Source organism: Strigops habroptila, chromosome 17 (genome assembly GCF_004027225.2).
Source record: "Strigops habroptila isolate Jane chromosome 17, bStrHab1.2.pri, whole genome shotgun sequence".
NCBI lineage: Eukaryota > Metazoa > Chordata > Aves > Psittaciformes > Psittacidae > Strigops > Strigops habroptila.
In genome coordinates this window covers 2,802,140-3,004,503 of record NC_044293.2, presented here as the reverse complement: position 1 = coordinate 3,004,503, position 202,364 = coordinate 2,802,140, and the positions used below count along the sequence as shown (strand labels likewise).

General features: G+C 46.4%; 1 protein-coding gene across 4 annotated transcripts; it reads right to left on the bottom strand.

Annotated features, from left to right (window-relative positions):
• Nucleotides 1-9,586: 9,586 nt before the first annotated feature.
• Nucleotides 9,587-193,637, bottom strand: GRIK4 (glutamate ionotropic receptor kainate type subunit 4). 4 transcript variants are annotated; one of them, XM_030505324.1, is made up of 20 exons: nt 193,558-193,637; nt 131,447-131,580; nt 79,983-80,147; nt 73,765-73,862; nt 70,278-70,443; nt 66,138-66,316; nt 62,962-63,015; nt 51,017-51,178; nt 44,095-44,247; nt 42,898-43,002; nt 35,292-35,399; nt 34,127-34,330; nt 27,047-27,160; nt 20,621-20,730; nt 18,440-18,613; nt 18,140-18,305; nt 15,591-15,816; nt 14,059-14,187; nt 11,835-11,953; nt 9,587-11,379 (listed from the first exon to the last, which is right to left on the bottom strand). In XM_030505324.1, the coding sequence occupies exons 2-20, from the start codon at nt 131,526-131,528 to the stop codon at nt 11,332-11,334; spliced, it is 2,562 nt and encodes an 853-aa protein (XP_030361184.1). In that variant the 5' UTR covers nt 131,529-131,580; nt 193,558-193,637; the 3' UTR covers nt 9,587-11,331. The 4 variants fall into 4 exon arrangements, 3 of the variants coding, with proteins under 3 accessions (XP_030361184.1, XP_030361183.1, XP_030361185.1); XM_030505323.1 differs by having other exon boundaries at nt 9,587-11,356; XR_003994261.1 differs by having other exon boundaries at nt 10,921-11,356; nt 15,640-15,816.
• Between the last annotated feature and the right edge of the window lie 8,727 nt (nt 193,638-202,364).

Here is a 202,364-nt window from a genome sequence, read left to right as displayed (position 1 = left end):
AGCAGAATACAATGGCAGCATTGTGGGTGCTACCCAGAATGTGCTCAGAACCAGCTCCCGGGGTGTGTATGTGTGCGAGACTGGTTTAACTCCTGCTCTGCCATTCTGCCTCACTTCACACTGACTCACATGCATAGATTTGCAGTCAGGAGGCTAAAGCAGGAGACAGACAGCTCATACTACATCAAGGAGGCAATTCTTCTGGGAACCCCACAGCTAAACCAGCAAAAACCATCCACCCCAAGAAGCAAAGCGAGCCTCTGGCAGACCACTGCCATTGGAGCCATCAGCACATTAACACATTAGCTCCAACTGCAAGGTTAAAAGCTGCATCAGGCTTAATCAGAAGCGCCCCAACATATTACCGCGCCTAACATTCAGCAACTGTTTCCCATTCCCTGCTGCTCCTTGGTGCTGGGACTTGGTTCACACACAGCAGCTTTTTAAGTTAAATATTGAGTATGTATCTTCAAGACACTGGTGGAGAAAGTCTGAGTTCCCTTGCCTGATGCAGGATTATGAAAGATACACATTACTGCTGTTCATCCTGGGGCAAGTTCTACCATTGCCACTAAGTGAAAGGGTTCAGGGTTTTCAGGTGGCACAGTCCAAATTGCATTCACTATCTCCTTGTAATTCTGCTGTGTGGCACCATGTCATCCCCGGACTCCTTGCAGTAGAGCACGGGCAGCCCAAGCTGTCAAGTGCTGAAATATATGCATGGCTTTCACAGGTCTGACTTCCCTTTAGCAGAGAGAAAAACACTTTGGTGTTCTTTCTTATTACCCTGTTGACACAACATTGGTTTTATTCTGTTCCTATGTGGGCCAGCTCAGATGAACACTGCCTTGCTAATGCTCCATAAAAAAACATCTACCTGCATGCTCTGAATGGCTTATTTGGTTCTTTTAATACATTCCGGAGAGATCTTTGTCTCCATTTGGTTTTCCTTCCCCCGCTACTTCTCGTATCTGTTTCAGTGAGATAAAGAACTCCATTGCATTCAGAGGCTACGCTCTTTTGCTAACAATCCTCGTGGTTTTTGCACAGCTTACGAGTGCTATTTAGTTGCTAGAAGGCAGACAGAGCATACTTTAGCTGGTAACCGGCACCAGCAAGCTACATTTTGGTTTGAAATACATTTCAATTGCTGCTTTCTATAGTTACAGATCAACTGGATATAGCAGATGTCCGTGTTAACCTCCGCTAGGTCAGTGCTGCAAGTGTGAGAAAGTGACCGGTGTATCCCCTGGCCTACATTAAAGACCATTCCAGCAGGGACTGGACAAGCCAGGAATTGTTAACACAATACAGCCTTTCACCTCTAGAGGCCAGTTTGAATTCAGCCCAAGCTAGGGCTGCTTGAATGTGCGTATCGTCTGCTGGCTGTCCCATTGTTTGAGTGAAGTAAGTTTGATGGGTCTCAAACTACATCTCCCCATCAGACAAGTATCCACTTGCTGAAGCTTTTTCTACCATTGCTCATCCGGGGTGACCCTTCCCTGGCAGGCTCCACTCTTTCCCACCACAACCTCCCTCAGGATTAAAGAGGCCACGGGAACCAGAGTTACCTCTTTACTTGCTTCCTCCCTGTGTGGTTGTGCAGGAGATGCCAATGGTGGTATTCAGCAATGCTGGAGCTAGTTCGTGCACACATATAAGGTGTCAGTTAAGAGGCATTCACCCAAGGGATGTGTCCATTTTGGGTGGCAGAGCAACCCAACCCCAAATTCATTCTTTTCGAGCTGGATCTGATCAACTTCAGCAAGAAAAAACATCCTCAATATCTGAAAATGTCATTACTCAAGCTCATTACTCAAGCTTCTGATGTGTCACATGTCACCCACTCTCAAGGGGGGCATTTACCAGGGTCCAAGCAGCTTCATGGGTTCGTACATACTGAGGCCAGAAAGGAAGTACTGTTAACGTCCAGAACATAAGCCACAGACTCCCCTAATTTCATTCCCGTGTGATCTGGAGCAGATCTTTCGGGCACAAGAATATGCATGCACTCTTGAATAATTACCTGAGATGGAGAATCAAACACAGTCTATGAAAAATCAATTAGTTACTATCTTAATGAGGAAAATAAATAATGATAATAAAAAGGCATAATTCTAGTCGGAATGAGCCTCCTAAACGCAATTACTTCCCAACCTATACTTATAACGTTCAACAGGTCTCACTGTGCGCAGGGAAGCAGCATCATGTCACATATGGGTACACAAGCCCACTGAGATCACAGATTTTCTCCAAGTTGTACATGGAGATAATGGCAGCAGCAGAGGAAGGAGCATCTAGCAGACTCTTCTGCTTATCAGTGTAATTTTCCCTATATTTAAATCACCAGAGGTTTAAGGGGGAGGAGGAGGGAGAGGATTAGAAACACACACAATTTTCTACTTCTTTTCTGTAGCTTTTTGATCCTTTCGCTTCTGGGTTTGGCAACTGCAACTTTCTTCATCCTTGGAGATTATACTTCCATTCCTCAAAGAGACTTCAATTTTCTCACAAATCTCTCTTCCTTTCACTTAATTTAAACATTTATGGCCAATTTCATGATTTAATAATGAGAAATAAAATTGGAGATTTACTAAGTGTCGAGAGAAGACCTTTCATTTCATCTGCGGATTAAGAAGGGAGTTAAAGGTGTGGATCCTGTTAGCCATGCTGGCCTAACCTAAGCTCCAGCACACTAAAGAGCCCAATCCTGAGAGATACTGAGTGCTCTCTGCTCCCATTGAAGCCCTGTGAACTCAGAGCACATTGCAGATTTGGGCCCCTTAAAACGCAATGACAGTGCATAAATCTATGGCAGCGCTGTCTCATAGATGTTTTGCTAATAACTTTAAAGCCTGACATTCATTTTACGCTACTGCCAGCCGATCAACTCCGAGCAGCTTCTCACCACACCATTAATTTAAGGTAACAATTCACCAGGATCTTTGGTTCCACACAAGCGCTTCCCAAATCATTTCTTCAGTGTCCGTCAATTATCTGAGACTAATGCACCTTGAAGTTACCTTTTAGAGCAAACATTACTCCATGGTCATAACTCTAAAATATTATCAGGAGCCAAAAGATAGGAACGATGCAGCTTTCAACTTCAGAAATTCAGACTGCATGTTCAAATGCAGAAATAAAAAGTAAATCAGGATGCTGGTTCAGCCTGAAGATCTGCTGGATTTTCATAATTTGGCAATTGCTAGGCATGCGCCTAGGACCAAATGGACCTTTGAGCCTTTTATTCATTTGATTTCATTTTCTGGATGACTACTATTAGATAAAGGCAGCTTTCTCAGGTACGGCTGCAATGGTACTGGCCATCAAATTATGGCTGCAAATCAAATCTTGCACACTCAGGGCTAGACTAAGCTGGCTGCTGTCTCACCCTCTCCATCACAATGTGGATTCTCTCCCATCTCGCATGTTAGGAAGTGCAGCAGCATGGCAAGCTGCTCCCTGACCCAGCCTGAGCAGCAAGAAGGGCAATCCTGGGCATTGGTTATGCCCAGTGCCCTTCTCCTGTTGACTCCGGATCTATCCCTGCTATGCAGCACAGCATGGCACCCATCTGCTGCACCATTTGGGGCACATCTCATTTTGGACCATGATCTCCAGTCTGTTCTGACAACAAAAAGGATACTAACAGACAGAAATGTGTCCAGACGTGAAAATGGCTAGGTCTTCCTCTGCCAAATGCTCTGGATTCATAACTAGTTGCTATGATCAGACAGAAGTGCCACTGCTGTCTGACTTTGGAATGGGACTTTGGCTGGGAGAACAGGGCAAAACAGAGTGAGAAATGTCTCTTCCAGTCTTGTGTGTGCAACAACTCCATTACAGGTCTGGATCTCATTTGGAGAACGATGCTGGCTGAGTATGTAGGCTGCCAGCATTCATAATAATTAACTATTAATGTTAGCAAACACTTGGCAAATCTCCACCTGCTTTCATCCAGAGCTCTCAGAGTCCTTTGCAAACATGAACAGATTAAACCTTGCCAGACCCCCTCGAGTCCTACACATTAATCCAAAGAATTTCCTCCACTTCTATTCTCTGACAGGGTACTTAGTAAACACGGCGAGGCTGGGAAGCACTCGGGTCATCCCCATTTTACAATGCAGAGGAGAAGCCCAAGGTGCTAAAGTGACATTCCCACTGTGGCTTCCCATCCTGCAGTCAGCACCTCAAACCCTGCACCATCCTTCCTCCACTTGGCAGGTCTTCATCCATATCTCACTGTCAAGACAGTGCAAGCAGGAAAGGGATGCAGGCTTAGCCCAAAGCCTGTCGTGGATCAGCAAGCTGGTAGAGCGATAGCTCTACTGTTGTTCTTGCTGCTGGGATGCAACAGCCACCACAGACAGAAATAACTGTGAGCAGTGTGGCCCTGCCAGAGCATAGCACCCTCTATGAGACCATCTCCCATTGTGCTTGCTATGGCTTGGTGGCATTTTTGCCATCCTTGCTGCAGCTTTCTAACAGCTCTTCGTGGACACGAATTTGTCTAAAAATGAACTGAAAAAAGGGGGCTTCATTCCAGAATAATGATGCCTCCTTGAAACGTAGCGTGTATATAGGGGAGTTAAAATGAAGCAGCTTGGTCAGAGTAACTATTATATCTGCTAAACCAGCAGACTTCTCCCACAAAGACACTCAGAAAACTCTGTTTTTACATTTGAGGTCTAGCTTCAAAAAGGAATACCCATCCATTTGACCCACTCACATGGCCAGCAGTGTGCGGGGGCCATTTGAAACAGCCAGCAAACCAACCTTCCTCGCAGAAGAAAGCAATCTGGTCCACAGGACCTCAGAGCGCAGACACTTGCTATCTTCCTGCTAATGTCTGGCTCCCTACCACGTTGTGACCTCCATTTGAGCTGTCTAAGGGCTAAAAATGTTGTGGTGGATCAATGGGTTCGGAATAAAACCAGAGGCTGTGCGTTCACCTCCTTGTCCCAGTTTAGTTCAGCAAGCAATAATCAGAGCATTCTCTACAGCTAACACGCAAAGGTATTTACCATAGACTCTGGAAGAACAGTCAGTTTTAGGCAGGCAGCTCAGACATCTTAGTGCTCACCTGAGAATAAGAGGTCTTTTTTCATTTCCTTCCCTAGTTCTTTCCCCTCAACTGCATTCACTGTTGGCTTCGAAATAAATGGCTTTAAATCTGAGCTCAGCAAGAGCTAGGCCTGAAAAGCCAGAAGACTATATTCATGAGCATTTCCTGGGAGTCCAGGCAAAAGCCAAACCAAGAGCTTTTTTCTGAGACTGAGCAGCATAAGGAGGGGTATTTGGGGGATGAACAGGAAAGAGAAAGGCATTCTGAAAGCAGAGACAGAGGAAAAGACCAAAGAGTACAGGTTTGAAAAAGCATGTGCCTCACCCATGCTGATCTAAATTGCCTTCTCCTCACCGTCAGTAAATTCCCCCTTACTTCAGTTGACACTTTGTCCCGAACAAAGCAGCAAGTCCTCTCTGTTCTCCATGCTGCACACCAATTGGGATTTCTAGCAGCCCCTTTGGACCCGCTCCCCAGCAGGTATAGCCCAGCACAGCTCCCAGCTGACTTGGAGCTGAGGATGCAACTCACACAAGAGTCCTGACTGGCTCTAAGAACCTCTGTCTGCCTGGAGCAGCCCTTCTTTACACTCCGACAGACATTTTCTCTCCCTTGTACCCTAAGGTCAACCCCTGAGACACCAAAAACACAAGCACCACAATAAATACACCAGAAAGGATTACTCTGTACAAATTGACTAAAGCACAAAAAATACTGTTCCGAAACAGCCTAAGTCAAGAAACAAGAAATGTTAGGTCTTTCTGCTGTAATAGACCCTCATTTATCACACTGGAAAGGGTACTTTTTAAAGGCAAATGTCCAACTAGCCCCTTTGATACATGGAGATGCTTCAAGATAGGTATGACATAGAAAACCTAGGCAGAAGATATGTACCGGCTAATCTGACAGTTATCTCTTTTACAACCAACTACTGTCATTTCAGCCTTTGCAAACTGCCAGCTACACTGATAGCTGCAGACCTAAACACAGCAGAGGAGAAAGCCTTTGTTAATTAAGCTAGCTCTCTTCATTTTCTTACTGATCTGGCCTCAGCAGAGCTTTCGGAGAGCCGCCGTTTTGTGGCCCTTTGTGCTAGTGATGGGCTGCGACACCACCTCCCCCAGGCATCTGCACACTGGTTGCAAGGCAGGCGATCCTCATCTGCTGGCTGGAATGCTTTCTGGGATGAAATGTTGCAGTCCTGCCACAAATCAGACTATTAACTCGGCTGGAGCACAGCAGATTCCCCCTTGGAGGGGAAAAACCCCCTCACTGAAGGATGCATAAACCTGCCCGTTGTCCGATCCAGCTGATACAGGGCTATTTTCCCAGTGTGGTATCAACTTCCAGAGGAGCCTATTTATACTGAATTCATCAGTGCTACTTTGTACCCAGAAGAGTTCAGGTCTCTATTTTCAATCAGTTAGCGGCCATCAAACTCTAATGGGGTTTCTGGAACTGTGGGTGCTTTATCCTCTGTTCAGCAGGCGTTTCGGCACGCTGAGCCGTCGCTCTGCTCGCTCCGTTCAAGTTGCAGCTCCTCATTTCAGGCAGACGTGCTATACCCTCATAGCAGGGACAAAACTCAGCACACTTGCAGGTGTCAAGTGTGAGCCCAGACTGACTTTTTACCATTTCTGATGACACTTTGCAGTTCCTTTTGCAGATCACTGGCCTGATTCTGCCTCCGCTTATGCTTCTAAGCCACTGGGGCTGTTTCCCTTGCTTTGGAGAGGTGCCTCACTGGCAGGCTCTAGTCAGAGCCATATAGTCAAAGCCACTATGGGAAATTTCATCACCTTCATTGGCTACACAAGTGATGTAGAAGAAAGAAATGTGTATCTTGCAAGTACTTAATCTCAGAACTAAATGGAACTCATTTATCGCTTTTCACAGCCAAATCGTGACAGCTTCACCCCAAACCTAACAACAAAGCAGCCCACCTTTGCTTCTTTAGTCTTTCAGAAGCTTAGAAAGCAGTCACCATCCAGCCTCCACCAAGCAGACCTTGCCTTTTCCCAATGGATGTCTTTATCACTCAGAGTTGTCACCTATCAAAACAAGTTAACCACATTCCTGTCTCGAGCCCAGTCACCCCCTGCCCACAGCTGACGTTATCAGTGTTGTAGGTATCTGCACCAGCTTACATATGACTGCTGGGATACACACCCCTTCCAGACCCTTTGTGTAACTCAGGATCACTGCAAAAGAAGCAAAGCAAAATAATAACTATTCCCTTTGCCTCCACCTTTTGGTTCACTTACCTGGTGAGGCACTTAGGGCTCAAGGAGAGAAGCAGACATGGTAGGGCAGAAGCAGGGAAGATTTCTGTGGATCTGAAATGGTTAAAAAGATTCCTGCCTCAGGACCACTAAGGTCCAAAGGGTTAAATCTATTTTATACAAAGGGTTAAATCTATTTTATAGCTCACCATCTTTCTCCTCTAAGTCCTGCGGGCTCTCATGCTTCACAGAGCTACCCTTTTCTATTTTATGTATGCCACTCAGTTCAGTAAATGCTCCCAGTAAATAGTCCAAAACTTGTTAATACCTTCACCCATGCGACCTCCAGGGAGAAAATAGGTTTTTATCATTAGCTGGAAATGGAACTGCCTGAAACACCACCACGAACGCAGGTTTTAGTGCACAAGGAGAGACCTCAGGCCTTTTAGTTTGGAACCTGCCAAAACGCTGTCGACCCAGAATTGGCTGCCATTGAGGGGACGAACGTGAGCCCTCAGCTCCCGAAGAGAGGGGGAAGCAAGAGGATCAAACAAAACAGTTACAGGGGATAAAGCAAAGTATTACATTTTAATTGATCTAATCTTTGGCTCCCGGTGGAATTTGCAGAGATATCTTACTAGAATTACTCGAGTTTTATCAGGAGATGACGATACTGGGAAAGTGCCTTTTGGACAGTAAACCACTCTAGATCTTGAACTGCATTAGCATTGGGACCGGCTGAGCAAAAAAGCTCCCACAACAGTTCCAAAGATGAGAGCAAAAACTGGAGAGAGAGAGAGAACATGTGAGATGTAAACCCATCTGGGCACGCAAATGTATGTGAGCACAAACCCAGGCATATGCATAATGCTGTCTGCTCTGGGTCCCTCCTGTCTAAAACCTGTAGGCATCTACCAGGGGGCAGAAAATACACGACCTACAGAGACACTACAAGAGGCATCCAAATGACAGCAGCTTCTATACATCCACTCCTCTTCTGAGGTCCATTTCTGCCCTGAGCGCAAACATTCTGAACATTAAAGATGACAGAAGAGGGCAAGAGGGGCATGAAAAACATCTCCTTAAAGCACAGACCCAGATATAAAATACCAGATTGGTGGCACAAGCTACCAGGAGAGCTAAAAAGACAAGACAGTGAGAAACCAGGTGGTCCCTCATAATTTCTTTCCTGATGTAATCTGTCTGAGCAGATGACTGCAAGATCTTTGGAGAAGCAGAAGAATAATGTCTGGCTCAGTCAAGATCCCGCTTTATTCACTGCGGTGAAGGGGTGAGAAAACATCAGGTCTGATAAATGATTCATGGAGCCTTTTCTTCTGCTAATCTGTAAATAAATTTTAAATAGAAGCTTCTTTTTGATGAATATATTCTGCTGCTCGTAAAAACATGTCAGCATTTAAAGACAACACAGGCACACTGTGATGTCTCTGCTGTTGCTGTCAGTACTTTGAGAGCCCAAGTGCGGCTCCTTGCAGAGTGTAGGGATGGAGGGTTTGCTGACTTACCTCAGCTGAGGATCTGCCCCTCCGGTCCCATGGCACTGGATTCCCAAGCTCTGGCAAAGCCTTACCTCGTCTCATGCTTGCACCTTCACCACAGATTTACAGGTACTAAGGCCAGAAAGGACTTCTACGAACATCTCTCATGACATCCTGCATAACAAGCTCTAAATCCTCTCCTCCTTGTTACACGAGCGCTCTCTGAGCATGCACATTTTACTGTCACTCTGCGGCAGACACTTCTTTTCACATGCTGCTGGAAACAACAGAACAACTCTAACATGCCCATCACCATGACATCCTGTTCCCTGCACATCCTCTTCAGAAACATCTGCTGGAGTCAGGCTCCTGCCTGTGATAATGTGGTGGATTTGACTTGCTGTACCCAAGCCTCAGACCCTGGTCAACTGGGATCCAACCAGCAGGTCTGGGAAGGCTGTAATTGATGTGGTCCACATCGCATGGAAACCTGGGCTCCCTGAACAGACTGCACTGCTGTTAGTTAGGGGTTCTTTCACCCTTTACCACCACACATCTTGAGCTTTCCTTCTTTTTGCCTTTTCTTTTTAATCTCCTGTTTCCATTCAGCTACAGATAACGGCAACACCACGGATGTGGACACACTCAGGCAGCAGAAACCTGCAACAGCCAAAGCATCTATTCCCTTTCATCAGCTGGGTTTCTGGGCAGTTGCTGGGTTTCTTCCTGAGCAGACGGGCCTCAAACTGTCTCATGACTTTTGTGAGTGTGGACAGGGAAGGAAAGAGGAAAAAAAGGCGTGATTATACAAGGACATCTTTTATTTCAGTACATTCAAGACAAAAAGAAAAGAAAACAATTCAAGAACAGGATGTACCTTCACTCAAGGCTTTATCTCCCCTGCCTCTCTCCATTGTCGTCTCTTTCCTTCTACAATCAGAAATTGCATAGAATTTGTTTTTCAATCAGAAAATTAAATTTGTCAATGTAAAACCCACGTCTGTACCAAGCAGAGGGTGAGCTGCTGCTGTTGCTAGGGAAGTAAATATTTTTCCTTACATTACATCCCAGGCTAATGGTTTTCTCAAATGCTGTGAGGCATTGTTGCTGCTAGACATGGGCTGCAAGTCACCCTCCAAGCTGAGGGTGCTCCGTGGGTCATGGACGAGGGGAGCTCGTGAGCCGGGGGCAGAGCTCAGTCACTTGTTTGGGGCTATGGATGCTTTGGGGAGCGATAATGGGCAGCAAATACCACCTCCCTCGCTGGTAGGAAGGTCCAGCCTGGGGATAGCACTCCCCACTCCTGCTTGCTCCCACCTTACCTTCCTCAAAAGGCTCCCCCACCCACAACCCAAAAACAGAAAGGAAAAGATAACCCCAGAACTAAACAAAAGACACAGAACCCCTGAAATTCCAGGCGTTTCAAGGCCTCTTTAAGTTCACTGTGTTTGTTGGTTGGTTTTTGGCATCTTAATATATATATATCTATGTATATATATATTTAATATATATATTTATGTATTTTAAACAACTCCTCAGATGGACTTTCAGTAAAAGCTGCTTCTCATGGGGAGCTTGTCCCATCCCATCCTTCCCTTCCTCCCTCAGCCCATCCGACAAACTCTGAAAAGGAAGAAGATTTCAGCACCTGAAACCTGGTGCCTTGGAGACTAGGTCCTGACGTACCCAAAATAAACCAAAACAAAAGAATCACTTGTCTCTTCCCATCCCTTATCCACAACAAATAAAAAGACACCCCCCTCCCTGCCCTTTGAGAACATCCCCTGGTAAGTCTATGTGATGGGGAGACAGCGCCAGCATCCTTTTTCCCAGCCTGGGGTGGAGAAGCTTAAGGAACCACTCTTGCCCCTGCATGGGCAATATCTGCTACACCAGTTACCCACCGCGTCCATCCTTCCCACCTTGGAGCCGCACGGTGGCACGGAGACAACTGCTGGGGACAGGCCAGGCAGAGGACCTCGCTCCTGCTGCATCAGCCCTTCAGCGGTACACGGGTCCTCTCGGACACCAAAACCAAAGCTGACCCTCTGGACAGGCCTGTGCATCAGCCCAAAGGTCCACCTTGCTCTGGAGAAGCTGGGTAACTGCTTTGAATTTAAAAACGAGTTGACATTGTACAAGTCCATGTTCTGTAAAATGGAACAGGACCCTCTCGTCCCACCCCAACGCCCCCTGCCCCAGCGTTACTCAGGCTCGCTGCTGTTGGTGGTCTTCTCCCACTCCAAGCTCTCCTCGCTCTGTGCGGGTGAGCCCGCAGACGGCCGTGCCCGGAGACCCTGAAACCTGCGGCACTCGGGGCACACGCGGATGTGCGTGCACCCTCGGGCGACCAGGGCGGCTTCTTGAGCCAGTCTTTGTGCCAGGGGATCTGGCTCTCCCCCACTGCACAGCTTCCCATTGCTGAGCGTGGTTGTGCTGCGGGCTCGGCGCTCCTCCGGGAGAACGGGGCGAGTCCGTATCATTCCCCCTCGCCTCCGACGAGGGTGGAAACTGTCCTTGCAGAGAATGATGTTGCGCAGCTCCGTCACCATTTCTTGGCACACCGACACCTGGAAGGCAGACCCGAGACATACTGCTCACATAAGTAAGCTGCAAGCCCAGCAGTGCTGCATCTGCTCTGGATTCTGATGCCAAAGCACTATGGACTCGGGCGTTCATCTGGCCACTGGCTTTCAACATCAATGCTCGGACATTTATGCTTGATTTAGCCCAATAGGTTCCGCCTCTTTCCAGAGGTAGAAATCCTCAGGTAATCCTGTTGCCAGGAAAGGTACCTGGACCTTGTACACATCTTTGATCCCTTCAAAAGCCCTCGGAGCATCCCTACAGCCTCGATCTTTGTAGGAATTCAGGAGAGGCTCATGCATTTTAGACCCTGGCCAACGGGCCTAGCCTTACCCTGTGTTTGAGGTCTCATTACTAGGAACATTCATATCAGCCTTACTAGCTCCAGAGCACTGCACTGCTGAGCACCCCCCAGGTAACAGTATACACGCACTATCCCATCGGGACACTTTCAGGCCCTACCTCTGATTGTTCAGAGTGACGAAGGCTCCACAAAAATTCCAGCATTGCCATAAAAATTGCTACGATTAAGCCACAGATGAGCACCACGAAGATTCCACCGATATTCTCCATTCCCAGGCCTAAAATAAAGCAGAGGGACAATGCTGTGGAGAGGCAAACACAACATAAATTGCAAGCATCTTTACTGGCATTGCATATCCCCAGCCAGGGACCAAAACCACATAGCCAGCACTGTCCTATTAATAGCTAACCGCATGACTCAGATGGCAAACTGAATGACTTGCAATAGCTGCACGATCGAAGATGTGTTCTCAGAAATGATGATTTTGCAGATAAACAGCAAGTACATTGGTGGGAAGTACAAAGCAATTTGTGGACAAACTGAAAACAAGAGGAAAAATGAAAGATCAATCGGGTGCAATTATTCACCCAGCTCTAGTTGCTTTGAACTTCGCAAAGGAAGATGAGCAGTGTTGTTAAAGAAGCAGAGATGAAGAAGACAAGAAAGGGCTCTAAAGGAAGCTGGCATCAAGAAAAGCTCCTTTGATTGCATTACAAAGTGCTAGTGAAAAATGATTACAGCTGCTTGTATCGCAGTAGCAAGGAGAGGTTCCAACATTGTTTCACACTGTATGGTGACCAAATGGGGTCCCTGGCACACAAGGATACCTGGTTGTGTTCTCTCTGCCCTATAATGGGGAAACAGAGCCATTCATGGGGCTGGGGTGATGCAGCTCCAGAGAAATGGCTGTTCTCTCCTGTGCTTATTGGGTTTGGGTCTCAAGTGGTCTGGCCCCCTGATTTCATTACTGAAAAGTATGTGGTGCTTTGCAGTGAGGTGGCTGTATGAGGCCATTACTCAACAAAAACATCTACAAAAGTCTTTGTCTCCCCTCTGTAGCATTAAATCAAAGTGTAAGAATCAATGATTTATTGACTTAATCTCTGTGTGGCTTTTAGACATAGAATCTCACCAAAATCCTTGTAAATCGCTGACCTGTTTTGTTCTAAAACTTAGGAGGCCACATTTCTCCCTTCTCGTCTGTCACTCTTCTGGCACTGCCTCCAGAGCAATCTAGTGACTCTGTAAATCAGCCCTTTGCAGAGCTGTTTCCAATAAGACAGCAATTGCAGGGCAGAAAACATAGCCCTTATTCACAGTTTAGACCTAAGATAAAGACCATCCTCCCCACCCAGCAGCTATTAAATTTGAATTTAGGGCCAGTACCTCTCTCTACATCCTTCTATAATTTTAACTGAGTGCCACCTCAGACACCCCTTCACAAGCTCACCGAAAGGTATTTCCTTCTTCCATATACACCTAGTAGCAGGCTACAGCCTTCCTCATTTCCCAGACCGAGGAAGTGAGCCGTAACACAGTACAGCAGGAAAACTCGTCCAGGGTCACAGAGCATAATGGGTAGTACCAGAAACAGCCCAGGACCCTGCTTCCCAGCTACCCCCTTTCAAAGCTATCTCAGAACAGACTAGATTCCACTTGAGAGTTGAAACACCTCCACCTGCTGCAATGTCAAGCAAAGACAAGAGCTACCATGGACCCGGCTTGGCTCTCCATCACTGTGCTCAGAAAGGTCAGAAGACTGCCCTTGCAATGGGGGGACCTGCAGGCCTCCCAGAAAACACTTGCTGAGGAAAGGGTGACTGCCAAAACTAAAACATGCAGCAACTGCATTAAGCTGGCAACTGCTCTCACGCTGGGACATCAGCCTAATGTGGGAGCTTTGATGGAAATTTGCATAGCATTGCAAAAGAGTTTGCTCTTCAGTTTACAGATGTACTAATGAAGTCCTTGCGTCCCTTCCCCTGGCTGTTTAAAAGGCGCTTTCACTTGGAGCCATTAACCAGCGGGCCTGTGGTGGAGATCCATCTCCCTTGAAGGAACCCAGGATTTCGGTCTGATCCCTTTAGCCATCCATTTTCCCAGACATTCATTAGAAACTAATTTACCCTCCATATGCCTCCAATATTTGTCATTTGGTTGTTCTCGCTCTCTCTGCCCCAGGCAAAAACACACAGCGTGAGGCGCAGCAGAGCTGTTTGGCTTTCTCCTTGAATTGTGACGGAATCTCAGGTCAGCAGAAGGGGAAAGAGTACTTCTCAGGCAGAAAACCTGGCAGCACTCATGTGCAGATGGACATTCATCCTTGCGCTGCTGGCAAGGATGCTTCGACTGCTTTGTCCTTTCAGCACGCGCGTGGCTTACCTTTGGCTCTGTGGTCCTCCTCTTTGGGGCACTTGCCTCCTTCCCACCACTTCCTCTTGAGGATTTCCAGGCGGTTGTTCTCTTGCAACTGGAGAATGGCCAGGTCAAACTCATCACGAAACACAGAGCCTGCAACACCAAGAGGTAGGTGGTAAGGCACCGCCTCAGCCAGCCTTCCTCCCCACTCATCCCTGCCACAATGCCCTGCCAGTGTGCATTGGTACAAAAGCTCGTCTCTGAATGGTTTGGAAGTGACTTCAGTCCATATAAGCCCTTAAAACCTTCAGCCTCCCTGCTGGGACTGTCAACTGGTTAATCTCATTTTCAGATGGCAATTTCACCTGTCCACCAATTACATTGGTCCATTACCAGGGAGAGCTTTGGCTTCAGGGGCAGGGTCTGAACAGGCAGCTCAGTATCGCACTGCTGCTCCTGCACACCACTGAGGTCCCTCTCCTGTCATTCTGCCTTCAGTTTAACCTTGCTCTAACACCCCTTCCCTCAAACTGCTGCACTGCAATGGCAGCAGGTTCACCCTACACGCAAGCCCAAAGGTTCATGGTAGAGGAGGCTCACTTCTGTGCTCAGTAATGAGCTGTACAGCAGCCAGGATGATGATCCCAAAGAAGGGCCGTGGGAAAGACCTCAGTTCTCCCAGTAACTCGGCACTATTGTCCCAGCGAGCAGCTTTTCTGCTTTTCTTATCTGCTACAGTTTCACTGTTTAACAAGACAATGTGAGAACAAATTTAGTCCTGAAAGTAAAGATTTGTACTCACAGTCAGGTTACTGTGACTTTACAAGCTTACGCATGTTAGCTAAACTATAGTGATTGCTTGTGTGACAGTTCTGATGCAGTTCACCTTAACTTTGTATTGCTAAGTGCAGGTGCTTAAAGGTCAGGAGCAAGGTTTCCCAAGCCTGTGAGTGGCTGAAAGAACAGCCTATCGCTTGGAATAACAACCACTACATCCTTTCTTTGTGCTGCCCTGGGAGATGATGTTCTCTTGCTATCTCTCACATTTAAAAGACAAAACCCCTGCATTTGTTAAACCTGATTATTAGCTGAAATAGTCACTCAATTGCGCAATTCTCTGTCCTGGGGTTTTAAGAACCACCAGCTGTTAAGAAACTTATGCTAAAAACAACAGTGACAGCAGCATTGCTTTTACGGCACTTCTGAGATACAAGGAGAACAGAAGGATTCAAAAACATTGGTTCAAAGGGGAAACAGTCAGAAAAGAGCATATACGCAGAAAATAAGCAGCAATTTTGAAACATCTTTCACATGAATTATTTAAAGAGCCGCAGTCGCGTGTCACATGGCTCTGGATCAGAGCAGGGTCTTATACATCTGGCTCTGAACGTGCACCTTGGGCAATTGCAACGTATTTGATTTTCCTCCTGAGATAGAAAACGACCCTGGGCAGAGCTGTGAAACGTGACATTGGCTTTAGAGCCGGTTCAGCCTTTCAAATGCTCCGGTCCTCTGCCGACAGCTGAGAAGGACTAGAATTTGTCTTCACTGCCTACCGACGGGCATGCCAATCCCGTAGCCCTTGGTGTCCAGAAGGCCCCCGACCTGCGTGAGGTTGCAATTGCGCTGACGATAATACTCGTTCATGGTGGACTCCAGCAGGAAGGCGTAATTGGAGTTCAGCACGCGCGCGATCCCTTCCTCCGTGCTCTTCACAAAGACACTGGGCTGCTTGGAGTACATGTAGTTCCACATCCGCTGGTACGTCTGGTAGCGGGAGTTCTGCAGGACAAAGGGAGCAGCTCAGGTAGGAGCATCTTGCTGCAGCATAAACCCCACTTAGAAAGGCCACAATGGGGAAAGGAGTCAAAGCAGACTTGGTGCCAGGTTTCCAGCAGGTTTTAGATGCCTAACCTCCATTAATTTCAATGAGATTTAGAGGCCCAAATATCTTAGTGGATTTGAGACTTTCGTTGGCAAAGCTGAGCATTTGGTATGAAATTTCATTAGGTATGAAATGCATACCTAATTCCGATACGTTCCAGCAAAGCTCTCTGCATAATTTCAGTTTTAGAAAAATACATAGTTTCCAAAACAGTATATCAAAAACACACACAAAAAAGCCATATGAAATAGCTTGTGCTTTGTTGACTTAAACCATCAAATGCTCCCTGGAGAGCTCACACCCTATTGTCTGTCACTGGAACTTTGTGCTTAACATTTCACCAGCATCAGAGCCAGATACCATCACCCTGAGAAGAGCTCTGAGAGTGGGGGCAGCACCAGAGCTCTTTGGAGTTGTTGCTCCCTGAATCCAGCTTTTGATTCACCCCCTCGTAAGGCAAATCAAAGTGTCTGCTTTAGACAACTGGAGCCTTTTCATTGACTACAGTAAACTAAAGCTCAATCAGTCCCAAATCCTCAGACCTGGCTGGTGGTTGAACCCACCTTGGTTTGATTGAGAGAAAAGCTGATGATTTTTAATCTCTCTTGCCTGTGGTGAACAAAGAGTGAAACTTGCTGGCACAGACACTGAAGATAAACACGCTCTGGTCTACATAAGGAGCTTCTGAATTCGCTCCCTTCCCCCTGCATTCCTGCAGCACACAGAACCCCTTACACCACCTCCCCTTCCAGCCAAGGCAGCAGGTACGTGACATGCTGCCGGGCACCCCCTGCCATTGCACTTTCAAAGGCTCATTTTCTGTGGCTGCTGAATGATGCTGGAGAGCCTCAGGGAATCTGCTGCTGACCCAGTTACCGTCCTTATCTGTCCAGCTCCGTCCCCTGGGTGCAGTCACTTGGGCAAGGGACAGACGAACTGGGACTGTGTTTGCTCCCGATTCACTGCACTTTTAAACCTTAATCCTGTGTGTTAGTGTCAGGGGAAACGGCTGCCAGGACAGGTTACAAGACAAGGTGCTTCAGCAGTGGACATACATCTCATGCAAGCAGGAAGGCTGGTGAAGACAGCCTCAGCCATGCTGGCTTAATCCATCACCCACCATTCTTACACCAGAAGTAAATGGAACTCAACATAGTTTAAAGCACTGCAAATGGTACAAGAATACCTTTTGCTAATTCCTTCTCTGATACCAGCAACTCCAGCACCCGCCAGGCAGCACAGAGCCACAGACAGGATTTAAACCTGAAAGCCTTCCTGAAAAGAACTAAGTGAGTGCCTCGTAGACAACCACCGTAGTCACTTGGGCTCTGTTCAGCTCATTTTAGATATAATGTTCTGCTTAAAAGTAGCTTTTTGCCAAAGCCTTGGAGGGTGTAAAGCTGGGTTGAAAAGCTCAGGCTCACTCGAGAGATTTCTCAGGCTTCCAAATACAGTTCAGACTCGAGAGGGGGGAAAAAAAGCGAGAAAAGCTTTCCCTCCTCTCAGAATTTCAACCAGTAATAAATAAATAATCCTCAAGCAGCTCTTTGTGCATTCAGAGCACAGCAGAAAGGATTCACTCCTTTATTTCCCTTCTGAATAGAGCAGGGAAGACAAAAATTAAATTGGGCTAAATGGCTCGCTTAAGTTTGCATACACTTGACTTTTTTCAGTGTCACTGACCACATGCAGACTTCCAGCACTCTGACAGACACTACCTGGGGTGCGCAAACATTGCTTTGCTTACCTAACTTGAAGTACTCTCATACAAAAGCTAAGATTACATCAGAAGCACATGGAAATTCGACTGCAAATGCCCATCTGCTGAAGACCCTGTTGTACCATACTGTGACACAGGGATGTGTACCACTTTCTCCCCCACTTGGTAACACTCCAACAGTTAAGTTGCTTTGTAAGTCCAAGCACGAAGTCCAGGTCTCAGCAGAGGTCCTGATCCTAGTCAACCAGCATCCCAAGAGCACACCAGCTGCTCTGTTACAACATCCTGCTTTCCCTATCCTCTGCCATGCCTCCCCCACCATTCATCCCATCACCACCCACTGTGGATCTAGCCCAGTCCCGTGCAACCAAGCAGCCAGAAATCCATCCTGCACCAGAAACAGGAATGAAACAGGAATGACAGGATGGGGGTACATCCAAATGTGATTAAAGGGTGCCCTCTGCACCCCCTGCCCCGGTTAGCAAAAGAATGGGGTTTACTTGGAAGAAGGTCATGCTGGAGCCACCGTGAATGGTGCCGTACTCGATGGCTGTCTGGTCAGCCAGGTCGTCCACAGATTCGATGGGGACATCCATCCGCTGCACGGTGAGGAAAGCTGCCAGATTGGCCGTGTAGGAGGAGATGATGATCAAGGTGAATGCCCACCTAGGGAAAGCGGAAGCAAAGACAGTGAACTGAGATTCCCCATGGACTGATCCCCATCCCCACCTTCCACCTCTCCATCTGCCCACAAGAGACCCACACAGAGAAGCCTTCTTTGAGAGGACGGCTGATCTTACCACACTCCACTGACACAGCGCGTGGATAACGCTTGGGGGGCAATGGTGGAGCCTTGCTGCATGAATCCCCCGACTGGAAACCACAAGCTGTTGCCAAGCGAGTACTGATTCACGAGAAGATTGCATCTACCTTGCGAGCAGGGGTGGGGGCTGTACCACTCATACGGTGTCAATCTGGAATGACAAGAAATGAGTAGCTCAGGTAATTCACTGGGAAATGGGGCACTTTGGAGAAAAGAAGCAAAACCAAGAAAGAAGAGCTGTGAAAAACCCTAACTCTCCTGGAGGCAGATTTTTCTGAGGAGGAAACTCTTTGCTGTCAACTGATGCCCAGGGCTCAGAGCTGTGTGAAATGCTTACTTTAAGACTCAGAAGCCAGAGGCTTTCTTGTTAAGATTTGCAAGAGTTTCTAAAGGCTCTGCTGAAAACCTGTGCATGGGCTGTGGGGAGGCTGGAGCCCTGTGTGCAAATTCATACCACAGATCCACAACCATCATTCCAGGTGTGCACAGACTTGGTGTGGAATTGAAATCAAATATCTTCGGCTGTGCTCCCTGCTGGAGAATGAGCATCAATGGGAAGTTCAAAAGGGAAGTGTGTGAGACCTGAATGCATGACACCATCAAGAACTGTATTGGTTGCTCTGAGAAGGTCTGATTGCCCCAGCAAGGTCTAGGTCCCAGTTTGAAGCCAAGTGCTAGTGTTTCAAAGCATCACATGCTTTCAGTGCTCACAGGGACAGGACAGAGATGGCAATCTGAAATAACTGACAACCTGTCACTGAAGTGGTGGCAGCCTAGCTCTCTTTTTGTGCTGTTTCCAATCCTCAGATGCCCGGTTGCTAAGAAAGACTTCTAATTCCTAAGTTGCATTTCGTTATATTGCTAGTGGTTAACAAAGCTGGTGCCTGGGAGGGTCATTTTGGGGATACTGCCAACACAGCTGCAGGGCTCTGCCAGCTTACACGCTGTTTAACCAAAATGTGATGGTTATTTTCATTTCTGCATCTCCTACCTCACTGTGATGCCAGGTTATTTCTTGAAGACTCTCTAAGGTTGGATCAAGCAGCGGCAGTAAAAACCACTGCTCTAAGGAGGGTCTTCTGCAATTCACAGAGTCAAAAGCTCCTTACTGCTGAGTAAGGCAGAGAGCAGTGTCCAAACCTCCACCTCCAGCAGGAAGCTGTGTAAAAGCACCTTTTTGGAGGATCATGTTTAAACCAAATGGAGGGGGTTAAAGAGGCATCAAATCTCAGTCTGCAGAGAGTGCTGGACTGCATTATTCAATGGTTTCTTCAGAACTATGTTTCTGGGCTGTAACGGCATTCGAAGAAACTATTAAAGCCCTGTCAGGATGACAACTTTAGCCACGCTAAGGGACTGTGTGACAGCACAGTTCCAATTTCTGTAATGAGAATTGGATATTAACCGTGTCCCAAAAGAGCCGTCAAGTCCTGAGCATGTCTTTGGTACACATAGCCAGGACACAGTTCAATTCTGCCTGAAAAAGGGTCACCCATCTATGCCACCAACCATAAGCAGTTTGTTAGGAGGACAGGGAAAACAGCAATGGAGTGTAGACCCTGGGCCCTGATGGGAGACACGCTGCAGACAAGCACTCAGTGGTTTATTTTAAGGCTGATTTAAATTAGTCATAGAGAAGTGGAACTGAGAGCTGTCAAGTGAGGCTCTGCACATCAACCAAGAGGCTGCTGAAAGATATTAATGAACTCTCTTTTTCTATACACACGGGGTTTTACAGGGCCACAGGAACCAAACATCATTACTGGAATCTGAGTTAATATCTCTGACTGCCTTTGCCTGTACCTGCCAGCCTCCACCTTTCCTGTTCAAGGCAAATGGTTGGTTTAGCTGTCACAGATGAAGCATCTACAGGGAGCAGCACCATTTGCACAGCACCAGCCTTACTCCCAAACCTCCTCCCACCCTTCCCATGCAGCTCTCAGCACCGGCACCCACTGCTGTGGCCAAGAATGCTCCTGAACTGTGGTATGCTGCTCCTGTCATAGCCAGACCAGCGGCCATCCCGGTGGCCTGGGGGATGTCCCCATGTCCCCCTGACCATCCCCTCACTATGATCCACACACCCCCCCCCCCGGGTCTGGGAGCATGACGCTAGATGGCACCGTGAGGAAGGAAAAGGCACCACCAGGCACATTACCGAGCAACCAAGAATAGGACACAGCTGACGGCCAGGTAGGCGAGCAGCATGAAGAGCCAGACGCCAGGGGAAAAGGGATCCAGGAATGAGAAGTAGCCAGGTTTGCGGCCCTGGGAGGGAAACAGAAAGGAGTTTGTATTGTATTTCTACAAATCCTATAGTCTATTCTGGAAACAACAGAAAGAAACACACCTGCCCCCGTGCTGAAGATGGATGGGAGCAACAGAGGGGAAATAAACAGGGCTTTGCAAATGCAAACAGGTCACAGTGAACGCATCAAACAACTGAGTCCTGCAGCATCTCCCTGTTGGGATTCATCTGCTGAGACTATTTTTCTCCCAACCTCAACTACTTCTATTCCTCCAGGCAAAGAAAAAAGGTGAATTGATAGATAAATCAGGACAATCGTAGCGCTTTGCCCTGCTCGTGGTTCTGCTGGATGTGCTGGACGCCATCCAGAGCCCTTGTTCACCCAAGCAGGCTGCGCTGCCTCCCTTGGGAGAGCACGACTGGACTCAGAGGTGGGAGGGATCCTTTGCACGAAGCAGAGTGGGGAGAAAATATTTTTGGGCAGGAAAAAAATATAAAAAGAAGCGCTTGCAATATTTCTGGTTCTCTTTTTTCAGCCTCGAAATGTTTCTTCGCTACGAAACTCAATAAAATTATTACTTTTATCTCAGGGAACGCGGTATTTTTATCTCTAGGATGCGTCAGTTTCCTGGTTCTTCTCAGCGAACCACCTTTCCTTGAAAAGTAAGGCTTCAGTGCCAGAAAAAGCAAGTTGATCTTCTCTCAAAGCACCTTAAATTTGCACAAGGACACTGCCTGCCACCGCTGAAATCTTGTCAAGTATAGCACAATTTGGGCAAATGGAGGATAATTTCTCCAAGTTTCTTAAAAGCCGAACACCTTCCATGCTGGTGAGTGTGTTTCTCCCATCACCACCAGCTTTGCACATACAACACAGCCTCCTGCAGGGTGGAAAGAGCAGGCGGTAACTTACCTCAGAGCACACTCAACACCACTGTAAAGGACGAGGGGAGAGGTAAAATGGAGCCACAGGTCTAAAGAAGTGCTTTTTTGCTCTCTGTGCAGTGCAATTTATGTTATCTTTGTGGAGCACAAAGTACTTTGTTTCACTGTGCACTCCTGACACAGCTCTCCCACCCTGAACGCTGCAAGTGTTCGGGCAATGCTCATGTACCTCAGGCATCTTCTTCCCTTACGGTCTCCTCTGAAAGCAACAGCATATACATCCCAGCATAGGCCTAAAGGCTTGCATTAACCCTGAGAAAATATGAGCCCTTAATTCACAGGAGCCTGTATCTTCTGCCCCAAACCACGGAGTCACTCCTGGCATCCCAGAACCTCAAGCTCTACAGTTTCCCCAAGCACCTGTAACCTGGGAGCTGCCCACGAGTCAGAGCTCTTGCAAAGGTTTTAACTGTAAAATCAGAGCAGAAACAGCCTTTTATCACATCTCGGCCAGGCTGTCAGCGTGTTTCTCACTGGTACCTATGTGCTGAGAACGCCTGCCACTGTTTGCTCCTTGCAGCTCGCTCCAGCAGCCACTTCCATCGCAGCAGCTTCACTGTAGGTTGCTTGCTTCACGCAAAAGCTGCTGCAGGGGATCATCTCTGGCAAACTGAGGCCTCATTTTTCCTTATCCACTGCATTACCTTGCCTGGCTCTGGCACAATCAACTAATAAAATAAGTAGCACCTAATAAATAACACCTAACCTCAATTGCCATAGCAAACCCAGAGCCATCAAAGACCAGAGCCTTGATACTTTAGAGCTGTGCTTAATCCAAAAGCAGTGAATAATTTTGTTTTCACTAAAGTCCCCAGGAAACACAGCTGCTTTTTTCTTTCCGCCCTTTTTTCCTTCCCCAGAATTAGCAATTCCCCCCAGACCAGCACTTTAAATCCCATTCCCATTAAAACAGTTCTACTACTGAAGCATTCCTAATCTTATGCAAAACCTGAATTTCACAAGGTCTTGGTAGTTCCTCTAAAGGCGAAGTTGTTGCTAAAAAAGGCAACAGTTGTTGCACAGAAATCTTCCTTTTATGAAAAAATATCTAGGATACAGTGATATTCTCAGCTGCAGCCACCAGCTGGGACTGTAACATCTCAGAAAGCTTCTACAGTAAAGACCAACCATACCATAACATCCTATCCTTAAGGACAAGATGAGTTTGAGATCTATGTTAGCATATTTTACAGCATCTGGCTTATTAAGTCTTCTAACAAATAGATAAGTTAAGGCTGAGCTGCCTCTTCTCTTCTATGGGTGTTTACACACTCAAGAATGACATGAGGCAATGGGAACCTGCAAGGTGTCAAGGGCACCATCTGCCCTCAGCCGAGCAAACTGGACCTTCTCGAGCAGAAGATGATTCCAGGTGGCTTATCCCTCTCCAGCATCCCAAAGCTGGCAGGAAACTTCCAGGCACTGGCAATGCCTTGGCTGAGGCTCCCTTCTGAGATGCTCCTGTAACAAAGTTCTTCTCTGTAATTAAGGCCTCGATGTCTTCTTTATGTTTCTGGGGCAGTTTGTCAATAAATTACACTCATTAAGGAAATTGTGTTGGAAGCTTTAATTTTCAGGCTTGGCAATTACTCTCTCCTGTGACTGTACAGTAGTAGTAGTTCTGGTTCTCTTCAGCTACAGTCATTTTCAGGCTGCTGCTACATATTCTTTTCATTCACAGTTGTGGATAAGAATAAAGATATTCCGTTCCCATGGAGGGCACAAACTCTCTCTTATCTGTCTGTTTTGAAGATGGGAATGACAATATCTGGAGCCTGTCAGATATTTTTAGCTGGTCCCAATACAGCTTTGTTAATTGGAAGAGCTATTTTTCCTGGAATAGAAATGTTCAAAATGTCCAGTAATTGATGAAGGCCTCCTGCAGATCCTCAGATGAAAGCAGGAGAGATTTATTTACCGTCCTCAGTCATTGGAGATCTTAATTTTCAGCCAGAGAGAACCAGTTTTCTGGGCAGACACAGGTGACCGAAAAGCCTGAATTTGCAGGACATCCAGGAAGAGGAGGAGGAGTGAGCTATACAGCATGGTCCTGGATTTGTTTGTGTTCAGGTCTGTAAGAGACTTTATGGACTCCCTGCCTGCCAGATGGTTCACAACCGACAGGCCAACGTGTGCCATGGTCCAGGGCGTGCCTGGGGCCAGCAGTTGCTCCCATCCCTGCTTCAGTGCGGCGGGAGACTTGCTGGCAGAGCAGCATGTGTTATCAGGAGAGGTGCTCAGCTCCTCTGCCTTGGCTGTCAAGCCTCCTCTGGCTGAACTGAAGGAGCTGTTCATCCAGTCCTTCCCATTTTGCATCTTCTGCAGCTATCAAGTAGAAACACTTTAAGCCTCAGTTCACTTGGCCTAAACTCAGCTCTTCCAGTGTACTCACCAAACCTAAAATTGCTCATAAGGACTTTAAGGGCTGATGAGCCAGAATCATGTGCGAGCCAGTCCCTTGTTCCCTGCCAAAGAGGCAGGTATGTGAGTAAAAGCATGTGTATGCTACAAATAAACCTCACTTGCAACATCCCTTTGTGCAGAAATGGCACTGGGCACCTGATTAGAGCCCTCTGCCAAGCAGAGGACTCATCTATCTCCTGCTTTCCATAGGTCCCACCAGCTGGTCAGAACGGGGACATAATAAAAGCAAGCAAACCTTTTCTCTTAGCAGCCTGCAAGTCAGAAAGCCTGTTAGAGTCCCCATGTTCGAAATCCATACTTGATTATATCACAACAAGTGAAATTGAGAAAAATGACAGCCCCATTTAAAGCTGCCATATTTGGTTACGTGTGATAAGAGACACAGGCACCCGTGGTGGCTGAGGAGGAGAAAGGGGGGAGAAATGACTTGCCACTGAAGTAACATGGAAATTAAAGTAAATGTCATCACACTGGTAGGAGACCAGGGTGTGGAGATAAGAGATGTATTTGTGGTTATTCGTTAGGCTGCGCCTGAGCTGCGCCATGATTAACGTATGTCAGCTGCAATTTCTGACATTGAAGACATGTTTGTTGGGTTGGGAAAGGGAGGGGAGGAGATGGGAGCAGATGGGGCTGCCTTCCTCTGCTCTCCAAACCACATCCTTAAAGGAAAACCAGAGCAATTGGCTATCTTGCCTTTCCTTGTTAAATAAATCAATTTCACAAGTTAATTGCCACACAGCTCTCAGATACTCTTCCTCAAAGGCCAAAAAGTCTGGACAAAGACCTGGTGAAGTGCTGGAGAGGGAAGGGGAGATCTCCCTGCTGCCCCTGCCATCACTCCTCATGGCCTTCATGCAGTAAAGCAGGGCTCATGCAGGGTGACCCGACCCGGGAGATGCCCTGCATGTCTTTTAGAAGCCTGCCTGGGTCACCGGGCAGCAACCGTAGTCAAAGCGCTATCCGGGTCCTTCATCATGCAGCTGAAAACCAAGTCCTGGCCAACAGCAGGGAACTATTTGCCTACACTTTTGAAGAGTAATTATTAATCCTGTTCGGTTTGGTGAACGCCTGAAGGGCAGGATGGAACATGGCTGTGATGCTTTACTCTGGTACCAGTGCGAGCAGCAGATGGTCCCTGCCCTGAAGAACATACACTACGAGCAGACACATCATACACATTTATACTGAGCTTGCACAGAGGCAGCAGCAAATGCTTTGCACTTACAGAGCAGATCACATGCAAACCCTGCACCAACACTCCTGTGTTTCCTCTGGAGGGAGCAACATCAGCTTCACACTGTTCAGGGAATGATGCCTCATTAAGGAAGGCGCTGAAGGTTATGGTGTAAAGCAGAGGCAGAGCGCGCATAGTACTCAATCCCCAAACTTTACAAATGTATGTGAGAAAGCAAGAAACTCCAGTATTATCCAGCCAAGAGACTTCCTGGATCCACAGGGAAGCTCGTGGTGTGAAAAGGCGAGTGTAAAAGAAAAGGGACAGTTAGATTTGATTTCCTGGAGGCTGAAGAGTCTGACCCTTTTTGATCTATTAAGTCATTGATCCTAAATTGTGCACTTACAAGAGGGAACAATTTTAACTAGGTTTTAATTACGTGTTTATTCCTGTCAGCAGCCCCTCGGCACGGAGATATATGCACAAGTTTGTTTATGCCTATACCAAATATTGCATCCTTAACAGCCTTCCGAATGGAGGGGGTGGCTGGGAGAGGCAGCTTTAATTGTTTTACCCTTTTGGCTGCTATTATTGAGCTGATGGGAAACCAAGGCTCTATTTTGCATCACACTCAGCACTGTACAGAGCACATTTCCAGACTGCAGATTGGGAATAATAAGACATCCTGTTACAAAGGACCTGGCTGCCCGCGTTCACCTCCTGGGGTACCAGGGAACCAGGGTCTTTGTGTGGCCCTTATGGGGGCAATCTGTCCTTTCCTGAGCTTCAGGAAGAAGCAAGAACAACAGAAAATGGGAGTGCAAGAAAATCTATGAGAATTTAAAACAACAAGTGTTGTCTAAGCAAAGACAAGGCACAACATCATGTATGAGCTTGCACAAGTGAATCCCCTGGGCAGATTCTGCTCCAAGCCACAGCCACCACGTAATGCCTGACCTGCCTTTTGGGTGACAGCATCTAACTATGCCACTGCTGCTGCTGGATAGCAAGACATTATTGAATGCAGTGGAGCAACAACCAGAGCTAGTTGCTAAACAACGGCAAGCTCCCTTCTCACTCCTTCCTAGCCAGAAGCAAATGGTCTGAGAGCACCCATGCAAAGCAGGGAGCATCCTAATTGCAAGGAGCTTTCCCTGGGCTGCAGGACCTGCTGATCTTTAGCGTGAACAACTGTGAGGAGGTGAATAAGAAGGATTGAGGGCAGAGAAACAGAGCCCTTGCAGGGCAAGGAGCTAATTGCATGTGGCAGAGTTCAGCCTGTTGTGTGCCTTCTCCAGGCAGTGCCCTGGGCCACTCAGGAGTGCCCATTTTTCCCCTTCCTGCTTGTGATTAAGAAAGCAGAGCACCAATCTGTGTGTAGAGCATTTACAGGAGGTCACAGCCACGAAAGCGATCCTAGATATCTGCCTGGCCTGATCTTACTCTCAGATGAGAGAAGGCAGCAAGGCTGCAATCACAGAGGCTGGGAACACATCTGAGATTAGGACATTTGGACCAGGGCTTTGCTCATGGCCCCCCAGGAAGTGTTATATGGAAGGATAAGAGGAAGCAGAGCCAGCAAGGATGGGGGTTTGAACAACAGGAATCCAATCCACCAGGCTGACACAAGGCAGAAAGACAGAGGAAAGAAGGCAATAAAGGTCAAACACATTTGCGCTTAATTAAGAAACCAACACATTTTTATGAGTCATTCATTTTTCTTCTATATCTCGGCACGCTTGCATGCAAATAATGGAAGGACATAAATGGTTATAAAATAAACCTCTTACCATATGAACTCGGTAGAGAATACTAATTCCCAAAGTCATGAATGGCTTCGAGAAATCAATCACCTTCTCCCGCTCTGCGGTAATGGTCAGCCCCGCCACGGCCAGGTCGGCTTTCTGGAGGGAAAGGAGAGCAGAGAGGTTCAGGATCCTGAGCCTGGGAAAGCAGCAGAGCTGTGCCAGGGCCACACACAACACCCGCTCCTAGAGGATGGATGTCCCATCCTTCTGGGGGTGCTTTTGCTGTGGGGCAAACCTCAGGCTCCGTGGAAACAGCGTGTGGTTGGTGATGCTCACTAGTTCAGACTGTGCTCCTGCATCCCTTTCCCTGGGTGGGTTTTGCATAAACCCTGCTCCAACACATTCCAAAGTTTAACCCCCCTTGTGCTCCAGACCATTCTCATTTTCCCTTTCCTCACATGGGTGCTTTTATCTCTATACTTGCAGGTTGGAAAAGCACCAAGCAACCAGTGGGGAGCTCACTGTGCTTAAAGCAAACAGAGTGGTAACCCGTTCCCCAAGTGCTCGCAGCCTGATTGCCATTTCAATTACTTGAATGCTTTAAGACCTGGCAAAACAGGAGCCATCAAGACAATTAACGGGGTACTAATCTAAAGAAGATACAACCTCCCCCTTCCAAAGCCCCCGTTGAACACAGCTGCTCCCTTCCAGCCAAGAGTGTTACTTGCAAGCACCATAGGTAGGAAAGCATAGCAAAGCAGCATCATCACCCCCCATACCGTGAGTTTACAAGCCTGCCATCCCCAGACTTCCATAATTGCAGATCAGCCTCCAAAAAATTTAGACGACTGGCATAACATTTTCCAGAATGACTTGCAAAGCAAATGAGATTAGGGGAAAAAATTAGAAAGAATTTCTTCCAATGTTAATACCCTTGTAATATAGATAAGGGATTTGAATTTTAAATATTATTTTTATTACTGTAGCTCTTTTAATGTCTGTAATTGCTTTCTGTCAAAATTTAACCTTCTCCATTCCCTTAGACATTTGTTTGCCTGCTTTGCAGGATGATGGTTATACAAGTGGAAAAAGAGAAGGGGAGGAAAAGAACAATTATTTGCACTTGTTGTCCCTAAGTTTCATATGGTCTGTACAGCAGCCAGGGCACCATCAGGACTAAAAACCCAGTAAAATAAGGGGCTTATCTCCCTGGATCCATGCTCCACACAAAGGCACATTTGCAGATACATCACTCTCACCATGCTCTCTGACCCTGCTGCTCTTGCATTACTTTCCTTAAGAGGACTAATCAACTCTCAGCAGAGATTTGCTTTCCCCCCCTTTGCCCTCAACAGACATAAAGGCAGGCAGGGAGGCAGGGCTGGTGAAAGGCTGGAGTTGCAAAAGGGAAGAGCAGCACTGTTGGAGCCTGCAGGATGAAGGAAAGGGCAAAGAAAGGCAAGGTCTTCTGCAAGCCTGCCCAGCAAGGGGGTCATGGGTTTCACAGTCTGTGCAGGACTGCTTTATTGGACAAGCTCAGTGCCAGATCTCTGCAATTGTTTCCAAGTAGCTATTACAGATTCCTAGGAGGTTCAGGCTGGAATGAATTATGAGCTAGGGAGAATTTCTGCCTAGGCAGACATTTACCCACAGGGTTTTTAAAAGGCACCAATAATCATAACATGGTGTGTGAGCAGTTGAGCGCTGTGTAAACACCAGCAGATTACTAAAAGGTAACCAGTTCACCTGTGGAACATGGCAGGTGAGGGATTTTAATCCACCAGGAGAGCCTAAAGCTTCCTAAACCACTCTTGTCTATACTTCAAAGGGTTTGCAGGTAGTATTGTCCTGGGGAGAGCTCTCCCAGGAAAGCCCCTTGTGAAGACACGGCTTATTCTAACAGATTTCTTCTCCAAACAGAATACAATTCTACCGGCAAATAGATGGTAAATATGCCAGCATCAAAGGTGTGTCATGCAAAACCTCTAAGGACATTTCTATTCCCATCCAGAGGCTAATAAAAGGTGCTGCTGAAAAAAGCAGTGTGGCCCCCAGGTCTACCCAGCTAAATCACCATCCCCTACTTTCTCATGGGTGGGACGTGGTCAGGGAACTTTCTGCGCTCCAGTTATCCCCCCTACTATTTGTTCTTTGGGACCCTTCCAGATCAAGTAGGCAGCAACATCTTGAAAGCTGCTATTCCCTATGCAAAATATAGTGCAAATCCATCCCAAATCCTTTGCCTATGGAGCAGAAGCAGCGCAGAAAGGCTACCTTCCCTGGGCACACAGGTTTTGTGCCCAGGTCCCTTCTCTTCTTTCCAGAGGGTCCTGCCATACCATCAGAGCCAATTTCCTTATGGCCATTCCCTGCTTGGTCAACTTTCATCCTTTTGGGACTTATATCAGCATCAGAGCTTACAGCCTGCTCTAACCTGTGCACATGCACATCTTCCTTCTCCTGTGCCCTGCGGCAGGGACCTGGCTCCTTGTGGCTTTAGCTGTGTTCTGTTAAAGACTCACTCACCCTCTCTGCAGGCTCAGAAGTCACGCAAGTTAAGAGCCAATTTCTGACAGCACTAAACTTTGATCTGGGAATGACATGCAGTGTGTTCTCTGCCTGAATATTATCCATTTCATGCTTTCGACTTTGCTTCCTGATGTTAACCAAACTTCGTGTGATTCACTGAGGTCATTGTATCTTAGTTACAGAGGAGCTCTGCCAACCTGAGTGCTCTCCAGCCCTCCCCACCTGAGCATGGGTAGGAGTTGGCATTTTATAGGCTGAACAATGCATTGAGGGAGAAATGGATTTTGCTTTGTGCTTCTGCGTTCTGTCCACAGCTGAGCCCTGCGGGAAAAGAGAACAGGAGGAAAAGGATGGGGGGAAGAAGGGGCAAACACTGCTTGATTTTCATCCTTGAGCACAGTTGCAGCTATAAATGTCAGTGTGAAATAGGCTTAGAAAAAGACCCAGAGCATTTTGGGAGTAGAGATAGACACTTCCTTAACAAGACACTGCTTAAACAAGGCCAAACTCTCACTAGGTAAGAGGAAGCCCAGGTGGGCTGGTGTTTGAGATAAAACCATGAAGTGCCACCTCCACGCCTGGCACTAACCATGGGATCAGGCTCATGCTGCTGCTGTAAAGGATGCTAAACACGGGGCTGAGCTGGGCTCCTGGAGAGGAACGGCAATTAAGCAGCCTTAAGAAGCAAACTGCAGGGACTGCCAGTCCAGAGGAGGCAGCCGCCTGCTCGCTGCGGGTGCTGACAAGGCTCATCTCGGTACTAATGGTGATGAATGGGGCGGATGTCAGCCCGGGCAGAGAGGATCCCGCCAAAGCATCCCAAGGCATGGGCTACCACCCGGGAGACCAGCCCTGTTCCAGCCCCACAGCGATTCCCAACCTCCTGTCAGGCTACAGACACAAAGCACAGTGAGAAAGTCCCACTGGCGAAAGCCTTTGGGACATCTCTGTGTCAGAAACATGGAAAACAAGCCTGAAGGGCAGCTCTGGGAGCATAAGGCTCTTCCAGGAGCAGGAGTCCCTGACTTGAACAGCACATTGGATGCTACATCCCCTGGGTACACACGAGAGCATCAGTCTCGCCAGTGCTGCCCATGACAGCATGACCAAGGTTAGGGAAAGCTATTTCTTAATGCTGTCTCCATGCTTAGAGGGCCTTCTAGAAAGCTCAAATCAGGACCCACCTGAGCACATGGCACAGCGGCTCGGCTGCAGCCTGTTCACCTGAGCAGCAGCTCCTGCACCACCGCAGCAATGACAGAGCAGTCTCTCTGCATCTGCAGATCTGTCCCATGGCACGACGAGTACAGCTCTGCCACTGGATCAATGTACTGATTGCTTCCGCTCCAACTGCCCATCTGATTTGACAGGAGCTATTTTGGGTTCTGCGGCTCCTACTGATGGAGGGAGCAGCAGCCAGGTTGTGCACTCAGATGCATGTTCTTGCATTTAAAAGCAGGGCCAGACAAGGGTCGCTCAAAACCAGTGTCTGAATTTTTCTTAAGGACATGCATGATTTCTGCCACATGACAAGTGACAGCCTGAAAACCCTGGAGGCCGCAGTCCTCCGTTTAAGCCACAGTCAGGGATGAGAGCCAGCAATCAGTGCAGATGTCAGCCTCAGGTCTGCCTTTACCCACCTTTCTTCACCTGGATCTCTATAGGTGGAAAGCATCTGTGCCAGGTGGTCACCATGCCCATGGCAAAAGCCAGTTAAGGTGAAGCACAAGGAATGGGGAGCAGCAGCAAGACCTAACCAGCTCCCACACCTCCCCGCTTGCCACCCTGTCAAGCCCCCCGATGTCACATTTGCCAGCACAATAGTGTGCAAACAGACTCCCCCCTCCCTTCACCCACACACAGCTTTTCTCTCTGATCACCCACTGCCAAGTGGAGAGCGGGTCTGCCAACTGTGAGCTATCTTCTCCCTCCTTTCCCCTTCCTGCCATTCCCCATCTTTGTAGCAGTTGAAGGGAGAGCACCTCTGATTGTAAAACCTGGTCACCAGCAAGGAAGCTGGAAAAACCATCACCCAAAAGCTTTAAGGTCCTTTCAGTTGTTAGTGTTGCTGCTCCTGAGGCAGGACCCTTCCATGAGATGGACAGCTTCATCTCCCTCCCTCCCTCTAAAAAGATCTTGGATCAAGACTGCAGACCCAGACGCAGGAGACTCCACAGCTCTTCCACTAATCGCCCAAGCCATCCCAGTCCCCCTCTTCCTTAGCTCTTAATTAGCTTTGTGAGCAGGTCAATAAGATATGTATTGGTGAATTTGGGTCAACAACAGATTTATGCTTATATAGCATCCTTCTCAATCACATCATAGCGCACAATTAGCTGTAATACAATTTTCAGCACTTAATAATGAATCAATAGCTTGTTCATTTAGAAGCAATAAAATGAAACACTTTCCCCGTATAGCCCTATGGCTCTGAGGAGATTCAGTGCCACAGGGGGGTTACAGAGCTAAAAATAATACTGGAAAGGTATTGCATGGAGTTGGGTAATTGTCTGACCTTCTGGTCCTAAGTGCCTGTGAGACAAGCCTTATTTTCTGATCAGTGCAAAAGAGGAATCACTTGCCTATAGTAATACAGCATTGCACAAAGATGCAGGTGCAGAGCTTTTATTTTGTGGAGGATTTGGGAAGCTTGTGTCCCAATTGATGTCCCCTCTCTGTGCTAAAGAATGCATGGAGAAAAGTGGCCAGGGGATAAATCCACTGAAAGACGAATGTGTGTGCCCAGCATAGGATGTGCTGGCTCTTATGCTTCGAGTGGTCCTGAAGTGGGATAGGGGATGAACAAGGGGCTGGAACAAACCCCTTTGGGGGCTGACTGTCAAGGAAGGAGAGGAGCCCATTGGGCAGTGAAATGGCCTCAGAAAGCAATGTCCCAGGCAGCCCTGAATAAACACAACAGCACGCACATGGCCAGCTCTGCCCCAGCTGACCTGATCCAAAGTGTCAGTCCCCGGGACTGATCAAAAACTTGCTGAAGCCGTTATAAAGACTCTAAAGGCCCTAGGAAGAACAAAGCAGAGAAAGCTTTTTCTGTTCTCCAGTTTTTGATTCAGCCTCACATAGGCTTTGCTAGCTCCGCGCTGCTGAAGCAGAAATAAAAATCCTCCTAAATAAGGCTCGAGCTGCAGAAGAAACAAATGGTTTCCATGCGAAGATGAAGTTAAAACACTTAGCACTAAAGAAAAACAACCCTCCAGAAGCTCCCATTTAATGGAGAGGCACTGCCAAGGTTAGTAGGCCAAAAATCTGATGGCTGTTCCCTTCCTTTGTTTGCACAGATCACACGCTGCTCTCTGTGCCTTCCACCTTGCCTCCCAAAAGCAGCATTGCAGAGCCGTAATTGTGAGTGTGTGTATATACACACACAGAGATATGTATAAAAACTATGCCAATAGCCCCCAGCATTTTCAAACAACCATGCAGAAGGCTTTTTAGTAGAAGCAGACGGAGGTGGGATCTCAGTTGGCGTTGAGAACTATAGCTCCATCGGGGAAAGGCGACCCAGGAGGCAGGGCGCCAGTTTAGGAGGGATCTCCAGCCCATACCATGCCCTGACCCTGGCCCTCAGAAAGTCTTTTAGACCTTCAGCTGTCCCACCTGACTTTAGATGAAGATCCTAAGGTAGGATGAGTGTCAACCTGGTCTCTTTGGCCATCCAGGAAGAAGCAGACAGATGCTGGTGGGCATCTCCTAGAGATGCTCACTGATGTCCCACAGCAGGGAGCAAAGCAGGAGCCCCAGACCGCTGCCTGGAGCCACAGGGGATGGATTGGGGCCCTTATTCCTCCACTTTGCAGGAGGATGTGCCACTGTTGTGAGGATAATGATGGGGTGGCTCAGAGGCTCCTCTCACACAGTGGATTATCATGAATACACTTCACTGTGGATTTGCCACCAGCTGAGAAGCTGTCACTGGGTTCTCACAGGTGCTTCGCTAATAACAAGGCAGGGTAGAAATCGGTGAGCAAGGGAGTATTAGTTTAAATAACATCAATCTTAATGTTAGCTTTGGCTAAGCCTATTTTACTAAGGATCTTGGAGCATTTTGTGAGCTGTATTTAAGCTTCAGGATCCCTGGGGAAGGACTACCTTTGACTGCAGAGGAAAACAAAGAGCAGGGAGACGAGTACAGGCTGAGCACACATGAACTCCGAAGTATTGTCTAACCCAGCCAAAGCATTCAGGTTTCAGCCTAGCTGCTGTGCAGCAGCACTGCAAAGCAGAGCTGTGAAAGGATCTCCATCCACCCACTTCAAGCAGACAAAAAGCGTTCTCCGAAAACAATACTCAAAATTAATGGGGTGAAATGAACCTGCCCAAACTTTTCTGCATAGAAATGCACTTCTTACTTTCTTCCCTCTGAGTACTTTACACGCTGTCACATCAACACAACAAATACATTTGCCATTGGGAGAACACATTAAGTGGAGATCCTCTGGTCGAAGTCTCACAAATGCACTTAAAACCCTCGTCCATCCTTATCATCCTGGAGCACTTAATAAAAAAGCACCAGGGTTTTTCATTGCCAAGTCCCACTAGAGCACAGTTAAAAAGAGCAGCTAATTCACTTACCCGAGCAATCAGCTCCCCGACCATTCCTGTCCACGTGCCGTTTGCCTCAGGGACTCCATACACACCATCACCAACGAGGTGGATCTTATAGTTGAAACGCAGGATCTCTGCCAGCTCCTTCAGCATGTCCACGCAGAAGCCCTCGTAGCGGTCGTTGCCTTCCAGCTCTTGATGGTTCCACTTCAGCATTAAGTAAGGGTTTTCCTGCATTGAAACTGGGCAGCTGTCATTCCCATCTTAGCCGAGATATCCCACCAGCACGGCGCCGAGCACAGGGCAGAAAGAGCAGGGGCACCCAGGCCAATCTCCAATCCCTCTCAATCAGGGTATAAGAGATGTGGAGAGCTGGTTTGACCACTTGGGAACCCAAGGTGTAAAGCTAGCAGAGCTGTTTCTACACTGGTACTCACTGGCCCCTGCTGTGTCAGAGATGGGATGGAGGCACAGCAGATTTATCCCAGTTTAGGATATGAAGCAGAGCTAAGGGATCACGCTTTGGGGGCTGTTTCCAAATGGGATATGCCAGAGCAGCCCAGTGACTGCTCCAAGTTATGGCAGGACAGAGAGATCCTAGCCTCTCTTGGCATACAGCCACTACTCCAGTTTGTCCCTCTTATCAGCAAAGTTTGGGCACTATTTTCTCACATCCCACAGAGTTCTTAAGGATTCTGAGTGTCTTTTTGAAGGAGCACTGGGAAAAATCATGGGACGGGCAGCACCTGGAATAAGGACAGTGGTGCCTGCAGATGTGAAGTCTTGGTTCATGAAAGTTGCACCCATCTTGGCCAATTTCAGTAATTTTATGGGTAGAAGGGACAACTGTCCCTTCCAACTTACCAGCTGAACACAAAACAAGAACATCATTCCAAGATGAATGTAAAATGGCAACTTATCCCCATCCCAGTCCTCTCCCCAGCTGCTTCTGAACTCATCAAATATCATTTCCATATGAAACATCAACTCGAGTTTAATTACACTGTCATGAATTGTCCTCAGTGCTGTAATTAGAGATTGGATTGTCTGTTCTTTATGAAATCAGTGTTCAATGCTGCATGCTGGGGGCCAACAGGGGCAGGAAGAGGGGATGATATTTTAGCTGATTGACAACCCTAAGCATTGGGATGGTGAAGAGCTAATGGGAACTGTAGGTGACCCCCTCACTTACCAGGATGGTGGTGACAATGAGTGTGGTGTTGAACAGACTGTCTGATATGTTGGAGGCAAAGATCCTGTTGTCCATGCTGAGTCCTTCAGAAACGTGCCAGTGGCCAATCTGGAGAGATAAAACAGCACAATAAGGGAATTTACAGGGCGAATTACTATATGCTCCCACCATATGGCTCTGGTGATAGACAACCATCAAAGCTGGCCTGGAAGAGGTGTTTATGAATGCTCCATTAGCTTTACAGTGCACCCCTATAAAGGGCCTGCAGAGAGATTAACACACTGGTACATGGCCCCAGCACACCCCCACCTAAATACAATGCCAAAATCCTGTCCCTGCTCACAGCCTTCGCACATGTCCTTGTGCAGCAGTGGGAAAGCCCTGCACCAGGAACAAGCCGTGTAATGGGCAGTTCATGGCAGCCAAGCAGCCTTCTGCATTGTACCCAGATGCCACCAACACAGGCCCACCTTACCCAGCAGTCCCCACACAGCCAAACCTGCAAGCTCATCCCTCCCAGTGCAGTGCAACTGGTAGTCTCTGCCATCCCTCACACTCACACGTGCACTGTGTGTTAAGGACACAGCTTGGAAGAACTTCAGGAAGCTCTGGAAGTCTGATTTCACAGTGAAAGCCCAAAAATGGGGAGACAGGGTTCCTGCCACCAATTCCTGTCCTGCCTTATGCACTTTGTGTAACTCTGAACAAAGGTTTCACCTGCCTGAAAGCAAGCAAAACCTTCCACTGTCCTCCTGTGAGTGTCACTGTCATTAGCTGATGGCTGCTATAGGCATTGTTTGTTCCTCGGAGGAAAACACCACTTGACAGGGAGTATCACAGCATCACGGCTTCCCCTGCAATCCCAGAGCAGCAGTCAGTGCCAACACAGGGCAGATGCCTTCCAGCCCTGACCAGCAGCTCCACCTTGGTGACAGTTGGTGAAATGAAGCCATGTTCTCAGTGGTGCTGCACCATGACTCATCTCCTCTATCTGCTATAACCGATGCCAACTACTATGATTAAGTGCGTCCAAACTCCTTGACTCAGGCTCATCACACCCGACAGCTCCATGGACAGCTTCACCCATCCAGGCATCAGCATTGCTGCAGCAAACCTGATACCCACCACCAGTGGCACGGACCGGTCCTCCAGTGCTTGGGAGGACATTGTGACTCAGCTGTGACGCAAGGCAACCAACCGCTGCCTTCAGCCAGGGGGAGGAATATTCAACAAAACCTAATTTTAACTTCAAGAGCCTAATCTCCCTCCCTCAGAGCTCTGGGCAGGGAGATCAGCACCTCCAGCAGCTTGTTCTGAGCATGCAAATCAGGCTTTCTCTCTCTTTATGCTTCCTAAAAGAGCCTCGGTTTTTTTCTCATGGATAGACCAGTGGCTGAGGGAGGCCAGCTCTCTCTGAGACCCCTTCTCTCTCCTTATTCTCCTGCAAAGCCTCTCTCCCTCTATCAGGTTCAAACCCTCTGCATGCTGTATTGCTGGCCACAGCCTAAGTCTGCTGACACTACTTAAGAGATTTGCTGCACCCCTAAGAGGTAGAGGGTGACCCCAGTGTGCAGGGGTGTCTTCACAGCTCCTCTGTAGCCATGCTGCCAGAGCAAATCCATTCCCTGTTCCCTTGCACTGACACGAGCTGTCTCGGGCGCTGTTGGTCTCAGGCAGGTTATCCTTTCGCTGTGCCACGGTTGTCAGGGTGGTAGGAACAAATCGATTTCTCTTCCGTCAAAGAGTAATCTTATTATGTTCAAAGAGTTGGGTGGAAGGCGACAGCAGAGCCACCGGCCAGACGGAGGCACTGCCATGGAAATGCATGGGAGGCACGCTGATTTACACCGCCCCAGGATTGACTCCACGCACTCAGTCTCTTTTCTTGGCAGCGCTTTGCCTCTGGCATGACTGATGGCTCGAGGACTTCAGAGTCACTTCCCAGCCAAACACAACCTGAAACTGCAGCCTTTCTGCTGCGCTGTCAGCAGCCTGGATTGGTCTGGACATTGAGGAAAGGGCCAATTCCTTTCTTCTCCTGGCTGTCAGTACAAACCCAGCCCAAACGACAGACAGGCCGTTACAAAAGTTGCCATCTGTGAGGAATCCCAAATCCAGTCCCCTCAGCCCTAGGCATAAGGAGCGGTGGGAAGCTCAAACAGGGCAGCTTATACTCAATGGCTCTGCAGAAGGAAAGCAGGCAGGGAAAGCAAAGGACAGTCATGTGCATGTCCATGTCTGCTCTCCTCCCTGGCTGGAGTTGAGGCACTGGGATGCAGCAGCACAGGCAGAGCTGGCTGAGACCCCAGGAGGGGCTTGTTTACTCTGCAGATAACACAACAGAGATTATTCCTCTGAGCTGTCAGCCCAGCCCCTTCACCACCGTTAATAATGCTCTGCTAAAAGCACCAGCCATGGCAAGGACCTCTGAATGCGTTGGAAGCATTAACCCTCATGGCTCACAACCACCAGGAGAGGCACTGGGGGGTTATTAGCCTTACGTGACAGATGGGAACATGGAGGCACAGTGACAGCATGTCTGGGAGCAGATCTTGAGCATCCTGCTCTCTTGACAGCTTGTTGTGACCTTACTACCACCAAGCTCATAGCACCACAGTTGCGCTGTAGTGCAGGACTCATCTCTAGGAGCAACTGTCCCAAACTGGGAGATTTACCATGCGCTTCATGGCCAGGGAGTCCTTGAAGCACAGGTTTAAGTGGCCTGAGCAGGGTCTGCATCAGTGTGACAGGATGAATTTATCCTGGCTGTATTCCCCAACGCTTTCCTCTTGCTGTGATTGCTAAACAACGGACCCTCTGCAGCAATTGCCTCTCTGAGTGATCAGTCATAAACATTGCCTAATTTTTTTCCCCCAGATTTCACAACCAGAGATTAGTGACAGATTAACTTTAATTTTAACAGCCCTCACTGTTCTCAAATTTGTCCCTCCCCTGCTGGCACACTGAGACTAATTGACTGCCTCCCCCTCTGACAGTGCAGTGGGTTTGACCTTGCTTTTAATACAGCACCAAAGCCAAACACTCTCATGTACTGGGGTACTTCAAGCCCATCCTGGCTTTTCCCAGCTCACCACTGTCCCCCTCACAGTATGATAAAGCCACTAATTGACTCCTCATGCTGTTTGCTTTTTCTGAAGTGTAATGTTTCAGGATGTCTGGGATCATCAGATTTCTTCCTCTCTTGCAAGATGGATGTCAAGGTGATTTTAATCATCTCTATCTACATGTAAAGAGCCTCTGAAAAACAGAAAACACATTCACCTGCAAAATGTGTTAGAAAACAATCAAATGCTCTACATGGACAAGGAAAAGATGATCCTGTTGTTAAGGCTCTGGACTAGGACTTCAGAATTTTTAGGACTCGGGATTTTTTAGTAGCAGATATGATTGGTCTGTATAAATACACCAGGTGGAGGAGGCCCATAGCAAAGAGGTAGAACAGCTTTTGAAGCTAAAATGATAGCACTGGCACAAAAATAAATAGATATAAACCAGCCAGAAATAAGCAGGCTGAAAATTGGAAGAGGGTTTCTAATGATCAGAGGAGTTTCAGTGGTGGCATACCTTTCCCAGAAGAGCAACGAGGGCAACACAGCCACCTTGCTGCAAGCTGGAGCTCCATACCTTTGTGAGAGAGATTATCCAACCTGGTGACAGATGACAGCTTGTGGCTTGGATGGAGAATGTTCCCTCTATGTCCTTACAGGGCCATAAGGAGATCCAGCCCCCTCTGCCTGTCCTGCCATGCAATGCCTGCCAGCATCTCAAGGCAGGAGGTCTGTCTTGTTATATGTCCTTGTCATAGACAGGGAGCAAACAGAGCTCCAATGTGACCCAGCCCAAAAAGCCTCGAGCCCGGAAAACGCAAGGAAGCGCCATTGCTCATAACACTGCTCCATCCCCACGGGCATGCAAGGTGCCTCAATTTAGTTGCTCTGCAAAAGGTGTTATTCTGATCAGTGACACTTAAAAGATTCCTCATCACCAGCAGCTAACACGATGCAAACGGGGCATTCCTGACTCACTCCTTCAATCCTTCAGCTCCCCCGTTCAGACACAGCCACGCTAATGCCTGAGCTTTCAAGTTCCTTCTGGCGTGAGGTGACAAAATACCGCTCAAACTAATGATTTTAATGAAGTCTTCAGCTCGGTGCCCTGCAGGCCTGAATGGCTGCTGGTGGCAGGGAGCGATGACATAGCAAGAGCTCTCTGTAAGCTTCAGAGGCACCACAGGTACTTACCATCCTCGCTCCCCAGCTAAAAATTAAGGTAAAGCCAGCTCTGAATACAGATGTCTTCAAATAGGCAGGGGACCTCCACTACAACAAACCCAGCTACCTTTTGGGCTCTGATTAGCAAGCACTCTCCTAAAGCTAACATTCCTCACCTCTCCTTCCTCCCTGTCTGCAGGAAAAGGCAGGAGTTCAAAACGCTATCATCTCTCATCAAATCTGGAGAACCTTGTCAACACTAACAGGAAAGCCACTGTGCCAGGAGAAGATATAGCTAAGTAGGTACATGGTGCCTTTGCTGGTCTGAAGAGGGAGGAATTTGGGAGTTCTGGGGAGGGAAAAGGGAATAAAACAAACGAAGGAAAGCTCTCAGAGGACACTGCACAGCGGTTGGCACTCCTGAAGGACACTGCTGCCAGCAAGGCAACCAGGCAAAAGCTTCGTCTACAGGAGTTAGCATGGGACACAGAGAGCACCAACTGTACAACCACGAGACACGCACACACCCCGCTGGAGACCACGCAGCAACCCCCGTGATCCTCTATCTCCCCAGACATTGCCTTCAGACAACATGATTGACACCTGACATAGTCCAGGCAGGACTGATGGTGCCATACGCCGGGTTCGTCAGGTCCTGGGGGGCAAAAGATACTTGACCCTTGGCAGGATCTTTCCCTGAACTCTTGCTGAGGGTTACAGCTAAAGAGAAACAAGTCCCATGGAGGCTGATTAGCCGCTTCTAAGTTAAAAAGGTTTGATGTGATGAGGACTGTGGATGGTCTCAGAGCTATCGGCTGGTAACTCATCTGCATGTCATCAACATAGCGATTAGACACCCCCATCACTCCCACTGCTCTGTCTTGGGACACCAGCAGAGCCTTGAGCTAAAAGGCAACTAATTGGCTGTACCAAGGACCAGGCAAGAGCCAGGGGTCACAGGCAGAGCTGAGGACAATGTGCCCATGGTGGGGCTCCAGCCCTGTCAGCAGCGTTCCCTGCCTCCCCTCTGAACAGATGCCTTCCCTTGGGCCATGTAAATCACAGCCTCTCTTTATTCCCTTCTATTAAGCTGCCAAACCTTAGCTCCTGGTTTACTGCACATAACCGCACTGAAACCGGAGGGGTGTGCTGAAGTGTTTTTTAAAGGGGCAAAGAAAGGCAGAAAATAAAAAGATGACATTTCCAAACTCAGTCCTTGTCAGATCTATGGATCACCAGCACATTAATGAGCCCATGCTTTATTGCACATCCTATGAACAGAGAGCAGCTCTCATATGGCTGTGGAAAAATTTCCACTAGTTAAGCTAAATCAGGAAAAGACACGTTTGGTGCGTTACATAAATGTATTAAAAATTGGATGTCAAAAAGCCCTGTCTCTCCTTGCCCAAAAGTAACAGCAAGTTAGAAAATCTAAGTGCCTCTAATTTGTTTGCTGGCTGGATCAGCTTCCAAATGCACTGAATTCTGTATCAACGCTGATGAGCTGGAAGTCCCTGTGGCTTCGATAGATGGAAGGAGAAAGAAAGAGAGAGAGGGTAAGAGAGAAATGGGCAGAGAGCGTGAGCTTGATTAAAACTAAGGAGGGAATAGAAGTGTTTCAAAAAAGACCCTGAGCAAATGAGTTAATATCATAACCCTTGGGAACGAAACTGTCTCCAGGATGTGAATGTCTGTTCCTTACCCTGGTCCCCTCATAGCTGGTTTAATTAAATGATTTCTTGCAATTTATTTAGTCATTTTTATTACAAGAAGCCAGGCTGGTGAGAAGAAAATAACCATCTATGGCACAGCAGAGTGGCCTTTGGCTTCCCTTTGTGGTGGCAAAGAGGGGCCTGCCTGGGTTTCAGAGCTCTGTCCAGGGACTTCTTTCCCAGTTGGGCACATCATAATGAACTTGCAGCCGCTTGGGGCCCTAACACCCCTCCTGACATCACTATCAGTCAGACAAGCCCCCTGGGTACCTCTGAAACATAAAGCTGTTCATTTACCGAGCTGTTGCAACAGGTCTGAAAAGGTTTTCTCTTGTCAGACTGGGTTTGGGGAGCAGAGCCGAGACTTGTGTCTCAGGGCACATTAGGCTGCAGTCTCTGTGAAGCTCTGGGAGAAGCACTGCTACAAGAGGACATGTGTGTTTAACGTGAACACCCTGCCACATTTAAACACATCAAAAACATAGCTGTCATATGAATCTTACAGCATTTGCTTGCTTTGCTCCAGTTGAGTGCGTGCTGTTATTAATGCAGATGGGCTTGGATCTGTCACTTTTGCTCAGAGTATGATGGGTTTGGGAAATGATTAAAAGGGCATTGGTGCTATCTTACTGTGGGGAAAATGCCATCCTGATCCCCTGCTCACTCAGCTAAAGGCAGCATCAAAGCTGAGCTGTCACTTGGCAGGTAAGAACTGGCAGGCAACATCCTTGCCAAGGCTACAATTCGCTTCTGCCAGACCAGGAGAGATTTCCTAATGCCAAAATGCTGTCGGTGTGGGGTAAGATACAACAGCTTTTGTTCTCTGTCAGCATGTGGGAGAAGTGGCAATCTCTGAGAAAAGGGCAGGTGTGGAACTGGCAGCAGGGAAATAAAACAGATGAAAACCCTTTTCCTGGGACTTCCGTTTCTTTCCTGAATGAGGTTCTTATTTACGAGTAAAAGCCCAATTTCTTGGACTTGTGTGATGCTATCTCACCAGTTTGATATCTGTGGCTCCACAAGGTTATTCTTAACCTTAGCTGGAGCCAGAAAGTATTCCTTGGACAGAAAAAAGTTAATAAGCAGAAAAAGGACCAATGCTGTAAGGAATTTATGAGCACTGAGACAAAATCAAATGAGAGTCTGTGCTAAGCAAACCCATTACAGAGGAACACGCATCATAAACCAAGAGGTAAATTATCTCACACTTCCTCCTGCACGCTGGGGAGAGATGGTTGGGAGCTCCTGACATGGGACTGCCCCCTTCACTTTCCTTCCCAGAAACAGTTGTTTGGAAAGGTTCATAGTACCCTTTATTGCCCGTTTAATGGCAAATTCTCTCATTTTTCCTTATTCAAATAATTCTGGGTATGTGTGTCTCCACAAACTTAAGAACTAAAGTGCCTTGAGTGTGAGCTTCTATCTGGTACACACTTTCTGCTGTGAATTATCTCCTGCACAGAAGAGTTACTGTGACAGGACAGATATTGGCTCGAAAATCACCACCTCAGGGGCCTGATGCATGAAGACAAATCTGAATTCTATCAAGCCACATTCTCGATGAAGTGAAACATGGTTTGTTTGCCAACCCAGGCCCAGAGAGAGCTGCTGTAACATCCACACACCGAGCTATACACAGACCATCCCCCGGGCAGCTCTTACCTGCCGGAAGCCGCTGCGTGTGTGCTGCAGGATCTTCAGGGCATAGTTGGATCGCTGGCCTTTGCTGTTGAATTCGATGTGGCCGGTGAGACCTTCCAATTCTACCTGTCCAAGAGAGAATGAGTTACAGCGCCCATCGAGGCGGCTCACCCCACCGCCTGCAGCAGAGACAGAGCAGGCAGTCACTTGCCCCATGTACCAGCCATCCACCCTCCTAACACCTACAGCAATGCAACCCTCGTGTCTCAATCCTAATTGCTTTTGGAGTCTGGCAAGGGTAGCAGAGAGATGGAGGGGAGCAGGAGCATCAGCAGCATAAGGTACAGGGCTCCCCAAATCTCTTTGCTTTGGAACAATCAGTTCACAGCATCAGGATGGCATTTAACACAAGAACACGTTGCAACAGAGCCCGGATGAGTGTCTAGCCTCACTGTGCAGATCGACCACCTCCTGCTTGCTGCTGGAGCACCTCTTCACTAACAAGAGCAAGATACAGAGCCGAGGGAAGCTGGAGGCTTTAGTTGTTTTGGACTAAGGATGAGATTTGAAGCAGAGTTCATGGGCATGGACCAGAGGGGTGCAAGGATAAAGTTCAGCTGAGCTTTCCTTTGGAGGAAAGAAATGTCTCATTAAATTTCCTCCTCTCATGACATTTCAGTTGCATCCCAAACAGACTCAGGAAACACGCTCCTTCTGCATGGTCCAGCTAAGCTCCAAGGAACGACATTGAGAAACTCCAACAATTTCAGAAGGCTGAAATATCATTATCTGTTCTTGTGACAGGACTAGGCTTGATCAGCTCCAGCAACCACACTTTTGGGTTCAAAGGAGCCCAAACCCCATTACAGAGAAACTCACATCATACCACTGAGCTCTGAGCAATTGTACCGTGTAACCTTATATCAATCCAAGTTCACTCAAAACAGAGCTCAAATAACTTCGAAACATCTATGCTTTGCAAAAACCCTCATTGAATTCCAGTTTTTCTGCAGCAAAACCTGGAAAATGGCACGTTTCATGTCGTTCCAAGGCCAGTGACAAACCAGCCCTCAGATCTCTCTTTTCATTCCCAGAGCTATCTTCAAACAGACCGGCACTGCGCTTGAGAACTGTGCCAACACCAGTGTGTACATGGTCTTTCCTTCTGGTAGTGATGAGCACTAGCTCCTGACACACCAAACGTCAGTCCCTTCTCACCATTCTCAGGTAGTTCATCAGGCTGGTGCCGTGCTGCCAGATCTGGGCAGACCCACAGGACAGGGGCTTCACCCCGATCTCCTGGCTCCGGTTCAGCTCCTGCACGGCAGTCACCACAGCATACACAGCATCGAACAACAGGGCAGAAGAGAGCTGTGGGCAAAGGGAAGGAAAGAAATTGAGATGGGAAAACATAAATCAAGCCTCCCACTGCACCTTCAGGACCTTGTAGCTCCACCCACAATCTCCTCTAGGAACAGAAAGGGACAAAATGCTTGTCCTCTCGTACGAGGACAGCAAGCGCTGCTTGCCCATCATTCTGCTCCAGAAACACCCTGAACCCCCTTTGCACCCATCTGAGGACAAAGAGAACAAAAGCCATGGTATCCCTGAACTGCTGTGCCTGTGTGGGCATCATTGGGACAAGAATAATCCATTTGCCAGTCCCACTCCCAGTCTATTATATTTCTCCTTCTCTTCTTGCTTGCTTCCTTGCCCTTTCTGTCTCTGCTTGCTTGTTCCTCAGCCTTTCTTCCATCACTACACCACCTTTCTATCTCTACTTGTACCTATCCCTTCCCATTCTTTTCTATCTCAGTTTCCTCAAGCAACTAACCCTCCCCCTAATCAAGGCGTGTTTTCTGCTGCTTTGGTGACCACTGATCAAACTGCTGGCCAGGGGGAACACTGAGAGTGTCAGGTTTATGAAGTTCATGAATAGGCAGCTGGACAGAATAAAGATTCTAGGCCTGCATCTACAGAAGGAAAGATGACAGTGCTGCTTCAGCCTTCATTAGGCACCAAAGAGTCCTCCTCTGACCCCTGCTTTGAAAGGCAGATCCACAAGAAATGAGATTTTGCTAGATTTACTTCTTAGGCAACAGACGCCTGGCTTTCAGACCCTGTAGAGACCATCTAGTCCTTTGAAACAGCCTCCAGTTTCCTGCTGTCTGTTACCTGCTCTGTAATGACTCTGCTGAAGGGATGCTCAGAATCACAGAGTTCATTCCCTCTCCATCTCATTTTTGCTTTGTTTGCCTTCAGTCAGATTTCTTTGTCCATCAAGCCTCACAAGCTGTGTTTTTCGCCCATGCACAACTGTTTTGATGTTTTTGATCTAGTTACTAATCAGCCATTTGCTCTCTCATGTTCACTGTTGTGACTAAGATTTCACTTCTAATTATTGTCACCTCCAGACTTTGCTGGAATTAAGTCATTGCAGCTCATTACTATCAAGGCTACATTTTCCAAGAGCATCCTCTTACCATCCCAGCTCCTGGCAATAGGTTCAATCTCTAGCCTGGGGCTCCTTTCCCCCGCCTTTCCCTGTTTGTGAGTTGCAGCTCTTCAGTGGTATCGGTGTCTTCTATTCCTCCCAAAGCCTGATTAGGTTTATTCACTTCTGCCAGTGGCCCTGAAGGAACAATCTCACCCAGTTCATTCACCCCAATGAACTTTTGGCTTTGATTGCGTTACTTATTTGAACAGAGTGAGCCAGACGTAACCCTGCTTGATCTTACTCAAGTAGTGGTAAGACCTCATTGACCACAATGGCCCAGGATTAGGCAGCTAACAAGCAGCGTGAAGCCTTGAAATGTGCAAACTGCGTGAGTTAATAGGCATGATTCCAGCCAAATGCCAGCAAAACCCCAAACACCAACTCTAAAGGCATCAGTAACCTTTCACTTTTTCAACCCTGGTATAGACTTGCATTTGCTCTATCACATTCTTCCTACATGTAGCATTTTAGTCTGTTTTACAGAAATGGCATTTGGGGGACTCCTCAGTGAGCACTGAACAACTTGGCTGGCATCTGCCAATCTTGCATCTGACCTGTCTCCCATGCAACAGGCAGCACCTTTGGTCATGTATGTCAAAAACTTGCTGCTCATAACAAGGATTGACTGGCTCCAGAGCTATGAAGTTTTATCACAGCTATTTTGCAGGAGGTAAACCCGTAAAACCAGAAGAGCTGAGCAGCCTGAGGACACACAATGGCTTAATGGCAGAGTGGGAACCCAGTGCCCCAGTTTGGGCATCCTGTTTCTTATCCTGCTTCAGCTGTGAAACACTACAGGTCCCCTTGCAACAGGAAAAACCACTCTCCTGCACTTCTTCCCTACTTCCACAGGTAAGTCTGCTAAGGTTTTTTGTTTACTATTCACATCTGCCCTAAACATTCCCCTCCTGGGAAACGTTTCCCTGAGCTTCTTAAAGGAGCTGATTTATTCTTCTCCCTACCTTTCTTTTTTACCTTTAATACAGGTTCTTTTTCTAATAGGACCTTTTCAGCTTGTCCTGTCTTCAGGCCCTGCTCCATGAAGCTCTTCAGCATATACTTAAAGCGTGGGCTGAATCCCATTCAGCTTACAGGATACCATACACAATTAGCAATTGCTTTCCTGAATCAGGAACCATGTTAATATCGGTTGGCCAAACAACACTGTTATGAGAGCAAATGCAATCCCTGTGACCCCAAAGTTTCATCATCTCATACCAAATGAGAACATTGGCCCAGCATTTTTAATTGTCTCCTGTTGGGTTTTCATTTCCATTTGCCATGAGCAGTTAATGATCTTGTATTAGCTGGTGAGCAAGAGACTTGTATATCTTAGTGAAGCATTTGACATTATTGATTAGAATATTTTACTCCTTAGTGTTAAACGATTTGTTAGGATTTCTGGCAGCCCTCTTATGATTTCAAACAGTATAGGGATTAGGGAGAGGGTTGTAATACACAGGATCAAGTTCTCTGGGTTGGGAATGGGAATCACTCCCACAACCTCAGCATACTTCTTTCCTTTCTTAAAGAAAAATCACAACTTCCCTCAGAAGCACCACATTTCCATTCCTAATGCTGCTTATCATTTTTGCCAGCCATTCCCTGCCCCATTAGGCTCAAAACCAGGCTTCTATACCAGCTTCTCAGTTCTGTGGGCCCTGAACAAGACACCTGGATGCATGGGAGCCTGGCAGCACAGCAACATGCAAGACAGACCCATGCACCTACCTTGATTCCCCCTTCAATATCTCTTGAACAGCCACCAGGACTCAGACCTCGGGAGAAGGTTCATTCCCTCCTCTTTCCCCTGGTATCAAAATCCCCTAAGGCTCTCCATATCTTCCCATGGTCACTGGTGTGGGATCATCCTGCTCCACTGCCACCTGCAACCCCATCACAAGTGCGGCCTCTCTCCCATTTGTCTCTCATCTCAACCCAATGCAGCATTTGCTCTGTTGCCCTGCACCACCCACCTAATGGCCATCTACCTCTGCCACTATTCACTCAGTAACTCACATAAATCATATTCAACACAGCAAGGTAACTTGGGATGCAGGCTGTGTGGAGGAAACCATTCACAATTGGATAGCATTGGAGTGCAGCAGCTCAGAAGAGGTCTCTCTGGCTTTTGTAGGTAGGCAAGCGTCTTATCACAAGGTTAACTGGGGTTAACAAGGTGAACACAAGCTCACTGCTTCCAGCTATCTCCTGCAGCCCAGAAAGTTCAGATGAGGACTGGGGCATTTTAACCACATGGTCTCTTGTGTTTTGGGGCCATAACCTTCAGCAGAGGAGTGGAGAGAGGGCTGGAGGCAACACCTTTTTAACTGCTTCTGTGCAGATTGAGCAAATGGATCTGTCACTGCTCTTGTGCACATTGTTCTTCATGTCACCTATAAAATCTCTCACTACTTTTATGTTCTCATTTTAAACCACAGCTTTGTCACACTGTCACAAAAAGCCAATTTGCCTGTTAACAGATTGATTCTCTTCCTTGTGTGCATGGTCTGATTTGCACAGGTCCCTGCTGGGTTTGTGCCATCTCTGCTATGTAAGAGCTCTGTGACAGGCTGCATGTGAAAGACTTGGTAAGATCAGCAGTGGTCCTCCACTCAAAGATTCATGGGTCTCGAGAGACTTCTCTCTATCCTTTAAGCCTATTTCTTGACAATGAATGTTGCTGATAAAAACTGCCAACTGATGGATGCCTCATCAGAACAAGGCTCCAGCAAAGGGAGCAGATGGTGGGCTGGGCAGACAGGCTTGCTGCTCCGTTCCCCTCGGTCAGCTGCACAGAGAGAGGCTGTACCCAAGAGCTAAGGAGGTATAACTGTGGTACAACAGTGGCACAAAGCCCTGGGAACAACTCACCAACTGGAAAGGGTCAAGAAACCCATCTCCGGCCCCTGCACACATCAGCTGGCAGGACCATTCTGACCAGTGTCTGTAAGACAACCAATGCGATCAGATGCCCTGCACCAGCAGGGGTGGTGCCTGAGCTCTACCTGGGTAAACTACACCAAATCTGCCCCTCTTTAAACTAACAGCAGGTATGACATGGTGAATTGGAAGATCCCACTTTATATTGATGGAAATCTCCCATGTAAAGGCCATGTTTAAAAGTAAACTGATCTCCAGGGAAACATGAACAGGTTTGGCTAGCCTCGGTTTTGCCATGCGGGGTTTTTGTCCCTGTCTTCCTGAAATGTTATCATCTGTATCTTTGCCCCCAAACATAACACAGAGAATTGAAACCATTAAAATCCTGTGAAATACTTTACAATCTGGATTTTATTCAATGACATAAACACTTAATTACAAACATCTGTTTTAGCCTAAATTCTAATTACCTAATCTAGCCATCTGTAATTTGAATGATTTTCTCTGATTTCCTTTCTTTGCAGTGTGATTAATGAGAATAGCATTAGAGCAAGCAGCTCCCTCCTCCTTCCTCAGATGCTTTCTCCGCTTTAGCAAGAAAGCCCTGGGATTTTGCAGCTCACAGGAAACCTCCCTCCTGTCACTTCCAGCTGTTGAGCTTCCTTTTTTCCTTTTACTATGAGCTATCCCACAAGATATCTGCTTCCCAGGACTAAAAGTGGATGTTCTTACACAGGGAGACACGACCTGCCAGATTTCCAACAGCAGAGACAGTGCATGGGAAAATGGTACTGGATTTCCCTTGCAGCACAGGAGAGGAAACACATATTCCCTTGCCTGGGAATATTTCACTTCACCTCTGATCCGTATCTTCAACACCCAGGGCAATGCCCCTTTCTCATTACCTGGGACACGGCATATTGGTGATGGGGCTTTGCCACAAACACGGAGTGAACCTTCACATCATCAGAAAGACATCACCTTTTGGTTAAGACCCTACACTAGGGTTGAGGAGAACTGAACCCGTTGTGCTGTAGGTGGCCTGGCTCTGAGATAATGGGAAAAGTCACTTCTATGACTCAATTCCCCATTTATACAACAAGGATTACAGTCCCTCCCAAGCAGCTGAGCACCAGTAGCACAAGGGGAGCTACGCAGCACAGCCAAGAGCAGCCACACAGCAGCGCTTGGGAAGCCACTACAGCCCCCAGGCAAGTCCCCTAATGACAGCAGGGCTGGAAGCGTTTAGATCAGGGCAACGCAGCGTGGCCAAGCCCCCTGCCTCCAGCCATGTCCTCCCTGGCCCAGGAGGAAGCCTGTTGTATGGCTGATTACGCTTTATGAATGACTGAGAGGAGCATCCAGCTGACTTAATATTACACTGATGGGTGATTTAGGCTCAGACTCACAAACCAGACAGCTCCATTCAGCTCTGAACTGCTCCACTCTTACAGAAAAGTGCTGCAATGGGGCATACTCCTGCATCCTTCCACCTAATTTCGCTGGCTGTTCAAGACAACACAGGGTAAGTAGGCACAATGAGATCAGTTATTCCCCCATCGCTCCAGCTCCTACTGTCTTCTGTTTGTACTAATAAAAGGAAATTTATTTTTAATGACTCCAAACAGTCCCTGCAACTGTCATCCAAATAGGAGGCTTCCTGGTAGCAACCCTATAGAGATTTAGCAGGGCAGACAGCAAGCTCACTGCAGTCATGTCTGCACAGCAGGGCTGGGAGGAGGGAAAGCAGGACGGTCCCAGGCACATATCAACTGTGATCTGAGCTCCATGGCAAGGCAGCAGTATGCGGACACAAAGGGCAAAAAGCTCCTTATTTTGCCTGTTTAATATCACTGTGGTGATAAGGAGGTTTTCAGCAGCACACAGCTCCCTCAGCTTGTTAAGGGAACTATGAAGTCATTAAAAGCAATGCAAATGGTTCTGCTGATGGCATTTTCTCTCTCTGCCCTCCCCCAGCTCCAGCCATGACCCCCTGCACCCCAGAGTTAGCAAATCTGCTTTGCAAACCTTCCCAGTTATAAAGAGTTCCTAGGGAAGATCTCGGTGCTGATCTGCACGCTCATCAGGGAGATGTTAAAGCATGCAACTTAACACAAGCCCTTAGCATCTGCTTATTCTATTTGCATCCAGACTCCCTCTCCACAAGCCCTTTTGCTGGAGATGAAATACGCAGGGACAAATTTCACAAGGGAAACACTGAAACAGGGCTGCATCACCCCCTGCATTCTCATTTAAATATAATTCAAATTAACATGAGGCTTTAATTTAAGGCTGAACAGCCACTCAAGTGCAGACAAGCCCTCTAATGCTGTACACCCACATGTCTCCCCAGGGTTCCTTTGGGTGGCTGCAGATTTTCAGGATCATTTTAGTATTCTCCAGATAAGTACACTCTACACTTGAAGTCCTCTCCTACCTACTTAACTAAGCTGTTCTGTCCACTTCATCCTTCCCAATCCTGGACCATCATCTCCCCAAAACTAATAATCACAAAAGCCAACACAAGGTACATAACAGCAGCCTGGTGACATGCCCAAGCTCTTTAGCACAGGGGTTACCTGGACTGAATAATTAGTTGATACCATATATTTAAGACCAGAGCTTCTGTCTCTGCGTGGTCTTCACACTGCGTTGTCTGCTCTGAACCAGCCTGCAGCTCTTAGCACAAGGTTTTCCTGTTGGTCTACAGCAACTTCCAGCTCAGGAAGGCTGTGGGCAATGGGAATGCACATTACTTACTGCTGGTCCAGTGAAAGGAGCGTGATCGCAGTTCTCCTGCCAGGACTGGTTGAGGCTCTGGACAAACTCTTGGAAGAAAGCATGAGACTGGTTGAAAATGGAAAATCCCAGGATGTTGACTCGGTCGTCAAGCAGGTTGTCCAGGCGCTGGAGGGAAAACTCCTAAAACCACCCCAAACAGAAAACGGGATTAGGGAAGAAATAAGGCACCAAAAGCTTCAAAACCCCTGAATACCATGATTCCTGCTAAGCATTCCTAGGTTTGGGGCTATTCTTTATTAACCATCTCTTCTGACAGGAGGTTCCCTGCAATACAGAGGTTACAACAGAGGCAGGGAGGTGGATGATATTTTGCAAATGAAGCCAGAAACCTGCTATATCTGGCCAGAGGTGGTCAGCTCTATTGTGGAAGATCCAGAGCACAAAGCTCCTTAGCAGATTTATACTTCCCAAGCAATGCTTTCTCCAAGGCACTCCCAGAAAATAATCCCTGCTGTGTTCACCATGAAAACACTGCTGTGCCCAAGTACTGCTATGGCTGAGAGCCCCAGACAGTGTGAGGACACAGGCAACGGTTGTCCAACCACACCTGGGGCAGGCGGGATCCCCAGGCCACCAAGACAGTGGAGACCCATGTCTGGAGAGAAACTAATGTCCTTTACTATTATTTATCTCCACCAAGAGCACAATGAAATGAACCCCAGCCTGGGCAGCAAACATTAGTGAAGCAGTGAGCTCTACCATCACCATATCCAATTCAATGACACCAAGTTTAAAGCGCTAAATCAAATCAGTTCCTCCCCACAGGGCAATCCCACACTGCTCCCTTCTGCCATCAGGTACAGGGAGGAGATGCCACTCATGGGACATCCTAATGCCCTGTAGGAAGTTGCTTTGACTGTGGGCTCTGGAGTGCAGCCCATTGTCTTGCATTTCTGAAGAGCAAAGTGGTAAGATATATAAAAATGACTGTATAAAAAAGGCCAAAAAAATCCCCAAACAAGCTCTATTTTGCTACTCACATCAATGGAAGCAGTTACACGACAAAGCCTGTTTCCTGAAGAAAAGCCCAGCCCTTCTTGTCCTATTAGTGGGAAATAATGGTGCCTTCCTCACAAATTTCTCTTTTGCTAATTGCTAAAATGGAGTGAGAAGGTGGGAGTAATAGTTTCAGAAACTGCTGGATACCCATTCTCTTCCATCACTAATACGAATGTCTTGGCTTTGTGGACTAGGAGATTTCAGCAAGTCAAGTCATTTTTTATCTTTCCTGTGTACGGGTGCACGTAGGAACAATGCCTGTAAATCTCTGAAACATGGACTTACAAGACTATTCCAGCACAGCAATGTCCCATGAGGATGTGATCAGACAGGATTGAGTGCATTTTGGACACAACCGCATTAATGTTAGGTAACATGAAATTGCCTGAGAACTATTGATTCATTTGAATGATATTATCCTCCTGCCTTCCTGACAGGTTATCCATTCACCCACAGCATCCTGTCAACCTGCACAATGAGGGCAGATGGCTAATGAGAACCTGGGCCTGAGGAGATCCTGGATGCAAGCAAAGGAGCAGGAGATGCTTTGAGCCACTGCAAAATACCACTTCCCCCCATGCCAGAGCTGGGAGGCAGATTGTGTGTGGGACAATGTGAGCAGCTGCCCGACTGCCCTCTTGGCTTCATTAGATGCAGAAGGAAATGAGATGTTGTATATCAAAACACACAGTCCAAAGCTTCCATCTCAGGCCAGACCGCCCCAATCTCAAGGCAGCTGAAATCAGTGCCTTTATTTATTAGTGCCTTTATTTACTAGTGCCTTTTCTCCCCTGAAAACATTCCTAAGCCTTTGAGGTTGCTCAGGTGCTGGCAGGTTTGTTACACTCTGCTCCTTATATTAGCAATTCCTGGGTGAGGGAATGAGCCCCACTTCACACGGTGGAAACTGAGGCAGAGGTGCGCTTTGCCCTGGTCACACGGCATTGACCCTCAGGTCCAGTCTGCTTCGGCTGGCTGGATCAGTCCCAGCCCCTGCCTCAGGCAACTGCACAGTATTCCAGAGGTACACACACACACATCAGCCTCATTCGCCTAGGGAAATTCCTGTGCCCTGCCAAGGATGGAGACAGCCACCAGGGCTTGCCTGACACAACAACCACAGGCAAATCCAGAGTCAACAATTTGCTCTGGTTCAGGTGTTAAGCGCAGCTTTTTCCCAGCTCCCATTAGCTCCCTTGCAAGTTTTTGTCTTTTTCTGCAGACAACACTCTCTTTTTCCAGGCAAGCCTCTTTTTCTACAGACAACACTCTCTTTTTCCAGGCAAGCCTCCAGCTGCAGAAAATCCCATTTCTGTTGCTGTTATGCTCATAAAGCATTCACCTCTAACACAGGGGGATCACATGGCTGCTAAACAACCCTTTCCCTACACTACTCCCTATCCCTTCCCTCTGCCCTGGCTCCAGCCCTCTGCTTTTAAATGCTTTTCCATCAGACACACACAAGAGCATTCTGTTGACCCAGGTCAGAAACAAGGAAATGAGCCATGAGCTGCCTGTGCAGTGAAACAGAGATAAACCATCCTTGGGAGACACACTTCGTTTGCAATGGGATATGAGAGATTTGGTAAGGTCAGGCTTGCTACGGAGGGCAAAGGAGTGAGAGCATCTGGATTCTCCAGTAGCTGCCGGCTCATCTTCTGTCCTTATTTGTTTTTCCCTTTCTTACACAGTCATTCACTACATCTGACATTTCCAAACCCACATTTTGCAAACACAAACTCATTTCCCATTCAAGGCTTGCACCACTCAGCTGATTTCCAGAGCTTGATGCCCCATCCATCAGCCCTGGTCCTACCTCCCACCCTGCCCTCCCAATGGCTGAGCTTCTGCTGCTGCCTCGCAAGAGGTGATCACAGTCAGGAAAAGGGGTGGAAAACCCTGCTCCTGGAAATGATCCCAGATGGCTCCTCTCACCATGTATTTATGTGCAAGTGTTAAAGCATTCACCTTTTCAAAGATCAGACTGAAGTAGAGGAATACTGTTCAGATTTGAGAAGACACATGAAAGGCTCTGTAATGGGTACACAGGAATTCGGTGTTAGACCCAAGGATTTCTCACTGAGACGGAAGGTGACTTTTGCCTAAGCTATGTACAACTGTGGCATACATATCTGACCTTGCCTTGACTGCTAAACAAAGCTGGTGGGCCTACTGCTTACACAGAGGAGTTTCACAGCTGCCTTTCCTCTCTTCTCCTCAGCTCGTGTAGTTACTCTTCCTTACCTGCAGTGCTGGCTGATGCTTTTGCAGGCTGGAAGACAGCTTTCCAATGCAATACAAACAAGGAGCCATAAGGAAAATAACTCACACCTATCAGCAGGTTCTTGTTAGAGGGAGACTCCAAGGCCTGGTGCACCTTGTTATAGCCTCCTCTGCCTGCACAAATACCTGGTGCACCCAAGAAGGTGTCAATCACAGAGACGGGTGCAAACAGCTTCTCCATCATTACCTCCTATTCCATTGCCAATGCCTTTTTCTCCCTCCCTACAGTGGAAGGATTGCAATAGTTGACCAGCACTTTGCCCTCCATCTCAGCCCAGCTCCTTTATGCCAACCAGTCCAGCCTGAGGCACAGAGAACATCATTAAACATCACGCCAAGGGGAATTCCAGATACACAAATCCTGGCTGTCTGAATTCTTACCCTTCTTTTCAGTCTGTTGTTTTAAAGCACCCACCAAAAGTCAACATTCTGTGTGAGGAGATCTCAGGGAAAGCAGGCCCAGAGGGTCTGCAGCCAAAATTAATCAACTTTTAGAGAAGAAAAATCCCCAGGCTTTGCTCAAATCACAGCAAATTCTGCAGCAGCACCAGGCAATTACAGTGTAGATTTTCTGACTTCTATACAGGGCTGCAACCACTAAATATGTGCTGTTAAATAACAACACTTAGCAATTCTATAGTACTCTGTATTTTCCAAGTGCTAGGCACACATTAGCTAATTGAATACAAAGGGGTTCCCTGGGAGACAGTACTGGAGGAGCTATTAGAGGATGAAATCACTCTTGGATTTCTGTGCTTCATGCAGCACTCGACCTGCACTCTCACTTTATAGCAGCAGACAAAACCTATGAAGTGACCAGAACATTTAGATCATTGGGAGAACCTGGCTCATAAAAGCCACACAACCAAGCCCTGTAATTCACGATTTTAAAGCCATGAGCTTGGATTTTCTGGCATCACCAGCTGCTAGTTATGGATCAGGAGATTTACAGGCTATACTCTCTGTTCCATTAGGAACATAAACCCATAAGGTACAAGCATATTACTCTCTTGACTTGCACATTCGGATCACAGGCCAGCTGATCCCAACTGGGACTTGACACCCACAAGCCCTTTCCAACCTCAGCCCCCACTGGCGATGGGGCTCCTGCAATGTGCTGCTGGGCCTCTGATGGAGATCCCATCCTGCCCTGTTTCGCTCTCTGTAACACAGCAGCAGCACACTGCTCCTCACACTGTCACAGCACAGTGCGCGTCAGCATACAAAACCAGCATCAGAGGGTGCTGCCTTGCCTCATGGGGACTCCTGCCAGGAAATTACTATGCCCTGAATACAGAGCAGGAAACTGAGGCGCAGAGCGAACACCAGCAAGCAATTAAAAACCTGACAGCACAATTCAGCCTAGAAGAGACGTGGGTTAACAACGTGCCTTACAAGGCAAAGCATCAAAGTCAGCATTCATATCTAAGCATATCATTAATGAAGTATCCTCTCAAATCCGCACCTAAGTGATCCATTCCCAGACTAAAGTAGACCCCACAAATGATGGCCAGGGTCTTCCCTCACTACTGCTATCCATCACACCCTCCCTCCCAAATCTGGAAAGAGGTTGGAGACTTCTGCATGGAAAGGGCGAGCCAGGCAGGGATCATTTCAGGTATTATAGTGATAGGACAAGGGGTGATGGGTTTAAACTAAAACAGGGGAAGTTCAGGTTAGATATAAGGAAGAAGTTCTTCACTGTGAGGGTGCTGAGGCACCGGAACAGGTTGCCCAAAGAAGTTGTAAATGCCCCATCTCTTGCAGTGTTCAAGGCCATGTTGGACAGAGCCTTGGGCGACATGGTCTAGCGTGAGGCATCCCTACCCATGGCAGGGGGTTGGAACTGGATGATCTTATGGTCCTTTCCAACCCAAACCAGTCTATGATTCTATGATTATTAGTATCATAGCAGCCTGCCTGATAAGCAAATGTTGTTTAATGTGTGGAGCTGTGAACCCTCGAGACTCCCCTGCCCTGCTGTGCTGCGGTCTCACTTCAGCGAGTGGCTCCCAGTAATTGCTCACCCCGCAGTGGCAGACTGCCGCTTTGCTATTCAGCACTCTGCATCAGCTGTTGAGCTCCTTCCAGCTTTATTGATTTTGCTGGTGATATTGTTCTGCGTCCCATTTGTGTGCGCAGAACCTTGCTCCTGACTCGATTCTTATCACATTTTTAATAACCTGGATCACCCGGGAAGCAGGGAGACAGCGAGTGCTGCCTGCACACTGGAGACAAGGATAAAGATGTAAAGATGGGCTTGTTTCATTTATAGTGACCCCAAGACCTTCCCACACCCTGCTCGGCCTTACCCCATCCCAAAGCCCTGGAAAGAACAGGATTTGTTCAATTCAGCCTACACTGACTGTAAGACGTCCATCTCCCTCCTCTCTCTTGCTCACACACACATGCATGTGGTTATTTTCCTCTCTTAATCATTGCAAGGACTTTATTGGATTTTTGGATCTGCTGATTAGCAACCTCCAACCCCACCTCTGTCACTGTCATTGCTCAGTAGCAGAAACTCCTGGTGCTGTAAGCTCAGCATACTGCACTGACCTCATTCCCCTCAGTCCCAGCCAAGGATCTGGCCCTCTGATGGCAGCGAAGGCTGATTTACACCAGGCTCAGCTCGCCGTGGGTCCAGAACACACTGTACTGTTCCTTCTCTATTTTTATGTGGGATGGGAAGGAGAATACTGGGCCAAGGCTTCCATTTCTCTATTAAACCCTCACTCTGGCAAAACTTCCATTTCAAGAGTACTTGGTGCTTAGAAAAGCTGTCACCCTCCAAACACAGCCTTTCAATTCCCATACTGAGATTGCCTGGCAGCTTTTATACAAGAGCCAAATCTTCAGCTAATGCAAAGTCAGCACAGCTCTACTGACTTCACTGCTGACATCACCGGGTGCCAATGTGGTTCATTAGTCACAGGTTTAGGGTTATCCAGAGGAGCTGAAGTATCTCAGCTCTTTGTTCTTTGGGCAAACAAAGCTCTTTCCAGGGAGTCTCTCCCCAGGCCACAGGTGGCAGAACTAGTAAGCTCAGTCCAAAGGGGCAGGAGGTACCATCCTGGTCCTATTTACATGGAACAGACATGGTGCAACTGCTCTGTAGTTACTCCAGGTTTTTATAGTTCAGGCACAAACAACATCTTGACTCCAGAGCAAGACTCGCTGACAGAGATGTGAGCAGAATGATTACTCTTCCTCCAGAGACACCCAAACATATGGCTAAAACATAAATTCCTCACAAGGAGCTTGAAAAGACTTTAAGCTCCTTTGTCACTCAAGTCCCCTACAATGCTCTCGTACTGATGGAGATCATTAACAGCAGCAAGAGTACCAGAAGGAAAAACAACGTGCATATCAACAGAACACAGATTAAAGTACCCAAGGAAGTTGTGAATGCTCCATCCCTGGCAGTGTTCAAGGCCAGGTTGGATGGAGTCTTGGGTGGCATGGTTTAGTGCCAAGTGTCCCTGCCCATGGTTGGAACTAGATGGTCTTCAGGTCCTTTCCAATCCTAACTATTCTATGAAAGTCAATGAGTTTCCCACGGGATGGGTGGTACCTTCCATCCTCCTCCATAAGAGGCATCCCAGGGGCTGCCATCACTACCAATTTCTCCCCTGAGATCATCAAACTTCCTCTGTTAGATGTAGTAGTGGAGAAACTGTCTTCACCTCTCTGGACCCTGTTGCCAGGGCTGAGCTGCTGAGTCAGTTAATCATTGCTAAGCTCCTTTAAGAACACATTTATGTCTTTACTCAAGTGGACAATATTATGTTAAGTGCTTTATGGTTTTCCTGAAAGGTTCAGCTTGTTTATAAACTATTAACAGAGTCAATAAGTTTCTAATGGGCCACATGTAAAAATCAATTTCTCTGGAAGAGGAAAGCAACAAATTGCGGCCTTTTAAATAGGTAAGTGGACGTGAGAGACCTACCCAAGGCACTGTTATGGAGCCATTCATGTAGTTAAAGATGAACTGTGATCTCAATGAACTCAAGGACAGTTTAGGAGAACCATCCATATATAATCCGATTACTCTTGGAAAGTTGATGCATCACAACATCGTGCCATATGCTAGTAATGATGGGTCTTTTACCTCCTCATGCAAGGAGAGCTGTTAAATTTTGGAGGCTGTTCTTCAAACTAGAGCACTTTAGGAAAATACATTGCCCACATCCTTAGTGAAAGCAATTTACTGCAACTTCTCTGCAGGGAGCCTGAGGTTTGAAAAGTGACAAATCCTCAAAGAGCAAAAGAGGGTCAAGCGCTAAGGTTGGGACCTGAAAAGCACAGCTCTTGGAAAACAAGGGGTAGGAAGTCTGAAAGGCAAATAGGACAAGACAGCAAGGGGACAGAGGAAAAGAGAGAGGTTTGCTCTCACGTCTGAGGGCCTGGGCTCTATATGAGAGAATGATTTACTCAACAACTGGAAATCAAGCACAGGATGGACTCTGAACAACAAATAAGGAAGACTCAGACAGGTAAGGTAGCACAGGCAGCAAAATGCAGGGAGGTACAGTTATTGCTTCATCTAAATCTTCCTTTTCTCATGCTAACTAGAACGAGGAGAAATTGCTTTGGCATGCTTGCAAAAACCTGATTTGTTTGCCCTGCTACCACATGCCATGGAAAATATGAACCATAAATCCAGGGAATGATCGGGGCTCTACAAAAAGGTTTGCATCAGCTCCTGACAACAGGAAGGCTGGCTGGACTGCAAGGTAAAATTTGTCAAAGCATAACAAGAGAGTCCACCTTCTCACTCACATAAGGAGAGCAAGAGGGTTTGCGGCCAGCAGGCCTGGTGCAGTGAGGGCAAACAACACAACCCGTGCTGGAGTTCACGCCATGATAGCAGGCACAGAAAGAGAAGGTCATTTCACCATGAGAAGGTAATTTCACAAGGCAGGACTAAAAACTTAAGAGCCACAGCCCTGCTCAAGTACTAGTCCTCTGCTTTACATCCTTCCTTCCTTCCAAAAGATGTTACCGTAATGACAAGCTACCACTGAAACGTGTGATGTTTTCTGGGTGATTTGGACACTAATTTCCCCTTCAGTTCCAATGGGTCATCCAAAACAACAATTGGGCTTTGAAAACTTCATCCTGTATAAAGACCTACCTCTTTATAAATCACTAAACAAAGAAAGAAAAACAGGAAACAAAAAAAACCCAAACCAAAACTGATGTATCTGGTCTCTGAAATGGAATATAGCAGCTCTTTTATCAGCAACACCACCTGCATACAATATTGCCAGGGAGCAAAAGTGCTTCCCATGAATAGACCATCTGACTTAAGGCACTAGTAAAATTCCTTTACACCTTCCTTCTTACAGCAATAATTTTAATTGTTTCAATTAATTCCATCTAATCTCCTTGATAAATGTTTTGAAATTTAAACCCAGCCTGAGGTCCATAAGTTATAGTGAAAAATAAGAGAGGAAAAAGAAGGCAAAAATAACAAGCTACACAGGATTAATAAGCTACAAGAATTAATTGTAGCACAGGATTTTGGAGGCATCCAACACCCCTCCTGCTCTGTGCTGCTGATTTCAAGGATTTCCAGCACTAGGAGGAACATTCTTTTTTTCAATGCTCTACTTATGCACTGGCATCATCATCATTATTAATTATTGTTATTATTATTATTGTATTTCTACTACTATTATTACGGAGCACACCATCACCCCTTTACATGGTCATAAGCTGCTGGGGAGTGGGGAAGGGAGGATGAGCAGCTAGTCACTGGGGCAGCATTTGCCATTAGTTGAGGACATTTCAGCCCTCCCAGAAGGGTAAGTCCCAGAGAAAGGGAGTTTGTCACCATGTGGAGGTGCCAGGAAGAAACTGAGAGGCTGAGATTTTCTGCCAGGGGACTGAGGACAGAAGGGTGCTCAGTTGCTATGAGTACTGTGCACATAGATGATGGACATGGGAAAGAAAAATGCACCAGACCTGTTTTGTGAGTTTCATTAGGACTCCTGGAGCTTGTGTTACTGACAGAAAGGGTCCCTTGAGCTGGCTGGAGGAGGCTGATAATGAATTTGCACACAGTAAATTAGCCTGTGGATATTTTTACATCAGTCTGCTTGCCTCGGCTCCGATGGAAATGCATCGGGGGCTGAGGACTTCCTCCTCATTTGCTCCCACAATCTCCTGCCAAAGGCTGGCATCTGCTTTCCCGTGCTGCTCTGCCTCCCCATTGACTGCTCTCTGCAGTCATCAGGCTGGCTATAGAGGAGCTGTCACCCCCAAATCGCTCTCCTGTGGGTCCGTGCCAGGGGAGTTGCAGCAACTTGCCTCCATCTAATGCTCCGCAGAGGGAAGAGCTGCGACATACAACTAGCTGTCAGCTGGGATGTACTTATTAAGTGAAATTAATGCTGGAAGACAGAAACAGAATTCCCCTTCAGTGCTGCAGGGCAGGTGTTTAATTCAGCATTTTATCCCCTTTTCTTTTTTTTGCCTGAAATATTTTTCCATCTCCAAGTAGCTTAATGCTACGCAGACTGTCTATTCCCTTTCTGATAGGTTCTCCCCCTCCATTTAAAGCCATCTTTTTGCTTGCCCCCTTGACAGCAGTTCACTGTGATTTTATCTTTTCTATTAGGCAGCGACTGCAAAACCTCAGAGGGTTCATTAGGATCTTGGTAATCCCTCCAGATTTATTAGCCTAAATTGCTCGTTCCCATCTCTCATCCCCATTTAAATATTACTAATTTCCTTAAACATCTCTTCCATCTGCCCAGGTTTTGCCCGATGTCACCTGTAACAGTCCCTGACAAAAATGCAGTTTTGCTGAGGGCTGATCTTTTGGAAGAAGTGGTAAAAGAACCTGAGTAAACAGCTTAATACCCTGTGAGAGGGAATAGCAACAAAACTCATTTCTTTCTCACCTGCCATAACTGCATTACACTAGATGCACAGGTTTCAAAAGACAAACATCACCTTCTGACTTCAAGCAAACATTTAATCACACCCACGCTTGAAACTACTGTGGTGGCAGCGGTGGGGACCTTCATTTTTGTCGTTATTTCTGTTGTTGAGCACCATCTGAAAACACGGAGTCCACTATACTGGTGATGTGCAATTAGAAATCCCTTATCGTGCATAGTCCCGGCCCATGGGGTGCACAGCAACTGCTGGGACCAGGAAAGGCAAGTGGAAGAAGAAAGAGTTGTTGCAACCAGAAGGCAACACGATAACTACTTGCTGGGACTGGGAAGTGACTGGAGTGGGTTAGCATCATGGGCAGGATCAGATGGGGATGGCCACTGTCCCTTACCAGCTCCACCAGCAGCACCAGCACAGCTACGCTCCAGCTCGGGGCTGGCTCTGGGGGCGAGAAGCCACAAAGCAGCAGCCACTGCCTTGAAACAAGTGACCTCCCGAGGGCACAGCTCTTCCTCCAGTCTCTATCGCCCCCAGGTTCATCCCTTCCTTTTGCTTTCCTGCCCAGTTCCATTTGCACGGGGATAAACAGGAGCAGTGAAGCTTGTTCTTGCAGGACTGATATTGAGCAACATTAGGACCTATGGATTGAGCACTAAGCAGGAATCAGAATGCTATTAGTTCGGGTAGGAAGCTTGTGGCTTTGTCTATTTTTTGTCTTTTTCTCCTTTCCTGACATCTCCTTTCCCTATCCCTTTTTTCTTCTCTGTCCCAACTGCTCTCTTTGGCTTTCAACCCCCCCCATTTCACTCCTTCCCCCCTCCTCCTCTCCGCTCCAGCTCTCCTGCCTACATGTTTGGCTCCATCCATTCCCGTCTGTCTCCCACCCAAACACAAAGCGTGATTCAGCTCCCGGCTTTCCTGGCACACGCACACCCTGGCATAAATATTAATAGAAATTAGAGAAGATGAGTATCATTTGGGGTTGGAAGGCACCTCCACTTAATCATCCGGCCCATCCTGCCGCACTCCAGTTTCCATCATCCCCACACCAGCATTAATAGGTAGGTATCTGCTCTCCCCAGCGGCAGCATTCCCTCACACTTGGCAGCTTGTTCAAGAGACTTGTAGCCACTGCAGCAAGAGAAGTTTCTCTCATGTTTATTTTGGATTTCCCCCTGCTGCTGCCTAAGCCCATTACTCCTTGTTTAGCACAGTACTCAGGGATTTAACCACACGATCCCCCCATTAATGTTATTAGTAGCTATAAAGCCAAATCACCAGGGGCCATGCTGAATATATACCCTGCTCTGCCTCTCGATGTTTATGGTATTATCCTTCCTTTGTCTTACACAGCTGCTCTCAGAGGTAAAACAGAAAATGGGAATCACCCATCTGCTGGGGCATCCCAAGGACCCACACATCTCATTGCACCATCTCCATGTCTACAAATGCTTTCGCAGCTACATGAAATCGATCAGTGCTGCCGGGCACACATCAGCTTTCACCTCCTAAAGGCCAGGGCAAGACTTCCCCTGACTGATGACTAGGTTTGCGAGGGGACACCTCTCTTTGCTTCCGTCCCCCTTACTGCTGCAAAACTCCTTCTCTGCAAGCACGTAGCTCTTCCCAATGCTCCCATGGGCCAGGGAGATCAGCTCCCATTAACATGACTCTACACGCGCATGGGCGAAAAGCTGAGAGAAATGTCTTACCAGATTAGTGAAGATATACGTGTAATAGGCAGACGCCATTCCCAGTTCAGCTGCCTGTGAAGGAGAGGAAAGGAGATTAGACCAGAGCCTGACAATCTTCAATCTCCACTCCGGCAAGGCAGAGACTGGGCCACTATTGCTTCTTCCTCCTTATCGCGCCGTGCAAGCGCTGCTGTCTTCCTGCAGCAGGGAAAAGGTGGGACACAGCAGCACGATTTGACCTGTGAAATTAAAGGCTGGGGAACCAATTTTTCAACAGGACTGAGCCTACCCCTGAGGTCTCCTCTCTGCAACAGCATTGACAAAGCACCTGCACAGGGACTTGCCGGCAGAGAGAAACCACTCAGTGTTGCGTGGACCACGGCTTTGGTCCCCTGTGACCATCCCTGTTCCCTCTGCAACATCACACATGGGGATTTCTGCATGTGGCCCCACTGCAGCCAAGATGGGAGGAAGATGCCCATTGGAAGCAAAAGCTTTTGCATCCCAACAGCAATGTAGACCCAGCAAGGTGAGGTGGGATCCTGCAGCCCCAGCCTGAGGCCTCAGAGCCCTTGGAATGAGGAGTTCCTTGGGCATACTGTGTGTTTGGAAGTTGCTGCTCTTCTGCTGTTCAAGTACTAACATCTTTTTGAACATGAGGGAAAGCTGCAGGTGGGAGAGCTCAGGGCTTGTCTCCTTTCACCACAGACACCGTGATGCTGACAGCAAGGCAGAAAAAGCTCTTCTGGAGTTACAGAAAAAGGACAGTCATGCCACTGGTGGTTTTCCCACATGTATCGGTCAGATTTGGGCTCCAGTCCTGTAAATTAATGAGCAAGAATGAAATCTAGTAACTCAAGCTGTTCTCTAGAATTTAGATATGGTTGTGATGGCCACAGAAATAGGAAAAAAGAAGGGTAAAAGAATATGGAGATGCAGAGTGAAGGACACAGATTTTTCCATGTGGTGATCCGTTCTAGAGATCACAGACCAGATCACCGAGGTCTTTTTCCAAACTTCAGAACTCCCAGTAAACAAGGAGTTGATGTGGGAACAGATGCTCAGGAAAGTGGGGGATTAATCTGCAGATCCTCCTGAAAGCTTGTGTTTCACTGCCAAGAACAGCTGGTCTCAAATCATGCTTCCGGACCTTGGCAAAGAGGTTTTCCCATCACCCCAGATCGCACAGAGGAGCTGGAGGCAGGGAAGGAAGGACCAAAGGCAGATTGGTTTTAGTCCCTTTCCATCTCCCCCAGAAGCTGGAGGATGGTTACAATAGAAATTGAGTAAAGGAGAGATACAAAAAGGTGTATGCTTAGATTGCATCCTTCCCTATTCGTCCCTATTCTTCACTTATTTATGTGCAAAACCAAGGCCACCACCATTGCAGTGGGAGCTGGCATGGACAGCAGGGAGCTTTGGATGCCCACAGAGGACTGACCATGGTTAGGTCTGGCTGTGCCCAGCCTCCTGGTTGCACATTGTCGCCCTGTCCTTCGCATGGGTGGCAAAATGGACACAGCAAAGTTATTTAACCACAAGAGCAACATGACTCCAGAGGCGGCTGCAGCCTTGCCTTTCAACCAGCTTTCCAAAGAGCTGCCTCATTTCTAAGCCCTACACAATAAACCCTGGCACCCACTTCCCTCCCTTTTCCCTTCCTGGGGACACTGATAACGTCAGCTCTCCCTCTGACCCCCTTTGAAGTCAGTGCATTTGATTTCAAGGGCAGAAAATCAAAGCGAGGAACAAAGCGCTTCCTGCGAGCATCGCTCCCATCCATTTAACGTGCCCGCTGGCAGGTGGGCAGCTGGGAGAGGCTGGTAATCGAGGAAGCAGCCATGTGTCTCCAGACCATATGTGGAGGGTAAGAGATGGGGAAATTGCAATTTCTCTCCTTGTGCGAGGCCAGGACTGGTCTCCTGAGACACGTCTGACACAAGGCACTTGCAGAGCAATAGCGCATTTTTCTTGCTGTGGGTGACCTGTGGGCAGAGGCCAATCATGTACCTATGTGCTCACCACAACCTCACTCCTTACTCTGCTTGCACCTCTATAAAGAAAACACTTTTCAGCCTCCCAAGGCGCAGGAAGTTGCCAGATCAGAAGCTCATTATTTATTACCTTCCATTCCTGCAATCCTCTAGCCGGGAAGACTGCATTAGGTTTTACTGAACTGCTGAAAAATCATGGCAATCTCTGACATCTTTATCAGTCGTGGCAGAAGGATGCTCAAGCTGGGAAGGGAGACAGAGGGTGCATGAAGAGCACTGCTGTGTGCTGGTGGGAAGTCACTATAGCAACAGAGGAGGGGGACAGCCCTCAGCAGCCAGGCAGCATAAAGGACCAGGAGGGAAGAAAGAAGTAAAGAACCACACCACCTTCCTCCTGCATAGGAGGGACCCAAAAAAACCCCAAACCTGCCTATTTAGAAATGCAAGCAGGGGAATAAAGATCTTAGGAAGGGTGGGTAGGGAATAATTAAAACAGCTCTAATGGTTTCTGCTGGCTGTCATCAGGAATAAATCTGGTACAGCCAATGCCTTTGAATGACTGAGTCCTTGGTATCAAGCCAGGACACTTTGTGTAAAGCCTGCCCCAACAGGGAGGACGCCACCGCCTCGATCCTGCCTCCATTCAGGAAAGTCCTTCTTGTTCCTTCCAGGATGTGGGAAACTCTACACGACTTTGTAGTTCCATCTGGAGCCACTGTTCAATTTTGAAGTAGTCTATCAAAACAAATGCTAAAAACTGCAGCAAGAGACCATTTAAAAATAAACATGATTAAAATGAAATCTCAGTTAATAAGACAATAAAAAAGGAAGCAAAAACTTATAAATGTACTTGGAGGAAAAAAAAGGCAAAAACTATGGCAGTGATTGACTGATTTCAGAGTGCCTATAGCAGTCCTCCACGGCTGTTTGATGGCATCAGGAGCCACAAAGCACACACCACTTCTAGAAAGCAAACACATCAGCTCAGAGCGATTGAACCATTGCTTCTATAGATACAGTCGGGAAAGAGAGAGCAAATTATTTTCCTCAGAAACTCCACCAGTGGCAATTCCCCATTTCCAGCATTGCTGCAGGAATTTTTGCACTCCATTATCGTACAATGCCTGCACATGCATGCTTACATCCTGCATGCAATGGAAGCAGCAGCATTTACAACTGTGATGCTTAAGAGACACTTACCTTCTGCAGAATGGTATGAGACATGGAAGCGTTGGCATGTACAATGATGGTCGCTGTTTTGTCATCTCGGATCTCTTTTAGGAGAGGGGTAGGATCCCGGCTGTCATCCAGCATCCGGACTGAGAGAGTGTCCTTGGAAATGAGGAACTGCCGAAGCAACTTCTCTAGGTTTAAAAGGCCTTGAATAAAAGGGAAGGGGAAAAAAGCAGATACCTTTAATTTTCTGCTTGGTTCATGAAGTACTTCTCCATGGCCCATAGTCACCCCTAGGAAGCAGTCCTGCAGTTCTGTGCAAAGGAAAGGATTTGGGGTTGCGGCACAGGCTCACTGCTTGGGCAAGTGTCCATCCCCAGGGAATGGGAAATGATGGAGTTATTCCAGACAAAAAGTGGCCCCCAAAACCTCTTGGGAAGAGATAAGATTGCTGATACAAATTTGGTCAGGACCCCAGAGTCCACACAATCTCCCCACTATTTTCCTGCATGCAGGATTGCTCTGATTGTCGCTGATTGCTGGAGGATGATTCCTCCTCCTAAGCCATTACTAGCTCCCAAATGAAGTGCCCTGCAAGGCACGACTTGATACAGCTTGGAGATCTTAGAGCACTCTGATGTGAGTTGCTGTCTTCCAAGGGCATGCATCCCTGGGGATGGAGAGCTCTGCTGAGAGCCAGAAAAGCAGAGATCATTGCAAAAATACAACATTAGGTCTACATACAAATATGTGACAAAAACTGGGAGTATGGTCCTAGCACAGCACAGAATTACCTGTAGGCTGGGGATTCCTAAAGCAACACAGAAGCCAGTAATAAGACAAACCAGCATATTTGGTGCTTTATAGAGAAATCTGAGATTAAAGTAGGCCAGTGTTCGCAGTCCAGTGCCTCCACCACAAGGCAAGGACAAAGCCCTCCTCCTTCTTTCTGCCTTGCCATCTACATTTCTGCCTCCCCCATGTCCACACTGAGCCGTTTGAGTGCAGGACCAGGCTCTCCCTTCAAATGGGAGCTGAAGGAAATAAGTAATTAGTGAGAACCCATGTGGATGAGTCCCAGGTTCCCTGGACTTGTGCCCTATTGCCTTCAACACTTCTCACTGAAGTTTCTTCCTGCAGCTAGGTCATTGCAAGGGCTCTTCCAACACTGCTTTCTTGTTGTCTACTAAGACATCAAAGCTCTTGCTGCAGCTTTTCTTAGTCAAGAAAGAATATTTGGTAGTCTGTCTCTTCTATCCAGCTGCTGAATTTCATCAGGAAATAACCTACTGTCAAGTTTGATGGACCAGAGCGTCCACCAGATGTAATCATCAGCAAGACACAGGCAGCTTGTGTGGCCAGACATCCCATCCCTACAGAAAGATAGTCAAAAAAGAAGGGGGAAAGCTGCACTGAAGAAAACTGAGAAGAACAGGACTATCAGAAGAATCATGTCCCAGAGGCAAACCCAATCCTCAAGTCAGAGCTGTACTCTTAACCTAACCACACTTGGACTGCTTGAAACTGCTCATTCACCAGAAGGTGAAGGGAAAGCTGCACTACTCTGCACACCCAGATTTATGCCACGACATGACTTTCAAGGGGACATAAATCCATGGAAAGGCATGGGCATCTGCAGGGAAACCTTCAGGCATCCCCCATGGAAATGCACCTTTTCTATTTAATTTCCTGCAGAAATAAAATCAGATCCTGTTCCTTAACACTGGTGGTTGTATATCTCAACTCTAAGTTAATCCTGCAAACTGGAGGGCATCCCTCTGCCAACAGCTATGAGCTTGCGATTCACGGCAGACCCTCAGCTTCCTCTTCATTTTTCTCTTTGCTGACTTCATCTGCACTTCTGTTGCTGCCTTCTCCTCCAGCCCACAGCTCACTGGGGCACAAACCCAGGTATAAAAGCCACCCTGGCCTCTGTGGTGAGGAAGTGAGGAAGGCAGAGCCCAGCTGCAAGGTTTCTAAAGCATGTCAGGCACAGAGAAGTAGGACCAGGATAAAAAGGAAGCATTTGATCTCCTCTGGTTCAAGGAAATGATCATTTCCAGCATATTAGATCCTACCTTGTAGCCACTTCAGAGCAATTCACAAACTAGCTGATTTATTTCACACTACAGAGAAACTGAGTCACATAATCCTATTCTATTCATCATTCATTACCATTAGGCTGACCCAAGTTCAATTGACTTCGAGGGTCATTTTCTGCTTCTGCCAGAAGAAATTACAATCGGTCCCCAGAGAAAGGATGTGACTCCTTACAGTGACAGTATGAGCGTGACGGAATGGGACCCAGGAGACCCATCACATAGCCTTGTACTTAAACCAAAACAGCTATGACTTTCCCTCCTGGGAGCTAAATAACAACATCCCTCAAACCAGCATTTCCTCACTGATGAGCAGACAGCTCATATGCTCCCCTATTTGCCTGCTGGGAACCTTCCAAAAGCTCAAAGTGCCTTAAGTTACTTGTCTAAGGACTGTGATTAGGAGCACTACCTGTCCTAAGGGAAAATGAGGGCTTGCGCTCCTACGTGAAGCTGGGTTATACCTTTTCTGCACTCCATTATAGTAAGAGCATATTGTGCTTTAAGCCTAGCTCATACAGGATCCTTACTGGGCACGAACAGCAGAATGTATGAAAAATACCCATCCCACTGCTTCCCTGGGTCTGGGAAGCACTCGGGTTGTGCAGCACATCCTAAATACTGAGTTATCCAGCAATACCAGAGTAAAATAAATGGAATTGATTCAATTAAAAGAGTGTTATTTTAATGTGAGCTATTTTGTTCCCAAGGTTTTGCTCCAGTTAAATGAAGAACCATGATAGCACCAGGCTGTATTCCATGGAAGGCACCTGCATGTTTTGGCACGTACCTGAGGATTAGGGCAGGGGAGTACAGTGGTGTGCTGATGTCTATGTGTGCTCTGTGCCCGGCAGCAGCGCAAGGACAGAGCTGTGAACACGCAGGTGAGAAAACCTCATTATCTTCTCTTCCTTTCTGTTTTCCTTCCATTTCGCTTAAATTAAGCTTAGACAATGAAAAATTCCAGCACCAGAAGCAATGTAGAAGACCATTTACATGATTTTAATGGTATCATTCTGGGTCAGGTCCTCTGCTAGGGTAAATCTGAACATGCTTACTGAAGGCAATTTACCGACTTACACCAGCTGAGGATGTGGTCTCCTCAGGGTACATAAAGCAAAAAGGCAAAGACACTCTTATTCTGCCTGTCCCTGTGCAGGAGTCTGCCACAACACTGCGTTACTCACACAGCTGGTGCTGTGAAGTTTGCCCAGGGCTAACTGGAAAGGATCCTGGCCCCACAGTCAGGGACTGCTAAGCTCTTGCCAGTATCCCAAAGCTCTCCCTGGATCTACGTGCCTTTCCAAAGCCCCTGTTCTAGGCTTGTTTGTATGGTAAACTCGAGCACTGACAAATCTGGCTACAGGATAATAAAAGCACAATTGGTGTGGGTACTACACAGCAGCTACCTACCTACACACTGACCTTAAAAAGCACACAGCACGCTATCACCACTGCGACGTAGACCCTGCTCCTGCCATCTTAGGAAAGTTATGCCAAGACAAATACGGTCCTGCTGAGGTGAATGCCTCAGCATCCAGATGCACAATTACCAGCAGATGTATGGCTGCAGAGCCCGAGAGGGTATGCAGTGTACTGACTATCAATCAAGTCCTGCTTTTAGGCTACAAATGGCATGTGGGTTTGGGAAAGGCATATTTCAAAAAGCTTTACTTGCCTAAAATAATCTCCAGAAACAAGCCTAAGCCTTTTACTTTTTTTGCATATAAACCCATCTGTGCAAGCAAAACACCCTTCAGATTGTCAAACAGAAGGCAGGCAAGTCTCTCCCCATCCCCTTTCCTCCTCTCACAAACACCTCCATGGGGCAACCAGGTGGGAAACGTGCCCCGCAGGGCACCGCTGTTTCAGGCTGCTCCCATTGAGTGCTGACCTGCTGCGAACAGAAGAGACCCTGCCACCGCAACCAGGCGAGACAAACACCCTGGGATGCTCACACACGCTGCCTGTGGGACCTGCTCCAGCAGGCACCAGACATGCAGAAGGAGATAGAACAGAACACGCTGGGAGCAGAAGGGCAGCCGAACCCAGCCTGGCAATGACTTACATTCAGCTTTGGCACAGATGAGGCAGGCAGTAGTGCAGTTAAAGAAATTCAGGATTCCTGCCACGGCCACGCTGATATCGGTGTTGCTGGGATGGAGGTTGAGGGTGGTGAACCGCTGGAGCTGCAGCTTCAGGAACTCCTCTGGTGCCACTTTGAAGTGAGGAACCTAAATGGAGAGGAGGGGGAAGAAAACATAATTACAGAGGAAAAAGAAATAAAATCAAGTAAATCTACCCAAAAAGGACCTTTGGTGTGAAAGGCACAGCGGGCAGAAAGTGAAATATCCCAATAAAACTGCAGAAGCATCACCAGAGTGAAGAGAGGAGGGTGGGATTTGTGCAATAGCAGAGGAAAATAATTATCACAGCAACAAGAAGCCACGGGAAGGAGTGGATCAGGAAAAGTCTTGCTGAGCCACTCAGAGAAAGGCAATGGGAGCTGTGATTACAGCGCAGGAAACCATACCGGATGAGTTCAACCTAATTAGCTTGGGTACTAATTGTAGCTGGGCCCCCACTTCATTTTGGGCTTGTTGCCTGGGTAAATTCAGAGGAAGCTTTGCAGGCAGGGAGTTACACAGCCCATGCTGGAAACCCCCAGACCTTTGCTGTGTGCTAGATAGATGAAGTGCTGCAAATCCACCTCTGCCTTCAGTACCGATGTGTCATCAGGTAATTAGGAGAGATGAAGGGAAGAACAAGATGACCCTGCACTGGCAAGGCTCAGGAGGGAGAGGAACAGATGCAGCAGCCAGAAGCTTTGGACTGTTTTGATCAGCAGAGAGGTAACTGGTGGCCATACGGTGGGCAAGCTCCAATGGGACTTAACCACAAGTCCTAATAGTGTTGTGTTTGTCATTAATACAGCAGAGCAGGAGCTGGGAGTGGGATACCCAGGGAATTTGGGGAAGGGGAGCAGGGAACAGCCTCAGGGCTCCCTCCAAGGCAGCTCTGCTGTACACCTCACAGCTTTACATAGAAGGTGGGCAGACAGACCAAGCTCAGACACTGGGGGTTCAGCCAAATAAGGAAAAGGAATATTGTTTTCCTTTTGCTAGTGAATTCTTTGGAAGAAATAGAAGACAGAGAAAGGGAAACATCTGCTTCGGCTTCATTACAGGAGAGTCAAGTCCTCTTTTCCTCCATTATTAGTCCTCCCAGAAGCTATTGTCCTATGCCTCCCATCCCTCTCCTCAAGGGAAAGGCTATTAGTACTTCGTGATAGCTGCTTTATTGACAGCATAAGCTGTTTGGTTAGCAATAGGAAAGTTAAAGAGTAATAAGCTACTATCTGCCTTAATTTCAGTCTGCAGACCTCATCCCAGATTCCGTTAACAGGGAGAGAAGAAAACTGTAAGCAAAAGGCAAATTCCTTTAACCAGAGCAGACAGGGCAGTTCCAGTACAAGAACACTGTTCTTGGGAGCCAGATGGAGCCTGAGACTTCCAGCAACAACCACTACCAGGGAAGAGAGGTGCAGGCAGCCAGCACCTTGGCAACTTCTGCAAGCATCCATGGCCAGGTTTCAGACCTCACCTTCAGTCCCTGAGCCCTCCTCTCCTTTCCAAGAGCTCTGCCCCAGTGCAACACCCCTTTCTGGACAGGAGGGAAAGACATCTTGGGGCCAAAAGGCACTAGAGAGCTAACACAGGAGACACAATTCATCCCTAGCCATACCACAGGCTCCTGGTGAACATCAGGCCAGTCACTCCACCATTTGGGGCCTCGGTGGTAAAATGAGGACACTTTCCATTACTTGATGGATGGCTGTAAGTATAATGGCTCTGGCTGGGTTGCTATATCCCATTTAACACAGCAGCACCAACTGAAGCTACTGTGATATAAATCACAGGGAGTTACTGCAGGTTTTACATCTCTAGGAGGGCAGCTGAGATCAAGCTTGAGAATCAAATACTTTAGAAGTGCACTAGCACTCACTTTTCATTGCTGGAAAGAAAAAATAAATGAAGAGACTTAGATCAGAGACTCAGATTGAATATGGATTTCAGGGGAAAAACACTTGCAATCTGTTACTGCAGAGTTGCCTTTACCTGGGATGGCTCACGTCTGGGACGTTTAGCTGGAAAAAGCACTACAAAATGCTCTCAAGAGACCCATCCTGCTGCAGCCAAAAGCACTACGTCTAAAAGATCTCTTCCTCCTCTTCAGCACCTCTGATTCTCAGGGAACAAAGAACAGCAGTCATTTGTGAATGCAAATTATTTACAGTGCTCAGTTCCAGGCACTCCCTCCTGTGCTCCAGAGGGAGGCCACTAAAAGGCTGAGAGATGTTATCTGGCTTTAAAGGGATGAACCATGTGAAGAGAACTCAATTTCTTTTCCCGTGAGCAAAGCCAGATGAGTGTAGGATGGTTCATGGCTTATAAAATATTAAATCAGGCACATAGTCTGGACACAGATAAAAAGGGTTTGCATTGATGGAATAGCAGCAAACTGGAAGGGGTGCAGCTTTCCAAGTATGCGCACAGTCAGGTCACATCCAGGAACTTGGGCCTAGATATGCATCTGCCAGGGCAAGCTTTGGTTTTCGCAGCCCATGTGGTTTGCATGGTGTGGCATGTAAGGGAAGCTGAAGCAAATAGAGATATAGATGAAAACAAGGGAAGCAGAAAAGAGAGAGGAAATGCAAAAGGAAGGTGCTGCAAGAACATACGACTTAGGAGAAGGGGCGATGAACCAAGGGGTCAGCTCAGATCATTAGAGACTATGGCAGATCATGAGAAGTATGATATAGCAGATAAGGTGATTATAGCAAGTCATCTTTGCCAAGGATGACCTGGAATGTCATAGGGATGTACCTTGCTACCCCTGTCTAGCAGAGGCAATGTCCCTACTCTGCCTTGTAGCTGGGACATGAGGACAGAATGCTCTGGGATGATGAGGCAGGTGGACATTAGCTGGAGAAGGGTGGAAAGGGGATGTGTGCATATACAGAAATGACAGAACAAGAACTGCAAGAGGCAGACCCAGGCAAGGGAGAAGGCAGGGGCAGGCAGAGCTGGAAGCTGCAGCAAGCTGTGCAGCTCTGGCTGGGGCTTGGCATAGGCACCAGAGTCTCAAATGAAACCTTTCAAGGCTGCAGAAAGTCTTTCTGCATGGGATCTGTACAGATGGCATTGCTGCTCAGTATAGTGGTAAATTAAAAACCTCATCCATACTTACTAAATCACCAGCAAAATGCTGTGTTCTCAGGGAATCTGAGGACCAGGCAGCAGCCAGCAGGAAGCATTGCTGCGATCAGAGCCCACCGAGAGCATCTTCAGTTTGAAGAACACGGGGCTAGGGAATGGGTCAGGATCTCTGCAGTGTCCCTTACCCACGGTGGGTGACTCTACTCTCACCCCAGGCTGCTGTGAAACACTGGGAGGAAGGAGCCAGGGCTCCTGCATTACCTCCACTGGGCACGGGGGTCAAGTCAGTCAGCATAATGGCACAGACTTACTCCAGCGTGCAACTCTTCCACTTACCTCTTTCTCCCCACAGATATTGCTGATAATAGAGCTTGAGGCTGGGCTTGAGGAAGGTCCCAGGACGCCTACCACTCCTTTGGGGAGAATCTGGCACACTGTGGGTACCAGAGAGAGCAAACATGCATTAGATTTCATTCTCAATTTCCATGCTTACAGTACCTGCTGCACCTTACTAAGGATACGGTATCATCTCCTCCACAAAACATACTCCCTGCTATTTACACCCCCCTGAAATCCTACTATTCCCTCTGAAGCACTGCCACCCTGTCTGTGACACCCTCTTCTCCATCTTTTCCCAGCCTTTCTAAATCCCACCTGAACTCTCCCCAAAGCCCCAGTATCTCTTCTCTGAGTCAGAACTGGGGTTTGTTCTTCTAACACCCCTTTTTGGCCCCATCTGCTATTCTCCAAGAGAAAACAGTAACTAAAGTTTATGGAAGATGCAAAGCACAGCAGTCGCCTGGCTTTAAAGCATCATCTAGCAGCAAACAAACTTGTATGAATTCCTTCCCTCACCCTCTGCAGAGCTCAGTGGTAATAAGAAGGATCACATTACTGTTTTTCATTTGTGTTTTTTTCCCGGCAGTATTTAATCTCCTGTCTCAATGCCACCAAGGTTAGCAGAACAATAAAATGACTCTGACAAAATGAAGAAGTTAAATCTCTCCCCATAAGCTTCCCGGGTTAAACTGCAACCTTTTGTCCTTTTAATTCACAGCACAAATTTAGCCAAATGGCACTCCAAGGACTAGCCCAGCTGGTGTCACCTCCCCGCTGCCATCCCAATCAACCACGACACTCAGAAACATTCCTGCAGCAGCTTGTGCAGGCAAAGCCTCCCGAACAGAAGGCGAGAGCCCCTCCGCCTGAATCCCCGGGCTCCAAAAGGCTCGTCTGAACATGTGCTGGCCACAGCCTATTCTGAGATACCAGACCTGCCTCAGCATCCCCACGCACTCAGCTCCTTCCTCCCCAGACAAAGCCACATTTGCTCAACCGGCATCAAATGAAGACAAGGGATACCACCAGGGAGAAAAGAGGCACCACAACTACTTATCAGTTCTGGCAAAAGCAAGCTCACAGCATTTTCCTATGTAAAAACTAAACCACTGTATCACAAAGCTGAGGTTTAAAAGATAGTGCCTCTTCAGTATCAAATGACCAGTCTGTTTCAGAGCGCCATCCTCACTGCAGTTCCCTGGCTTACATACAAGACAAGCTTTTCTGGTGGTTGTGGAAAGTTATCTAGATTCAGTGGCTGGAAAAAGGAGCTAGACCAATTCAAACCAGGATGTACTTTTTGTAGCGAAGGGAATTCATCATCAGAACTGCTGTGCTACAGATCAGAGCAGGTTCTCTATCAACTTCAAGTCTTTAAATCAATACTGGGTATGAAACAAGAGCCTATGCTATGCTTGGGGCTGAGTGTTGTGTTCAGCATGTGAACATCTACAGTCCATCTTCTGCAGAAGATCAGCTAATGAAGGTGGTCGTCTCTGGCTTTAGACTACACAAGTCTCCATAGCCTCGTGGCTGGAATATGATGCCAAAAGCTGAAGACTTTGTCACTTTGGGGAAGTGGTTTTAGTTCTTTCCGAGCCTCTTGAAGGCTAAACTCCACATACTGCTAGGTCCCTGTACATACTGATTGCTCCGACTTCTTACAGAAAGCGCCAGTGATATGCAAACGTCTTCTCTTGGGTTTTCCTTCCTTCCATGCCCCTCCACCACGTCAGCCTGCTACAGAACGAGAAATATATTTCTGCAGCATCTTCAAAGGATCCAGTACTTGCTTTTCCTCTCTGCTTAAAAATTTACAGGCACTTATACCTCTTCAGAAGATCCTTTTAAACAAGAGCACCAGCAATTTGAAACCCCTGCCTGCTATCTCAGTGGCACTCATTAGTCTCTCTCAGCTCCAAGTAGGCCCTTTGGGTGCTCTGCAATTCAGCACCTAGGAGGAAAGAAGCCGTTCCAAGTCCTCTTATCCACAGGTCATTAGGGTGAAAGTCCTGAGGGGAATTTTGTTGTGCATGCAGGGAAAAGTTTGGTGAGTGCTTTTCTTCTCATCTCTGGTATTGAGAACTAAAAGTGAGTTAAGTAGTCATAGCAACAGAATTGTAACAACTGTCAGAAGAAAAAGACCTGGCTTACCACTCCCAGGGTGAAACATCCAGCAAAATTAAGGGAAATGAATGGAAACAAAGTGGAGGTGCCCTAGGCAAAGGTTTTGACCGTGTTTGGAAAGCTGCTTTTGTAATCAAAGCACATTTCCTATTTTAGGACGCTACCTGTTGCTGTTAGTCTCCACAGGGAGAAAAGGCTCAACCTAGAGGTTGAGGCAGTCAGAGGCATCTGTGGATTCAGACAAGCACTTGAGGGATGTAGAACTGTTGGCCCTGTACCAAAAATTCACCCCCAATAACTGCCTGGACGATAACCGTGCATAACCATAAGATACTGGTGTAGCCCCTCAAGTCTCTTCATACTTCAATGCATGTGTACATATACTGCACAGGAAGCACTTTCGATTGCTGCACAGCCAGATACCCCTGCCCAAGATTGTGTCCCATTTTTATGGTTTTTAGAATTCAACACCTCAAGAAATACTGGACATTGAAGTGACATCATACTAAAACCCTCTAATGGCAAATGGAAACACGTGCTTACTTTTGAACATGAAAAGGCACAACTAATGAGTAGCTATCACATTATACATGCACGTACATCCACTTTGTCATGGTTGGATAGTGCCTTTCACCTCCTGGGGTGCCAGGGCATTTGGCAAGCATTTCCATGAACTCTGCCTGTTCAAATCATGGCTGAAAGTGCTCAGGTGAGAGCATCCACCGACAGTGCAGAACACAGCATCTCTTTCACTGCATACAGACACCTGATACAAGGGTTTCAAACAGCATGCAAAGAAGATTCCTGCCTCTAATTGAAAATAAATTACCAGGGAAGGTATGCAATTACCTCAATATTTCCATGATTGCCAAACATATCAGAGGATCTTGAATGACAGGACTGGTCAGGACGGGATTCTCATACAGAAAACATCAAGTGCATAAACAGACGGGGTTATATGGAGTGCATCTTGCGCCATGGCTCCAAGACTGCTCTGTGCAGCACCCTCTATGCTTCTTAACAGGAACCCACAACCAAAGCAGGCTTAAACATGAAATCCAACAGGATCACAAAGATGGTGGGACAGTTAATAGCGCATTTGAGGCAATGTTACCCACCGTAAGGATGTATCGGGCACTTTGAAGTATTAGTGTGAATAAATAAAAGTTTAAAATCCTCTAGTTGCCTGCTCACTCTGACTGCTGACCTGCCCTGAGATGTCTGGATTAACATCAAAAAGATGCTTAAAAGACTGATGAAATGATAGGGGACAGGGTGACAAGTAGAAAATCTGTCCTTCCCTGGACATCAAAAGGAATGAGGTGTTTCAGATATAGACATGATTAAACAAGTCATTTTGGATCTCCATAAAAGGAGTAGAAACATCAAACACAAAGAGAGAACAGGCTTCACTTGCAACAGCAAAAAACCCTCTATCCATAACCTTTCACTGCAAAATCATTTCAAAACACAGGACTTTACAGATGTTGCATACAGGAACAGTCAGTGTTTGTCTCCATTCATATACAAAGCAGAAACAGCAAACCATGCTTGGGTGTGATTCAGACTGACTCATATTTTACCTGCTATCCAAATTGTGATTTTATGGGCCCCTAACAGGAAGATGCCTGAGTCAGTCAGGAGGAAAAAAGATAGATAATACCTCAACAAGAAAATAACAACTAACTCTCAAGAATTCTTTTCTCTTGAAGCACTAGTTGCACATGAATGTCACTGATGGGGAGGAATTGCAACATTCCTACATCAGTCGGCTAAGCATGCTAGCTGTGATATTTAAGGGTGATTCACAGGGTGTGAAATTTGAGATCAGTATTAAACAGATGTATAACAGCTTTGCAGTCATAGGTTAAAACATCTAAACTGCTTTTATTAATATTACGTGTGATGACAAATATCAGCGCTGTATTAAAGCTGAGAAGTCAGACATTTGAAAGCCATGAAAGCCTTGAAATTTAAGTTAAAGTATCTGATTCTCCTCCGCTACCACTATAAATCAAGAATAACTTCAATAACATTACTAGAAAAGCCATGCAGAATCCGGATTTCTTCTTTCATACAAAATGCTCTAAGATACTTTTCTCTGTGAAGAAAAGGCAAATAACATACTGCAAAATTGTGTGAATATTTACTTGACCAAAATCAAATCAGTTTGCTCCAATTTCTACCTTTTACACTTTACAAGTTCAAGTAAAGAAAACAAAGAAAATCACCCTGAGGTGAAAATTCAAAATAGAAGATTGCCTCTTCCTCACTTATCCCATTTCCACATTCTCCCCAAAGACCACGTTTGCTGAAATCAACAATTTCTTGCCTAATACTTCATTCTCAGCAAATTAATATTCCTCTGCTTGAGAAATGGAAACCCAGGCAGTCCCCATCCCTTCTGCATGGTCTGGCCGGTAAGACTGGATTCACCCTATGGTTCTGCCACACGAGGGTAAAGCAGGGTGTGTACAATCCTGAACAGATGGGAAAGACCAAGAAGTTGGTAAAAGGGATGAGAGCTCCAAAAGATGGAGAACTGCTGTTTTGAACAGTCCCCGTGATGCTGCATGTGATGATCTTAATCTAGACTGCCTCATGGGTGACAGGCTCTAAAAATAGACCTACAGGTACTTGCTGAAATGCACTTTTATTAACTGAACACTTCTATAAATAATGCAAACACTAATTCAGGAAATGAAGGAGCAATCTGCTGATCTCACAGGCCTATCGAGCCCGTTCTGCCACATACCCAGAGACCTGCTCCTGAGCAGTGCTTGGTATGCGCTCCATGGGGCCTCCCAGGCACAGGGATGCTCAGTCCTGTACAGAACACCAAAGCTGTGTGGAAACACCAGTTTGCTCTAGACCATAACACACTGCTATACCTTTGGGGGATACCCTGCAGATAACAAAGGCTTGGAACAGGGAACCATTACGAAACGAGTCTAAAAATCCCTAGTATTTAAAACAATTTCTCCAGCTTTTTCAAGCTAACTTGTAATAAAAAATTATAGTCCTCCATTGAACTCTAAAGGTCATCTTAAAAATGGTTCTAAAGGGACAATGTCCTGTTCCAAAGCATTTTCCCTCTTACAGGAAGAAACTATTATAGACCTTTTTTGTTTCTTTCACTCTGTCTCCTGAGAGGTCTGAGGGACACTGACCACCAATTTCTCTTTTTATTCATCAGCATAGAGCTGGCATGTTGGCCATGGAGAGGAACAACTATAGCAGAGACCCATTTGCATTAAGAGGAAAGCAATATGGGAAGTACACTGCTCTTTGAAAACCAGCTCTTTTTAATCCACATGATTTTAAACATCACTTGAAAACTTCCCTTTGTGTAAACAAATCCACTGCCAATCTAAAGCACTGAAAGAGCTCTCGTGTTTGCTGACACACAGCATTCTGTGGGGTTTTAAAAAGAACTTAATTGCACTAAACTTGCCCAGAGTCTGTTATTTGCATGCTATAAAGTGCTTCACAAAGGAACATCGCCTCCTGTACCATTACCTCTGTTTATTGACACACACATTAAAGAAAATAATTTGTCCCAAGCCACTGAGCTGAATGGTGGCAAAGTTACTTGAGACCCAGATCCTCAGCCCATGCCAGGGCTCACCTCACAACACCATGCTAAAACAGGTCTCAGCATTCATCCTCCGAGTCTAACCTCCTGTTATTGTGCCACTGTATCCCACAGTGGATGCACCCAGGCAGGGCCAGCCCTTCCAAACACGTGGCTGGTGCTGAGCTCAGCATGAGTGCTGCTAATGGTCCCATGCAGCTCCCAAGGGGATGCTGCACCCACATCCAGAGTGTACCAAACCCCTGCACCAAACCTGACTGTGCTCAGGCAGCCAGGGCAGGTCTGGGACTTTGCAGAGATTGATGTGTTGATCAATCAACACACATTGATCCTTCAAGTCCTTATAGAGGAGCAGAGAGGTGCTTTTTCCCTATGTGTCTCTCTTGACTATGGCACAATTATCCTCTGCAGCAAGCGCAGTGTGCCAGGCACCTCCTGTGAGCCAGCAGAAAGCAGAACTGGGGAAGGACCAGCTCCATGGAAGGGTACTTACTGGTTTCCGCTGTCTCATACTCGCTGTCTCGCAGCAGCTCAAAGATGTCCACCTCCACTTTGGCTTTCCCCGCCCGCTCGGGCGCACGGTTGATGCGGTTCTTGGCCAGCGTGATGGAGAGCCTCTCCCCTCTGCTGCACTCCATGGGGTCATCCAGGATGGCAGCTGGGGGAGCAAAGGCAACGGCAGAGATCAGGCTTGGCAGGGACCCAGCTCAGCTCCACACACCTCCCAGTCCCCACCATTCCCTTCCCAGCACCCCTTTGGGATCTCCAGTGCCACGCAAGCAGCCGCCGCGTCAGTACTTAGGCTATTGTTAGCGCATCCTCCCTCCCTCGTGCGGCCTTTCCCGCCGCTTCGCCCACCTCCCAGGTCTTGCCAGACATGTGGGTGTTGAAATCTCTGCAGCAGTGGCTGTGTTACCTGCTGGTGCACTGCAGCACCACACATCCACCTACACTGCTGGGGACCTGGTGGTGCCTAACACCCACTGCAGCGCAGCCTTGGGAGCTCTGAAAAGGGACGTCCACCCATGCAGCCCCAAGCAGCCCAGACCCAGGCGTTGCCTCACATTCCAACAAAAGGAAAACGTCCCCAGATAGCCTTGGTTTGTTCGTTTGAGAGCGTGTTCGTACGATGCTAATAGCTGGAATATTTCAGGAAGCACGTGGGCAGCAGTGGGTGGGAAGGGACAAATATTTGTCAAACATAAAGCACTTGACTCTTGAACTCAGCTCCTGGGCCTGCCCACTCAAATCTGTGTTAGGCACAAGGAGATAGTGTGGGGTATTATTTTTATTTCCTTGACGGAAGGCAAAATGAGATTGGAATCGAGCATTCATCACAGTGTTTCATTATGAGCTGGCACAACTTCTGCACCCCCGTGGGTTTATCCTTGCTAATAGGAGGTCTCCTCCCAGAATGCAGCTATTCACTTGTACCTGGGGAAGAGCAACGCTGGTTTTTGTTGTGTGTATTGGAAAGGAACCAGTGCTTATCTTCCCTTCCCCAAAATCACTCCAAGGAGAGCGATGCCATTCAGAACTGTTCGGGTGTAGATGGAGTCACAGCTCAGCACCAAATCATGGCCCGCACAATGTTAGGAAAGCAGAGATTAGTGGGGCTCTGCTGGTTTGTGTGTCATAGAAATGGGGAACTAACTATAGCAGCTAGGTGCTTTGCTGAAGCTTTGAAACGCACCATTGTGCTGTGGCAGGTTCAGTTTTGGGGTTTCTTTTAGATAGGGAAATCCAGAGTGAAACGAATCAGCTGGAAGCTGAAGTAAAGCACATCAGCTATAAACAGGAGGTATCCTGTCTCCCTAGAGCAAGGGCAGGGAGCAGAGTCCAGGGATACACATATTTTGAAGACAGAGCCAACTGGGACTACTGTTAGAGAAGCACAGTGGTGTGCTATAGATGGGACTGAGAACATGCTCCTCAGGGGGCTGGTTTGTGCCTTGAAGGTACTTACTGCTCCCCAGGTGCATGGGCACTGATCATCCTTGTTGCCACCAACATAAGGAGCCGTCAACACAGCCCAGCCCAGTGAAGAAACCTGTCCCAGGTTCAGAGTCCCGTTACTTTGGCTTTCCTGCCTCTGAGACTTGCTTTGAACCACCCCAAACCTCAAAGCATAGCCCAATGTCAACAACCAACTTGCATCGCATTTTAGGGCTCTTTTCTCAGCTTTGCTATGCTCATCCCAGTGGGACCCCTCCTCTCATTACAAAGCTGCAGAGCACCTCTGCTTCCTCATCCTGCCCTGACTCCAGCTGTGGAAGGTAACTAGATACCAAATCCACTGGTGAAGCAGATGTGGTCCAAGCTAGTCTGAGTTACTTGTATCTCAATGGTACTCACTCAAGAACTCCTCCTCTTCCCACTTTTTCCCAGTTTTATGGGAGCTAAACTGAAGTACTGATAAAGAAACACACAGCCATACTTCTTGTACGATATGCACAGATGTCTTGGTGAACATTCCCAGTCCTTCAGGTGACGCCATCTCCTCTGCTCCACTAACACACAAGCACCATCATTATCTGCAAAGCTAAGGCAGTTAATCTCATTATGCAAGAAAAGAGGTTGTGCTCTCCTCTAAGGCCACGGGCATGGATCACAGGTTTTCTAAGCATCAATATGGCTCTTAATGACAAAGAAGCTGGGAGACCAAAGTGCCCCAGCAAGCAGCTTGCCCAACTCCCCATCAGCTGCAGGCAGAGAAGCAAGTCCTCATACACAGAACTGCCTGATATGTGTAAACTTTGCACTACAGCCCTGTTTCCAGGAAAGGGTAATGTACTGGGTCCGATGAACATCACAAAATGCTGCTTACATTCCAGGTGCTGACATAGCGAAATTAAAGATCAGTGGTGGGGGAGTGTATGTCAGCATTCTTTGATTCATTATTTTCTCATTTAAAGCTTCAAAATCACTACAGTGGAAAATGTTTTCCAGTATAGTCTTCGAATGTCCATTTTCAAATAAATTGACTTCCACTAATGTATAGTTAAATACATTCTAAATATAAAAGAGTCCAAACCGAAGCATTTCAAATAGTTTCCTCAGGCCAAGGAGGCAAAAATGTTTGCACAAAGATTTTTTTGTCTCCATTCAGGGTGGGATTTTCCACTCTCGTTGTAAATCTTGAAAACCTCCCTACAAATAAACCAACCAAACCCGAACAAATCCTCTTCCATGCTCTGATTGAATTTGAACTTTGCCTCCTACCTTGGCAGCAAATACATAAGGAAGGGTGAAATGCTCACAAGTGGTAGGTTTTGGAGAAGAAAGGAATGCAGACAAACAGCCTGAATCCCAGGATGGAGGTGGTGGTGGCGCTCCTAGAGGCCAGGCACTAATCAAACCATATTACTGCTTCCTATCTCCCTGCAGGGCTTCTGATAGAAAACCAGCAAAATTTGTTCACTTGCATTTTGGGAGACTAGTTCGTTTTACCAGCCATTCAAAGAGCCTCCAGAACAGACTAGGCAATGAGGTTGAACTAATCTTTATTTATTAAAGCTAGCAGATGAAAAAGGTCATTGAATGTTTAAAAAAGGTTGGTTTTAAAACTTCATGTCTCGGGACACTGTGCCAAAGCTCATCTAATAGTGGCATCATTAAGTATGAACGAAAATCTGTATAGAAATTCCCTTTCATCTATTCCTGTCTATTAAATATGGGAAGATGCATCAAGTAAATCTTTAATCCTGAAGGCTTATAGCAAAGTCTTTGAACTTTGTTGGCCTCAAAAATCACTTCTATCTTCCCCATCATAATAAATGTCTCCAATCTCGACTGCCTTCTCTATGAATTATGAGAAAAGTATTTCAGAGGGAGCCAGGAACACCTGAGTCTGTGATGCCTGATTCAGGGCTGCTTAGGATTTCCCAAGGACTGAGAGTCAAACAGCTTCAAGTGAAGTCAGGAAGGACTGGCAGAGGCTGAGCTTTTCTCGGGAAGAACTGGCTGTAAACATCTTTTCCAGCCATAGATAAACATCCTGTATGTAGTAATAATTCTTCTTTTATTCCATATGCCCAGGTTTTCCTTACACTTAACACACAACCCACAAAGCAGAAGAGTTTATCACTCTGAATATGCGCTGAAAATAGGTGGGTTACACTTCCTCGACATTCAAGCAACAAGTGACTTGAACTGCTAATTTCCATCAAACACATATTACAAATGCAACCCTCAAAGTTAATGATTTAACAGTAAGAACCAGAAAAAGGCTATTACTGGCAGCCAAAGAAATGCAAGATGACGCGACAGTGCCCTCTGAGAAAAACAGATTTCAATAACTTTCTTATACGTCATCCTCCACTCAAGCTGAGCACAGCCACAGTACAAAAGACAGATGCTCAAACTCTCCTGCCTTTTCACCTCTTACCCTGGAGAAACTTCTCCAGGAGGAAGAGGGACATCGATTTCTCAGCCCAAACAATCCAGTCCTATTCCTTTACACCAAAATCGGCAAACAGGGGGATAGGCAGTGCTGTCAGCTTGTGTGTTTTCAGTGCTGGAGACAGCTGTCTTCCCAGAGCTGGGATGAGACACAGCAACTCATCCTAATAAGTGCACCAGCCCCTTGCAGACAGCACTGAAATGTAATCCTTTCCACCCACAGCTGGGTTTCAACCAGTGCTAAAAAAGCAGAAAGCCTCTGCTCTCCCATTCCCCCAAGCCATGTGGCTCCCTAGAGTGCTACCCGCCACCAGCCAGATTCACAACATATGCACTCTGACAAGCCTAATACGACTGCAAGCTTTACTACGTGGCACTACTTAACGCCAGATCCAACCAAGATCTAATGAAGTAGCATTTTTCTAACAATAACAGGGAACAGATGTCACCGGGAGGTTTATACACTGCTACAACAGTGTTCTGCTGACCTTTTCCTGTTAACTTTATTAAGTATTGCTACATTTTCTCATCTGCTTATCATACCATTGAGATGTAAAGCCATACTCGGAAACACAAGTGCCATCTCAAGTCATCTCTTGAAGATGTAGATTTAGCAAAACACTGGCTTAGTAAACATGATATTTCTCTGTTCGTGACCTGCCTCCAAGTCAAAAAGACATAGAGCTATATGCAATATTTCTCAGGTGTCTCCTCTGACAGATGATGATCACACTTAGAACCTCTTGTGATTTATTCTGTAAACACAGTCCTCAAATCCCCTATGTTCCCACTGTGAATGGACTTTCAAATTAAGAGCTGGAACCTCAGTTCGACCAGGTTTAGACACCTAGAAGATCCAACACTTGCCACTGGAGCTTATCAGTCCCTCAGTCTTAAAACCAGGAACCCTTCGGATCCAAGACATAACAGAAAACATACTCTTCTTCAAGCATCAATGTCCAGCTCAGGGACACCAGCCTCAAGAGATGCCCTGGGCCATGGGGGAATCACCTCAGACCTCCATATCTCCCCTTCCTGCTGCTCCCCAACCACACACACTATCTCTTATCATCAGAGACCCACCTGGAGCTGCTCCTGACTTCATGAACCCCAAACCAGCCCCAAAATCACAAGGTTTCAGATCATTTGAAGGTCAGTTGATTAAATATGGTTGCAGGATTGCCTTATTTTGCACATTTCCCCTCTGTTGAGCACAATATCAACCCTTCAGGATGTCAATACAGGAAAGATAAGAAATTTGGAGACTTCCTCATTACAGGGCTGTCAAGTATAGCTCCAGTGGAGAAACAGGTGGTATTGTGTTTCCATTCTAATCTCTGAAGTGCTGCTTAAAAATAAAATACAAAGTCATCAATATGCTATTGCTCTGAGAGGAAAGAGGATCTCATCAAGGAAAAAGAAAATCTCAAAACATAAAATCTCGTTCACAAAGAGACTTGATAATGTTTGCCTGATCACTGTAGCAGAGGGCTATTTATTGCTTTTGGCCAGCGTTTGAAATCTGCATTTAAATGGAGCTTCCCTTTCATTTGTGCTATCCAGAGAGAGTGAACTCAAGAGAGAGAGAGAAGGGGAAACATGATAAAAACAGCTGAGGGGTTTAGTTTCTATTGCTTGAAACAACCTCTCTTTTCTCCTCTTCAATAATCACTTCGTGTACATAAAATCAGAATAACATTCTCCAAGTTTCCAGGAAGATAGAGAACGCCATCACACTTCTCTGCTGTCCTCCCTGAGCCTGCAATTGTGCTGTCACAGTGCTGGGATGCAACGCCTCGGATTTGGCAGCTCATCCTTGTGCCCCAAGCAAATATTGTCCAGGAAGGTAAAAGCACTGCCAGACTCCTCTTCCCTCACCTACATGAAGCAGAGATGGCTGTTTGTATCCCAAAAGGGGTGGAAGAGGGGGGACACTTCAGCAGCCATTCTGAAAGCAGGCATCTGCAGGACAGTTCTCATCTCTCCTCTCACTCTTCTGCTTCACATGCAGGAGGAAAACCCAGTAATGAGACAAGGTCCTGCTCTTCTGATAAGATCACCTGCTTTTCTGAATACAAATCTCACTACCAGGCAGCCAGCAAACACCCTTCGCATGAAGACAGAAGCAGAAGAGCACAAAGGAGGATAAGAAAGGTGTCTGAAATGGAAATATCCTGTCCAGAGCTGGTTAATGCCACCTGAAGGCATCCTCTTGTACAAAAGCAAGGCAGTAAACTGAGGTGTTTTAAAGCCAACAGAGAAACTCCTACAGGTGTCCACAGCCACAGACTTGAGGCACGCTACAGCTATGAATAAAAGTCCTGATCTGTGAATTCAAATACTGTGTTTGTAACCAGATAAATCCTACTTAATCCGCTGAAAAGCCTATCAAAAATGAAGAGAAAAAAGCAGCGAGAAGGAGGAACGACTGATTTAACCTTCCTGAGGTGTATGGTCAGGGCTGCAGCAGGGAATAAATGATTGTGGCTCTGAAAGAAGGAAATGTGCCTCCAGCAGGTCAGGCTGGAAGACAGAACAAGAAGGGCTCTCCATCTCATTAGGGCAGGGATTTGCAGAAAGAAAGGGAAGGAGGTGAAGGTCTAATGATAAAAATGGAACAACAGCAAGGCATGGTGGGACACCTTTCACTCGAGGCATCCCATGAGCACCCGACACCATCATCCAGATAGGGATGTCACTATCAAAAGCACACGGAAGCAAATGGGGACCATGAGGGAAGAGCCTCTTAGGGTTGTCAGGAATCTTCCAGCAAGAAAACAGGCAATTCCAGCCACCAAGATCCTGTTTCTGCGTGTGTGTACATGGTGTGGTGGGATGTCGTCTTGTTTCCCTGCTTTGCTCATAGCAAAGGTATTCATAACAAATGCTCTCTGCATCTCTGAAAAGCCTCTCTGTCAAACTGGACTGCAGTTTGCCATAAAATTCAAGCTACTGAATAGATACTTACCCACATTCACACAAGGTCAGTCTAAGTTCCTAAATCTTATTTTCTTAAGAAACCAGCCTAAAAACCCTGGCTGAATTCAGGAACATCATTTTCCTGTCTATCTTTTGTTTCAATAATGTCAAGTTGAGTTTTGAAAGTAAGTTTTCATGGTCTCAGGTGACTGGCAGCAGCTGCTTTTTTGAGGAGGAGAGCACTGGGAAGCCCTAGGGGGACCAATAAATTTGGCAGGACCAGGAAACAAGCAAGAACTTAATTAAGTCAGTGGAGAGTATGAATACAAGAAAAATAACCACACAAACCCCAAGTGCCATTTCCAGGCAAACAAAAAGAATGAGGAAGGAAGACACAATGTGTAAAATCCTAAGTTGAGGAAAAAACAAAAAGGCAAAAAACAAATGGGGGAAGTCCGCTAGGATTTATAGTTATAATCATAGATTTGAGAGATGGCAATGCATAATGCAGCTGAGGGACTGTGCATTTGAGAGCAGGCAGCAGCCACTGGAGTGGGAAAGAGCCTGCCACAGGATGGGCAGGCAGGGAAGGAAGCCACTGCAGAGCCCCAGATGACACAGGATGCTTTCCTTATCGCACCCCACAACAAGCATGTTCTGTACCTATAAGACAGATGACCACAAAGCCCGGAGCTCCATCTCCAGAGGCGGCTGTATTTCAGTGGCAGCCAAGGCTGTTTCAGCATACACACAACTTTCTGAAATCCTTTGGGATTTACTGACTGTGATGTAAGGAGAGAAACATTTCCAAAGCTGACACTTTGCCTTTTGCAGACGGATCCATTCCTTGAACCTCCAACATGCTTCAGGATTAAAGGAATTTGGTGCTCCTCTAAAGCCAGTGGATTTCCATTTATCCATGTGGAGCCTCTAGTGACCATTTTCCTCTTAACCTTTCCTGGGATCTTTGTATTTACAGTGCATTTGCTCTTCTTCAAGCATCTCCTTATTTCAAGGATGTGAGGGCTTTGGCATCACTTGCTGATTCTTCTCAGGTTGGCAAACACCAGTTCATTGCAGAGGTTGCACAGCTTAGACCAAATGATGGAGTACATCAGTGCCAGGCCCCTGCTCCAGGCTTCCCCCAGCCAGCTGATTAATTGCATACCCAGAGATAGCAAATAGGACGTATCCCCAATGTCAAGGAGAGAAGGGGAAAAAATCTGCTGTAGCAAAGAGGTCTAAGGCTTTGCTTTCACTAATATGAAGAGCCTGCAGACAATTTGCACCAGTTCTGTTCCTGCTACAAATCATTAGCCATTGCTACTATTACAAACCCCTAAAAGATGGATCCAAGGACAAGGACTTACCACATACTGATGTAGATACCAGATATGACAATTCCTTTAAAGATATGAGACAGGTAAATGATAGGTGGAATGAATTTCATTCTCTTATGATGGATGAAGAACAGAGGCACAAAGAGATAAAGTGACTCCTCAAGGTTTTGCAAGACCACATGGCAAATAAACAGAGTTAATATGCCAGCGGACTTCAGAAACTGTTGTTTGGCACCTCAGCCTTTTTATTTCCTGTCACTGAAAGGTGACACTTCTGCTTCAATCTACAGGCATCCAGGTGCATCACTAAGTGAGCACTATTAAGAGAGCATCTCTAGAAAGAGCAGCGAATTAAAAGAAACATGTATGAAGATGAAAGAAAGTCAGGGTCAATGCTACAAGGCTGAGCACAGCCTGGGTGGAATTCAAACTATGTTTGGAGCTTTTATAGCCAGTGGAGAGAGTCAGGACCTACAGAGGGCAATTCAGAGCACCTAAATCAGGTAATAATTTGTCCCTAACCAGCTGGCCTTTAGAGTCCCTGCTCTCTATGCACCTGCTCCATAGACAATCTCACTGCCTATCTATAAGCGCCTCCCTATGCCTACACTGCCCAGATGCGGCGCCCAGATGTGCAAGTGAAGAGAGTATGGCCTAAGAGTAGGAGGTGATCACAGAGAAGCTGAGTGATGAACAAGGGCAGGAAAAGGTGACGCTGGAAACCTCACCCCTATTGCAGAAGATCCAGATGTATTAAACTACACAGAAGAGTTTGATCCAATTATAAAACAATGACACCCGAGCCCTTTGCTGATGTGCCTCGGGATTGTTTTCATCTCTTTGCTTTAGTGTTAGAACAAACAACTTTTCCTGCTGAGTCACATTGAAATGAGATGCTAAAGAGCTGCCACACCAGATGTGGCAGCCCTTCAGATCCAATATCCATCAATCTACACAGCCTCTATTTATTTATTTTTTGCCACTCAGCCTTCAGCCGTTTAATAGGTTACTTTAACATCTTCCTGCCTTTCCTCTTTAGCCTGCTCTGCTCACTGCATTTTTCCCCCCCTGATGACTTCTTCCCCTGGCTTCTGGATGGAAAAACAAAACAGGTATTTTGTTTTCCCTGGACTCCAACATGGTTTTCCCTCCCTTTCCATCCATCTTAGCAGCAAACTGCTAATTCATCTAATCCCAATTTATAAACTCAATTGCTAAGAAAACGATGATGCGTTACCTGAAAAGAGTTGCTTTTTCTTCCTTTGCTTGTGTACTGAGTGGCTCCTGTTCAACCCCAAATTAGCATCTGTGCCCACTTGCCTTGCACTGCATCTATGACCGCAGAATTTCAGTGCCCAAGCCCAGTGCTTGGGTCTGAGACAGAGCTGAACCAGCTCAGCCACACCACTGAGGTTTCTACAGGCTCATCTTCTGCCCTGAGCACTGAGCCTTCTGGCACCTCTTGCAAACTCTACTATCTCTAATACAACCTGTGAGTTTCTCAGATATTCATCCTCACAAGACCTCCACAAAGCAAAGAAACACCACCATGTCCATTTTGAAAAGGTCAAGAAACATGCAGATACTCAGGAAAGCTGAAATGAATTAAGACCTGAAGGTAACGTGCACCCATTAGAATACATTAAGCTTTCATGTGCATGCTCTCGTTTGGAAAAAAAAGCAGCCCCACTTTGTTGTTAGATTACTTTGAGAGAATGGATCTACAGAGACCTAAGTGACTGAAGCAATGCACAGTAACATCCCCGCTCAAGGCAATTTGTCTTAGCATCATCTGCAGACCATCCCTGCGTGGGGTGAACAACAGTGTCTGGAGAATCCTTGGCACAACAGAAAACAATGACAAAATCCTTAAAAGTTATTCAAACTCTTCCCAAAGAATCTCTGAGGTTTCTCATACAATGCTCTTCAATGTAGGTAAAGAACAATTATTAGGCAAACAGCAAAAGCTTTCAGCTTGGGAGCTCATTAGAGATTCCCCTAGATCTGTGCAGTGTGGAAAAGTTTTACACATGCTACACAAAAACAGGAACAGGCAAGTGAAAAGGAATGAAAAAATAGCAAAAGGCAAGGATAAAGAAAAAGCTCAGCTGCATAAGACTAGATTAAATCAGACACAAACATTCTTAGTGAACAAGGTCAAAGAAACCCAAAGGAAAAGCTGTTCCAGACTCCCAGACGCTAGGCGTGATGGAAGAAGCAGCGCGCTAACACAGGAGCAGCTGGTGGGATCGGAGAGGAGTTGATACCAACACTGGGTCACGAATGAGACATACCAGAACCAGCCACGCTTGTAAAGCAGAGGATGAGTGGAGTGAATTACATCCCCTGTAGTTTGTTATGATGCTTCTCGGAGAGGTTACTGAATTAGCTACATTAATGCAGCAAGGAACTGGATCAGGTTCACAGTGATAAGCTTAATTAAATAAATAAGCAACATTTATGCTGATTAATTAAAGTCATGGTTCATATCATTAAATCCTCCTACTTCCAACAACCTTAATGAGGATACCTGCAAGAGCTCGATCCAGCCACACTTGTGAGCCCAAGTACACACTGGAGGGGAGGGCAGGAGGAGGGGGAATCTTGCCAAGGCACCCTCCCACTGTGAGAAGGCTGGGACCAGCTTGCATTTCAGTGGGTGGCCCAGGCTTCTCTGCTGGGGTTCTGCTCTTGCTGCTGTCACATCAAGAGTTAGGGTTTGCTAGCCGCAGGCAGCACCACATTCCTCTAGTTCTCAAAGTCTGTAAAAGGTGTCTTAACACAACACTGAAAACATCTTGGAGACAGTGAGCTGTGCCAGCTGCCCTCGCAGACGCAATACTTTTTCATTATCCCAGCTAGCAGAACTTGCCTGGAGAAACAAGGCTGCTTTATCATCCTCCCCAGCCTCTTCCCATGTGAGATGTCCAGGCTCAGCAAACTTCTATCTCACCATCAAACACCCAGACCTTCCCTCCCCATCACGCACTACTTGCCACTTTGTGCGTCACAATCCAAGTTTCCATGCTCGAGCTAATGCCATGCATGCCAAGTTAAAGAGGAAAACCTCTGGCCCTTATGAGAGAGTTCACTCCGTGAGGCTTGAGGTTTAAAGGTAGAATTCCCATTCAAGCACTTCTCTGAAGCAGGATGTATTGAAGCTCATGTCTAACAGTTATTCTAATTGAAGTCTTATGAAAACAGGGCAGATCCTTTCTCCCGTTTTCCAACTTTCTGCTCCTTCTTCCCACAGCCCAGGAAGATTTACACAGCTCTAGTATTTCAGAGAGTGGCCTAGTTGCTCTGAAGTGAAAAGCCAGCTTGGGAGGCTGTGGTTTGCTCAGGTTCATCTATCACATCTGCTCACAAACTCAGTGGTTATTAAAAATTAGAGCTGGTCAAATTACTGTTATATTTTGACCACATGGAGAATATTATCATCATCCTTCCCTGCTACCCCCAACCTCTCCTCGTCAATCATTCATGAATCTGTCGTGACTCCTGCAAAAGAGCTGGGCTCATGCTTTGTGCTAAACAGATTTTCTGCCTGTGGAGCCCAGCCTGTTCACCTTAGCTATACTCAAACGCAGAAACAGCCTCTTGGCTTGAGCTGATGTGCCAGGACAATCCTCGTGGTGCATGGCCCATTACCCTCTCGCATGACCACAGCCATATGGGTGGAGTGGCTACTTCTGCCAGAGGCCACTTGCACATTCTGGGATGGGAATATATGTGATTTATTTATACAATGTGCATGCAGCTAACATCAGGAAAGAGTCACTGAGTGCAGCCATTATCCTCTGAGCTTCCCCTATTAATTCACCCTGTATTTGCAACAACACTGTAGTCAACTTCCACCAGCATGAATTACAGGTAGAGAACAGGAGCACTTCTCTGAGGCTACAAGATCATGTCATCTATTTGCTTGCTGCTCTTTATGGGATGTGAATCAATGAAGCTGCAACAGGACATTTGACATTGACTCTGGAGGGAGCCAAGAAGAGGCCTTAAGTCACTAATAAGCCCATCAAATGGTCCCAACAAATTCTGCAGGGATGGATATCAGCTCCTTCATCTCTTCCAGTCTTTCCCCTTTTTCTTAACACAATCTTACCAGATTTGGAACTGACTAATAACAAGAATAATAATAAAATAAACCTTGCTTACAATCAGTTGCAGTATTGGGACTATTTTCTCCATCTATTCACCATCACAGAAATTGCCTTTTAAATGGATAACAATGATTGTAAGGATCCAGATATTACCTTCAAACCTCACATTTTGATACATCCAAGGTTGTTCTCTTAGATAAATAACAGTTATTACTGTAAAGTGATTTTCTCCCTTCTGTAATTCTGAAGACTTCCTGCAGGAGATGGCAAAGAAAATGGCTTCCATTAATACCATACTTAGTCCCTGTTGCTTTCATACTTTGACTCCCATCATTAATCTTCTAATGTGTCTTTAAACAAACGTCATTTACTCCCCATCTCTCTGGCAGCTATTCTTCCCCATCTTCTCCCCTCCCTTATCCCCAGCACCCTTCTTCCCCTGACTCATCAGTGGGTGTTGTGCTCCTGCCAGTCAGGGAGAAGCATTTCAGCTCTTGTTCAAGCAGTTTGTTGGCAATTACAAGAAAAATAATCAGGAAACAATCAGGAAACACACATCAGAAGGAGCTGTGATGGGAGGATTTCTGTCCTCCCTGAAACCTTGCAGTAAGGATCACAGGATGACTTTGCTGAAGAGGTTATTCTAAACTAATCTTATGGTAGCAGTCACCTCAGCAGAGCCGGGTCCTTGTGCAGGCTCTTAGCACTGGCAAAATGTTGCCTCTGGCACAGAGCATCCTCTTTTGAGCACACTACAAATGCAATTGCCAGATGCCACTTTCATCTGATTTGATGACGATAAACAAGGCTGTTCTTTTCAGTACACAATCATGGGGCAACTGAGCCTGCACTGTCAACTGTTTGCACAGGACTCTGTGAAACAGCTTGTATCCCTGCCTGCAGTGCTCCAGGCAAGCCCCTCTGCTGCCATTTGTCAGCACTGAGAGGAGAAGTGCTGTCACCTCCATTTCACAGGGAGCAGAGGCAGAGAACAGATACAGCCACATTCTGCAGTGGCATTTAGATGCCAACCCTACCCCTGAGGGGGTAAAATCCCACCTATTCAAGGAGCTAGTCTCTGCAGGAATTTTATCATAATGGGATCCATGCACTTGAAGAGCCAAAAGGGTCTAAAGGACTTGCCTGTCATCTGGGAGAAGGAATTGAACATGCACCTTCTAAATCGCAGGAGGATCTAAATCCCAGAACATCCCTTGATGCCGCAGCACCACCTGGTACACCATGCCCCAGCCAGCATGGCTCTGCTGGCATCGCCAGGGTCCTGCTCACTCTGCCAAGCATCCATCCAACAAGGGGAGGACATGCTGACCTTCTAGCAAAGAGAAGAACAATTGTTTCCCAGACTAATTAAGCTACTTCAGGCTAATTACACATTAGCCATGAGGCACATGGGCACAGGACCACAGTTCCAGGGGACAGTGCTACATTCTGCTTACAAGCTCTGCACTTGAAGATGCAGCACCCACAAAGCCATCCCCCTTTTCCCAGTAATTGGTTGTTTGAAGGTGCCTCCTCTGAGCTATTTTAGCTCCAAACTCCTCCAAACTCAATATGCCTTTCACACAAAAGGCTTGTCCATGTTTCCCATGTTCCTGATTAAACAGCTAATAAGGAACCTGGATAGAGCAAAACCAACAGGAGGCTAAGGCATTAACATGAGCCACTACATCCCTCCCATTTTAAGCAAGAGAAAGCATAGGATAAAAATATCAAATATTTCCCCCAAGAAGAGTGGCAAAAAGCTCCAGGAGAAGAGGTAAAGTGCTACGGACACCACTTATCCTGGGGATCACATACTGCAGATGTTACACTACTACAGATCCGTAACACAATGAAGCGCATTAATGATCAGGACTATTACCCAGTGCTAAGTAACAGTCTGAGGTTAGCTGGGAATAGTTTCTAATACAACTGGTTCTGACTATGTCAGTTCTGCAAGAGGTCACCTTTGGCTGTTTCTTTAGGTGGGTAACTTTGCCGCAAGGTTGTGGGTTTTCTCTTTTTGTTATTATTTTTGTTCATTAACTAGCAGGTGGCCATATAAAGAAAAAAAATACTTGGATAATTTTTTGGCATGAGAACCCCTGACAATGTCTTTTAGGCCAAACCTGGGGATTTTTGAAACGATGAAAAACATTAAGATTTCTTGTGAAAAGAAGCCAAGTAAACAGTTTTTCCAAAGGCACAGAGAGGGCACTCATTACATTGGAAGTCTCTGAATGCATGTTTGCTTTAGTGCTGCAGTATTTGCGCAGGACCTGGCTCATAGCTCATGACCAGAGTTGGAAGATGCTACTAAAGTACAAAATAAAGATGATTAAACACTTGGCCATGACTTTATTTTTCATATAACCAATATGTGTTTCTGTGTTTACCATGGAAAGACAACTTCTGTTTAAAATCAATTGACTAGCTAACAAGACTCCAGCTCTACCAGGAGCAGCAAAGTTCTGTCCCTTTGCTTATGGGAGCTCGAAAGCAGCTATCCCACCTCCCTTCCCTCTGGAGCAGGACTGTGCAAGCCCCAGACTATGGACCTCTAACAGACATTGCTTTTGCAACTACATCAACAGCAGAGCGCGTACCCCCTTATTGCTTTGCCTCAAACAGACATTAACATCCACCACGTACCTAGACTGAAAAGGTTGGCAATACCCACGGCTCAACATTGAGAGCTTCAATTAAATCAATTAGCATCCCCATACATGGCTAATATTGGAGACATAGGAGAGGTTTTATTATCCAAATAGAAAATCAGTTTGTGTGTCCAGATGGTCACTGGAGGCGCTGTAATTACTATACTACCACTGTAACTCCACGTGTTTGGGCCCGTTTCAATAGCACCAGCCCTGTTTATCTGCTTGGAGGAGAGCCTGTGCCATCTGGGCCAGACGAGGTTCATTGTCTGCCTGGCATCCATGGGATAAACACAGCTCCCCCACTCACTCAACTGCCATTTATTAATATTGACTCTGAAAAAGGGTGGCAGTGACAGGAACAGACTACTCACTGAAAAGTAGCTTATAAGAAACCTCTTGGCACAGAAGGATTTCCCAAGAAGGTGCTGGACCAGGCTGTGCTGCACAACAGAGGCAGGCTCTGTGTTGCAGGGCCAGCTTCCCACTCCTTGCTGCCCTCTGGGGCAAGATATGGAGGGGACCCTGGCCAAAACCCTAGCCCCAAATCCACCCATCTTCTGCTCCTCATCATGAGCCTGTAAGTACTGAGAAGCCAGGAGGGTTTCATATGCACACCACCACCATCTCTGGTCTGTTCTTCAGGCAAGTTCAAAAACGTTGTTTTTCAAAGGTGTGAGGCAGGAGACAGGCTGCTGAGCTCCTGGCTGCCTGTCTGTAATGCTGTTCCCTAGATAAGGGACCAAGTGAATAGGAACATCTAAGGAAGCTAAATTATGCTATGCTTCCTGTGCTACAAAGGTGCTTAACGACGGATGCCCAGCCCCGGCCATCAAGTGAGCAGAACACATGCAGGACAGGCTCAGCCACAGCTTCTGAATCCACACCAGCTCCCTACCTCGGATTATAATGACAGGAAGGGAACGCTCACAGCCCGTTAAGTCTCTAACTACTGTTAAAAACCTCCCATTAGTCTCCTCCTGTCATCTGCCTGTCTGAAAAAGCAGGGGGATAATCCTTCTGTTCTCGCACACTTGATCTAGTCCAACCTGCGAGCAGCAGAGATTTTCCCTCATTATGCATCTACGCATTACACACACATGGTTATGCAGAGGACAATTACTGCAACACAGCTATTGAAACCAAAAGGAGTAACAACACAGACATGTTTGTCTGTGTATGAATGAAAGATGTTATGAAGGGAGCTTATTATTAGAAAGACACCAGGCCAAATCTTGCAAGACACGAATCCCAGTGTGGTTCTGCTGGTAAGAGTAAAACAGGTTATAAAAGTGAGCCTGCAAAAATGGGTGTATCATTCTCTCCTGACACAACATTGCCTCAATTAAGTTTTCTTGTTGAGGTAACCCAGAGGCAGCACAGCAAGGTAGCAGACGGGAAAGACTGCCTGTGAGGGTAAGTACAGGGTTTTCCTGTCTGGAGAAAGCAATTTATTGTTCCTTTTTCCTCTTGCATTCAGTGTTTCTGACGAGGTCAACAGGGAGGGAGCAGAGAAAGCCTGGATTCAGATTCAGCTTTCACACACGAGAGCCAAACAGTCAAATTGAAAAAACTATGGGAGCGGTAACTGAGAAATTATATATGTGCTTTCTCTCACCTCCAGCCTTTTCCCTTTATTTTGTTTATAACTGTGACATTAACCTAGTTTTCGAGAAAAAACATCAAGCAATTCTGCATTTCCCATCTCTGTGCTCTGATGATTTGCACCAATAAAGCAATCTTCCCAGCCACTGCCAGGGGTTTACCCACTCTCCATGAGATCAGGACATCTCCACAGCTCTCCCTTGGGAGCAGGGGTTTCTGCAGTGCCCCAGGGTCCCACTGTGGGTACAGTTGAGCAATGAGCCCAGGGGTCAGAGTCTTTAGGAGATGAGCAAAAGCAGGGGCTGAAAATCAACCCAACTGCTGCCAAGACAGCCTGCAGCCAGCAGGTATTTTGGGGTCCTTCATTGTTTTTCCTTTCTCATGTAGCATCAGCTGCCTGAGGTGTTTTTTCAGTAGCTGGCCCAAAACCTGCCTGTTTTCCACTCATATATAGACCTCACAGAGCTTGCTCATCTCCAGGTTGCCTTTAGGCTATTGCAGTGGGCTTTCTTTAGAGACAATCCTGAAATCACTCCAGAATTCCCTCCCATCCCCGCTCTCTGTGTTTCACATTAAATTAATCAACAGCAACAGAAATTGGAATCCCTGCCTTTAAGTTTCTGTGCTCATTCACTCTTATGATTTTCCTTTCCCAAAAAGCTTATTTAACCTGATGGTCTTAATTCCTTCCACCCCAGGAGACAAAGTCAGAGATTTGCACAGCTCTGGCTCAGATTTGCCAGGGCCCCAGTAGTCTGTTTGCCAGCAAAACGCACAGCTCTCCTGAGGAGACGCTGGAGGACTCATAGCTTGTTTGGGATTTCATCTCTTTCCTCTGTGAGCTGGCCCTTCTCTGGCAGCTGAAGCACATTGACTCAGTATCAGGGTAAAGACAGGGATATCCCTCTATTAAGATAGGCTTTGGAGGAGGTTTATCCCCTGCTGCAGTTAATCCATTGGCCACACAGAGCCTTTGGCTGGGTGCTGGGGGCTTCCTCTCCTCAGTACTTTTCCTGGTAATAATCCTACGTTCAGCAGCGAGCATGTGTTCAGCTGTTCCAGATGTTACGAAAACCTTGGGGGATGGAACAGAGCCTGAACACAGACAACATGCAAACACCTTCAGAGGCTTTCCCTGGCCTGGTTTTAGTTATCTTTTCTCCTCTCTCATTTCTGTGGCTGCTGCTCATTCTGTGCCCCCACCTCAGACCCAAGAGCAGGACCCCTTCCCTCCCCTAGCAGGGACGGAAATCATTTCCCCACCAAGCAGAAGCAATGTGAGCAATTTCATTTCCTGCGCATCTTTAATTTTAGTCTTGAATATATATTGCTTGCTTAAATGGGAGGAAAAAAGACAAATCACATGCCTTACAAAGCTTTAGCACAGCTTCAGCTCTGCACCACAGACAGCAGTGGCCCTGGGGAACAGGCACAGCCACTCACTATCAGCCAGTAATGACCTAGTCGGGTGTTCTAAGAGGGCAAAAAATCTTCATGATGGTGGTGAGTAGACTTTGCTCCCGTATGTGACAATGCACCGAGCTGGCTGGTGGTTATAGGCACAAAAATCCACCCACAAAGAAGGCAGCAGGCACAGCAGAGCACTATTAGCTGCCACTACAGCTCTGCTCCCCCTTGTGAGACTAGGGCAGCCTCTCAGCCTCCCGCACAACCCAGCATCCAGAGCAATGTTTGCAATACTGGAGTCAATAAGGTTAATTTAAAAAAGACAGAGGAAAAAAAAAAGAAACAACACGACATTGTTTGCTCCTCATGTAATCATGGTAAAGAGATCTATATAACAGAAAACATGAGGAGCAGAAATATAGATCTGTTATTACTATCATTTGCTGCAGGGGCAAGGGAAGACTAGAAATGCACCTCCTCTCAAGTACAGCCAAACAAAGTTTCATTCCTTATTGATTTCTGGAGCAGAACTACAACTGACAAATGTAATTAGCCAAACAATGATGAAATGAAAATACTTTTCCTTATAGGCGCAGTTAGACTCTGCTCTGAACTGGACCAGATCTCCACCTTTGAATCCCAACCAGCCAAAGCATGGTGCCTAGGGCTTCACTAGGGAAGTGGTCTCAGGCTTATGCACATATTAGGACTTACATGGGACTAACACCCTAGCTGGAGGTGCTGTTACTAGAGGATTAATGCTGCCCTTGTCCTCACATCCACTCTTGCCACCGCTGAAATCTTTTTCTCACTGTCAAAAGCCACCCTGGCTTCCATTAAAAACAACTCTTGAAAGCAGAGATGATGGGGAGGACAGGCAGTGAATTTAAACTGATGCTTTTTCCTTAAGGCCACTCCTCTTAACAAATGCACCACCTTCACCCTAAGTCATCTCTTGCATTGAACCTGGACCAGCTGCTTACACTGCCTTTAGTTTCCACTGGAGGCAGACCAAGATGCAGAAACTCTGGAGCAAAGCTTGACTCTCACTCAACATCAATCAAACCATGCTTTTATGCAGCAACTTCGTGTACAAAAGAACGCTCCAAACAAGGAAATTATTTGCCATTTAAAATAACTCCATTGCAGCAGGTCTGCCAGTGGTCTAACCATAAAAAGTGGGAGTTCAAAGTGCGTCTTAGAGATGGGTTAAGAGAAATACTAAAAAGCAAAAAGGTGCTGGGGAAATGCAGTCCCCTAAGGTGCTGCAAGAGCATGGTACCACTGACCAAACTGCTCAGAAGGATGCGGACAGGCTGCCTGTCTACCTGCATGACAGGAGTTTTGGGCAGCTCACCAGTGATGAGCAGCAGAAGGCTGGATGCTCACACAGGGCAAACCCCCAGCACAAACCAGAGCATCCTCCTGCATCACTGCCAGCTGAGATAGATGGCTAGCCCAGGCACCAGAGTAATGTTCTCACAGTGTCACCTCCCTGTGTCCTGTGCCATGGCACTGCCAGGGCAGGGCAGCAGGACTGGCACAGCCCCGAAGGCGATGCTTTGGAACAGGAGATCAGGAAGCATCAGTACAGGCTTGGCTGTCCCCGACGCCAGAGCCATTGCTCCTTGACTGCATGCCACATTTTTAATTTCCTCTGCCTCTGCTGCTGGATAGCGTTTGACTGCTCCTCCATATGCTCTGGCACAGTAACAGCCTGTTTGCAGGCAGCTTTCTGATAGTGCTCACTGCTCCCTGACCTGCTGCAAAGCAGAGAGGGGAGGATGACTGGGGCTTCCAGCTCTCCATTTCACTGATGCCCTCATTGAAAACCTGCTCCTCCATCTCCCCCACCTGGCACGGCACAGTCAGCCCAGCAAGCATCAGGGCAAGAGGGGCTCGGCAGCAGTGACCCTACCTCTTGGTATCACCAACTGAATGAAGCTGCTTCGCAGATGCCAATGCTTAACCCTGTCTCTAGGTCCCCTCATCCTCCACACCTCGCCTGCTGCCTTTCAGAACAGCTCCAGCAGCTCTTTGCACCCTACAGGAACTAGACAGTGACCTCAGACGCTGAGTGACAGCAACGTGATTTGGGCACACAACTGTGGGGCACAGGATGAGCATGAGGACTTGTCCTGGCTGCTCAAGGACAGAGGCATCACTGCCATTTCCCCCATGCTCTGGAAGCCAGATGCATTGAACAGGCTGTTTACCAACGGCTCCAAGCATGCAGGGATGCAGCTCAGCCTGGAAGGGCAGAGGGGACCGTGGCCTCCCAGTGGGCACCGACAAGTTGTTTCAGCTGCATGGAGAAGGAGCGGTGGAAGAAGCCAAAGCATCAGCATTGCTACAGATCTGACAAACACAGCATCCCTCCTTCCCAGCCGGGGCCAATTTAGTTATTAAAACCCTTTTCTGTTTTGTTTCCAGCTCTTTTTACACAAACTTTACGATCCCTTCAGCAAATCTCTGTACCAGGTTATATTTTGCAATAACCAAGAGAAATGGTACTACTCTAATTCAGACTCCAGGCATGGCTATTGTTAATGTTCTTGTTTTCACTGGAAGCTCGTAACATTCACACCATGATTTTTAACAAGCCTGTTCTGTTGGCTGATGGAGTCTTCTTGACTCTTTTCCCTGAGAGGGAAAGGGGAGAACGACAGGTTTTTCTAGCTCAGCTTTCTCTTTGTTCCGCTGCCTCAATTATATGTGGATTGATCACAAAACACCCAGAGAGTGTTTCTGGTCTCTTGAATCTAATTTTTTCATCAATTTCCTCAGCTTACACATTTTCACTCTGGACTACTACTTTCTCCTTTGAGTCTTCCGTGCCACAAAAAAAATCTTGTGCGTTTTCTGTGCTCAAATGTATTACTCAGTGGCATCGCCACCAGCCTGTCAGGAGGAAAAAGAGGGAGAAAGCACAGAAGCCAGAGTAGCTGTCCCACTACATTCCGAAGGCAAAGCAGAGCAGGCCCCACCCCAGCTTTTGCAGCTCCTGGGCAGCATGGGGCACCCCAGTCACAGATCGGATGGACATGATGTAGGGGGGCATCAATAGCTGAGCTCCAATAGAAAAGGCTGGGAAGATTAAGCTTCTAGAAAGGTCAACTAAAGCACAAATAACTTTAGCCAGCTAACACCGAGTACACAAAAAGGTGATACCAGAGCTCTCAAGGGAGCCTGGAAATGTCAAAGACTTCTTCGGCTCTGTGGGCAGAGAGGTCTGTCCCTGTAACTCTGCTGTAATGGCCAGAGTCAAAACGAAAAGCTCGAGACATGAGCTGGCACGAATGCTCTACCCCACCTGACTCTAACTGGGTTGGTTTATTTTGGTGCCTCACAGTTTGACAATAAAAACTTCTGTTTCCCTTCCTGCCTGGATTTGTGCAGCACCTACCAGTAAATGGGGCTAATCACATGTTACCACAGTGGCTATAAAGAGCAGCAATTTACCAACAGATTCAAACAAGGGTGAAATGAACTTATAAAAATCCATCGTTAAACCAGTACAACATCTGTTGCCTATGTAGGATCTTGGCTGAAATACACTTCCAAGAGATTCACAGCCCTCTCCTTCCGACTCCACACTGCTGAACTCCCATCCCGATGTTCACAATAGCTCCATCGATCTCCCAGCCATGCCACCAAAAGCCATCTTGGAACAAATAATGATAGCAAGTCTTGGTGCACTCGAAGTGAGCATTAACCAAATACTTTGCTCCATATATTTCTTCCCCTTTTAAGCTGTCTCATTGAAGAAAAGACAGTAAGTTTCATATGTGCTGGAGGTGGTGGTTATGTGTCTCTCTGGAGGGGAGGCACAGATGCTACGCAGGCGACCTCTGGATGTTTCTGCCAGCATCACAGGGAGCAAGGGGGAAAACGAGTCAGGTACTTAACCGCAGCCTGTTTGTACCCTTTATCCTCCACCACCCCCCAAAATATCCTTCAGGATTTCTTCAAGAAACTGCTGCAGCAATCTCAATTACATTTAAAGTGCCACTGCCATAAACCATGTTAAGACAAACTTCATTCAAGTGTTCTAACCAGAAAAGATGAGAGGGAGCTTGTACAATCGCCAATTATCAGAGAAGAGTGAATTAATAACATAAATAGAAGCGACAAGGGCCATTCTCTAAGTGTGCCATCCAATTCTGTAAAACACTCTTCTGTCTTCGTCAGTTATGAAGTGGGGCTCCATGACCTGTAGTGGAACACAATGGAAATGAGCAGGAAGCTACCAGAGGGCAAGAATAGCTCATGCAGGAAGGATGGTCAGACAATTGCCACACAACCAGGGCAACAGCAGTGCATGAAGCTGGGGAGCTCACTGCCTCCCAGCTTTGTGTTGCCATCACCTAACGCAACCAAGCTTTGTCCCAATGGCCAAAGCTGTCTTCAGCAAGGCCCAAGCATGCAGAGTGGCTCAATTTCATTCCAGCTACTAGCTCCATCAAACAGAAGATGAAGCTTTACTGAACTAATTACTGAAGCTCTTCTAAAAAGGCTAGATGCACAGGGTAAGATTCATCAATGTGAATTACCAACCATGTGTAAAAAAGAGTTAGAAAGTACACTTCATATTCTGTGAAAATACTAAGGTCAATAGATACAGGCTTTGAAGATAGGTGGTCTATAATGACAGAGTTCTGCAGGTTAGTTTTAAGCATAGTTTGATTAGCAAAATGTTTATTATATACTTACTGTATAGACTACCCAGGTAGGTAACTAGTACCATTGATCTATTCCCCAGTGGGGTGTAGAAATTTTGCCAGGGCTTTAGCATGTGGTGACACCCAGCTGAGCAGTATAAGGACTGTGTATATAAGGACTGATTAAATCTTGAACCAAGAAGCTTCGTATCTTCTCTTCACCATCTGTTAATGTTTGAAAAGGTCTGAACAAACACCACCTTCATATATTGAGCCTGGTCATGCTAAAAATCCGATTATTAAAGTATGCATTTGTCCCTATGGTATTAAAAAGGAAACTTAATATGATTCCTGTACAAGGGGAGCAAATTTTGAAACAAAGATTTATTTGCCTGGTTTTTTTTTCTTAATATTAAACCTTGAGATTCCCAATCCGATTTTCCTTGCTGCTGCATACATTATTAAGAGGGGATTTTAAACCCCACTGGTCAGCTTTTGGATGGCAGAGCAGTGCTCATTTTATTGCTCTTTCCATTCTGCATCCATTGGCTGGGTCTTGTTTTCTCGTACATTAGTTATCATTATCATTGCTCTGCATGCCAACAGCTGGTCAGCTCCACAGTTCTGCTTCACTGGAGTTTCCCAAGTCCCCTAGGGAGATGATCACATCATTCCCCATGCGTTTTCCCCACAATTAGTGCTTCATCATCTTATTTTGGAGGAGGAGCTGGAACTCTCCCTCCAACCTTGTGTTCTTCAACAAGAAGTTTCTAGACCTGCTTGTTCAAAGCAGCATCTTAAGCATTTTACAGACTGGCAGGCTGACGCAAAGGCTCATGCACTTCTGATAGCCCTACAGATTCCAGGTCCCAGTGGTCCTCCCTAAATGGGGTGTAGTCAAAAGTGCACCCAAAACCATACAAAATGCGAAAACACAGTTGCTTTCAGTGTGATACATCAACCAGCAATCTCATGTTCCCATCCCTTGGGAAGAAGAATTCATTATAAATTACAGCAGAAAAGTTGACATGACACGTTATAAATGATTGCACTTTGAATTCAGTCAATAATACTTTGCATTACTCAAATACAGGTTTACAATCATTCCTCACCTGAAAGCTGTTTAATCTAAGTAGCAAACACGATGCTTGTTACTGATTCTCAGTTTGCACTGGAAATATTTAGTGCTTTTCCTATATGCCCAGCTCCTGGAATTGTGATGACCATCCAGCCCACACCATTTATATTATCACAAAAGCCTTAGACATTTCCACCATTAAACACTAAGTTTTAAACATACAAAACCCTGTCAGATTTGTGAACTACTACAAACATTCATTGGTCATAGATACCCCATAGAGAGATTTGAACACCTACAGCTCCACCAACACAGCATTTCTCAGCACCAGCTGAGACCAACCCATGGCAGGTCTCATCCTACCAAAGCATCCCTGCAATCTCCAACAGCACTGAGCTGTCCTGCCCCATCCTGATGCACTGAGAGGGTCCTGCCTGCGTAGTTTATAATCTTGGCAAGCTACAAGCCTGAAAATACCCGTCTGATTTCTGAAGGTAAGTTTTCAGCTATGTAGGAACTTGTAGAACAAACTCCTGAATAGAGCAGATGCGCTAATGCAGAATTAGAAAACATGATGTGCCGATGGCAGCCTCTAGGGAAGCTCAGACCAAGTAAGAGCGTTAGTGTCAGGTTAAAGACCTTACCACTCTGCAGCAGGGGCCTGGTTGTGGGTAGGAAGGTTTTTTCTGCAGGGCAGAGCTGGGCAAGTACTCAGGAACTCTAAAGACAGATAGAAATCCAGGGATTTAAATGTGGTACCAGCCTTCGGCCCATGTTCCCAAGCTGGCTGTAACATGAGCTCGCCAGAGTTAACACCGATGCCCTCAGAATGAACAGTTTATAACTTGCTCTTGTTTACCTGCGTCTCTATTGCTGCTATTAATATTTAATGTCTCTGGAGTAAAGGTTCCTCTCCAGCATAATAAGCCCTGCTGCAGTATTCATCAGAGCGTCAGCAGCCCAGAGCTCAGCTCCACACTCATGGGTTCCCATGACACACTCCTAACCTGTGGGCTGCCAAAGGCAGAGGGGAACAGGCACCCTGCCAGCTCCTCTGCACTGGAAATGTTGTCCTTCCCACTGCGGGCAGAGAGGGACAGAGGGTGCAAACAGAGTGTGCCTTGAATGGAAATGATCATTTGCTTCCCCTCTTGTCCTGCCAGCTTCTGCATACCCAAGGTACCCCCTGAGCTCCTGGTATCAGGCCCCCAATGGCTCTGATCTTCGCATGGCTGGGAGGAGACAGCCCCATTCCCAGCCTGGTCCCAACACAAGCCTGAGGCACAGGTGGGACCTTAACCTGTGGGTCCATTTCCCGACCTTTGTCCTGAACATCAAACTGCTTTCTTGATCCCGTCCAGAGGAGTCTGGGTAGAAATGAGGAAGAAAATGATGACCCCTCCCACACCCTAGAAGCCACAAGCAGCTCAGAGACCATTATAAAAGCTCCAAACAGCAGATTAGAACATGGCTTGCCTTTGCTCTGCTCCCATTAATGAATCCAGTCTTCTGCACCCATCCACACACCTCATGGGTAAACCCTTGAAGAACATCAAAAGCTGATGCTTGATGGCATCCCATTTGCCCTGGTCTTAATTATCTTGAGGGTCACTAACTGAAATAACCAGAGCTTTGCACTTTGATTTAACGAAGTGGAAAAGGTACTGCTGAAGAAAAGAGCAGAAAGATCATGAGATGGATAGAAAGAAATAGGATCATTAGTTTACACAAACATGCTCTTCTGACGGCCTCAAATCCCAGTTATGGACTGCAATGACGTCAGCCCATCACAGAGGGATTCTATTGCCCTGGGTACCCAACATCCGTGAAGGAAATGAACTAATCCCAGCTCACATAGAAGCATCCACTGCTCAGGAAAGCTGTGGCTGCTACCACCACACACAGAGCAAACTCCAGACAACCTTGCATAAGCAGTCTCACACCAGCAGTTATGCCAGAGATTGCCCAAGAAGTGAATTCCTTAATGTTTGTAACAGCACAAAAAGGGGGACTGAAATTACAATTATATGGGATTACATCCACAGGGATGCGGAAGGTCCCTGTTATCTCTACAGGGCACAGTTTGATGGCCAGGGCTGGGTGCCACAAGCAGCCTCGGTGAGGTGGCGCTTGTTCTCTTTGCTCTATGGAACAAGGAGTTTCAGTCCAGCCCTTCCTGTTGGTATTCAATTAAGTGAAATGCAGCTTGAAAAATTATTTTCTTGCCTTAAAGTACATAAACCAACATCCTTCCCCCCTCTTTATTTCAATCTCAGCTGCTAAATCTTGGCCCTGAAGTTCAGGGCCAATTTCTCCTTTATTTACTGAAAGCTCACTCTAAATCTTTTCATACCAGAAATGCCAGTCCTCCAAACAATTACCCTGGCTGCAGCATTAGTCATTTGCTACATTTTCCATCAGCGTTACTCATTCGATGGCATATCATCTTTGCTATAATGGGATCTGAACCATCCTTTTTCTCTCCTATCCTCCTTGGTGCTTTTCCATCCACACCCTCCCAGATTTTATCTCCTGGCCAGAAGGCATCAAACATTGCATTTCTTCTTCCCGACCACCAGGAAAAATCAATCTGTGCATGGCTCCAGTGCTGGTCTCCTGGAGATACCAGGGGATTAATAGCCTAAACACCAATCTACTTTGTAGCTTCTTGCAGAAGACCAACAGCGCAAAGGAATTTTTAAGGCTGGAAATCTTTTAATTAACATCCCAGTGACAGTGGGAAGTTCCTGTGAATCATTTAATAACCAACAGCGAGATTAGAGCCAGGAGGCAAAGAAACCAGACTGGAGCCAAGCATCAGCTTTGAGCCCTCTCTCTAGTAGAGAAAAGGCAGGTACAGGTGGCACCAAAGGGGCAAGTTCTGGATCTCTCTCACTGGCAAGGAGACCATCTGCACTAGAGGAAACCATCTTTACAACTCAGACTCCTTGTTCCATGGTGGTCAAGGGCTGGAGTTAACCCAGGACATAGCCCCTACCTCCCCAAAACTGAAACCTCAAAGATAGGAACATCAGATACTTGTCCTGCACATGACACCAATGCAGAAGCTTTCACCAAAACTAAGATTATGTGACTTGGGATACCCTGTATGCACAAGCTTGCAGCTAGAAGCCTCCTTCACTAGTGGACTCACTCTCCTTAAGGAGCTCAAAGACCACTACAGCACTACACGGCTTATTCTTCCACAGCTGGAATTTGCAGGCTATACCTGGGGTCACAGGGGCCACTATGCGGGAAATGCCTGCACATAACTGAGGTCTCGGCTCAAGTCCAGGTTTTACAAACATGACCTGGTATAAACACCATGTTCAAGCATTTTTATCCAAGGTTATTTTTCCTTCCCTTGTGAAATTCTTAGGTAGAAAACTTCAGATTAAAAATGGAGTTTTCCATTTTTTGCTGTGCCAGAAAAAATATAAACTATTGCTCTCTTTCTGCGTACATATGTTTGATGTCAAAAAGACAGAGCAGGTCATTCTTTAAAAAGGCACTTCAAATACAAATACTCCCTGTCATCTTAGTTTTCCATCAGAAAATGACAGTCTCCCACTTCAAAACAAGATCTAATGAAACCACATTTATCCCCATCTTGCAGTAATCATATTAGACAGTTCTACCAATTTAACTTTATTGGTTTCTTAACGGTCTGAAAAAATACATACAGACCAACCCTACGTGTTTTACTACATAGAAACAGCCACCTGCAGTAGCCTTTCGAAAACAGCATCCGATAGTCAATAAAGAGCCTTCTGTTTGGTTTCAGACTTCCTGCTAAGATCTCATTTTCTTTAAGAGATTTGTGCAGCTTTTGAACGCATCACATTTCATTTAAGCCAAAATTTGTAACATGTGCTTGGCCATTAGAGGCACAACTGATGATATTCTTAGGCTTATCAGAATATGAGTGCTTACCCCTAGGAGAGTTTGGGTATGAACATGTATGAGACTGTTGTTATAAACTGTTGCCTAGGCACCTAAATGATGTGCACACTCACCCCAACAGAGAGGGAGAGGCAGGAATGTGGGCACATCTAGGGCAGAGCCTATTGCAACACCAGGGATTCAGTTTTACAGTGTTTTTTCATTCCAAAGTGCTGGTTTTCAGTAGCACATCAGCTGGCTGCAATTAACCTTTGCGAGATCCCGCTGCTTACTACAACCACAAGCCAATCTTGTTCCTCAGGTCCCCTCAGAGATTTCCCTGGAGAAGCAATAGGTGTCTCCCAGAGAAAGCTGGCCTTATTCCAGGTACTGCCAATTTAGAAAAGAGAACAGCAGCAGCGGTCAATTTATTTTCTGCCTGGGTGAAAACCTCAGCCAGACCCTGTTGAATTGCTGTGCCTTTTCCCCATGGCTGATGTCTGTGCTAGAAGGTGCATGTGCAGACAGGACACACGTTGGGGGTGGCATCTGTAAGTGGACATGAAACAATCCATTGTAGGGGGGTAAACTTTCCTTGGTGCTTGGAGGTCCTGTCTTATCCCTCTAGCATTGAGCCACAGAGAACATTTTCCATCCTCGAGGAAACCAGCAGCTTTCTCATCTCCTAAGAAAAATTGGTCCTCTTTTCTCCACAAGCAAGCCTCTAACAAAGTCTATTTTCAAAAGCAATTCAGTGCTGGTGGAAAGGCACCAAAGCGTCAGCCCTAGGCATGGAAGCGTTACTTAGATGCCCGGACCTGCAAGCTCTTCCTAGCATCCAGCTCTCTTTTAGCCCATGCCGCATCCACACATACAAACTGTTCAGTCAATTCCATCTCTGCTGTATACAATGCACCAAGACAACTGTAAATGCAGATGCTGGGAGGGTCAGAGGCAATGGCTGCACAATTACGGCCCCTCTTCCAGTGTGGTCCCCTCAAGTGCGCAGCCTCCTCTCCTGCAGATGGAATGCCATCATCCCCTCTGCCTACTCATTGGAAGTGGCAGTGACCCAGAGCTGCTCAATGTCTGCTGCTCAGGCACAAGCCCTGGAGTCCTGCCACTCTCACATCCTCACTGTGTCCCCGCAGGCTCCTACCACCCACAGTGAGCTCCCCTTGGAGAACATTATCCTTCCTCCCCCAAAAGCCTCTCCAGTGTTGCCTGCAAACACAGGTTACCAAAATAAATACAAGAGCAAGCTGAAAGAGAGAAGCAGACCATGATGTTACCCTGCACACTGTTGTTTGTGGGCTGTTAAAGACTGCGGAACCAGCGAGAGACATGCTACCTCTGCAGCTGGAGATGGTACATCCTATTTTCTGTTGGCTTGGCAATTAAGAACATCAACTCCTACCTCCGCAAACATATTAACCAAAAGGTACACATATAGACACCTCCTGCTCTTGCTAGGGTGTTTGAGTGCACGCAACACTGCACAGCGGGCAGAAGCTAGCAGGGGAAGTATATCTAATTAGCCAGAACATGGATCGGAAAGCTCCAAGTGGCTGTGTTTTCATACCACCAAATTAGACTCATCAGGTTACTTGCTATGGGCAGGATTATTTTTTTAAGTGCTCCTTTGAGGCAGATAAAAGGTAACAAATTATTTCAGCATAGCGCTTCCGGCTATGTGGCTACAAGAAGCTTTTGTCTCCTTTGAACCTGAGTCAAGATAGAAAGCAGGCTTCAAAACCCCTCTCTGCCTCCCCAAAGCCTCAGGGTTATGGCAGGGCTCAGCAGACTCCCGCCTTGTAGGGCTGGTCCCTGTCCACAATGGTTACAGTGGGTCTCACTGGCTCTTCTGAACATGAATTACAGCTCAGGTCAGCTCACTTCCCAATCAGCAAGATTGTCAATAGGAGTCTCATCACCCAGACAGAGACTAAAAGATGCTTAGATAGGTTTAAAGAAGCTAACCAGTTTGGTCTATCTGCTGAGGCCAGCACTAGATCTTCTTTACTTCTGCTTCCTGAACTCAAGAGAGAAATGTCCTTGGGGATCATCAGGAAATGAGGACAACTACTCTTTTCTTACACTCAGCTCTGCTTTTCATGGAAAACTACAGTGAGAACTGTGCTGTTGGCAGTATATCAATCTTAGCTCTTCAACTGAAACACGGCAAACCATGACTGTGCTACTGTAGGACAGACCCTAAAGTCACAATCCTCTTCTTTCTACTCTGCAAAAAGCCAAGCAGAAGACAAACAGTATCAATCTTGCCATTCCTCCAAATCCATGAGCTGAGACCTCATGAGGTCAAACTCATCTCCTACTCAACTGAACTCCCGGAAGCACAGAATAACCAAAGTTCAGAGCAGCAAAAATGCAGATATCAGAAACAATAAAATCAGTGGGAGGAAGAGAAACAAGAATAAGACCACCAGCACAACAGCAACACATAAAACCAGCCTCGTGCAACAAAGATTTGGAAAGCAAGAGACTCCAACGTATGCCACACAGCCCACATTATGCAGAGAGTGTCTGGTCCCAATTCCTAGTCAAATCCACCTAATCCCATTTTTTGTCTGCACACTTCTAGCAGAGAAACAGACTCTGAAAATAGGTAGCTTGTTTTGCAACATTAAATATCTCAAATTGCCTTTAATAAGAAGGTGCTGGCATTAATTAGAGGACAAAGCCATTAGGCAAAATCTGTTTATTCAAATCAGTGACAAGTCTGTGTCAAAACACCAGCCCTGATCTCAGAAGAGGTTTTGATGCAGAATGATTGATTGAGCTGCCCATAGTCCTCTGTTGCCTTCAACAGGCTTTGGACTGAGTTGCTCAAGAAACAGTCTCAGCTTCCCAAGGCCCATCTGCTGTGGCTATCCTCCAACTGCTCTATGGCTGAGCCTGGTCACTGTGTACCTGGTTTAACTGAGCACCAGCCTCAATTACAGCCTGCCACATCCTCCTACTACCAGTTACAAACTCCAAAAGACAGGAATAAGGCTTCCCCGTGGATCTGTCCCACCTGATACAGCTTTTAGTTCCTGAGAGCTAAGCAGACAGTTAAACAAAAAGCCGCCTGAGATGTTTCATCTCACTAGGGCCCTTTTGATCCCCATAGGGTTTCTGTAAGATCTGCACTGGGTGTACCCATGCAAGTCAGCCATGAATCCAGCCTCCAGTCCGCTACAAAAGCAAGTGAACACTTGGCTTGCTGCATGGCTGAAGTATCCCGAGCTATTTCAAAAGGTTTTTTGTTAGGACCTCCACTGTTCCTTTACTATATCCATTTATGAAAGCCTCATGCACACATCACTGCACAGCAATACAGTGTCACGCTCCCAGCTCCCGGGGTTAATTGGCCCTTAGCATCTCCGGGGCCACTTCCTCCTTTAATAGCCAATTAGACCTTATTAGCTGCGTTGTCATTTACATCCAAGGCTCCCAGCAGCAGTCCGGAAGCTACAAATTCCCCTCAGTAGCCCTTCTCACAAGGCTGCATTGCCTTTTACGTCGCAAGCTGACCCTTCTGCATAGCTTGTGGCCTCTTTGCTCCAATACACCTTCTGACCAGCAGCTCACTAGTGTGCTGACATGGGAAAGTCATCTGCAGGGAGCCCAGATGGAAGACCAAAGGAAGATCTGACCTATCTGAAAGAGACCAGTCCGTTCAGGGTGTCTTCTAATGGACCTCAGCAAAATGGTACACCAACATATTAAGCAGACCACTGTTTGCTCATACCCATCTGCCAGAACATGTTGACATACTGAAGCATGGATCAATAGAAAGAGAGCTAGATAACGGCGATTGATTTTACACGTGTAACGAAGTTGTTGAGTCTCTGATTCAGCTATAGGTGGTGTTCATTTTATTGACCTCAAGGGCAAGAGGACCGAGATGTTCTGCAAACATCATTTGCTAATGAGAAATGGCCTGGTTTCTTCCTCATTAGCTCTCCACTTCACCTTTCTCTCCTCTGCTTTGTCCAGCCACATCTGAAGCCCACAGGCAGCAGCTTGACCTGTTTTACCCTGAAACACTAGTCACACACACTCTAGATTGGAGAAGAGAAGGCTGAGTGGAGACCTCATAGCAGCCTTCCAGTATCTGAAGCGGACCTACAAGGATGCTAGAGAGGGACTCTTCATCAGGGACTGTAGCAGTAGGACAAGGGGTGATGGGTTCAAACTGAAACAGGAGAAGTTCAGGTTAGATTTAAGGAAGAAGCTCTTCCCTGTGAAGTTGGTGAGTCCCTGGAACAGGTTGCCCAGAGAAGTGGTCGATGCTCCGTCCCTGGCAGCGTTCAATGCCAGGTTGGACAGAGCCACCCATGGCAAGGGGTTGGAACTAGATGATCTTGAGGTCCTTTCCAACCCAAACCATTCTATGATTCTATGATTCACACGTTTCTGTTGCCGCAGAAGGTTTCCTAATCCACTCGCAGCAGATCTCCCTCTCTGGATTAGATGGACTTGCCTCCCTCCAGAAGCCTGATGCAAAATCCCTCTTTGGAAAGGTGGCACTATGCAAGCATCAGTTGTTTCCCCCTGCCCCACGTTTTGTTCCTTTAAGCACATTAGTAGTCTCTCAGATCCACCTCATTTCAACGAGGCCAGAGACAGGCATTATCCAGGATTTTTGCATGATGATGTAGGAGAAACTGAATAAAAAAAGGACTTGGCAGTAAGGAAAGATTCAAAGACATATTATAGATAAGATTAGGCCAGGATATAAATCCTCCTAATGGAGTCTCAATGAGGCTGCGCTTACAGATCTGTGTATATAAAAAGAGATAAAGCAAGATGCTCAAAACTATAAAACCAAAGATGTTTAAATTAGAAGGGATCCAAGAGAGGCTAATAAAATGCTGGAAAGAATTATGGATCAACATCTACACAGAGGTTGAAGGAACACAACATGCTTTTCCATGAAAAGTGGCAACTAAAACTGATGCATGGAGAGGGTAGGAGAGATTGGGAGAGCAAGATAACTCTACCACAAAGTGCAAGAGAGAATCACTTATTGATGAAGCAGATATTTAAAGATGGCATTAAAAAGAAGAAATGAATGTACAGCTGTGGAAATGCGAGAAGGATGTTCAGTTTCACGTAAGATAAAACAAACCTAGGGTTAGACTAATTCTGCTTCCACAAAACTAGGGAATAATTTCCAGCAGCAGTTTCCAGCGCTTGGCTTGTGCAAATACCTCCTCCAGCTTCACAGATCAGTCTGCAACAGCCCACATGACTTCCACACCTTTCAGTCTTGATGGACAGTACACTAGACCGGGTCTTGGGAGATATAGGTGCTAATTTGAGAGCTTGCTACAGGCAACTCTTTCCATTTTCTCTGTGCCTCTGCTTCAGATCTAGATCGCAAGGACAAATGTTACTGTCAAACACAAAGTCCATCCAATAATTCCTACTAATAGCCTCCCAGCCTTCAGCTACTCTCAGGTTAGAAAACTTCTAAAACTGATGTTGTTTATATATTTAATAACTCTTAAGTGCCTCTCTCTGCCCTGCGCTTGCCCAGTTTCCCCTTAAATCTATGAAAACTTTCTGTACTCGCAACATCCTTTGAGCTCAACATATCAATCACCCGTTGCTCAAAACCAACATCCTGCTCTTTGTTCTCAACTTGGCTCCTATGAGCATTCTCTGGTTTTCCTACCAGGAGAGTCGCAAAGCAACTGATCCTCTCCACCTTCTCCATTCTGCTCATGATTTGCCTTTCTGGAAACTCTCTAATACAGACACTGCCTCTCACTATAAGTAACGTTGAACAGCAATCCTGGGCATCACCCCAAGCCAAACCAGGTTACCTGTGAGCACTTGCACAACTGTCCCATGCAGAATCACACTCATCTGTACACCCAGGCCTCACAGAGGCTGCTTCAGGCACAGGCTCCCTTCTGCAACCCAGCTGAATCCAGCCTTGCCTGAAATCTGCAGGCCCCATTGGAAGCTGATGAATTGTTTTCTGCTCTCATGCTTGACTTTGCATTGGGTTATCTATGCGGAAACATGATTTGTTTGCTGATATCAGAACGCTGCCACTCACCTGAGGGATTAACACTGTGACAAAATCATTAGGAATGTGATGGAGCACTGGAAGCCTTTTGAGTTCATGGAAAATTCATTCTTCAGGCTAATGAATGTCTTTTTCTAAACGACGGCAACAACACTCCTTTTCTCAGTTCTCACTAGACCAGCAAGAAACATGCACACACTTGAGGGCTCGGTTTACTTTTAGGTTGGCTAAAGGAAGAAGCAATGCCGGAGGCTCATGAGAGGTGTAGAAGTCCAGCAGCAATGCCACAGCACAGGATTCCCCTTCAAACACTCATGCGGAATGGGGAACAAATCCCGCCACTTTGCCTTAGCCCCACTTCCATGGGGAATGGGTCCCACCCAGTGATAGGTGGAACATGCAACCCAATGATCATGAGTTGCATCTCAACTCCACTGCCACCGGAAGCCCCTGGATAAGCAGCGCCTGGTGCTGAGCCTTTCCCTGACACTCTCTTCCCCCTCTTCCTCTCATTCATGCATCCTGCTTCCCCCAGGCACTCTTCGCAAGAGACAAAACACTCCTCTTGTAACTCTCCCCACAGCTCCCTGGGAGCTGCTACTCCTGCATGTCTGCGAACTGGCAATGAGTCACTGTCACTCCTGAGGAAGGGAGGGAAAAGCCACCTTCGTTTTGCTGATTCACTGCCAAAACTGCCACGTAAGGCAAGCCGTCTGCTCCATTTTCAAACTTCCTTCCACGACGTGCTGGAGAGGGTTTTCTATTGCCGTGCCACCAAGGTGACACGATCAAGCATTTTCTCCATACACTGCTCTAAGCTACAGTCAAATTTGCATTTCAATTTGAATCCATTCTTATGGTTCAAATGAAAGACTCGAATACCCACTCGCATGTGGTTAAGCAGCACGTTCTCTCGCTCTACTGATATACACACATATATATTTTTAGCCTTGATCCCTACATTAGAGAAAAGTCACCCTTGTAAAAGAGCGGGTTTATTGCCAAGTGATATTAGCACAATGGAGAAAATCACTCGTAATTCTTATAAATTATCTCATCATCTGCAACTAATTAGCAGCTGCTGAAAGCTGGGAAATTGCTCCTCACCCTAGAGAGACAAGCTCTGAGCTACATGGAATTCAAACATCCTGATGGTCAAGGATGCAATGACAAGTCTCCTGCTGGCTCCAGCGCAGGTCCCAGTGGCTGTCCCACCAGGTGAGAAGCTGTGCACCTCCAGCATCTCCGCTGTGAGGAATAGTTGTGATGCAGCTTAGCTGGAAACTTTATTAAAATCCAATCTAATCAAGCTGCTGCGGCTCTCCATTCTCCTTACCCTTGCTCCCAGGCGCTTGTGCCTCTGTCTGTGCTGCTGTAAATGTGTCTATAAAAGTAAAATGAGCAAGCAGCCAACGGCTAAATGGCACTTAATCAGAAGAAAATGTATACCCTCGTGGATAGCAAACTGCTATTAAGTTTGGGGGGGGGGAGAGACAGAAGAAAATAATAAGCTATAAATGGACAACCAAATAAATCTCCTGCTGTACCAAGTGAGAGCACATCTGGTTAGATGCCACCTCCAATGAGTTGTGAGCAAAATATTTACTTGCCGCCAAGTACCTGGCAGCAGGACTGGGAAGGGATTACAGCTCGGAGAGCAGCACCGCTTCCACTGCCTCGGAGGCAGCAGAACATCAGGTGCCTGCCCTCTTTGGCTGCTTCCGACCCCTGAAGCAGCAAGCTGGCAGGCTCAGGCATCACTGACCAGGCTGGTGGGTCAGCTCCAGCTCACTCCCTCTGCCACAAGCACATGGGCACATGCCAGAAAAGGCATCTCCTCTCCAATAGTAGAGCCCCTCAGGCTCCATCCCTAACAGGAGCCCTAAGAGGATCAATAAGGCAACAGATGACACACCAGAGACTCCAAAGCTATAAATACCAGAGGACTTGCACACCTCTGGTCCTTGAGAGTGCCTTACTTTAATATAGAGTACTTAAGCATTAGGAGAAAATATGATTTGGGACTTGAAAGTCCCCGAGGGAAGAGCTCTCAGAGAGGGGCACCAATGCAAAGGGGATTATCGCCATAATCACAAGATTAGTTGGATAATCCCAGCCTAAAAGAGAGGTTTTGTCATCTGCAAGATGCTCAGCACCCTCGCGCTTTCATGGAAATACAGTGCAAAGCAGGCTCAGATTGACTTTGGGGAACAATATGGGGAAAGAGGAACTTGGATTCAGCAAACGCTGTGCCTTACAGTCCCATCCAAATCCATCCAACCTCAGCTAGGGCTGGCCAGCTCCTGTGTCCCTGTGCTACAGCACTAACACATGGACTTTGTGTTCCCTTACAACCCCTCTCTGCTTCAGACTGAGGGATTTTGCCGTGTTACAGATTTAATGGAGTAATGGGGTTCAGGCCTCCTACAAATGGCAAAACCAAGAAATTCAGTCCTACCAAATTGAAAGACAGTGTGATAGAAAGAACAAAATTAACTTCTTGTAGTCACCTAGCCTGGCTCTTTTAAGGAAGTGCTTGTGCAGTTGACTTGCACAAGGTAAACTAATAATTACTGGCTGTTTTCTCCTCTAGGTCATCAAGCAGACTAGCTAGCTGAGACTGAAACCTAAAGCATGTGTGTGTCATGCCCAGGCTTACAAAAAGAAGGAAAAAAGCCAGAACCCTGTACCACAATCCCAGCTATCAGACCTTGTTGCTCTCCAGGAGAAAGGCTTTTCTGTGCAACGGGAAATCCACTTGGTCTCACCACTCAGGCGTTGATATCCTGGCTATAAAAATAGATAAAACCAATGCTAATATTTTTACATTTCCAGAGTCTCAGCTTTTAACTGAACACATTCAGATTTACTACCTGGGGAGAGATCTTCTGAGAAGGCAAAGCCAGAGGTTTGTATTTCTCCTGGAAATGGCTATATTTTACAGACAACTCAGTTGTCTCAGAATCGAGGAATACACTTGTCTGTTGAATTAGCAGGGAAAGAAGGGAGAGGTGCAAGAAAAAAGTAATTCCTGCATTTAATTTCACTGTGCTTTCCATTTCTGCACCTGAAAGCAAAATTCACCTCCTCAAACTAAAACTGGAAAGGGTGTTCCTGGTGGTTAAGAAACTTCCGGTCAGGAAGCTAATGATGCTTCTCAGCATGGAACTGGAGAACATGCTCGATCCAGCTCTAGCAGAGATCTAGAAAACCAGCAGAGAAGCAACGACATTCCAAGTGTCAAGAGTGAAGAACCATGAACTATCACGTTTCGCAGCAGAGCCTGCACTTTTGGCAACGAGCTTTAGCCCTGAAAGGTTGCACTGACCTGCACAAGCAGGGAGGCGAGGATGCACATCGCACAGCATGCACTCCTATACACAGATTGCTCTGCTCTCCCTTAGAAAGGCTGCAAAAATAGCAAGCAGACAGTAACCTGTTGCACAGCTCCCTGCAGGTGCTGGCTGTGGCTCAGCACAGAGAGCCAGTTGTGCCTTTTCAAGCAGGAATAACGCTGGAATGTTTGCAGAGAGGGTTGAGGGAAAGCAAAGAATAGCACCAGGACGTTTAAAACACAAATGTACAGCTATATATTCAGCAAATAGTCTGTGTAAGGGCTTCAGGTGTTAGTCACACAGATGCTCTTTCTTGCATATCTTATGGAGTTTTGCTATGGATTTTTGTTCTCTCTTCACCTTTCGGTGTTAGAAAGCATCCGTGCTTCATGCTAGAGATGGCTTGTTTCAGTAGCAGGAAAGGAGACTCTCAAAACCAGTGTTCTTCTAAACAAAGCCACCACATTTGTTCAAAGTTAATTGATTCACTAAGCATCAGGACGCATCTTCCAAAAGCATGCTTAGTGGCACAAACTCCTGCTCAAAGACTCTGTGCTGCCAGTCGATGCCTGCAAATACTTCCCATTTTCATGCAATCAATTCAGCAGTTCCAGGACAACAAACACCCACCAATCTCTTGCCCTTTTCCATCTGAAATGGCAGGAGCCGGGCAATGAGGAGAAAGAGAAGTAAAGGCAGCAGAGGGACCACAACCAGCTCAAAGCCATCTCTAGCAATGCATGGCTGCCCCATGGAAAATGTCTTCCTCCTAAAAGGTCCTCATCACAATGCAGAGCTTTGGGGACTGAAAGCATCTGTGCAAGGGGGTTACTGAGCCCTCCTTACTGCTGCACTTTCTCTATGGACTCCTATGGACTATGAATGCTAGAGCTGGCTGACATGACCAAGAGGCTCTTACTTGACAAACAGTGACCGCTCCTCCAGGGCAAATACAGGCTGTTAAATGGGGTGGGGGGGAACAACCAACCAACCAAACCAAAAATGAAGAGCACACAGGAGCCTGTAAGGACTCCATCCTTGTGTCAGCCTCACACACATTACAAGACAGATGCAGGCGAACTTTCAAGTCTCCTGCCTTCACTTCATTTCTTTTCATAAAGCCAAGTATAGTGACCATGGATTCATTTCTCTCTCTCCCTTTTTCTTACAGTTTACAGCCCATTTTCTATCACCTGGGGAGAACTTGCGGAGTCCAGAGGTGAAAGACAACCAGCCATCCAGCTTATTATAGGTGCCAGCACAGAGAGGCAGAGACGATGGCTCCATGAGGCCTTGCTGCTCTCTCAGTGGACATTCCTGCCCCAAATATGCAGCAATGAAGCATTCAGAGACAGAACTTCCTATTCCCACATCAATCTGTGGGTTCTGTACACCATTTCCCATGGAAACAGCTGTGCCTGCATCCTGTTCAGGGCAACTCATGATGCGCTGCAAGCACACGCTGCAGGCACCTTCTCCAGGCATGGCTGGCTGCGTGTTCCTTACCCAGTCTTCTACATTCTTTTTGTTCCCAGTGTCAATGATTTTACCATCAGTATTTGCAGGGCTGTAGGGACTAAAACCACACAAAAATAGAAAACAGTAACCTAGAGACAGGGAACAGAGGGAGTTCAAAGCATTTTACTGCTAAACAACAACCCAAGCTGCCCACAAATAAAACTCCGGAGCTCATCAAGTAACTCTGACCACTGAGGGTGCTTAATAAAGATTACTTTTCTATAGCTCTACTTGCCTGAGGCATCATTTGTTCCTAATGAGATGCTTCATGGGATTTAAACGCATAAGAGAAGAATGGCCTTTTCAACCACAGCCATTACAATGAAAACAAGCTTACTGCTCCAAAACCCAAGTCACTCTGCTCAGACACATCCTACCCTGCTAATGCTCCTCAGCCATGCCAAGCTGGACCACCACAGTGCTTTCTTTCTGCCAGACCTGGTAGGCAGCTATCTCATAGCATTCCTCCACATAGACTGGTCATGCTGGGGACTTGGAGACCACTGCTTTTTGCCTGCGAAAGCCACTGCAGCCTCATCTGGCCCCAAAAGCCCATCACCAGCTTCTGCAGAGAAGCAGCACAAATGGGGCTGGTGAGGTATCTGGGGTGGTTATTGTATGGGATACCCAAGACTCTGCACAAGTCCGGCAAGGTTTTTCATTGCCAACTCAACCGTTCTTTGGCTTTGTCTTGCGTGATTGCTAATGATCATGCTATTTCTAAGCATGCCTGGAATAACAAAGCACTTCTTCCCGCTGTACCAGGGCCCCCAATGAAACAAGCATGCCAGAAATTCCACGTGCCACTGAAATGGACAGGAACATAGCAGATAATAAATGCTAAAGGTCTGCAAATTGCCTTGCAGTGCAAGGGATGTGGAACCAAATGTTCCAAAACCAAACGGCAGAAAGAACTTCCACCGCTGGTCAAAAGGGAGGTGTGTGGGGCAGCTGAACGTGACTGGAAAACCACTCTGCAGGGTAATTGAAGAACTATGATTAGGCACATCCTGCTATGGTAAAATTAGACACCTGTGAATCAGATCTGGTGCAAGGGGGAGGTTAAATGTGCTGTCAAACACTGTGGTGTGCACACATGTGCAGGCATAAGCACCAGTTCTGCAAGATGCTGAGACTACAAAACCCTCTAGCAGCGAGATGTGGTCCTGTCAGGTACAGGTTAATGGTTTCTTCTTGCCAATCAGAACCACAAATTAGGATTGGGAAGGGGGTGGAATCTGTAAGGAACGTGAAGATCCTCAAACAAACCTAAGATGACACCACATTATGACTTTTCAGACTTCATTATCCCTTGGGCTTGGCAAGAAGATCACAGAAGCCTTAAGATCATGTGGGATGAGCCTCAGGCTAGATCTTAGGCATTCATCCTGGCCTGCACCTCTATGATAGGAAACCAGAAATAATTCCAGAGGACATAGCACATACAGACCAGCTCCAGTGATTCTGCGCTGTGCTACAACACAGGGTTGTGAACAGCAATTCCCTTCACAAGAGGAAAATATGTGGGCAAATAGAGTCCCTTCCTTGCCTTTTTCCTGCTATCCCAGCTCTAACTTCTTCCTTGAACACAAATTTAGCAGCATGAGATGCAAGAAACTGCAGTATTTATGGAGATCAGGTTGTCAGGACAGCCCAGGAAAAGAGGCACAAATCCAGGATAGGAAGGCTCTGGCAGGTAATGGCTCAGCTCTGCCTGCTATCCAGCACTATTAGCTCCCCCGACAACAACAAGGGCTACCAGAGACATGGTATCTACAGAAGCCAGTCTCCTTTGAACAGATAGGAGCATAACCCAGACAGGTTACCCACAAATCTCTACAGTGTCTGGAGTTTGACCCTGGATCTCCTGCATCCCATCTAAGACTTGTAACCTACCGATGAGTTTGAAGCTGATTTCTTTCTGGAAACTGTCTGAAAACAGCTTGAAAATTCTTGAATCCTGCAAATACAGGACATGAGTTATCCTGAAATCTCAGAGTTACATGACCAAGAGGAAAATCCAGCCTCATCCCTTCTTGTGCATTAGCCTTTTTTACCCCGCATTCAGACCCTCTCCTCTAAGCCATGCACCCTTCCCATATGCCCTAAGCTCCCAGGCTCAAGTTCTGGCTCCAGCAGCCCAGAGCAGAGTCCTACAGTGCTGAAAGATGTGCTCAACACTAAGATCAGGTCCTTCCCTTACAGACAATTTCTGAAGCATCTGGAGCAGTTATGCCTTCGTGACTGTCACTAAAGAGAGATGGGCCAGAAACACATGCAAGATGACAGGTGACATCTGCATTAAGTCAGGTGGCTGGCTAAAGTTAGCTACAAGTGCCTGGTGGCTCTTCTGCCACAGATTTGTTCTTGCAGAAGCAGATAATCAGTGCCCATTAATAATTACTAGGCTCTGTCTTCGCAATGAAATTGCAGCCTTCAAGATTCCAGCTCTCTCTCTTTGCCTCCGAAATACGGGAAGAGTTCATTCCCTTGCAGCACAGCCCTTTCCGATGCTCAGGGGGAGGTCTGACTACACATACCCCAGGAAGCATCAAGTGCTGCATGGCCCTGTGCTAGAAATGCTTCCCAGGGACACATGGCATCCAGAACAGGTATCACTAAGCAGAAGAAGTGGCTTCCTATTCTGCCAGCAAAAGAAACTACCCAAGAAACTTGAACAAATATCAAACCATTTACAAAGCTGCAAATGAGATGCTCATGAAAGTACAAAGCACTCATGGGCAAACTATTACTTCCCCTTCACTCTTGTGGCTTCAATTTCTTAAGGATGACAGCACAGCCGGTCCTTCCCCTTCATCACATACATGTACCCCCATAGGCTAAACTTTTCCTCCAGGAATCCCTGCAGTAGATTAAAACTCAGTTTATTAAATAAGGCAGTAGTCTAACAAGGGTAATCCACCGATAATTTCACTCATTTAAACCCTATTTTATCTCAACCAAGTAGACTTATTTCCATTTAACAACCTTAATTCTTTTAGCACTTTCCGGCTCCCAAATTGGCTTCGACAGCAGAATTGACATTCAGCCATCACTTCCACATAAAGTTCCATTTAGTCTCTCCAAACCCCTACAGCGTCTGGAGGTGCAAGAAGAATTCATTAGCGGTGTCTTTGGGAAAATGAGCCATCTCTCCCTGCAGCCTCCTTACATTCACAGTCCTCATTTGGCAGAGGTCAAGTCAGAGCCAGCAATCACTGGGCTAAGCTGCTCCTCCACTGCAGATCCCCCCTGTGGCTCCCGTTTTACTCCATGCTCAAGTCCACCTTTGTGCTGACACACAAGTATCTGCCACCTTTGCTTCTCTGGCTGCATCCTCTTGGATGGCTTTCCCAGCATCCAGGCTGAAGGCACCCATTTGTCCTGCCTGCTCACAGCTACTTTCGATATGGATTGTGCGCTGGGTGTTGTCCTTTCTCTCCCACATGCACACTGCTTCTTCCGCTGCCCGTCAGCACAACCTACAGCTCTGTGCTTGCCATAGCTGACATCCTATAGAAAAGCAAAACTCCTTCTTTCAAGTTCTTCCATCCTTCCCTTTTTCCTCAGCAATCTCAGACAGTAGCTTCAATCTCCCCACAACGAGGTCTCTGTGAGGGAGAAGAGGAGCACCAAGGAAGAAGCAAGGCTTTGCAGGAAGGGCAGGACCTACCCCTTGCAGAGTCTGGAGCCCTGTGCAGGGCACAGCAGCAGCAGCACACAGGGGTCTGTCTCACTTGCTTTGTCAGCAGGGTGTTCTTTACTTCAGGGACTGGGACTTTTTCAGATGCTGTAGGTTCAAAACACCTGGATATCAAGAACTAGAGCTTCTGAATCCAAGCCAGGACAATTTGGGCTTTTAGCTTTACAGGGGTATGTTTATCTTAAACTGAGCCACAAGCAATTAGCTGCAGAGGGGACTATTGAGGTAAGTGCCCTTTCAGGTCAAAAGCGCCTTTTCTGGGAAGGTTGCCCAACAGTCCTGCAGTGCCTAATGCTTGCAAGAGGTCTTTAACACCTCACTGAGCTGAGTGCTGCACACATTGCATCCAGGAGAGCTGGTCCCCGAGCTTGCAGTCCACCCACCTAAGAATAAGGACAAGTGAGCTTGCCAAGAGTTACGCGGCAGGAGAATGAGGAATAAACATCTGAGGACAAGGCATATTGCTCCAAACAGAAAGAAACCCTACCTTATATTCAGTGTGAGGATCTCAGCTCTGCTCCAACAGACTGTTACAAGCTAGAGTTGCCTTGCTGCCTTCCTCCTCCCATCTGCCACCCTCCAGCTTGCCTTCTCAGAAAGGTTATAGTAGCTTGCAGGTAACTACTTCAGCTTTATCTCAACCCATGTTTAGACGCTAGGGTTGCTACCTTAATCTGCAAGGCTATCATCTATCTCAGTTTCCAAAAACCAACCTTCAAATCACATCATGGTCAATAGAGAGATGCACTTCCCTAAAAGCAAGAAACCATGTTTTTCAGCCCTGTACCCACAGGTGCCCCATCCTCAGTAGTCAGCCTTATAACTGCTCCCTGCCCTCCCACAGCTGCTGCCTGGATGGAGGGCTTGCTTCTCCTGTGTGCTTAATCACATTTTATAACTCAACCCAGCTCCTGTGCACATCCAGAGTAAATCTCCTGTTCAATTCAGATGGTTCTTTAACTGGAAGTTGATTGGTCCACGGGGAGGAACAAAACTGAAGCTCAAAGTATTGCTGATGCTGTCACCAAGTTTTCAGGTGCTCTGAGCTGCCAAGACAGCTGCTTTCTATCAAGCAAGCATTGCTCTCTATCAAGCAAGCATTGCTTTGCAGTTTGATGGCACTCACTCCAGCAAGGGGCTGCTAAGGATATTGAATTCAGGCTTATTCTGCAATGAAATCAAGCTCAGAACGGTGTGTGTGAAATCCATCCTTCCTCAACTGCCCACACAGATAGCCAAGGGCAAGGGGCTGAGCAGCAGTAATCTGTAATGCAGACTAAGGCACAAACCTATCTCATGCCGCACTGGAGCTTTCTGCAGAAAATCCAGTTTTGCTGAATTTGGCTCAGAGTTGGAATTCATTTTGGCAGCTGTTTAGGCAGAGAACCAAGCATCTTTCATTCATGTAATTGACTTTTTTTATTCATATATACATATGAAAAAATAATGAAAGAAATTGCAGAGTAGCTCCTGCTACTGGCTTTCGCTCTATGAAACAAAAAGATCTGTATTAAGAATGGCTCAGCAGCTACCTACACAAAGTGCTGCCCAGGGCCAGGAACAGTATTTAGATATAAACCAAGTTATATGGCTTTCAGATCCTGATCCTTGGCTCTGGGAGAGTCAATGTTCAGGAACCAAAGTAAAGAATCAGACCTCTGAAGCAAAACCTGTATATGCACCTACCCACATCCACCCTCTGCCTCTTGCCCCACGACTACACAGGTATGTGCCTGTGAGACAGACATCTATATATGACCTTTCCAGTGACTAGCCCCTCTCTTCCTAGCTCCTCTCCTTATAGCACATTATCCTCTTCCTGCTGAATTAGCACCTACTTCACACCCAGTCACCTTCCAGATCTCTAAGGCAGTACAGCACAGGGCAGCAGTTGGCTGCTGTGCCCTGGCACACCCCAGCTTTACCTGTGCTGGTGAGCAAACAGCTTTCATCAAACAAGCAAATATAAAAATAGAGCTCTGTGCTGATTTGCTACTTGAGCGACATGGCTCTTTTCCTGAACTACCAGCTGACTTGCCCATGCAGATGCTCTGCACGCTGAGATCTATACCTATATACTATATATGTGGGTATATAATGGATTAAAACAAAGGTTAAGGCCTCTTGGGATGTATAGTGTAGCCTGCCTTTCAGACATTAATGAGCAGAACAGATCAGTAAAAATAACTCTGTCACAGGGGTGCAAAGCATGTAAAGAGATGCTTTGTCTCACTGAATCCGTGCCTCTCCTCACCCCATGCCCTGCAGCACTGATCCAAGATATGAATCTGCTCAATATTTATTATTCATATTATTATAGTGCCAGATTCCTTAGCTGTAGACCAGGAGCTTATTATGTTTTATGTAGCAAAACCACAGCCTTGAGAGACACACATCCCTTCCACACCAATCTCCTACATAAGGCACGGTGTGCTGCCTTGCGGGCAATGCTGCCATAGCCACCTTTCTCCTGCAGAGCCATGAACAGCAGGGCAGGTCACCCCACTTTGCACCAAACCCCCTCTTTCTTTCATGAAGGATCCCTGGAACATGCAGCTCAGTCCATTTTAAGCCAAATGCAGTCAACCTTGATCGCAGGCAATTCATGTAGAAACTTCCACGGTGGAGGAAACCATCGATCCCTCCCTCTTTGGTATCCAATCCTCAGTCGGCATGCCAAATAGGCCCCTCGCTGTTTAAAATCCAAGCAAAATGAAGCAGAGATGCAGGACTCCTCCATCCCTCAAGTACTCACTCGCAGCTCAACCAGATTCCCACTCTTTCTTCCAGGGCTCCTTGCTGGGAAGCGCTCGCTTTCCTCCCGCAGTTTTCCCTCGCACTTCCATGGTGCTAATGAGCCTCCTGCCTCTGCAGGCAGAGAAACCACCCAGCCTATCCCCAGGAAAACTCACATTTGCAGAGCCAGAGGGAGCAGCATGCAAGCCCCTGCCTGCACACAATGACCACCCAGCGGCTGCCTTCTCCTCACATACCAACAGCTAGAACATGCTGCCCTAGTGCCCAGCATCAAAAGCATCCAGGAAAACCCCTTTTCACTGGATCTCAGAAAAGAACAGGCTAGATAAGAGACCGCAGCAGTCACCAGCAGCATCCAGCCCCTCTTTGAAGAGCTTCAGTTGCCTTTACCTGAAAACACCACCTCCTTTTATCCTGGAAGTAGCTTCCATGGATGAGTTGCCTTTGCTCACTCAGGGAAGGGAAGCTATGGCTAGGAGAGGAGCACTGTTAGCCACCCTTCCTAGCGCTGTAGCACAGCAGTACCTGGGCAGAAGTGTGAAGAATCAAAGGCAAGTCCAGGCAAGGCATTGCTGAAAGGGCCTGCATCTCTATGAGTAACTTGTGAAAATAAATATTTACGCACAGAACTCAGAAAACATACATAAAATATCACACTCCTAGAAGAATAATGAAAACAAAATTAAAAGGGCAAACAGTTAAATGAATATTGTATTTTTCTCTACCTTTCATCACTCTTCAGCAGCAAGTGGCGAATAACTATGAATCTACTTTACCTTAATGAACTTAAACTGAGCTTTTTTAATACTGGGGGAAACTGATATTGTTTCAGCCAGACGAATTTACTACATCATGCATTAACAAAGATGTGGATACCTCTCTTCCTCCTGCACAGTTCTCTATTTCTTTAGAGTTTCAGAGCCTAGGAAAGTCCTGAGCAAAATGGGAAAGCCTTTTAAAAATAATCAAATCAATGTAAGCCAAACCCTACTTTTGAGGGCTGAAATGAGCCCAGTGAGGTATGAATCGAGCAGAGGGAAGAACTGTAACTCAGGCACCCAGTAGCGCTTCCCAGCTCCAAGGGCTGGGTGTGCTGCTGGGCTACATCCCAGGGCAAGTCTCTCAGGACACAGGCAACTACTGTGTGGGCTTGAGGGGAACAACGGGGTGCCCTAGGCAAGCCTCTAGCTTAGGTCTCCAGGACTAGGACCGTAATGTACCCACGGGAAGCATCTATCCATTTAACATGAACCTAGCTGCAGTCCATACCTGCCTCTGTCACCACTGCATGAAGACAGCCCTCCATTCATGCCTTCTTTCTCCAGATGCAACTTAGCAAACATTTTGCAAACATTTAACTCCTCTACTATCCCTTGTGCCCAACAGGTACCCCTCAACCCGCCCCCCCAGAGCAACTACACCCCCCTCCCACCCCACTCCTCAAGCCAGGCTGCTATTATCACAGTCCAAACATGATGGGACTTGAGAGTATGTGTCAAACATCCCAGGAGTGCTGCTGCTGCTCAGGTACAGCCTCGGGCCCTGGCATCCTGTAGCTCACAATGGCTTATTTTTAAGGAAATTTAAGGATTATTTTTAATCCTTTAAAAGCAGTTAGGTCCACACACAGAGAAGCCAGCTAATCTCACGTGTCTCAGCGTTGTGCTTTGTTTTCTAGCCCAGTTCTTCCCCTCCAGCCTGCTGCCTTCTGGCAAGGAGTCATCAGCTGAGCCGTGACCTGCATAGACAGTACCTAATGCCTCTGCTCCCACCGCTGGTGGGAGAGCTGGCCACAGACAGCATCACCTAACCCCTACCAGAGGCTTTGTTTTCTTTAACACTATTCGTGATTACAAGAGGAAAGGTTTTCCAGCAACAGCACCACCATGTGAGGCTCAGAGATTGTTTCTTTGCTCTAAGCTGATCGCTGCAGCCTTGCTGGGTTCAAAGCCAGGGTAAGGCCACTTGTCTGCTGGGGAATAGCAAATTGGTGGACAGCAGTTTAATGCAATTGCATTGATATCATCCACAAAGGCCTTGGATATGCCAGAAAGCAACAATGCATACTGAAAGGAGTTTATGCTTTGCCTGTGCTAAATGTGCTCCTCTGCTTCCAGGCAGGTGAGAGAAGTGGAGTTTCAGGCCATATCAGCTAACTGCAATCGGGATACAGGGGTAGTAGGGGTGGCACAAGCCAACCTGCCACAAAGCCACAGCTCTGCCTGCCATAAAGGGCACAGTCATGTTTCTCCCCATCTCAGAACGCATTTGTACCTGTCCGCTGTGGCTAACTTCAACACTTTCCTGTTACTGCATCCAGGGGACTGGCTGCACCCTCCTCATCAGTGGCACCATCACCCTTCTAAATGTTAATGTTTAATAGCGTGCTGCCTTGTGGGATCTTCTCTGCAATGCCTTTAGGAGAATTATGTATATCCTCTGGGAGCTGGGGAAGCTGAACTAAACGGTCCACAATTCTCTTCATTGCCGTTATCGTTCATTTTTGCCTTACACATTTTTAATGTTCAGCACTTCTTCCCTGCTACCAGCCCTCACACACCAATGTACGAAGTGCGCTGGACAGGGAAGAAGCACGCTGTGCAGCTATGTGGACCTCAGCTCACTAAACACGTAAGTGCCTCAGGAGAGTAATTATGCAGGGCTGCAAGGCCACAGAAATGATGCTCTGCTACACTGGTCTGTGACAGGTAGGAAATAGAGGGGCACTATACAATCACAGTGATGCAGAAAAAGCTGGATGCGTGTCTCCAGTCTGTCTCTTCCACATACTGCAGCATGCACAGCTATATGCCAGCCCTTTCCCATGACTCCACATGCTCTGGGGAATCCCAAGAACATTTTCTTGACATTGTAGTTCCATGATCAGAATAGATATAGGAGATTCAAAGCCCTTTAGTTATTCCAGATTTTTGGAAACGTGCCTAGAAACAAGGACAAATATCCCAGGCTGGCACTTCAAGTCCCACCGTCAGTTTAGACTCCATGGAGTCTTCGACCACATATTGCTTCCCTGGTGGACAAAACCCTACCACAAGCCCTGGGACAGCAGTGCAGGCTGTTCAGTGGGTATGGGACAGAAGAACACCCAAGTTTCACCAAACAAAATACCCTTAATGCTAGAGCTGCATCTTGCGTTTTGTATAAAGTTTGCAGAGCTGGAAGGAAGAGGAAGGGAAGATGTTTGGACAGATAGAGGCAATTACAGAAGAGAGCACTTAAAAGAGCTGCAGGGCTGAAGGAGGCCTTGCTAGGAGTTTATCACTAGATTGTATATCAGTGCTACTGAACGTACTGCTAGTTAGGGCAATGCCATGTATAAACTACAACTTTGGCTTGTATATGAATTTTCAATGAGCTGTTAGTAAACCCAATGAATCCAGCAAAACACCACCAATTTAGAGCGCTGACAGTCTGCTCTACAAGATCAAGTAAATAACTCCGTAAATAACTCAAGTAAGTTTCCTGACACTTTATTGAGCATGAATGAACAAACAAACAGAAAACCCCAGAATTACTTTTGCAGCCACTACATGCTGCAGGAAACCAGAGCTAGGGGAGATGCTGGCCCAGAGCGTGCTGCACCAGCCATCCTCCTTGCCTGCCACTGGGGTGTGCAGGAGGATGCTATGTCTTTGCTGCTTTTGGCATGGTTGGATACAAGGGCACACACTGGGCAAACACCAACTGTTGGGATTTGCTCTCAGGATATTTTGGTAGGACATTTATTGTCTCTTCTCAAGGGCTACAGCGTGTCTTGAGGCAATTCTGTACATACCTCCTGGAACTCTTGAAAACTTCTGAGAACATGCCCATTCCTGCCTGCATTTTCATACCCTGATCGCAATCAGCTTTTGAGCATCTATTGAATAATATTTCACCAAGACAGAGCAGGTAAGCTGACTGATAAACAAAAGACACTCTTAAGGAAAAAGACACTATTTTGATAAAACATGTGGCTTAGTGTTTTTCCCCACACAATGAACTAGGGGACTTTCTCCAGGATTGGATCAGAAGGGAACACACAGAGTTTAAGACTGAAAAATCTCAAAGGTTTTCACCAGTGTTTTTCCTTGTGTATGAAGAAATAGAGTATACGATAGTCTACAGATTGTTCCTATGCATTCCAACATCACAGGGAAGGTCGCCCTGTAGGCTATATTCTGCTCACTTTCTTGCATAGATTGTGCCTCTAAAGCTCACCGCAATGCAACACTCATTGTTGGTCCTGGCCAGGCTAGCAACATTTCCTGTCACTATGTACTCAAAGATTAAGCAATCTGCTGCCTAGAAACTCCACTGAGAAATATCTGGGCGAAGATCCACCCGAAACCCCAAGAAAGCAGCAGCATTGAAGCTCAGTGCTTAGTTTAAAAGCCAAGTGCTCCTGACTCAGCACCAACATGCCTCTTTCTACCCTGGAAGCCAAGCGCAGCAGGCAGTAATCTCTTCTAGCAACTTGGTGAAGTACCCAAACACGACATGGCCTATGTTCACTTCACATTACTAATCATACAACTGTGCATTTGAGCGGTCTATTACCAGATGGGCCTCAGAATGATTTTAAATGTTAGCTTGCATTTTGTTTGAATATTTAAATGTTCATGCTGGCCTGTTTTCCTTTCTTATGCAGCGCGTTGATTTATGTTGCTAGAACCATATCTCCTTGCCTTGCCAAAAGCATGCATTGGGGAAGGATTTCAGGGCTGCTAGTAATATTTTTTCTGCCCTTTTATTCTGTCCTTTATTTTTATTAACTTTTTTGCTGGATAGATTGTTAAAATAAAAGTGTGTCTTGAAGAAACAAAGATAAAACCCCAAACCCCTCCTCAGCCCTTTGCCCATCTGCTTCAGACACAGTTTTCAGCGCAGTTAGCTCTGTGGCCATGAGTAAAACAAAAGCAGTAGATATGTACTGACATACCCACCCCAGCTTCCCCTCCCTTAGGAAATCCACATGTGGGAATCAACCAGGTAGGTCCATGGTCAGGACTCCAGATGTCCCATTCTTAGAAGGCAGGAGGTGACTGAAGACACTTGACTGCAGGACCTCGGGCCACTCTTACATTGAACACTATCTGTCCCCTGAACATACAGACACTCCGGCTTGTTCTTGCCTGCCCTTAGAGATCTGCACTGACATGGCCTCACAGCAGCCACCATTAACTCCATTGGGGAACCCTAAGCATGCACCAAGCTGAGACCTGGAAGGGAGCAGCTAATCCTGCCTAGTATCTGTCCCCAGTGCAGTGCAGAACAGATTGTCATTTCCAGCCCTCAAGCAGGAACACAAAAGCACAGTCCCACCTCTCACAAACACCATTTGGGTTGCACTGCTCCCAGACTCATTTGCATCCAAGTGCTACTACGTGTGCTGCTGGGGGAGCTCCCCTTCCCCTCACATTCCCAAGCACCCACAGCTCTCACCCCACAGAAGATGGCTGGGGCACAAGGTACAATGAAGGATCTTTCACCCTCAGCATCCTGATAACACACTGTCCATCCCCAACCCTGTCTGCTGGCTCAAGTGGGGGATCTGCCCATCAACATGAAATGCAGCCTGCAGAGCTGAGGCTATGCAGCATGAGCGCTCCACGTGAATCACAGTTGCTGGGGATATAAAACACCTAGCCGCCCTTCCCGGACTCCTGCCAGCACCGACCCTCCCTTGCTATATTTCTGAGCTGCTCCATGCTACACTAGCAGAGGGGAGAAGTAATTTTACTTCAAGTGTCACCTCTGAAAGTTGCAAGTGGAAACAGGAATAGATTAGCTTATCTGCAACAAATAGTTAATAAAACCAGCTAGTAGCTCTAGAGAGAACAGTCAGGAAGAGCAGTTTCCTTTCTAAACAACAGAGTCAAGTGTCAAAAATGCAAAGCAAGTGTCATTACAAGGTTTCTGGATGCATTTCTTTTCCCTAATCCGCCCAGGCAGCAAGCAAAGATGATGATTCCTCTTCTTGAACACTCTTTGATAAAGCCAAAAGGAGACCAAATGCATAGGACTTTCTTTCAAAGGAAGCATTTTGGAGTTATTAATGGTCTTGCGGCACCGCTTCACTAGGTTTGGTTTGGGCTCTAACGCTCCTTGCTCATCCATGTGAGGACAAATAAACTTGTGATAGAAAACTACTTCCTTTTGTGCGGAGCTTAGGAGAGCATCAAGCAGAGCCTGGGGAAAGTTTCATTCCTCAGTGCGTCTTTGAGGACTGGCTTTCACTTCAAATTATACAGGAAGAGGTTCCCAGTCAGGTAGAATCACCACCATAAAAATCAACGAAAATACATACACCCACCACAAACCGCGTTTCATTTACAAGACCAAGAACGTTTCCAAACTGCAGGTGGGACTCCATACCTCAGCCCCACCTGAACAGTGAGCACACCACCAAGGCAAGGAGCCCAGCCACCACAGGCAAGGCTTGGCATCCCTGATCCGAGCATTTCTACACAGAGTGGTCCAACCAATGAGCAGAAGGATGGTTAAGCACAGGTCAGAGCAAACTTTGTACTCACCAATCCTCAGGGAATGGGGGCTGGCAGCGATCCTCATCAGCCACAGCAGAAGGAGCACCAGAGGCGCCAAGACACGGGGCATCTTCCATAAATCCTCATGGAGCCCTTTGGTGGTCTGGGCATGACATAACTCTCTGCAGAGAGAGAACACAAGGCACCATGAGCACCTCTGCTCTTGAACCAGATTCTCAGCAGGATGACACTGCTTCGAGCTTGCCAAGCACTTGGGACAAAGAGTCTATTTACCAAAGGAGGAGGAGGAGGAGGAAGCTATTTACAGACTATGAATTATTCAGGAATTGGAGTCAAACTGGGCAAAGAGCTTCCCACAACAGCAACAAAAAATGGTAGAAAAATGAGGAAAAGTCCAAATATTTCATCTTGGCATTTTTAGCATTTCCACAAAAACAAGTGGAAATCAATACGGAGTCAGATCTCTAATTTCTCTTTCCACCTTCCCCCCCCCTTTATTTCCACTCAAAACAACCTACAACTTAAAATATAATACTGACTTCTGGTTTTAGGATAGGACAAAACATTTTCATACCAAAATATGACTTGAGGGGTTGTGGTTGAAGAGTGTCACTTTGGCCACCAAACTAGGAACCCATTATTTGTACTGCTCCTGCCCCAATGCCACTCACCACCTCCTTCCCTCCCTTTAAGATGGAAGAGGATTCAGGACAACACCAAGAGCAGGACCGCCCAACACACAGAGGTTTAACTTTCAAAGCTGAAACACCATCGGAATGAAGAGCAGTAGGTGGACAATCCACAAACCTATCATTAGTACAATTATTGGCACTGGTTGTCCCACAGCAGACTCCTGCAGCACAGTTAGACAAATTTTTAACAAATACCATTTTAAACAGCTACATAGAGAGGAGATTTTACTTTATAGAAGAAATGGTTTAACCTCAAGTTGATAAAATCATCTCCAAGGCAGCAATGTCCTTAAATGCTCACCATTTAATCTGTTATTTTATCTCTCCCTTGTCCAATTATCTGGCAAACATTCTCATACTATTCCATTTGTCTAATTCTTCAGCTAAATACTCCAGTCCTGATACAGGCAGAGTCTTTAATCTGCCTTTGAAGTTACCAGTAGTTTTGTTCAAGAAAGACATAGCTTTTTACTTGGAATTTTTCTATTTGTCTAATTTTAGATTACATTCAGATTTCCTCCATCTCATCTCAGCACTCCTCAGAGGAGCTCACCGCTTTTCACAGGGAAAGAAACATTTAGATGTGCCCATAGAAGCAGAGAGAACACAGGGGCTGAGGAGGGAGCACATCTCCATTCCCTGAGGCTTGATCTCTCTCTGGATCAATGTCTCCCTTGCATTCTAAGTCCCAATTCTCTCCATTGGAGAAAAATCGAGGGACTCCATGCTCAAATGTCAGTTGGGCATTTGAAGAGCATCCTGATGGCAGAAGTTGTGAGCTCAATGCATTTTTAAGCAGCAAAAGCTGCCAAAAACCACCAGGATATCATTAGCCCCCTCTGAGAAGGGCAATGACAATTTTACCTTGTTTTTAGTGGGAGATACAGATTAATTCCTAGGGAGTAAAAAACCCTAACAGGTTAAGCGCATGGTAAATTGGTTACATGGAAGTGTTGGCAGCAGCACAGACAGATTGTGGAGCAACATATCATTTGAGCACTTTGAAGCAGTTATTTCCAAACTTTCCGAGTTACTGACAGAACAGCAGGATCACATCAGATTTATTCACACCAGTATCACAGCACAGGCTAGGGAACCAACACTGAAGTTGCACACAGGCACACACACAAATCCCACCTCAGCCTTTCCCTGCAGAGCCATAGAAGGAGCCAGTGGAACCTCAAGAGGAGCTTGAGTTCTGCATCCCAAAGAGCTGCATCATGCTCAGGATCAGCTCCAAAGCTGCTGCCCCAGACTAATAGTCTTTTCTCTTCCTTTAGGACCTGCACCGCCGCCCTAGGCATGCTTTCAGGGCAAACAATGTCCTGAGCAGCCAGCCAGTGGTGATTAACTACATGTCAACTAGCAAAGCATCTGATAAAGGATCTCAGATGTGTTTTGCCTTCTTTCTCCTCTACTGTCCCCTCCTGCCTGGCCAAGAGAGTCTAGAAGAGACTACAAGAGCCATTAGAGAAAGAGAGGCAGAGAAAGGCTTCAAACGCATCTTGACACATGTCTATAAACCTGGCAAATGCTTGTCCCTGCTGTTTCCTCACCACAGCATCACCTCTTTGTTCAAAAGAGCAACTCATCAAAAGGGATTTGTACCAAAAACTAGCAGAAACCTTTAGCACTTCGCATTGCACCATCACCTTTAGCAGGGTATCTGCACCCCCCACAGCCCATTCCACCTTCTCACCCCTTCCTTTTGAACATCCGAGGGATGGACCACAAGGCCAGTTCTCCTGTTTGCAGCCTGGTTTGGTAAGAGGCAAATTACAAGATTCCCAGGGAAGCAGCTGCCTTTGCATCACCAGCTTAGTGTTAATAGCAAAGCTAAATAATAAATACAGGGCACCCGCTGTGCTGTTCTACGTGAGCAGCAGGGTTGTAATTACCTAGAACATGGAGCACAGAGGGATGCTGCGATCACCTAACACATTACCCACTGCTAAGAACAGCTTCCCAGTGCTTGGATTTTTGAGCACGAACCCAAAGAACAGCTGTCAGCAATAGAAATACACCTTGGGGTTCGCCAAAGAGCAGAACTACACAGGCTCCTGCAACCCATACCCATTGACCATCTGGCTGATGAAGGTGCTTGCAAAATACCCAAGGATTGCAACAGGACACTTTGCCATCATCACGCCTGTGCCACTGAGCAGTGGGAACAGACATGGGAATTCAAGACTCAGGATGAGAGGGAAAGGAGAGGGAGGATTTTTCCTCCTAGCCTAACATCAAGGTATCTACTCTTAGAAGAACAAAGTGACATTTCAGTCCCTGCGATTCTCTTCATCTCCCCAATCCCCAAGTTGCTCCTATCTCCTACTCTCTAAATTCAGGCATGAAAGGGTGGTAAACACAGTTCAAAACCCCTTCTTTGTAAAGCAATGTTTGCCTTGCTGAGTTAGCTGTCCTCCCAACAGCCGTTTTGCTTCCTTACAGCTGCAAGGTGCACCTTTCTCTCTCTCTTATCTCCCCACGAGTAGCCATAAAACACGCTTTCTGCCCAGATGCAGCAATGAATCGTAGGTATCAAGACCAGTGCAGCCTGAAATTCCACACAGAGAGGGCAGGAAGATAACCCTCTTTCATGCAACACAAAGCAGAAAGCCTTAGAAGCCAAGAAAACACTTAAGAGATCAAGGGTAGTTAGCAACTTGCTGCACTAATTCTTGTGCATGCGGAGACGGCTTATCCCAGGCTCATTCTCACCACAGTTTGCTGGAAATAAATCAAATCAACTTCTTTTACTGAAGTTTGCACCAAGAACACGCCAGCCTGTTTGTACATTCACAGCTCTTGCATTAATGGTTTCTCTTTATTATACTGGCAGCGTGCTATGACAGCAAGCAAGCCTGGTTGATGGACAGCTGTTTATAAAGCAGCCTGAATCTGCTACCTCCAAAAGGGGTAGGCTGGCTAGAAAAGACTTTCATAGGTCCTTCAGGGTGGTACATGAGTTGCTGAATAGGTGGTGGATCACAAGCTGGCCCCTGGCTTCTCTCTGCACAGCACAAGTCTATAATTTATTTCCTCTTAAGCTCTTTTTCATCTGTAGCTCTGAAAATTCAAGAGAATAAAATAAATCAAGACTGTACTGAATAGTTTTGAGTTCTCTCTGGAGATAAAAGTCTCTAAATACCAAGCAGAATTATGGACAATTTGCTCCTCAGAGGAAGCAACTTGCTTCTGAAACTACTTATGCATTTTTAATGATCATGAGATAGCAATGAAGAAGAGGATCATCACCACACCGTCCTGGTATTATGAGATTTTTGCAAGCAAATTCCTAGACAATACAGCAAAAGCCAAAAGGCTGAATAAAATGTTAAATCGTGGAATAAAACCCTCCTGAAGCTGCCACACCAGTGGTGAAGATACGCCTGAACACCAGCCACCTCTTTCCTCTCCCTCTTGTTCCCTCTGCCAAGGACACTTAAGAAACCCAGGCGCATTGCTATTTCTGTTCACACTTGCAAAGATACTACCACACTGAAAAACCTGCTTGCCACCTGCCCGACACATTTGTCCTGTCGCATCTGTATCGAGCATGCTGGAGAGCCCTGGTGATGTGCTGCATCCCATCAAGATAGGGCACAGCATCTCCAGCTGCGCTTCACTCCATGGTCCTGGGAAGAGGCTTTCAAAAACCCCAACATGTGCTTTATATCCTGATGTAACCTCCATTTTCTTCTACTGCAAACCCCCTACACCAGTGTCTGCAAGCTCACAGAGAAACCACAAACACCCTTTAAAATTGGCAGCAACTTCAATCTTATCCAGGCAATCGGGAAGCAGACTTTTACTCAAACGCTACTTTGGAGGTGGCTTTGGTGTTGATGGATCTTTCTGTGCATCACCAGAAGCTTGATGAATGGTGAGAAAATGCAGCTCAAGCAAAGCTAGAGTAATCCTCACAGCTGAGACAACAAATTTAACAGCTGCAGAGCAGCAAGGAACTCTGAAGAACTGTCAGGAAATATCAACAAACAACTTAACAGAGCCTTTTTCATTCTTTCGACAAGCAAAGAAAGCTATTTCCTTTTGCAAAGCTTCATCTGCAGAGAGGCTCAAATTTAAATGGAACAGACAAGAGGGAAAGCAACTGAAAAACATTTCAACAAGTGGCTGTTGCTGGGCTTGAGAAAGTGCCTATGCATCTCAGGGGGAGGGGAGAAACTAAATTGCAAGCCTGCCCCAGGGATACAAAGAGCTATGTTCAATTAAACTGAAAAAAATCACTCCATTTAAAGCTACCGACAATATGTTTTCCGCTGCAAAATGCATAATTAGCATGGGTAAATCATTACCACCAGGTATGGTTGCAGTCAAAACCTCAGTAAGATTGAGAGAAGGATCAGGCGTTTATAAAGAGAATGAATAGCTGGAATTACAATAGTAAAGTTCTGGGCTTTTTAGAGAGAAAATAAGATTTTGGAAGGCATGTAAAACCCTTCATGCTGCAAGGCACTGGCTAACTCTCTGTGTCTGAGGGTTAGAAGAATCACCCCTCGGGGCAAGCCTCTATACACTGCTTCTGAAAGCAGCTAGTATTGAAAAAGGATACATAACAATATGAACCACAGCTCTGTTCCAGTCTAGCAATTTCTATGTTCCTATAAAAACTATGTCTCCTTTGAGATTTCATCACCATTAAAGAGCCTGCTTTCCTTTCAGCCACCATGCCTCTCCTCTTCTCGCATTGCCCTCACGATATTCACACTGTGGCTTGCCAGGGATGAACTCATCTGAGGTGAGAGACAGACCGGTGGTATCTCTCTTGCCCAGGTATTGGGGGGACAAAAGGACCTCTGGCTCTCCATCACACCACAGTGACAGCACAGCTCCCAGAGGGTCATTCATTTAGCACCAGAGGAGGGTGATATTCAAGAGAAGGTGATGTTGGTGATAAATACCTGCTCAGCTGATACATAAAATGGATTTTTTTTTTAAATTCTCTTAACTGTGTTCTTTTATCTCTCTCTTTTTCTATTTTTTTCCCTCCACCCTTCGTGACTTCCAGAAAAAGAAGCAAGAAACTTCAAGGAGAAAAGAATTCTGGAGGCAGTGAAGCAGAAGGACGAATGTATTTCTGACATTTCTCATTCCTTAGGATTATTTCCTTAACTTCCTCTCTCTGCAATCCTGAGTTCTCTCTTGTCTCACCCTTCTCAATCCTCCCCTGCATTAGCAAAGCTTGATCAACTTTTCCTATCATTGCTTAGAGATAAAAGCAATATGTACCCATCTTAATTCCTCATACAAGCTGCATATAGACTCAGCTATCTCGAAGGAAGATTTTCCACAGCACTATCAACCACAGACCTGTGAACAGGAGGAGACTTCAGCAGTTACAGCTTCAGACTGAGTCACAGGATGTCTTTATTCAATTACTCGCTCCTCCACAGGCTTGTCACAGGACCCATCAGGCCCCTCAGGGCTGGTCAATACTTGGAAGCTGTATTGGCACAGCAAAATGAATTACGAGTGTGAAAACCCCACTTACCCCCTCAGAGTCATGCTTACAGAAGTCCCGTTACAGACATTGACCTGACAGCATTAAAACTCATTTGTTGGGGCAGCGTATTTTATTCTAGGAACAGGTTTAAGCTGCTTCTCTACTAGGAAATTTTGACACTACAACCATAATGGCAAACTCCTTTGGGCACACGAGAGGATTCAGTCTGTGTGCTGCTGTCCCCTGTCTTTCTGCCCTGCGCCACAGCACGCTGCGAGGCACAGCAAAGCCTTCAAGATGAGGGGATTACAAGACCAGTACCCTTCCAAACCATCCCAGCACGACCTTCCTGAAACCATCTACCAAAAGCTTCCCCTGGCTTTGACAATTCACTTCTCACTGGGAAAAAAGAAAACCAATGAAGAGAAAACTAAGATCATGTGGGATTTTCTCCCTCCCTGGTGCCCACGATTTATTTTTATTAACAAACAATAGCAGCTAAAAGCACTGTGGCCTCACACAGCGACGACGTCTGCTCTATCCACTTCAGACACTCTTAATTGCCTTGAAGCTGTTATCTTACAGGAAAAAATCACGACAAGGCTAGGGGAAAGGGGGGGATGTGTCTGTAGGTGGAAGGAAAAAGGCATTTTTTTTCTCCAGATGAGGATATCAAACTGCCATTAAACAGGGGCCAGAGATGTCCACACCAGCACTGCTCCTCCGATCTAAGAGCTGTATGTCATGATAGACACAGAGACACAGGCTTCATCTAGGAAATGGTTGGAGATCTCTAGGCAGCTGGGTAGCAGAAAGGGCAGCCAGGCACCTACATTTCCCTTGTGCTATGCCAGGAAAGAACACAGGCTCACAGCATCATTTTAGCCATACTGTATCTTCCCCTGCACAGTGTAAGACACAAGTACCCGGATGGCATTAAACCTGCAGCTCTTCAAACTTGTTTGACTATTTCTCACTAAGCTGTGATGCAAGTGCACACACTGCAAGAAAAAAAATAGTCACCAGGATCCCAGCTTTATAATGTGCCAAGGACTGTGCTCAGAACGAACTGCTTTAAAGTACCCTTTCCGTGAGACGTTCTGACAGTGTATATACCCTTTCACTGCAGCAAACAGAGCTGTGCAGAAAACCATTTTCCCCTCCTCAAAACTGTTTTTTCCAGTTCTGCCACACTTTTCACAGCTCTGTTTTGATAAGCATGCACGCTTTTGGGAATCTGCTTTCAGACATTTGGCTTGCAGCAATCGAACCTTCTTGAACACACAGTCTTGCAAAATACCAGCTTTTTCCTTTGAAGGAGATCTTGAGGTTTTAGGTGGTTTCTCCCCTCCTCACGACTGATATTTTTTGCCACAAAACTTCCTTTTATCAAAAACACTTTGATGGAAAATTTTCAGCTCTCTCAGAAGGAAAGAAATTCAACAAGCACTAACCCCTATTTGCTGTTAGTGAAGAATTACTGCTACCACTGAGGCTCTTTACACATGAAGGAAGTTCTAAAATATGAATCGGATCTGTGAACATACCAGAAGTCTAGGGGGAGAAAAAGCTCTTAAATACATCAACCTGATCTCTGGGCTACAGGAAGAAGATTAATCTATTTATTTCACTTAAAGTCTCAGGCAGATTCAAGAGGGAAAAGAAAGAAAACAAAGAAGCCTCTACCAAATCAACCTGCAAGAAGTGGTTTATAGCCAAAAAGCTAGTTTTGCTTCTTTCTATAGCTGCCAAAACTGTAAGTGAAACAAATAGATTACTTTCCCATCTATCACCTAAAGAACATTTTGATACACACAAGCTCAAAAAGCCTGTACTTTGAGGCAAGGAGGAGGTAATTTGTGAATGGCTGAAGATGGTGTTTGTAAGGCTTGGTTTGTGTATTTTAATGGAGCGAGAATTTTCGGGTGTGCATTTGGAAGACAGTAAGCATATGCATTTCAAAGGAGGTGGGAAAGAGGACAGATGCCAAGCTAAAAATATGCATGAGAAAGCATAGGGGTGATAGGCTCGGGAGCAGACAGAGGAGGGGCAGAGGAGAAAAGTCTGCACAAGAGAGCAAGGAAACCTACAGAATTAAAGGAAAACACAGGAGTCAGGGGGTGCGCTTACATGCAACAATAGAACTGCATGCAACAAGAGAGCTGCTGCAGTAATGTGGTGGCTCATAGCAATAAATAGCCTTGCATAGGAAAGCAGAACCAAAGTCCAAACTAGTAAGTGATGTCGCATTGAAAAGGCATTAATTTGCATGAGAGAAGCTTTTAATCCTGCTTGTGGCATAAGTGACGAAGAAAGATTTCAAACCAGAAACCTATGTGTTTGATTAACAGTTTAACAAGAACGATCATCCAATTAGAGCTACAGTGCTACTGTGTTACCAAGATGAAACATCCAGGTCCCACAGGGATGGAGAACGGGCAGCTCTGGCGTTATTCCCCTGCTGTTGAAACAACACGCCAAATCCCACATCAAGGAGCAGTAGGGAAGGGTGGGAGGTCCTGGTCACATGGGAAATACCCATACCAAGTGCAAGCATACGATGTTTCAGGAGGGGGCAGAGTTTGCTAACCTCCCTCACTGGGAAATGAGCCCTCGACCTTTCCGTTTCAGCAGGAGGAGCTCCTTTGCAGCAGTGATGATGGAAGGGGCAGAAGGGAAGCAATGTTTGCCCACAAAAGGAAATTTATTATGAGGCCTGTTGATGTATTACTGGGCAAAAAAAAAAAAAACCAAAACAACAAACCCAGAGAAATCATACACACATCTCCTTGGCAAAAAGCTGCTCAGCTTTTCCCCTCGTGACAGCACAGAGAATTCACTAAGAGACATGGCTGCTCTCCACAGTCTTGGCTCTGGCACCTCTCAATTTCTCACCATCCTCTTCTCTCTGTCTCATGGCCTTTAATGTATTTATTCTAAGGCTTGGAGAGCCTTTTGCGTAACAGAATATGGGCACAGAGCAGCTTGCCTGATGAGACAAGAAGTACTTTTAAACAAAGCACCACTCAAGTTTCATAAGCCTCAAGATAACTGCCCTACGTCTGGTTTATCGTTTGTTTCTCAAATACCTGCCTACTTTGTTTCAGATATGGCCATAACATACACAATTCCTGGACAGCTCCAGACTTCACATACCATTTTGCCTAAGTTATTTACCATTTCCTCCTTCAGCAAGCCAAATGCCATCAGCCTGCTCACATGCAGAGACCTTGTCCAGACAGAGTCACTCCTGCAAGAGATCCAAACTCTTCTATGTTATAGGAGGGCAGAGATATCTAAAAGTGCTGCTGGGACTTGCACTTCTGAATTGCCATGAAGACTAACCTGAGGAAAGCCCTGAGTAAAACCCCACACTCTGCAAAGAATGTCACGGCAGATTCAAATGGAGCCTGCATTTTGCCATCACTGTGAAGAATTGAGCATGGGATAAATCTCGCAGATACTTAACAGGCCTTTACCCCATTCTTACTTGAGCACAAGAAGTCCCTTCCTATCTGCAGTGTGGTATAAGCAGAAGAATGACACCACAGTTGCAGACTTTATCCAGGGGTTCAATGTGCGGCAAGCAAAGATCACTTGACTTCATTAACAAAGCATAAGACGCAAGCCCACAAAGGCACAGGACATTGTCTCAGTGTGAAAAACAAATTTGTCCACAGAACAAATCCATTCTGACCACCTTGCCTTTCTCTTGCTCCAAGTTAGCTATAATCAGTCTGTCTGTGCTCCCGACTTAACAGCATTCTCAAAACTGCTCCCAGAACACTCATCCTCATCAGCAATATCCAATTTCCAAACCGAGCAAGGAACAACTCTTTCCAGAGTTGGCTTTTCAGTTGTTTTCATCACTGCCTTAACATCAATTCCAGTTAAATGAGGAAAGTACAAAGGGACTAACTTATGCCCACACTGTGCACTCTGAAAACCCTGATCGCATCATTCTCTTCAAGCTATAAGCATAATTTGTCCTCATTAACCAGCCTTAGCCCAAGTTTAATGTTTGCATCTTGACCTATAAGCCATCCAAACTCCAGCACCATACTCTAATGCAGCTCTTATCCTTAAGCCCATATTCACACAGCCTGTCTGGCCAGATGAGCCAACAGGACTCAGACATCTGACATCCTGAATTTGCTTTCTGATCCAGACACTTCTGGTTTGTTCTCAATACCAAAGAAAGCAAAGCTTACACAGTTAGGCTTTTAATACCCATTGATGTGACCATCTGTAATCAACCTGGAATATGATGTCCAGTATCCAACCCAATTTCATGGGGATGCAGATGCACAAAACTGTCAGTTTATATAAGTTTAACAAAATAATAGTCTAGTAGAGGAGAGAGATTTCCCCACAGAGGAAAGGACTGCACATTTAAGAATCATAGAATCTTAGCTCAACTCCCACTAGACAGCCAGGAATCCACAAAGGAAAGTTGTTATACATGCTCCAAATATAGGGAAAATCATCAATTAGAGTTGACTGAACTCATGCAGCATAAACTGTGCACCAGACTGCCTTAACTCCCCAGCTCACAGGAACCACTTGGGTTTTCTCCCTTCACCCCCTGGGATTCACTTCAGCTCAGATACACTCCAAGCAAAGCAAGTTTTGAGCGGTTGTGATCCAGCGCAACTCATTTTGAACCAGTTTTGAGCCCAGCAGGCTTCCAACTACTCCAGCTGCCCAGTAACCATCAGCCCAGCTGATCGTTACTAACTGCTGTCAAATGGCAGCCTGGCAGCCTCTGCATCTTCTCCTGCCTCCAAAAGGAAAGCTATTAATGCTAAACTCCACATTAGTCCTTTCCAAAAGTAGCTTAGACACTGCTGGTGGGAGAGGGACAGAACACCCAGAGGGACAGATAACGCTCAGTATTTTGAAGGTGAATGAAGGCAGTCACTCATCAGACATCCAGCCTGAGCTTTTTCCCCAACACCACGAGGAGCAGTTCTTGCTCCCCTCCATGTCTCAGTCTGCTTTGCCAGAAGGTAAATCACTAACATTAGGGGGCCATTTTCTCTCTGCCACCCCTAACAAATACTGTTGCTTAAACAATGAATCCTCCAAGAGTGCAGGGAGATGGTGACCCCAGCGTGCAGATGCCGTTATTAACAGAACAAGGACAGCCTGGTGTGTGCAAATAAACCCTTAAATTAAAAGCCAAACCAACTGCCATCACCTCAGTTGCTTCCTGTTATACAAATAGTCCCTGACTAGAATTTTGGGCTGTGCCACATCCTGTCAGCCCATCACAGCTGCAGTGGTAAAGACATATCGCTTAGGAAGCTGTCTGCTCTCAAACAGCTATTCTACCGAAGCAACTCTTGTGCTGAGATGACACACCAATCTGGAAGGCTATTTCACACCTGGATTTCAGCCACTGATCTGAATGTCGTCTGCGGGGGCCCACGGGGTTCATGAGGGGCTCTGATTTCACCCAGTGACGCCAGCGTGCGTCAGCACGAGCGCCTGCAGAGCGCAGGAGATGCGATGTGGGAGGAAGGTGGTTAGATACCGGCACCAGACAGAAATGGTTAAACGCACAGCCCAAACTTCTGCAGTGACACAATGCATGAGCCTGGCCAAGTGCAATACACTAACTCCTTTGCCTTCAAAAGCAGCTTTAGGGAGAAAATGCAGCAAAGAATGATCAGTGCAGAAAGCCTCAGATACACCAAGGGGGAAAAACCCAAAACGTTCTCAGTAATAAAGAGGGCATCATTTCCTATCACTGAAGTGCTGGTTTAACTCTGGCCCTGAACAGCCTCAGATATACTATCCCTACAGGACCCCACCTGAGAGCACATCCAGGAAGCTGCTCATGAAGGGCTGAACAAACATAGTGCTCCTTCAGATCAAACTTCTCTCTGAAGTTGCAGTGCCTTCTCCCTCTCCTCACTCTGCAGTCACTCGAGCCTCCTAAGAACGGAGTTAATGTCTCTAGATAGTTGGTGTGGATGTTTATCCCTGCGGCTCCCTCTCTGGGACCGTTTCACCCATAAGCTGGGATTGCAGGCTGCTGAAAAGGGAGGCAGCTCATCTGCCTGGTGCAGCCTGTTAGATATGTGTCTATCTCTTTTGCCCTGGCTCCTAGCTGCAACTGAGCATTCCCCTTCTCTCATCCCCATGGCTACCAACACTGCCTTTTTGCCAGCTATCTGCCAAACACCCATCCTCACAGGCAGGAGAAATGAGCACCTGCCCCCTTCTGCTATATAGTGTGGGCCTTAGGAATGGATCCCACATCTCACCTATTTTAGCTATGTTGGTTATGTTTTTCCCATTCTTTTGCTATGAACTTCCTTGGCCATGTTAATCATCAGAGCACCCCTGCAGAGGAGATCCAACACAGCAGAGGGGACACAGTGAGTCTCTAGTAGGGCACATACACCCCTCCAAAGCCTCACATGGACAAATCAACATCAGGACCATTTTTGCATCCGCAAAAGGCATGGTCCTGCCCTCCTGCAGCTTCTTGCAACACCATCAGGCCACCTTCTAGAGAGGTGCATGTGGAAGAAGAGAGGGGTTTCTCAAAACAGCATGACTGGGGAAGGAAAGGAGTTGAAGACACTGAACATTTAGAGCGTGTAGAGGCCACATTTCTGCCTAAAAGTGAACAGGCTGGAGACAGGAGAAGAGCATCCAAGTCCCAGGGAAAGAATGGACGGTCTCCAGATACTTGAATTTATGTCAATCTGGAGACTAGACAAAGAACCATTAATTCCTGGGCTGTCCAAGCAAGAATTGGATGAATGACAACTTTCGCATTATGTCTTTAATGGACCATCTCCCCGGGGTGCCAGGGAGAAGATGCTCTTTCTGGCTCTGCTGTCCAAATGCCAAGAGAGAACCAAATCAACCACATCCTGCTGTCTTCATGTTAATGGCCAGGAGCCCTCTTCATCCTACGTGCCCTGTGAAGGCTGATAAAGAGAGCTGCTTGGAAGCACTGAAGTCTTTGCTCTTTCTTCACCCGCCTCCTCGCAGCTCCCTGGCCTTCTTTTATGAGACTGACTGCCACTTATGCAGGAATTGGTCTCTGGGGAGGATGGGGGCACAGGATTTTCAAATCCCTCTTTTGGAGCTGACAGCAGCTTTTCAGTCCAACAACAGCTCAAAACGTTTGTGAAGAGAGATATCTTTATGAGAGCTCACCCCTCCAAAATCTTTCCAAGCTCCTTTTCTTAGGCACTTGGAAATAATTAAAGTCTTCCATCAAATTATACTGAAGATCTCTATGAAAAGCCTTTAATTTCCATTCGCTTAATGCAACTTCATCCACCAGATGAACTCTGTGGGGGGCCTTTTTGTTTTGGGTTTTTCTTTTTCCTTCTCTTCCCCCCGCTCCCCCGTTTCCTAAAATATCATGCTGGGAAACTTTAATTTGATTTTAGCCTGACTAGAATTTTGGGCTGTGCCACATCCTGTCAGCCCATCACAGCTGCAGTGGTAATCTCAAGCTCTCTTTAACTCCTATGCGTCGCATTTAATCAGCTCGTGGTCGGCAGCAGCAATCTCTGCACGTACAGTAGGCATGTAAGCAAAACCTCCAAGTTAGCAAGAAACCTAAAGCGCACCAGAGCCTCCTCAATCCATTACTCCCTCCTACAAGCATGCTGAACCACCAAGAAGTGGTCCAGCAAGGATAGGTTTACAGCAGAAAAGGGAAGGCTTCATATTTTATCTAAACAGGGGAGATTGCCAAGTTGACCGTTAGCTCACAGAATAAATGGCAGGGATTTTCCACAGGGCAGAAATAGCTCTTTCCACCCCAGTGACTTTTTAAGCTCCTTAATAAAAACAAAGCTTCCCAAAAGAGAGCTGGTATCCCCTTCCAAGTGACCATCAGCAGACGCTGGACAAATTGTGCCACAATGCCACAGTCCAGAGCAAAGCTGCAAGAGCTGTTGCAGTCAGAGGCAGCTCGGGATGCCACTGGAGAAGTGCATCCCGAAGGTTTCCTTGCATGTGCCAAAGCCTGTAGCTGCAAGTAAAGGAACGAAGCCTAAGAACAAACCCCGCAGAAAGATCTGAATTCCCCTGTCACTATTGCTGTAGCAGTTTAGTCACTTCAAAGCCTATTTGCCTTTACACAAATGAAGAGAGTCTGCTCCCCAAACTGTTCAGGCCATCTGTGTGCTGCACGGTAACATCTCGGGAGGGAGAGCTCAACACAGAGCGCACAGGAGGGATGCGGAGCCCGCACTCTCCCACACACCTCCGGCTCCGCGCTCCGGCAGAGGCAAGAGGCAACCACCTACACAGCCCGGGCTCTCTGCATTGGTGGCAGACCCAACTCTTCCTGGGGTGAGGAAGAAGCTGAGGGAGCTGAGCCAACAGCAAGAGAACCAAACCCAGCCTGGGGGATGAGAAAAATGCCCGCAGACAACACATGTGCTTGAGTGAGGGTGGCACAGTTTTAGCTGCAGCCAAAGAGGAGGGAGAGCGCCAGGTATGCACTTGACAGGTACCTGGGTTGGTGTGAAATGGCTTACCAGCATCCATGCAGGGGAAAATGGGAATAAAAATACAAGCTGCAAGAAACAGGCTTCAACTGCTGACAGTAGAGAGAGACAGGGCAGGGAACAGAGAAAGGCAGAGGGACATAAAGCTGCTCTGCGCCCTGGGAGAGAAACCAGAAAGGGAAAAAGAAATACAGATGCATTTCAGGAGCAGCCAATGTGTTGGACTCTCCCACTGATATAATTCAGCCCTTAAGCTTGGTTTGACCATACTAATCTGAGGATTATATCCCAGATTACCCTAGAGCCATGAATAAGAAAAGAGATGCCTGTGTGCCTGCAGTCACTCCCTAGCAAACAATGGAACCAGGCTACACTGCATGCAGAGATGTGACCCTACAGGGAGCATGAGGCCATGTCCCAAAACAGCCACAGGGCTCACTCTTTACCAGGGCTTTTAAGAGATGCTGCAGCAGCCCTAACATGCCCAGAAAAAAGCCCTAAAATGTTTTCAACACATCTGCCCAGGCTTTGTGAGCAATTTAGGAGAGTTAAAGCACTGGCATGTGGTATTCACAGCAGCTGCTCAGCAGAAGGAAGAAGATGATAAGCCTGTGTTTGATTTTGTCATTGTGAGCACACAGCAGATGCTGGCAGATAGGGTTAGGAGCACTTTATGGGGTCTCACGGAAGCTAACAGACAAGCAAGCAAGTATGCATGAACAAGAGGTATAAGTTTGCTGACCTCGCAGAACAGCAGGGCTTAACTTAGTAGTCAAAGCACCAGCAAAGTCCAAGAGCTGGAAAAGCTAATAGCTCCTATGAGGCAAAGCATGACACTGTTTCAAGACACCAAGATTTCATCCCCAGCTCTGCTGCTTGGCTAAACTATTTGCTCTCTTAATGCATTAATTTTACCACCTGTACCTAGCGAGAATAATGTTGCAAACCTCTTCAGTAAAGGGCTTTGAGGTGTCAGCATGAAGAGTGTTCTGCAAGACTCATATATCATCATTAGCTCTGTCCAGGAATAACCCAGAGGCTGGAAACCTGGAGCAGCATTCTTCCAGTTGCATTTGGAAGGTTTCCCTCCCTCTAGCCCCAGTAAACCCACACCCTGGTCCTCTGCCTAGCTGGACTTTGTCATTTATTTGAACTACAACAGCACTCCAAATGAAATCTTCAAGGCTCCAGATAAAATCCTTGTCCCCAAATACTACGCTCCTGTCATCCAAACCAAGACAATCCCTGCTCCACACAGCAAGCCAAAGTCAGGAGGGGAACCTGAAACAGAACCCAGGTCTCACAATGCAGTGCTGTGCTCACTAGAAGATGCTTCCATTAACATGTCACACCTTAAGTTTTTAGCCAGTGCTCAAAGACTAATATTTAGTAAAACAACAAGACAGCATCTTTTAACAACACCCTCATCTCCATTGAATTCATTGGGGTTTTTTGTCCTGTGCTGCAGTCAGCTCAGCCGTTCCTCTTCGCCTCCACAGTGGGACAGGACATATGAAAGTCACTCCGATCGTTCACTGTAAACACAAACCAAATGGGCTATGAAAGGCAACTTTCTTCTACAGAGATGCTCTCTCTCACACCAAACAAAAGCAGTCGCCAGTGATTTACCAGTTCAAGCGATTCTAATAACTCTCCCACTGACAGCTCAGGACAGGCAACACAGCGCTGGTATCATCAGGTCACTGTTCTGCCTCAGAGCATTGTCCAGAACAGTGCTGGGATGAAGGTAATTAACGATGTGGTAACTAATCTGTTTAGTCATCCGCTGTGTCTACAATTCATTTCTGTCATGTGTAAATAGAGTATCAAAGCTTGGCAGTAATGGCTGTCAAGTAGCCTTCCATCCCACAGCAGATTTGCTGGGGTTTACAGAGGAGCCTAAGTAGCCCTCTCTAAACAGCCATGTCCAAATAAATCTGATCCTTGCCACCAGCAAGAGTCAGAAGACAACAGATGCAAGGACCCCTCCTTAGCGCAGCTTCACATCCTGTTTCTCCTCACACCCCCTCGGTACCATTATCCATCCTTACTTTGCAGAAGGGAAAACCAGGATTCAAAGACAAAATAACTTGTCTAGAATTTCAAAGGGAGCCTGTGGTTGACTCTGAAGGAGTCCAGCAGGTCCAAGAGGAAAAAAACCCCAATCAAAGCGTTGCCAGTGCATTCAGACATAGTTTCAGTTGGGCAGTACCTGATCCACTGGCCAACAAGGCATGTTTGGACAAGTATAAAGAGGATCTAGTCTTCCCTGCATGCTCTAGATGCCCCCATCAAAATGCGACCCAGATTTATGCATGCTCATGGGGAAGAAGCACAAGTTTCATGGTTTCATTCCCACTTTCAGCTCTGTGTGGGACCGGAAGGGACAAAATCACAGCTCAACAGTCTGTGGGGGAATCCACTTCCCAGGAAATCCGCTGCTAGAAGTAACAGATGCTTCTCCAAGGGTTCCCAGCTCAGTTTGGTAGACCCAAAGGGCGGACATTCTTAGACTAACAGCCAGGGAAATTTTGGCAATGCCTCTACAATTGCCTTGTGGAGTTTTCAGGGTTCACCCATCAGCAATGTCTGACACAAACTGAGATTATAACTGTGTGGGTGGGTACATGTTTGTGCCTGCTAGTGAGCCTGTAAAAGATAACACACACAGCGTGATAGTTTGGTCTATTGAATTGGGACTCCAGAAATCCATTTTTAGCTCTGCAACTGCCCTGTTCCTTATCCTGAAATAACTGCCTCTTCTTCCCACTAATTCCCCCTCTATAAAACTGGAAATGTTCCCCACTAGGTTTTCTTGCTTTGGTACTGCATGGATCTATCCAAATCAGCTTCAAAACTGCCATTTCAGTTATGCCATATAACATATTCCATAACTGGAAACTGTCATTTCCAGTTATGCTTGCCTGGAAGTCCCAACATGGATTCAAAGGTTGTTTTTAATGACTCCTTACATGGAGAGATGATGCCTTCAACTCTTTCTCGGAGCACATAGCAAGGTATGCATATGCTGACAAGGTCATACCCCTCTTTGAAGAGGATTTGAGAGCTAGAGACAAGAAGCACCACAGAAAAATGAAATACAACTATTAAAAAAGTAACCTTCTCATACACACACACACAGAGAGCTCAGCTTCAAGGTGGAAAACCTACTTATTTGCAAGAACATCAGCTTGTAGAAGGTTGATTTGACAAAAGGCAAGGTACTATGGCCCTGCTCCAGCAGGACGTTTGGGCACGTGCTTGCCATCAGAAAGTTCACTTCTGTGCCTGGCTTTTAGGCTTGGACGACCCTTATTTCAAAAGGTGGGAGGCGTTCAAGCATTTGCCTGGGTGGGAATCACAGGGCTTGACACCAAAATACGCCAAAACCCCAACAATGGATTGATTTCAGCATGCACCGGCCTTTGCAGCACACAGGTGAAGACTTGAGAAGAGCCTAAAATGCCCTAGGAAGTTACTGGTCTCCTGAGAGTCAATTCAGATGATCTCGTCTTCCCTGTCCACCTCAATTTCTATTATCATTTTATTATGAACATTTGTGGTTTAATTTCTGCCTCTCCCCCACATTTTTTGCTTTTCCAACCCCACTAAACCTGGCAGGTTTTTAAATGCCTGCGTATCTTGATGGGAGGAGGGCTGGAACGACTCCTTTGGGGACAATGGATTCAATTCTCCTGCAGTGTGCCTATAAAGTCAAAACCAAATTCTTCTTTTTTATAGGAATTCATTCAAAGCCTATTGATCTGAGCCTCCATCCTGGTCTTAAGAGTCTCTGAGCCCGAAGTTTTTGATCAAGGTTTCTAAACAGATCTGTGCCCTTATTTGCTCAGTCAGCCAGCACTTTGCCTTTTGCCTCTTCCTCACCCCAGTGCTGTTTTCCACATGCTGTGCCCAACTCCATGACATAAGACACATACTTCTCTACCTCCGCAACCACCCTTCTCCCCAGATTTATACCTGTGCTCCCCACCAACAGCACTGCATTCAGCTTTTCAACAAGGGACAAGGTTGCTCATGATACAGATGTGGTTCCCCACAGACACTACTGTAGAAGGTGGGTATGGCCAGGAGCATAATAGAGGCTGAAATCACTCCCTGGGAGTCATTACAAGCTATTACTAAGCTGAACCTAGGGACTCCTTATTGCCTGAGTAATTGTTCTGGAAGCAGCTCTTGCAGCCTGCTAAAGAGGCTGTACATGAGGACTTACGCTTACGGATTATGACAGTTTGGATTTACTCTGCGCTGCTGCATCAAGGTGTAAAACAGAAACTTCTGCACATGAACAGTTGTAAGAACAGTCACTTATGGCTCCTGGCTGACCATTACAGCACACTTGAACTGCTGATGTGGTCATCAGATCAACCCATTTGATCTCAAGATCACTGAGCAATTCCATCAGCATTTCTTACAGGCTTTTGAGCACTGGCAACCAGTGCAGCACAACTCAGACACTTGTTCCAGAGCACAGAAGGATTAAACACCAATTGTGCCCAAAAAAGGAGGGTTAGGAAATCTCTGAGCAGCTGAGCAATTCAGGACCTTACACCTCCACCTTTAAAATGGTTCCCCTTATAAGAAATAATCATTAACTTCAAGGATATAGATGGTACCTAAGCCTTGGCAGCCGCTGCACCATCTCCAGGAGTTTTCTGCACCATCTCCTTTTTCCAGTCCACTGTAACCCAGTCCCAGCCAGTTACCCGTTCAGGCCACATGAGGTTACACACCAGATATGCTTCCCAAACTGTGAAAGCATAACCCTTCCCCCTGTGTCTCTCCAGCACTTTGCAAACTGCAGGTAAGCAAGGACACAGCTCCATGACTCCCCCAAAACTGGGATCTGAGCACAAGAGGAGAGGCAGGCAGACAGACAGATATGCAACAGTGAGCACAAGGCAGCAGTGAGATCACCAAGATGCCTGGGAGAAGCAATAGCCTCAGATTTATGTCCAGGTTCGAATGTCTGCTAGAGCAGAAGGTCAGGGGAACGACCCTGCCTGCCAGAGAGGAGCAGCAGTAAATCCTGCCTCCTACCACAGCTGGCCTGAAAATTATACAAGGAGGATAAAATTGTTCTATTACACAATCCCGAAAGATGACATGTTTTTTCTTGGTACCATCACTCTAAACTTCAGATCTTTCTATCTGGGGCTACTGAAATCTGTAGCTGCATCTTCTGAGCTGTTTTACTAGTGGAAGATTAATTAGACCCAAACAAGGAAGCCATTTAAGATATAGCCAAGCCACAGCATGTTAAGATCATATACACAGCCACAGGATACTGCTCCTAAGGCAAGGAGACAGAGCCAAGCAAATCAGGTAGAACGTGCCATCAAAAAGCTTGAGGCCGTTAATTTGAGCCTACCATCATTTCAGACAGAACAGAGACAAAGCTAGTTTCATGCTAACATGTGGCTTAATGGCAGATAAAAAGGGTTAAGGGCATCAAGAACAGGAAAAGTAAGTTAATTTCTGAAGACATTTTGCTTGTTTTAATAAATCAAGCACATTTCCATTCATTACTGTTCTGAAAGTTTATAAACACTGAATTTGCAACGTAGTAACTACTTTGTGTTGATCCTTTCCACATTGAAAAACACATCAGAATTGGGATTCTTTCTCACCACACCAGTGGCAAGAGCAGTGCCAGGTATTAGTAAGAGGCTGCAAGAGAAACTCAGCCATTCTCGCCAGGACTTTCTACCCATTCTTAGGCTTTAATTTTCATTCATCAAAAAATAACAGAGAAAGGTTTCAAACACGCAGAGTGGATTGATACAAACACACTTCCCTCCTCCCACCCCCCACCTTCCCCTTTAATGACTTTGCCAATGGAGGAAAATAATTCAGTTGTGGCCAAGAACAGCATTTTAAAGTGTTTGTTGTTTTATAACCATTCATTGTGCTTAATTATAGACGTGTTAGAGCTCGTGTGATCATCTTTTTTTCCTGGAGTTACATAATCAGCCACCACCACATGCTTCCACCTACGACAATATTACAGTTTAGGGGCCAGATCGTGCTAAATAGTCATTTCCCAGAGCTTATCACTGCTAGCAGTCTGAGGGGTGCAGATCTGCAGATGCTCATCACCTTTTAGGGTCCTCAGGAAGCCCATGAGGCTACGGGAAGAGGTAAACACCATGCCTGCTCATAGACAGTGGTGATCTGCGTGAGCTGTGAGGCTCTGCTCCCTGGGCTAAGAGATTTCAGACACAGCTTCAGCTGCCCGCTGGTGTTAAGGTTTTTATCCATCATATGCTTGCAGACCCACTGCCTTCTCTTGCAATGTCCGATACTTAAGCCATGCAACAACAATGTCCTGCCTTCCTACCTAAAGGGCTGAAGGCGTTTTCTCCTGTTATAACTTCACCGTCCCTGCAGATATATGAGAAGTTCAATAGAAGCCACGTTTCCATCTAAGCACTGAACTAGACACTTAATTACAAAAAGCACATGCATAAACACATCATAAACAACCCTAGCCAAAACCTCAAGCAAAGTAATCAATTCCAATGTCACTACACAAATCACACTAACAGTAACAGTCCTCCAAACCCATATTATCACATGAAGTAACATATGAATACCAATACACCTGGCAGTCTTCATGTCTTCCTGTTTTCTGACCATGCTTCTTGTGTCTGAGGAACTTGGCAACTATTGAACTCCCCTAGAATGCAAAGTTGCCAAGTAAGCAGGATATTGCTCATCCATAGAGCAATATCTATGATCTATGCTCATCTAGATCTATGCTCATCCATAGATCAGCTGAAATCCCCACCAAGGCTGCAAGCAGGTTCTAAGGCAGGTGCTCAGCATCAGCTACATCGACACCAGTCATTACCAAAGACACGTTACCTGGCCTGGGATCCTGTTTAAAGCCCTCCTGGAGGCAAAGAGGTTTTGCCATGTGGCACAGGTGAGAAGCTGGAACAGTCAGACAGCAAGGCTGGAGCCACAACAGTGCCCAAGTCCCAGCCTAACTCTGGAAGGAGACATGCCTTTGAAAGTACAAGCAAGCACAAGGAAGCATGTGCATGGGTGCTTCAGAAGTCACGGGTCCCCACAGCCCAATTATGACAGCACTTGCCATTCCAGAACCAAGCGGGGGCAGAAGAGAGTGATCCCTGCTTGTCACATGGATGTATTCAGTGCATCCAGCTGCCTTACAGATTAATCAAAAGCCTCAGCCTCCAGCCATGCCACAGCCTTCACAAGAGCAATTTATCACAGAAATTATAAAAAGCATTGCAAGGATTCTGGAGGTGGCCATCGGTCAAGGAGCAGAGGAGGGGAAAAAAATCTTTGCCTGGACTCTAACAGGTTATACTTTGTTACCCTTCTCTCCAATAACAGATCATTTCCACCAACATCAAGAGGTGACAGCTTCAGGAACCAGCCACACCACTGGCCTTTCACATCATCCTCTGAGCTTTTCTTTCCCCTTCCTGCCTTCCTCCCATCTCCACTCACTTCATGCATTTTGTCTCAGCTATCCAATCGAAAGGGGAAGGAAAAAAGGATTAAGACATAAAAGTTTATTGATTGATTTAAAATTATGCTGTGAAACAAAACCCTCTGGATTGGAAAGCCTGTATTTCAATGCGCAAAGGGATGGTGGAACACAGGAAACACACCGCGAAATAAACAACCTTGGCTCAGAGCATATATTTTGTCTTCATTATGCCCCTGAGAAGGTGTTAATATACAACGTACAATGTATTAATCACCCCTCTAACTTCCAAATGCGAAATGCATCATTAACATTCATGTTGTTTTCAATTAGTTTGCTGTATGGGAAGGAGGGGAACAAAGGCAGGTTCTCTCACTAAATTTTGTTTCACTTGCAAAGCATGGGGATCATAAGAAAATCAGCCTGGGTGAAACTCCTGCACTCCCTATCATACACAAGGGCCTGCTGACAGCAAGATGTGGAAAAGCTTTTAATTTATGCGGCTATTAGAAAAAGGCAATGTTATGGATAGTGTTTTCAGGCAACCAGGTAATTTAGAAGTGTAAGTTCTACTTTCAGGAGTGATTCAAATTTTTTGGGACAGATTTTCAAAGCATATCAACCACCAAAAGAGGCAGATAAGCACCTAGTGGGATTTTTAAAAGCCCCTAAACTAATAAGGCCCCTGACTCCTATTGATACTTTCATTTAAAAAGAAGGGCTTTGAAGCTTTTTTGATCCGACGTCTTAGTTCTCCAGTACAGATTCATGAGAGAGAAAACCTGTTTATCATTTGTGAAACTCTCATCTTCCACAGATTCCTTTGCCAATGAGACAAAGGTTCAAAGCCAAATGGCCTTCAGGGAGCCATGCCTTGGCAATGACTGATCTCTAAAAGCAGCCAAGGTCCTGCCCATTAGGAGATGTTATCACTTAAACCTGAAAGGATTTAGTTTCTGGGTGCTGACCACTTCTGAAAGGAGATGTGCACTCTTGAGAACTGGAAGGGCAACACCACCAATAGGTTAGTTCTGAAATCTTTATCCAGCCAAACTCTTCCAAGTCTTACGGCCGTTCTCTTGGGAATTTGGCTTCTGTGACAAAGCTGGAGCAGTTCAAAAGAGCTTATTGAAAAATATCTGTGAACACCGAACTCTTTTGGTAAACCAGCTCCCACTTACAGATCAGCCAGGACCCCTGTGGTTGTCCAGGCCCCCTTCCAAAACAACCAGCCATGGGCTTTCTTGAGCGCGTTCCAACTTCAGCTAAAGCACATCTTTCAGGAAAAGCATCCAATGGCAATGTAAAGTTGCCATTCATGGATAATTGACCACAAGCCTTAGGGGAGATATTACAGTTTCTAATTACTCTCACTGTTCAAAATGTCTGTCTTATTTCTAGGCAGAGCTTCTTGAGCTCCGGTTACTTGCAAATGGCTCTTACTGTACTTTCTCAGACAAAAAAAGTGGACTCACCTTGCCACTAGGAAATAAAAATAGGATTTGGTAAAGAGAAAGACAGACACCCAGAGCCCAGAAGGATGACTCATATCTGAGATATCACCTCCAGAGGGAACACAGTCCAATTCCTCTATGTCGACTTAAGGAGGAGCTAAGACACCTCAGTGAAGCTAAGTGGGATGGACTCAGGGTAGAGAGAATTGATCTCTCCCTCAAGAAGTCTAACCCCTATCCAACACAGGCATATCACCACTCAGCCTCCACAGAGCCCAGCTGTTAAAGTAGTCCCATGAAAATTCCTTGGATTAACATGAAAATTCAAAAGGATGCACCCATGGCCTGATAACTAAAAGAGGATGTAGTGCATGTTCCAGGTACAGAGGTGCAGCGCTAGCTCTGACACATCCCAAGCTGCCATTCCTACCTGCAGAAGCAGAGTCACTGTGTACTGGTAGCTCGATACAGAAAGCAACAGGATTCAGCTGTTGTTCCCCATGTGAGAAGCGACAATCAAAAAACCTCCCACACAGATCAAGGCAAAGACAAATACTGAGCCCTTCCTAACCAACAGGAGTTGTGTGCATCTTTCTTTAACTGTGGCAGCAAATTCCACTTAATCCCCCTCCTTGTATCACATGTGATGTTAAACAAAATAGCCTTTTGTTTAACAGTGACACTGCCAGTGATGGAAAGAGCTGCCTGCTTCAATGTAAAATTCATCGCAAACCCATCTCTCTCCCCCATTCACTGCTAACCATGATCCTCTATAGGTGGTTACTGCACAGCAGCCCATCAGGGATAAGCCAAGCCAAAAAGTTCCCACGTGCTGGAGACCTGAAACCACCCAGTGGAATAGGTTGCTATGGTTGCCAAGATTTAATCCAAATTGATACAGGTAAAAAAAGAAAAATGTAGTGATTAAAAATAAATAAATAGACAAATCTGGGCCTTGTGCCATGAAAAATGTGAAGTTGTCCTTGACTCCAGTAGCAAATGAGGCATGAAATGTATCAAAATGTGATATTGAATATAAGGATGTATTTAATATTTTACAACACTGGAAATCTTGTTACAAAAGAGTTGGATCATAAATCAAGCTGAGAGGGGCCAGTTCTTCCCTTCTCTCCCCTCTCTTTACCTCTAATTGTTCTCAGAAAAGTTTGAGCAGCTGAATCATTTACTGGAGAAAAGAAAGTTGAACATCACTCACAAGAAAACTGGAGGTGCTTCATTTGTCCATCAAAAGCAATAAACTCTCATTAATCATCCATGCTGCTTGAATGTCACGCTAATTTCTGGTGATGTCTATCCTCCACAGCTATTCCCTGCATGCCTTCAGAAAGGGCACAAAGTCTCTGTAGAGGCAAACCTCTACAGAAGAGAGATCCCTGCCATCAGTTAATTTAACCAATCATGTTAATTGCCTGTCTGGGCTACCAGTTATCATCTTATCACTTGTTATTTGTACCGAAAGATTTGTCACTCAGCTCTCCCGTATTGATTTTGTCCCCTGATTCTTATTTCTTCTTAGAGCTGGGGGAATTCATCTGGTAAACCACAGGTTCTGCAGACAGGAACTCTTCTGTGTGGCTCCTGGGTAAGAGATAAACTGCATATTTCACTCCTTTTCCATCTTATTGCCCAGACACACATACACTTTTCATTACTGCTTTTGTTTAAGCACTCTCCTGAAAATGACTAACACTGAAAAGACAAAGTGATTTTAGGAAGATTGCAGCTACAGTGGTAAAAGACATAATTTGTTGAATACACTGCATGCCATTTAACTAACCCTCTGGTAACTGCGGATATGGTACTCACGAAACACAAGAACCAACGGGTTTAAATCCTATCCACTGGTCATGGTAAACTAACAGTTTTAATTTAAGTACCACGCTTATTCACCCTGCATGCCAAGTCCTGTTTGTCACCATGCTAATGGACATGTTTATTCACACATTCCCAGAAGAAACCAACTCCTAAGGGGAAAAAAAAGCTCCTTCATCCTCTCAGAGTCCAGAAATGATGCCACCAAATCTATCAGGGTCACATCAAAGGCACATCTTCCAAACTGTTCTTTACCCAGTTATATATCTTCTAACCCTGTTTCCCTATGGAAACATGCTCCCCCAAGCAGGTGTCTGTCAGCCTGCCACAACCATAAATGAACCCGCTAGCCACCTGCAGCTACATTTGACAGAGCCAGCTCCCTCAAATACTTCAAGTTTCACCATAATAGCTGACAGGCAATAGCCAGTCTCTCAGCATCCTCACGGACAGCAGGCTTGCCTCTTATTAGAGAATTTACACACAATACAGCTTTTCTGAAGCTTTTTCTGTAGCCGGGGCATTCACGCAAAGCTCACACTTATTTAGTTATCAAAGAATCCAACCATGACAAAGAAATCCATAAGAAACCAGGCTTCATTACTTCTAGTGCTGATGATCCTACTGCGAAGACTGAGAGAAAAAAAGAAAAACATTGGTACTTCAAGTGACGGAGTTCCCAACACTCACCTGGAAATTTATTGCCCAGAGTAATTGAATTGCTGGACTGCAAACCAACACCTGCTCAAGGCTCTAAAAGTTCAGAAAAGACAGCGTCATGGTTTAAGCAAAAGAGAGGCTTTGCTCAAATCACCGCCACTGGACACTGACAAACCTCCTGTGTGCCTTACCCACCGGAAAAAAGCACAAGCAAGCTCCCTCCACCCTCCACCTCATAGAGCACTCTCCAGCTGCTAGGGAAAACACAGAATTGATGGTTTCAGGTTGAATGCTTTGCTCCAATTTCGGTATTTATAATACCAAAAAGATTAAATCCATTTCAAAACAGAATTATTTCTTAATGGAACACAATCAAAGCATGTTTTTTACAAGATTCCAAACTGATATATCTACTCTTTTCTAGAATTTTATCTCTACCGTTCCATTTTTCTAAGCACTTTTGTGATACATTTACTTTCTGACAACAAGTTGCTCTATTCACCAGGTACAAACAGCACTTGAGGAGCCTCCTCTGTCTTGTAATCACTAAGCTGGAATCCCACAGTGGTTTACATACTTAATTCCCACTGTAAGCAACGACAATTTAGAATGGATGTATCTGGGCTTATTTCTATTTGCTTTCTTCCTCAGAAACAAGCCTTGAGCTAGACAGGAGAAGGCCAGGATGCGAGGCGAAGCAGCGAGCCCCTCGGCAGCACACACCACGCAGGTTCTGGTGCCTTCTCTGTGATTCACCTTCCTCCCCTCCCACAGTGGCTGTTCTGCAGAATGGCTGCACCTTCCCTTCACTGCCACCCACCACAGCCTGCAACAGGCTCCTCTCAGCAACTGTGTTAAACCTCCTTGCAGTTTCCTCATTTCAGTAACACCTCTGTAACCCTAAACCCAACTTCATACATAGATAGGTTCGACATCCTTAAATGCCTGCCTGCATCCGTCCTGACAGCAACAGGCTCCTCTGCCCAGTATCACTCAATCCCTACTAGCTGGACACAGTTATTTGCAACAACCACTGCTGTATTTTACCTAAATTATGGAGAGAAGCCACTGTGTAAGAGAGCTGTCATTTGCAGGGGGAGAGGGAACTGTCTGCTGCCTGGCTTTGCAGAAGACCATTCAGCTGTCTGCAATCTCTCAGTGTGATCTTCCACAAGTACCAGTTCCTCACAGATTTGTCCTCTCTAAGGAACAGCATCCTGTCCCCAGAGACCCAGAAGATCCCACATATCAGCTCTACCAATGCTTCTAATCCAGTGCTCCTGCAGCTCTTGCCAGCATAAACACAACCCCCCTTTCCTCAAATTCAGAGTGCCATCTGACATCTTTATTTCATTCCCTTTTCTTCCTTCCCATCTCCAGAAGACATTTCCACCCAACATTCTCTGCCTCAGCAACTCTAAATAAAACATATTTAACAGCGTCTTTATTCATTTCTCCAAGAAGTAATTAGAAGCAAGAACAGGAGTCAAGAATGTAGACGTTACCCTTCCTAAAGGAAAGCAGATTTCTAATTAGTGAAGGAAGCAGCTTCTGTGGGATTCTTTCTCCAAACAGCTGTTGCTGAGGGATCATCTGTCTTCCTTCTTTTCCTCTTTTGCAGTAAAAAGTTCATTTATTTTAACATATAGAACTGTTGCAGTACCCAATTAAGGCAGAGGTAGCAAAACTAGAATCAAGGGACACAGTGGCAGAATAAAGACAACTCGATGAACCCTAAACCACTGCAGGAGGAAGGCAGCCAAGCGCTCTCATCTCTGCAAGCAGCCACATTAAGCCAAATGGCAGTTTCTGCTTCACCCCTCCACACAAAGTGGCTGCTGGTACCCCTGCTCAGCCCTCCACCAGCTGATTTCTATAGCTGGTCCTTGACCTCACGGAAACATATGCCACTTAAACCACCCTGTTTCTTCTTCCCGTATAGGAGATGAGGAAACAGCACAAGGACTGGCTCAGCTCGGAAGAAACTGAGGGACAAAAGTGCTCACAATTTTGTTGTGGCAAGGGACTTTTTTCACCCATTACTGAGCAAATGCCTATACTGGCATTAATCATGCAGAGTTAAACTAACTATATAAAAGTCCTCATACAACTATGACATAAAAAACCCCAATCACCAAAGTCATTCTGTCTCCATGCTGAACATAGCACACCCAGGACAGATGGTCTCTCTGGCCACCCTTTACCATGCGCTAAGGGCCTGACCATACTTGTTGCTTGCAGAGCATGGTTTATGAAAGCATTCACATGAAAAAAGATTCTCAAGTATCAGATATAGGAAGGTGACATTTTTCCAGCCATCTTTTCTCAGGCCTCAGGTGCATGAAGTACATGACTGACAGTCCCTCCTCTAGCCCTCTGAGAGAAGCTAGACAGCTTCCACCCAAAGCAGCAGGCATTCCACTTTGTTCTACTAATAAACTCCTTTCCTCCCATCTAGGACATGACAAAGTTGATTGTTTTTAAATCATGCAAAAATCAAAGCTGTGATATTACTTCACACACATACAAGCTTTTCACATCAAAAAAGACATTTTCCATTAAAGAACATTTTCACAAGATACCTCTTTCTTATCAATTGTTTTTGGTTTTCTTCATTATCGTCTTAACCCGGGAAAGTTTGCCTTGTTCTTCTGAAGGGAGGCTCTGTGGAAATGTAAATCACCCCCTACAAAGCTGCAGTGGCAAGGGCACCTTTTTACCTTCACACTGAAAAGGAGTCTGAAGCAAAACCCAGCCAAAGTAAGCTTGCATATACATGTTACTGTGATGTGCTCAGTACTGCACAATTATCAGCTAAGATTAATTCAGTGGTCAACTCCTCTATATGACTATTTGTGTCCAAGGATAATAATGACATGAAAACTAATGGGGCTAAGCAAGTTCAGAGTTAATTTAGACTGGCATTCTGAAGGCGTTCCCATCCAGTAGAGCAGCAAGGATCTAGAACAGCCTTCCCAAAAACTAACAAGGGGAAAAAACCAATAGCAGCTCTGAGATGGTGCTTGCTAAGTTCTACCAAGGCAGGTGATTGCAGGGACTGCATGTCTCATAAGGTCCCAGTCCGGGCTTACATCCAATAATCCTTCAACACATCACACAGAGAGAACAGAGCAACGCGTACATATGTGCCACACACACAGTGTTTTCAGCCAAGCCCTCCACTTCTTCAAGATGAAGGTGGCTGTGGCATACACAGACATATTGTGCACCTAATATACCATATAAACCATATAAACAAACACACCTACAAAGACATTTCATGCTGAACTGGTTTCTCTCCAATCTGTATGCCACAGCTTCACAAAGAAGCCCTAAAGAACTGGAACAAACAAGCCAGCCTCGAGTGTTGATATTTAAATTATCACTTAATAATTCACTAAAAATCAATTTGCTTCCCTTCTGTCTGGACAGACCACTTGTTTCCTCACTCTTGTTAAGGCTCAAGTCCCTTCTTGGACTGCATGTCATTACCTGAGAAGCCTAGTAAGGGAGTGTGCAAGTGTGAAACAAAGGAGAAACATAGCCCCTGAAGGGCCCTTGCTATTGCCAATGCAATGCAGGCCTGCCAAAATAAGCCCCTTTTGTCAGCCCAAAGCTAGGAATTGAGTCAGATGCACAGGTAAGAGAGCGCTCATATCTGAGATACACAAACCAGATCATTCAGTGGCTGACTTCAGGAAGTCCATATGTGCCTAAAGGCATCTGAGCTCCATCACACACATGCTCCTGTTTGCAGAGAAATGCTCATGTGCCCACGTGGAGAAGAGGAAAAAAGAAAAAGAAATAAAAGAGAAAGAAAAAGGAAAAAAAAGAAAATCTATAAGAGTAAATGCACTCAGAGATAATTCCCAAGCAGTCAGTTGCCAACAAGGTAGTACAAACACACACATCAAAAGATGAGATCTGTATCAATGCTCTGGGTCTGGCGCATCATGGGTACCACCTAGAAACTGATAGCACCAAGCAAGAGGCAGAGCAGAGAAAGCCACAAAACAAGATGACTTATATGCCAAAGGCAGAGCAGCATAAACTGTGTGCGTCAGAGATGCCCCTCTTCTTCACAGACATACCAGAGATGTCTCCTGTCTTAGCCTCAGAGAAACACTGACGCTCTGCAATCATGCACTACCATCAGCAGGAAGGGTCAAGAGACAGATTCAGCTACAAATTTTCCAATAGCTGAAATAGTGACTGATCAAAGGAATGTCTTAGAAATCACTGGTGCATCGCTGGGAGAGAGCATAGGAGCAGGCGTTTCAAAAGTAATTCTTTGCTCACATCACGCATCTCCTACAAGAAGCCAGCACATGGCCTGCCTCCCTCCCTTCCTTCATGAGCTGCCTCGACTTCAATCCTTGTTATTCAGTGCATTTATATCAGGTTTCCTCTGCACTTCAGCTCACATTACACCATCTCAATCCAGAGTTATAAACCAGTCCATCATAACCATCAGCCTGATTACAGAGACTGCTGCATATAATGAATGTGGATAATGTGTATGTAGGAAGCAAAAGACACCTCTATTTTTTTAGTTTTGTAAAGACAAATAGCTTCAATTGTTTAATCAATAAAAATGCCTCTCCAACTCCTACTGTTATTACAAAGCTATTTCAGACAGAGTGAAAAAGAACCATTGCATCTATATCCCCGTCAAAAGAGACAGTGGCTGATCTGTCACTGAATGAACTACCTGGACATATCCTCTGTCCAACTCTTAGACTCCCGAATTCTAGCACTAAGCAAGCTGAACCTCCACTGCATCCCAGTCTCTCCCTAGTACCATGGCTTCATCCACTTTAAAGCATTCCATTAACCTAAATGGTGATTCTTCCAAGAAAGGATAGCTGAAAATACACAATCTCTAAATTATTCAGCAGACGGCAATTACAATGAAGGGGCCATGTACGTTGACATCAAGAGAAGAGCAACTACTAGTCCCAGAGAGCTGGGAGATGGGAAGCTAAGGAGGCAGGAAGCAATTCTGCACATGCAAGAAGGTCTGGGAAGAGGGAGGCTGGAACAGGTGCCATTCCAGCAGGGAGCACTGCTCCTGCAGCAGAGACCACAGATCCAGCTGCCAGGAAGCCTCCAAGAGGCAGGCAGTGCTGCAGCAGTTGTTCGTAATTGCCAGCAATGCTTTTCTGGTAGGAACAGCAGGGACCAGAATGATGTGAGGTATGTCACCATATGCCTCACAACTTGCTCACTCCAACAGCTCTAGTTTAGAGCTGTAGGGAACTCTCAACTGAAAGGACAAAGAAATAACATGTCTTGTAGGTTACTCTCCTCTTCCCCTTTGGCACATCTTGTCTTTAGGCTTCTTGCTTCTGGGGATAGAGGCTGCCTTCAGGAAGAACGCAAGGTTTTCCATCAGTGGATACACAAGATCCATTTTATTCCTCAAAACCTGAACTTAATGCACAGATTGAAAGCCATTCTTAGCTCTAGTTAGCAAGCACAACTCCCAGTGGTTCCTTGAGGAACAGACCCTGGAGTGCATTAGGGCAAAGCCTCAGCAAATCCAGAAACTCTGTTGTACGGGAAGACAGTAGGAGAAAATGTGCCAGGTAAAGCTTGAAGCCAGACAAAAGGGCAAAGTGATGTCCCTCCTGGGGGCAGTAGCAGACACAGAAACATGTACACATTTGATCTCAGGGGGCCAGTGCCTACTGGGGGGAAAGGATGACCCTGTTCAAATCCAACCTGCAGCAAAAACAGATATCCCAAATCCCAGCTTCACTCTGTAACCACAAACAGCCTCCTGGTTCGGGGTCCAGCTTCAGCTCTTGTGTTTCTTCCACCTTTTTTGTGTAACCTAGCACCTCCCCACGGTGGCAAGGAAGAGTTCCTGGACCAGGGTTTCCCTCAGGTCCTCAGCAAGATGCAATTTGCATTGACTAGGACTCCTAGGACTACTGCAGCAGAAAGAGCAGAAAACCTAGGGGTCAGGAAGACGCACATATTTCCACAGCACCATTGACTCTCTTCTGTATCACTTACTTCTTTGAAACAGATATTTTTTTCCCCTTTTCTTTTCCCTTTCCTCCCCTGGAGACTGTATATTAACTGTCAGTTCCCTGGTATCTTGTACTCTGTTCTGTTTGGCTTTTTTCCACATCTCCAGGGTGCCATTCTTTATTTCTCCTCCTTTTTGCTCTCATTTCTTCACCTCACTCTCCCATGAGCTTCCTTTATCTCCATAGCTCCCGGCCAATGGAGTTATGACCACCAACGCCCAGCAAGGCTGATCTCACCCATGCCCCTGCCGGGTCAGTGTCTCTTTCCCCTTGTTCTTTGCACTCTGGGAATGGAGCTCGGTTGCCCTTTCTTCTGCAAGTGGCAAACTCCCAGAGGAAAGGAGGGGGAAAGAGGGAAATATATCAACACAGCCCACAGTTTCCCAAAGATCCCCTGTCAATCACAGCCTGAGCAAAACTGCCCTTCAGCCTTGTCCAAGTTGAGTTGTTGCTGGCTGGGGAAAAGAACTCATTTTACTTATCAGTGTAGGAAGAGAGATTAGAGATGTTCTGGAGTCTAAAGAGAAAAATCAGTGAATTGGAAAAGAAAAGGTACTTGCAGAGAGGGAGAAGACACATTTGCTTGTCAGGTACAAGCAGAAGCTAAGGGGAGAAAATGGGTTGAGAAGTGAAGAAGGGACAGGAGAAGGGGGAAGCTGGACTGCAAAGAGAAGATAGTGCAAACTCTTCTGCCCTGTACTTCAAACCGATTTTGAGTGAAGCAGCTGATGCCACAAGCTTCTTTCTTCAAATGCAAGTAAACAGAGCTTGAATCACTCTAACATCAAAACTGGGGGAGGGAGAATTGTGTTCTCTCCATCCTTTGCACTCCACATTGCCATGCCCTCACACCACAGCCCACCTCCCTCTCCCTGCATACGCACACACGAGCACACATTTTCTCCCTGGCTCCTGGGCCACAGTTTAGGCTCATGAGATTTTGCAGCTTGCCAAGATGTTGTCAAAGTGACAGACCTGACAGGGACAGGTCTGCCCAAACCCACCCAGCCAGCTCTTCAGCAGTCTCCTCTCCATGCTGCCCTTCCCAAAGGCTCCCCCAGTGTCCGGCTATTGACTCAGCTCTTCTCTCTCCCCTCCCAAGAAACCTGCAGGGACACACAGAGATTTCTACCACATTCTTGCCCACATTTTCCCCTCCTCCTCAGCCCATGGACTCATCTCCTCCAAGTTCCCATACCCCAAAAGACAGCCAGCCTTACCACAAGGGATGCTCACTGCTGCAGATCAAGGTACCTGGAAGATGGCCTCGGGGGCCAGCGCTACACACACTGCCCCATTTCCCAGTGGCTCAGGCCCTGCTCTGGTGCAGCTCCCCTTCGCTAAGCTCCTGGCTATGCTGAAGTACAGGCAGTTACTCATGCCTGGCTACAAGCTCAGCTGAAGCACAGCCAGAGTGAAGAGGTCTTGCTGGCAGGTTACATACAGCCCTGGGATGAGTCAGGAGCGAGAGATCCAAGCCACGCCAAAGAGAGGGGTATGGGGATGCGGGAGCTGAAGAGAGGAGGGAAAGAAGGGCAGGAAGTCATGAAAGCCCTGATGCTGCTGCTGTGGATGGGCAAACAGCCCCAGGAACACTGCAGCCACACCAGCTGCTTCGCTCTGAGTGCACCAGCCTTACATGAGCTCTCCCCAACTAAGATGGCCTTGCAAATTCCCACAAAGGCATATTCAGAGAGGAAAGAAGCCTACTTCAAAATACTTCTAATCAACACAGAACACTCATCTAGAAGGAGAGAGGAAAACAGAGACTTGATAGCAGGCACTGGAAGGGAAGAAAGCGAGCAACATAGTAGATTCAAGACACTATTTCTGCAGGGGAGAGAAAAAAATTCTAACTTCTACCTCTAAAAAGGAAGGACTAGATAACAGCTTATGAAGACTTCTTCCTCTGAAAAATTAATCCTGACAATACAAAGACATACACAAGAAAGGAACAACTCTCTGCAGAGCACCCATGAAAGAGGAAGGCAAGTTCGGTCAGGAAAGATGATTACTTTAACATAATAATGTCCCCCCATGTATTTTGAGCAAACCTCTTTTGTGTTTTCTTCTACTGCAAGGCTGTAATAACCCCACAAATACTCAGTCAGCTACAATAAAAGCCACATCGCAACAAACCAGCCAGAAGGCCATTATATGAAACACATTTTCAATAAAATAAAATAAAAAAAGAAAGAGGAAAACAATAAAGCCAACATTTTCAGAGCAAAACCTCAATGCCTCTTGCCCATTACTCATGGCACACCTGCAAATTGCTTCAGTTCTTCAAGGCTTCTCTGTTTCTCACTTCAGGAACAGTTTTCTGCAGGTCGTTAGCAGCCCAAAGGGAAAGGCACTTTCCCACAAGCCTGCATTCCCAACCAGTGCATCTGGATGATGGCAGGAGAGAACAAGACCTTGTTTCCTTAACCAATATTGTGACATGGATGCAAATCGCCCTCAACCAGCACAGCAATGAAAATGGGGCATGTGGTTGTCTTGATTTTATCTCAGTGGCACAAAGCCATCACAGTGGGTTGCCTTTAAAGGTAGCACCTTCCAGGGTGGAGAGCCAGTAGATCATTAAGCTGAACATAACACAGCCTCCCTTCGGACGCACTAGTGGTCTCTTTGGTCTGGCTGTCAGGGTCTGACAGCAGCCAGCACTGAGTACTTGAGAAGAAAGTGCAAAGGCAGAGCAGACACAGCTTGCCCTGAGGTCAAGTTCCCACACTCAAATCTCATTAAGCCTAAGTTAGGTCATATCCTGAAGCACGAGAATATAGAACTTTCTATTCATTTATGCTTTTACATTTACAACTCTGTAAAAACTCTGATAAGCTACATAAATATCTACTCTCAGCTTCAATTATACTGTGTGACAATGAACACCACGGGCTATTTTTTCATGATACTTGGGAATTAACCCACGTCAGCAACTCAAGTTTGACTTTAAATTACCTTGTCTTTCCTGATGGTTTTGCCTGAATGATCCATCCACACACTTTTGTCTGCTCGTCATAGTGAAAACCTCGCACATCAAATACAGCCAAAGGAATTTGAGAACTTGTCTTATAATGTAAGGTTTGGTCTCCAGATCCCATTAGCAAACCTCCTCAGATGCGAACACAATCACCCTGCACAAGAACTACAACTGCTACGCCGCTGCACGCTGTTTCAAAGCAAACTGCAGATGCGATAGCAAGCCCAGGGCAGTTCAGTCCACAGCAGGCAGGAGCTCCTGCACCAGCAACATCCATCACAGCAACACTCTCCTGCACTAGATTTCCTTGCCCAGAGCCTGACCTTCCCTACGTCCACACAGCCATGGAGCAAAGGGGAAACACAACAAAGTGAAGACAAGCCCTGCACATCAGGAAGAGGTACACACTGCTCCTCCCTCCATGCTGTAGGACTCCTCTCTCTCATGTCATCCCAATGGCAAGCTCTGCTCCGGCACCTGATGCTGAGCCCACTGCTGCTGTTGTTATTCCAAATACATGTGTCTGCAGGGTGGTGGAGCTGCCCCTTCTCTCCTACAACATGCTCTCTCTGTAGCAAGGCTAGAAACTTCACTGTAAACATCTCATCTTCTAGAACAGGGAAGGGCAGCAGAGGAGGAAAGAGGGAATGGAAGGACTACAGTTCCCTCGTGCCTCTCTGCAGTGCTCCAGGTGTCAGGAGAAGAATCCATTATGGCCTTTTATTCTTCCTTCACTTTTAAAGTTATTGTCACGAGTTCTTAAGATGCCAACAATGAAGAATCCCATTGTTCTCCTAATTAATTCGGCAATCTCAGTGAAATAATACAAGCTGCAATTGTAATTCCAAGCTCACCCCTCGACCGCTAGAATCAACTAATTAAATAACAATCATCACTACCGTGTGCGTTTAGAAGACGGACTGTGCCGTTTTATTGCTGCAATTAAGGAATGCACTCAATAATCGAAATGAAATACAAGTTCACCCAGGAGCCCACTAAATTATGACAGTTCATACTTTGTTGTCTTTTCATCCTAGCAAAAAGATGGCAATTCTCCCCCTTCCACGCTTCCTCAGTTAGAAAGGGCGCTGTGGCAATGCAAGGCAGGTTACCCACTGCAGACAGCCCTGCTGCGCAGGCACCATCTTCTCTTCCTCCCAGTGCAGATAACCTCTGTCTTTTTGATCAAGGTCCCTCATAATCATCTCGGACTGCATCCTTTATTGAATAAATCAGCATGGGGCTGCAGACACATTCACACAGAGATACCCGGTGTTACTGGAGGGATGCAGAACACACATGCTAGCTGCTCTAGCTCAGATCTCAGAAGAGACGAGGCAATGCAGTGACAGAGATCACTAATACAGTGACAACAGACTGGAGACACAGCAGTCCTGGATGCTCACCCAGGGTGCCTCTCCATCCCTGGAGGTGTCACCTCCTCTACCACTGTTCTCAGCAGCAGATTACAAATCCTTGCTGTCCTGTCCAGATTAGTACATCAAAGTGATGACTGGATCACATTATTTCATGTAAGTGCTAAATATTACACTCACAGCAAAAACAATACTTGGAAATCTCTGGCTGAGGATTCTGAGCACCTCAAGGTTAATAAGAAACGGGATTCTCCTCAATAGATGAGGGACCTATTCCCTTTCAGTTTAGTGTCCAGTGCCACACTAGAAAGGATGCAGTAACTTGTGCAGAACTCTGCCTTGTCTCCACAGAAGAGGTTGTACACAACCCACTGCCCTTTGGGGCCTTTCCTATTCAGACTCTGCCTTCCCAGCCCTGCTTAAAAGGTAACAGCACTCTGAAAAACTGGATGGTTGAGCAGGCATCTCTACTGGCACATTAATTACTCTGATCAAACGAGCCCAGGTTTCTCTGTTAAGAGCACATCACTCTCTCTGTCTCCTCTCTTAACTTTCAATCATGCAAACTCATATGGGAGCTGTAGATTCATGCTGGGTCCTTCCCTTTTTTGCCATTATGAGTCATAAAGATCACACAAGCCAAATGCAGCCCATGAGGCCACTGGGCCCAAGAGAATCTGGCTCTGGTTTTGGGAACGTACGAGTGCAATTGCCTCGTTCTTCAGCTGAAACTTCATTAGCACTTCTGGTGATGCCTGAGACAGAGCAGATGATGACTTCTCCAGCTGCTGTGCTGTCTCTGCAGGCCTAGCCAGAGTAAGGAGGAGAATAAATACGAGAGGTCTGACTAAAAGCCTTTGCAACAGCAGCTGCACGCAACAGCAACCACTAGAGAATTCTGCAGAGGAGCAGTATGCCATTGTCTCTACTGTACTAGTATGGTGATAGCACACACCCAAACTGATGAACGGACTTGTTTGTATCAAAATCAACAGGGCTTCAGCACAAATTTGAAGTTAACCTCAGTACTTGTGGTGATCTGAGGTGTTTTCCTCCAAGACAGAAGAAAGCTGTGGCAGAGCTAGCTCTGGGCTAAGATCTGCCTGGCTTATTGAAGCCAGTTTGGGATGGGAGTCTTCAAAGCAATCACACCAATAAAGGAAAGAGACACCCATTGCATAACCAGAGAGATAACTGGCATGGACAGCAGCAGCAGGAGGAGGTGTGAAAATCAAATTGGATAAAAGGCAGGTGTTCAGGGAGGAGTGGAGGCTGAGGGGAGGGGGAAGGCAGGAGAGGTAGAGTAAGCAACTAAATAGAACAGTACTGGCATTGTACTGCTGTCATTGGTACTTCACAACATTTGCAAAATGCTCATGTCTGCTTCAGGAAGAAGAATTAGAAGGGGCTTTAAAATTGCATAATCAACCCATCACCACGAGTCAAAGGAAAACCACATTCTCACTCTGCTCTGGCCCTGCTGCAGAGGCAGAGGTTGGGCAAGCTGCACTCCCAGCCAGGCAGAGGCACCTTGTGTCAGGTTTGGGGTACTGAAGGACAAGCATAGCACACCGTGTTTCATTGAGCCATCAGATTGCTCCCAGATGCCTGCAGAGCTGAGATGTCTGCTTAGAGGGGAGCCATCCCATCTTGCTAGCTGGGTCAGAAGGGGAGAACAGGTCTCTGCTGCCACCTGACTGAGGCATCATCATTCTCACGTGAGGAATATTCCAGATTAGGCAGCATCCGTGCTTCAGAAATAATGAACTGTGATTACACAGGATGGTGGCCAAAACACATTAGAGCTAAAGCCGGGGAGAATTTCTCAAATAGTCTTTGTGTCAAAAGAATGGCCTTCTTCCAAAAATTCATCATTTTTGTAATTCAGCCCCCTCACCAAGAAGTTTCCAGTTTTGCCCACAAGCCCCTCAAGTAACACACTTAGTTTCTATTGCCTTTATTAGGTACAATAGAAAACAAGCTCCTACAAAAGGGAAAAAAGAACAAGAAGAAAAAAGCACAGAAGGGAAAAAGAGGCCATGAGATGGAGGAACGTGACTTCATTTTTCATCTCCAAAACTGCAATTATTAAGCCATGTATATATTTTTGCCGCTTTGGAGCTTCCTCCAACTCTCTTGGGTTTACTCAAGCCCACACAGAGCAGGAGGCAGATGGGATAATTCAGGTTGCTCTGTGTCATATGTGCTCTCCCACTGGGTCAGCCCCAGGCTGAGACAAAAGATGTTCCTCTGCCCACAGGGACGAGGCTGCAGGGTGAGAGAGACATACATTCCCAGCATGACAAGACAAGAGAACCCCATCTGAGGAAGATGCCAAATACGCTCATGGTCAGCAGCTATCCCTGCCCTATGTTTGCACACCAACTGACAGAGCAGACAGAGAGGGCTGACAAGCAGCGGGGACATGACCTGCATTTGCCTCCTCTCCCCAGTGTAATTGTTCCCATGACCTAGAAGGCAAGCGCCTCAATTCAGGGACACAGCAGTGCTTCCAGCCTGCGAGCTAATGCTCCAGTTGATTATACTATTCATATATTTTTACATATAAAAATTTACTGCTTTCCTTTCCACTTGAATAGCTTCAAGAAGTTTCCTGTAATAACTGCTTAGAATCTCTCTCCTCTGCCTGGATGCTGATGCCCAGCCTGACCCTTTTTTGCTACTGGGCTACACTCCTCCACATTTTCACCCAGAAAAGGTGTCAGTGGACAGACCCAGGTTTATTCCAGACACTGTCATGATGTACTATGTCTTCCTTAGGATATTACCATTCATTTGTTATCTATTCACTAGTTGTTTTCTATTCAGAATAGTAAGAAAAAGCTCAGTGCTGTGCGCAAGAAGCAGCCCATCAAGAGTGCTACGTGCATACACTCATGTCTCTGACCACTGCTTCCCTCCTCTAACCCAATGCTTGCACTGCCCATCACCCTCCCCCTGCTCCAGGTGCTCTGGAGCGGATCCCAAGCAGACGTACACTTCCTTCAGCTCCAGGACCACTTTCAACTCATGCTGGCATCGCCAGGACCAAGGCAGCGCCACAAGCACAGCCTGCCTCCTGATCAGCCATGCCTGGCCTCTGAATGAATATGGACGGGCTTTTCACTTTGATTTGTGTCCTGTGTTATGCAGAAAGCCTCACAACCTACCCCTGCTCCCTGCCTGATAGCCCTGAGCTTCAGCAGATTTGAAAGAGTATCTACTAATTACCCTTCCATAATGAACTAAAGCACTTTGTAGCAGAACTGTTATGTTGAAGTCGGGAGTCTTTTATCTTATGAATCAGTGACCTGAACATTTTGACTCAGAGCACAAAAATCCAAGGGATGCAGCACTAGTACTGTGCTGCCAGCAGTCCATCTGCCTATGAAAGAGCCTTCAGCTAAATGGGACTTCACCTGTTAACATCACCTTGTTTTTAACAGTAAAGCCACTCACAAATGGCTGGAGGCTTTTTGCATGAAAGGAGAACAAGCAGTTAGATTAATTGGAGGCAATTCATCCACAACACACAGTTCGTTGTAAAGCTGGTTTTACAGGTACCAAAGCTGGAAAGGATTTCAAGTTTGTTTCCTTGGCCTGCTGCTTATATGAAGTCTAGTAGCCCATGAGTTTGCTGGATCTCAGATTCTAGAAGCTAAAACATCACCATCAAACTGTAGAAATCTCTCCACACGATTAGAGCGCTGGCATGCCCAGTCCTAGACCTGGTCTCTGATCAAACCACAAGATTTTGAATAAGTTGCAAGGAAAAACAGATTAACCTGTCCTAAGGGAGAATTATGCCTAGCCTTTGCTCTTCTCAGCTTTGATTCGCCTGTTAGCCCTGAGAGTACCCAATCTGGACGACTTTGAACTCAAGGGTATCTTGTAGCAACCAGGTCTGCAGGCAGATGTTGCGTTACATGGAAGATGATGAATCCATTGCTCACATGGAGACTCAGCAACAGAGCAGAGGACCCCAGCCAAAACCGGCTGACAGGACGAGAGGGGGATGCTAGCACTACTCACCCTGCCCTGCTTCTGCAGAGGATGTGTAATCCCTGGCACAACAGCCCAACACATCTCCTCTTTTTTAGGGGAGAAAGACAGGACTTTTCTTTTTCTATTAAAAAAAAAACCCTGAAAACCACCTATTTCAATGCAACATTTAAAAAAAGAAAGAAGAAATCATTCTGAGGGGAGGGAAAACAAGGTACCTCTACAAGAAAAAAGAAACCAAAAGCACAAACCATAGGAAAGGTGCTTCTGGCATCAATGTATTGAAAGCCCTAATCATAATCCCATAAAACAGTTAACTGCCAAACATGATTTAGACAAGGTTATCCCGCTGTTGGTCCTTGTTTCCCTGACAGGGTTTGATCTGTCGAATGCTTTACACTGCCTTTGCCAGGGAGCGGGTGTTTCAGCCAGGGAAGGGTCGTTACAAATTCAGGAGACACTGCACACCAGTCAACTCATGTTTTACTCACCCTCTCTCCCTAATAAAGATTGCCACGCTAATGCAACACCAGTTTTTAGCCATTTCCTTCCCCATATGCCCCCACTTACTCAGTTGGTACAATTTGTCCCAGTTCCTGCCTGCTAATTAAAGGAAGAGCCTGTAGATGATGAGGAAGATGTTCTCCTGGGATGCAGTATCCGAATCTTTGCAGTGACTTTGTGCTTACTGTGACATTACCATAACCCCCATGCCATAAACCACACTAGTCCAGCCCTAGTGACATAACCATAACACATTTATGCTGCTAAAAGCAAACAAATAAGCAAACAAACCCCAAAACCAAACCATTCCCTCTATGGCAAAGTGCCCCCAGCACCGGGATTCCCACTCAGCATCACAGACATAGCTACAACCCTCCACAGGTGGGAACAGGCCTGGAACTGCCAACAAGCCCAAAGTCCTGTTTGCTGGCTGGAAGCGCAGGAACACATTTGTAACAAGTTTCCTTCCCCATGTCTACAATATTTCATCTGGAGGATAGATGTTCTGGTGATATACGCTGAGCTGTCAGGGAAAATGGGCTTCTCGCCTAAGTTTTAACACGTCTCCTGGGATGCTGATGCTGGAGGACAACATCCTCTGTGTCTTGTTGGACAGACGGATCGCAACACAGAACAAAAAGCCTGTTATAAATCAACACTGGTACTTTGCTCTTGTTTAGGTCAGACTACTTGCACAATGCAGCATGATCCAGAGGCGCCCAAGCAAGCTCTGCATGAGCTGCTTGCCTACAGCCATGCCCTCTACTTTGTATTTGATTTGCCTTTGGTATCATGTTTGACAGGCCATCAACTGGAAGGCTACTGCTGTGACCAGCATTTCTTCAACACCAAGAAAGAACACCCCACATGTAACTAAACCAGCAAATGGCAAGAATTGAAAAGACATGCAGTGCACAGACTTTTGAAAGGACTAGTTAGTAAATGTGGGAGAAACGCATGCCTTCCCCCTCGAACCAAACTCTACCAAAAATCATCATTTTCATCACCCATTACAGACAACTTGAAAGAGATCTGACAGTCCCAGAGTATAGGTAACAACCTAAAAAACCCATTGGTGGGATTTACTACTGCAACAATCATATTTTTTTAGTCCTCTCACATGTTTGGTGAGAGACTACCCTTTATGGTGCACAAAAAGGAGACGTTCTGCAGAGACAAAATGAAATATGCATACAAGCAAGGAGGTATACTAAAACCCTGGCCTTTTTGCTTTCCCCTCCATCTTAGGGCCATCCTTGCAGCCATCATCAAACACCTGCACCACATGCAACTATCAAGATGATTATTTTTTAAGTCTCATTTATTTAGCTGCTTTCCTGAAAGCTAACCCCAACTTGGAGCCCTTCTGCTGACACAAGGCCTTAAAAAACCCAAAACTGTATTATTGTTGCTGTTGACGTTTACAGATTCTGCTGTACCCATCTGTCCAGTTAATTACTTTGTGCAGTAGCCTGTTAGCTTCTTAAAACAAATGAAAAAGGACCCAATTATCATTCTGGGCAGCTCCCTGGATCGCAGAGAAGCAGCACATCCCCAGTGCCACAAGTGCCTTTGTTACTGTTGTTAATTGACAAACAGGCAGACAGAGAGAAAAGTGCTTTGCAAGACTTTCTTTATGCTGGCAGGATAAGGGCAGAAATACCATTTCCCACTGACGCCGAACCCCCAGTAACAGTTCCCAGCATTGCTAGTGGGTCTCCCTGCTCTTATCTCTTCCCCTTCTATCCATTCCCAGTCTCTCTTGCGCTCTTACCACCATTCCCTGTCCCCTAGGGCCAACTCCAAATGCCAGGGACATGGCATGGGGAGAGTGACTCAGTGGCCCTGATTAGGATGCGACTGTGCCCACTGTTCCCCTCTGAGGGGGACCTCGTCCCCTGCTCCCCGCCACACACTCACTAACTGATAAGTGCACGAATGGGTGTCGGTGTCATTCAGCAGAATAAAGGCAGGAGGGTTTTGCTCCGGCTCGGCTTCAATGAGAGCATTTTTCCTGGAACAAGGGGCTGAATTCAGCTGCTTGGTGCTGTCTGATTGCAGTTTGTTGCCAGAGTAACGGAGGCATTGGAGCTGCCAGGCCATGCTTCATGGGAAGGAAGGGACTGCTGCCTGGCACCCCACTTGCCACCAAACTACAGAGGGCTGGAGACATGGGTAAGGGGTCCTCAGTCCCTCCATGGGGTGAGCTTGGCCCCCAGAGCTCCTGCCAAGCAGGAAAAGGAAAGAGGCACTGGGAGATGCAGAATCAGTCCTGGCATCTGCTGCAGATGTCCCCAGGTGACTCAGGACCTGCAACTCCATCCCCATGTGAAATGGGGATACTGTGGTGTGACTTTGCCACCCTGCTCTAAGACCACCCTTAGGAGCCAGACAGAGCTTCATGTCTCAGATCAGAGCCTCTGACCTGATCAAATCATCTATTCACCCCTCACAGCAGTCCCAGAGCTTATAACCCAGGTTTTCCAAAGGCTTTTCCCCATTTGAGGGCCTAGGCATACAACTGAACATGATGGCAATAAGTATGCTTGACGGGTTAACGCATCAGCTATCTCTCCGAGAATGTACTTCAGTCTGAAATAAAACACAACGATGTCTTCTGCTTTATATAGCAAAATCTGGCCTTAGGGATCCAGCAGACCAGCAAAGGCTGAACAGAGTGGTTTTCTTAGACAGGGAGGACATAATTTGTGCTTTGTACATTGAGAGTGCTAACACAGCCTGCTAAGACAGAGAATGCAGTCTCTCCAGATCAAATAAAACACCCTGTGATTTTCCTTTTAAAGGGAGGCCAAGTCAGAAGTTACCCCGTCACACATCTGATCCTTAAGCTCTAAAGTACACTCCAGCACTCAGCAGATCACCGGGCAACACATGCATTTCCCTCCTTCCCCTCTCCCCATGCTTATATATTTGTAAATTGGTTTTTCATCTGTAATCGCCTATTCAAGTCGCTCCGCAATTTATCTTTGTAGAGATTTTGCAGATTAAAACAGACACTGAAAGGAAATAAATACATGCCCCCCAGTCTTCATATCATAGCACTTGTATTATAGACAAAGACAAGGAAAAACACTCATAAGTAAGTCAAATAACTATAGACACAAGCGGGCTCAGCATTGCATGCTAAGAGCTTGCCATTATCCTACACACACAAGTGAAGACCGCAGCCGTGCCATACCAGGGCTCAGACTTGTCTGAATATGCACGAGCTCTGTCTCTCTGCTGATTCCCTCACACAGGCTCTGAAGGTAGGAGCCCCAGCCAACCCTGCCACGCACCCTGGCTTGCTTCCTTGCTGCCTGTTTTGCAATTTTAATTTCTCAGCTTCCTAAATAGCAAAAGATTTATCATGCTTTAGCCTGAAATATTTCATTTTCCACGTGTATTCTTCCTTCTTCCAGGGCCCTGCAAGTCTTGCAGTATAACATTGTCATATAATACCCATCCCAATCTACATAAGAAACTGCTTGAAAAGAAAGAAGCAGAACCACTCCCAAGCATGCACAAGAAGGGGCACAGAGGTGTTGATGCAGTGCAAAACCAGTTAATTACTGTAAAGCTTGGTCCTGCTTTTGCTCTCGGGAATCATGGGATATATGTCAAGATCTTTTCCACTTTATCACCGCTACCTCAAACATTCATGGACTGTAAAAGGACATAACTCATCCCAAGTCCCTAGAATGGATGCCTCTATGTGTTGCTTCAAGTTTGACCCATGTTCAAAAGGTTAATATGACTTGCCCACGGTTACATGGGAGGTCTCTGGCAGAGCTATGAATTAAACTGCAGTTTGTAGTAGCTCAGGGCTGCTGCTTGTGTATTACTGTCAATACCTGGCACAGACTTCTCAGTGATCAGAGAGTGCCTGTGAAGAAGGAGCAAGGTAGCCCCAAATTCCCTGCCTCCAGGGGTCTGCAGACCCCAGAACCAGATGGTGCCAAGCCAAGCTTAAGTTAAGCACTCTCTGCAGAGCCTCAGCCAGGCACAGCGTGGTTCAGGCTGCCCTGACACTGATGAAGGAACAGTGGGAAACAGGGAGTAAATGAAGAGCTCTGCTAGTCCCCCTGTCTATCCTTCCAAGCCATTTGTCTAATCTGTTCTACAAAATCTCCAGCGACAGATACTCTGCAAACTCCCTTAGCAATCTATTTTAGGGCCTCACTATTTCTACTGTTCAACAATGTTTCCTGATGTCCAGCCTCAATTTTTCTTGCCACAATTTATGCTGTTCAGAAGAGTTCATTCCCTTTCTTTGAGATTGTTTCTCTTTGATTCCTGTGGGCATGTGTTCTGGACTGAGATGGCTGCAGGTTGCCATCCTTTAATAAATCAAACATTACAGAACAGAATTGATGGGTTGTCTTATTTGAACTGCCCTCTGCAAGCCCGGCTCAGAAATTTGCTGTCATTGTATCGCCATCCAAGCCTATGCATATGGCACAGCTAAGACAGCAGCGCAAATAGGAGCTCTGTGTATTAAAGTCTCAAATTGGTAACCAAATTGAAACAACCACTCTCTAAAGGCATCAACCTGATTTTCCCCTCACGCACCAACTGCAGAGAAGGCGGACCCCAGTACCCAGATCTGGGCACCCAAAGAAACAATTTCTGTTCCAGACAAGCTAATTACCTTCAGAGAGACAACATTCGAAGGGTTATTTTTGTGCCTAAACTGAGGACGCTGGAGTTGAGCCTTAAGCTCCCAACTTTGAAACATTGGCTTGTAGTCTTGGGAAACCAGAAGGAGAGGAGAGCAGCACCGTGCCAGATAGCTGGGACCTAGCAACCACCAATCAGGACCAAGGCAACACAAGCTAGTTTTTAAACCAAGTAATAGATGGGAAAAAATGGGAGCGTGCTGGGAAGCAAGTGAAAGAGAAGCAAAGCTGAGTAATCACACTGCAAGTGAGACGGGCATAATCTCACACCTGTAGCTGAAGCAGAATTGTTGAGCAGCCTCTCTGCTCACAACCGCTCCTTATGCACGGAGATTTTCCTTGTTAATCCCCTCCATGCCCCCTTCCTTCCATGCACTCAGCTCTGTAAGGGACACAACTCTGCCAACGTGGGCTGTACTCCAGCCCCATGGCCAGAGCTGACTTTGAGAGTTCTAACTGTGGTCTTGCACAGAACCCAGCTTCTTTCTGCTATGTCTCGGCTGGCTCTGCCTCCAAGCAAGAACACAGGACTCAAAAGCTTATCATCTTCACAGACAGGCAGCAAAAGACAACCAGGCAGCGAACTGTCCTCCCCATTTTATGTGCCTGAGGCTTGCTTACACACACATACACTAAACACCTCTCCAATAACTGCTTGACTGCAAATAGCCAGAATCCAGATAGATGCCTCCATTACAACACTTTCTTTCGCCTTTTCATTCTTCCAGACTATTCTATAATGCTGTTACACCCTTTGAGTCACTTCTTTATCTCTCTCTAGTCCATGCAAGCTTCTTTTTCCTTCTTGCAGGCACTTTGCCCAAGAAGGATGGGACAGCAGGCCCTAACTAATCACCTGAGATACTAAGAACTGCACATGCAATTATTTTCAAGCCCTGCTTCCCTGATGAATGTCATCCTGTGCCTTTGCATATGTACCCATTTGTTCCCTGCTCCCAGATCCCACAAAGAATTTTTCCCTGTCATCATTAGGGCTGGTGCCTTTTTCTACTCACTGACTAAGGGCTCCCGGTGGCTCCATGTTATTGTGTGCTTTTTAAGATATTCCACATTACTTCATTCCAGCTGCAAAACAACAATACACCAAATACAAAACTCTGAGCTCGCTTGGACAGGAGTGGCTACACAATGTGAAAACATATACACACACATAAGTACATCTCATTCTGGTAGACTAGACCAGTAATTCAGACAGACTAATCAAGCCACACTTACATGCTCCCTGTTGTTTAAATTAGACACATTCACACCACACCTAGGAGTGAAAAAAAGCCAACACATACGCAGCAGCTGGCTTGGTAATTCTCATCCACTGCAAGCCATTTCTCCAGTAATTAGAGGGTTTAGATGCTGTAACAAGGCTAACACTAGTTCCACCCACAGGGCAAAGTTCAGTCAGAGAATCTGGAGAAAAGTGAACAAAAACTGTGCAGTGAATTAAAAGCCAGTCATCTCAGTGGGAGTACCGAGTACACAAGTCAACAGCTTCATTTAATTACAAGAAGTCATCTCAATCTGTTTCCTACTGCCTTTTTCTTTGAGGGAGAAGAGATGCATTTGAAAATTTTAATAAAAATTAAGTAAATGGCTGCCTGTTCAAAGCTACCTATTGCTACATCCCAATTTATTCACATTAAGAAAAGTGACATATGATCATACAGATCCAAATTCTCAGCATTATGAAGATATGCATACCCATTGTTCTTTGAGGGTGGAGTGAAAGACCACTCAAATAATACCCACTTGCAACACTTGCTGTTCCTAACACTGTCATGATCCTAAAACACAATGATTCCAAAGCATACCACAAGTGTTAGTGAACCCAGCTCGTCCACCATTATACAAATGAGCTTCATAGATGTTTGTTTAAAACTGAAATCAGTTTTTCCCAACCATTTAAGTCTTCATATCAGGATCCCATGCACCCAGCACCCCTTGCTGGTGCTCAGAGCTATTTGGGTTTAGGGGCTCTGCAGGTACAGGACAGCTGCTGCCCAAAAAGCTCACGGATGCATGTCCCAGTTCACAACAGCTTCCCTGTTCAAACAAGATATTCAAAGCCCAGCACCCAATCTCTGCACCCCCAAGCCTCTTCACCTTGGACATTTGGCTCCGCATTTATCAGCATGCCTTGGGCTTGAAGAGCAGCAGATCTCCTGCTCTCTGGGATGCCTGTTACAGCCACAGCTCTCATAATTACAAGCAAGTTTAAAAAGCCGGAATATAGCATTGGATGCACACAGGGCCACCCGGGGCAGGGGGAGCATGCTACATGCAAAGTCATAATCACAGCCCTCCAAGGCACAGTTTATCACCTGCTCTCATGGGGTCTTCCTACACTCACCTGCACTACAGGAGGCTCTTAGAGATAAAATATGAGCCTGGTATCTTCCTTGTCTCTTTGCATACTCCCCTGCTTTGTCTCACCATGCCTCCTCTGTGCTTTTATGTTTGCATCATTAAGTGGCCTTTAAAAGTCTATTATGCAGTTCTCGTTAGACAGAGAGAGAAAGAAGTGCAGGGGGAAAAGAATGAAATAAAATTAGCCAAAGGCTGGCAGAAGAAACAAGCACAAGAATTTCATTTCAGAGCAGTGACTACGTGTTTACAGCAGGGAGCTGGGAGTTAGCAATGCAGGTCTATGGGATGGGCAGGGCTAATTCTGACAGGTCAGGAGGTAGGTTCTACTCTCAGTTCTGCCCCAGGGTTTTGCAGTTTGTCCCAGGCAGATCACTTCATATTCATTTAACACACCACTGTGAAGAAAAGGGGTAAGGACAATCCCCTCATCTGAAGGCAGGACATGTGTTTGCTGAGCTGCACAGTGGTTAGTGCTGTGGCACCAGCCACTTTCCAAACCTCTACATTTTCTGCTTGTTTATCTTCCCCAGCCCACGGGCATCAACACTGAGCAGACAACAGTCCATCTTTCTCCTTCTCCAATGTCTCTGTTGTAAATTCACTGTCTTCCACTGGGAGAAAATGCCCACATTTTAGTCCAGAGCCAACTGCTCAAGGTACCTCTAGTACAAAATGTTCTACTCTGCCATCTGAATACAAAACCTCCAGCAAAACACCAGCTGCTGCTGCTTTCTTCCTGCTCAACCAGCTCAATACATTGTGATTCTGGGTCACTGGGAACCACCTTTACTCCAGTGCTCTCATCAGACCAAGAGGGGTTTCCTACAGAAACAATATCCCCGTGACAGGCAAGGCAGAGCTGTCCAGAGAAAGCAGCTGTGTTTTAGGAGCAGAGGAGAATTATTCCTATTTAAAGCACTGTTAATTTCCCTCCTCTTCTTTATCTCAGGGAGATAATGACCCTCACACTGTAAGCTAGGCCAATTGCTGACAGGTTCAAACTTTCACTTGAACAAAAGTTCATCCCTTTACCAAGAAAGAGGCTGATGTCTTTACCCGATTGGAGCTCTTCATTAAACCACAAACACCCCAGTAATGGAAATAAAATGAACTAGAAACCTTATTGCCACTGCCCCAGGAAAAGGAAGCACATTTTCTCAACCCCGTGCCATCCATCATGAGTCCTAACAGTTCTGTAGAACACAGCTCTTACTGAGCCAGGGACTCCCAGGATATAACATTGGGACGGTACTTTACCAGGGGATGCATTAGTCTGCCTAGAAACACCAGCCCAAAGCATGCCACATCCAAACTGGAGACACCACACTTGAATCATCCCTTCCTGGGCTGGGTGTCTGTTGGGGGAGGAAGGAGTCACAACTTCTCACCTTCCCACTGAAAGCACCAACTCTTCAGTATCCAATCTTGTTGCTGGGAAAGGGAGGAAGCCCCCTTAACCCAGCTTAAGTCTCCACTCCATAGAAGTGCTGCAGCAAAACTCATTAGTCATGGCTGGCAAGCTTGAAAGGAATAAAAGGAACCAATGAGTAATGCAACACTATAAAAAAGTAACAACCTCAATAATGGGAAAATCAAAACCCTGCACAAAACCCTCCACATAAACAAAGCCACCGAAACAGGAGCACTTGAGCCAAGGTATATAGTTCAAATATTCCATCTGTATAACTGCATTTGGAGCATTTCATCTGAAGTGTTTGCTATACACACCAGCTTGGAAATTGTGGGTTTCTAGTCCTGACATATGCACAAATGCATAGATACAACCATCATCTCCATCATCTTGGGAATCCCTTCTAAACATTGCCATTCCAAGAAGAAGCAGGTGAGGGGTAGCGGCTCTATCTAGCATATGTGCCAGCTTTAAAAGCTGCATTTATGCAAGCAAATGGAGCGTATCAGCTGCACTGTATTAACACCAGTGCCTGCAAATGGGACTCTCATTTTTGTTACTGTGACTGGAAACTTGCTCAACATACAGTCAAGAAGAAAACTGCTTTGTACATTCAGAACAGCTTTTGCACCTCCTGTAGCATGAATCCACTGTCATCTGCCACATTGTACAGACTTGCCCATGCTTTGCACACAGAGGGAATTGAGAAGAGGCTTCCCACTATGATGCCCCCCACCAAACCAGAGAAGAGAACAACTCAAACTGCTCTAATTCACAGCAGGATGAACCCTGCAGACCACTGCACAAATTCTATCAATTACCTCAGCTAAGGGCTATAAAGAGCTTTAAGACAAAGCTGATTCAATCATTCAACTCATGATTTCTGATACATTGCTAAAAGGCCTGGATCTGCAGCTCTAGAGTTTGCAAAAGAATCTCCACCTTCATTTTAAAAGGCAGATGGAAAGCAAGTTTCTGGTTCTGGTGCCCCTGAAGAAAAGTTTAAAGCTGCAACTGCCAAAAACTAAATAGGCAAAAATGAATGCTAAAATTGTTTTCTCTTTGTAGCTTGAAATTCCCTGCCACAGGTTTCTTCTCAGTCTTGCCAAGCTCACCATGCACACACACACTGCCATATCTGCCCAGGGCAGCCAGAGCCATCGCTGCTATCAGGGGGCTGACATAAATAGTGCAATAATAAGTCAGCAAAGAGGCTGACCGCATATTTCCCCTGTCCCTCTAAGATTTTGTCTGTATGACTATACACAGCAGGCTAAACAAAAAAGTACTTGAGGACAAATTTACTTCTCTGACAGCTCTTCCATAGACCCTAATGGGCTCTAACACATATTTTAACATGACACCTTTATTAAGTCATTTTTCTATTCCTGAATGCCACCTGCAGATACAAACTTATGCTATTCCTTCTAACTTTGTAACAGCTGGAATAAACCTGCAGGATTATCTTCTTGACATGATGATATTCCCAGAGACCTAAGGGCTATAGAGTGAATTCTTATACAATATGATAATTGACTCGGTCTCCAAAGGATAAGCATGTCAAGATACAAAAATCATTTTTTTCCTTACCAGTGCAATGAAGATGTGATTGATAATGTCATGTTCTGGGTGTATGAGCAATATTCTCATAACTCATGATCTAAAATAAATTGTTCTATCATTTGTACAAGTTAGGAGATATTCCAAGTCAGACAAGCTGAAAGCAGAAGTTTAAACATACTCAGCATGGCAGAAAGAATATTAATTTCCCTCCCCCCTATATAAATGTTAAATCACGGTCCCTCACTTAGAGTTAATCAATCTTTCAATGGTGCTCGAGTCCACCAAACACACAGCAGAAAGATCTTATAGACCAGCCCATGGCTTTATGCCACTACAAACCTTAAAGATTTCCTGCAAAATCTGTCAGAAAAGAGCTTCGCAGGAGCGCTGGAAAAGGCTTTGACAAGTCCTCAGTGAAAAGCATTACATGAGCACACTCGTAATCTCACTGCTACATACCAGTTACCGCGAACGACTTGTCCATGATTACCTGACTATGGAGCCATTTGAGTGAAAGATGCCATAGGCAATGCAGGTTTCGGTTCCCCCCCATTCCCATGAAACACTATTCGCTTCCATAATTGAACCTTCAGCAACAAAGAACCTCTAACAAATGAAGCAATTTCTGGGGAAACTCAGACCCTAAATCCATGCAGACAACAGCTCTTGGGCAGAGTTCAAATGTATCCCCTGCTTAAATTCTTATTTGAGGCCACTTAAAACCCTTGAAGAATAGGTGCATTAAAGGTACTTGGGAGAAAACAAGAACGGCATTGCAGGCTGAGATCACTCCAAAAAGGAGGAGATAGTGCTAATTATACTGCTGTTAAAATGGAATCACTGGGGGAAAAACAGCAAACAGTCAAGACAGTTAACTGGTGCCAAGAGCAGCTATACTGCTTCATCAGTGGTAGGCCATCCGCCTGAATGGAGGATAACAGGGTACATCAATGTAGTGACAGACAATCAATGAACACTCAATTAACAGTTACAATATTACTAATGTAAGCAAAATGTGTTTTTGCAAATGGCAATCTCTCTCTTGTACTGATACCACCCTAATTTAGTTTTCTTCAATGCACCAACATCAAGCATTCAAATAAAGAAACTCAGATGCCACCACGTGAAAGGAAATACCCCTTTGATTCTGCAAAGAGCCAAGTCAAAGGGACAGGAGACAAGACAAGGCTGCAGGATGACAGGTTGCTCAGAGAAGCTGTCCCATCCCTGGAAGTGTTCAAGGCCAGGTTTTGGGCAGGACTTGGAGCAACCTGGTTAAGGTGCAATGTGTGTCACTACATTTTTTTGCCATTGCTCCTTTTCCACTCCTGCCTTGCTCTGCAGCTTTAAGTTTGGTGAGGAGCTAGGTATTAGGTGAAAGTAACCCTCCTAAGCATACCGTGTGCCCTAATTAACACACCAGCCACAACCTGAATGGTAATGATGCCTCTTAATCTCTCTCTCCGAGTTTGCTGAACAAGTCTCAGGTGGTGGCATTAGGGATTTGTGGCTGCAACATCCTTTGTTTCTGTGCAACTCCACAGCCTGCACTTGACCTAAAAGAACACTGCAAGATGTATCATTCCAATTTAAAAACAGCAAAAATACCAACTCCTGGGTAATTTGTTCCTCTACTTAAATATAAGGCTGTACAAAAATAAAACATGGTTTTTTTCTCATCTGAATTTATCTAGCTGGAGCATCCAGACACAGACCCACATCCTGCCTTCATACTTTTGGCTAGCAGAGGTCCCTTCACCTGCTGAAGTGCTTACAGACAATAACCCAATCACCCCTTAACCTTAGCTTAGTTAAAAGGAACAGATTGAGCTTCAGTGTCTCTCTCCAGCATGCTTGAGACCTCACACCATCCCTGTAGCTCTTATCTCTTGCCAGTTCGCCAACATCATTTTTAAGGTACAGATACCACAACTGCACACAATGCTCTTCCTGCTTGTATTCATTATTTCTTTGCTTAGACAGCCAAAGATAGCATTAACACTCCTGAGAATTCACAACACAAGACCAGCTAGTTATTGATAAGATAATGAAATTAAGCTCCAGCTTCTCACCTTGATGTCGCAGCTCCCAGGGGTTCCTCTCTCAAAGTGTGGTTTTACTCCTTACTCTCGTTAATGTGGATTAGTAAGTTATCACATGCCAGCCATGCTGCAAGAGCTGTCTGTACATTTACCCTTTTCCCACTACAGATACAAGACAACTTGACTGCACTTTGTGCTCTTTCTCAAACCTTCACATTTGTCACAGTACAGGAACACGAGTTACTTTGGCTCAGATGGTACAGGTTATGCTGCAGTCACCTCCAAACCAGAGCCTGGTTCACCATCCCATGAGTGAAGTTGCCTGCTGTCAGGATCCCAGGCAGAACGGGGAATTCATTGCCCAGGCACAGCCGAGGTCCCAAACCACGCTTTGTGCCATTGCAGTAAAGCCAGGTCCTGGGAGCCAAACCAGCTCCATCAGTCAAGGCCAAGCGGTGCCAGTATACCCGCACTAGGCTCCTGCCACAATAAACCTACCACACAAGGACTACAGCATTTCACACCCCCTTCCAACAGAGCTACCCCTGCCACACAGCACTGGTTCAGATGCAACTCAAGAAATAGCTCAGATCCTCCTTCTAGAGCCATGGTCCTGCTTCTGACACACACAGGACAAGGAGCCAGAGCCAGCCACGAGGTGTGTTTTGGGCAATGTTGCCAGCACGTTGCAGACTCACACCACGTCTGCTGCCAGATGGAAATTGCAAACTCATCCAGCATTTGAAGGGATCTGGACCCAGGGGTTTGCGTTAAGAAGCTTTCTCTCTCCCTATCCTCAGCCCTACCAGTCGGAAGCTAATACCAACTGGATTTCGCACCAACAGTCAGAAAGAAATTTGTCACAGCAAATGTGCAAGCACTGACATCTTAAGACAAAAAAGACGCAGACTTCTCAACTGTTCACAGCATATTATGGAAATACATTCTCAGGGACTATTAAATCTGGGGATTATTGACTAGATGAGCAGCAGCTCAATGGACTAGCTTGCAAATGTCTTTAGACAATTCTTAAAATGCAGATTAATTATCTAACAGACCAGAACATTTTTTTTCCTACAGACTTTCTAATGATCTGTTGCATAAACAAACATCCAGACAGTTTTGTTTGCATTTGTGTTGGCTGTGATGTTCTTCAATAACTAAATAGTGACTGAGGAGACTTAAATCTTATTTAACACTCAGCAGGAACAGAACAAAAGGCGTGTCAGTCCAAATCACTGAAATATATGCCTCCTTTAAAGACCCTTGAGAAGTCCTACTACTATAATACCAAAAGGCCCTATTTCCCAAACACAAAACTTCAGATTACATTCTTTCCATGTTTATGCCATTAGGTTTCATCAAAGAAACTACAACATTTAACAACTAGTGTTCCCACCAACCCCTTTTTAAATGAGCAAGGCATTTTACACTACAGAGATACTGTTCAGGGCTCTCTCAGACTCAGGAGAATATCACTGTTGCCCAACCAGGAGTTGTGTTTGGAAGATCTATACAGCATAAAATTGAAGATGAGGAACCATTACATGATAGTTACCATTATCATGGACACGGACCTCTGCTTCTGCCCTCACTTACTGCTTTCTGTGTGATAATTTGAACCCTTAAAGTTAGAACTTAAAAATCTCATCTTTCTTGTGAAGTTTGTCATTGATACAGGATTACATTGATTGAGGACCAATCACAGTGGTCATTTACTCAGTGAGGGGAATTAACATGTTATTTGTAGACTCTGTTTTCAGCTTCCAACTACTCTACTTCCTTACACCCTCTCTGATCGGCTAGCATTGCTGCTGGATATCAAAACCAATGCAAAGCAAGTGTGAAACATTATTATTCCAGCTTCACACCCACTTTCCCTTGGTGTGAACAATAACGCAAACCGCAAGACAGTGATGAATTGGACCTGGAGAGGACCAGATGCTCTGCGAACATTAGCACAGTCTCTGCCCCAAACATTTTTCAGCTTAAAAAGAGATGTGATAGCCTGCTTTCAAAGCTGTCCATGCACACCTACTATCTTTTAACACCAGATGTTACCAGATCACACCAAGGTGGAGCAAAACCGGAAAACAAGCAGAGACCAAACAAGAAAACAAGAGCAAACAATGAGTGTGGGTAGAGAGAAACTTATTTTGATCAAGCTTTTGGGGGTAAAAAAAATCAGTTTTGGCATACGTAACAGTTTGCAGATGAGCACTGGTTTCAGCATACTAGCAGTACCATAGTGCACTAGTGTGTTTGCAGCCAGGCTCTGCCTGTGGCTCAGTTACTTGCCACTTCACCCGAAATGGGCCACATTAAGAGCAACTCTACCAGACATAAGAATTTGCTGCTTCATCATATTCTACAAGAAGGAAGCACAGGGCTGATGCCCAACATGTATTCCACTACAGACTCAAACATCAGTGGCAACGAGCTTCATGACCGCTCTGAGCAGGGCTAGAGAGGCATTAAAAAACCTCTCAAAATGCACCACATCCTTCAGAAAAACATCAACTTCTGTCATTGAACCAAATAGTTCTGGTTTCCAGAAAAAAAAGTTATAAGAAAATGTGAAGGCAGAAGAAAATATTGCAGGGATTTTTAGCAATCCATCCTCTCCTGACCAGGCCCAGGCTATCTTTGCTCTCTGATTCAGATGTCCGTGTAGGAAGGGGAGCGATGGTGAGGAGCCACAACCATGTAGAAAGAGCTGACTTTGTGCTGAAGCAGCTGAGGTGCGATCACACAGTTCATCCATCTGCAATGTTAATGACGTAAATGGCTCCAGCTAGAGCCAGGGGAAGGACCCACAGTAATGCTCCCATGGGAGGTGATGCAGGGGAACTGGCGTTAGACTGCACAGACAGAGCTGTTCCCCACCAGCCATCATCCTCCCCCCAACACACACACTCTATGGCAGTCCCAGAAAGGAAAAACCTGCTTTTTAAAAATAGCCAGATCTTTCAGGAGCTGAGCACATGCCAGAGTGGGTGGGAAATTAGTATTATTATTACTGTGTGCTCACGGGGTCTAAGACCTCAGATGACTTGTTTGTGCCCAGAATGAGTTTTTGCAGACTCATTATAAACCCTTGCAAAGCAGGGTTTATAAGGTCACAGAAGAATTTCCATTAACTGTAGCTTAGCTCGGGATTGCCAGTATGATCTATTTCTCTCATTTATGCATACACAATAACGCCAAGACGAAGCTCCTTTGCTTTATTTCCACATCATTGTGCTGATGCTGAGCTAACCAAATAAACAAACTGAAATGCGAGTGGGGAAGGGGGGGAGGAACAGAGAGAATAAGGGAAAAGAAATGTGTGCCAGGCTCTCTCCCTCATGAAGGATGCAAATAAATTCCACAAGCTTTGAAGGCAGGAGATCTCAGCAGAGATTAAAATCCCCTTGTGCTGGATGGCTCACTGGGTGCTCAGTTAAGACACTGCTTGGGCATTGTATTATGCAGCTGCTTCCATGCAAAGGATGGTCAGAACAGGTACCCTGCCACCCGACCGAGACCTGGCTCAGGGCTTTGCAATCAAACAGAAACAAGAACCCTCTGGGCTCTCTAATCTCCCTCCCACCACTGTGAGACCACATCAAACTGCAACACTCCAAACACTTCCCAAGTCTCTGGGTAAAAGGCACAGAGGGTATGGGTAGGAAATCATGTAGGTGGACAGCTTGTATCTTGGCTCCCTTCTTTCAGTGACATGGTTTCTATCCCCTTGGAAAACGTAGGGGAAGGTCCCATCAGACGGTCACCAGGACTCAGCAAAGTTCCCTTCAATTAATTTTAAAGCCCAGCTGGATGCCAGCACTATCCAGATGCCCACAGCTGCTGCTCCAGCTGGAGTAGCACCCTGGCTCCAGCAGCAACAAATCCCTGACCTGACACAAGAGGGTTTGGGAAGAGCTGACTGTCCCTGCTATACCACTGCAGACCCCCTCTCCAGAGACCCCCTGGACCACACTGGGCCCATGCAGGAGAGCACTTTTTGCACCCCCCATGGCTCCCCTTTGCCCACACAGCCATGTGTCCTCATCAGCTGCACACAGATCACACTCTTGAACCTTCTCCTGTGGAATCCCACAGAATCACCTTGGCTACATCATTAGGAAAAGATGCACTCCGGTTTTACCTTTTCATGTGCTTGTAATGCTCAGGCCACCCTGACTACAGTGGCCGAACCAGTGGCACGCTCAAATCCATCAGCTTTGTCTCTTAAGTCTTCCAAATGTTTATCAGCTAAAGCAAACCCTTTCTGTTCTCACTCTCCCTAACCCAGCTCTGATCTGTTTCCACCTCCAAATCATTAAAGAGAATAAATAAGCCTAGCCTCAGTGTGAGGAACCTTCACATAATCACCTATCTATGCTCTGATCAGCACCCCTCCATTACACTTCTATTTTCTACAGCTTAACTAGGAAAGCTGGCACTGAACTCTGCCCCTTATCCTACAGCCATTTATTTCTGAAAATAGTCTGTTTCAGGTAAGTCTAATGAAAAATCCAAATAAATGAGGTACAGTGGTACATTTTCAGCATCTATTTTACTAGCCTTCCAAGCTGCAAGCAGCATTAGGAAGGTAGCCTTCCCTTCTACACACTCATCCTCTCCACATAAGCTATAGTGATTTTACCCCCATCCATCTCACACCTGTGATAATATCTGCGATAATTAGCCCCCCCCAGCTGGCACAGAACAGAAGCAAAACTCACCTACCCAATATCCTAGTTCTTCCTCACGTTTGATTTCTGTATAGGCATTGCATGGTAAAACTCCTGCTGTATGTCGCAGCTCCTTTTGACCGCTTCAGTTCCTCTGGGGTAACTTCCCAGCAAGGAGAAGGAGGAGGAGGAGTCATCCCTTCGATGTTAACAGCTGGTTCTATTTCACACTTTGTTTACTTCAGGGCCCTCAGATGAACCATCCCCAGTCCTACTGATTTACAACACCCAGTCTTTTCTGCTTTGGTCATTATTTGCTCTTTAAACAATTCAATCACTGCTAATTTACTGCAAATGGTGGGAGGGATTTCCTCAACATCGTGGTGCAAGGAAATCACTCCATTCATCCCCCAGCCAGTGTTTCTGTCTGCCATACCTTCTCATACCTGCCTCAATTCACTACTGCTGCCCTTGGAGGCATTTCAGCATCCTGCAGCTGCTTGGCTGTGCCGGACACCACCTACATAGCGCTGCTTACGCTCCCAGGAACACGAGGAGACTTTGCCCAGCTCCAGCAAGGTCTCCCTCAGAGGCAGAGCAATGAGCAGACATTGAGGTCCTGTGTCTAGCTCACCTTATTTGGCTTAGTCATAGAGAAGCTGGTGGCAAGAGAGCTGTGATAAATCACAACCAAGCCTCCTTTCTCCTCTCTCTTGCAAGGCACCTGCAGACACATGGCTGAAAAGTACCCAAGGAGGCCCATGCTCACTTCATTTACATGAGCTTCTATAGACACTAGTTGAGCATTTTAAGGTACAGGAAACATTTCTGAGTTTACTGCCTTGGTAGCTTTCGAACTGGTTGAAGCTTGCCAGCTCTGCTCTACCCATTGGCCATTCACTCTTGACCAACATGGAAATGACCCTGTTCAAACTGGTCCTTACTACATTTCCTGCACCTTCATTAAAACTAATTGCAACATCCATCCCCCTTAGCACACTAAGTCTTTCACAGGCATCAGAACAAACAACACAAAAAGCACTGTTATATTAACAGCACAGATAATCCTTCCAAGCCATGTCCCACAGATTAGATGTAAAGTTATTACAGGGACTTATCAGAGTGTTCCTCCTATTCACACACAGCAAGATGTTCCTTGTATTGAAAGATACTTCAGCCTTATGTATGCTGTCTTAGAAGCCTCTTGTTCTGGGCAGAAAACATTTCTGAGAAGACTTGCAAAACTTTTGTCTCACCTTCTGCCTGCCTGAAGCATGAAAAATAAATCAAATCTGGCCCTAACAAGTTCTGGGCATGAAGATCTTCCCCCAAAAGTCAGGGGGAATCAATATCCACAACCCACGCTCATCAGCAAGCCTTTAAAAAGGGCAAGACATCTACAGATGCTTAGTGCAGACTGAATACAGAATAAAGCTTAAACCATTGTCAAAGAAATCAAAGTTTCTTGCATACTGCTCTGTACCTCTGTCCATATGGCCCAACAAGGTCTGATTCTAAGCATGCACCCGCTCCTTCATCACTTGTGTCACCCCATGCTCCTCCTTTCCCCTGCTTTTCCCTCCTTCTGACATGGAAGCCCATCCTCTCACACACCTACGCAGGCTCGTGCTCCCCATGCACACCCAGCAAAACCACACAGCTTCTCTTCCAACAAAGGGGCCCAAGGCCGTTCCTGCGCCTCCTCTGCCCTATCTCACATGGAAAACCAGCTGCTGCTCCCAGAGAAAGAATTACCTAAGCCAGCATGGTGAAAGCAGCAGATCCTACATTGCAGTCAGATGCCTTCCCATCAGAACTCATGCAATCAGTCAGCATATAGCTGAGGATCTTCCCCAAGTCTGGGGTGAGATAGAAGTTCCCTCTCTGCTTTCCATCAAGCACAGAGATCAGCATGAGCACACACAGATGCTCTGGAGATGAGATTTCCTGACATGCTTTGGCTTTCAGGATAGATAGTTTGGAGGCAGCACCTCCTTGCTGTTCCTTTGATGAGTTCTCTGAAGACCAGCTCCTTCGAATCGTTTGCCATTCACCCACAGATTGCTGCATGCTCCTTGGCATCTGAGCATTTAGGTCTTTGCCAGCCCACATGACTACTTGGCTTATTCTCCTTGCACAGCTTGCAAAAGAAATCTCCAGCAAGAAACTTGCAGACAGCATCAGCACTATCTCTGTGTGTCTCTCGCTTGCCGGCAGCTGCCCTAAACCCTCATTCAGAGCCAACCTTTCACAGGTGCCTCTTCTCATGGAGATATTGATACCTCCATCAGCCTCTTCCCACTCTGGGAGACCCACTGGCCTGCCCACGACCCCTCAATTTGGGGTTCACCCTCCTCGGGCACCCTGTTACCACCCCCAAGAGCACATGAACCATCTCCACAGGAGCCAGCCCTCAAAGGGTTAAGAAGAATTGCCATTTAAAGAGCATCCTCATCAGCTGTGCTGACACTCCAAAGCTCTCTTTCTGCTCAGCACAGGGTGTCAGCTCCCTCTTCCCCACACCCCAGGTACAGGTGTCTCATTTTAGGGTGTTAATTCGTGCCAGCTGTGGGGATGGAAGCACCTGCAAACCACAAAGAGCCACACAGCAACTTTCCAACTTTTGGCTCAGCTAATCAGGCCCATTCCTAAAATGGAAACCAAGGGGGAAAGGTTCAGCCACTTACCATATATTTCTCTGCCCAGATGGTTCCCTTCAAATACACATACTAATATGCATAAATACTAAAGCAGACTTGCACCAAGACACTTTTAAAATGCCTTGGCACGGTGCGAGCCTCACTGCAGATTGCTTTCAGAGAGCACACTTCTACCCCTATGCAAAACGCAGACTAAAGCAAGCCATGGCAGAAAAGCACCGAGTACTGTTATAACATCATCTCCTACCTGTGAGCACACACGTCCTAACGCCCAGGAACTGGTGGCAGGAGCTGCTGCCGGCAGCTCTACGGGAGCACCAGCGACTCCATGGGGATGCTTGCTTGCTTGCTTGCTCTCCGATGCTGTAGAGCCTCGGCTGCCTGTACAGGGAAGCAGGGAAGGCTCTGCTCCCGACTAACTGCGGCGGTCACATCCAGCCGGGATGTGGCTCCTCGGAGGAAAGGCTGTCTGGCTTCAGACAGACAGAGGGGCTGGTTCCTGCTGGGGGCGACCAGAGGAACATCGCGCTGCCGCGGCGTGGGGCAGCCAGTGCCCACCAGCGCTCCGGCAGGAACGCTGCCCAGGATGCGGTGGCAGAGCGAGCCATTCCTCAGCATCTCCCGCTAGCGGAGGGCCCCCAGGGAGGCAGGGAGCAGCTCTGGCTCCTCCAGAAAGCGGCACCTCACTGCATAGGACACATGTGTGGGAGATGAAGTAACCCTCATGTGTGCCAGATTAACTCCCCGAGGGTCACAATCTTGGGGTCTCACACCTGGGAAAGGAAAAAACCTGATGGATGATGAGAGCTGAATAGCACTCACAGCATCTCTCACGTATGCGGAGCTCCCAGAGCTGCAGGCTATGCCAGAGTTTATGCATAAACAACACAGAATAAAGTTGGGCCTAGAAGAGGCTGCTGCATGGAGTTTTCCCCCACTGCCCAGAATCAACACTGCTTGTTCATTAAAGGAGTCTCTGTCAGCATCAAACCTGCACGTCTGCGCATACAAGTACCTCATATATTCTAAGGCAAATTATTCACAAGCACAACTCCACTGAAACGCATTCCAGAACAATGAACCTTTTCTTTCCAATCCGGAGCCTGAGAAAAATTTCAGTTCAACAGCATTTCCCCACTGCCTATGACTGTCGCACGCATGCTGAGAATACAGCAACACACAAGTACGAGGGGAGCATCCATTCCAGCCAGCCCCGCTCCCGTTCCCCTGTACAGATGTCCACCACACACTTCCCCGCACTGTAGACATCCCGGGGATCGTTCCTAGGTAATCCATAGGAGTTGCAGCCACAAAGAGTCCCCCTTTCCCCGCACTCCTTGAACTTTAGCTCTCCCGAAAGCTGGAACATGACATTTTGCAACTCTTGCTACGCTAAACACACTGCGGCCACCAACATCCCCCTCGAAAGGGCTGGTAAGCAAAGTCCTTCACCAAGTGCTGCCGTAACCGGGGCGAACCGGGCTGCTGCTGCCGGCAACCATGGCGCGGCGGGCGCGTTCAGCTCCGGTTCGCCCCTCGCTCCCGCGGACCGAGCCTTGCCAGGGGCTCCCAGCGCCTCCCGGCTCCGCAGCGGCGGGCGAGCGGCACATCCCGGGCCCGGGCATCCCGTGGGGGGACCGCGGCCGGCGCCTCCACCGCGGGGAACGGTGCCGCGGGGCCCCGCCGCCCCTCCATCCCCCCATCCCGGTCCTCCCTCCGCCCGGACCCTCCCCGCGGTGGCTCCTACCTGGGCTGGGCGGCGCGGCTCTGCCCGCGGCTGCTCCGGCCCCGCTCCGACCGCGGCGGCGGCGGCGGCGTCGGGCCCCCGGCGGCGAGCGGGGGAACTGCAGGGGCGGCTGCCGGGGCACGGCGCCGCGGGAAGGGGCTGCCGGGCACGGGGGCCCCCCCGCGGGCGTGCGGGGCAGTGCGGAGCGGGGAGCGAGGGGATGGATCGGGGCGGGATGGAGGGAACTGGATGCAGGGAGGAGAGGATGGGAGGGGGACAGGGAGGAAGGGAGGGATGCGGCGAGGGCAGGAGGCTGGGAATAGAGGGAATATAGAAGCTGGAGAATGGAGATGGGAAGGAGGGCAGGGTGAGGATGGAAGGAGACTGGGCAGAAACCAGGATGGAGGGAGCACAGGGGTGCAGGAAGGGCAGGGGACTGAGGAGGGAAGGAAAGAGGGCAGGGAGCAGTGGGGTACTGGAACTGTTGCTTCCAAAGTGACCGGTATTCCTAAGGCTGAGCACTCCTGGGAGGGAAAAGCTGCGCCTTTTCCCCACACATCCCAAATCCTGAACTGCTTTGGGACTCCCTGCCATTAGCCACAGCCCTGCCTCTCCCCGTGTCCTCTCCTTCTACACTGCTTGAGAAGGACACTTTTGCTCACAGCTCCTAAAATCTTCATATTAAATGTTAATCTCCTCCTTGTGCCCTGAACAGTAACTCAGTGCTGTGCAAGAGACACCATCTAGCACCGGGAAACTGGCAGGAGTGGGATGCTCAGGATCATTCCTCTAGTGCAAGGCTGAGAAATGCAGCAGCAGACAGCTAGTTTTCTAAGCCATGGTGTCCCTGTAGGCTGTAATGCTCCAGCCTTCTCTTCTACACTGCAGTTTTGTTTTCCTGTTTGTTTGTTTTCAATAGCAAAGCAAAGCTTGTAAACCATCAATTAATTGGACTCTTGCATTAGGAGCAATGAACTACTCTTTGACAGGAATTCATCTTCCCCTCCTGCTGAGAAGAAATAAGCTGGAGGAAAAGAATCCGCTTCACAGCAGAAAAAGTAAAACGCCTCTGCTTCAGAGACAAATTACTCATAAGATACATAGGTAACAGGCACAGGGTGCTTTGAGCTCATCCCTTTTACACATCATTTCCCGTAGGACAACAGCTACAAGTCAATTGCTTTGCGAATGATCCCTGTGCCTTTGCACCAGTGACCCTGCCCAGCAGGCCATTCCAAACGTTTATTATTCTCAGGATAGAAGAGCATTTCCATAAGTCTGGGCTGCATTTGCTGTTAGATTGATGACTGTGGCCCTCAAAGTCCTGGTTCACAACTGTCTGGGCTGCAGCGCAGTGCTGCCTGGAGCAGGGCTTTATGCTCACGTCTGAGTACGGGCAGAGCAGCGGGTTCTGTGAGACAGGAACATGCAGGTTTGGCTGCCAGGGCTGGGATTGCTTCTGGACAAAAAGCTACTCCTGTGCAAGCGCCAGCAGTGTGAGATAGACAGAGTCTGCCTCTTACCTGAGCCAGGCGGGGCTTCCTCTGTGCATCCCTGGCAGGAGTGATCCCAACGGATGCTGCATCCTCCTTATGGCTCTGCCATCTCCTGCCTTTGGAGAGGTTTCCTTTCCCCTCTCCTTCTGCTCTTGAAAAGCTCAGGCTGTCCTGCGAGTCTCACCGCTAAGTCTGAGCGAAGATAGCTGGATTCCAATTATTTCCAGCTTCATTTGCCTTCCCCACTTTCTGAAGCAGTTGTGTTTTATTTAAAACCTGTTGGGATCTTTGTGTTTGAGAGAATTCAGCAAGGGAACAAATGGGGTAGAAACTGTCTGCAGATAAATCCGGTTTGGAAATAAAAAGGATTCTAACCATAAGAGAGAGGTTTGAAACTGCCTTCTGACACAAAGTGTTATGTGGGGAGAGGAGGGAGAGGGAAGCCGTCGAACTGGTTTTAAAATAGAGTCTGGTCATTTTATGAAAGAGGTTATCTGACCCAGTTGTCTGCAAAAGGAAGGGAATTTGATGACCTAGAAAATCCTGTTTGTGGAAGGAGCTATTGTTGTTGTAAGACTCTAAATGTAAAGATTACAGAAGGTTTGGGATCCTGCTTACACCCCGGGGAACAGAAGGAGCGGGAAGAGACACTGATACATCAGAAAGCCAGAGAGGCAACATATGTCCCTCTGGGGAGTTCAGGACTGCATCAGACAGTCCTGAAAGCTCATTCTCTGGGAGACACTGCAAAGATGCTCTTAAAGGTCGGGCAAGGCCTTTCCTGAGGGGAAAATCAGATGGTCCTAGGAAAGGAGTTAATTGTCCAAAGCAGGAGCTCAGAACAAATTGTTGCACAATTGCAGGTCCAGCTCAATCCAGACCAAAACCACGCTTTCCCCACCGCTAGCTTTACTAGCTGTGCCCATGCAGAGTATAATAAAGCCTGCAGTGATGCATATGGATCAGTCTGCCCCCATTTTCACTAACAACGGACTGTTTGTTCCACAGAATAATCTAGTGTCTCCAGATCCAAACATCTGGGGAAAATAGCCACCATCAGTAATCACACTGCTTACCTCACGGCATTAGATATATCTGAGCAATTATATTATCTTTTCCCTCTCAGTTGCACTAAGAGGGGCTCTGATCTCAAACTGACGTGAAGTTGAGCCGTGAATCATTTAAACAACTGCTGCATTTATCTTCATAGGTGGCTATATTTCAGCAGAACAGTAAACAACAGTACCACTGTAAAAAAAAGTTAGTCAAATGCATGAAGTACTAAAAGATTTCTAGGGATAAAAGACACTGCAAAAGGCAAGATTTCTCATTTGACTGAAATATAAAGAAATAAATCTATTATGCGTGTGCCACATTTTTTCTTCAAGGTTCATAACCACTTTCTATTGGTAATAGAACATGTCCAAATTAGATAATTTTATAGATAAGAACAGCTTTGAAGGAACCGGTTAGCGGAATAACTATCTTGTGGTAGTTACATAAAAAAGCCCATCTAATTATATATATATATTTAGATGGCTCAAAGAAGTTAGTGGGATGACTTAGATAAATAGGGAACATTTTGTGGAACAGTTTGTTTGCTTTCTTTTTCATGCAAAGGAAAATGTGTGTGAATTGAAGAAGAGCTCAAGTCAGAAACAGCGTCTGCGGTCCTGATGTAAGACCTGGGTGGATGCTGGTAGTCCCATCTGAAGAGGATGCTCCACACACTATGTTGTCTCACTCCCCCCGCCCCGGTGCAGCAGGCACATACGTGGTTGCAGGATACAGGCTATAATGAAGTAAGGAATGTGGAGGCCACCACTGGCACTTCCTTGGTTGGTTCTGCAGCCAGGAATGCTGGGCGAGAGATGACTTGCCTTACAGGCCCGCTGCCCAGAGATGTGGGAGCCCTGCTACCACGCTGGCACTACAGACATTGAAACAGCGACTGCCACAATCACAGCAATCTTTTTTAGCTTGAAATGCAGCGATATGCCCACATTCACTGAAATTCCTGGCTCCAACAAACAGCTGGGCACTCACTCGTTCCTTTCTAGGCTGTATCCTACCTCTCACCAGCCTCCATCCTTACGCTTCTGCTTATTCCCAGTTTTGAAAGCAACACATTCCCTTAGCTACCATTCAATCTCATAAATATATACATATATATATATGTGTGTAGTTAGTGCCTAACGCTTCCAAAAGAGATTGATTACATTCTCAGGTGCTCTACGCATAGAGGCACAATCCTGGAAGATCAAAGCATTGAAATGAGTTCCAAAAAAGCATATGCAGTGCCTTGCCATTTTAGAGATGGGAAACAGGGCTGGAGCAATGACACGACATCAGTAAGGTCACAGAAGCTTATGTAGCAGATGTCAGAACTAAACCCAGACCGTCTTTAGTCACAGCCCTGTCCTTTCACAAGGAGATATATCCTCTTCAGATGATATAAAAGTTGGACTGATTATTTGCAGTGTTTATCTTCACTTGCATCTTCATTTTCCTGGCTTTTTGGTGTTCTCTTCGTTGTAATTACTGCCATCAAAGGATGTTTTCTCCTGTATGTATTCCATTCACACGCCAAAGGAAAACAAAAGCAGTCATTTAAAAAGCAAGGCAAAACCCTCCCACCAAGAACAACCACCAAAACCCCAGTAAACCAATCTCTCTGAAACGTGGTGAAAGCAAAAGATGAAGAGATTTTCAGGTGAGAAATAAGAAAAGGGAGCAATGAAGAATGAAACCGACTTCAGAGATCTCATCAGCAGGTTGGTCCAAGGACAAGCCTGGAGAGGGGGAGATGCTTTTGTGAGTTCAGCTCCGAGCATCCCATTCCAATTTTTCCCATCAGCACAGTGCACAGTATTTTCCAGCACTAATACTTCTATGGAGAGTTAAGAAATCAAAGCACAGAATACAAAGGCTCAGCCTAGGATGGTGTGCAGCAGCACGGTCACCTGAACAGAAAGATTTAGATCTGCTGAGAATCCAACCCCAGGTCTCTTAAGCATACTCCAAGTACACAGCAGAGTCCCAGAGGAGCAGCTGAAGGCAGGCAGCCTCCCCAGGCACACACTTCTGATGCAGATGTCGGTGCAGAACATGTGCCATCAGAGGGTAGGGTTTACTGAGAAGAAAGAGGAGCCAAAACTGGGGTCTTTCCCTGCTCCTTTACTAATCCTGGCTAAGCTACTATGAGCTTTCCTACGTATATGACTGGCAGGGGACAGTTACAGTCACTGCAGCTGCAACAGCATTAGCAACATGGAAGAAATACTTCTGGGATCTGGTGGCCTGATACTGTCCTACCTCACATAAGCATTTTCTTCTTGCCAACTCCAGACCAGATGCAGAGCCCATCTTATAGAGAGAGACAGATGAGCAATAGCTCAGCAGTGACAGGGGTAGTTTTATTATAGTAGAATAAAGAAATAGCAGAGGAGAAAAGATGAGCTCAATATAAGACACAATTGAGGCTATTTGACTTCTGCTGCACGCATCCACTAAAATGATGATGATGAATCGGTCAGAGTGGCTTGCAAAACACTGTGAACCTGTTTCTTCCAGGACAGAAGTTACCCAAAGAAAAATAAAGAGCTAAAAAAAGTCAGTATTTGGAGGTGAAATACTGGGTAAAGGACACGCACAGCAGAACATGGAACAGGCAGTTCTAAAATCAAGTTCCTGTGCTGCATAGTAAACAAACACCAGAACTGCTGGAGAAAAGGGAGGGCATCTCTTCTGCTCACTGCTGACTAATTAGACTAAAAGGGGATGGTAAAAGGAGAAGGAGCAGAAACCTCCACGGCAGGATTTAAAACTGAAATGAAGGCCCACAGGGAAGGGTTTAATCTCCTTCTCACCATAAAGGTCAAAGGGAAACAGATGGAGTTATATCAACTACATCTTTATAAAACTAAAGGCGTTCTTTCGAACTGAAGCTGACAAGAGGGAAACACAAAGCTTTTTCCTTTCCATGATAATTCAGAACTGAGATGTTGTTTTAGCACCAGAAGCGAGATCTGAATTGAAGCTCCAAGAGACGTGAGGAAGATGTGCTCATTAATATCCTAGTTTAACAATAACCCCAGACAATATGAATTATTGTGGTACCTCCAGAGAGCTGACAGAAATGTAGATTTACTCTCCCATCCATGCAGCTCCACTTAATACAGTTTATTCAGCAGCACTGAGTAAATATCAACAAGAAGGTTAAAATATTGATCAGGGAAAATACTTCACTGTCTGCAGCTGAATAAGCTGCAGACATCTGGAAACAAACAAACTGGTGCAAGAAAGCAGCAGAGATATTTTGGGCACTTTACTCTGCCAAAAGCCCAACTGATGATTTGCAGCTGCAAACTCCCATCTGAAGAGGGGAGAAATAGATGTTCCCTGCTTGCAGAAGGGAGCCCTGTCAGTGTTTTGGTTTGTGAAAGGGATCTGCACAGCCATCTCAAGCAAGGAGCACACTTCCCCCAGACCTATTAACCCAGAAGTGGTCAAATCAGTGCATGGGGCTGGAAACTGATTTGCCACACTTCCAACTCTGCATAATGGCTCTGAAATCCCTCACACGGCCACAGCCATATCTTCCTGCTTTTGTGGCATCTCTCGTTGTCCGCTCTAACCTTTCCAATGTAGAGCTGAAAGGAGCACCAAAACCTGTGGCTGCCTTCAGAAGCTACCCTTTAAATAACAGGTATCTAAAATAGTGTTGAAAATCTGTTAAGCCAACATCTTACTTAACGCAGACACGTGCCAGGTATCAATCCCACACTCCTGAGCTCACATGGATCACGCTTAAAAACAAACACATCCAAGCTTTAGTTTTGTGTGAGCTGTGCCCTGCCGAGATGTGTCCTGGCACGAAATAACCCAGAAATGACACAAACCCATTCTCTCTCATCCCTAGCTGGGATTCAAGGGCATAGGCTGCAGGAGAAGACACAAAGCTCAGATTTTTCTGAGCTGTTTATTTTGAATCACTTATTTACAGCAGCACAGTAAAGAGAATGTATAAAATAACATTCACATAGGCAAAACACAAACAGCATCATTAGGAAAACATAATAGCGCTCAGATTAGCAATTATAATAATCTCTCAAGGAGCTTCACATACATACTGCAGAAGGGGAAAAAAAAAAGAGGACTCTCAACTTCCACAGACCTGATTTAGTTTGCTTTCTGGTTTGGTATTTATTTTTATCAGCTTGTCTATCAGAAATGTGACTGCAACATTTTGCAGGGAAGTCAAAAGCTAAAGACGGGAATATCACTAAATAATAGGGATTCGGATAAAGCGTCCTCTGCAGATAATGTAACAAACAGAGGCCTTGGCACAAAACTCCCAGCAGAGATGCTCCCTATTGAAAAAATCTCTAAGCTCCCTCAACAGCCAAGTTGCAATTTCATTTCTTTCAAATTCCTATTTGATCCTAGTGGAGGGAAAACTATCCAGGAAAAGAAGGGAAATGCAAAGCCCCAAGTGCTCCCATCCCCTGATACGCAAATACAGCTCCTGTGATGTGCCTGTCCCCCAGCTCATATCTAGTGAAGAGGAGGCAAGGGCAGCCAAGCACGAGGGTGAAGTTCCACCTTCTAGAATCTCTATCTTGGTAAAGCAGAGCAATCGAGAGGGGAAAAACAAGCGTCTCGTTCTGCTGCACACATCATTTCACGTGTATGCACCATCTCTGTGGACACTCCAGTCTCAAAAAGAACTTGCCGGAAGAAACCAAACCAATTCAAGGGTATGAAGTTTAAAACCAAAAGACACGTATAACGAAGATGATTCACTTTACAGAACACAAGCAAACCATCGTTTAAGCCCAATGGACTCTGGCTGGCATCTGGTACAGAGCTGCAGCCTTTTAGTTGAACAGCAACCGCTTGCAGTTATGCTTCAGGGGAAAAATTAGTCCAGCAAGACTTAAATGGTAAAAACTTGCGAGATACTAAAGCTGTATTATCATGTTGAAAAGGTACGTACTGACAGCTCCCAACCATCAAAACAGATTCCCTTTTAAACATAACTGTACACTTGTAAGTTAATAAAATCAACTTATTTAATGTCATTGGATAATGGTTCTGGTTGGATTGAACAGAGAAACTTAAAAGCAAGCCCTACAGCAGGTAAAGTGCTGGAGCACGGGAGAACGAAACTGACTTGAAATAGAAATACATTGCTCAGATTTAATTGTCAAACAGGATCAGATGAGCCAAAGCATTAATCGTGACAGCTATATTGGACTTCTTAAAGTGTTCATTACATTGCCGTTAGTGACACAAACAGTGAAATACCTGTGAACAGAAAGCATTCCCGTGAATGAAATGGTGCGTGTAGCACTCAAGTAGGAAATTCACTACAAGGAGTAGAATTCCACTTCCAAAATAAACCCAGCAATTGCAGAAACCACCAGAATGGCCACAGGTGCAGTACGAGCTGTGCAAAACACAACCAAGGCATCACTCACCGTGAAGAACATCCCGAGGCATCAGTCTCAGCTTAGATCAAGTGGCAGATTTGTTTGTTTTCTTGTAGTGATGCTTTGTGCTAATTGCTCTTCGCTGGTCACCGCTAAAGGGAAGACATGTGGACATTCTTCCTTGTACAATAAAGACTGCATTTGGCAAGGAACCAAACACCACTATCCTTTAAAAGGCAGCTCCCAAAACAACACACTTCTGCTGTTGTTTGATTTTGTGAGCTTTCTTTTGCATTGGTTTAGCATGATACTCGTTGTATTAGACCCCATACGCAGATATTAGATGATAGCCTTTGTGTAAGACTCCTGCTGACACCACCACTGAGAAGCCAAGAAGTCCAAGTCCAGAATATAATCAGCGCAGAAGCATTGATTACTGATCTGGAACTTGAATTCTTTCAGGAGGCACTTCAGATACTAACTCACTGTGGCCAGCAGAAATCTGGCTGAGCTACTTACGCATCTGTGAAAGCCTGAACCTGGTGCCTTCAATGTCACAATCTGTAAGACTTGATTGAAATCTCTTGAAACTCAGATATCCCCCCTTCCCCGTGGATCATTTTGGGCACAAAGCTTTGGAGAAGACACACAAACCAAGATACACTGCTACAAGCAGCGTCTGCCGAGTCCAGAGACACCCATTTCTTGCACTGTTTATTCATGAGGTTAGGATGGGGAGGCAACACGGATGGTTAGAGAGAACTCACCAGCTAGAACCAAAGTCGCTCAAGCGGCCCAAACGTTTCCTCTGGAATTAGGAGGAGACAGCACATCAGGAAGGGGAACAGTCAGTGCTTGGAGCTACAGGACCCCTTTACCTCGACCAGAGGAGGAAAGC

Excerpts from the sequence above, each read along its gene's own strand:
- GRIK4 (XM_030505323.1), bottom strand. The coding sequence starts at position 131,528 with ATGCCCCGTGTCTTGGCGCCTCTGGTGCTCCTTCTGCTGTGGCTGATG. Across the intron at positions 80,148-131,446 it reads CCCCCATTCCCTGAGGATTG|CTGCCATCCTGGATGACCCC; the intron begins GTGAGTACAAAG and ends TTGCTCCCCCAG. Across the intron at positions 34,331-35,291 it reads TCATTGTCACCACCATCCTG|GAAAACCCTTACTTAATGCT; the intron begins GTAAGTGAGGGG and ends GTTTCAATGCAG.